This window comes from Lontra canadensis, unplaced genomic scaffold (assembly GCF_010015895.1).
Source record: "Lontra canadensis isolate GAN:19392208 unplaced genomic scaffold, GSC_riverotter_1.0 scaffold59, whole genome shotgun sequence".
In the NCBI taxonomy this organism is placed as follows: domain Eukaryota; kingdom Metazoa; phylum Chordata; class Mammalia; order Carnivora; family Mustelidae; genus Lontra; species Lontra canadensis.
In genome coordinates, this window is record NW_022631053.1 from 6,227,607 (window position 1) to 6,513,968 (window position 286,362).

General features: G+C 44.5%; 8 protein-coding genes and 1 pseudogene across 23 annotated transcripts; 5 read left to right on the top strand and 4 right to left on the bottom strand.

Moving 5' to 3' along the window:
- The first annotated feature begins 1,715 nt into the window (after positions 1–1,715).
- Positions 1,716–2,657, top strand: LOC116878769 (olfactory receptor 10AD1-like). Its single transcript, XM_032876518.1, has one exon. It carries the CDS (start codon positions 1,716–1,718, stop codon positions 2,655–2,657), a length of 942 nt encoding a protein of 313 aa, XP_032732409.1.
- An 11,643-nt stretch (positions 2,658–14,300) lies between these two features.
- Positions 14,301–27,877, top strand: LOC116878770 (olfactory receptor 10AD1-like). The gene is made up of 2 exons (XM_032876519.1): positions 14,301–14,443; positions 26,929–27,877. Exons 1-2 carry the CDS (start codon positions 14,301–14,303, stop codon positions 27,875–27,877), a joined length of 1,092 nt encoding a protein of 363 aa, XP_032732410.1.
- A 13,659-nt stretch (positions 27,878–41,536) lies between these two features.
- On the bottom strand, positions 41,537–44,426 carry CCDC184 (coiled-coil domain containing 184). Its single transcript, XM_032876920.1, has one exon. It carries the CDS (start codon positions 43,465–43,467, stop codon positions 42,886–42,888), a length of 582 nt encoding a protein of 193 aa, XP_032732811.1. The 5' UTR covers positions 43,468–44,426; the 3' UTR covers positions 41,537–42,885.
- A 14,515-nt stretch (positions 44,427–58,941) lies between these two features.
- LOC116878771 lies at positions 58,942–79,144 on the bottom strand (annotated as a pseudogene).
- A 42-nt stretch (positions 79,145–79,186) lies between these two features.
- On the top strand, positions 79,187–87,455 carry ASB8 (ankyrin repeat and SOCS box containing 8). 4 transcript variants are annotated; one of them, XM_032876930.1, is made up of 4 exons: positions 79,187–79,280; positions 81,872–82,031; positions 83,697–83,801; positions 85,619–87,455. In XM_032876930.1, the coding sequence occupies exons 2-4, from the start codon at positions 81,903–81,905 to the stop codon at positions 86,249–86,251; spliced, it is 867 nt and encodes a 288-aa protein (XP_032732821.1). In that variant the 5' UTR covers positions 79,187–79,280; positions 81,872–81,902; the 3' UTR covers positions 86,252–87,455. The 4 variants fall into 4 exon arrangements, with proteins under 4 accessions (XP_032732821.1, XP_032732823.1, XP_032732822.1 ...); XM_032876931.1 differs by having other exon boundaries at positions 79,206–79,280; positions 81,868–82,031; XM_032876932.1 differs by lacking the exon at positions 83,697–83,801.
- Positions 87,456–88,597: 1,142 nt separating this feature from the next.
- PFKM (phosphofructokinase, muscle) lies at positions 88,598–112,435 on the bottom strand. The gene is made up of 23 exons (XM_032876921.1): positions 112,310–112,435; positions 108,667–108,759; positions 102,346–102,419; positions 101,473–101,550; positions 99,955–100,144; positions 99,566–99,731; positions 98,835–98,879; positions 98,298–98,406; positions 98,095–98,190; positions 97,770–97,862; positions 97,027–97,152; positions 95,802–95,866; positions 95,200–95,269; positions 94,288–94,437; positions 93,769–93,839; positions 93,319–93,406; positions 93,087–93,239; positions 92,428–92,592; positions 91,318–91,379; positions 90,976–91,087; positions 89,554–89,653; positions 89,367–89,472; positions 88,598–89,140 (listed from the first exon to the last, which is right to left on the bottom strand). Exons 2-23 carry the CDS (start codon positions 108,749–108,751, stop codon positions 88,996–88,998), a joined length of 2,349 nt encoding a protein of 782 aa, XP_032732812.1. The 5' UTR covers positions 108,752–108,759; positions 112,310–112,435; the 3' UTR covers positions 88,598–88,995.
- An 18,533-nt stretch (positions 112,436–130,968) lies between these two features.
- On the top strand, positions 130,969–183,466 carry SENP1 (SUMO specific peptidase 1). Of its 8 annotated transcripts, XM_032876927.1 has the most exons (20): positions 131,815–132,502; positions 133,105–133,177; positions 135,172–135,218; positions 136,617–136,747; positions 138,489–138,573; positions 139,446–139,487; positions 143,832–143,991; positions 148,456–148,627; positions 155,188–155,291; positions 155,373–155,659; positions 157,153–157,207; positions 161,227–161,265; positions 162,111–162,195; positions 162,423–162,578; positions 163,473–163,604; positions 175,826–176,029; positions 176,830–176,909; positions 178,040–178,124; positions 178,667–178,762; positions 179,705–181,625. In XM_032876927.1, exons 3-20 carry the CDS (start codon positions 135,215–135,217, stop codon positions 179,765–179,767), a joined length of 1,980 nt encoding a protein of 659 aa, XP_032732818.1. In that variant the 5' UTR covers positions 131,815–132,502; positions 133,105–133,177; positions 135,172–135,214; the 3' UTR covers positions 179,768–181,625. The 8 variants fall into 8 exon arrangements, with proteins under 8 accessions (XP_032732816.1, XP_032732819.1, XP_032732818.1 ...); XM_032876925.1 differs by lacking the exons at positions 131,815–132,502; positions 133,105–133,177 and adding an exon at positions 130,969–131,217; XM_032876928.1 differs by lacking the exons at positions 131,815–132,502; positions 133,105–133,177 and adding an exon at positions 131,257–131,794.
- Positions 183,467–220,650: 37,184 nt separating this feature from the next.
- Positions 220,651–251,536, top strand: COL2A1 (collagen type II alpha 1 chain). 2 transcript variants are annotated; one of them, XM_032876934.1, is made up of 54 exons: positions 220,651–220,894; positions 225,017–225,223; positions 226,631–226,647; positions 226,834–226,866; positions 226,979–227,011; positions 227,110–227,163; positions 227,333–227,434; positions 228,651–228,728; positions 229,350–229,394; positions 229,497–229,550; positions 229,964–230,017; positions 230,815–230,868; positions 231,273–231,326; positions 231,455–231,508; positions 231,815–231,859; positions 232,384–232,437; positions 235,455–235,499; positions 235,875–235,928; positions 237,347–237,445; positions 237,751–237,795; positions 237,888–237,986; positions 238,140–238,193; positions 238,569–238,676; positions 239,040–239,093; positions 239,175–239,273; positions 239,391–239,444; positions 239,861–239,959; positions 240,345–240,398; positions 240,783–240,836; positions 241,146–241,199; positions 241,397–241,450; positions 241,641–241,685; positions 241,837–241,935; positions 242,156–242,263; positions 242,536–242,589; positions 242,863–242,916; positions 243,276–243,329; positions 243,681–243,734; positions 244,051–244,158; positions 244,707–244,760; positions 245,200–245,253; positions 246,013–246,174; positions 246,347–246,454; positions 246,666–246,773; positions 247,087–247,140; positions 247,301–247,408; positions 247,624–247,677; positions 247,834–247,941; positions 248,196–248,249; positions 248,643–248,750; positions 249,108–249,396; positions 249,866–250,053; positions 250,249–250,491; positions 250,972–251,536. In XM_032876934.1, the coding sequence occupies exons 1-54, from the start codon at positions 220,810–220,812 to the stop codon at positions 251,116–251,118; spliced, it is 4,464 nt and encodes a 1,487-aa protein (XP_032732825.1). In that variant the 5' UTR covers positions 220,651–220,809; the 3' UTR covers positions 251,119–251,536. The 2 variants fall into 2 exon arrangements, with proteins under 2 accessions (XP_032732825.1, XP_032732826.1); XM_032876935.1 differs by lacking the exon at positions 225,017–225,223.
- A 16,216-nt stretch (positions 251,537–267,752) lies between these two features.
- On the bottom strand, positions 267,753–272,833 carry TMEM106C (transmembrane protein 106C). Of its 5 annotated transcripts, none has more exons than XM_032876938.1 (8): positions 272,782–272,833; positions 271,976–272,187; positions 271,020–271,083; positions 270,364–270,523; positions 270,132–270,272; positions 269,631–269,680; positions 269,096–269,149; positions 267,753–268,211 (listed from the first exon to the last, which is right to left on the bottom strand). In XM_032876938.1, the coding sequence occupies exons 2-8, from the start codon at positions 272,157–272,159 to the stop codon at positions 268,115–268,117; spliced, it is 750 nt and encodes a 249-aa protein (XP_032732829.1). In that variant the 5' UTR covers positions 272,160–272,187; positions 272,782–272,833; the 3' UTR covers positions 267,753–268,114. The 5 variants fall into 5 exon arrangements, with proteins under 5 accessions (XP_032732829.1, XP_032732827.1, XP_032732828.1 ...); XM_032876936.1 differs by having other exon boundaries at positions 272,704–272,825; XM_032876937.1 differs by having other exon boundaries at positions 272,663–272,818.
- Positions 272,834–286,362: the final 13,529 nt, after the last annotated feature.

The window sequence follows — 286,362 nt, forward strand, 5'->3', positions numbered from 1 at the left end:
TCATTGTTGTTATAAACATTGGGATGCAGGTGCCCCTTTTGATCATAGTGTTTCTAACCTTTGGATAAATACATAGAAGTACAGTTGCTGGATTATAGGGTACTATTACTTTTAACTTTTTGAGGAATCTCCATACTGTTTTCCAGAGTGGCTGTGCAAGACTGCATTCTCACCAACAGTGTAAGAAGGTTTCCCTTTCTCTGCATCCTCACCAACACGTGTTGTTTCCTGACTGATTAATTTTAGTCATTCTGACTGGTGTGAGGTGGTATCTCATTGTGGTTTTTGATTTGTGTTTCCCTGATGCTAAGTGATATTGAGCATTTGTTCATGTGTTTTTTGGACATTTAGATGTCTTCTTTGGAGAAATGTCGGTTCATGTCTTCTGCCCATTTCTTGATTGGATTATTCTTTGGGTGTTGAGTTTGATAAGTTCTTTATAGATCTTGGATACCAGCCCTTTATTTGATATGTCATTTGCAGATATTTTCTCCCATTCTGTCAGTTGCTTTTTGGTTTTGTCGACCGTTTCCTTTGCTGTGCAAAAGCTTTTTATGTTGATGAAGTTCCAAAAGTTATTCCTTTGCTTTTATTTCCCTTGCCTTTGTAGACGTGTCTAGAAAGAAGTTACTGCAGCAGATATTGAAGAGGGTGATGCCTGTGTTCTCCTCTAGGATTTTGGTGGATTCCTGTCTCACATTAGGACTTTCATCCATTTTTGAGTCTATTTTTGTGTATGGTGTAAGGGAATGGTCCAGTCTTATTCTTCTGCATGTAGCTATCCAATTTTCCCAACACTATTTATTGAAGAGGCTGTCCTTTTTCCTCTGGATGTTCTTTCCTGCCTTTTTGAAGATTAGTTGACTATAGAGTTGAGGGTCCATTTCTGGATTTTCTGTTCTGTTCCATTGATCTGTGTGTCTGTTTTTTGTGCCAGTACCATATTGTCTTGATGATTCTTTTAATTTACTTAATTTTGCTTTTGTTTTTTAGTATTTTCTAGATGTTCTATAATGAACAGGCATTACTTTTATAGTAAAGAGAGGGGGAAATGTACAGTTAGAAATATCAGTAATTTTTTTCTCTGACATTTCTGCTCTCTAGTTTAAGTTCTATTCATTGAGATTACATAGAAAAAGAAAATTCACTCTTCTAGATACAGAACCCATTAAGATTTATTTATAAACTTACTTTTTATTTATTCGTGTTTCAAGTTTTTAATTTAAATTCTAGTTAGTTAACATAAAGGGTTATATTGGTATCAGAAGTAGAATTTAATGATTCAACACTTATATATAACATGTAGTGCTCATCACAAGTGCTTTCTTAATATTTAAATGGACCTCTCAGATTCTCCTTGAGTCTTTTTTTATTACATTATGTTAGTCACCATACAGTACATCATTTGTTTTTGATGTAGTGTTCCATGGTTCATTGTTTGTTTTTAACACCCAGTGCTTCATACGTACTGTCCTTAATACCCATCACTGAGTCTTCTTTAAAGTTTCCCTCTAAATGTTGTCACCTGGTTCCCAGATCTTTCATCACTGGCATTTTCAGTGCCCATAACTCTTCTGAGACTCACATGGAATGTACTAAAATTCCTTTCTTATTCATTCATTTGTCCTCAAACTGTTTTTATACAACTAGGTAGTGTCTATACACAATGATCTCTTATGTACTTTTCCTGTCCTCCCTCTTCAAGCAGACCACAGATGGTGGACCTAAGGAACGGAACCATAGTGGCAGAGTTTATCCTCGTGGGCTTTGAACAGAGTTCCTCTTCCACTCGGGCATTGCTCTTTGCCCTCTTCCTAGCCCTCTACAGCCTTGCCATGGCCATGAATGGCCTCATCATCTTTATCACCTGGACAGACCCCAGGCTCAACAGCCCCATGTACTTCTTCCTTGGCCACCTGTCCTTCCTGGATGTCTGCTTCATCACCACCACCATCCCACAGATGCTGATCCACCTAATGGTCAAGAACCACATTGTCTCCTTTGCCTCCTGCTTGACCCAGATGTATCTGGTTTTTGGTGTAGGTGTGGCCGAGTGCATCCTTTTAGCTTTTATGGCCTATGACCGTTATGTTGCCATCTGCCACCCACTCAGCTATGCCCAGATCATGAGCCGGCAGGTTTGTGTGAAGCTGGTGAGTACTGCCTGGTTCTTTGGGCTGATCAATGGCATTCTGCTTGATTATATGACATTTCGTGGTCCATTCTGTAGAGACAACCACATAGAAAACTTCTTCTGTGAGGCCCCCATAGTGATCGCTCTCTCTTGTGGAGACCCTCAGTTTAGTCTGAAGATGATCTTTGCCGATGCCATCGTGGTGCTGCTCAGCCCCATGGTGCTCATTGTCATCTCCTATGCACGCATCCTGGCCTCCATCCTTGGCAGAGCTTCCTCCTCAGGTCGTGGAAAGACCTTCTCTACTTGTGCCTCCCACCTGACTGTGGTCATCTTTTTCTACACCTCAGCCATGTTCTCTTATATGAACCCTCGCAGCACACATGGCCCTGACAAAGACAAGCCTTTCTCCCTCCTCTACACCATCATCACCCCCATGTGCAACCCCATCATCTATAGTTTTCGAAACAAGGAAATGAAGGGGGCCATGGTGAGGGCCCTTGGGAGGACCAGCCTGGCCTAAGCAGAGTCTGTCTAGTGGGAAGCCTCCTGGAAGAGAAGCTCCCTCCCTGAGTCCTGACAACTGGGGAACTTTCCCATGATGAAAGGCTCTAAGAAAGAACATTCATAGATTTCTTCCTACAGGCATCTGACCCAGAAGATCCTGATGGTGTCTAATGTTCATCTGTCTGATTTACACCCAGTGTAGATTGATCCTTCCAAATTCCTCTTACTGATACATGTTCATAATGGGAGGGACAAGCATAGTGAAATGGAAAAGTTTTTTCCAAAATTGGGGGATAGGTAGTAGACTCCTCAAGAGAAGGAAGTAATACGATGACCAGTCCATTCTTTGGAGCATTTCTTTCCAGGGTAAAGGCAAATAGCAGGAGCTTCATCTTAAGGAAAAGATCATACTGAAAGCTATAAGGGAAACAAAGGGATGTATAGAAGTTAGGGGAAAGGCAGTAGGTGGGAGAAATATGCTAAGAGGTGTGTGATATTATCCCTATATGGTGGCATCAAAATTATCCAAGAAGTTCCCAGAAAAAAATAAGAATGGCTGAAGAGGACTGTATTACTCCTCAAAGGAAGCAAGAGGAAGAGGTATATGCCAAATACATGTGAATTATTAATGGGGAAGTGGGAGGGCAGAAGCAAGAGCAGGAAGTCTGAGGAGAGCACCCACTTCCTCAGACTGTGAACTGGGAGTGGTAGCTATAGAACAAAATCTCCTGGAGTCAGGGAAGCTTCCCATGACATCTGCATTTTATAAGAATATTAAAAAGAGTAGTTTAACTTATTTGTGCATTTGTCTGCTTCCACTGGAAGATTTTGTCGCTGGCCTGGATGCATGTTTTACAATTTAAATGTTTCCCTATCTTCACGAAGATTCCTCCCTATGTCTTGTTTTATTTATAATACACTACATTTCCTGAGACGCTGTTCACATCCTTCTTTCTCCCCTACCCCAGTCAGTTACCTAATGTCTTAGCTCAGGGATTCTTAGTAGGGATGATTCTCTCCCACAGGAGATATTTGGCAATATCTGAAGACATTTTCTAATTGTCACAAAAGAAGGAGGGTATGTGCTACTGACACCTAATAGGTAGAGGCTAGGGGTGCTGCAAACATCCTACAATTCACAGAACAGCACCCACAGTAAAGAATAATGCAGCTGAAGGAATCATTAGTGCTGAGCTAGAGTAACCCTGGTCAGGAGATAAAGTATTAAAAGCAGAATGAGGCAGATGATGAGAGGTATTGATATGGGAAAAGAAGAGGCAGTAGGGAAACCAAGAATCTATGATTCAGAATTCTATCTACAAAGACATTTCTGGTTTACTGTGAGCAAGCTTTCTGCTGGCACTGCCATGGCAACAATCTATGTAAGTACTTGTGATAAAACCTGCTCTAAAACCAGGGTGTTTGTCTCTATCTAAGCCTACTTCTACTCCAGGTTTCCCAAGTTATACCCAATCATGCCTTCCGCCTGCCCACAAGCATGGACACCTACTTAAGTTCTGACCCTTTCCTCTCTTACTTCAACCCAAACTTCACTCACCCAGCAGTCATCTTCCCCTTGTTCCCATCAGCCTCACATTCCTGCCCAGCTAAATCCTAACATTCATCACCTTTGCTCATTTGCAGTAGGACTCCTGCACATGCCATTTAGTGCAACCCATGAAAACCATGTGGGAATAATTATGGGAATACTTCCTACAATGTCAACATTTTTCTCATTGACTTAATCTATTGCCTCCTTTCTCCAGTGCTTATATTTCCCCACCCATGTGTTCCATTTGTTTGAAAGGTCCACTCTACCTTCTATGTGTGCTAGATACTTTCTTTTGCCCCTTTAGAATGAAATACACACATTTTCCCTCTGGTCTCTGTCCTCGTAGACAGACCTTTGTAGGCTGCCTCAGTGGGTTTTGTTGCCTCTACATACTGGTCGGGTTTAGCTAGTAAGAGTTACTTAGTAGGATAGAGGAAGGCAGGAGAAGAAGGAGTAGGGATATTTATTCTCCTGCTCCATCTCTGATATCCCAGAGTTACTGTCAGGTGGCCTTCTACAGCTCCCTTCCCTGTCCCCATAAGGTGGTACCTGCTCCCTGCTCTTGAGAGCCCAGGATGATTCACCATCCCTTTTTGATTTCCCTTAATCCTTCCACATCCTGGTAAGCACCCTCATTAGTCCTATTTGGTGTGCCAACCATTTCCTTCCAGCACACTGACTGACCTAGTAACAGGTACCAGGTATATATTACCAAACACAAATTGAAAATGTCTCAAAATAGAACATATGCTAGTCCATAAAGTAAATCTCAAAACATTTCAAAGATATGAAGTCACACAGACCAAGTTCTCTGACCATAATGAGGTTAAATGAGAAAGCAGTATCAAAACAATAACTAGAAGGAAACTCTTATGGTTGGAAATTAAGAAACATAATTGTAATTAATATACCTCCAAGGAATGAATATAAGACTACTCCAATATGGAAAGAGTAAAGAGCTTGGAAGTAATAGGCTCGCACTCCCATCCTCACCAATGAATAAGGGTAAACAAAGGGAAAATCAGCAACACTTCTTAGATCTTTCAGAGAATTGAAGTCGCAGGGGAAACCACCACCCCCAAAACTGGGAGACAGGTGAACACAGAAAATCATAGCTCTCTGGGAGTAGAATATGCAACTGGAGCCTGGTCAGATTACTTAAAGAGAAATTGACCAGTTATTAGAGACTGAGAATGGACTAACTTCAGAGATAAAAACTCAGGGCTTACCCTCAGAGGAGCCCTCATCGTTTCATGAGTTTTAATTCCAGCAGCCCAACTCTGGTCATGATAACAATGAGGAAAAAAAAAAAAATCCCTTTGTGCTTTAGCAGGGGGAAGGGACAAGCTAGCATTTTGCAATAAGCCCAGAGAACACTGTTTACCATCAAGGAAAACTATTTTGATGAGAATCTAACAAATCAGGGGAAGGATCCATGAAGGAACAACAACAACAAAAGACAAAAACAAAACAAACAGAAGTGCTGAGAGAGACCTGTGAAGGTTGTTACAGCCCAAGGACACAGGCTCACTGTAAGACTGAGACCTAATCATAGAACTGTGGAATGCTTCCACTCCCCTCTACCTTACCACCACATCAATAAGGCTGTAGAATTTCAGGGATCACAGCTGAAAGAGCTGTAACACTCAGACACTATTTAAGAAGGAGTTTATAGAGAAACAAAAAAGACAGCAAAGGAGACAAAAGCAAGGACAGGTGAGGAAATTTTAGCCTCTCACACCACAACTACAGAAAACATTAAACACAGCCTAAAGCCTAACACAAAACCCCCTGCTGAAGGCCTATTTACCTCAGTTCCTTCTATCTGATACTTCATGTCAGGCCTTCAACACAAAAATTGATTATGGTAATAATTACAAAAATTTGCAAGCCCCAAATTAGTAAATGAAACTACTTACAATTTTGTGGGATGTACCTGGAGCAATACTTTCTTTTATTAGGAAAAAAAAAGAAGTGTTAAAAAGTAATAAACTAAGCTACCAACTCAATTCCAGAATAATAGACTATGCAAGGAACATAGAAGGAATAAAAATGCATATAATAGATTGATTCAAACAAATCCAGAGATTGATGAAATTGATAGAAGAAATTAATAATTTCATAGGTCTGTGGCATGACTGATCAAAAATAAATGGACTTAAACAATACTAAGACCGAAAGGGGCCCATAACTACAGATGTTACAGAATGAATTAAAAGAGGCCTTCTGTTTCTGATATTGATGGACCGTGTAATTTGGATCAGCTATGTAACTCAGAACAACAAAAGTTGGACGAACTATTTTAAACCATCCACTTGAAAGAACTAAAGCATTAAGTCAGTGAAGAATTTGGGAGCTAAGACCCAGGAAAAATCAGTCTATATTTAAGTAGATCTAGGAAGGGCTGATAAGAGGATTAGTAAAGTGGGAGATATGTCACAAAGAAGATGAAACAAAGAATAGATAGAGCAAATACACTATCTGAAGAGAAAATAGCCAAGATTTTTCCAAAACTTAAGAAGACATCAGCGCACAGATTACAGAGGCCCTAAGTATACCATAATATGTTACTTGTAAAAAGAAATACACACATAGGCACACCATTAGGACATCTGAAAACGAGGGACTCAGAGAAAAAAAAACAGCTGCCTGAAGTAAAGGACAGATTCCCTTCAAAAGAAGCACAATTAGATTGACAGCTGTCTTCTCAACAATGAAAGTCAAAATATAAAATTTATCTTATGTAAAATTCCATTGTAGCAGACTAGAGAGGAGCTGCAAATCAAAGAAAGATAATGCTCCAGCTGGCCTGGAAGAGAGCATACATCCATATTGTAAAGTGCCTGGGCATCCGTGTGGCAAGCAATTACAGGCAGCCTCCAGGAGCTGACAGCAATGGCTGACTGACAGGCACCAAGGACATGAGTACCTCATTGGTACAACTGCAAAGAATATAGATCTTGCCAATAACCAGTGAGCTTGGGAGAGGACCCTGAGCCTCAGAAGAAAATCACAGCCTGGTTGACACCTTGCTTTCAGCCTGGTGAGACCCTGAGCAGAATACCCAGCTAACCATACCCAGACTCCTGACCCAAGGAAATTGTAAGATAGTAAATTTGTATTACTTTGAGTCCCTGAATTTGTGGTAATTTGTTATACAACAATAGACTACTAATACAAGCTTTTTAATTTCTAACATAATACCATGGAAAATTTATGACATAAAATCTGCTTAGATAAATAGGAAAAAAGTACTAGAAAAATATTATTTTCCACAATGACAAAAGAAGAAGGGAAACATGAACACACTTGTAATCATAAAGATAAATCATTAGCTTAAGAATATTTCCATAAAATTGAAGATGACACAAAGAAATTGAAAGATGTTCCATGTTCCTGGGTTGGAAGAAAACCTGTTAAAATGTCCATACTACCCAAAGCAATCTACACATTTAGTGCAATTCCTATCAAAATACCAACAGCATTTTTCACAGAACTAGAACAAAAAATCCTAAAAATTATATGTAACCACCAAGACCCCAAATAGCCAAAGCAATCTTGAAAAAGAAAAGCAAAGCTGAAGGTATCACAATTTCAGATTTAAAGTTATATTACAAAGCTCTAGTAATCAAAACACGCTGGTACTGGCACAAAAATAGACACACAGATCAATGGAACAGAATAGAAAAACTAGAAATGTTTTTCTCATAATCATATGGGAAACTAATCTTAGACAAAAGCATGAAAAAATATCCAGTAGGAAAAAGGCAGTATCTCCAACAGATGGTGTTGGGAAAACTGGACAACTACATGCAAAAGAATGATCCTGGACCACTTTTTACACCATATGCAAAACTAAACTCAAAATAGAATGAAGAGAGCACAGACAGTAATTTCTGTGACATTGGCTTAGCAACATTTTTTCCAGATATATCTCCTGAGGCCAGGAAATAAAAGCAAAAATAAAATATTAGTTTTCCATCAAAATAAAATTTCTGCACAGTGAAGGAAACAACTGACAAAACAATTGACAAAACAAAATGAGAGGTGACCGACTGAACAAGAGATGAGATTTGCAAATGACATATCTGATAACAGGTTAGGGTCCAAAATCTATACAGAATAGATACAGTTCAACACTCCCAAAATAAATAATCCAATTAGAAAATGGGCAGAAGACATGAACAAACACTTCTCCAAAGAAGACATTCACATGGCCAACAGACATATGAAAAGAGGCTCAACATCACACATCAGGGAAATGCAAATTAAAACTACAATGAGGTATCACCTCACATCTGTCAGAATGGCTAACATCATACCCACCACCAGGCTTACGGAGGGCACATACTGCATGGAGCACTGGGTGTGGTGCATAAACAATGAATTCTGGAACACTGAAAAGAAATTTTAAAAATAAATAAAAAAATTTTAATGCAAAAAAAAAATTAGTGGCTAACATCAAAAACACAAACAACAAGTGTGGTAAGGATGTGGAGAAAAAGGAACTCTCTTGCACTGTTGGTGGGAATACTTACTTGTGGAGCATAAGGAATAACAGGGAGGACATTAGGAAAAGGAAAGGAAAAGTGAATTGGGGAAATCAAAGGGGGAGATGAACCATGAGAGACTGTGGACTCTGAGACACAAACAGAGTTTTGGAGAGGAGAGGGGTAGGGGGATGGGTGAGCCTGGTGGTGGGTATTAAGGAGGGCACAAACTGGTGCAGCATCTGTGGAAAACAGTATAGAGGTTCCTCAAAAAGTTAAAAGTAGAACTACCCTACAATCCATAATACCACCACTGGATATTTACCCCAGAAATACAAAAACACTAATTCATACACATAATGCATTATAGGGAGGATATAGGCAGGGATAATACATGTTTCTATCAGCATTATTTACAATAGCCAAATTATGGAAACATCCCAAGTGTCTATGGAGAGATGAATGGATAAAGAAGTTGTGGTATATATGTATATATGCAATGGAATATTATTCTGCCATAGAAAAGAATGAAATCTTCCCACTTGCAACAACATGATTGGAGCTAGAGAGTATAATGCTAAGTGAAATACATCAGTCAGAGGAAGACAAATGTCATGCTTTCACTAAGGGTGGAATATAAGAAACAAAAAAAGAGCAAAGATTAAAAAAATAAAATAAAAAAGGAGGCAGGCAAACCAAGAAACAGACTCTTAGCTATAGAGAACAAACTGATGCTTACCAGAGAGGAGGTGGATGGAGTGATGGGTAAAATAGGTGATGGGGATTAAGGAGTGCACTTGTCATGATGAGCACTGTGTGATGTGTCACCATGTGGTACTAAATGGTACCATCAATCTATGGGACACCTGACTCACTATATGGTACACCTGAAACTAAAATAAAACTGTACATTAGCTATACTGAAATTTTAATTTTATTTTTTAAATTTTATTTTATTTTTCCAGTGTTCCAAGATTTATTGTTTATGCACCACACCCACTGCTCCATTCAATACGTGCCCTCCTTAATACCCACCACCAGGCTCACCCATCCCCCTACCCCTCTCCTCTCCAAAACTCTGTTTGTGTCTCAGAGTCCACAGTCTCTCATGGTTCATCTCCCCCTTCGATTTCCCCAATTCACTTTTCCTTTCCTTTTCCTAATGTCCTCCCTGTTATTCCTTATGCTCCACAAGTAAGTGAAACCAAATGATAATTGACTCTCTCTGCTTGACTTATTTCACTCAGCATAATCTCCTCCAGTCCCATCCATGTTGATACAAAAGTTGAATTTAAATTTTAAAAAATTTTCTAGATTTTGGATACTAATCCTTTATCAGATACGTCATTTGCAAATATCTTCTCCCATTCCATAGGTTGTCTTTTAGATTTGTTGATTGTTTCCTTCACTGTGCTGAGCTTTGTATCTTGATGAAGTCCCAATAGCTGATTTTTGCTGTTATAGTATGGAGGTTCCTCAAAAAGGTAAAAATAGAACTAACCTAAGGCCCACCAATTTCACTACTAGGTATTTACCCAAAGATACAAAAATACTGATTTGAAGGAGCACATGCACCTCTATGTTTAAAGCAGCATTATCAACAGTAGCTGAACTATGAAAAGAGTCCAAAGGTCCACTGAATGATGGATGGATAAAGAAGATGTGATATATATATATACATGTATGTATACATCTATGATGGAATAGTACTCAGCCATCACAAAGAATGAAATCTTGCCATTTGCAATGACATGGATGGAGCTAAAGAGTATTATGCTATGTGAAACAGTCAGATAAAGACAAATATTATATGATTTCAATTATATGTGGAATTTAAGAAAGAAAGCAGATGAACATAGGGAAAGGGGGAAAAAAGAGAGAGGGAAGCGGACCATAAGTGACACTTAGCTAGCGAGAACAGAGGGTTGATGGAGGGAGATGGGTGGGGCATGGGCTAAAAGGGTGATGAATATGAAGGAGGGCACTTGTGATGAGCACTGGGTGTTATATGTAGGTGAGGAATTACTAAATTCCACACCTGAAACCAAATTTACCATTTATGTTAAGTAGAATTGAAATAAAAATTTGAAAAAAAATTTCTATAATATTTCTATAAAGAACCAGACAAAGGACACCTCAACTTTTTAAGTGATAACTTCAATACCAAAACTTGATATAGACAAAATCAACTAATCTCACTCACTCTCAAACATAGTTGCAAAATTATTAAAGAAAACTGTGCCCACAATGTATTAAAAATGTAATATCTTATGTCCTGAACAAAATTGAGTTTATTCCAGTAATTCAGAGTTGATTGCACATCAGAAAATGAGGGGCACCTTGGTGGCTCAGTAGGTTAAGCTTCTGCCTTCAGCTCAGGTCATGATCTCAGGGTCCTGGGATCGAGCCCCGCTTTGGGTTCTTTGCTCAGCAGGGAGCCTGCTTCCTCTCCCTTCTACCTGCCTCTCTGCCTACTTGAGATCTCTCTCTTTCTCTCTGGGAAATAAATAAATAAAATCTTTTTTAAAAAATGAATTATGTAAATGACTACCTTAACAGACAAATGAAGAAAAACCACATGATCATCTCAGTAGATCAGGAAAGGCATCTGTTTTATTCAACATTTATACCTGTTTTTAATTTTTTAAAAAGCAACACTTCTCAGCAGACCAGGAATAAAAGTGAACTTCCTTAAGCTATTAAAGTGATTATGCTCCAAAACTCAATAGCAAATACCCTCCAAAACTGAAACATTAAAATTGCCTTCAGATCATAATTAAGCCTAAGTAACCATTATGCCTACTTTTATTCAAGGTAGTATTTTATTTCATTTAAATTTTAGTTGGTTAACGTACAGTGCAATATTGGTTACTGGTTTCTGGAGCAGAATTCAGTGATTTGTCAATTACATACAACCCCCAGTGCTCATCACAAGTGCCCCCCTTAATACCCATCACCCATCTAGCCCATCCCCACACCCCTCCTTCCTCCATCAACACTTAGCTTGTTCTCTATCATTAAGTGTCCCTTATGGTTTGTTACACTCTCTCCTTTTTTCTTTCCCCCTTTCCATATGTTCATCTGTTTTCTTTCCTAAATTCCACATATGAGTGAGATCACATGATATTGTCTTTCTCTGACTTATTTCACGTAGCATGATACCACATCACTGCTGATGGCAAGATTTCATTTTTTGATGGCTGAGTAATATTCCATTGTGTATACATACTTAAGATTGTACTGAAGATCCTAGAAAATACAATAAACCAAGGGAAGTAGGTAATTGTTATAAGAACTGGAAATGAAAAAGCAAAACTGTCTTCATTTACAGATGACATGTGGTGGTCTTCATAGAAAAACTGAAAGAATGTACAGATAATTTATTAAAATTCACAGGTTTTAACAAGGTTACTGGACAAAATTGATATGCAAAAGTGAATTGCAACCTATATACCTACAAACATATCAGAAAATTGAAATTTTAAGATACCACTTTAAATAGTATCCAAGATATAAAGTACATAGGAATAACCCTACTAAAAACAGTTAATCCATCATGGAAAGATGCATATAAATTTATGGAATGTCACTAGAGAAAATAAATAAAAGGAAATATATAGAGACTTACCTCATGTAGCATCAATAGAGCGAACAACTCTGCCCTAATGGCTCTAGAAATTATATGACTTTGGACATCACTTGTTTTGATTTAGAAGTGACCCTTGAACAATGCAGGTCTGAACTATGCAACGCCACTTACATGTGGACTTTTTACAGTACAGTACTCTAAATGTATTTCCGCCATAATGATTTTCTTTTTTTTAATTTTATTTATTTATTTGACAGATAGTGATCACAAGTAGGCAGAGAGGCAGGCAGAGAGAGAGGAGGAAGCAGGCTCCCTGCTGAGCAGAGAGCCCAATGCGGGGCTTGATCCCAGGACCCTGGAATCATGACCCGAGCTGAAGGCAGAGGCTTTAACCCACTGGGCCACCCAGGCACCCCCCTAATGATTTTCTTAATAACATTTTCTTTCCTCTAGCTTGCTTTATTGTGCAAATACAATATATAATACATATAAAATACAAAATATGTATTAATTGTTTATGTGATCAGTAAGGTTTCCAGTCAACAGAAGGTTATTAGTTTTGGGGGAGCTAAAGTTTTATGCAGATTTCTGACTGCACATGGGGGTGGTGACTCTAACCCCTCATTTGTCTCAGGGTCAACTATAACTTTTTCACCCAAATTTGGGGCTTGGATGAAAAACCCCATATTTGGGTTGGAATTCAGTCATAAAATGTGGACGAGAGGTTATAGGGAAGTGAGGAGACCAAGAACATTCCTTCTTAGCATATCAATTGAAGGTATAGAAATAGCTGTTTTTAAAGAACTGGACAAGTTGGTCCTTTTTTTTTTTTTTTCCCCAGGAGGTTTTGGATGGATCTCTGAAGGAATGTCAGACACCTTGTACTGCAAAGGTCAGTATCCTGAAGCTTAGTTTTTGTGCCTTAGGTTTTAAAATTGTGTCTTCCTCCAAACTGAGTTATGGTCAAAAAATGCCCCAATTAGGGGCGCCTGGGTTGCTCAGTGGGTTGGGCCTCTGCCTTCGGCTCAGGTCGTGATCTCAGGGTCCTGGGATCGAGCCCCGCATCGGGCTCTCTGCACAGTGGAGAGCCTGCTTCCCCTTCTCTCTGCTTGCCTCTCTGCCTGCTTGTGATCTCTCTCTCTCTCTCTCTCTGTCAAATAAATAAATAAAATATATATATTTTTAAATGCCCCAATTAAATTAGATTTTGTAAGACCCAGTGTATGGTAGCATGCAGAGAAAAAGCCATCCCGCACATATAGAATGAGTCAGGACACAAGCATCATAAATTTCAATTTTATAGGAGTCCAGGCTCTCCAGGAGTAGAAAGAAGAGCTTTAGAGGATATATGAGGACAATTGTGGTTCTTTGGGTTATGCAGAATCAAATTCAGTATGAGGCAGGGAGGATTTTGGAAAAACAGTGGGTACATCAGAGAAGGAAGTTTCTTCCAGATTTCAAGAAATGAAGTGTGAAGAGGAAAAGGTAGAGGATGGCATTTAGGAGGGGAGCATGTTAGCAAGGAGAGCTTGTGACACTGTGTTTATCACCCTATTGACAGCAATTAATAAGGTGACTGGAGTAGAGTGGTACTCAGCCAATGTTAATTATTGTGTTGAATGTACCATAATGGTATGAAATTGTATTTAACTGGGGACACAAGGAATGTTGCCTATGACATAGGACCCGTAACTATAAAATCAATTCAAAATAAAATTAGTAGATCATAGTTAAAGGGCTCCCAGTTTTGAAGCTGAGGACACAAGGATAATGATACTTGCCAGACCACCTTGTCTATCAGGTTATCTGGTAAATGGAGTAGAACTTTCCTGGGAAAACCTGAGACTATTCTAGGCCTTCCAGGATGCCTGCCATGGACAGAGCCTCACAAGGGAGCCTTGGAATGAACTGGTATAAGATTCTCCCCAGGGATCCAGTTAGAATGGTAACACTTCACAAGAGATTGTTGGCCTTATTACAGTTGGCTCCCAACAGAAACCAGTTAGAAGCTCACACCTGCCTGTGTGCATGTCCTCCTTGCCCTATAAACAAGCTGCTGGTTTGCAGCAGAATTCACTACACCCTCACTCTATGCCTGTGGATCCCTCCTCTGGGCCTGAGATCAGCACAGCCAATGTCATCACCTTCATATACCAAAGCCCGTGGAGAAGGTTAGTGAATGTGCTCACTTCTGCATGAAAGCTGACCCTGAATCAGTTGCATCCTTCAGAGATGAATAGCTCCTGGCTCTCTCAATGACCACCTGTGTTCAGATCACATCAAGCTCTGCACACAGAGGTCATGAAGGAGACTCCATTAACCCCCACCTTGTCCACTTCTCCCTCTCTAGATGCCTAGCTCTGTCTCTACCTTTCCAGTTCTCTCCCAGCTACTCCATTCTCTCGATCACCCCTCTGAGGTTCTATCCGGTTCTCAGAGTCTGCCAACCAGCCCTCATGGCTCTGGCTAGGGGGCATCTGGCTTGCATGCCTCTGGTGGGACCTGTCTGATTTACAAAGACCTGTCTCTAATTGCTGCAAAGAGGGAGACAATCCAGAAGGTCGATCTTTCATTTCTAGAACTTGAGGGAGCAGAACTGTAGTACCTGGGTATTTAGTTCTGATTCCTCATGACCAGGGAGCCATGCCAAGCCTGCCTGGCCAGCAGTCTTTTTCCACATTTGGCTTTTCTTCTCATTTTTTTCTGTGCCAAAATTTGGGTCCTTACTTCTCTGTCTCTTGATGTGCTTCTCTCTGTTCCCTCCTGCAAAGATCCACCTGGTCATCACTTTTCTACATATACCCCATCTTGTCACATAATGCACCCTCTTTTCCTATTTCTTTCTCTTTGTTTCAGTCTCTCTAATTCTCTCTTTGGCTTTAATATTTTTCCTTCTTTTTTGTTTTGTGTGGTTGGGATCTCTCCACTATCTCTAGGATTACTTTATCTCATTTCTTTTTCTTTTCAACCCTTCCTCCTCTTCATGTTTGTGCATGGCAGTATTTTCTATTTATCTGGAATTTTTCTTTCTTGTTCCCTGGAGAAAGAGAGACTGAGAAGTGATTCAAGGATGATCCTCTCTTAGAGATTCTGCTACAGATCTTGAGGCTGCTATTTTTTTGCAATGTTTCTGGAAGTCAAATTAAGAGAAAATGGGACTCACGTACATTGGGGGGTGCGGGTACTGAGTTAGATGGAAAGACCCTCCTGATAGAGAGAGGCAGGAACCATTAGGATGGAGGTGATCCTCCTCTTTCTCTGGGTTTCTGCATATGGGAAGCTGGCCAGATCTTTACAGTGTTCCTTCCACTTGTGAAGTGAAACCACAGGGAGATGGAGAGGAAACAGAGATCAAAACTAATGTTTATTTATTGTCTAATCTGTGGCAACCTCTAATTACATGTTATTTTAGTCCATCCTTGTTTTATATGAGAAAAAACTTGTGTCTCAGCTAGCCAACTCCACATTATAGTAAGTGACAATGCCAAGGTTGAATTTCAGGTATGCTTGCCTCCAAAGTCCCTGTACTTTACCCTGTTAGCCTTGTTACTTTCCTATAAGGTAATAGATCAGGTTCCAGATGGTTTTTGAGTCTCTAAATATGTAATGATTTGCCTTAAAAATCATTGGTAGCTCAATGTGGTTTTGATTTGAATCTCCCTGATGGCTAGTGATGATGAACATTTTTTCATGTGTCTGTTAGCCATTTGTATGTCTTCTTTGGAGAAGTGTCTGTCCATGTCTTCTTTCCATTTTTTAACGTGATCATCTGTTTTGTGTGTGTTGAGATTGAGTTCTTTATAGATCTTGGGTATCAGCCCTTTGTCTGTACTGTCATTTGTAAATATCTTCTCCCATTCTGTGGGTTGCCTCTTTGTTTTGTTGACTGTTTCCTTTGCTGTGCAGAACCGCATGGTCCTCTCAATTGATGCAGGAAAAAGCATTCAAAATACAGGATCTCTTCCTGATTAAAAGTTTTCAAAGTATAGGGATAGAGGGAACATTCCTCAACTTCATAAAATATATGAAAAACCCGCAATAAATATTCTCAATGGGGAAAAGCTGACAACCTTCCTTTTGTAATCAGGAACACAACAAGGATGCCCACATTCACCACTTTTGTTCAACCTAGTATTAGAAGTTCTAGCAACAGCAATCAGAAAACAAAAAGAAATAAAATGTATTCAAATTGGCAAAGAAGTCAAACTCTCTCTCTTAGCAGATGAAATGATACTTTATATGGAAAACCCAAAAGACTCCACCTCCAAACTACTAGAACTCATACAGCAGTTCAGTAATGTGTCAGGATACGAAATCAATGCACAGAAATAAGTTGCTTTCTTATACACTAACAATGAAAATACAGAAAGGGATATTAGAGAATCGATTCCATTTACTATAGCACCAAGAACCATAAGATACCTGGGAATAAACCTAACCAAAGAGGTAAAGGATCTGTACTTGGGTAACTGCAGAACACTCATGAAAGAAATTGAAGAAGACACAAAAAGATGGAAAAGCATTCCAAGCTCATGGATCAGAAGAATAAATACTGTAAAAATGACTGTACTGCCTAGAGCAATCTATACTTTCAATTCCAATCAAAATTCCACTGGCATTTTTCAAAGAGCTGGAACAAACAATCCTAAAACTTGTATGGAACCAAAAGAGATCCCAAACTGCTAAGGAAATGTTGAAAAAGGAAAACAAAACTGGAGGCATCACATTGCCTGATTTCAAACTTTACTACAAAGCTGTGATCACCAAGACAGCATGGTACTGACACAAAAGCAGACACATAGACCAGTGGAACAGAGTAGAGAGTCCAGATATGGACCCACAACTCTATGGTCAAATAATCTTCGACAAAGCCCAAAAAAATATCCAGTGGAAAAAAGACAGTCTCTTCAATAAATGGTGCTGGGAAAATTGGACAGCTATGTATAGAAAAATGAAACTCGACCATTCCCTTACACCATACACAAAGATAAACTTGAAATGGATAAAAGACCTCAACATGAGGCAGGAATCTATCAAAATCCTAGAGGAGAACATAGGCAGTAACCTCTTCAACATCAGCCACAGCAACTTCTTTCAAGATATGTCTCCAAAGGCAAAGGAAACAAAAGCAAAAATGAACTTTTGGGACTTCATCAAGATCAAAAGCTTCTGCGCAGCAAAGGAAATAGAGAAACACAGCTGAAGTGAGTTCCTAAGACATTGCAAAGTGTTGCTAAATTGTAACAGAGTTGTCAGCAGAACTCTCCTGGGGTTCCCACTGATGATTAGCTGTCCTTCCTTAAAAGTCATTTACATCTTCCAAATATCTTCTCAGCCATGGATCCATATGCTTTTGTCTATACAACTTTGTTAGGTTCTACATGGCAAAATTTCTTTTCCATTGCCTTCCAATTTTATTCCTAAATTCCTCAAATTTCATTCAGCTCTGTTAGTGAAAATCATGGGATTCCAAAGTTACTTCTCAAATTTTAAATCTTTAGGGGCATCTGGGTGGCTCAGTCGCTTAAGCATCTGCCTTTGGCCAGGATCCGAGGGTCCTGGCATCAAGCCCCAAGTTGGGCTCCCCACTGACAGGGAGCTTCTTCTCCCTCTCCCTCTGTCCCTGCCCCCCCACACACCCACTTGCGCTCTTGCTCTCACACTGTCTCAAATAAATAAACAAAATGTTTTTTAAAAAATCTTTAGAAATGAGAAAGACAATTATCATGTGATCTCCCTGATATGAGGGAGAGGAGATGCAACATGGGGGGTTAATGGGGTAGGACAAGAGTAAATGAAACAAGCTGGGATTGGGAGGGAGACAAACCATAAGTGACTCTTAATCTCACAAAACAAACTGAGGGTTGATGGGGGGAAGGGGGTTGGGAGAAGGGGGGTGGGGTTATGGACATTGGGGAGGGTATGTGCTATGGTGAGTGCTGTGAAATGTGTAAACCTGGCGATTCACAGACCTATACCCCTGGGGATAAAAATATATTATATGTTTAAAAAAATTTATTAAAAAAAATCTTTAGAAATGCCACAATTACAGGGCATTCTGAATAATGTACAAAATCAGAAGGAAAAACAATTATTTTTTTTTGGCCATGTAAGGATTTGTTCGGTAAGGACCTGGGCTATCTTTTTCATCATGGGGCTAATCAGTAGGCTGCAGAGTAGGGCCTGGCAGACAACGGCTCTGGTCTTACAAGATCTTTCTAATTTCACTTTTTTGCTCCTGGTGAAGTATCTCAGTGTAAGTTACTGTCTTTCTAATATTTCTGATGTGAGACATCACACAGCTAGATACAACATCCTAGTTCTCTTCCTCCACAGATAGGTGGCAAAATCTTCCAAACAGCTCTGCAACTTGTGTATTCTTCTTGATCTCTGGTTGTGGGTGCCTGCCCCCACCCTGTCTCACTAATAAGAAACTGTAGATCCAGGTAGTCCTTCTCTTTTAGCAAGGCTAATTGTGGGGCTCACCCTCATTCCTTTCTAGAGGTTTTCATCAGGTCTATATTTCTTTTCTTTTTTTTTTTTTAATTTAAATTCAATTAGCCAATGTATGGTACATCATTACTTTTTGGTATAATGTTCAAGGATTCCTTTGCTGTGTATAACACCTACACAACATCATATCACTGCCCCCCTTATTGCCCAACAGAGAGTTACCCCATCCCCCACCCACCTCCCTTTCCACAACCTTAGGTCTATGCTTTTGAAAGATTAATCGCCCTTTTTGCTTTTTCAAATCTGGTTTCTAAATCCTCATTGTTAGTTAACAAAGAGAAATTGATTATTCACCTTAGGATGAACTGTAGCTTGTCTGAGCTGGAATCAGGAGGTGGATGACTTTGCCTTCTTCCTGAAGACTGCCTGTTGATCTAATATTATTGAATTAGAGTTTTCCGCCAGCTTTTAGTTCTCAGTCTTGAGAAGCAGTGGAAATTTCACTCAGTTCTCAAAGAAGCCCCATTTTTTATACACTTGATTTCAAAATTATTGAGTATCAGCCATTATGGAACTTAGGGCCTCCAATCGATCTGTGCATTGTCCAGTCGGGGACAGGAATTTCTATCTTCATTACTAAATATCGAAGAGAAACTGATTTTCATCACTGAATCTCTCTTTTATATCACAATAATCACATATCTACTAATAATTCAATTTACTAAAAGAACACATTTTTAGGGCCACTTTCTACCTCTTAAGTCTTCCTCAAAGTTTGGGCATAATTTCAACTTTCAGTTTCAGATTTTCTGGGCTTAATCCTTGTTTCCTCTTAGATTGGCCATTTTTTCTTTTATAAAAATACACTTTTCTTTTTTCTTTAAGACTTTTTTTATTTGAGAAAGAGTGAGAGAGCATGAGAGGGGGGCGCATCAGAGGGAGAAGCAGACTCCCTGCTGAGCAGGGAGCCCAATGCCCGACTCCATCCTGGGACTCCAAGATCATGACCTGAGCAGAAGGCAGTTGCTTAACCAACTGAGCCACCCACGTGCCCAAAAATGCACTTTTCTGAGAACAACCTCTGAATCTGTCAGTCATTAGCAGCTATTTTTTCTGGAGTTGATGTTTTTTTCTGCTTACACACTTTTTCCTTGAGTATGTCATTATTTTATTACTCTGCAATACTGTAGCATTTTACTGAAGCCCTGCAGGAGCTCTTAACCGTATCACCGTGCAGTTAAATAACATATCGTAACATATCCCTATCCCCCGGCTGTACTGCATGCCCCCCAAGAATGTAACAATGCTTGGAAATACATTTTTAATTTGCAGATTCAGTTTTCAAAAGGCTTCAGGCATTTTGAAGATTACTGACATTTAAAAATGTAAATGTCTTAAGAAATATTTTTTATTCATCCAGTGACCTAGAAAAGGAAACTTTAGATTTGTTGAGCACTTGCCCTACTACAAATATGTTTCTGTGTAATTCCCACACACACACATTTTTGATTGAATGAATACATTTCTTCTTAATCTTCACAACTACCATACCCACAAATATGTTTTTCTTTGTTTTACTCTCAAGAAAAGTGCTCTCACACACACGTTTTCATACAACATTTCAGAGAAGCATGGACACACTGAATCTTCTGATTCCCTAGAGCTCCATGAACCCCAGGATAAATATAACCACCTTAAAGTTTTTCTGCTCAGGAAAATAGTGCTTTTGGCTTTCAGGTCATGAAATTATGTGTTTAATCCAAAAAAAAAAAAAAAAAAAAAGGAAGGGATTAGAGCATGCAGAAGAGAAACCAGATTTCAAGCTATGTTAGATGTGAAATTACTAGAGGCACATTTTATTTACAACAGACCTGCAAGAAGATGGCCAACCCTTACAGAAGCTGAAGCTTTCTAAGAACACGCATGACTGTAAACAAGGCTGATAAGTTCATTTACAACTTAAGTGAACCATTTTCATTCCTAAAACAAACATACTCTCCAGAATAAATGAATGATACAGTGCTGTGTGATATTTTCTTTCCTGTGGTCATAGCATGCTAGGAAAGCTACAGAAACATTGTGGCTAACTGTTGAATGTATTCAACAGTATCCTGCTTCTCTTTGGTGAGTAGGACAGGAATCAGAACCTTAACATTACAATGAGACATTTTCCCACCTATGTAGGCTACAGTAGCACACTTTGTTCATTGTCCTTCTGGGTTCAAGGAATGTAGACTTCTCTCCCTGAATTCACCAGCACTGTACCTTGAGCATTCAGCATACATGTATCAGGGAACTCCTCCCTCTCAGGATCTTCCCAGACATCTCTGTAACTCATGGTTTCTTGTTGTTGTAATCAAAGCTCTAACACATTTTTGTTTAAATTTTATTTCCATATATGTGATTATATCAGTAATAATTGTTAGGGATTTTAAGGGGTCCAGTAAACAACACTGTTCTTTATTCCACTGGGTATTTTTTTCCTGCCTTGTCAAAGATTATTTGACCATAAAGTTGAGGGTCTATATCTGGACTCTCTACTCTGTTCCACTGGTCTATGTGTCTGCTTTTGTGCCAGTACCATGCTGTCTTGGTGATCACAGCTTTGTAGTAAAAGCTTGAAATCAGGCAATGTGATGTCTCCAGTTTTGTTTTCCTTTTTCGACATTTCCTTAGCAATTTGGGGTCTCTTCTGGTTCCATACAAGTTTTAGGATTGTTTGTTCCAGCTCTTTGAAAAATGCCAGTGGAATTTTGATTGGAATGGCATTGAAAGTATAGATTGCTCTAGGCAGTATAGACATATTAACAATGTTTATTCTTCCAATCCATGAACATGAAATGGTCTTCCATCTTTTTGTGTCTTCTTCAATTTCTTTCATGAGTGTTCTGTAGTTCCTCAAATGCAGGAACTTTACCTGTTCCTGTACTTGGTATCCTTTACTTCTTTGATTAGGTTTCTTACCAGGTATCTTATGGTTCTTGGTGCTATAGTAAATGGAATCAATTCTCTAATTTCCCTTTCTGTATTTTCATTGTTAGTGTATAAGAAAGCAACTTATTTCTGTGCATTGATTTTGTATCCTGCCACATTACTGAACTGCTGTATGAGTTCTAGTAGTTTGGGGGTGGAATCTTTTGGGTTTTCCGTATAAAGTATCATGTCATCTGTGAAGAGAGAGAGTTTGACTTCTTCATTGCCAATTTGAATACCTTTTATTTCTCTTTGTTGTCTGATTGCTGTTGCTAGGACTTCTAATACTATGTTGAAGGGAAAATTGGACAGCTATGTGTAGAAGAATGAAACTCGACCATTCTCTTACACCATACACAAAGATAAACTCAAAATGGATAAAAGACCTCAACATGAGGCAGGAATCCATCAGAATCCTACAGCAGAACATAGGCAGTAATCTCGGTCATCAGCCGAGCATCAACATCGGCCACAGCAACTTCTTTCAAGACATGTCTCCAAAAGCAAAGGAAACAAAAGCAAAAATGAACTTTTGGGACTTCAACAAGATCAAAAGCTTCTGCACAGCAAAGGAAACAGTCAACAAAACAAAGAGACAACCCACAGAATGGGAGAAGGTATTTGCAAATGACAGTACAGACAAAGGGCTGATATCCAAGATCTATAAAGAACTCCTCAAACTCAACACATACAAAACAGTTAATCACATCAAAAAATGGACAGAAGACATGGACAGACACTTCTCCAAAGAAGACATACAAATGGCTAACAGACACATGAAAAAATGTTCATCATCACTAGCCATCAGGGAGATTCAAATCAAAACCACATTGAGCTACCACCTACATCAGTTAGAATGGCCAAAATTAACAAGACAGTAAACAACATGTGTTGGAGAGGATGTGGAGAAAGGGGAACCTTCTTACTTTGTTGGGGGAATGCAAGTTGGTGCAGCCTCTTTGGAACAGTGTGGAGATTCCTTAAGAAATTAAAAATAGAGCTTCCCTATGACCCTGCAATTGCACTATTGGGTATTTACCCTAAAGATAAAGATGTAGTGAAAAGAAGGGCCATCTGTACCCCAATGTTCCTAGCAGCAATGACCACAGTCGCCAAACTGTGGAAAGAACCAAGATGCCCTTCAACAGATGGATAAAGAAGATATGGTCCATATATACAATGGAGTATTATGCCTCAATCAGAAAGGATGAATACCCAACTTTGTATCAACATGAACAGGACTGGAGGAGATTATGCTGAGTGAAATAAGTCAAGCAGAGAGAGTCAATTATCATATGGTTTTGCTTATTTGTGGAGCATAAGGAATAACATGGAGGACATGGGGAGATGAAGAGGAGAAGTGAATTGGGGGAAATTGGAGGGAGAGACGAACCATGAGAGACTGTGGACTCTGAGAAATGAACTGAGGGTTTTGGAGGGGATGGAGGTGGGGGGTTAGTTGAGCTTGGTGGTGGGTATTATGGAGGGTAGGTATTGCGTGAAGCACTGGGTGTGGTGCATAAACAATGGATTCTGGAACACTGAAAAGAAATATAAAATTTTTTTTAAAAATAGAACAGCTCTTCCCACCTGGTTCTGAATCATCTGAGAAATAAGACAGAGTCTGCAGATGGAGGTTAAAACATTACCTTTACTAATAACAAAGCAGACATTGAAGCCATTGGACTTTCTAATTCAGAAGCAGAGAATTGGACAGAAAAACCTATTCCCTAGCAGGAACATACAGCCATAAAACCTCCACAAACAGGGGTAGAGCCTGCCCTGAAGAAGGCCACTCACTCCCAAGAGGAAGGTGAGAGGAAAGGGATAGAAAACACGTGGTTGTTTTCCCTCCTAAAATCACCAATCTGGTAAGCCACTCCATTCCCCACAGATCAGTGTGAATAAGGAAGAGAAAGGTCAAGAGTATTATGCTATCGCAATTTCATCCATGTGAAAGGAAACATCAGGAATATGGAAGAACTTATTCCCTACCTACCCTACCCCTAATAGTATCCAGCATTCTGTTCTCTAATCCCATTAAGTCTACAGTTAACCATAGGGTATAAGATATTAAAACAGTCCTATTTCCACTTTCATGTTGGCTGGTCCTCCGACACAAATCACTGCTCTGTTGTGAGGCTTTGGAACTTTGGAACAGTTCTATTTTGCTTATAAGTGGTTCTAAAAGGAATCAGAACAGTAAGTTTATTAGTCAGCTCTGAAGCCAGTCTAGACCCGCAGCTGAAAACCTATACCCTATTCCTCTCTCCTTGCCAAACTGTGTTCAACTACATTGTCCAACATAACTTAACAAAGGTTCTTCAATGAGATTAAATTATATCCTTAAATTACAATAAAAAGTCATGGCATGTGTGAACTACTTTATAAACTATTGTTAATTTAAATTAGATTACAGACCCTTGACTCTTTAAACAAGAAGTCCAAGGGGTCATGGGTAGTTATTTATTTTCTATCTATACCCTTGGCATAAGAAAATCCTATGATCCTCTTCTGGTTTAACAGAGAAATCTCATAATCTACACCTTTTCTGAAAACAGAGAAAGATCAATTTAAATAATACAATGGCCCTCATTAAGGCCACCAATAAAAATGATATTTTAGAGGTTCACAATTAGGTTTAGAGCACATAGCAACAATTTCTGATGTCCAGTCTCAGAAAATTCTTTGTCAGAAACAACCACAAGGACATGTTTTATGTTACAGAGTAATATGAGATTATCTACAGCTAAAGGAGAATGAATGCTTTATTATTTTCTTGCTTGTGTTTCTTCAAATAACAATTGAGAGAGCATGTGATTTTCAAGTCAAGGTGCTAAAATTCAGTTAGCACTGGGACAAAATTATAAGTCCTGAGAAGGTCAAAACATATACAATGAAAAAGTAAGAGCAAGTAAGCTTATTAACAAGTGGAATATGTGACAGTTAAAGTGCAGTACATATGTAACTTAGTATTATTATTTAAGTAAACATTCATCATCTATGGTATGGATGTTGAAGAACTAACGAGGTCATCACCACAATTCTCTTCCAGAGTGGCCCACCTGGTGAGACCATCCTCCCTGGACCAGTTCTTCTTCAAACACCATGGGATTTTCTCTATTATTTGCGGCAGTGATTCAGTGATAAACATCACTAGCCAAGCAACAGAATGAGGTAGGATGTGATTTTCAAGTCATTATCTTATTTATTTATACAAATGCTTGACTGGTTAACCCTGGTAGTTAACAGGGCTCTAGATGCCAGGTATCATGGAGTATTCTTTCTTGGACAATGAACCACAATAAGCATTTATAACTGCTATAGATCCTAGTGTTTTCTTCAGTTGAACTTTAGTTTTTTCTTGGACAAGTCCAGGTTTATCTGGAGCATAGCTCACTGCCTTCCATTGCCCAGGTTCTGACCTCAAACCCAACATGTCCATTGGGCCCATGATTCCAGGCCGCTTCTTGGGTTAAACATTGCTCTCTGACCCTCCCTGCCCTTTCTGGGCCCCAAAGAGGAGAAGTTCTAGGTACAGTTCTAGGGGAATGTTCCAAAGTACAGACGATGGGAATGGCCTACTGCCTTGACCTATCAGGAAATCATCTATTAGGAATCCAATATGGAAAAGAGTAGCAGTTAATGGGGTAGGTCTCTTCTAAAATTAAGATGGCAACATGAGATGTTTAAATCATGGAGAAGAGAGGGCAGTCCAACCAGAGGTAGCTGAATGGCAGACAGCCACACCAAATATGAGAAAGGGAGAGGGAGAAGAAAAGAGTGAGAAGTGGAAGTGGAGAATGGAGGGGGGAAGACTATCAGAGGGGGTAGAGTAAGAATGTGTAGAAAAAGGAGTGAGAGACACAAAACAAACTGAGGGTTGCTGGGGGGAGGGGGGTTGGGAGGGCGGGGTGGGGTTATTATGGACATTGGGGAGTGTATGTGCTATGGTGAGTGTGGTGAAGTGTGTAAACCTGGCGGTTCACAGACCTGTACCCCTGGGGAAAAAAATATATGTTTATAAAAAATAAAATTAAAAAAAAAACACCCAAAAAAAAAAAAAAAAGGAGTGAGAGAAAAAGAAATGAAGAAGAGTGGTTGGCAGAACTGAAGGTTAAGAAGGAATATGCTAACTATCTATAAGCGTCTGAAAGTAGAAGGGATCTATCTGACATCCTAACTCCAAGACAAGATGAAGAGTACAAGGAAGATTTAACATGAACATAATGACTTCCTAAAAGTTACAATAATGAGAAAAGAACATGAGAATTCTGAATGTTTATTCTCAGATGATGGAAAATGAACAAGACTAATCCTGGAAGCAAAGGGACAGATCAAAGTTTTCATTCCAGAAAGGCTAAACTTATGCCCTGCTCATAGCTTCCCTTGTCTCACAGCAATGGATGCATCCTTTCCACCCAAAAGTGCTTATCCCTAAGTTCCAACCCCTGTAGGAAAATTGTATCCTATTGGGAAAGTATGTGAGAGCTTAGAGCCAGGCCCCATCTCCAGCATGCACTGCATGGGTGGTGGATACAGCAGCACAAACTACTGGGAGAGGGAGTCTGGAAAGAGGGTGGATGACTAGTAAGCATGGCTGTTCCCACAGTTATGCAAATCATGCTCCCTTAAGGGGCAATGCTGAAGGCTAGAATGTTACTGTTTCCTCTGAAACTTCAAAACATTCATCATTTTAAATATATATACTAGACTGAGCATTTTTTTCTTCTAGAAAAATATGTCTTTAAACATCTCCCAAGTACTTCCTAAATATGATCTTCTATCAGCTAACAACCGTCATGCCCTCCCCTCAAATACTTCATTCCTTAAATTCCTCATTTCTTAAGCCTGTCCTCGTTTGGCATGGGTTCCCGGCCCAACCACCCCAGTTTTGCATCTCTGAACACATTTTGGTTAGTGGCCAACCCTTCAATATTTATGGCCCTGGTGCAGATGCAGTACTTCATTTGAGGCCTGACCAAACCAGAATAAAGTATATCCTTTGCTTCCTCAATTTTTGATGTTATAATTCTATGTATGCAGCCTATGGTGATACTGGCATTTTCACTGCTTCACAACATTGCCAGTTACATAGTTTACTAAAGTTCCAACATGTCTGTCACTACTCATTTTTCTTCTACAGCTGCATCTCTTGGCCCAGATGAGTACCTTACATTCCCCTACAACTGTCTCACCTTTGCTTTTCCTGTTCTACCTCCTCAAGCAGGTCCAAGACAGTGGACCTAAGGAACAGCAGCACAGTGACAGAGTTTATCTTCGTGGGCTTTGAGCAGAGTTCCTCTTCCACTCGGGCATTGCTCTTTGCCCTCTTCCTAGCCCTCTACAGCCTTTCCATGGCCATGAATGGCCTCATCATCTTCATCACCTGGACAGACCCCAGGCTCAACAGCCCCATGTACTTCTTCCTTGGCCACCTGTCCTTCCTGGATGTCTGCTTCATCACCACCACCATCCCACAGATGCTGATCCACCTGGTGGTCAAGAACCACATTGTCTCCTTTGTCTCTTGCTCAACCCAGATGTACTTGGTCTTCTGTGCAGGTGTGGCTGAGTGCATCCTCTTGGCTTTTATGGCCTATGACCGTTATGTTGCCATCTGCCACCCACTCAGCTATGCCCAGATCATGAGCCGGCAGGTCTGTGTGAAGCTGGTGAGTACTGCCTGGTTCTTTGGGCTGATCAATGGCATCTTTCTCGAGTATCTGTCATTCCGGAATCCCTTCTGTAGAGACAACCACATAGAAAACTTCTTCTGTGAGGCCCCCATAGTGATCGCTCTCTCTTGTGGAGACCCTCAGTTTAGTCTGAAGATGATCTTTGCCGATGCCATCGTGGTGCTGCTCAGCCCCATGGTGCTCATTGTCATCTCCTATGCACGCATCCTGGCCTCCATCCTTGGCAGAGCCTCCTCCTCAGGTCGTGGAAAGACCTTCTCTACTTGTGCCTCCCACCTGACTGTGGTCATCTTTTTCTACACCTCAGCCATGTTCTCTTATATGAACCCTCGCAGCACACATGGCCCTGACAAAGACAAGCCTTTCTCCCTCCTCTACACCATCATCACCCCCATGTGCAACCCCATCATCTATAGTTTTCGAAACAAGGAAATGAAAGGGGCCATGGTGAGGGCCCTTGGGAGGACCAGCCTGGCCTAAGCAGAGTCTGTCTAGTGGGAAGCCTCCTGGAAGAGAAGCTCCCTCCCTGAGTCCTGACAACTGGGTAACTCTCCCATGCTGAAAAGCTCTAGGAAAGAGCATTCATAGTTTTCTTCCCACTAGCATCAGACCTGGAAGATTATGTTGATGTCTAATGCTCATCTATCTGATTTACTTCCAGTGTTGTTTTCCCTTGGTCCTTTCTCAGGATAATTTGAGATTTTCCTATGTTTTTCTTCTACATCATTACAACTGGATCTTATAAGGACATAAATATACTTAACTCCATTTCATTTTATTTGTACAGTACTTTCACATGCTATTCCCAGCCTGAGTTTTGCATTTACATCTGGAAGTAAAGTTTTCCTCTCTTTCAACTTGTCATTTTAATCTTTTCTTTCTCATGTTCCACTCTCATGTCCTGAATCCACCTTCAGCCACCCCATCTCTACATAAGAAAAAGTAGAGGGAAAATTTAAGGAAAAGGAGATTAGGGAGCAGTATTGACATTAAGAAAAATCAGAGAAAAACAGAAAATGAAAAATATTATCAGCCTCAACTCCATATCTTAGGCTCCACTAGCCCATGAGGGAGAACTTAGAGTGGCATTAAATTGCCACCATAATAATGCATTCAACTTAAGTTTATCCTTGTGTGTAGAGGAAAGGAAGGTGAGAGAGGCTAGTGTGTCAAACCCCTTCTCCTACCTTTCCTAGTTTCCTAGGTAACATGATTGCTTGATATTTCTCTTCTGATCCAAGTAGTCAAAGCCTCTGCAAGCTTCTCAGACTACTAGTCAGTCTCCTTCCCTGGTATAGACTCCCAGTTAACTCCCTTCTCCCTACTATCTGCCTTTTTCCCCAACCATCTTTCATTTCATTCCAACTCAATCCTACTGCACCTTAACTTCCCATCTCAAATGGATACATTTCATTTCCCGTACTTTAAAGAACACCTCTCCACATTACCTCTACCACTGCAGAAGCCTTTCCGTTACCAACCCTGACCTCTCTCACTTCCTCTAGCTTCTCTCCTTAACCACATTTAGCATCTCTTGAGAGGTGATTATATTTTTAGCCATTCTCTTTCTTTGAAAATTGCATTTTTTTTCTCATGCCTCTTTCATAATAATAGAAAAGGGGACAGGTCAGTGGCACTGGGTAGCTCAGTTGGTTAAGTGTCTGCCTCTGGCTCAGGTCATGATCAGAGTCCTGGGATCAAGTCAGTGTCAGGCTCCCTGCTAAGGGAGCCTGCTTCTCCCTCTCCTGCCCACTCATGCTTTCTAACTATCTCTGTCACTGTCTCTGTCTCTCTTTCTCAAATAAATAAACTTTTTTAAATCTTAGAAAAAAAGAAAGAAAGACAAGGGGACAGGTCTGTTCTTTATTTCCTGGTACCACTTCCATAAGATAAATGCACCTCAGTTAGGATTCCCTCAAATAGATATACTACCCTTTCCACATCATATTTATCACACTACTTTCTGCAATGACTTTAAAGTGGTAGCTTCACTCCACAAGGTTCTAATCTTTTGAATCCAAATTGGTTAATCTCTAGATATCCAAGGACATGTGAGAAGGCCTTCTCAGTCAGCCGGGAGGAAGAAATGAAACACCTGTGTAATTGAGAAGAAACAATAAACATAGAACATAAAATTTTCATTATCAAAGAGAAGTTACACTGGGCAAATTAAATAGACAAAGTTAAACATGAAAGAAAGACTTTGTTTAAGACTATTGCAGGACGCCTGAGTGGCTCAGTTGCTTAGGCGTCTGCCTTGGGCTCAGGTCGTGATCGCAAGGTCCTGCATCAGGCTCCCTGCTCAGTGGAGAGCCTGCTTTTCCTTCTCCCTCTGCGGGCTGCTACCTCTACTTGTGCGCTCGCTCGCTCTCTCTCTGTTAAATAAATAAAATCTTTAAAAAGAGAGAGAGATTATTGCAATAGGAAGTTGAACTCAACTCTACTGAAACAAGTGGCTGGAGTTACTAAGAGCTGCAGTAGGGCCACCTTTGTGTGGTGACTGGTCTTACTCAAAGGAAAAGTAAGCTTACAGGTTGTAACTTTGCAATTGGAGCAAGATGCCCTTTGATTTGGGGCCCCTACCCTTCAATAGACTAGGAAATAGGAATGCTACCTAGGAACTACCTGATTCATCGTTGAAATGCTTTCAACATTTATGGCGGATGGTGAGCGTGGCCAGGAATGTTGTAATCAAGCTGAGCGATCTAAAACTGTTTTCTCAAGGGCAAGCACTTTCTCATCCAAGGCCCTGGGGCCGGGAGGACCCGGCATCTGGCACGAACCGACCTTGGATGAGCGGGGTCGGGAACGAGAATGGGGACAGGGGTTGGCGGGCGGGCGGAGTTATTCGGCGCCGGAGGCGCTCTCGCGCGAGAAGTCGCCGCCCTGCGGCTCTCCCCTGCCGCAGCCTCAGCCATGAACCCTGGATCCCGGAGGCACATAAAAAGCCCCCAGGGACCGCGAAAACGTATGTGAATGCAACAACCAGAATGCAACGATCTCCCTGAAATGGGCGTCCCGTCCCAGCCCTCTAGTATATCCAGATGCAAATCCACTTGTGGGAGGGCGCACGCCCTCGGCCTGAAAATCTGGGCAAGCAACCCAGGAATTCTAGCTGTGGTCCCACCTCAACCCGCCCTCAGGCTGTAACCTCACCTGGCGCTCCCTCCCAGCTAAACCCGACGCCCGGGCTCCGGAAAACAGTTCCGAGCTACACGCCCAAACTACCCATGAGGCCTTGGGCCCTCAGCCGATTGCTGGAGCGGAGGAGATGGGCGTGGCCCGCGCTAAAAAAAAAAAAAAAAAAACTGCCAATCAGTCTTCCCCGGCGTCTCGGATCACCGTTACAGCAACCAATGAGCGCCTTCTCCTTGGCCGCTCCGGGGAGGGACAGCGCTAACGCCAACACCTCGGGGAAACACGAGCTATTTGGGGGGACTGGGCTGCAGCCTGTCGTGCTGGAGACGCGGGTTTTAGGCCTAGGATTCCTTCGCAGCTGAGTGGAATTGTTGATAGGTAGAGCCCCTTTTGTTGAGGATGGGCTGGGATGACGGCGGAACAAGGCTGGAGGCAGGGCTGAGCGGAGACCTTTGCCAATCACAGCGAGTCCTCGTACCTCCTAGACTTGTGCACGGGTCCGTAGCCTAGTTCTTTCCTGGTGGTAACTCCTCTTTTAGCGAACTGAACCCTTGTTGGGCTTCTCTTCCTTCCGGGACAGCGCCATTGTCTTCGGAACATCCTTACCTACCCTTTGCAGTTACTCCAGGAAGTCTTCCTTGACCGCTTCCCCTTTCTGGGTTCACTGGACTTTTATTTATGAGTTCCTGCATAACCTGTGCATTTTCCTAATCCTGTACTCTCATTTACTTTTCTGTCGTCGCCACAAGTTTGTGATTCATTTGTGAGGTTTTATTTTAGCACAGTATCTGGAGGTGTTGTAGCGCTATTTTCTCAATGACATCTTAAGCAGAATGCTGATGTATGAACCAAATGACAAAACTCTTCTAGTAGGTGTAGAGAATGAGTGTCCAGAGCCTTGATCCCCCCAAAAACTCTTGAAGCACTCATTTTTAGTGACCTAAGCTAAATATCCACTTTAATACATAGAAACATGGTTTACCCATCACGTGAAAATTAAACAAGTCCAGATCCTCTAGGAGCACTCTTAAAATCTCATCTTTTTGGGCTTCCAATCTGATTGCACATTTGTTTTTATTTTCCAAGATATTTCTTTGCCTCCTCAGATCAGTTCCTGGCCCTCTTTATCCACGCAGCTCTGGGCCTGGGAAGCTGACCTGCATGGAAACATGTCAACAGATCCCCTTACCACTAGCTATCTATTGGGATCGGCCGATGAGTAGTCTCGGCCAAAGATTAGAGGGAAGTAGGAATGTAAAGTTAGGCTGATTAATCCTCTAGCTCCCTGTGGAGTTGTGACAAGCTCACCTGAGTCCCTTTCTAAGATCTCAGCCCCTGTCATGTAGCCTTTTCTACCTAGTTCTCTGTTTCTAAGTTTTGGAACTGCTACCTCCATTACCTCTTCAGGCTTAGCCCTTCTAATACCAGATTTGGGGTACTGTGGCCCCTTAGCAATTTCCCTGCACCCTGCTCACATTGTTGTAAATAATTCTTTATGAAACTTCCAAACTGTCTTGATTTGAGAATGCCATTGTTTCCTGGGGATACCTAATACAAGACTGTTCTCTTACTGAGGCGATGAAAACAGTTATTTCAAACATTTGGAAGGCTATTTGTTGTAGAAGAGAAAACATGGGCTTTGAAGTTAGAGAAAACAGAGTTTCATGTCACTTATTATTCATATTCATTTGGCACCTGTTCTGCAGTCCTATTAGTTGTGGTAGATATTTTAGAGTGCGCTATAGCACACAGCCCATTCTCCAAGAACCCTCTTTTTCTCCCACTGTGGTGAGCCCTGGCAACCAAGTTAGTATCATGGAACACCGCCCACCCCCCAATATCACCACAAGCAGTGCAGTAAAGCTAGATTAAGTCCTCTTTCCTGGGAATTTGGAATTGGTATGCTGTGGGTTCAGTCATTTCTGGGCTGGAACAGGCAAACACGTGAGCTATGGAGCAGTTGTCTTCTTCCATGTATGTGAAGAAGCAAAGAAAGTCAGCAGGCGGGGAGAATAGGTTGAAGTCAGAGGACAGAGAGAAGCAAAGATAGACGACCATATTTTCAGAAAAAGAGCCTGAGATAATTGCTACCCTGGTTTCAGTCAGCTTTGGAGGACCAGCTGCATTCTTGCTCTTGGGTTTTGTGAGATAATCTTGCATCCTTACAATAAAGTTTTCTTCCTCAAAATTACTACAGATAGATCTATATTTCTTGCAACCAAAAAAGTCATTACAAAAAAAGATATTGCTAAGGTAACACCTACCTCAATGTGGTTATGGGGATTAAAAGAAATATTTCAAATGTGTAAGTCAGTGTCTCCAAAAATTTTACTTTCTTTAAATGTAAATTGCATCCCATGTGTTCAGAGCATCAGAGATATCTGTTCTTTGTTATTTCTTTTTTCAAATGACCAGCCCATTTTGCTGTCAGTATTTTTACAAGTTTTTCTTCATTTCAACTTTTCCTTTTTCTAAGTGTTGTTCTGTTCATGGTCTAGGTGCTGATAAATTTTGTGGTTTTCTATGTTTTATTTTGAAGTTTTTGTCCCTTGAAGGATTGAATTAATCATACTCTTCAGTTCATGATACACCATCATGGTTGCTGCAAGGAAAAGCCCTCTTGTTTAAATCTTTATTTCTTTATTCCGTCATTACACTCTATCTCCACTCCCATCCACAGCCCCAACAATAGGCAATTTTCTAATGTGTTTAAATGTGTTCATAGAAAATAGTTATTATTCGGTAGGCATGTATTTTTCAATGTACTACAAAACTACTGAGTTATATGTCTATTTCTGTGTTTTATGTTTTTTGCTAAGCACTGTTTTTTTTATCTCTATCCATCTTGCCAGATGCTGACATTTAATGTTACTTCACCCTGATGCCTAGTATTTCATGGTGTGCATTCGCCACATTGTACTCATCCACTCCTCCAGTGATGAGCACACTCATTGCCCATGCCACTACAAATAACCCTGCAATGAACATCCTCATTTTAGTCCCTTTCTGAACTTGTAAAGAATTTGTTTTATGTTACTTAAGAAAAGGACTGCTGGGCTGTAGGGTATGAGTCTATTTAATGTGTCAAGTAATGCCAGCTTGCTTTTAGAAGTGGTAGAAAGATGTCTTGCAGCAGATTTCCACATTGCTGACATCTGTAATCTAGATTTCTAGTTTTTGTTGGTTTGATAGGTATAAACTAATATCTTATTGTTGGTTCAATTCATATTTGATTACTAATGGTTTTGATCAAATTTCCATATGCGTATTAGCTTTTATCTATTCTTTAAATTGCCTGTTGATATTTTTTGCACCTTTTTTTTTTAATTGGGTTGCTGTATTTCTCCTGTTTTTGCAGGAGTTCTGAATATAGTCCTAGGATATTACATCCTTGTCAGTTTTAGACAAAGCAAATTATTTTCTTCATTCTGCCATCTACCTCTTAGCTTTGTCCATGGTACCCTTTGTAGAACATAAATCTTTGTTTTGTTATTAAATCCCCCAGTTTTTGCCTTATGTTTGTGCTTTTGAAGGTACTAAAATATGTGGACTACTCTCTTAGTTATGCCTATTCTCTGCCTCGCATCTCTAAATCTGAGTTTAATGACAAGGTCCCTGTTGTCATTCCATCCAGTCCTCATCACTGGACTCTAGAGTAATTACACTGACTAAATTTCATTCTTAGGTGAACACCATCTTCCTTGAGCCTTTTCCCCCTTTAGAGCTGCAGGCTATGAAAATCATATCTTTTAGTTATGTGAAGTCAGACTTCAGTAGCTCTGGACTGCATCTCACCTGACCTCCTTGACTATCAGGAAGAACCAAAATGGCATAGTTAACTTTCTTTCAAGATCTTCTTCACCCTCATTTCGCTAATCAATTCCATCCTTGTGGATCAGAATTAGATCTAGAATCATCATCTTAGCTCTGCCGTATTCTTCCTTCTGAAGGATTATGTTACATTAAATCAACTTCTGGAACTTCGTTGTGCCAATTTCATGATTTATTCCTGGGGCCTGTAATCCAGTTTATCTGTTTGGGCAGACTAGCACATTTTTACTATGATGTCACTTCTTTTCCTCTCCTTTTATCTTCACCTAAATAGTTCCTTTCCTGTGTCCATTCTCAAAGATATAAAATCCCATCTAAGAGTATCTTCATGACGTAAAGTGCTACTCTGACTTTCCTTTTATCATTTTCTTTTGTTTTTATTTTATTCCTCCTGCTTACTGTCTTTTGTCTCCTTCCTTCTTTCCTTTGGTCTTTACACTTTTTCTTCCTCCTTTCCTTTCTGAATTTTAGAAATGCTGAGAGTAGGGGCTTATAAATACTGTCTTTCAGTAGATCACAGCAAAGAAGCCATTTCTGCCCCCACAGACATGCAGTTTGTATCATATGACTGCCATTTCCTTTCCAGGTACTAATCAGAACCCAGTTCTTTTTATTTGGAACAATGTTCCTCACCTTTTCTCACTGCCATGTTCTAGTCATGAGTCCCATCCTAACAAGTTTCTTTATATCTGTGAGAAATTATTTTCTGCATTGTATAAAATCTCGTGTTCTATTTGTATATTACCCGTACTTTTTGCATTGGTGTAGAGGCCATAAATATTTTTTTTTCCCAACCCCTTTCAACTTACTTTTTCCAGAGAATTATGAGATGCCAGCTCGGCTACTGCTTTTCTTCCAATGTCATACTTGATGTCCTCTGTAGTATAAAATTTTGTGGGTTTTCTTAGCATTTCTTTTCTTTCACCTTGTCTTTCCCACCGGTTGGCCCCCAGCGCACACACGCACACACACACAGACATACACACACCCCATTCCCATTTTAAAATTAAACTACTCTTCATTCAGTTGACGATGCTTACAGAAAACAGATTTTCCTTTCAATCTTCTGAGAAGCACTCTGTCCCAATTCAAGAACACATCATTCCCTTATCATTAAACTGTGAGCAACTTAAGGGCAGAGGCCATGACTTCTTCAAGTCTGCCCCAGTGCCTACCACCTTCCATGATATACAGTAGGCATATGAGAAATACTTGCTGGCAGATTGACTCAGCCGTGGTTCCCTTCTTGGATGTCTTTTTTCCATCATGCTTATAAGAATTATTCGCCTGCTATAAAAGGAATGTTGACTTGCCCTTTTTATTCTTGAAGCTGAGCCACCATAAGCTTCCCTTAGTATATTATAACCACTTACAACAAAGTAAGGCCCAGAACCATTTAAAGGGAGGAACAAAACAACACTGATTTATATAATTTAGACAAATGGGATTCTGCTCCTAATACTATCATTAACTGTGCAACTTTGGGCATGTCATCTCATCTATTTCTTAATTATATGCAATGAGATCACATATATTCACTATAGGAGACTATACCTTTTAATAAGGTACTTAGGTTAGATATGAGGTAAATTTCTCCCCACTGAGGGGACTAAATGGAGAGAAACTATTCTCAGAATAAAAGGAAGAATTTGCTTGTTACTCGGGATCAGGGCAGAGGAGGATGAGAGTAAAGGTGGGATAGGGTGAAGGAGCCTTTAAAGGCAGAAATTCCTCAGTGGGATTTTCCTTGTGATCGCTCCTCCCTCTATTTTTTTTTTAATTCAAATCTATAGTAAAAGTTTTTAAATGCCTAGTAATGTTATATTTGTTATTGAAACCAGTGAACAGGCTGGGCTGTTTTATATGTCCCAGAGCTGAAAAGAAGTCAAACTAAGGCAGCTTGCATGGACTCAGGTGTGTGGATGCAGAAAAAAGCAGAAGCACAATAAACCATAAGATATAATAGAAATTGTATGGAATGCTGTGGAATTCTCAGAATTTAGCATTGGAATTTGAGCCAAATTTAATCAGATACTTTAAGAGACAAAGCTGTCTCTTCAGACATCTGAGTTATATGTAAAAAGCCTATATGATCATCACTAAGATTTCTTTCAGCAGTAACATTTTTGAAGATTCTAAGAGATGGGAACACATTTTTTTATTCCCAGCTCTAAAAATCCTATAATTTTTCATTTATGTATTTAAGGTTCAAACATTCATTTCCTGCCTATTATGAGAAAGTTTCCACTCTACTGATTTCATCATTTGCAAACATTCTCCCTTCTCCCCCCTCCCCATTTTAGCATTTCTGAAATGGGATGTGTCTTATAATCAGTAATCAATGTCATCTTACAATTACTGTTGGCCAAACAGCAGTTATGACATAGTTGCCACTGCCTACACATGCCTGAGCCTAGTTGTTATTCTAGGTAGTATGACTGGAAATCCACAATCCCTTGATGTTTCTGTTAATTAACCATTCAAGGACCATTCAAAGGAATATTAGTCCTGGTTGTTGTCTGAACACATTCCTTGAACACTTTCTGACAAGATAAAAAAAAGTCCCAGCTTTAAAACTTGCCAAATAGGTTTGTGGCCTGGAAGAAATTGCCAGAGACAACAGTGAAGCTCTTTTCTTTTTTTTTTTTTTTAAGAAATGCTGCTTCAATAATACTCAAAATGACCCAGAGAATATAAACATTTGGAAAAATAGAGACATCAGCAACCCTGAGTCAAAAGTGATTCATAAGTGTTAGACTCAATATGAAGAAATTATAAGAATTCCATAATGACTTTGAATTTGTGTGCATCGTAGTGATACAAAAAAGTTCTATTTCTAAATAAGTCTAAATGAGCTCTTTAAACAGACTGAAAATTTAAATAAAAGTGATAAAGTTTAGTTGACAATATTTTTTTATAATAGTACCTAAAACGATGTGTTACACAATTGATGGTGCTTTAAAGTCAATAAAATAAGGTAAATACTTAAGAGACTATAAAAATGAGAAAGAAGTTCCAGCCCTCAAGATATTCATAACCTAGAAGAGAGAATAACAAGCACATTAAATAACATAAGTAAGGAAAAATATAATAATTGTCCCCAAAAGAAGCAAGATCTGGATATTTTTTAAAATATTTTATTTATTTAACAGAGAAAGAGAGATCGTAAGTGGGCAGAGAGGCAGGCAGATTTTTTTTTAAAGATTTTATTTATTTATTTAACAGAGAGATCATAAGTAGGCAGAGAGGCAGGCAGGGGGAAGCAATCTCCCCGCTGAGCAGAGAGCCAGATGCAGGGCTTGATCTCAGGACCCTGAGATGATGACCTGAGCCGAAGGCAGAGGCTTAACCACTCAGGTGCCCCAAGATTTGGGTATTTAAAGGAGGAAGAGATATTAGGAAAGGCTCCATGAAAGTAGTAGCATTTGAGAAGGGCCACAAAGAATTGGTAGGATTCCAACAGGCAAAAACAGAATAGAGTGGGAAGAGAATGAACAAAGAATCAAGGACCAGGAGGGACTCATCCTGTCTACTGGTCCAGAGATTTAAAAGAACTGGGATACCCTTGGGAATCATTTCTAGCTGACTGGATAATATAGGCTTCCAAAGATGGAAAGGTTGGTTAGAAAATGTACCTAGGAAATAAATGTATGGGTTTAAAAAAAAGTATGTCAGGGTCTTATCCAAGGGAACCCTGACTTCCTACAACCACTGGATTTTATGCTTAATTCGGGAAGTAGTGGGGACATGATGCAGATTTCTGAGGAGAATGAGTGCTCAGAGCTGTGGTTTAGGAAAACTAATCTTCAGGATTACAGGTGTGTGAGAAGCCAGGGGAGACCAGTCAGGAGTTTATTGCAGTTGGTTTTTATATTGTTCAAATACATTCTATTTATTCTGTTTCCTCGGCCACCCACTATTTGGCAAGGAGCCAGGCCTTTAGTAAGCAGTTGGTAGCGCTTGCTGAATGGAAAGCCATAAATTCACGGAGGGTCCCCTTGTAATGTCCCTATTCCTCACTAGGTGGCGCCAAGACAGCACCGTTTACAGAGCAGACTGCCTTTTATAAGCACTGTGCTTCCAAGGAGAAAGGCTGTGTTTCTGTGAGGGAATCCACCTTCTGGGGACAATGTGGAAGTTGGGGGAACTGGTAGTTGGGATAACAGACTGGTTATTACTCCTTTTATACTTCTATTTCTCCTTTTATACTTCTATTTCATTTCTTACTGTCGAGAGTATCTTGGCTGAATTTCTATCCCTAGTCATGTACATGTGGAAAGATGCCTAGAAAACCTGCCTTTTCAAAGATGCGAGCCATTGTCCATCTTGCCAGAAGTATAGAATTACGTGTATTGTACTGTTCCTTAGTCCTGGGAAAACTTCTAGGGGAGCCCTTTCATTACACATAATCTAGCAGAGATCATAAGTTGACCCTGAGGCCACACAAAAGTGCATATTTATGTTAGAGGCCATTTTGCATCTCTTCTAAAAATAATTATTTCTCTAGAACAGATTTTACTTGTACCAGGCGACAGTTGTAGCTTATCTCTATGAAGCTGTATGTCTTTTCATTTTGAGATTAAGAGCTAACCCTGAGAGATTTCCCTTAGACTGGTGAGAGATAGAAGTGCCAGAAATGGAAAGAGTTATGACGAGTTACACACAGCGTGGTGTTAGGCGCAGACATAAAGCGCAGTGCAGAACTTTTGGGGGGTGGGGTGCACCTCTTCACCCGTATTCATCAGCAGTGCTCGGGCAAATTCCCAAGTACAAAAAGACTTGGAAATAATGGGAGACAGGATTCTTAGCACAGGTGTTGATATAATTTGGATTTGTTGAATAGGTGCTGGATAGTCAGATTTATATGAAGATTTCAGTTCACTGTGGCAAATGCTCTGGAAGCCCCAGGCGGCAGGGGTGCCGTACAGTACTGGCTCAGCAGGGTCATCTCTGGGTTGGTATTCTTCAAGCTAAAAAGTTTCATTCCTCTTCAGCTCTGCGACCTTTTTTACTTAATTCTTACCTTTAAGAATTAAGTTGAAACAACAGAAGTCTCTAGAGAATGTTCATATTTACACACTCTTGCATTCGATTTCAAGAGGCTGTGGCCTCTGGAAGTTCAATAATGACCCTATCCATGAGTCCCATGTTAGATGTCTCACCTGAGACTCACTCATCAGGAGCATCCCAAAAGGGAAATGCAAGGGAAGGATGGGGAGGAGGGAGAAATAAGGTGGTGGGAAGCCAACCTGTGCTGGACCCCTAGGAGATCCCGGGGCAGGTAACTTTAAAGAGCTGAAGAATTGTTTTTTCTGCAGAGATTTTTATCTGGTCTTGGGAGGAGTAGCTAGAGAACTTCTGGGAGGTCTTGGGCTAAGGGACTTATGACACATTTAGGACAGTGGGCATAGGAAGGGGAACTGAAATGGAGCCAAAGGGTAAAGAGCTCAACCCAGACCTTTCTATAGAGGCTAAAGGGCTTAGCTGCCTTGGGATTCCTGTCAGACTCTGCAGAAACTGAGCTGTAGGGAACAGGAAAGAGGCACAAGAATGGAGCAGTGTCAGAGAATATCCAGGAGCACTGGCTTCTTCCTTTCAAGGAGCAGGTCCAAAAGGCCATCTTCTCAGTGCCATTATTATATTATCATCCACTAGACTCTGATGAGGGCCACAAACCAAAACTTGAACTGCAATTTCTTATTCTCATCAAGAAGATGAAAAGGGACTAAAACTAATGTTATTTACTTTTCAGGACTCTTAGATTGACTGAGGAAATAAGGGACCTGAATATCTAAATAATAGAGCAATTAGCACAGTAGTTCCAATTTAGGGTTCTTTAAGTCAGAAAACCTGGGTTTAAGTCCTGGTTCTGCCAAGTACTAGCTGTGTGACCTTGAGAAAGTCTTGGCGTCTGTTTCTGGAACTGTTAAGTGAAAATAGAAATAATGTTTACTTCTCACTGGAGATGAAATTGGGCAGTGTCCAGCACATGGTACGTGCTCAGTAAATAATAGCTATTATTGTTATTGGTGCTGAATGCTGGAAATATAATAGGAAACTATTTCCCAGCCTTTGGGGATACTCCAACACAAATATACTTTAATTGCCCTCTCTAGGGCCCCACCACCCATTCCCCAACAACAGCAACCAAAGCTTCCTTTGGCCATTCTATACAGGGCTGGCCCCCAAGACCTTTTTGGCCCATAACTGCATGGCATTTATGATGAAAAGCCCCATGTCACCTTGGGAATTTCATCATCCCTCTTTATTTGACTATCCTAAAAGTTAAGAGTTATTTAGATGGGGAAGGATTAATATAAAAAGAGAGCTTCTAGGACCTTCTCTAGGTTGTTTTGTTTTCCCAGAGGACCCAGTCACTACCATCACCACCCCCATCCCAAGAGAACTATTAAAAAAAACTAACATTTGCACAAGAGTTCCTACAGGTCTTAGATATTTTTATCCCCAGCAACTTCTTGTCCCCATTTTACACAGGCAGAAATTAAGTATCAAGCAGCAAACCAAGTTTCAAACAGTCATTCAGTGTTGGAACTGAGATTCAAACCCAGATCTGTGGTTCCAGTGCTCTTTCAACCTCTCCGCAGCAACCAGCAGCAAGAACGCAGGTACACATACAAACACATATACTCATATGCACACACACACACACACACACACACACACACACACACACACGGCCCTCCAGCTCATTCATCTTCCCAAGGGCAGTCCTGGGAAATTCCATAGCCCAAGGGAGCAGACTAGAGCTGATGTCAGTCTAAGCTCCACAGGGAATACCTTACCGGCATTCTCCACTAGAGGCCCAAGGCAGTTACTGTGGTTTCTTTTGTGATGTGTCACTCTATTCCAGAGATCCCAGGCAATCCCTCCAGAACAATACCCACAATACCCAATCCCTAACCCTCCCATGGAACAGGTGTCATGCCTGCCCTTCCACAGCTCAGATTTGGAAGTCATCTCTCAGGGAGCAGGCGCTTCACTGAAGTCACTTGCACATCTGGAGTTCTGCTACTAAAAACCGGAAGACTCAACACAGACGCTCTCCTTCCCCCCATCCAGCTTGAGTTCAAGGTCCGGGATGCAAGGGAAAGTAGATAGAGCTGGCAATGCACGTCCAGACCAGGGCAGGGTCAGTCAACTCCTTGGAACCAGAGGCAAGGAGAGAGGAGGGAAGGCATGGTCTCTGCAGTTCCCCCCTAAGCCCTGGTCCATATAGTGGGCCCAGAAGCCCCACCCTGACATTCCCCTAGTACCAGTCAGCAAGAAGGGGAGATGACGCCTCTTTATTAAGGTTAACACCAAGGAAAGCATTGAGAAGGAATACACAGCGGAGGAGAAAGGGCACACAAAGTCACTACTTAAGGAGGTGGGAGGGAGGCACATCAGTTAAGAACCTCAGGACAGCCACATGCTCCATGCCCTGGTTGTGGGGGGGAAAGAGGAAAGGAGAGGGGAAAGCGCCATGATAGCCTGGGACTCACAGAAGGGTTTGAAGCCCCCTGAACCTAACACCAGAGCCACAAGCCCTGCCCCTCAGGGCTCACACACTACTACACAAGTCAACACACATAACACACACAGGACATTATGGAGGCAACACCGAGAGGCAGCGGGCAGGGACAAATTGACAGGAAAAGGAACTGAAGTTAAGCGGGTATAGCCAGGAGAGAAACAGTTTTTGGCTGCGGCCCCCAAGAGTCCCTCAAACGTCCCCTAAATCTGGGCTGCTGCTGAGCACCCCCAAGTCTCTGCCTGTGTACTGGGCTCTTTGTTCTCTAAGCCCCAGTGGGTGGATAAAGCAATCCCAGATGAAGTCAGTGACAAGGCAGGATCCGCTCTGCATGCAAGAATCCTAGAGGTTGAGCTATTATGTCTTCATGCACATTCATAGCCAGCTCCTCCCAGCCCAGGGGCCCTTGGAACCCCATTCACCCAGATTCCTAGGGCTGCAGTTCCCTCCTCAAGCTTCCTTTACCAATCAGCAGCCGCAGAGATCTGTGAGGGGGAGAGGCTTCTGCAGAGCGCTGAATATCTTGGATTTCAGCAGAAGGGTAAATTTTCTGTTGCCAGAACAGAATACCCCCAATTTCTTAATTTCTAGGTAAACCGTTAGAGATTATTTGCCATAGTCCTAGATAAGTCCTTTTTCAGAATAGAAAAAGCAGAATTTTATTTACACAATTCAGGGGTTCTCCTGTTGGCTGGGGAGGGGGAATGGGCAGGGTAGGGGATGGATGGGAGTCCAGAGATGGGCGCTTCCTCTCCCGGAACCTCACCTTTCCGCAGTTTGCTTTTGTCTCCCTTAGTTAGGCAGAAAGAATTCTTGATGCTCCCAAAGTCCTTCACCCTATAAATCCTTCCTCGAGGGAGTCACTCTGCCTGACCCACAAGAGCAGCAGTCGGAGTGAAGCATGCTGCACCGCACCGTTCAGTCCCCTCGCGTCATGCACTCGGAAACCCAAAGCCAGCCCAGGAAAGTAGTGCCCCTCGGAGTCCCCTCACAGAGAGGCCTCGCCCTCCAGCTGCAGCAGGGTAATGTCGGGCAGATCGAGGGGCTCCACAAGTGGCCCGTCCCCCCCAAGGAGACCAGCACAGGGGCTCTCGGGGCGCTCACAGTGACTAGTGGGTGTGGCGGAGCTGGGCATCTCCTTCTCTTCATCGTCGTCCTCGTCCTCAGGATCGCGACCCAGCAAACCGCTGTCCCCGATTCCAGGCGAAGGGGTCTCCGGCTCTTGGGGGGCACCCCGGAAGCTCCCCTTGCCGCCGACCACGCCCAGACCGCTCTGGCGGGGCGCCGTGGTCATAATCTGGCACATGGAGACGATGGCCCGCTGGTTGGCGCACACGTCGTCCGAGAGCACCTGGATGTGCGAGGCCTGCTCGTCCAGGGCCCCCCGCATGGCCCTCACGTCCTCAAACAGGGCCTGCAGCTGGGCCTTCAGGTGCTCCATCAGTTCCTTCATGCCGCCGTTGTACTCTCCGGAGATCACGTCCCCCACGGCCGGCACGGTGGACACCTCCAAAGGTGCCGGCATGTCGCCGCCGTCCTTGGTCATGATCTCCAGCGGACCGTCCTCCATTGAATGGCAGAAGCGGGCGGTGGCGGCTCTGGGTCCGGTCCAGCCCGGCCTCCGGGGTGGGGGGAGGGACAGGGATGGGGGACAGGTCCCCGGAGGGGCGGGGAGGAGCCGAGGGAAAAAGAGGCTCCCGAGAGGGGCGGGGAGCCGACGTGAGAAGATGAGTCCCGGGCGGAGGGCGCGGGCAGGATCGGGGGAGGCCGGGAAGAGCCGGCGGGACGAGGACCCGGCGAAGAGTCCCAAGTCGGCGACTCTCCGGCTTGCCCCGGGGCGAAAGCGCCCAGACCCGCCTCGCCTCCTGAATTGAGCCCGTGTCAGCGCCTCCCTCCGGGCGCCGCGAGCTGCAAGTGCCCGCGGGTTCTCTGGGTCACAGAAGCTCTCGCGGAGGGGTCCGGGTGGGGGCCAGCAGTGGGTACCGCTCGGGACTACCCCCGGCCATTAACCGGCAGCGCCCGCGAGTGTGGTTAGAGTGGCAGGGGCGGGTCTCCCAGCGGCGCCGCGGATGCTCCTCTGTTTCCAAGGCGACGCACGGCACGTAAATGACGTGTATCTCCATGGCAACCAGGAAGTGGAGAAGAAAAGGAAGGATGGTTGCGAAGCTGCAGTGGGGCTCTAGAGTCTGAACTAGCGGGTGGGGTAGGAGGGGAGGAGACGCTGCAGTGGCCTCAGCTGAGTGGAAAGAGCGTGCAGCTGCGATGCTTAATAGGGAAGCATGAGAGAGCAGTTTGCTGCATAAACCTCCAGGTCAGGGAGAACTCGTCCCTCCCCCAGTCTGGGTACTAGACCCTGAGCGCAACCGCCTTGCAAGGATTTTTCACCCACCCGCAGTCCTTTCTCGGAGGATGGCGCTAGAGCCCGGTCTTGTTACTCTGTCCTCCAGCCGTCCGCAGGAAAGCAGAGAGGGTAGAGAGGCCAGCGCTAATAATCCCAGACCTGAGCTGGGCGCGGTTGCGCGCTGGGGCAGAGTAGGCCCCGCCCGGTCTCCGCGGTGCAGAGGGCGGGGAGGGCACTGAGGAGGTGCCCGCCTTTCTCTTTGGCTACTGCAGTAAATCACCCCTCTCCCTGCAGATCGGGGCTAAGGAAAGATGGGATTCCCTTACATATGCGTTCCTACCCTGGGCACGGGGAATTTTTCCAGGATGATGAAGCAAAGTACTTAAGTTTGGAGAACGAAAGCTCCTTAAGGGCAGAGGTTTGTCTCCACGCCCTCAATCACGGAATTCCCAGCACCTAAAATAGTCCCTGGCACGTAGTAAATAAATGCTCTATGTATTTATTGAATGAATACTTTAACAGGAACCACTATGCTCCCATTCCCTCATCCAGAACTCTGCAGCCCACACACAGCTGATGCTTGGGGACCTGAATTCAATTTTGTTTCTGCCTTTTAATTCAGAGAACTTGGATAAATAATTTTCCTGATCCGTTAGGGGATTAGACTGGGTAATCTATAATATTATTTCTAACTGAATAACACTCTGCATTAGCTCACAGGTGAAAGGGTAAACTGTTGGCCATGTGTGGAAGGGATGGGTGGGGACAGTGTGCGGTACTGCAGTTTCCCCTCCACAGGCCCAGTGTCCATGTACAGACACACTTGAGTGCCTCGGCCTTTGTGACAACTCCTTTACCTACTGGAGAAGTGGAGTGGGAAAGGAGAAGAGGAAGAAAACTTTAATATATTTACAGATGACTTGAGACTGAGAAGCAAAAGCACCTGGGCAGCAGCATACTAATTAGTAATGACCCTAGTAAATTGGGAGAAGCCAAGTGGTCAGAAACTAAAAATGAATTTCATACGAAGAAATGACTCTTGTGGAGAAACAAACTGTATCACTTCAAGCTGGGGGAAAGCTAGGTACGGGTGAATGTTTTGTACATCCTGAGCATGTTACCTTGAGATTTCCCTGGTGGCCTGCTCTTACGGGGAAGAGTGGGGCTAGCCCAGAGAAACCTTTGTAGCACTAAAGAACTGTTTGGTTTATGTCTATTTTACTATTATTAAAATAGAACTAAATGGGGGAAATAACCTAAACAGCAGGAAGTTTAACCTAAGGCACTGCTGATATATTACGCAGCCATTAGAAATTTGATTTCCCAAAATAAATACGTGAACAAATTAAAAACCCTACAGTATGATATTTTCTAAAAACAAATGATTTGGTCCTATTTGCTTGCTCATTCCTTCTTCTTTATTCCACCAGCTTGTGGCGCTCTCACGTTGGTTGTCATTCCTACCTCCACCCTGTTCTCTAAGGGTTATTCCTAAAGCTTAGGAGAAGACAGAAATGCTTTTCCGTGGTTTTCCTAAGCACAGCTGAAGTGGGCTGGTATTTACAAAAAGACTTTACCAGAAAAATATAGGAAAACTAGAAACAAAGACACACACACACATACACACACACACACACACACACACACACACAGCTGAGCTTACACAGCCTAAGTTTCTGATCTCATATTATAGCAAGCATGTTCTCAGGGCATGTGGATTCAACCATGCTGTTCATCTTTCTCTGGAGAGCTCTGCCACAGCCAGAAAAGACAGGACTTCCGGGTTTTTTGCCTGGGTCTGTTACTTCACATTTTTGACCAGCACTTCACATGAAAGATTTCAGCTTGTCAGTGTTCTCAGCCTTCAGGTGGGTCCCTGCCTTCTACCCGTAAAGATGACCCTGCCGCTTGTATAGGAACTCCCATCTTAGTGTTACTCTTACATTAAACATAGTCCCCATATAGTAGGAGCTGACTTACGTCATCATAAAGGGCTTTTTGCCACTATTGTTGAGGATACCATGTATGTCAAGTCTTTTAGCATAAGATTACATCATGCTGCCCAGAGATGCTGGCAAGAAGTCTGCTGAAAGTACAGGGGGTCTGAGCCTAGAGGGAAGGGAAATTATTGGAGAAGCACGAAAGAACATGGGAAACAGGTGCAGAGATCAAGGGGTGTGGCTGATCCAGTCAAGTTCCAGGTCAGACATTTGAGAGCCAAGGGTAGGTGGGAACTGGGGGAGTCGACTAGTAACAGGACTTGAAAATGTGAGGAGGAGACAATTGGTGCATCAGATTCAGAACCAGATCATTTTAGGAATTCTGTGTGAAATGGAACTAGGAAAAATAAAAGTATCTAGCCACTGAAAAATAAGGGGGACAGATACAGAGAGCAAAGAAGCCTCAGTTTCCTGATGGGGTTTCAGGGCTGGGACCTCTGGATGCCAGTACCCCAGGGTTTGTTGAATGGATCCAATCCCAAGCAGAAGGAGGCTCAGTGGGTACTCTGACCATGTCATTAGAGTATTCACAGATAGCATGTATGCCCTATAGCAAGAAAAAAAAAAATAACCCCTTCTGCTTCTTGCCTTTCTTTTATCCTCAGGGAACCACCCTAGCTGTTCTATTCCTTCATCCCAGTCTCATGAGCCAATGGGGGGAAGAGATTCCATGGTACATAGATACAGGTCTCTGTCAGGTACACTTAGTTCCAAACATCACATTCTCACTAGAATTGTGACTCTTAGTAGTTTCCGCCATTTTCCTCTATCCGGCATCCAGTTTATCTCCAATCTATCTTTTATATAGCTGGTGTACTTTTTGAACTGTAAATTCAACAGCTGTGATGAAGATGCTGTCTTGACCCAGATCAAGAGTGATGATCAAAATCAAGGCAGAGCTGACTGCTACACTTAAGGTCCACGATCCCAGACGGTGCTCTCCAGATGTAACTTTTATGGCATTGAGTTGCCTTAGGGCCCATCTCAGCATGATATCACATTCAAAAGAAACACATCCAACAGCCAAAAAATGAAAAAGCACTTTATTTTTATTATAGTCTCTGGGAAAACTCTAAAGGAATTTGCATTCTCGGCACAAAGCAAAATACCTTAAACTTTTCTTCCCTCCTTCTCTACTCATCTCACACATCCTGACATAGCTGTAGCTCCCATTCCCTCTCCTTTCTCTGCAGACACCTCCAAACTTTCTCTCAAGTCTGTCCCTTGCTTTCTCACTCACCTGCTTACTTCACTTCTTGGATATATTCTTTTTCTCTTCCGTGAGAAGGAATTCCTTGTCCTTGTTTCATCTCCTTTGATTTTGCCCTCCATTCTGAGCAGGTACTCGGAGCACCAGCTGTCAATGACAGAGTCTCTTCCTAGAGGGCAAGAAAGACTGAAAATACTCATTCTTGTAGGTTTAGTCTGTCGCATAGACTAAATATTCTCATCATGGGAGGGTGGTTTGTCTGATATTACAAACTGTTTTTGCTCATTTCCTCTACTCTTTTTTTTAAGGTTTTATATATTTGAGAGAGAGTGAGTGAGTGAGAGAAAGTGCAGGGTCAGAGGGAGAGGGAGACGCAGATTCCTCTGCTGAGCAGAGGGAGCCCCATGGGGGGCTAGATCCTAGGACCCCAGGACCTGGGATCACGATCTGACCTGAAAGCAGACACTTAACCAACTGAGCCACCCAGGCCACCCCTCATTTCCTCTCCTCTTATACAGAGAAATGGACACGGGAGTTTGCAAGGACCCCGAACTGTTATGAGCCCCTGGCTGGAAAGGGGGTCCAAATGTCCACAGTCTAAAGAGCTCTGTTGTCATAGACATGGCCATGAGGTGAGCCCCCCACACACATCCTCACCAGAGGATGAAAACCAGAGCAAGACTTTCAGTTGCTTGTTCTGTGCCCTCAAACTATTTTTAGGAATCTTTAAAAAGGTCATCTCCTGCCCACACATTTCTTTCTCTTCCATAATAACTTTATTCAAAGCAAGAATTCCTTCTTGGGGAGTCTGAAATTCCACTGAAAATCACGTGTCATTCCAATTAAACCTTTTGTGCTGGTGTTTGCCCTATCTCCCCTTTCTGCATTACCCGCTGCAACAGCTGCTTTTGTGTCAACACTTGCAGAGGCCTTTCCCCCCTCATTGGATAGTCACTTATCCTGTGCCCTCTGACAGGTCTAGTTCCAGTCCAAGTGTTGCAGGGTAGTTGGCCACAAACTGCCACTCAGAGTTCTGGAGCCAACCGTGATGTCTGGTACAGGGTCTCTTCAGGTACCTTCCATCCTTACTATATATTTTCTGCCCCCAGAAAGTTGCCAACAGCCCAGGGACTGGTTTGGCCCCAAGTCACAATCTTCATCAGGCACTGACATGCTTTACTACCAGAGAACACTCTCCATTTTTGGTGCCATGGGACAATTTTGCTTGACAAATTGCCTCTCGAGGAGTATGCATCCAACTCAGAGGAAATTATGTCCCAGCATCTGGACAGGGTATGGACTCTGGTATGTCTGCCCTTCCATTTAGAGGAATTTTTAGAAATTCAGTTTTCCTTTATGCTGACTTATGCAAACTTCCAGGCCTCTTCTCACCTGTCATGTCTTGAGGAAGTCTGAGGTATTCTATCATAGACAATTCACACAAAATTTTGTAGGTCTTACTGATACATCTAGTTATGCTTTCTCTATACCTCTTAGACATCCTAAAAATACTATCAAAAGTAGTTTTTACTTCCCTTTTGCCATGAGGTGGTATCCCAAGGATAAGCAAGGCACTGCCAGCTACAGTTGAGCAGCGACTGTGAGGGCGCATTATGCTTCTAGTCAACACACATAGACAGGAACTACACTAGTATTCATGATGGTGAATACTATGAAATGTGGATCAACTTTTGGGGACACACTTGGTCCCCAAAAGTTGATCCACATTTCAAAGTACTGAAGCAGTGCTGGATCTTATGCAGAAGTGAGGAGAAGGATTTTTGCCCCAACTTTTCCACACAGACCCTGAAGCCCCTGTTTTAAGAAGTCTTACATGAAAACAGTCCCATCTTCTATAGTCAACCATAAGTCCACAATTTACAGGCACAATACCTGCTTTGTTTTCAAGGCACAAGGATCCCCTTCACTTCAGAACTCTCCAGTCCCTTTACTTTGCTTTACTCTACTCCACAGCAGTTAACATCTGTTATTCTATATTTTATTTGTTTGTTGTCTTTCACTTTCAAGTAGGGTATAAGATCCATTAGGGCAGAGGTTTGGTTTTGTCCACTGTGACATTTCCAGCACCTACATTAATGCCTGGCACATGGGAGGTGCTCAATAAATAATTGTTTAACAGATGAATGAATGAAGCCTGAATCCATAACTAGGAAAAGAAACATCACCCTTAAGGATATGTAGCCTGTGAGCTCCAACTCCTCCTTATCCTAAAGAGAAGCATAGCTTCTTTGGTTTCACCCATCTACTTTAGTGATTTCTAGCTTATGTTCATACACATAACCCTTTGAGTGGCCTTTAAAAAAAGAAATACTTACTATAAGACACACAGAGGTATCTACCTCTTGCAAAAGAGAAAAGTGCTTATGGCTTTGAAATGAGAGTTATCACCTGCCCATGTAGTCAAACCCCCAGTGGTATATTCTACCACTCTACCCATCAAAGTCTCAAAGATAGTGGATCATGTTTTAGTCAGAAGTCAAAGTCAAAGAACTGCATGCTTTCCCATCCCCTCAATGTTGTTTGAGAATGTGATTATGCCAGGTCTGTATCCCCATCCTGTATGTCAGGGAGAATTCCTGATTTGTACTCTGAATCTACTAGAGGCAAGCTTGATAAAAGTACCCTGCTACTGATTATAAGATTGGTAGCTGAGAAGGGTATTGTGAATAGAAAGGCTACTGAGCTTTAAAAGCTAGTGTTTCTCTTCCCTTTGAGCTCCTGAGCTGTAGACTAGTAATTTAGGGTAATGTTAGCTCAGGGTACTTTTTACTGTAATAAAATTGATGCTTGCTTTCTGTCCCTTGCTTGTGTCTTCTCTACTTTCTAAAACCAAACCAAACAAAAACAAAAATTTTCCACATTGATCAAATACATAATAAAGGGTAAGTCTTCCCAGGGTAGTAAAACCAAATTAAAACCAGACATCAGGCGTACCTGGGTGACTCAGCCAGTTAAGCATCTGCCTTCAGCTCAGGTCATGATCCTGGAGTCCTGAGTCAAGCCCAGCATTGGGTTCCCTCCTTGACAGGGAGCCTGCTTCTCCCTCTCCCTCTGTTCCTCCCCAACTCATGTTCTCTCTTTATATCAAAATGGATAAATAAAATCTAAAAAAACCTCAAACATGGATCAGAAAAACAATATTCCTGAAATCAAGGTTAGTCTCTAAACAACGTTAGTAAAACAATTTCAGTAAGACCTCACCATTCTCAGCAGTATGGTCTGGGTCTCTAAAAGCAGTGGGCAGTTTTCTGTGACTTCGGGGGTGATTGCCAGAATGAATGCACTAAACTGGGACTTGGTTTCCCTCAAAGTGTGATCCTGAGTCACATCTCCCTTCTCCTATTCATCCCAACTCATCCATCACTATATCATATACCTGCTCTCAGTTGCTGCTTATATTATTGAAAATTGGTTCTTACCAATAGCATAAGTGGCTTTTGCAGCTCTGCAGAACAATCAGTACCATCCAAGACACCTCCAGGTGTGGTAGATAATAAACTGCTTGAAATTTCACATGATTAGAATATTGAAATTCCTGGTGTTTAATTGTAATTAGATCTGTGAGACCTAAGTCCCCTCTGCTTCACACTTGTGGATTTTTATTAGTGTTTGGGGGGAAATTCTCTTTACTGGAATCAGTGATTATGGAGACAGGTTCTTTAGAGATGGAGCATGGAGGTGATGCTGGGGTATCATTATAATCTAAGGTCTAATGGAAGAAAGGAAATAATCTACAGAGATGTGAGAGAGAAAGAAAGGCTAGAGAGAAGGATAGCACAGAGCATAGACAACAGTATCATTCCCTGATCTACTGTGAGGGCAAAAGGCAGGATGATGCATTTATGTCAGATTTTTAAAGGGCTTCTTTTTTTTCATATTTCAAGGGTTTTTTTTTTAAAGATTTTATTTATTTATTTGACAGAGATCACAAGTAGGCAGAGAGGCAGACAGAGAGAGAGGAGGAAGCAGGCTTCCTGCTGAGCAGAGAGCCCAGTGCGGGGCTCGATCCCAGGACCCTGGGATCATGACCTGAGTCGAAGGCAGAGGCTTTAACCCACTGAACCACCCAGGTGCCCCTCATATTTCAAGTTTTTACTTAAATTCTAGTTAGTAAAAATACAGGGTATTATTGGTTTTAGGAGTACAATTTAGTGATTCATCACTTAATGTAACACCCAGTGCTCATCACAAGTGTCCTCCTTAATCTCCATCACTTATTTAGCCCACTCCCTACCACCCCTCCAGCAACCCTCAGTTTGTTCTCTATAGTTAAGAGTCTCTTATGGCTTGCCTCCCTCTCTTTTTTTTTTCCTTCCCCTATATTCATCTTGTTTTGTTTCTTAAATTCCACAAAGGAGTGAAATCATATGATATTTGTCTTTCTCTTATTTTTCTTAACATAATACACTCTAGCTCCATTCCTTTTGTTAAAAATGGCAAGATTACGTCTTTTTGATGGCTAACATTCCATTGTGTATATAGACCACATCATCTTTATCCTTTCATTGGTCGATGAACGTTTGGGTTTTTCCACAAGTTGGCTATTGTTGATAGTGCTGCTATAAATATCAGGGTGCATGTGCCCCTTCAAATCAGTATTTTGTATCCTTTGAGTAAATACCTAGTACTGCAATTGCTGAGCTCTAGGCTAGTTCTATTTTTAACTTTCTGAGGAACCTCCATACTGTTTTCAGGAGTAGTTTCACCAGCTTGCATTCCCAGCAATAGTGTAGAAGTGTTCCCCTTTCTCCGCATCCTCACCAACATCTGTTGTTTCCTGTGTTGTTAATTTCAGCCATTTTGATAGGTGTGAGGTAGTATCTCATTGTGGTTTTGATGGGTGATGTTGAGGATTTTTCATGTGTCTGTAGTTATCTATATGTCTTCTTTGGAAAAAATGTCTTTTTGTGTCTTTTGCCCATTTCTTAACTGGATTACTTATTTTGGGGGTCTTGAATTGGAAAAGTTCTTTATAGAATATCAGATATGTCATTTGCAGATATCTTCTCCCATTCTGTAGGTTGCTTTTTAGTTTTGTAGATTATTTTCTTTGATGTGCAGAAGGTTTTTATCTTGAAGAGGAGCCCCAATAGTTCATTTTTGCTTTTGTTTCCTTTGTCTCCTGTCTAGTGGGAAGTTGTTACAGCCAGGATCAAAGAGGTTGCTCCCTGTGTTTTCCTCTAGGATTTTGATGGTGTCCTGTCTCACATTTAGGTCTTTCTCCCTTTTTAATTAATTTTTGTGTATGGTATAAAAATGTGGCCCAGTTTCATTCTTCTGCATGTTGCTGCCCAGTTTTCTCAACACCATTTGTTGAAGAGACTGTCTTTCCCCCCAGATATTCTTTCCTGCTTTGTTGAAGATTAGTTGATCATATAGCTGTGGGCCCATTTCTGGGTTTTCTATTCTGTTCCATTATCTATGTGTCTGTTTTAGTGCCAGTACCATACTGTCTTAATGACTACAACTTTGTCATATACCTTGAAGTCCAGAATTGTGATGTTTTCAGCTTTGCTTTTCTTTTTCAAGATTGCTTTATCTATTCAGGGTCTTTTGTGGTTCCATACAAATTTTAGGGTTGTTTGTTCTAGCTCTGTGAAAAATGCTGGTGATATTTTAATAAGGATTGTATTAAATGTGTAGATTCTATGAGGCTAGCATTACCTTGATTCCAAAACCAGAAAAAGATCCTACTAAAAGGGGAATTACAGGCTAATATCCCTGGTGAACATGGATGCAAAAATTCTCAACAAGATTCTAGTAAATTGAAACCAAGAGTAGTACATTAAAAGAACTATTCACCATGAACAAGTGTGATTTATTCCTGGGCTACAAGGGTGGTTCAATATTTGCAAATCAATTAACATAATACAGTGCATTAATAAAAGGATAAGAACCATATGATCCTCTCAATAGATGCAAGAAAAAGTCTTTGACAAAGTACAGCATCCATTTTTTATAAAAACCCTCAACAAAGTAGGGATAGAGGGAACATACCTCAACATCACAAAGGCCATGTATGAAAGACCCACAGCTAATATCATCCTCTTTGGAGAAAAACTGGGAGCTTTTCCTCCATGGTCAGGAACAAAACAGGAATGTCCACTGTCATGATTATTATTTAACATACTATTGGAAGTCCTAGCTTCAGCAATCAGACAACAAAAAGAAATAAAAGGCATCCAAATTGGCAAGGCAGAAGTCAAATTTCCACTATTTATAGACAACGTGATACTCTGTGTAGAAAACCCAAGACTCCACCAAAAAATTGCTAGAACTGACACACAAATTCAGTAAAGTTACAGGATACAAAATCAATGTACAGAAATCAGTTGCATTTCTATACACCAAGAATGAAGCAGCAGAAAGAGAAATTAAGGAATCAATCCCATTTACCATTGCACCAGAAACCATAAGATAACTGGGAATAAACCCAACAAAATAGGTCAAAGAGCTGTACTCTGAAAACTATGAAACACTGATGAAAGGAATTGAAGATGACACAAAGAAACGGAAAAACATTCCGTGCTCATGGATTGGAAGAATAAACATTAAAGGGCTTCTTGAAAGAGATGGATATCTGAGATGAAGGAGCTTTGATTGCTTGGAGGACTTGAAAACTAGCAGAGTCTTGCTTGTCTGAGCTTAGCTTGGAAAGAAATAGATTTATATATGCTTGAGACTAGCTCTGTGATATTTTGGCACCATACTATCCATGTTTTAATCACAAACCCAAAGTTGAAAGAGCCCTGAAGTGACTGTGTTTTTCAAAATAGGAAGATTACTGAAATGCACACAGACACTTCTCTAATTCATTTCCTCCTCCCCATTTCTATAAACAACACCATACCTTAGGCTCTTGCTATCTCGTGCCCAGAGGATTGTAATAGCTCCTTTCTCTCAGCCTTTCCTCTGCCCCTTCCCTTCTCTCTCCTCCCTGTGCATCATTCTCCCCTGCAGCAGTTCAGTTTCCTGCAGGTAGAGGAGTCTACCTGAAATTCAGATTTCAGCCTTTTCACAGCCCAGCTGAAATGTTCCAAAGGCTTCCATAGCTTCCAACCTCATTTTTTCCCCACCACTTTCTGCTCCACTGCTTACCTTCCAGATGCACAAATCTTCTTGTAGCTCTCATGCACCCAGCACACTTCCATGCCACCCTGCCTTTATTCACACTGTCTTCTATGCTTAATGCCTTTCTTGCTTTTGTTTCCCTTTATGTTTAGACCTTTATCAGTTGTGGAAATATAACACAAATACATACACGTAAATAGACATACATTACAATTTAATGAACAAAGGCAATAGATCACTGTCTAGGTAAGAGAGACAGCAGTCATCTTCCCAGCCCTCCCCAAATACCCCCACTGCTGTGCTGGAGTCTCTCTTTCCTGTGTGTACCTATTATCTTGATTGTCATGATAATAATTTTTCACTTTTCTATATAGTTTATCATATATTTACACATTCCTAAACAATATAGTGTGATTTTGCCTGTTTTTGAACATTATATGGATGGAATCACAAGGACTTTATTCTCTTGAACTTTATGTGAATGGAATCACACTTCATATGAATGGAATCACACAATTTATCTTTAGTGTTTCATGTGCTTCTTCTTTTTCACAACATTAATTTTGTAAATATCAATGTTTTGGGGGTAGCTGTGCTTCATTCATTTTCATGGTTCTACTGTGTTCCATTATATGAACATACCGCAATGCATAAATGTCTGCATTTACAGTTGCATTCTACTGCTGATGGACAGTTCAGTTGTTTTCAAATTTGGGGCTCTTACTAGTAATACTGCTATGAATATTCTAGTACATGTCTCATTGTATGCATAACAAATTTTTCTAAAGTAGAATTTTTCTGAAGTTTATACATATGGATGGATTTGTTCATCATAGGGTAGGCTAATCTTCAGCTCTACTAGAAAATATCAAATTGCTTTCAAAATTGGGTGTAATAATTTATACTCTACCAGCAAAGCAAAAGTTCTCATCATTCCATAATCTCACCAACACTTGGTATGTCAGACTTCTAATTATTACCTTCTCTCTAATATAATCCAAACTGTCTAGAACAGTGCCTGGCTCATAGTAAGCATGCATTAAGTATTGTTGAATAAATTCATATTTCTTAATTTCCAAACATGAGAATTTTCTGATTGTCTTTTTGTTATTGATTAATAGCTTAAATTCATTGTAGTTGAAAAATACCTTCTGTTCAATATCAGCTTTTCAAACTTTGTTGAAATTTGCCTAATAGACAAGTTTATATATATATATATATATATATATATATATATATATATGTATGTATATAATGAAAGAATATGTGTTTTGCACTTGTTGGATGCAAGTTTTAGATATATCCATTAGTACAAATTTTAAAACAAATTTATAAGCTCTTTATAAAACTTTTTTATATCAGTGATTTTTCTATTTATATTACAAATTACAACAAGGGGTTATTATAATCAACTATATTTGTGAATTTATCCTTCTGATAATTTTTTTCTTTATATATTCTGGTGCTAGAAGTGTAGTCTAAATTTTTTAATAGTCATAACTTCTAGTGAGTTGATTCATCTTCATTATTAAGTGGTTTTCTTCTTTACTAATTATGCTTTTATCTTAAATTTTGACTGACATTAATATATAGCTGCACCTGCTTTCTTTTGAATGGGGTGCATGATGTTTCCCTTTCCATTCATCTACTTTCAGCCTGTTTCCTTAAGTTTTAATATATTTCTGGTAGACAGCATATAGGCAGATTTTTGTTTTGTTTTTTTTTTTATCCATTTTGGCAGCCTTTATCTCTTATCTGGAGCATTTAGTCTAATTATGTTTAATATTGATAAAATTAATATTTGGATTTAAACTATTTTGTAGATTTTTCTATTTCTCATTCTGTTATATTTTGCTTCCTATATTTTGAAACTCTTTATTAGGTGTTTGACAATTTAGGATTATTATATCCTTTTGCTGAATTGACCACTTTATCATTATGAAATGTCTTTTCTTTATTCCTGGTATTATCCATTGCTCTAATATTTATCTAGTCTGATGTTAAAGAAGGCATTTCAGCTTTTTTTAATTAGTATTGCCCTGGCATATCTTTTCCTTTTTTTTCATTTTGTCGTATTTATGCCTTTATATTTAGAATATACTTGGGTCTTTTTTTTTTTTTAATCTAACCTGACCATCTCTACTGTTTAAATGTGATATTTAGACCACTTATATTTATTGTAATTATTGATAAGATTGGTTTTCAATCGATCATCTTGCTATTTGTTTTCTGTTTGTCCCATCTGTTCTGTTTCCTTTTCCTTGTTTCCATTCCAGTGTTTACATTAATTGAATTTTTAAATGATTCCTTTTTACCTCCAGTATTGACTTATTAACTCTTCCTCTTTTCTTTTTCTTTTCTTCCTTTTGCCCTGTTGTTGTTATTATTACTTTAGAACAGTTCTTTCAAAAGAATTTTCTGTGATGATGGAATTGTTCTAATGTGTACTGCTCAGTATGGTAACCACTATCCACATATGGATATTGACTACTTTTAGTGTGACTAGTATGATTAAGGAACTAAATTTTTAATTTTCTCAAATTTTAATTTTAATTTAAACAGCTACGGGTAGCAAGTATCTACTATATTGGACAGTGGAGCTAGAGAGTTTTTAATATATGCTTCAGTTTATCACAGCTCATCTTCAAATAGTGTAACATTTTTCATTTCCTCCCTTACATCCTTTGTGTTTTTGTTGTCATATATATGCTATGTTATATATATGCTTCTACATACACTAAAATCTCAAGTGCATTTTTATTATTTTTACTTTAGTCATTTATCTTTTCAAGAGATAAATATGTAGGTAAAATATTTTTATATTTTTTATATTTTACCTACATTTTATCACTTCTCACACTCTCTATTCCTTTGTGTTGATCCAATTTTTCACATTTTTTTTCTTCTGCCTGAAGAGCTTCCTTTTAATATTTCATTTTTTGTTTGTTTAAAATAGTCTTTATTTTCCCTTTTGTTTTTGAAAGACATTTTTGCTAAGCAAAAACATCTGGGTTGACCTTGTCTTCTGCCTCACAGCTTTTATAAGAAATCTGCTGGCATTATTTGTTCCTCATTTCTTTGTTTATCTAGAGCAGAATGGCGAAGTTTTCTGGAAAGGGACAGATAATAAATCTTCTAGCCTTTGCAAACCATAAAAGGCTTTTAGTCTGTTACAACTACTCAACTCTACCAATGGAGCACAAAGCAGCCCTAGCAAATACATAAATGAGTGTGTGGGGCTGTGTTCCAACTAAACTTTTTTACAGAGACAAGTGATGGGCCAGATTTGTCCCATGGGCCATAGTTTGCCAATCCTTGCTCTATGTGTAATACATCTTTTTTATCTGACTACTTTTAGAAATTTTTGCTTTACCCTTGGTTTTTAGCAGTTTGATTAGAACATACCTTGCCATGTTTCCTCTAAGTTTATTCTGCCTAGATTTCATGAGTTTCAAATTTGGAAATTTTTTAGCAATTACTTCTTTTTTTTGTTTTGTTTTGTTTTTAAGACTTTATTTATTTATTTATTTATTTGTCAGAGAGAGAGAGAGAGAGAGAGTGAGTGCGCTCAAGCAGGCAGAGGCAGAAAGGGGCTTGATGTGGGACTCAATCCCAAGACCCTGGGATCATGACCTGAGCAGAAGGCATCGACTTAACCCACTGAGCCACCCAGGTGTCCCTAGCCATTGCTTCTCATTTGAATATATTTTTGGTCCCCAACTCCTGAAACTTCGGTTGCACGTGTGTTAAGCTGCTTGATATATTTCACAGATTTCTTTTGTCCCGAACCTTTCTTTTTCAGTCTTTTTTCTCTCTGTACTTCATTTTAAATATTTCCTATTTCCAGATCTTCAAGGTCTCTACTCTTTTCTCCTATAGTCTATAATTTGTTATATTTCCTCCTGTAAAAATTAAAAATGTTTTAAATTTGATAATCATGATTTTGTTTAATATTAAACTTTAAAATTTGTGCCACATTTCAAGATATTACTTGACTCACAATAGTATTTTACATATTTAAATTCAGTAAGTCACAGAATAAAACTATTCACTTAAACAGTATAATTCTCCTTTAATAGCAGTGACTTTATATAAGAGGTTTGACTTCAAACTGTCTTACTATTCCTTTCTTTAGCCTCTATTTTCCAGAGACAGGCACATTTCAACTCATGTCTTTTTTTTTTTTTTTTAAGATTTTGTTTATTTATTTGAGAGAGAGAGAGAGAAAAGGACAGAGTACAAGGGGTGGGGAGGGGCAAGGGAGAGAGAAAAGCAGAATCCCCACTGAGCAGGAAGACTGATGCAGGCTCAGGCTGGATCCCAGGTCCTGGAGATCATGACCTGAGCTGAGGGCAGATGCTTAAGGGACTGAGCCACCCAGGCTCCCCTCAACTTTTTTCCTTAATGAATATTTTGCATCAAGTTCCTGAAGTTTTCCATTTCTTTCACACTTGTAGAAACTCTTCCAGTTGCAATAAACAATGATACTATTTCTTGTCTGGTTAGATGGAATTCATAAGTGGGCCTGCTTTCTGCTATGTTTGCTAGCAATGTCTCTGGGGAAAAAAAAAAAAAGCCTTCAAAGCAGTGCCCAAACCCTTTATTGTGGGAAAACCAGTATTTTCCCACAGTTGACATTTAAACCAACAAATACAACCCATAATTTTTGAAACATTTCTATAATGCAGTCTAAAGTCTGCCTTTAGTTAGCTTGCTCCTTTTTCTATACCAAGCAAAAAGTAATAATAATTCTTATAAAAATGCAAGAGAAATTATTTAACTTTATGAAGTATTTCCAAGAGTAACTTTGTCCTTTGAATCTTAAACTTCATTTCCACGAAACACTTGAAAGTTTGGGTGCTCAAAGAATGATAGCAATTTTTTTTTTAAAGATTTTTATTTATTTGACAGATCACAAGTAGGCAGAGAGGCAGGCAGAGAGAGAGAGGAGGAGGAGGCAGGCTCCCTGCTGAGCAGAGAGCCCAATGCGAGGCTCGATCCCAGGACCCTGGGATCATGACCTGAGCTGAAGGCAGAGGCTTTAACCACTGAACCACCCAGGCGCCCCAAAGAATGATAGCAATTTAGATAAAGGGCTTCATTCTTTTAAGTAGAGAAAATACAAGTTCTTTTTTTAAAATATTTTATTGATTTATTTGACAGACAGAGATCACAGGTAGGCAGAGAGGCAGGCAGAGAGAGAGGGGGAAGCAGGCTCCCTGCCAAGCAGAGAGCCCAATGCCATGCGGGACTCTATCCCAGGATCCCAGGATCATGACCTGAGACTAAGGCAGAGGCTTTAATCCACTGAGCCACCCAGGTGCCCTGAGAAAATGCAAGTTCTTGAAAATCCCATCAAACACACTAGTGAAATTCTGTAATGAACTTCCTCATTTCTTTTCCCAACAGGTATATTGTGAAGGCGGTCTTGCTCTCAGAGGCACATAATGCCTGCAGGCAGTCCAGAGGTAGTTTGTTACATGCCCCCCTCCCCGTTTTTGTACATGGAGACCATCTGTGAAAAATGCTCTCTTCACATTTCCCTTGAACAGAAGCTAAAATATTGAAAGGTTTTTAGTTGTGACTTTAAAAAGTTGTTTTCATAGATGATGATATCCCCTATCTTCCAAGCATCTGGTCCCTTGTAACTGTGTAAAAGCAATTTACATATTTAGTATCAGGGTATTATATATCATCAGCTTCACAGATGTTTTCTGGGGATCATCAGCCTCAAGCACTGAAGAACAGTCTTCTGTGATTCCTCATTCAAAGATCCATGCACAGCTCCGCATCATTCAGCTTGCTCACATTCTTCAGTGAGATTAGTGCCTTCTTCAGAATACCTATAGCTTGCAGATTTAATTTACACACTTGATTTTTAACTTATTTGATTTTACATTTTTATCACTTCTTACACTGAACTTACTTGCTTTATCCTATAATAAACATAAAATGTTTCATGATACCAGTATTGATATTAACAATAAAACTACAGAATGAAGTTTAAGATTCTTTGCAGTTTGTTTTGTTACTAGGGCATGTCCCACAAAGAACGGACAAAGTCCTGCATTCAAAAATCATGTGAAATAAATCTTTTTTGTTGAGAGGGGGTTTGTGTTATCACTCACATGCTTAGGCTTATTTACTTTGTTTTTAATTTTAGGGATTGCTCTTTTTTCTCTTTTTGATTTAATTTACTTTTTGACTATGTAAAATAATTACATTTTTCTAAAGTCAAAACTACAAAAGAAAAGGTATATTCAGAGGAGTCTCTTCCAATCCTACCCGTTAATCCTCATTCCCCATCCCCACCTCCTATAAATAGCCATTTTAATTAGTCTCCAAATTATTCTTTAATGTCTAATTTTGTACAAGAACTAGGTACCCATATACTGCTCTGCACCTTACCTCATATAATATTATGACGATCATTCTATAGCAATGCAAAGAAATATTCCTATGTCTGTATGACTATGTCCACTATGTACTATAACTTATTTAACTATTTGGATCCTCTCTCTCAATGGCATTCAGGATATTTATAGTCTTTTGCCATTAAAAATAATGCCACATGAATAACCCTGTGCATATATCATCCTGAATTTGTGCAGATGTACTTTTAAGATAGTTTCCTAGGAAATGTGCTTGCTGGGTTAATGGGTAACTGCCTCTATTTGTAATTTTGCTAGATAGTACCAAATTCCCCTCCTTGAGGGCTGTATCACTCTACACTTCCACTGGTCCATATCAGTATGTCTCTTTCACCAGAACTTTGGTAAGAGTGTGCTCTCAAACTTTTGGTGTTTTGCCAGCACAATAAGAAATCCTATCTCAATGTAATATAATTTGCTTCTTTTTTATTGTTGTTGTTTTTAATGAGTATATTTTACTATTTTAGGGGCCACTTGCATGAATTTTTAACTATGTTTATGTCTTGTGCTATTTTTCCACTGGATTTATCTTTTTATTTCTAGGCTCTCTTTTTATATTAAGGAGATTAACTTTTTCCTGTGGTTTAAGTTGCAGATATTTTGTCCAGTGAATCATTTGTCTTTGGTCTTACTTGTGGTATGTGGGTCATGTCATTTTTAAACATTTTTATGTAATAGAATTTGTTTTCTATTAATTTAGATTTCAAGTCATAGAGATGTGTTCCTCACTACTCCCATGGGTGATGATTACACAGAAACTGACCCATGTTTTCTTCTGTTGTTTTCAGGGTTTCCATTTTGGTTATGTTTAGTTAACTAATCCATGCAGAGTTTATCTTGGTGTACAGTCTAAACAAAGAATTCAATTTTACCTGTGTCCAAATGGTACCCAGTTGTCTCAGCAACATTTATTACAAAGTCCATTTCTTCCTTATTTTGCAAGTTCTTTATCATATATGAAATTACTTTATATACTGGATTTATATTATGTTTCATTAGTGTAACTGTCTGTTCATGTGCCAGTTCTACACTTTAAACTGTGAAGGCTTTCTAGTATTTTAAATGTCTGGTAAGACTGACCCCTCCCCATTGCTCTTCTTTTCAGCATTTTTCCTAGAAAGTCTTATTTAGTTTTTTCCATATGAACTTAAGAATCGATTTATCTAGGGGTGCCTGGGTGGTTCAGTCAGTTAACCATATGCGTTTGGCTCAGGTCGTCATCCCCAGGTCCTGGGTCCTAGGTCCTCGGGTTGAGCCCAGTGGAGTCTGCTTTGGGCTCCTTGCTCAGTGGGGAGTCTGCCTCTGCCACTCCCCGCAGCTGGTGCATACTCTCTCTCTCAAATAAAACAATAAAATCTTTAAAAAAAATCAATTTATCTAACTAAAAAACAAACAAAATCTTGTTAGACTTTTTACTGAAATTATATTAAATTTACAAATTAACTGAAGGTATGTCTTTTATTCATTCAAGTTTTTTACTTTTGTGTTTTGGGGAGTATCATAAAGTTTCCCTGTATGTATGAATCCTACTGACTTCTGTAAATTGCTTTTATATCCTGCACTTTGCTGAGTTATCTTTTTATTTTCAGCAGTTTTCCTATTGCTTTGCTTTCATTTTCTAGACACGTGACTATATTTTCTACAATTCTCATATATCTAATTGCTTTCTCTATATCAGTGCTGTGGCAAATACCTCAAACACCATGTTAGATATTATAGTAATAGTGTAGAGATCCTTGTTGTGCTTCAGACATTAGTAAGGATGCCTCCAGTGTTTACCCATAAAAGGAGTAAGCTACTGGTAAGCAAGATGCTTTATGATGTTAGGAAAATACTCTTCTATTCCTCTTTTAACAATTATTTTTATTAGAAATACATCTTGAATCTTCTTAGGTATTTTTCCACAATCTATGGATATAATCACAAGACTTTTCTTCTGATATATAATATTAATAAATATATTAATGTATTTTCTAACATTGAACCATCTTTGCCTTCCTAAAGCAATATCCACTTGGTCATGACATATCATGTTGTTTGATTCTATTTGCTAATATTTTATTTGGGATTTTTGCATTGATACTCATGAATGAGATTCATCTGTACCTTTCTCTTTGTACGATCTATCAGATTTTTGTCTCAATGTTATATTTATTTCATTAAAGACTTCGAAGTCGTCCTTTTTCTGTTCTTTAGAGTGGAGTTGAGATTATCAGTCTTTAAAGGTTTCTTTTGAAACATCTTGAATAACTTTAAGGGTAATTAAAAATATAGAGAGTGGAAGGAGGAGGAGTCAAGATGGCGAAGAAGTAGCAGGCTGAGACTACTTCAGGTAGCGGGAGATCAGCTAGATAGCTTATCTAAAGATTGCAAACACCTACAAATCCAACGAGAGATTGAAGAGAAGAAGAACAGCAATTCTGGAAACAGAAAATCAACCACCTTCTGAAAGGTAGGACTGGCGGAAAAGTGAATCCAAAGCGACGGGAAGATAGACCGCGGGGGGAGGGGCCGGCTCCCGGCAAGCGGCGGAGCAACGGAGCACAAAATCAGGACTTTTAAAAGTCTGTTCCGCTGAGGGACATCGCTCCACAGGCTTAACCGGGGTGAAGCCCACGCGGGGTCAGCGTGGCCTCAGGTCCCGCAGGGTCACAGAAGGATCGGGGGTGTCTGAGTGTCGCAGAGCTTACAGGTATTAGAACGGGGAAGCCGGCTACAGAGACAGAACGAGGAGTGAGCTCTAAACTCGGGTTACCTTGAACCGGTCGCAGGCTCGGTGAGCTCGGAGCGCAGCCGGAGGCCAGGGTGACGGACGGGAGTAATTGGGCGCTGTTCTCTGAGGGCGCACTGAGGAGTGGGGCCCCAGGCTCTCGGCTCCTCCAGGCCGGAGACTGGGAGGCAGCCATCTTCATTCCCATCCTCCGGAGCTCTACGGAAAGTGCTCAGGGAACAAAAGCTCCCGAAAGCAAACCCGAGCGGATTACTCAACCCGGCCCCTGGTAAGGGCGGTGCAATTCCACCTGGGGCAAAGACACTTGAGAATCACTACCACAGGCCCCTCCCCCAGAAGATCAACAAGAAATCCAGCCAGGACCAAGTTCACCTACCAAGGAATGCAGTTTCAGTACCAAGAAGAGCAGCAGAATCCCAGAGGAGGAGAAAGCAAAGCACGGAACTCATGGCTTTCTCCCCATGATTCTTTAGCCTTGCAGTTAATTTAATTTTTTTTCTTTTTCAATTTTTTTCTCTTCTTCTGCTAAATTTTTTTAAACTTTTACCCTTTTCTTTTTTAACGTTTTTTAACTAGTTTATCTAATATATATATATATATATATATATTTTTCCTTTTTATATTTTTTCTTTATTCGTTTTCTTCTTTTAATTGTTTAATTTTTTTTTTCTTTCTGAACCTCTTATTATCCCTTTCTCTCCCCTCACGATTTGGGAACTCTTCTGATTTGGTTAAAGCATATTTTCCTGAGGTTGTTGCCACCCTTTTAGTATTTTACTTGCTCCTTCATATACTCTTATCTGGACAAAATGACACGGCAAAAAAATTCACCACAAAAAAAAGAACAAGAGGCAGTACCGAAGGCTAGGGACCTAATCAATACAGACATTGGTAATATGTCAGATCTAGAGTTCAGAATGATGATTCTCAAAGTTCTAGCCGGGCTCGAAAAAGGCATGGAAGATATTAGAGAAGCCCTCTCAGGAGATATAAAAGCCCTTTCTGGAGAAATAAAAGAACTAAAATCTAACCAAGTTGAAATCAAAAAAGCTATTAATGAGGTGCAATAAAAAATGGAGGCTCTCACTGCTAGGATAAATAAGGCAGAAGAGAGAATTAGCGATATAGAAGACCAAATGACAGAGAATAAAGAAGCTGAGCAAAAGAGGGACAAACAGCTACTGGACCACGAGGGCAGAATTCGAGAGATAAGTGACACCATAAGACGAAACAACATTAGAATAATTGGGATTCCAGAAGAAGAAGAAAGAGAGAGGGGAGCAGAAGGTATATTGGAGAGAATTATTGGAGAGAATTTCCCCAATATGGCAAAGGGAACAAGCATCAAAATCCAGGAGGTTCAGAGAACCCCCCTCAAAATCAATAAGAATAGGTCCACACCCCACCACCTAATAGTAAAATTTACAAGTCTTAGTGACAAAGAGAAAATCCTGAAAGCAGCCCGGGAAAAGAAGTCTGTAACATACAATGGTAAAAACATTAGATTGGCAGCAGACTTATCCACAGAGACCTGGCAGGCCAGAAAGAGCTGGCATGATATATTCAGAGCACTAAACGAGAAAAACATGCAGCCAAGAATACTATATCCAGCTAGGCTATCACTGAAAATAGAAGGAGAGATAAAAAGCTTCCAGGACAAACAAAAACTGAAAGAATTTGCAAACACCAAACCAGCTCTACAGGAAATATTGAAAGGGGTCCTCTAAGCAAAGAGAGAGCCTAAAAGTAGTAGATCAGAAAGGAACAGAGACAATATACAATAACAGTCACCTTACAGGCAATACAATGGCACTAAATTCATATCTCTCAATAGTTACCCTGAATGTTAATGGGCTAAATGCCCCAATCAAAAGACACAGGGTATCAGAATGGATAAAAAAACAAAACCCATCTATATGTTGCCTACAAGAAACTCATTTTAAACCCGAAGACACCTCCAGATTTAAAGTGAGGGGGTGGAAAACAATTTACCATGCTAATGGACATCAGAAGAAAGCAGGAGTGGCAATCCTTATATCAGATCAATTAGATTTTAAGCCAAAGACTATAATAAGAGATGAGGAAGGACACTATATCATACTCAAAGGATCTGTCCAACAAGAAGATCTAACAATTGTAAATATCTATGCCCCTAACGTGGGAGCAGCCAACTATATAAACCAATTAATAACAAAATCAAAGAAACACATCAACAATAATACAATAATAGTAGGGGACTTTAACACTCCCCTCACTGAAATGGACAGATCAACCAAGCAAAAGATCAACAAGGAAATAAAGGCCTTAAATGACACATTGGACCAGATGGACATCACAGATACATTCAGAACATTTCATCCCAAAGCAACAGAATACACATTCTTCTCTAGTGCACATGGAACATTCTCCAGAATAGATCACATCCTCGGTCCTAAATCAGGTCTCAACCTGTATCAAAATATCGGGATCATTCCCTGCATATTTTCAGACCACAATGCTCTGAAGCTAGAACTCAATCACAACAAGAAATTTGGAAAGAACTCAAATACATGGAGACTAAACAGCATCTTTCTAAAGAATGAATGGGTCAACCAGGAAATTAAAGAAGAATTGAAAAAATTCATGGAAACAAATGATAATGAAAACACAATGGTTCAAAATCTGTGGGACACAACAAAGGCAGTCCTGAGAGGAAAATATATAGCGGTACAAGCCTTCCTCAAGAAACAAGAAAGGTCTCAGGTGCACAACCTAACCCTACACCTAAAGGAGCTGGAGAAAGAACAAGAAAGAAACCCTAAACCCAGCAGGAGAAGAGAAATCGTAAAGATCAGAGCAGAAATCAATGAAATAGAAACCAAAAAAACAATAGAACAAATCATGAAACTAGGAGCTGGTTCTTTGAAAGAATTACTAAGATTGATAAACCCCTGGCCAGACTTATCAAAAAGAAAAGAGAAAGGACCCAAATAAATAAAATCAGGAATGAAAGAGGAGAGATCACAATGAACACCAAAGAAATACAGACAATTATAAGAACATACTATGAGCAACTCTACGCCAACAAATTTGACAATCTGGAAGAAATGGATGCATTCCTAGAGACATATAAACTACCACAACTGAACCAGAAAGAAATAGAAAGCCTGAACAGACCCATAACCAGTAAGGAGATTGAAACAGTCATCAAAAATCTCAAAACAAACAAAAGCCCAGGGCCAGATGGCTTCCCGGGGGAATTCTACCAAACATTTAAAGAAGAACTAATTCCTATTCTCCTGAAACTGTTCCAAAAAAATAAAAATGGAAGGAAAACTTCCAAACTCATTTTATGAGGCCAGCATCACCTTGATCCCAAAACCAGACAAGGATCCCATCAAAAAAGAGAACTACAGACCAATATCCTTGATGAACACAGATGCAAAAATTCTCACCAAAATACTAGCCAATAGGATTCAACAGTACATTAAAAGGATTATTCACCACGACCAAGTGGGATTTATTCCAGGGCTGCAAGGTTGGTTCAACATCTGCAAATCAATCAATGTGATAAAACACATTAATAAAAGAAAGAACAGGAACCATATGATACTCTCTATAGATGCTGAAAAAGCATTTGACAAAGTACAGCATCCCTTCCTGATCAAAACTCTTCAAAGTGTAGGGATAGAGGGCACATACCTCAATATTATCAAAGCCATCTATGAAAAACCCACCGCAAATATCATTCTCAATGGAGAAAAACTGAAAGCTTTTCTGCTAAGGTCGGGAACATGGCAGGGATGTCCATTATCACCACTGCTATTCAACATAGTACTAGAAGTCCTAGCCTCAGCAATCAGACAACAAAAGGAAATTAAAGGCATCCAAACCAGCAAAGAAGAAGTCAAACTATCACTCTTCGCAGATGATGTGATACTATATGTGGAAAACCCAAAAGACTCCACTCCAAAACTGCTTGAACTTGTACAGGAATTCAGTAAAGTGTCAGGATATAGAATCAATGCACAGAAATCAGTTGCATTTCTTTACACCAACAACAAGACAGAAGAAAGAGAAATTAAGGAGTCAATCCCATTTACAATTTCACCCAAAACTATAAAATACCTAGGAATAAACCTAACCAAAGAGGCTAAGAATCTATACTCAGAAAACTATAAAGTACTCATGAAAGAAATTGAGGAAGACACAAAGAAATGGAAAAATGTTCCATGCTCCTGGATTGGAAGAATAAATATTGTGAAAATGTCTATGCTACCTAAAGCAATCTACACATTTAATGCAACTCCTATCAAAGTACCATCCATTTTTTTCAAAGAAATGGAACAAACAATCCTAAAATTTATATGGAACCAGAAAAGACCTCGAATAGCCAAAGGAATATTGAAAAAGAAAGCCAAAGTTGGTGGCATCACAATCGCGGACTTCAAGCTCTATTACAAAGCTGTCATCATCAAGACAGGATGGTACTGGCACAAAAACAGACACATAGATCAATAGAACAGAATAGAGAGCCCAGAAATAGACCCTCAACTCTATGGTCAACTAATCTTCGACAAAGCAGGAAAGAATGTCCAATGGAAAAAAGACAGCCTCTTCAATAAATGGTGTTGGGAAAATTGGACAGCCACATGCAGAAAAATGAAATTGGATCATTTCCTTACACCACACACGATAATAGACTCAAAATGGATGAAGGACCTCAATGTGAGAAAGGAATCCATTGAAATCCTTGAGGAGAACACAGGCAGCAACCTCTTCGACCTCAGCCGCAGCAACATCTTCCTAGGAACATCGCCAAAGGCAAGGGAAGCAAGGGCAAAAATGAACTATTGGGATTTTATCAAGATCAAAAGCTTTTGCACAGCAAAGGAAACAGTAAACAAAACCAAAAGACAACTGACAGAATGGGAGAAGATATTTGCAAACGACATATCAGATAAAGGGCTAGTGTCCAAAACCTATAAAGAACTTAGCAAACTCAACATCCAAAGAACAAATAATCCAATCAAGAAATGGGCAGAGGACATGAATAGACATTTCTGCAAAGAAGACATCCAGATGGCCAACAGACACATGAAAAAGTGCTCCATATCACTCGGCATCAGGGAAATACAAATCAAAACCACAATGAGATATCACCTCACACCAGTCAGAATGGCTAAAATTAACAAGTCGGAAATGACAGATGCTGGCGAGGATGCAGAGAAAGGGGAACCCTCCTACACTGTTGGTGGGAATGCAAGCTGGTGCAACCACTCTGGAAAACAGCATGGAGGTTCCTCAAAATGTTGAAAATAGAACTACCCTATGACCCAGCAATTGCACTACTGGGTATTTACCCTAAAGATAAAAACGTAGTGATCCGAAGGGGCACGTGCACCCAAATGTTTATAGCAGCAATGTCTACAATAGCCAAACTATGGAAAGAACCTAGATGTCCATCAACAGACGAATGGATAAAGAAGATGTGGTATATATACACGATGGAATACTATGCAGCCATCAAAAGAAATGAAATCTTGCCATTTGCGATGACGTGGATGGAACTAGAGGGTATCATGCTTAGCGAAGTAAGTCAATCGGAGAAAGACAATTATCATATGATCTCCCTCATATGAGGGAGGAGATGCAACATGGGGGGTTAAGGGGGTAGGAGAAGAGTAAATGAAACAAGTTGGGATTGGGAGGGAGACAAACCATAAGTGACTCTTAATCTCACAAAACAAACTGAGGGTTGATGGGGGGAGAGGGGTTGGGGGGGTGGGGTTATGGACATTGGGGAGGGTATGTGCTATGGTGAGTGCTGTGAAATGTGTAAACCTGGTGATTCACAGACCTGTACCCCTGGGGATAAAAATATATTATATGTTTAAAAAAAATAAAATTTATTTTAAAAAAGTTGTAAAATATCAGATTAGTAATGTTTATATCAATGACATGTTAAAAAGACAATATTTGGGAATTAGTATGTTCATATCAATGTTCTTATCAATGACATGTTGAAAAGATAATATTTTGGGTATAGTGGGTTAAATAAAACACATTATTAAAATTAAAGAAATATATAGAGAGAGTGGAAAAAAGACAGTCTCTTCAATAAATGGTGCTGGGCAAATTGGACAGCTATGTATAGAAAAATGAAACTCCACCATTCTCTTATACCATACACAAAGAAAAACTCAGTATGGTTAAAAGGCCTCAATGTGAGGCAGGAATCTATCAAAATCCCAAAGAAGAACATAGGCAGTAACCTCTTCAACATCAGCCACAGCAATTTCTTTCAAGACATGTCCCCAAAGGCAAAGGAAACAAAAGCAAAAATGAACTTTTGGCACTTCATCAAGATTAAAAGTTTCTGCACAGCAAAGGAAACAGTCAATAAAACAAAGAGGCAATCCACATAATGGGAGAAGATATTCACAAATGTCACTACAGACAAAGGGCTGATATCCAAGATCTATAAAGAATTCCTCAAACTCAACACACACAAAACAGATAATAACGTCAAAAAATGGGCAGAAGACATGAACAGACACTTCTCCAAAGAAGACATACAAATGGTTAACAGACACATGAAAAAATGTTCATCATCATTAGCCATCAGGGAGATCAAATCAAAACCACATTGAGATGCCACCTTGCACCAGTTAGAATGGCCAAAATCAACAAGACAGTAAACAAGTGTTGGAGAGGATGTGGAGAAAAGGGAACCCTCTTACGCTGTTGGGGGAATGCAAGTTGGTGCAGCCACTTTGGAAAACAGTGTGGAGACTCCTTAAGAAATTAAAAATAGAGCTTCCCTATGACCCTGTAATTGCACTACTGGGTATTTACCCCAAAGATACAGATATAGCGAAAAGAAGGGCCATCTGTACCCCAATGTTCCTAGCAGCAATGGCCACAGTCGCCAAACTGTGGAAAGAACTAAGATGCCCTTCAACAGATGAATGGATAAAGAAGATATGGTCCATATATACAGTGGAGTATTATGCCTCCCTCAGAAAGGATGAATACCCAACTTTTGTAGCAACACGGACAGGACTGGAGGAGATGATGCTGAGTGAAATAAGTCAAGCAGAGAGAGTCAATTAACATATAGTTTCACTTACTTGTGGAGCATAAGGAAGAACACAGAGGACATTAGGAGATGGAGAGAAGTGAGTTGGGGAAAATGGAGGAGGAGACAAACCATGAGAGACCTAGGACTCTGAGAAACAAACTGAGGGTTTTAGAGTGGAGTGGGGTGAGCCTGGTGGTGGGTATTAAGGAGGCACATATTGCATGAAGCACTGGGTGAGGTGCATAAACAATGAATTTTGGAACACACACAAAAATTTTAATTTAATTTTAAAAAATTCTACCCAGTATTTTGTTTTCAGCAGATAGCTGGTCTAAGTAATCTGTTCCTTGTTTCTCGTGAAGAAAAAAACTTCCACCTTTCTTTACCTTAATTACTTCTTCTAATCCTTCAAGACTTTATTCAGTTATAATCTTCTTTACAAAGTTTTCTCTGAGCCCCCTGGTTGTGCTAAGTTTCCTCTTGTCTCTTTTCTGGGCTTCTACTGGATGGCATTTATTCTTGCATAACTGTATAATATTGAAATAATTCATTATGTTATCATTATCTTCCATTAATCAAAAGTTTTTTATGGACGGGAATCCTGTATTGCCTCTACTTTTTATTTCCAGTATCTAATGCCAAACACAGTACCTGACATTGAGTAGGAGCCTTAATAAATATTTAATGAACTAATCTTTGATCAGATCCTCCCAACACACACACATACACACACACTACCTGTTTCCTCTCAAGTTCTTACCTTTGTGAATGGCTACTCAATTCATCTAGGAGAATACAGTAAAAATCTAAAACTCATTGTTGGCACACTATACCCCCTCATCTTCAATTTGTAGTTAATCACCAAGCTCTATCTATTCTGACCTAAAATATTTCAAATTCACTCACTTCTCTCCCTTTATATGGCCACCACCTTAGTCCAAGTCCCTACCACTTCTTGCCTAGATCACTTAATTGCTATTCTTCCTATTTTAATCACTGTTCCTTCTGTAATCCATTCATCAGAAAGTCAAAGTAATCCTTTAAAAAGACATATGTGATTATGTCACTTGTATAAGACCTATCAATAGTTTCTCCTTCTTTTGGGATAAAGTTTAGAATCTTTAGTATGTCCACAAAGACCCTGGCTAATCTGGAGCATCTATCCTTTCCAGCTTTAACTTGTGCCCTTTGCTTCCTTATCATTCTGGCCTCATACTCTTCTTCCAACTTCCTAAGCTTTTTCCCACTCAGAATCTTGGCCATTTGCTAGAGGGCCCACTCCCTGCAGCTTTGATCTGGTTATATCCATTTATTTTCCAAATCCATGCTCAAAGCACTTTTCTTTTACCTCCCAGATTTACTGAGACTCTACTGAATGGTCATATTATCTTTCATACTTTTCCCTTATGGAACTTAACACTACTGTGATTATTTTTGTGTTTCTTTTTTTTTTAAGATTTTATTTATTTATTTGACTGACAGAGATCACAAGTAGGCAGAGAGGCAGGCGGGGGCGGAGAGGGGGGAAATGCAGGCTCCCTGCTGAGCAGGGAGCCTGGGACCCTGGGATCATGACCTGAGCTGAAGGCAGAGGCTTTAACCCACTGAGGCACCCAGGTGCCCCCATTTTTATGTTTCTTTGCCTAATGTTTATTTCTGACACTAACTATAATTTTCCTGGAGGCAGGGACCATGTTGATCTTATTTTCAGCCATATCTTCAGCATCTGTCATAAGGAATAGCGCAGTAATAGAATTTAATAAGTATTTATTGAATGAATGGGTGAATGATGAGTGAATGAACAAAACTAGTTAACTGAATTCTGAGAAGTCTGAGAAATAAATTCTCTATTTCCCCCTCTAGGGGGAGACCTACTCCTACTAGAAATAGCATGGGGCTCAAGAGAGCTCAAAATTCTCAAATTAACAGTTTCTAAAGCTTCTTAAGTCCCTGAAATGGATTCAGGGAATCCAATCATTCCTTGCTAGTAGAACTCTCCAGGTCAGTCTAGACCACCCAGTGGTACCAGACAAGTGTTAATTTCCCCTTCCTTGAACAATCTTGAAATCCCTCCTGCTTGTGTTTCTCTATTCCAGTCTTGGTTTGCTAGGTGATTTAGCTATAACGGTCCACATTCTTGGAAAAATAATATCTATGTATATGTAATTTAAATATTATCATTAACATTGTTATTTATATTTTTATTGCACCCCCCCAAAATCCTTTAGGCATTCTTTCTCTACAAAGTCTCAAAATGGTTTAAAATTATTCTAATTGTGGAAAATATTGGTAACCTATGAGGCTAAAAAAATAATAAAATATTGATGAAAAGCTAATTTTCAAAAAGTAGCGATTCATAGATTTCCTTGAGACTTGGGGAAGGTTAAAAGGAAAAAGAAAAAGAATAGAGTTTGAATATTGGGAGCATGTCTGCCTCTGAGCAGTTTCTGAAAGAAGTCCTTGTTTAATCCTGATGACATGTCTTGGGAGACTATGCCTGCTGCACACTAATACTGTTCTTTTCTCTGCTGAACTACTTTCTCTAGGACAGAGTTTAAGTGTAGAAAAAGTTTCACAAGGCTTATATTTCTCTGTACTTTTTTTTTCGTTTCCTTTGTTTCTATTTCCAAAGCTCCTTTTCAAATTTCCTTTTAAATGTAACTTCTGACTTCTTTCTCAGGGTCAAGGACCAGTACATAGAGACATTCCACTATTCCTGTCTTTGGGAGGTCAGTTAGTTCACTTTAGTTCAATGCATGTATCCAATACCTACTGTGTGTCTGGGACTGTGCTATGGGGGAGGGAGGAGTGAGTGCAGGAAATCCGAATCTCTGCCTTAGAGGTGCTTACAGTGTAACTGGGAGGACCAAACAAATACAAAATATATAAGAACCACCATCTGCACATCAGGTTGTACAGATCAGTAAATTGATACTTAGATAATATAACTTGCTTAGACTGGCAAAGTAACTAGAACTAATATCAGAACTGGAAACTTGGTCCCTGTGGTGTTTACATATTATTTTGTTTCTCAAATAAGGGATAAGCAATAAACAGTAACCCTAAAAACTGAAGAAATTCAAAGTAGAGAGAAAATAGACCATTGTATTAATGAACCAAAGCTAATTTTCCCAACTAGTCTGACACTTAGATCTTGTTTTTTTCACCCTACTTTGCTAATTTTGACTGATCCCCTCTCTCTCCTTCACTCTTAGAGTATCACAAACTTCCTTTTCATTCTTTCCCCCGCTCTCTGGGGACAAGAAAATAGCTTATTTGGAAGGAAACACGTCTTAAGTCACCTTTCTCTAGGACAGGTGTCAGGAAAACGTTGCACCAACATTACCTAAATGGTCCCAAAGAAAGATGAGTCCTTTTTTAGACAGAAAAATAATTGATAAGTTCTGGCCAGAAGCCAGGAAACTGTTGGGAAAGGCTTCATGTTACCACTTACAGAGGTTTTAAGACAGAATTCCTCTCCTCTAGTACATGGTCACTCTAGAGGGTTGCATGCAAAATCGGGAAAGGGTTTGGAGCCAGCTGGTGAAGAAAGGAGTTTTTCACTCCAAAAAAGGAGTTACACAAAAGCCTGCCGCTGTGAGGTAGCCACAAAGCTCAAAAAGCAAGACACCCAGGTCTATAACCCGGGACAGCTTAATGGCATCTGCCCGGATCCTGAACACTAATACATGTTGAACAGTGATGGCAGGAATCATTACAATCAAAACAGCATTATCAAATTTCTAGTTCAGGTCTGTGCCAAGGTCTGAAAATAGAAACACTAGTTGTACTGTTAGCACCATCTAATGAACACTTCTTAAGAGCAGAACTGGAATTAGCAGAGGAGAGAAGAAAAAATAATGACCTAAAAGTTTTATGAGAGACGCAACGTATCTAAAACAAGCAAAAAACAACTCACTTATATCAAAGCATGAAGATCACAAATAACAAACTAAAACGTATAGACATGGAACTGGAATGTTAAATGCAAAATTCATGGGATGTGATAAAAAACCATTTTGTTTTTTGGCTTTTACCATCTTTTAAAATTTTGGGGAGACGGGGAACCTGGTGGCCGTTGGTTAAGTGTCCTACTCTTGATTCCAGCTCAGGTCCCCTGCTCAGGGTCATGAGTTAAGCCCTGCATTAGGCTCCATGTTGGGTATGGCACCTACTTTAAAAAATATATACACACACACACACACACACATACATACATATACATACACATATATGCAAACATACACACATTTATATATGTATATATACATATATAAAGATGTGTATATATATATATAGAGAGAGAGAGAGAGAGAGAGAGAGAAAGGATGATCTTCCCCTGCAATTTTCCCTGAGTGGAAAATTGGGCAGATTCCCTGACTTTGGTTCATTCTTTGATAACTGACAATCCTTTAAGTACATCACTTTAAGCCAAGAAAGAGAGTCTTGATTTGGTAATCAGAATGTTTCCAGTCCAAGATGGTAATCAAATACTCCAGTCTTCATTCTAAGGCACCAGTTTAAGACTTCTTCTCCCCGTTCCCCATGTAAGGCCTCTTGTGGCTGGTGGCTGCCTGCCTTCAACTTTCCCCTTAACTTACCTCCTCCCCCCACTAGCTAACTGTTGTTTGACCGGCTGTGTGAAAGCGGGAAGCAGAGCACCTAGGAGATATGATATATGTGTACTACCTAGGTCTGGCAGATGATTTAAGTTGACTTTTTCTTGTAGGGTACTTTTAAATGTTCTTTAGAGATCCTATCATCAGAGACCTCTCACTTCAGTCCTTTTGGCCTAAACAGATACAGGTGGTTGCCTATGACAACCTCTGTGTATGCTAAGATTCCTACGTTTGTCCATGTATCTCTAGCTTCTGGTCACTGGGCTCCTCCACACCTCTAGACAGCCCTTTTGAATAAACCAAAGGCAACACTATGCTGACTGTCTTCTATATGGCCCACATCTAATCCTAAGAAACATTTTTCCATTTATCATCCCTATCAAATCTGAGAGTGCTGGCAGATCCCAAAGCTTTGTGTCTCCTGCCTTTAAATTATAGGCAAGTGCTGGTGCAGTTCTCTGTGTTTTACAACTATGGGAAACAACTGCCAACTGCTCTGGTCCCATAGAAGCCCCTCTCTGGGCTCAAGGATAAGGATGTAGCATGAGCACTAACTCTCCCTCTGGGTGGGAAGGGAGTGGGAACTGAAAAGCATAAGCAAATTGCTCCTCAAGAAACCTCCACACAGACCCTTTCTCTCTATATTCTGTGTTCTCTCACTGTGAAGTAGAATTGTTCTTCAACATTGACTTTGTACATCAAAGCTTTGTTGAAATAATTATCCTGAATGGCAATTGACTGTTTGCAAATCCATCTCTAACCTTGATAATAAGAGAATGTGTTTCACCATCACTGTCTTCCCTGCACTGTGAGCACAGAGCCTGAAACAAAGTAGGTGCCAGTAAATGTTTGATAAATGCATGAATGAATGGATCTGAAACTTCATTTGGTTGTGCAGTATATTTTTCAGACACTATGAAATAATCTGTATAGTTAGCCTATGGGAGTCTCACTGGGAAAGTCATCATTCTATATTTATAAGATGTTGGGAGTCTCCCAGAATTTATACACCCTAACATTTACCAATCAAGAACTTTTGAGAAAGTAGACAACCCAGGGAAAAAGTCACAGTTTTTCAAGAAAGAAATGGATAAACAGGAGATAGCTCAAGTTTTTATATGACCATGTAGGGTGTTAAATCAAAACTTCTCAGAAAAAAAATTCCACCCAAACCGTGGATGTTGTCTGAATAGTTCATTCGGAAAGCCTAAAGCTGTACAAAACAACAAATAAAAAAATAGATTTAAGACATTTGGCAAAATGTTAATATGTTAAATATAGATGACGGATAGAAGGAGTTTGTGGTACTATTCTCTCTAGTTTTCTTCAGTATGTTTGAACATTTATGTAACACAAATAACATTTAAAAACTGAAGCTTGGAATTGGCACTCTCTTTACGCTGCTTTAGAAAGGAGGCACCAGAAGAAGGAAAAATGGAAGGGAAGCTATGTAGACTTTGGCATCTTATAATTAAGCCATAAATACTACTACTAATGTAGTAGTATTTTTATAGCCATAAAGCTATTCTTATCTGATGAGAAGTCAAAATTTTGGAAGCAGGAATTTTTGCTTAAAATTAAATAGATTCAGAATCGTAGAAATAGAAGGATGTTCAGAGATTATTTCAGCCAATTCTCTCACCTTACAAAGGAGAAAACTGATGCCCCCAAATTTGGGATGAAGTAACTATCAATCTCAGAGCCAGGACAAAAGCTAGGTCTGTACTTCTGTACTCTGGTTTCTCTTTCCACCTAGGTGGCATATGACATTGAACTAAAACTGTTAAGGTGAGAAAACTCAGGTGTTCTATTTTCATTTGCTGCATCCTTTGACTCTATCATTTCTGGTGTGTACATGTGGAGGACCTCCTTCTTTTGTGCAGTGGATTTTCCAAGATTTTCCAAGACACAGTGGTAGACTCACTAGAACTATAATTAATAAAATGAGGCCCAGAAAGGCAGTCATCAACCCTTCCATACATCAGTTGTCTGAAGCTTGTGCTCCACTTAGAGAAAGCTATGGGTGGTGTCAAGTATAGCATCATCTTACCGGGTCCAGAGAGAGGGAGACCTAGCACACCTTGGCCCACCGCATCATGCAGTGGACTTTTTACACAGCTGCCTCTTGCCTCATTAATTCCCCAGCCAAGTAGAATTCAAGGGGATTCTAGGGAGAATATATACTGGGGTATTGATTCTAGACAGTTCTAGGCACAGAGGTGGGAGTTTGGGAGGTACCGACTGAAACAAGGTTAGGTCTAACAAGACATGTAGTGGTTTGATTTATCTATGATCTTCCCTTTTGATGGCCAGGAAGGACTAAGGCTCACAGGATGAACTTCCCATTTTGGATCAACACAAACACAGGTATCTCTTGCCCTTGTATCTGAAGGTTTAACATTCTCTAGGGCCCTAGAGAATAATATAGATTTCTGGTTTAGAAGCAAGGGGCACAGAATCAAACTGCTTCCATTCACTGTTTTGATCAAATGCCTTATGGTAGTTGGGGCATGGGGATAGGGTTCTGGCCTCCACATATCATCCAAATTCCTTCAGCCTTTCCTAAGTAAATCTATGAATTAAAAGCAATGTAATTAATATGTAGCTACAGCTTCAAGTCAACTCCCCAGACTCCATCCCAATCAGCAGGCTGTCCCTAAGCCCTTCTTTCATACAGCTGCCAATTACTAGAGCAGCCTTTAACCCAGAACACGGAATTGGTGGCTTACAGGCTGACTGTTGCCTGCTTGCAAAATGGTTCTTTTTTTAAAATGTTGCCAATATTTGCAATTGGAGAGGATTCACTTTTATAAAAATCTGGATTTTAGCTTATTTTGAAAAATTGGACAACCTCACCATAGCAGAGTGGCGGGAGGTGGGGGACACATATCTGCATGGCAAAAATCTTTTCAGTTTGGAACTGAGAAGAGGCTCACTCTTCAGACAAGACATGAGCTTTTCCAGTTCATCATCCTCTCGGTGATGTTCATGAACTCTCTGGGCCGCGCTTTACTCTAAAACTCATTCGATTATGTTGCTTAGAACGCGCTTTGGGAGGTAGGGGTCGGGGCGTTTTTGGTTAAACAGGCTGCCGGGTAGATCTCAGTCAACACTGACAGTCGTCCTGTGTAGGCTGCTTCACTCTTTACCTGCACCACTGCGTGCTGCTGGCTTCAAATGTTTGCGCTGTTCAAAAGTACATCACTGAGAGATGTCAGCATCTCTCAAGGTGGGAAGGGTTTTGTCAGCATGTACGTCTTTTTCAGTCTTCAACATTTGGGCTACTACACCTCTTGGGTGGTCATCTTCGGTATGGTTCCCTTTGAGGGAGCGTGGACAGTATCCAGGAGGGTTCAGAAGAGCATACATGCGTTCCGATATTATGAATGATGGAAATCGCTTCCCTAAACGCTTCTTACTAACAGTTTAGTCTCCTAAGCAACTAAACCAGTGCAGCGAGTTTAGAAATTTCGAAATGAGGTGCTCAGGCCACCTCAGTTGGAGACAGAGGGAGGCAGCGAAGGGCACAGAAGGACCCACTGCAGGCCTGGTCCACGCAGGCACTGCCGCAAAGCGTCGGGAAGAGCCGGGAGAGCTTTTTGCCCACCGCTGCAGACCCGAGTTCCAGGACTACGGCCGAGAGCGCTACACTGCGCCTGCGCGCAAAGCCTCCGGCGGGCGAAGAACTTAATGTGTTATCTATACCTGGGTCGGACGGCGGCTGCCTCCGTCTGCGCAGGCGCACGCCGCCTCCAGCCATTGGCCGGTGCGCAGGCACCCATCCCAGTCACCCTTCACATCCTGTAAACAGAGGGGGCCGGCTGGAGACGACAACTTCTGCTTCCGGGTCACGCCTTGACAGCGGCTTTCACCACCCAGCTTAGCCCCGCGGTTTGGTGAGTGCGTACCTCGCTGCGGGAATGCCTGCAGCCAGGTTCCTTAACCCGTGGCACTACGCGCGGTAGCTCTTTCTCCATTCCCAGCTCGGGTTTCGTTAGCCCTGGAGACAGAGACATGGTTCCTGGCCTTGGGGGAATCAGGGCGGGGGTTGGTTAGCCTCCGGAGCTCCACAGGCGTAGATTGCTCGATCTTCTTTCACCCATCGTCCCCCCGCCCCCAGCTGCGGGGAGACCTGCCGGCATTGCTGCGATCTTTGCGGATCCCATGAGGAAAATGACACCACACGTCCTCGCATTTCGTGCCCCTGCCCTTCGGCTCTGCCTCGGCAAGACGCAGCTGCCGCGAGCCGCGCCCCACCCCCTCCACTTCACCCCAGCAGGTGTGGGGTTGGGGGCGCCTCTGGCTGGGCTGTGGGTCTCCCGGCCTGGGCGGAAGCCGAGGCCTCACTAGCACCAAAGGTGTTGAATGTCGCCTCTCTCCCCCTTTGCTTTTACCATTGCGATAGAAAACCCCTTGGTGTTTTCTCTAGATTCGCAGTGAAAGAAAACCGGGGGAGAGAGGCTTTTCAGTTCCAGCAGAGGAAAAGGGCTGCTGTCTGGAATTAGGTCAAGCTTACATTTCCTGGACCCTTCCCCACAGTGCATGTTGTTAATGTGCCCCGAAGTTTCACTCTTCATCAGGAGCTTCCATGCAACAGCAGAGAACTACTGGTCATGTCCTGAGTTAGGAGTTCTTAGTCTGGAGTCCCAGGAGTGCCTTGAAAATGATTGCAGGGTTTACTTTCTTCAGATTATCATGGCCCAGAAACGGATAACAGAACCAGTTCAGTCTAAGCTTTTGACTTTAGATGTTCTGTGTTCTGCCTCCCATTCTTGGAATCTCTGGTTCAAATGCACCTCTGGTTTTTTCTCCCTTTCCCTTGCAACAAAAAAGTATAAGATACAGACCATTGTCTCTGCATGTAGTGGCTGTTAGATTAAAACATATGCCAACTCTATTCTATCTAGAAAGTTTCAGAGAGACATATAAACAAGTGTGTTAAGCTTATTCATTCATAATAATGTAGGGGAGAAGAATGCCCAGTATGAATCATTGATACCTATGAATTGAACATTGTTAACCTGCATTCTATTAATTAATACTGTATATATTTTAAACAGATAAATGGCTACTGATTAGCAAAATAGAAACTATTCAAATTTATAATATATTACATACTGCATAAGGGGATTCTCCATTATGAAAAGCAAAAATTATGTAGTGTGAAATGATGAAAATAATTTTATGTTTTTTACCTTAGTAGTGATCATTTGCATAACATTTAATTATGCAAGGTGTGAATTTTTTAGGATTTAAAGTAATAATCTTTACATTAATTCAACAAATATTTATTGAGAACCTGCCATGTGCCAGGAACTTTTGAAAATAAGACTGTCTTTACCCTCAAAGAACTTAGAGTTTAATAAGAACACATATTTCTAGAGAGCTGATACTGCATACTATATATTCTCTACAGTTTTTTGATATATACTTTTTCATAGAAATGCTCCACCTTGTTTGCTATAATTTTAAATGTTCCCCAACTAGTATATGGGTCTTATACAGCCAGAACTCTTATCAGTTAAATTTAAGTATATTGCATTTTTTTCTTCCATGCTAGAACTCTTTGTCATATTGTGGTTTGAACATATATTATCCCAAATCTATTTCTTAGTTGTCATAAACGGCCAATTATTAAAATGTTTGATTTGTTTTGCCTCGTAAGTCTGCTTGTTTTCCTACAACCACAAGCATATGTCACTGGTATGAACTTCATAGTTTTTTTTCTGATTTTTTATACATAACTAATTGTCCTTTTGAGATTTTTATTTTAGAATGTCACCCAAATATTTCCCATGTTTTCTTTGGTGAAGACATTTTAACCTGTTTCACAGATGGCTCGTCATTGTTAACATAGATGTATTTCTTCCATAGCCTTTTCCTTCTCTTCACACAGGTATTGATCACTTCTATAGCCTTTAGTCAACCAGTATTTATTAAATACCTACTTTTTGTGAGATTCTGTGGCTGGTCTTACATGAACAAAAAATAGAAGACAGGGACCTTGCCTTCTAATTGATTACAATTTAGAGGAGAAACAATATGAACATAACTATACTTGCGGGACCAAATATAACAAGTAAGCTAAAGGTGATGGTGATAGTAAAGACCACAGAATCCAGAGGAGGGAAAGTTAGTTTTGGGCATCTTCAGCCTTTAAAAAAAATCCCCTTGCTTGCCTAGTCTTGTTTGTAAACTCCACAGAGCTCCATGAGGGTCTTGGGGCCGCATGGGGAAATCTTGTTCCAGACTAGTTCAGAGAGTAGAATTGAAGTACTGAAGGTCAGAGAATTTTCATCCAGGTTTACCCAGCTCCCTAAGCAACTATTACATTCTATTTCTTTATGATTCCAAAAAATTATTACTTAGTCATTGATCGCTTTGAAATCTACTTGTACTGTTGGGAAAGCCTCAGAGAATTCCTAATCCTAGGGACAGGTATGCTCAGTGATGTTGTGTATGCCTAAAACTTCTTTGTTTCAGGCAGTTTGGAGCATGTGAACATACTCTGAGCCTTGATGAGTTCCAGTATGTGGTATATTATGCAGAGCATTCAGAGCAAATACTCTCTGTCAGAGCGCTTAATCCGAACAATCGCGGCCATTCGTTCCTTCCCACATGATAATGTAGAGGACCTCATCAGAGGGGTGAGTGTGCTGGACTGACGGAGAGGCCTATGGGAGGTGAAGGGGGAAAGTTCCTGGGGAATCGTAATGGATTACAGATTGGAAGCATTGACTCAGCACAATATCACAAGGAGTTTTTTGGTTTTTTTTTTAAGATTTTATTTATTTATTTGTCAGAGAGAGGGAGAAGGAGAACACAAGCAGGCAGAGCGGCAGGCAGAGGCAGAGAGAGAAGCAGGCTCCCCGCTGAGCAAGGAGCTGGATGTGGGACTGGATCCCAGGACCCTGGGATCATGACCTGAGCCAAAGGCAGCAGCTTAACCAACTGAGCCACCCAGGCGTCCCAAGGAGTTTTTACAGTCCTCTTAGATGTATTAACTTGACCATGAAAATACATTTTCCTTGTGTTTTGCTTCTCTTTTCTTCTCCCTCTCACTTTGTGCATCTGACATTTTCTTCAGGAAGTATGTTCTAGGTAACCCTAGTCTCACATTCTTTGTGAAATCTCTGTGTGGATATGGTACTTGTGGGATCCAGTAAGCTCAAAGTCTTCTATACATGGTTTACTAAGGGAGAAAGGAGAGGAGCAAAGCAGAAGCGGTTTTCAAATCCTTGTGGTTTATAATAATTACACAGAGAGATATCACTTGCCATCTATCTTGACAACAGCTACCACTTGTAGTTCTGTAAGGAATGTCAATCCCTAAAGTGCATGGTAATTTTTGACTTAAGAAAACATCCTAACATGTCTAACCACTGCTATCCAGCAATTATTATATGACTAGTGTCCTAGACAGTCTTTGGTCTTTGATATCTTTTTCTGAATATTATTCCTGTTGAAGAGAAGTTACAGGGTCATTTTTTGATCACTAGTAAATGCATCCAGATGCTTACTTTTGTAAGTTCTTTTCAACAACCATGGAATCCTTATTTACTGCCTGGAGCTCTTTAGCTGCTTCGAAGTTGGGTGGTACAGCTTTGAGAAGAAAGTCATACAAACTTGTTCTCAGCAGAAGCGGTACCAGAGGCTTCAGCAGTAGGAAGTTTGTCACATTCTAATTCTAGCTCTGCTGCTGAGTCATTCAGCGACTTTGGTCTGTCTTTAGGATCCCCATCCCCTTTCATCAGATGTGAAACAGAAGTACCAGCAGGGACTAGGCAGCAGAGAATGCCGATGCTAAGAGACTACTTTGAAGATGTTTATAAACATAAAGAGAACATAAACATGACCTTATTGTTAATGATGGTCATCTGTTGAATGGCAGAAAGAGCATGCCGTTCTCTTGGTTTCAGTCTGACAGACTCAGTTTCCTGACTTTTTCAGAGCATAATGGCCGTAGAAAGTGGATTGCTTTTCCAGCTCTCTTGTTTGATTGATCCCCAGTTTTCCACCGCTTTTGCACATGAGGTTATGTCCTCAATGAGGTCTAGATGACCGTCTGGCAAGTTACCTTGTGGAAAACCATAATAATTTGATCTAAGGAATCAATAGTTCCTTTCCTTCATTTTCAGTGTATTCTCTTGGTGTGGATATTATTTAATAAATAGGACTGGAAACTAGGACCAATGATGTTTATAATGCGGTCAGAGCTAGATGCCTGTTCCGCCCTGGACTCAGTTCTGAGTCTCATCCTGCTCAGTGAGCCAGAGCCGAGCACACTGACCGGAGTTTCCTTCTGCCCATAGGGAGCAGATGTGAACTGTACCCATGGCACACTGAAACCCCTGCACTGTGCCTGCATGGTGTCAGATGCTGACTGTGTGGAGTTACTCCTGGAAAAAGGAGCGGAGGTAAAGTTTTTAACACTGTCACATTAATGATCCACTAAAGCTCGAGCTTCACATTTCCTTAACATTTCTGTCTCTTCTCCCATCTCTTCCCACCTTCTAGCCCATGGTAACATCGGCACAGCAAATAGTAAAGCAAAATGTAATGGTAACTATATACAATGATCCAAAGGATTTCATTCCTTTGCCTTTCTTTCTTGTCTGTGGCTCCAGGAAGAGGGAGTTTTATTTCCCCTTTGTCCCAGCCTTCCTTCTGGAGTCATTTACCTTTCCATTCAGTCCTCTCCTTGCCTGTTGACTCTCCAGGAGCTCTAAGTACAGAGGACCCTCCAGTGATGAGTGGAAACCATTGACACCCACTGCCAGACACGTACTTCTAATATCACCATTACTGGGAGATAGATCTCATTAGGTAGTCCATTGCTCAGGACTGGGTCACTGGTGCTATTTCTGCCCACTCATTATTTTACATTTGTTATGTCTTGTTCATATCTTCTTTTTAATGTGTCTTACGGTAAGAAACATAGATTAATTTATATTGACATTAGCAGAAAGTGGCATAGTGTAGTGAATGGTTAAAAGAATGGACTCTGGAGCCAGACTTCATGGATTTGAATCCCAACTCTGTTACTTCCAGCTCTGTGACTTTGAATAAGTTACTTAATTTTTCTTTGCCTTGGTTTCCCTATCTATAAAATGGAGGTGATAATGGTGTCTTCTTCATAAGGTTGTCGAGTGTTTAGTATGCTGTCATGTAGTAATTGCTAAGTAAGTGCTTGTTAAATAAATAAATAAGCAGTTTTGACTGTTTGTAAGCAGTTAGGAAGTCGCATAGGCTGAGGCGCTGTTTGGAATCAGACGTGCCAAGAAGCTTATGCGGGCCCCAAACACATTGGTCAGTAAGCCTAAGGGACCAGCCCGGAGCGCCATCATCTTCATACAGCCATGCTGTTCTCTACTTATCATTATCTAGTCACTCTTGTGAGTTACCCTGAAATGAAGGCCAGTGATCAATGTCAATGGTGAAAATAGCCTGGGGGGGGGTAGTTTTTAGCTAAATAGAAAGTTAAACTCAGTTAAATATTCCGGCATATTTTTATTGTATTTTGAGGGGAACATAATATTGAAGTCTTTGTAGCCTTCAGAAATTATTGGTAATATTGATTTTTAGCAAGTCAGCTGCTATTCCAGTATTGAAAGTTCTGTGCTCTTCCTTTTACATGCTTTTATCCAGGTTCTCTTGTGACTGCACAGTGTATATTTGCAAGGGGGCTGATTGGATTCACAATTTGAGCTTCTCTGTATGGCTAAAGAACACAGCAAAACTACATGGGCAGAGTTTGGCCTCCTATCTCAGTCTAGTTGCCATTAGCCACAGAACAGAGTGAGCTGGGATAAGCAAAATAATCCAGAATCTTTGCTCTGGCTTATATATTCAAGCTCCTTTCCAATAAATATCTTCCAGAGTAGTTACAAGGATTTAGACTTCATCATCTCTTTTTTTACCCCTCCCCCCCCCATGGTAGAGATCCTAGTGAATAATAAACAAGAACATAGCAAAAACCTAAATGAAGCAGGCCAGCTAATCAGTGCATGGAATAGAGTGCTGGTTGTTCTGAGACCGTTCTCTTCCTATTTGCTCCTAAGATCCTGTCATATCTCCTCTTGATCACCAGGACTCGCTGGGAATTGCTTGTTGACTCTCATATTCAGAACATGACATAGCAAAGGTCATGGATAAACACGTGCAAGCTGCTTTTGCCCGCCCATCTTCCTCTTGGTGGTCTAGCTACTGTAATGTAGTTCCTCCCTCTTTACAGGTAAATGCCCTGGATGGTTACAACCGAACAGCCCTCCACTATGCAGCTGAGAAAGATGAGGCTTGTGTGGAGGTCCTTTTGGAGTATGGCGCAAACCCCAATGCACTGGATGGCAACCGAGACACCCCACTTCACTGGGCAGCCTTTAAGAACAATGCCGAGTGTGTGCGGGCCCTCCTAGAGAGTGGGGCCTCTGTCAATGCCCTGGATTATAACAATGATACCCCACTCAGCTGGGCAGCCATGAAGGGGAATCTTGAGAGTGTCAGCATCCTTCTTGATTACGGTGCAGAGGTCAGAGTCATCAACCTGAAAGGCCAGACACCCATCTCCCGCCTGGTGGCTCTGCTAGTCAGGGGACTTGGAACAGAGAAAGAAGACTCTTGCTTTGAGCTCCTGCACAGAGCCGTGGGACACTTTGAGTTAAGGAAGAATGGCACCATGCCACGAGAAGTGGCCAGAGACCAGCAGCTGTGTGAAAAACTGACTGTCCTGTGCTCAGCCCCAGGAACTCTAAAAACACTCTCTCGCTATGCTGTGCGCAGGAGTTTGGGACTCCAGTATCTGCCAGATGCAGTGAAGGGCCTTCCACTGCCAGCTTCTCTGAAGGAATACCTGTTACTTGTGGAATAGGCTGGAGGAGACGTTTGCCCCATCACACAGGCAACTCTGGGGGAGGCTTTTCCCTGCAGTGCTTTGTCTTGGAGAACAGGAAAAGCAGTTGTTCCTGTTGTGTGGTTTGTATTTAGAGGCAACGTGTCACAACGGTAACCTCCACACATCTCCCTCCCCAAACCGAGCAACCAAACAAAAAAAGATTCCTCACTTTTGTTTTCTGTTTATTGCTTACGTGGCTTTTTATATTGCACCCTGCAAAAGAAGAGCTCTCCCCGTACCCTCCCCTTTAGGGAAAAAGTCAATAGCTCAACCAAATTCTCTAGGAGATGAAAAGAGTATTTAAAGAATGTGTTTAGTTTTCCTTTGGGAACACGATTAAAATGTCAGAAGAATCCCTCTAGAAGCATTGTAACTGGTCAGTGAAGAAGTTTAAGAAAATCCCCGCTAACAGATGTGGCCCGAAGATGAAGAAACGATGACCTCAGATGGTGTGCAGAAACAGTTGGGCTGGATGATACGGATGATACCCGAGAGTGCCACATCATGGAGTGTGTGGAAGGGACTAGCCCCCTCTCCCAACAGCAAAGGAAACAGCAGTCTTTGCTTCTTTTCCATGGGTGTACCTGAGGGTTATAGTAGTGCAGCAGTGTTATTTCAGAAATAACACTGTCTTGCTGCTTTCCACATGGTAGAGGAGATAGCAGGTTCTGAGCAGTCCTAAGAACTCAGTGTCCTAAGGACTTTTCTCCTAATGCAATTCTTTCTCTTTGTGAAAGCCAGTTTGCTCCAGCGGGCTTAGCAGGTGTTTGTACACCTTGGCTGAAGGTGTTTACTCCAGCAGGGGATGAGAAGGGCTGGGCTTTTCCCACCGGTCTTCATTTCCCTATAGATAGCTCACTCTGTTAAGAGTTGGGAGTTATTTTCCTTTCAGCTGTTTTGGAAACTGCTTTTTACTGATCTGTACAAGACATCGGGGGAGCCAAGGGTGCGGGGGAAGAGCAGTATAAGAGCTTCTTTTGAGATGGCCCACCTACTCCAAAAAGAACTGCTTTAGTGAACCATACTTGGTCAACAATACTCTTTCTTTTCATGTTCTTAAACTAGAGCAAGTTGTTATTGATCTTGGATGACCCAGATGCAAATTTGAAAAACTTTTTTTTTTCTTTTCACTGATTGGGAACCACAAATAAAGATGACTGGAATCTGCTGACGTAGCTAATTTGAAAAACAATGTCTGCTTTTGCCCTTTTGCTGTTGGTGGGGTTTTTTTGCTCACTTGAAAAAAAAAAGAAAGAAAGAAATAAACACTTCTAAAAGCAAGTTTGGCAATTTCTACTATTCCTACTTTTCTCCACATTATTTAATCACTGGAAGTCCTATTGGCTGGAACTCTGAAGTGGGGCTGTCACTACCCTCCTCATAAGCTGGTTTGAGGATACAGTGGTAATAGTGCTCGATATTTATTGTTATTTCTCTTCTCCTTAAAGAACTGCACCATGAGCATTTGGCTTCTTTAATTCTGAACTCCTGACAAGACTTCTCAGTTACTGTTTAGAACTCTTTTCAGGGTATAGAGGTAATACTTTGGACAGCCAGCAAAAGCCATGTAGTAGAGCTAATCTGTCTTCCGCACCTGGTAAAACCTGGAACCTCTTCCTGCTTCATCAAGCAAGTGAAAAACTGGGTTGGGAGGAATATGTTGGCTTGTGCCAAGAGCAACAACAGGACGCCATCCTGTCAATTTGGAGGCTCCTGAAGACCCAACTGCATGACATGGTCACTTGGCTGATGAGGAGGAAGAAGCTGTTGTTATGACACAAAACATAAATTGAGCCAAATAAGAACTGACAACTTTGTAAAGCCGTATTTCAGCCAGCCCACCAAACCAGGCCCTGGTCCAGGTGTCTCTTTCCCAGGCTTTCAAAATGTGCATGTGTCCCCACAGATGGATTCTGCCTTTCATCTAGGAAGGAGTACAGGGGAAGGGTTGAGAAGCAGGAACACTGAGTTGTCAGAAGAGGAGTAAAGATTGTGGGATGGCTGGAAAAAAAGCACCCCTGGGTAATAGGTATAGGATCAAAAGGTGAAACACAACATCGTGCTTAGGAGAGATTGGTACACCCTGTGGCCGCAAAGGATCCAGGAGGGACTGGTGTGAAACAAGGGTAAGGACCAGCATAGGATGCTCTAGGATCTTTTGTACAGAGCCAAGAGATGCTGCGGGAAATACACCAGGAGATGGAGAGAAGTATGTGGGGTGATCGCATGGGCTGCATTTTCCCAGGTGTCTGAGCAGAGTCTTTTCCTTAGGGTTGGCAGTATGACATCTACTTGTACAAGTGACAACAGGAGAACCAAAAGGACAGTGACCAGTTGGCATTTATTAGTGTAGCTATTGTCTGTCACTGCAGTAAAAGTAGTAGAGGAACTAAGACTTAGTTATCACAAAGAAATAAATAAAGCTTATTTTTAGGAAAATTCTAACCGAGTGGCTGAAATCTAGCAGTAGCACGAGAGGAGCCCAGTCTTGTGTGACAGGTGAAGCTGGGGTAGAAGTCATGATAAATTCTACCTAAAAGGAGTTTCTACTCACTGTCTACCACCCCAGCTACCTGGCCAGAGCTGATCATGGCTACAGTTGCAGAATAAAAGGAAACCTAAAGAAAAATGCGCTAAAACACTTGGGAATACATGGACTTGGATCTATCAGGGTGAGCTGACCATGATCAGACAATCCATGACCCTTACTCCAAAGAGGGTTAGATAGAAGTTTCTCCAGATCGCTTCCGACTGATGTGCTCCAGGTGGGCGTGCTCTGAGGTGTCCAAGTCAATCTCATACTTGGCTAGGATTTTGAGGATAGGCCTCAGCTTCAGCCACCACTGTTCCTTGGGGATGCGGTGCCTACAGAGAAATGAGATAGATGATGATTTCACCTTTTAGCACCCCAGATGACTCTATCAAACGCTGATGGGAAGAAGTTGAATAGAAGAGGCTGGACTTTAGGGCAAGGGCTAAGATCTGAAAGAGGTATGACTACCCGGGTTAGTCCTAAGATAAAAGGATGGAAGACCGCAAACAGGTTGGGAAGAGGAGATCCTGAAACTACTAAGGAAATAGATGTACTCACTCAAAATCCGTCTGGTCCTTCAGCTCAGTCACTGGTTGAAAGACCAGAGCCCTCTTACGCATCCCCAGAACACAGCCCGAGTCTGGCGTGTTGGCAAAGATCCTCCCTGCAATAAAGGATGGTCAATAAGCTTCATTAATGGGGAGCCAACCTATGTGGAGGGGGCTTACCCTCTTACCCCACCTACCATTACGGTAACTCTCTTTGATTTTCCCAGACATCCAGTTCATAGCCTTGGCGCCCATCTTCGTGGCAAAATTCCTGTCAAACGGAGTTGGGCTCCCACCCTGAAAAAAGAGTCTTAAAGTTAGAGAGGGAAAGACTCTAAAGTGGCAGAGACACCCAAACATACAGAGAAAAAGGAAAGAAAAGTACGCAGGTTTACAGCCAGAAACGGGAATCCAGAAGTCTAACTCTGAAAGGAAATCCTGGGACAGTGCTGAGAACCAGGGTGAGCTGGCGTGGCCGATTTGGCCATTTATCAAGTGTAAGAGCTAACTAATTAGATAAAGGAGTAAATGATCTCACAACTGCCTCTTCTCGCTCCACAGCTGCCAGATCCCATTGTTTACTTCTAGTCTAACTGGCCACTCAGTCACTTCTCTGCCCCTCTTCAGCCTAGCAGCTTTTGTCAGTTGCCATCGTCAGGGACATAGAAGTGTTCCTTGTGAACCAATATGGATGGCCTTGGTAGCACCTCAGAATAATGTAAAACATCATGTACATTTTCTCCGAGCTAAGCGAAAGTAGGTGGGAGGTGGGGAACAGATTGTCATACTTTATCCACTTGGATATCCACTACCCATTCCTGCAGGGGCTAATAGCAAGCTCATTCAGACTTGAGATACTGGGAATTCTTACGTGGGTAGACAAAGGTCAAATGTCCATATGTAAGCAGGATCAGCTGGAGACACTGAGGATGGGGAGGCCCAAGACCGCTAGTATCATCTGTGAGCGAGGCCCACCAGAGGTGGGGACTGAATGTGGATGGTAGAAAGGAATTCATTTCCCCTGGAAGCCCCAGTTCTTGGGGATGGAGCCCAATACCAGCAAGGTGCCCAGACTCATTTCCCAGGTTCCTTACAGAGGGCGGCATGGTGTGGTGGGAAGAGCACTGGCTCTCACCCAGGCTTGACGAGTGGCCCTGAAAAAATTGTTTCTCCTCTCTGGGCCTCGCTTTCCTCATCTGAACTAGTGGTCCTCAACTGGAGATGATTTTGCCTCCCTGGGGACGTTTGGCAATGTCTAAAGACATCTTTTTAGTTGTTACAACTCAGGAGGGAGGTGCTACTGGCCTGTAGTGGGTAGAGTCCAGGGATATTGCTAAAACACCCCACCACTCACACAACGGCTCCCCACAACAAAGACTTATCCAGCCCTGAACAGCAATGGTGCCTAGGCTGAGAAACCCGCCTTCATGAAGAGGATGGACTCATAATCTCTAAGGCCATTTCCAGAGTAAAGATGTTTAGATTCTATGCCTGTACCAGACTGCAGGTTCACTGTGGTGGCACTGATGGCCCCTAGCAGATTGGAGGCCAGCAGGAGGCCCAGTGGCTACTGGGGGTAAGGCCATCTGGTGAAGGGTGTGACAGGGCGTCTTCCCTACCTGCTGCATGTGGCCAAGCACATTCTTCCTGCTGTCAAAGATGCCCTTTCCCTCCTCAGAGTACAGGTTGAAAATGAAGTCAGTGGTATAGTTCTCATTGCACTTCTCATTCCTGCCAAGTAGAAACCAAAAGCCTGTGACTTTGGTTATCTCCCTTCCCTCCAGACCCTTTTCTGCTTTTGTAAGCTTTTTTCTTCCCTTTTCTAGCTCCTCCCATGGCACAGGTTTTCTCCATTTGTAACCAAATTCCTCAGGGTGTCCCAAACAGATTCAATCTGTGGGCTAGAGCCGGAGCCTAACTAACTCTTCTCTTCACTCAGAAACAAGCCGTGGTTGAGATACCTTAACACCAAGCCCCTCTTCACAGTGGTTTTCATCTTTTGCACCAGATGTTCAACATTTGCCTGAAAACAAGAGAGTAAATCCTAAGCTTGGCTGGGAGCGGAGACAGCTGGGCAGGTGCATAGCTCTCTTGTTCCCCACCAGACCTCCCAGAAGGGGAGAGGGACATGGAAGACAGTTGTTTACAATCCTGCGTCTAATTCCTATAAGAAGTTCAGTGTAGACTGAAATTTAAACAAAGAGAGCAAAGGGGACATGCAGAACTGGAAGAGGGCACATCAGAGACAGCTGTGGCAACTGCCAGTTCACCCTGCCCCTGCTCCCAATGTCCCTTTCCAGGGGTTTCTGGTTCCCGTCCCTCAGAGGGCTGACTCTTGCTCTCAGCATTGGTCCTTAAATGGTTTGCTTGTGTGTGTGAAAGTAATTCACCTGGGAGGAACCAGTTCTTTCATCGGGGCTTTGAGCTGAGGGTAAAGGAGGAAGACTCTCACCTCCATTCAGGGGTCGGCTGGGTTCTTGGATTAGGGAGTTCCCCCAGCCTGCTGCCCCTCCACTTTGTGGCCTTTCTTTCCTCTAGTGGACTGAGATCTTGGAAAATTAGGATCATACAGTTCCTCTGTGAACAGGAGTCCAAGTTCCCCACCCCTCCAGCCCTGGAAGTGACAGGGAACGGAAGAGTCTGGAAGCAAGGGAAGTCCAAAGGGGTGGCAGGATGCAGCAGAAAGGCTGACTTTCTCTGTTGGTTAAATCCTCTACTCACTCGTTTAAGTTTAGAAAAGGCTTTTAACCTGTCTAAATCTTTCTCATCTGTATCATGGAGATAATGTCTCCTTGCATGTCTGTTTTGAAGATAAAACGCAAAAACACATGGGAAGGGCTTAGCAACATGCCATCCTTCAAAACCGACACTCCCGACAACAGGAGCCGAGGGCACATGTGAGCTTACACCAGACAATGCCTGCGTGCTGCCCTCTCCCACCTCCTGGCAGGGCCCGACGCACCAGGCAGCTGTCCTCGTCTTGAGCTCGCACAGTTCAGGTTGCGGCAGGCACAGTGAGGACAGACGGGGGCAAGGGAGGGCTACGGTACAGGCTCAGGGTAGCCGTCTACCTGCAGGTCCCGAATGGTGAAGGGCTCCTCAAAAATATAGGCGGCATCAGCCCCAGCTGCCAGGCCAGCCATGGTGGCCAGGTAGCCGCAGTAGCCGCCCATCGTCTCGATGATGAACACACGCCGCTTGGTGCCTGCTGCTGACTGTTTGATGCGGTCACAGGTCTGGCGAGACAGTGGGTCACAGTTAGAGAGATGGGGCCTGGGCTCTGCTGCTTGTCACTTCTCTGGCCCTTGCCATGACCCCTCTCTGGAATGCTCTCCTTTCCAGGCAGGCCGGGCCGCTAGGCCTCATCAAGTGCTTGCCTTCAGGGGCGGCAGGCACACGGGCCCACCAGGCTGTGGAACCCTTCTCCTCGGAAAGAAGCTGTACTCCTCCTTTCTGTTGCTCAGGGTAGGGAAATTAGGCCCTAGACCCTCAGGAGGGAGAAACTATGGCATGCAGAGTACTGGTGCCTTTCCAGGTTGGGGATGCCCAGGGGAGAATGAGCCCCACACATGTGGTGGAATAAGGCCTGCATAAAGGCCTTTGCTTCCAGAAGCACTCTTCAAGAACTCACTTGGTTGGTACCAAAAAAGTGGCTCACTTTCTAGGAGCACATGCAGTCCAGGGGCTGCAGTCCCGGCCAGAGGCCTGGGAGGTAGCAGCAGGGTCTCACCGTGCAGATAGTGTTCAGGGCTGTGTCAGCCCCCACGCTGAAGTCGGAGCCGGGGACATTGTTGGAGACCGTAGCGGGGATGACCACAAATGGGATGCACAGCTCGTCAAACTGCTTCCTGCCCTCCATCAGTTCCAGGCCCCCGGTATAAGCCTGAGAAGAGTGGCAAGGGCAGCAATGAGGGGAGAGGGAGAGGTGGGGGGTGAACGGGAGGAAACGGGAGGGCACTCACCTCAAAGCCCCCAATGATGACAAGGCCCTGAATGTTAAATTTCGTGATGTTGGCACTGATCTGCTCGAAGCTCTTCTTGGGGAGAGTCCTAGTTGAATAGGGTGGGGCAGGGGTGGGCAATGAGGTGATGGGATTTGGAGAAGGGACAGCAAAATCGAGGGAGAAAAAAGCCAGAATTAGAAGAGTGCTTTATGTATAATTTCTTGACTTGTGCCCCCTTCCCTATGCCACCTCTCACCACTGTCCATGGGTCCACCTTGGGGCTTTACGTGCCCAAAGCTGCTAAAAGAGGTCTGCATGAGCATGCCTGCCCCCACTGAGGCCACTGTGAGCTTGGGGACCAAAGTCCCAGACGATAGCAGTGTAGATGCTGACCTAATGAACTGACACCCATATTCGAGGGACATCTTTAGGGGTAACTAGGAGGAGTGCTCCTATGATGCCCCTTACCTTTTTGTCCCAAGTTTGGAACCGCCTTGGCCAGTCCAGCCCCCTACATAGCTCCAGCCAGCTTCCTCGATCTGCAAGAAAGGTCACACAGGTGTGCACTGAGAACTGACACCACTTCCCGTGTTCTGAGCCCACGCCAACAACCCCTGGTGGGAGAAGGAACACCAGGCATCGGCCTTTCCCCACCTCGATGAACTTCCTCCACCATTACTGCTCATCCACAAATATTAAGCGCCTACTTATGCCAGACACCGCACTAAGCTTTGGGATAGAGAAATAAGGTATGTGATCTGCAAATGGTTCATTTTAGTGGCTCCTGCCTGTTCATACAGCCCTAAAATTAAGTATTTACTTCTGTTCAAAACCTTAGAGGAAAGCAAGGTAGAGAACTGAAGGGGAGGTTGGGGGGTGGGGGGCAAGAGAAAGGAGAATGGACAGGTCCCCCCTGCTACACTTATCATCCTCGTGATGGCTCCTTGGCCCCAGAGTATGTGCCCTCTGTCCTTTTAGTCCCCATACCTGACCCTTGGCCAGGCCCTCGAAGCCATCGTGCACAACCAGCACCCGGTTGCCTTGGATGAGGCCAATTCTCACAGTGGAGCGCACGGCAGCATTCATGCCTGCAGCCGGGGCCCCCACGTTCATCACAGCCACTGTGTGCGTGCTACCCTGGGGAGAAGGAAGCGGAGAGGGAGTGGGGCAGAGACAGGGACCAAAACCCCAGCAGAGAGAAGGGGGCAGGTCGGTAAGGGGAGCTCGACCCCAAGTCCCTGGTGGTCCCAAAATCAGGACACGTGCCTCTGGATAACACCCCCCTTACCCTAGGAATGCTGGCATAGCCTGTTCCCTCATGCTAGGGAAGCAAAACTCTATCACCGATCAATAAGCAAAGCTCTGTCCCTAAGCCCACACATCACTCGTTATGTAACGAATGAAAGCTTCCAAAGCATGATCCTCAGGCCACGTGATCTTTATGCCATTAAACCTGGGCCTCTGCCCCAGATCTAAATCCTCTCTGAGGGAAGTACCCAGCAATCTGCATGTTTAATAAGCAGCCCACGTAATTCTGATATACCCCAAATACCGAGAACCACTACCGCAATGGAAGTGGCTAAAGTACACTCAGACGTGGTTATTCCCAGATTTGCCCAGGGGAAAAAAAAAAATACATAAACTTCTTTCCCATTCCTTGCAAGCTACCTTGTCAGTCCTAATCTGGGTGTGGGTCTTGGGTTTGAGACGCCCGGGGCACACTAAGAACATGGGGCTGGAATCTGGGGTGGCTGAGCGATTTCTTAATAGGGTCAGGGGCTCGGTACCAAAGATGACAGGGGGCAAGGAAGCTGGCCAGGCTGTAGGCTGTGTGGAGTGAAAGTAGCACTTTGTAGAGGGAGACTGGGAGAAGGAGAGAGTCAAGGGCGGAGAACTCACCGGTGCCTTCGTGACTGGAGGTCTGACATGAGCCAGAAGTTTGTATACCTCCCAGTTGTTCATGAAGCTCCTGTAAAAAGTAGAGAGAGAGAGAGAAAGAGCAGAGTGTCTCCAGGCCACTCCCCATGCCAGCAGCCAAGGGGGTCTGAACTTTTGCTCGCGGTGTGAAGTTCCACAGGGCGAACCTCGAAGGATATAACTGGGACACAGCAGAGACTAGGTTGGGGCTTAAAAGGGGCCACTGATTAATCCAACCCTCCATGAGTGCTCTCCTCCCAGCCCCGCACGCAGCATGAGATGCTGCACTTTCCCTAGAGAGACAGAAAACCTAGCTGGAATCAACACACAGAGACACCAGATTACAGAAGGTACATCCCAGGGAGAGACCCCCGGGATGTACTGTGCCTCCCGGTCACCTCCCCACCCATTCTCCTGGAGAAGAAACTGTTGCAGAGGCAATAAAAAGCCCCTATTTTGGGTCTGAAGCTATGTCTTTTATTTATTTATTTATTTATTTATTTATTTATTTATTTATTTATTTATTTTTGCTTCATTCCAGTATCTGATTTCTGTAGCTAGGGAGCTTCTGGTCATTCCCTCACCGGCCTCTCAGCTTCATGGCTTCGTCAAATTTCCTGTCGTTCATGGCCTTGGTCACATCCTTGGTCTGAGGAAGGAGCATAGCTAGAGTCACAACTACAGGGCAGGGCTCTCCACGGCTGGATTTATATCCCATGGGAACACCCGGCCCATCTCCACGGTTATGACTGATTCCTGACCACCAGGCACCCCACCTGCTCCATGCCCCCCGACCTTGCACAGAAAGAAGTATCTGTTTGTCTTCAATTTGGGGAGGAATGAGCAGCCAGAGGAAGGAGCCAATTCAATGCTCTACTTACTAGAACACGGGCAGAGTGGAGGAGTGCTCACAGAACAGCATCTCCCTCTATGCCACACCCATTACACAACCTCAAAGCAGCCTCTAAACTGAGTAAAGGAAGACAATCGCCCAGAGAGCGCAGTCGGGGAGAAAGGCCAGTCCCTGCCATGTGTTTCCCAGCTACTGATTTCTTCTTCATGAGCCAGAGCTTTCACTCTTGGGCTTCCAGAGACACAGTTCCAAGAAAGGTTGGAGTGTATCTGTGGGGCAGGTGGCTGGGACTCTCTGAGTCTCCGAGAGAAGTGGGGCAGGAGACGGCCCCTCAGCCCTGTGCATGCAGACCAGCCCCAAGGATGGGCCGGACCCCTGAGCTCCCAGCCACGATGTCTGCTCTGTGGTAGCAGAGGAGCAAGTCCTTCATGTAAGAGCCACCTCTCCCTGAGCGCTGAGCATTTTCCAGGTACTGCAGCAGACCCTTTACAAAGCGTCCCGCCACTCCCTCTACTAGCCTTCAGGGTGAGCGTCAGAAACCTTGTTTTGGTTCAGAGGAACATGGTCAAGGTGGATACTATAGAAACATATAAGCCAGCCAGCCAGACCTTACTATTATCCCTGCTTTTCATAGTGTTTGGAGAGCTACTGCATTCCTCTTCCCACAAAGATGTGGCAAAAGCAATTGAGGTTGGATATTATGCGATGTTGGGTCTCATTACTTGGTGGGATGCAGCATCTGTCACATTCTTTAGGAACACTTACAGAAGGGGACCCTGAGACTCAGAGAGGAGACCGCTCCCATACAGAGCCTATCATGTTCTTTCCCCATCTGACTCCCCTGTTGTCTTTCCATCTGTTCCTTGCTCCACTGGCCTTGGAAGTGGGTCTCTTTCCCTCTCAGCTCAAAGACAGGCTCCGGGCTGTTAGGAAGTGGGGTTGACATCAGTACTTACCACCTGGACACACTCCATGAGGGGCAGGCGCACAGCCTGATTACCAGAGAGGCTCACCACACAGGCTGGGGTGTCCGGGGTCCCCTCCAGAAGTGCCATCACGGCTTCCACGCCCATCCTGCTGCCCTGCAGGAGCCCAGGGAGCAAAGGCAGTCTGGTTCAGGCCTCCTAATCTGGACTCAGCCTGGACAGCCAGGGCACTTGAGGCCCGTCCAGATCACAGGACCAAGCCGCGTATCTGAGGACTACAGTCAAGAACTTACTGGGCTTTCCCTCCCTACTCAGATTTCATCTAAGCTTAATGATTCCTCATCCTCTTGTCATTAGAATTCTATCTGATTCCAGAGAAATGTGCCCACTGTAGTAATCAAGGTTACTGAAGCTTACTAATATTCTCTTCTTATTGATAAAATAAAGAAGAGTATAGTGTCTCTCTTCCAATGAAAGTAGGATAAGAGGGTTCAATCTGAGAGTCTGAAATTAGATCTTATAATGGTATTAATGCTCAAAGCATTAATACTCAAAGGAGATCTGGGAGCTCATCGTTTGGGGAGCATAGAGTTTCCCACCAGTTTTTGCAACAGAAGAGAACTGGTACACGTACAGGAATGGGTCAAGGGCCGGTGCCATCAGAGGCTGGGGGCGGACGGCATGGTCAGTGGGGTGCACCCCTGTCACGGTGAAGTGCAGTTCTGTAGGCTATGAGTTCTAACATGTGAGGGCCTCATAACCCCATGACTTACCAGGATTCGGTCAAAGGCTGATGGGGTCCCACCCCGCTGCACATGCCCCAAGACAGTGACCCGAGTGTCATATCCCAGACGCTTTACCACCAGCTAAAGAGACCAAAAGAGAGACAGAGAGAGGGATAAAGAGTCAAAGGCTGAAAACAAGTAGAGACTAAGATAAACCCAAATGGCTTAGCCTCTTATCTTATCACAATTCCTTGGACACCAGGGGGCAGGAAACATGGGGAGAGATGTACAGAAGGTCTAAGGGGAGACTCAGATCACTAGGGAAGGGTGCAGGGAATGGTGTCCAAGCCCTTTCTGGGTTCTTCCTACTTACGTTCTTGATGTCCTCAGAGGTGATTGGTTTCCCATTCTTGTCGATCGCACCCTCAGCCACAATGATGATGTTGAGACGAGAACCACGGGTCCTTGTCTGGTCAAGAGCAAAGAGAAGAGAGCTCAGTGGAGGGAAACTGATGTGAAGGCAGCATCAGTGGAACAGGCGAGGGTTTTTTTAAGGGCAAAATAGAGTGCCAGTACCTCACTGAGCCGGCGACAAAGATGTTCCTCCCAGTCATCATCTGGTGGACACTCAGGAATAAAAACCCAGTCAGCCCCGCAGGAGAGGGAGGTGACAAGGGCCAGGTATCTGAGATGAGAGGCAGAAGCATCACGCTAGGAGCCACAATCCACGAACAGCCTCACCCATACCCAGTGGGTCTGCCTGTCCCCATAGTCAGTGGAAGGTCTGAAGGTCTGTGGTTTCCTTCTTGGGGTGAGGTGTCTTCTTGAGACAGCTTCTCAGTGGGCCTCTGTCCCTGAGGAGCACCTTCTAGTCATGCTCACCTACCAAAGCAGCTTCTAATCTCAGAGCACTGTGTGTCCCTTCACACTGGAGTGTGCCTGGGCCCATACACACAGGCACAACCCCGCACATGTGGGTAGGTGGGGGGTTGGTGCTGGAAGCAGGGAAGCAGAGGAGCTTCCTCCAAATCTGCTACCCCTGGAAGACCTCTTTGGACTCTCTGGGGAAGAGAAAGCCATTGCAGAATCAGTGACTCCAGATGGGGATCTTACCCACAGTGCCGGCCCATCACTTCTAACACAAATGTCCTCTGGTGGCTGCAAGAGAGAGACAAAGGGCTTACACAGTCCTCGTGTCCCTGTGGCCAGGATCAAGCTGCCACCCACATCCAAGCCATGAAAGCTCCCTGGGAGATGCATTTATGCTTCCAACAGGCTTCCAGCAAGCTTCCTGAGAGACCAGGGAGACCCAGGGAAACACGTCAGCCACAGGGTAGCTAAAATACAGCAGTACATTGTGTCAGTCCTGTGGCTCTGTTCCAGGGAGCGAGGGGGCCCGGGAAGGGAAGGGAAGAATGAGGTCTCGACTGGCCCGGAATCTCCGAGGATTACCCTGGGAAACTGTGACCTTCTGTCCTTCCTTCTCACAGTCTCTGAGCAGTGGTGGTGGCCACCACAGTCACTATGACTTGGCTGAAAGGGTGGCTGAGGTTTGGGGCTCCCTGGATTCATCTCATATTGGCCCCTAATCATTTGGGGACCCTCTGGGTATTAAAGCCCTCAGAGCTACAGTATGGACAGTGCACTAGACAGCGACAAGAGGCAAACCCACAGCATTTAGATGGCAGCACCATTTCAGGGCTCCAGGGATAACTCTTCGTTAAAAACAGCATTCTGGCCCCAGAAAACTGGTTGTTAGAGTCTACAGCTCCAAAGCATTCATCTTCCCTAGACCCCAGCCCTTCAGCCAGTCCTAGTTGCCACCCTCCTACACTGCCCCTTACCTCTGAGCAGTAGTGGTGATGGCGTCCACGATCTCTATGATACGATGCAGGGCAGAATCAGTACCGATGGTCATATCAGTGCCGCAGAAGTCATTGTCAATCGAGCCCACCAAGCCCACGATGTTCAGGTAGCTGGACTTTGTAGCCTCCTCTGCTGTGATCTTACCTGACAAAGACAAGCGAAGTGGAAGCCACTGGGTGAGGTGCCTGGCATGCCGAAAGAGGAGGTGACTGGGGAGGGAAGGATCTGCAGCCAATGGGAACCATAAGCAATGGCAGAACAAGGAGGCCAGAGACTGTCCGTTGGCATCTAGGTAATGACTTCCTCCAGTGGGAGGATGGGGGTGTGTGCAGGCACACAAACCATACTTAGGACAACAACGTCTCACCCGCTTTCTGGAGGTCACTCAGTAAGTCACTCCACTCAGAACGGAAGGTGTCAGCCCCAGTGAGGCTGCCATCACCCCCAATGACACACAGATTGGTAATCCCACGCTTCACCAGGTTGTGGGCAGCTCGCAGTCGCCCCTCTCGTTCCCGGAAGTCCTTGCACCGGGCACTTCCAATGACTGTGCCTCCCTGTGGGGAAGAGGTAGAAGTCAGCTCCCCAGAGGACACGGCCAAATTTGGGCTCAACATGCTAAGATTTCCTCCATTCCAACACTGTGATGGGCTGTCCTAACCACGTGCCTTTCTAGAAAGACCCCTGACATCCTGAAGGGCCATCTGTCCTTTCTAGAAGAGAGAGAAATGATACTGGCTGAGCTATCATAGGGTTACTCCTTATATTCTGCTATACCTCTTCGAAGACTAAGATCAACCCATTTCATTGAAGACTTTGTCATCAAAGTGATTATCCTCAGGAAGACAAAGGAATACATACATGCAGTTGGCTTTTGGAATAATCTCCATCTTTCACAAGAAATAACACTGGCTTCAGTCCTGGAAATTCTCCCTAGTGACCTGACTTCATCACACTGCATCTAAACTATTCTTAGGAGTTCATCCCAATGTGCTTGGTAGTACCTTTTCCCTCTTGAACTCACTGATTTCTAATTGCAACCAGGCACTGCCAATTTCCTCTCTGCTCCTCAGACTATGGTGCTAGTGAGAGGAGACACAATACCTAGGTATTCACAGGAGAAATAGCTCTGAGTATTCCCAGGGGCTTATAGATACCCCGAGAGAGCTAAGTAATTGGCTCCATGCCTTTGGGAGTATTGACGGAGAATTCTGGCTCATTCTCAGACCACTTTACTGCAGGCATTATTGCTTATAGAGAACCTTCACGAAGTAATGCACATTAAAATTCTTCCTATGGATTCTTAGAGGGTTGAAGTAAAGAATGGGGATACAAATGTAATTTGCAGATTTTTCAGTAAATCAGAAAATAGGTATATGACTTAGAGAAAGTGGCACAAAGGGTTCTGGATATAGTCAGCATAATCTTAGGGTGTTTTCTGGAAACTCTGAAATGCTATATTGGTTCCTTCCTCCCTTAAACACTTTGGTTTCAGGTGACATTATCTCCATCACATGAGGACTGGCAGATTTCAGCTCTACTTCTGGCTCTGGCTCCAGTCCTCCGGTAAAGTTATTTTCATAGCCAGGCCTTCCCCGTGATCCCAAAGCAGGTCCTGCTTACATAGTGGCTCCTCAAGTCTTGCCTATGACCTTTCTATAAAGAGCAAACTGTCCTGTGACCGCATTCCCGTCCCCATGCCACCCTAGGAAAACAGGGACATATTTTCAGACTCAAAGAGTAAAGGACAGTCGTAGCACCTCTCTTGTCATAGACCCCTTCACATCGAGCCACATGGGGGGGACTTGAGCAACCATGAGGCCAAACCAGAGTGGGGTGCAGCAAGGACAGGACAAACATGGGACAGAAGTCTTCGGGAACATACCAGCTGCAGCATCATCGAAACACTCTCCCAGGTGGCCTCCCTGATGTGATCTCCGCCATCGACCAGGCCTTGGTAACCCTGTGGGGCACATTACACCCATTCAGCCTCTGCTAGGCCAGTTCTCCTAAACCCCCACGATTAAGACAGGATCCTGGGAAGAAGTTCTCAGAATCAAATCACCTCCTGTCATTACTGTTCCTGGATGCCCATGACACTGTCATATTTAACACAGTCCAAGGAAGAAGACATCAACTTTCAATACCCTCTTCTAGTTTCTTACAATCTAAAAAGGGCAGGATGTCCTTTCTGATATTTCATCCTAATTCCCCTTTCTTCTGGCTCATCCCATGTCCTCCAATCTGCTTCCCAGGGAACTAGATAACAGATGGCTTTGATAATAGCAGAGGGAAAAGAGAAGGGTGTTGGAGGGAAGGAGGGAGAGAAGTGGGACTTGAAAAGAGGAAATTGGGAAGAAAGCAAATAAATCTCATAGAGCGAAGAGCGGACAAAGAACGAGAGGGAAGGGAGAGAATGGTAGAGGAGTTAGACCCGCAGAAGGTTCAGGAAACTACAGAAACCTGATGAGACTCTTCCTTCCAAAGGCTCTATCTCTGGATATACTAAATTTTCTGTGAAATACTCTGAAATGAGGTACTTATTTCCTAAATTGGACAGGCACCATGAGGACCCAGTCTATAGACCCCTAGATCCCACCATCAATATCAGAGACTGGAGTGGCAGGGGATACTCATGCAGATGGGGAGCCAAGACAGGTGAGACATAGCATGTAACTGGGAGGAGAGGAAAGAGACAGTAGGGAGGGAGGAGCAGAAAACAGAGAAAGAATGATGAAGAACAAAGTAGAGAACCAACCTCATGGACAAAGAAGACACGGGCACCAGTGAAGATACCAACTCGAACCACAGCCCTGACAGCAGCATTCATACCTGCAAGGAGGGAGGAAAGACAATAGGGAGAAGTTAGTCCTCAGAAAAGCAGCTTGGACTACAAGATATGACCCAGTCCTTTTCTTAGGCTTTTCTCTGAATCTAGAATACTTCTCTCCTCCAAGTCTTCCAGCCTCCCCACTAACACTGAATTACCATGTTTAGTGTTTATGTAGCTCCAGATATCTCTCCCTTTCCCCCAAATCCCATCTTTCCTAAGACCTATCCTCGCCAGGGCAATCGAGGGAATCATCATCTTGAATGCTTACTGTAGTGTTGTTAGACATTGCTAAATGCTTATTAAACCTCATCTCATTGACTCCTATCCACAACTCTGAAGCTGCCTCCATTTTACAGATTTGGAAACTAAGGTCCAAAGAAGTCACAGTCACAGAGTCACTATCTCCACTGGAAGAAACAATTGGGACTAACACTAATTAGGACTAAAACAGAGAGGAGAGCCTTTACCCTTTCTCCCACTTAAGCATCATTCTTTTCCAGTAGCTACTCAGTAGCAAGAACAGTCTCTGCCATGGATACCGTGGAGGAACCACCCCCCACAACACACGACACACGGTGGAAGCTATAAAGGCCGCCATATTAGAACCAGTGCTACTGATAACTGTACGAAGAAAGCAGGGCTTCCCTGGTGAGAGATGGAAGACACTCCCGTGTCTTGATCCCAGTAAGCCCCTCCTACCTTGTAATGAGAGGAGGGGCTCACCGTGATGCTCAAGGAATCTCAAAGCCAAGATAGATCAATTTCTTGTGAACCATTTGAACCACCTTCCCTCAGATACCCCAGTTCGTTTTGTTTCAATCTAAAGTCTATTCCTAGGGTCCTTAATCCTGGCCAGAGAAACACCAGATTCCAGTGAGCACTAGGGAAACCAGTAGTTAGAAGAATCCACAGCAGCAAACTAAAATCCATCAAGAACTACTACAAAATCCCAAACTACCTGGAATGGAACAGAATAAAAAAGACCAAAATGTCTGGGGTTTTTTGAGGGGCGGGGCAGTTTGCAGGCTGACAAGATTTGGTATTAGATGGCTATAAGTGCCAAATCAGATCGAAGGGCCATTCACTCATTGAGCAAATATTTATTGAATACATGCTCCAGGCACTATATAGGCACTAGGGAAATAGTAGTGAATGATATAGTCTAGGGATACAAAATTAAGGTAATGGTCCTCAAGACTTGCAAAGAATATAATATGGTTACAACATGGATCCCTACAAAGGGGATATGTACAAAGCACAGTGGAAACAAGGAAAAGGAGCATCTCAACTGCCAGGAGGAAGTCAGGACACGTTATACAGAAATGACAGCATTTGACCTAAGACCCAAAGGACAATATCCTTATAAATCTTTTTTTGTCAGATGGACACTTTGGGTGAGTGTTCTAGACAGGAGAATAGCACAAATGAAGGCAAGTCAAGAAACAACCTTAGGTGGATACCTGGGTGGCTCAGTCAGTTAAGTGTCTGCCTTCAGCTCAGGTCATGATCCCAGGGTCCTGGGATCGAGCCCCACATTGGGCTCCCTGTTTGGTGGGGAGTCTGCTCTTCCCTCTCCCTCTGCCCCTCCCCTGACTTGTGCTCTCTCTCTCGGCATGAGATGAAGCCACACACAGCTGGGCAGACACCCAAACGCCACATGAGGAACTGTGACTCTTATTCTGTAGGCCAGGGTTCAACTGGAGATCCATGGGTGGTAGTTTTGGGGACTTCATGAACCCCATGAAACTACGAAAAGTGTTCTGGGCACAGGAATTTCATTTGGGAGAAGGTCCACAGCTTTCATATGATACTTAAAGGGGTATGTGACCTGGAAAAAAAAAGTTGCAAATGATGGGGAATCTTTGCAGACTTTCGAGAGCAGAGAGGCATTATGCTCTGTGCATATCAGAAAGATCACCGTGGCAGCAACACGGAGGATGCAGGGATAAGATGGCTCTTGGGCATCCTACGCAAAAATGATGGACAGCCTGGACTGGGAGAGTGGCAGTGGGGGCAAAAAGGATACACTGGACGGGAGACACCTCGGAAGCAGCACAGCTATGTGGTTAGATTTCAAGGTGTTGGAGAGGGGGATGGAAACGCCCCAAGAATGATTCAGCTGCAGGGTACAATGGTGGTGCGATTAACCGAGCGGAGGCAGGTTTTGAGTCAGACAGGTGGGGGTGCGGATGACACATTCATATTGAAGTTCTTGTGGGACATCCACATGCACTTGGAGGAGGCTGTCTCAAGAGAATACGTAGAATCCAAATGGGAAAGGCAAGGAATGGAACCCAGAGGAAAACCAATACTGAAAGAAAGGGCAGGGGAAAATGGGATCCAGGAGGAAGACTGAGGAGGAGCCGCAATAAAGATAGATGGAAAATCAGCTTAGCAATGGAAGCCAAAGGGGACAGTTTCAAGAAGCTGGAACAATGCTGAAGGCTCCCAAAATTGATCTCAGGTAAGAACTGAAAGATTTGGCTTGCCTACAAGAGGTCCCTGGTGAGCAGCACTGTCAGAGTCTAGAAGTCTAGGTTCACATTCTCAACTTGAAGGGATCAAAATGGAAAAATCTGTGATGGGAGCAGGCTTCTCAGAAGTTTTAGGAAAAGCCTATGTTTATGAAAAGAGCAAAGTCAGAGTCAATGCACAACCACCTGTGCTTTAGGAAGGTGGAATAAAGTCTATAAGATCAGAATACAAATGACTATTGTTTATTCATTTTCTAGACTTTGACAAGGCCTTTGGGATTCTCTTTGGGATACCTACAGTTCTGGAGCACAAGCTGTAATTTTAAAAAATAAGGAAAAAACATTCTTCTGAAATTTGTAAGTTAGAATGCTGTTTCCCACTCCCTAACTGAGTAAGGGTAGGGTAAAAAAGACTTAAGAAAAACAAATGACTTAAAAGGTTTTAAGTGTAAACAATGGCTGTCATCCAAATCCATTGGGAAGAAGAAAATTCTTTCTCTTCTCTCCTTGCTTTACCTTCTCACCCCATCTTATCAACCTCCAGAGGTCATCCTTCCAGCCTCTAAGTTGGACAGCCATTTTCCTAGAAACCAAGTTTTAAGACTTCCTTCGTCCCCTATACCTGCATCTCAAACCCCCAGTTCCCTAGAAATCACAGACTGGGATGTATACTAACTTTTACTAGGGAGTCCCAGTAATTCTTTGGGCTCTCCCACTTCACATTACTGGCCTATTCTGGCCCCAGACCAGTCCTGGCCAGGCTCTCCTTGGCTGTTCCACGTTGCCCTAAATAACCCTGTGTTCGCAGCTGTCTCACTTATTAGAAGCAAGACGAAGGATAAGATTACAGGCACCACCCAGGGGGTATTCTGGGTACAGCGAAGAGGGGCTCTGGAGAACATCAGAGGCACGTAGTCTGGAGTTTCTAATTACAGCCTGTAGGGAAGAGGTGTTGGGGAGAACTACGGTTCTATGGGTGATGGGTCCCTATCACATGAGACAGAAACAAACTAATAAATGACTTGGTCACTACCTTTTTGAAAGCAAATGTTAAAAAGTTTCTTTCTACCTTAACTGAACTCTGAATAGGAAAAAAAAAAAAAGATCCTTTAAATTCCAACATGAGAAATAAATGTTAGACCTGAATTACACTTCTGAATATGTAATTCAAATTATGAATCCTAGAACAGCAATCCAGAGAAGTCATCGAATCCCTGTTCCTGTAAACCTCTAAAACCTTTGCAAACAGGATAGACAGGCATTCGGAATGGACTGCCCCTCTGAGGACATAGGGCCAGAGCAGACGACTGAGATCCTTTCCAGCAGAATAAGCCAATGTCAGAATGACCAGTGTGGTATTACTGAGCAGAGCTGGGGCCATTCCTGGGCTGAAGCGGGAATTAGGATTTGTATCTACTCAGACCAGCTTCTGAACTCAGGCTGCTTTCTGGCCTCTCTTCTACTTTAAGAAGTTACGAGCTTTGCTGAACTCAGGGAATGACAGAGCTGTGGCCTGTCTGGATTTTACAGAGCCCGATCTCACTCTCCCGTGTGGCCCGCAGCCTGGGGAAAAATCATTTCTATGCTCCGCTCTCCCTGGGAAAACTAAAGATCATGAAACTGATCTCTGGGCGGGCACTGCTGTATTTGAGCTGCTCCTTCAGCTGGGATCTCTCAGCTCTGCTTTGAGTTTTCTGCTTTGCTTCCTGCCTCTCTCAGTTTCATCCTGTCCCAACTGCTCCCATGCACCTGTGATGTTATGTGGCCTCCTAATGGGATGTTTCCTTGGGGACACCGTGCCTGTCACAAGACCCTACAGGCCTGGGTCCAGCTGGCCCTCTGCAAATCAGCTTATGCTAACCCCTGCCTCCAGGAAGGATGATCTTCCTGTGAAGCAGGTGACAGTCTCTCTAAAATGAGGGTTTCTCTGCTCAGGATCTGAAGCTGGAAGAGCTCTGCTGCTCTTAGACCCAAGTTAAATCCTAGGTGTCTCTCTCTCTCTCTCCTTTTTTTTTTTTTTTTAACCACTTCCCCCTCTCCAGAGAGCCCTTCTTTTTCATAATTTCCTAACTTCATATACCTCCCTTGGATTTTCAGCAGGCTCCTGCTTCACTTCATCCAATTTCACAACCCGCCCTACCAAGGTCTTAGGGTCACCACTCAAGAGTTTACGTAGCATGGGAGTCTTTCCAGGAGAGAACAGAGAAGCAAGAGAAGCCAGGCCGGCCTCAAGCAGGGCTCTGCATTCCCAATCCAGTCACCATTCCCGAACTCAGACTTCTGGCCCTCTTCCCTAAGTGTCTTCGTTCTAGCATTCTCGTGTTCATAATATATATCACAGGTGTAACTCAATAAACATTAGTTTAAAACATATTTAAAGTCTAGATTCACTAATGACACTCATGAGAAGGACTGTAAGAGTGAAGACAACCTGTGACCTTTTCGTCAATGTATCCTTAGTGCCCACCATCCTGCTTGCTACACAGGTGCTCAATAATTCCTTTGCACTTAATTAGGAATATGTTTATTTAGCACTTACTATGTACCAGGCACTGTTGAAGCAAGAATCCATTCAATGAAAAGTTCAGTTTCTTGAAATCTACCTTGCCTGGGAACTTTTCCCTGGTTAGTCCTACTAAAGCCTAACATTTCATGATATAAGTGGGTTCTACTTGCTTAAGGCACACTTGATTATTGTTATTTATGAGTCTCACAGAAGAAATGTAGAAACACTCTAGAAATGTATGTTACCTCTCCTCCTAGAACTGTAAGTTCCCCAAGGAAATCAACTTTTTCAAAACACACAGGACAAGGCCCCAAACAAAATGGGTGCTTAACACAAAGTCTAGGAAGCCTAGAGAGACAGAGGAATGGAGTGAAGGGGAGACCAGCTAAAATCTCTTTCCTTCTCTCTTATTCCAGCACAGTGTCCATGTCCTGGTGTCCCTCTCAAAGACAGTCTGCCTCTCTTCAAGGTATTATAAACTAGAATATATGAGACCATCAAACGAGAAAAAAGATCACACATTCTCTACCTCCCACTTCATTTTGCCATATACCTGATTTTCCTGACTTCCAGGTTTCTGGGACTCAACCCAGAAAGTGGTTCTCTCTGGCTTTGCTGTCTGCCCACCCCACCCCCAGACCTCACCCTATGGGTCTGTACCAATTAGCTGCTGCTGTTTCTGTTTGTTAGAGGGCTGGAGGAATGGAAGAGAAGGAAAAGGCCAGAGAAAACAGAAAACGGAGTGGAACTGTGCCTACTAGAAGGGAATGTGCTATCGGAATGAGATGCTGGACCCTGGTCAGTGCAGCAGCCCCACAGACATCAGAGGCAATAACTGAGGCTCTAGCTAGGGCCCACCAAATCCCAATTCTGGTCCCTCCCTTTCCCCACTACTTCGGTGTCCTAGAAATGAATCCACCTACTGATTTCTCAACAATTTTATCTCTTTAGTCTCTTTCTAATGCGGCTTGAGGAAACACCTGTCTTTTAGATACCAAAAGGCCCAAATGGTCCCAAATCTTCAGAGAAACCTAGAAAGAAGTTATATGAAGATTTGAGTAAATTAGAGCAAACAATATCCAGAAGCACTTGGGGACTTAGACCTGACAGAGAATTTTGGGAAGAACCAGGATTCCAGCGTGAATCTACAGCAGGAGGACATTAAGGAGGACAGTTCTTGTTCTACAGGTGAAGGGAGTCAAGAAACTCAAGGGGGCCCACCAGCCATGTTTGCTGACCCTCCCCAAGCAGCACCTTCCTCCTTACCTTGGGCATCACCACCAGAGGTTAACACGGCGATGGCTTTGCCAATCCCCAGGGTTTTGGCTGCATGGTGCTCTTCATGGGTCATGATCCACTCTGAAATTCAAGGGAATGACCCGTTAAGACACAAGTAGATCAAGGTGCTCGGGGAAATGGCTGTTTGACTGGTGAGAGCCGCCTCAGTCAGACTTTCTCACTATACTAAGTCTGGGCTTTACAGCCTGAGTGCTTTGGACTTCTTCCAGAGGAAGGCCACACCCCCGCAGAGTGACAGGCTGAAATGTCACAGTAATCAAACCCAGCACCGCAAAGGTCCTAGCTAATCCCTCCCACCTCAACTGGAGCCTATTTGGAGAACAAGCTAAGGTCAAGGGGAAGGGCAGTCGACCGAACAGACCATGAGAAAGCAAGGAGGAAAGTCAAGTTCGCCTCAAGGGAAGAGAGGGGCTTTCATGAAGGGAAAGGCTGTTGTAGACAGCGGACTCCGATGAGGTTTGGGGCACTGACTGAGAACCAGCAAGATGGAAGCAGGAAAGCAAGGGTAGGCTGGGTTACGGTGAAAATCAGGGTTCAGTTGTATGGAATCGAGCTAAGCTAGAACTAGAGTTTGAGGTTTTACATGCACATTTGAGCTTGTACAAATCAATGGTTCAGGCTCAGGGACAGTTAAAGACATTCCAGGGCTTCTCCCATACTCTCAGGCTCCCTGCCTCCTGGGCGTCGCCTGACTCCCCTTCAGGCCTTGCACCTCACACATGTTATCTGGCGGGAAGAGTAACAGAATCATCGCCACATTTGCAGCGATAGAGACACCTGACATGTGACCACCTTCCTATTTTTGTTTGCAAGTCTTATTTATCTCTCTCACAGGAACATACAAGACACGCTTTCATATCCTTAAAATGTCAACAGAATCATCACTCTCCCAGTTACCCAGGCTAAAACCTAAATTTTTAAATTTATCTCCTCCTTACTCTCAGAGTCAAAATGGTTACCAAATCCTATTCTTCTCCCTTCTATCTGCCTTTACCCTTCTCTTCTTTGCGATCCTTGCTGTCTCTCTCCACCGGAATTGCCTACAATAGCTGCTCTCCCTCTGTTTGTTTCCCTTCTCCACTCTATCAAAGACACAAAACAAACCTCCACAGAAGGTCGGTAGACCCTGGGGCGTCGGTGGAGAGAGGATGCATTCACCTGAACGGGGCCTGATGACCTTTAAGCACAGCTCCTATTTCTGCTGTGAATCTGGGGAAATCAGGGGAGGGGAGCTGCTGATAAAGACACAGGTCACATAACCACACAAATCCACACACGTGTCCATAAAATACGTGCAATGGGACACTCATGGAGACACACCTACAACAAAAACACATAGCATTATTAAGGGACACAGAGCCTCACAAACTACACATAATCCATGCTTGCTTCTTGGGTTGGCGGTCCAAGCTTCCATGATCTGGCCCTTGCCTACCGCTTCAACCTTTGCTCCCATGAATTTCCTGCTCCATCATCACCTGAACATCACTTTGCTCCTCCCCATGTGTGTACTTAGGCACACTGATCCCACATCCAGAAGGCCCCCCGGGCCCTTTTCCCCGGATCAATAGCCCAGTCCATCATTTAAGAATAGTCCTAGTCACAACCTTATTAATACTAACTCTATTAAGCCTTCACTGATGACCTCACAGGTCAAGGAGTTTCTTTTGGGACTTCCTCTCATCACATATTGTCTGGTACTGGATCATTCATTTAGCATTTAATCACTACTCTATGTGATTTTTAAAAATTTATTATTTATTTGAGAGAGAGAGAGAGAAAGAACACAATGGGGAGGGACAGAGGGAAAGAAAGAATCCCAAGCAGACTCCCTGCTGAGAATAGGGCCCATCTTGGGGCTAGATCCCAGGACCCAGAGATCATGACTGGAGCAGAAATTAAGAGTCAGCTGCTTAACCGGGTGAGCCACCCAGGCGCCCCTATGTGGTATTTAAATTGCTTCTCATATATTGAAAAGAAGGTCGGACTAGATCAGGAGTCAGCAAGCTATATAGCACATGGACCAAATCTAGCCCCTTTTATGGTTTCATATGGCAGCAAACTAAGAAACGTTTTCACGTTTTTAAATGGTTGAAAAAACAATTTCATGACATGTTAAAATTGCATGAAATTAAAATTTCATTATCCATACCACTCTCCTTTCACACATCATCTTATGGCTGCTTCTGACTACCACAACTGAGTAGATTATGGTGACAGAGACCAGATAGCCTGCAAAGACTAAAATATTTACTATCTGGCCTTTTACAGAAAGTGTTTGCAGACCCCGGGATAGATGATTGCTATAAGCCATTTTCCCTAACTAGACTGAACAATCCTCCAGGGAGGGATCATGTTCATTTTTAAAAAACTCTCCCACAGCTTTCCAAAGCCTGGTGAAGTCTGTGCACATCACAGTTCAATAAATCGTTGCTGAAAGCATTAGGGAACTGACAAACAATACAAAATGCACACAGGCATATGAAAACTTTTATTTAATATGCTTAGATACATAGCTCCATACTCTATTTCTTTTTTTTTTAAGATTTTATTTATTTATTTGACAGACAAAGATCACAAGTAGGCAGAGAGGCAGGCAGAGAGAGAGAGAAGGAAGCAGGCTCCCCGCTAAGCAGAGAGCCCGACGTGGGGCTCGATCCCAGGACTCTGGGATCATGACCTGAGCCGAAGGCAGAGGCTTTAACCCACTGAGCCACCCAGGCGCCCCCCATACTCTATTTCTAACACACACAGATACAAATAGGACTTTAAAAAGCATATAATGACAAACAGTGAAAGAAATACAATAAACAGACATGGATGGAGACACTCTCCTAATAACTAGAGTGTTCATGTTCAATTTTCTGCTGTTCTCAAAAAAAGAAAGACTAACTAGCTAGTGCAAATAGGAAGGCAAAAATTTGGGAACAGAAGAACAAACATGAGTATGCTGATCCCTTTCCCTTGAGTTTATTCCTCTCATTCACTCTGGGAGCTCCTCACTTACAAACCCACACTCTGATCTTTCACCCCTGGGGGCTTCCCTGAGGGAGAGAATTCACCATAACAAGGGAGAAGGTTAGGAGTGCTGACCTGCAAACAGCTCGGATTCTTCTGCATCTCTAAACCAGTTCTAAAGGCACGGAATACCAAATGTACGCAGATTCGTCTCTAAGCATCCTTAACAGATTCACAGTGACACACACGTAGAAACACAGGCATAAAATCTAAATATAAAATCACATGTGTGTAGGTAAGCGCGCGGGAGGGAAAAATACAGGGAGACAACATCACAGGTGCACTGATTTGAATTGGACAAGTGCCAGGATAGGAGTCAGGCAGCCAAGGGCAACGAGGTCCAGCACTACTCACCCATCCCTGGTTTCCAGGGATGGGGCTGTGCGTGCAAGCAGAGGGAGCTGAGCCCAAGAGCTAGGATTCTTCACGACGGCCATACCCATCCCCCCTCTTCCCTCCAGCTTCACATGCCATACCACCTCTTCTTTTCCCGTCAGCTCCTTCCAGTTCTCCCCACCTCCTCCTCCCAGCACGGTGATCCCCACCTCGCTCTCGGCTTTCCCCTGGGTCTTTACACAAGGGCCCCTCTTGCCTTTTAGTCTCAGCTCTCCACCGCCACGGCTTCCTTGCAGACTGTCCTTGGGGAAGGGGGAGGGGAGCTTGGCGAACGCGGGGAGGAGCCAGGTGGAGGCAACGAGGGAGGGGAAAGCGAGGCTTCCCAAGCTCCACTGGCGGATGCTGGTCCCGAGGCTCCACCTCCTCCCTCTCTTCTTTCTCCTCCCCTCCCTCCTTCTCCTGAGGACGGCTCAGATATGGTATCAGCTTAGTCTCCTCACTCCACAGAAGGTTCTCGGGTCCCCATCTCTGTCTTGGGAACCCTCAGCTTCTGTACACAGTGGGAATCAGAAATTATTTAGTTGCCTCCCAGGTTGTTCTCGGAGACAACTTTTTCCTAGCGGGGACTGACTGAGACGCCCTGCCTTCAAACAACCTCCACAACTAGTAAACTTCCCCCTCCGGCCTGATGCATTTTCTCTCACCTTTCCCCCTCTCTAAACATTTACGGAAAGTCTTTCTGCCGGGGTTTGTGTTAGGCGCTTAGGGATGAAAAGGTAAAGGAAATAGAGTCCCTGCCCTGGAGGAACATTGAACACCGGTATTTTCTTTAGAAGGACCTCAAAAATTCCTTTTACATGTATATCCCTTTCTCAGAGAAAATCCGGGGCTACAAAGCAAACGGCATCCACTGCGGGGACTTGGGCCAGAGCTAAAGGTGCCTCTTTTCCTCCATCCTCTTTATTCCTTCCTCTCCACCCAGGGCTTTGTGGCAATGCCTCTCCAAAGGCGTCTCTCCTCTCCTGGCTCTTCCTACTGCTCTTCCTCTTACTTATTTTTGTTTCTGCCCCTGTATATTCTGGCTACAATTAGTAAGAGTTAAGATGAAGCCACTGGAATACACAAAACTTTTGTAGTGCAAATGTTACCATCAAAAGACAACCTATAGAATAGGATAGAAAATTTGCAAATCATATATGTGATAAGGGACTGGTTTCCAGAATATGTAAATAACTCTTCCCATTTGATAATAAAAGGACAATAACCCAGTTCAAAAATGGGCAAAAAGTCTGAACAGATACCTCACCAGTGAAGATACACAGATGGCAAATAATCATACAAAATGATGCTCCGCATCATTCTCATTCAAGAGCCACAAATTAAAACAGTGAGATACACTACATATCAGAATGGCTGGCATCTCAAAAGCAAAAAACAAACAAACAAACAAAAAAAAAACCTTGACAATACCAAGTTCTGACAAGAATGTAGAGCAACAGGAACCCTAATCTTTTGTTGGGAATGCAAAATGGTACAGTCATTTTAAAAGGCAGTTTGGCAGTTTCTTACAAAACTGAATATAACCTTATTATATTCCAGCAATCGTACTCCTCTAAGTATTTACCCAAATGGACCAAAAACTAGATCCACAAAGAAACCTGCACACATATGTTCATAACAGCTTATTCATAATTGCCCAAAACTGGAAGTAACCAAAATGTCCCTCAAAAGGTGAATAGATAAATTGTGGTATATCAATTCAATGGAATATTATTTAGCAATAAAAAGAAATGACCTATCAAGCCAAGAAAAGGCAGAGAGGAAACTTAAAATATATATTGCTTAGTCAAAGAAGCCAGTCTGGAAATGCTACATACTGTATGATTCCAACGAAATGACATTCTGGAAAAGGTAAAACTATAGAGATAGCAAAAAGATCAATGGTTGTCAAGGGCTGGGAGTAGAGAAGGAGGATAAGTGAAGCACAAGGCATTGTTAGGGCAGTAAAACTACTCTCCATGATGCTATAATGCTGGATACATGACATTATGTATTTGTCAAGACATAGAACTTACAACACAAAGAGTGAAATTTAATATCAACTATGGACTTTAGCTAATAATAATGTATCAATATTGGCTTATCTTTATAACAAATGGACCACACGGATTCAAGTAGTAATAAATGGAAACTGACCGTGGGAGAGGAAACTGTACAATCTGCTCAATTTTCTGTAAGCCTAGAACTTCTCTAACAAAGTCTACTCATTTAAAAAGCATACTCTGTTCAACGAAATATCTAATAAAATTGTAATATTAAAAAACAAAAAATAGGCAAGGGTTTACAGAGACATTTTTCTAAGTAAAATATGCAAATAACCAATAAGCACATAAAATGATGTTCAACATTACCAATCACTAGGAAAATGCAAATTGAAACCACAATGAGATTCAACTTCACACCTATTAGAAGGACTATTAAAAAAAAAAACAAAAACAAACAAAAAGGGGGAAATAAACAAGTATTGGAAAGGATTTTCGGAGAAAGGATATTCCGGAGAAACTGGAACCCTGTGTATTGCTGGTATAAATGTAAAATTATATAGTTACTATGGAAAACAGTTTGGCAATTCTCAAAAGGATTTTCGGAGAAAGGATATTCCGGAGAAACTGGAACCCTGTGTATTGCCGGTATAAATGTAAAATTATATAGTCACTATGGAAAACAGTTTGGCAATTCCTTGTGTTAAACAGAGTTACCATATGGCTTAGCAATTCCACTCCTAGGTGTACAGCCAAGGAAAATGAAAACATATGTATACACACACACACAAATGTGTACACCAATGCTCATAGCAGTTTTATCATAGGCAAAAAGTGCAAACAGGCCAAATGTCTACCAACTGATGAAAATGTGGCATGTCCATACAATAGACTATTACAATAAAAGAAAATGAAGTACTGATACATGCTATAACATGGATAAACCTTAAAAACATTATGCTAGGTGAAAGAAGCTATTCATAAAAGACTGCTACCGTATGATACCATTTATATGAAATGTCCAGAACAGGCAGATCTATAAAGACAGAGAGTAGATTAGCAGTTGCCTGGGGGCTATGGGGAAATGAGGGGTGAATGCTAATGAGGACAGGATTTCTTCTGTGGGTGATGGAAATGCCCTAAACTTAAAATGACTGCAAAGCCCTATGAACATACTATATTCCACTGAATGACAGGCTTTCATTGTAATGAAGTTGAGTTTATCAATTGTAGTTGGTGCTTGAATAAAGAGAGGGTTGGGGCATCGACCTCCATGCAGTCTAAAAAGCTATGTATAAATTTTGGCTTCCCAAAAACTTAATTATAGTTCACACGCAAACTACATGGGTTTGAACTGCATGGGTTTCCTTGTGCATAGTTAATAGTTACCACTAATAGTAGTTAAATTTGTGGAGAGTCAGAAGTTAGTAGGCTGATTTTCAACTGCACAAGGGGTTGGTGCCCTGAAGCCCTGTGTTGTCCAAGGGCCAACTACACTAACAGCGTACTATTGACTGGCAGCTTTACCAACAACATAAACAGTTGATTGACATGTATGTTGTATGTTGCATGTATTATATACTGTATTCTTATAATAAAGTGAGCTAGAGAAAAGAAAATGTTATTAAGAAAGCCATAAGGAAGAGAAAATATGTTTACAGTACCATAAAAAATCTGTGTATATGTGGACCTCCATAGTACAAACCTGTGTTGTTCAAGGGTCCACTGTATTTCTTCTATGAATAATATCTTCAGAATTGCATCTAAAAAAGCATCACCATACCCCAAGGTCACCTAGGTTTTGTCCTATATTATCTTCCAGGAATTGTATAGTTTTGCATTTTATATTTAAGAGATAGAAAAGAAATTTCCACTTACGTCATAAGAGATATTGATCTGTAGTAGTCTTTTCTTTTAATGTCTTTTTCTGGTTTTGGTATTATGGTAATGCTGGCTCACAGAATGATTTAGAAGTTTTTTCTCTGCTTCTGTCTTCTGAAAGAGATTGTAGAAAACTGGCAAAATCTCTTCCTTAAATGTTTGACAGAATTCACCAGGAATATATCTGGGCCTGGTGCTTTCTTTTTGACAAGTTATTAATTTTTTTTGAAAAGTTATTATTAGTTCAATTTCTTTAATAGATTTAGGCCTATTCAAGTCACCTATTTCTTCTTGTATGAGTTTTGAAACATTGTGTCTTTCAAGGAATTGGTCCACTTCATTTAGGTTATTAAATTTGTGGGCACAGATTTGCTAGAGTATTCTTTTATAATCCTTTTAATTTCCCTTGAATCTGCAGTGACATCCCCTCTTTTATTTCTGATAGTAATAATTTGTGTCCTCTCTCTTTTTTCCTTACTTAGCCTCATTAAAGGCTTATAGGTTTTATTGATCTTTTTGAAGAACCAGCTTGTGGTTTCATTGATTTTTTTTTCTTTTCAAAATTTTGTTGATTTCTGCTCTCTTTTCTTTTTTTTCCTTTCCATTGGGGGAGGAAAGGTCAGAGGAAGACAGAGAGAGAGAGAATCTTATGCAGGTTCCACACCCAGCAAAGAGGGGGACACAGGGCTGAACCTCGTGACCTTGAGATCATGACGTAGGCTGAAATCACACCAATTTCTGGTCTAATTCTTATTTTCTCTCTCTCTCTCTCTCTCTCTCTCTTTTTTTTTTTTTTTTTTTTTTGCTTTGGGTTTAATGTGCTCTTCTCTAATGGTTTCCCAAGTTGGAAACTTCAATTATTGATTTTAGACCTTCTTCCTTTCTCTTATATGCATTCAGTATTTTCCTTAAGCACTGCTCCCACTGCATCCAATAAATTTTGCTAAGTTGTGTTTTCATTTTCATTTAATTCAAAATATTCTTAAATTTCGTTTGAAAATTTAAATTTCTTTGACCTATATGTGATTTATGTGTTGTTTAAATTTCATATATCCTCACAGTTATCTTTCTATTACTGATTTCTAGTTTAATTCCATCGTGGTCTGAGAGCAGACATTGTAGGATTTCAGTTTATTTAGTTATTTATTTTTTAAGATTTTATTTATTTATTTGACAGAGAGAGACACAGCGAGAGAGGGAACAAAAGCAGGAGGAGTGGCAGAGGGAGAAGCAGGCTTCCTGCTGAGCGAGGAGCCCCATGTGGGGCTTGATTCCAGGACCCTGGGATCATGACCTGATCTGAAGGCAGGCGCTTAACAACTGAGTCACCCAGGTGCCCCATGGATTTCTGTTCTTTTAGCTAAGGTGTATTTTATGGCCCAGAATGTGGGCTATCCTGGTGAATGTTCCACGTGAGCTTGAGAAAAATGTGTGTTCTGCTGTTGTTGGATGAACTGTTGACGTCATTTATTTAATTTGATTGATGATGTTATTGAGTTCAACTATGCCTTTGCCTATACTCTATCTCCTGAATCTGTCGCTTTCAGAAAGAAGAGTGTTGAAATCTCCAGTTCTGATGGTGGCTCTCTTTCTCTCTTTCCCCTTTCACTGCTACCGGTTTTTGCCTCAGGTAGTTTGATGCTGTATTGTTAGACACATACACATTAAGGACAGTTATATTTTTTTAGAGATGACCCCTTTATCATTATGCAATGCCTTTCTTTATCTTTGATAACTTTCCTTACTTCGAAGTCTGTTCTGTCTGAAATTAACAGAGCTACTACTGCTTTCTAAAAATTAGCTTTAGCATGATATATTTTTCTCCCTCTACTTTTAATCTATATGTATCTTTACATTTATAGTGGGTTTCTTATGGATAAACATATAGTTGGGTCATGTTTTTTATTCACTCTGACAATCTATTTATTAATTGATGCATTTAGACCATTGACATTCCAAAGTGATTATTGATACAGTTGGATTAATATCTACCATATTCATTAACTGTTTTCTATTTTTGCCCTTGTTCTTTGTTCCTATTTTTGTCTTCCACTCTTTTTTCTGCCTTTTGTGGTTTCTTTTTTTTTTAAGATTTTATTTATTTATTTGACAGACAGAGATCACAAGTAGGCAGAGAGGTAGGCAGAGAGAGAAGGGGAAGCAGGCTCCCTGCTGAGCAAAAAGCCGGATGCTGGGCTCCATCCCAGGACCCTGGGATCATGACCCGAGGCGAAGGCAGAGGCTTTAACCCACTGAGCCACCCAGGCGCCCATGCCTTTTGTGGTTTTACTTGAACATTTTATACGATTGCATTCTCCTTTCCCAGCATATCAGTAATACTCTTACCTTTTTAGTGGTTGCCCTAGAGTTTATAATATTTCACTTACAACTAATCCAAGTCCACTTTCAAATAGCACTATACCACTTCACATGTGATGTGAATACCTATAATAAGAAAATAATCCAAATTCCTTCTTCCCATTCCTTGTACATTTTACTTATATATAAACATAACATAGGTGTATACAACCCACCCTTGAACAACACTGGCTTGAATTATGCTGATCCACTTAGGTGCAATTTTTTTTACTGTCCTGTAAATGTATTTTCTGTTACTAATGGCTTTCTTAATAACATTATCTTTTCTGTAGCCTACTTTAATGTGAGAATACAGTATATAATACATAAAACATACAAAATATGTCAATTGTTATTGATAAGGCTTCCAGTCAACAGTAGTCTATTCATAGTTAAGTTTTGGGGGAAATCAAAGGTTATACATAGATTTTCACCTGTGCCCTTCACCCCCAAATTGTTCAAGAGTAAACTGCATAGATATATGTGAGTTTACATAATTGACTACATTGTTGCTATTATTATTTTGAACAACTTATTATCTGTGAGATCAACTAGGAATAAGAAAAATAATTTTTTGCTTTATCTTCATGTATCATTTAAAAAAATTTTTTTAAGATCCTATTTATTTGACATAGAGAGACACAGCGAGAGAGGGAACACAAACATGGGTAGTGGGAGAGGGAGAAGCAGGCTTCCCACTGAGCAGGGAGCCAGATGTGGGGATTGACCCCAGGACCGCAAGATCATGACTTGAGCTGAAGGCAGATGCTCAACCGACTGAGCCACCCAGGCACCCTGTGTATTCATTTTTTGATGCTCTTCCTTTCTTTATGTAGATCCAAGTTTCAGACCCATGTTATGTTTCTTCTCTCTAAAGAACTTCTTTAACATTTCTTACAAGGCAGGTCTACTGGCAACAGATTCCCTCAATTTGAGAAAGTCTACATCTTCACTTTTAAAGGATAATTTTTCAGGGTACAGAATTTTAGGTTGATTTTTTTCTCTCAACATTTCAAATGTTTCATTCCATGCTCTTCTTGGTTGCATGGTTTCTGAGGAGAGGTCAGATGCATTTCTTATCTTTGTTCTCCTATAGGTAAGGTGTTTTTCCATCTGGCTTCTTTTGGTACTTTATCTTTGATTTTCTGTAGTTTGAAAATGAGATGCCTAGGTATAAGGGTTTTTGTCTTTATTTTTGGCATATATCTCTGAGCTTCCTGGATCTATGGTTTGATGTCTGACGTTAATTTGGAGAAGTTCTCAGTCATTATTGTTTCAAATATTTCCTCTGTTCCTTTACCTTTCTTTCCTCCCTTTGGTATTCCCATTTTGTGTATGTTACATCTGTTGTATTTGTCCCACAGTCCTCTCTGTCCCACAGTCCTACTCTGTTCTGTTTTCTTCAATAGTCTTTTCTTTTCTTTTTGGTTTTTGAGAATTGTATTAATATAATCTTTAGTTCTTAGTCTCTTCTCAGCCATGTCCAGTGTACTAACACCAAAGGCAGTCTTCATTTCTATTATCGTATTTTTTTAATCTCTGGCATTTGTTTTTGGCTCTTTCTTAGGATTTCCATCTGTCTGCTTACATTGCTCTTCTGTTTTGCATGCTGTCTATTTTCTTCACTAGAATCCTAAGCACATTATTCATAGGTGTTTAAAATTGCTAGACTGCTAATGCCCTGCTATGTTGGATTCTGATGTTTGCTCTGCCTCTTCAATTTGTGTTTTTTGCCTTTTCATATGTCTTGTAATTTTTCTTGATAGCCAGACATGATGTAATGGGCAAAAGGAAGTTCCATCAATAGGCCTTTAGTAATGTGGTGGTAAGATGTGGTGGGGAAAGGAAGCATCTACAGTCCTATGATTAGATTCCAGCTTCTGCCCCTAGACTATGAACTTCACAGACATTTCTCAGGCTTTTTTACCCAGGGCCAGAATGGCTAGAGTGGGCTGGAGTTGGGTATTTCTCTCCCTATAGTAGGTTAGACTCTGATAATACCCCAGTAAGTTAAGTCCTAGTTAGTTTCTTTGGAAGGCAGGGCTTGTTAACCAGGAAAAATGCTCTGGTATATTTCAGATGGTTCCTTTTCTCCTCACCTTGTTGGAAGCCTCAGGGAGCTTTCTCTGATATTTTCTATGAGAATCTGGTTGAGCTCCTGAAAGTAAATCTCACAATATTGTGGGGACTCCCTTTGACTGGGTCCCCCTGCAGTTTTTAACTCTCAGAATTGTCTCCAGAAATTAGGTAATTACAATTCAGGCTTCCTACCCCATCACTAATTCCAAGAAGGTTTCCACTCATCAGTCTCTGCTCTAGTAAGCCATAATGAATTGTACTTGCCTGTCTGTCTCTCCAGATTTGGGGCTAGCAGTCTGCCCCATGTCCTCCCTGTTTCTTATGGATCCAAGAAGAATTGTTAATTTTTCAGTCTTTTTACTTTTACTTATTGCTAGGATGGAGCGGTAACTTGTAAGCTACTTATGAGGAATTGGTTTGGAATGTCAATGTTCAAATTATACACTTTAAATGGGTGAATTTATGATCTGTGAATTATATCTCAATAAAGATGTTAAAAAGTTTTGGAAAAGGAAAAGTTAGAAAAGCTTCCTACAACATTCTAACTCCAACATAAAGGTTAAAAACTGAGAGATGATCAATTCCCTACCCTTTCTACCCAATACCAAATTTTTTTTTTAGATTTTATTTTTAAGTAACCTCTATACCCAATGTGGGGCTCAAATTTACAACCCCAAGATCAAGAGTCATATGCTCTACCAACTGAGCCAGCCAGGGGCCCCTACCCCAAACCAACTTTTAAGTCTTCATTGAAAGTGTTCTTAATGAATTATTGCATTAATTGGGTGAAAGCAAGGAAATGTCACTGTTATTCCTAGCCTTATCCAGAGACACTTGATCCTTTAGATTCCTTTTTCTGTCCAGGCATCAATCATCCCCAGGAGTTCCTGGAAAATTATATAAGCATAAATCAAGGAACTATCATCTCAAAAGGCACCTTCAGGTCAGTTGGGGGTGGAAGCCATAGAAAAGAAGAATTTTCTCAGAAGTACTTAGGCCTTGCTTGTGGTCACCTTAAAGCAATCTCCAAACTTGAAGATGTTATTTTCTGAGAATTAAACTAGTAAAAACCAACACAAAATAGAGATAGTTGATGGAAGAAACATCGTATTAAGAGCTGTAAACATCTTCCTAATAAGAATTCTTGAGAAATCCCTATTCATTATTAATTCACACATTCAATAAATATTTATTGAGGACTCATTATGTGCCAGCCACCATACCAAGTGCTGAGTTATAATAAACTCTCATGGAGTTTAAAATCTAGAGGGACTAACAAAGGTTCACAGGGAGTTTACATTTCACTGGACCTGGGATATAATTGAAGGAACCAATACCCCAATTAACAAATATAATGCACCAATTTCTTATGACATGAATATATTACTTGAGGGTAAATGAAGTAAAAAAAAATGGAACCTGGATAGTAAGAATTTGGTGGTGTTTATTTGGACCATTCCAGAGTAAGACACAAATGGATACAAATATTTTAGTATTAGAGAGATGTGATACAATGAAACAGTGATTAGCTCTTTAAAAATGAGTTTTCTTTAATTTTAATCGTAAACTCCAAGACCATACATTTTACTTTTTCCAAGTTTCTGTTTATTAACCAACTTTTAAATTTCAAATACAGTTTTTAAGGAAACTGAACAACTTAGAAAGGTCATCTTAGCTAGCTATGGTTGACATCTTACATTTCAAAATTTGGATACATAATTTATTGGTAAATTGATGATGGGAGAGAATATTTGAGATATGGGTAGTTCTAGGAAATATGACACATGTCCAACCCTCCTCCCTCTAATCAGGCAGGATGAGAAGCATTCCTTGGGGCAGGCTGTTGGTGCATGAAGCCTACATGTAAACACAGTATGGTGACTACAGAAGAGGGATTGCGGAAAGGAATCTAAATATTGCCGTACAAGGTAGGGTGCCTAAGGAAAGCATCAGGAGTAAATTGCACAGCTTAGCAGAAATAAGGACCAATAATCACAGAAGCAAAACAGCAAGTTAGACAACAAACAAACAAGAAATGATGCCAACACATTCTCCAGGTAACCAAACTTAAGCCAGCAGCTGAATTTGATTCCAAGATTATTTTCATTGCTGGTAAGCATTAACAGGTCTGTAAAAAGAATACTCTGGACCCTTCCTCCAAAGAAGAAAGCTGAAATGTCCTGAGTTTGTACTAGAAAAAAAGTTGGAGTACTCTGATGGGCTCCTCAAGGGGACTTATGCCTATTCTAATGCCATATTCAAGTATGGGAATTAGCTAGGGTACTGATGGAAATCTAGAACTTTATCCCAAACCATACCCAGCTTTATTCAATTCTTGAGGTCGGTAGCTAAAATTCAGGATTTAGGGGATAAGCAGAGAGTGAGGGGGGAATAAATCACTGAACCTAAAAGAAGAAGTTCATCTGGACCAAGAAGTTCATGTGGTCAAATCCGCTATTGCTTCTATCTTGTACTATCTGGTGGTGGTCTTCCTGTTTTCAGCATGTCAGGAAACCCATATGATATCTCACCTTATATGTCATGCCCTGGTACCAAATGATGAAAGGCATATTCTTTATATTAATCTCAGAGTACAGGAAGGTATTTTGAAAGTTCTCCTGCACTTCCCAGAACTCTCCATATATCAGTTAGCTATGAGGATATTGACATGAAGTCCAGGCGAAGATTAAGTGCAAAAGTTATAGTTATTATAAAAGAAGGTATTCTGGAGGAGAGAAGTATCAGAAGATGTTTAAAGATAATTCTGTAGCAGCTAGATAGGAAGAGCACTTCGGTAACCCAGTTGAGGTATTCTAAAGTACTTGGTTCATGATGCTGTGGCCATTAGTCCTCTTAAGTAGTGGATAGTTAAATGAAGTCAGAAAGTTTTGAACAGTACCTTCCAAACCAGGATAAAGCTAGATACTATAGCCAGGAAGCTGAGTAGTTCATGAAGACAGATGATTTCTTTAACAATGATTACCTAAGGTTGGCACAGATGGGAGAAAATTAAGAGGATGGTGTATGCCATACCCATGAGCCCATTCACTACTACAAAGTTGGTGTCATGACTATGGAGTGGGTACAGATCTACATTTAGACCACTGTGATGAGATGATGAAGAGGATAAAGATCATGTTAATGATGCTAGTAATGGTGTACCAGGACATTTAGGAATGAGAGATAGGCATGGTAGTCATCCAGCTGTGACTCTCACCCAAGAGAATAGGAAACAGCATACTATAGGTTTCCAATATTCAGCCAACAAATACAGAGCACCTATTATATGTTACGCACTGTCCTAGACTCAAGGGGATCCAGGACTGGGAAAAAAAAAAAAAACTTGTCAGTCTTCATGGAGCTTACATTCTAGTGAGGAAAGCAGATAATAAATTAGTCAAGGGAGGCCTGGGTGGTTCAATCAGTTAAGTGTCTGCCTTGGGCTCAGGTCCTGATCCCAGCATCCTGGGATTGAGTCCCACATACGGCTCCCTGCTCAGCAGGGACCCTGCTTCTGCCCTTCCCCTGCTCATGCTCTCTCTTGCGCTCGCTCTCAAATAAATAAGATCTCTAAGAAAATAAATTAAATAGTGTTAAGTGCTTTGAAGAAAAAATAAAGCAGGGCAAAGAAGCAGAGTGACAAATGTGCTATCTTAAATAGGGTGGATTGGAAAAACCTTGCTGAGATGACATTCTAGGAGGAGGTTTGAATGAATGGGAAAGAAAACCATGCTACCCTTTAGAGGAAGAGCTTTCAGATAGGGAGAATAGCAAATGCAAAGGTCCTGAGGCAGGAACAAGGTAGGAGTGTCACAAAGGAGGACCAAGATTTCCTTTGGACTAGAATCAGAGTTGTAAATGGGCAACAGTGACTTGGTCGGTTGAAATGAAACACATACAGCAACTAGGTGTGAACTTGTGAGTTGAAACAAATATCTATCTGGTCCTCTCACTTCTACACAATTCCTGGATCTCATCTAGTCATCCTCTGACTATAATCTGTTTTCCACCACCAGAATGGAAGCTCCATATGGGCAGACCCTAGACATGGGCACAAAACCACTGTCTGCCCTGGAGAGTTATCTTTAGCTCTGTCTGGGACAAGATGACCCCTGGAAACAGAGCACCCTCTGCTATCCACTAATATTAATGTTTCTGACATAGGGCCCTGGCTTAAGACAATGGTTCTCAGTTCCAGACTAGCAGATTCAGCATCACCTGGATGCTTGTCAGAAATGCAAATTCTTGGGTCCTACCTGGAACCTCCTAAATCAGAAACTCTGGGGGCAGGGGCTCAACTATGTGGTTTAACAAGCCCTCCAGGTAGTTCTGATGCACAATAAAGTTTGAGAATGATTGTTGCAAGTTGTAGAGGTCCAAGACAACCATCACTTGACAAGTAAATTTGCATGGCCAGAAAGCATGGATGACTCCTATTTTCACCCATTAGGATCAAGTTCCTGGGAAAACTGGCTCAAGAAAGAGGTGACAGGTAACAAGATAACCCCCATTAGAGGTTGAAGGTGCCACCTTCAAGTCTTGAGTGGGGCAGAGGAAAATAAATCCTTCAGCTGAGGTATGTAGTCTCAAACTTGGACCAGATAAACATTTTCTTTCCTTAAAGAAGTAAGCTTTGTGGGCTATCAGAACAGAGAAGACAAATAACCTTATGGTTATTTTCTTACTCAATGATCTTCCCAATTCAGTTGACAGTTGAAGAGCCCTGAGCATTTCAGTTTCATGAAAACTCGAGTTCTCTGGAGCTGGTCCTAGGAGCTTGGGACCAGGAGATCAATGCTGAATGGCAACTAGGCTGAGATTAAGACAATCTTTACAGAGGCAGAACTCTCACTGATTTTCCTTTAACAAGAGTACAGGCTCTCAGGTTACTTATAACATAGCATCTATATATATGGAAAACTTTGTCTCTAATGCAGAAAACAAGTACACCCGCTTGGAAGAAACTTGGGCTGTGAGTAGCAATCACCTCCATGTATCAGTTGCATTCACAGTGTTGAAGAAACTTTGCATCCTGGTCTGCATAAACCAGGACGTGGGTAGTTTTGACAGTCTTACTGTCAAAGGAACCGAACAGTGCTGGGAACTGGGCAATGCTGGTGACAGATTGTCTAAATGAAGGAAGGAATATGGTAGTAAGGTCTTAGCTTCTAGGGATAAGTGGTAACACAGGGGGTGGAAGCGGTAACACTACTGTCCTAGTACACTTGCTCATTTGCAGCCCAATAAGAAGTCATCTCAGGAGTCCCAGATTGCCAAGGCTTGTTGTCCATCAGTGGCCAGGAGAGGTATATGCAGAGGAGAGGCTCTGGGTCTAGTGGGTGGTTGGATCTGCTGGATCAGAACCTGGCACACAAAGCTACGGTTACCCCCTGAGCCTTTGTTTTGGAGGTCCTTGTCTCATGCTTTCAGCTCTCTGGGAATTCTAACCACCTTTCTTTGCAAAGGTTGAGGGCCTAGGTGACTCATCCCCTTGCTGTGTCCCAGTGCAGGCAGGACCAAATGGCTTCCTTCTGTTGGGAACTGATCCTCCATTGCTGAGAAACATACACACACATACATGTACACACACACACAGTCGGCCTCATCACAGTACAGGCAGAGCTGGTCTATTCTAAGCTGCAAGGAGTCAGAGAAGATAGTAACGGCAACTGCTTCCCTGCCAAGTGTGATATTAGAAACAAAATGTGTTCCATTTTCCATCAGGATTAGAGCTCACCTTGTCCACACACAGCCTCGTGGGGAGTTCCTATGGAATCTTCAGGCTGACAGCAGCAGGGGGACATCAGGCAAGGGTTTTGGGGTGCTGTGGCATCAGTAGTTCTGGGCTCATCTCTGCCAACCAGATTTGACCGCAATTCCTCGCTTATGCCGTAGGTGGAGAGGAGCCAGGAGGTGGCATTTCCCATCCTGCCAGAGCACATAACCACTCCTGCCCACTCCAAGTCATTCTGCCAGAGCACATAACCACTCCTGCCCACTCCAAGTCATTCTCAACCCAGGAGCCACATCCTGTCACTCTTCAGTGAGTTCCCGTAGCGGGGGAGTGGTAAGACCTAGAAGGCACAGCGTGATTTGGCTCTTATCTTTATAGTTCAATCTCCAACTACTCTTCTCTAACCCAAGTTGTGCTGGCCTTCTCTGTTCCTCCAGTGAGCCAAACTCCTCCTCAATTCAGATCCTACTGTCCCTTTTTCCAAAAAGCTCTTCTTTCCCCTTTTCCTGAATAATGCATATGCATCTTTCAGGTATTCCTTAGAAAGGGTTTTTCCAATTCTCAGGCCAGATTAGGTACCCTGTTTTTACCCTCTGATTATGTGGTGTTATTTTCACCGTAGTAGCATCATTCTAATGATCTGTGTGTGATGATGTGATTGCTGTCTTACTCCTACAGGACTATAAACTTGAAGAGAGTAGGCAATGTACCTGTTTTGTTTACTACTATCTATTCCCAGTGCCAACTACAGTGCCTGACATAGTATATGCTCAATTTTCTTGGAAGGAATAAAAAGGAGGAAGGAAAGAAGAAAGGAAGCAGGCAGGGAGAGAGGCAGAGGTCCCAATGGGGCTAATTGGGAAGACATTTGATTCTCCATCTCTAGGGGGAAAGCTGGAAGGGTTCACTGTAGCTCTCACCAGAAGCCTCAGTGTTTTGTTTTGTTTTTTAAATATTTTATTTATTTATTTATTTATTTATTTATTTATTTATTTATCAGAGTGAGAGAGAGAGAGAGAGCGCACACACAAGCAGGCAGAGTGGCAGGCAGAGGCAGAGAGAGAAGCAGGCTCCCTGCCGAGCAAGGAGCCTGAAGCAGGACTGGATCCCAGGAGCCTGGGGTCATGACCTGAGCTGAAGACTGCAGCTTAACCGACTGAGCCACCCAGGTGTCCCAAGCCTCAGTGTTTAAAGGCAGAAGTTAACATCAGAATTTTGTTTGTGGAATAATGCTGAGTTCAAACCACAGAACCGACTCCAAATGGATCATCAGAGCTAAGGGGTCTGAGGTGAGTTTTAGGTATAGAGTAAAACGAAAATGGGAAAAGCAGGGAAGACAAGGACAAATAAGAAATAATCTATACGAATTCAAGGAAGTGTAGGACAGGGCCACCAAGTGGGCTTACTTCTTATACCTAGCAGCTATTTATGGATGGGCAAAGCAAGTCTGATTAAAGAGAAACAGACCATACAAAATTGTCATATACAGACATCTATTGCTCCAACATCTTAGTAAGTTAATATTCTTGTGTATAAATCATTTTCTTGTAAGTATGGTTAACTCTAGGTTCACTAAAATGAGACCGAATTAAGCTATAGTTTATGCACTTCAAAGCTTAGGACTTTGCCATGTGATACCCTGCCAAAGTAAAACTCTGCCTAAGAGGTCCACTTCTCCCTCCCTTCCCGACTTCTCAATGACATTCTCTTTGGAAATTCAGCATTATGGACCAAAGCTATCAAGCTCTTCGCTTACATGCTCTCTCATTCTATCTCCTTTCTTGATCATAGGCTCCTTGGGGAAAGGGAAAGTGACTAGCTCATTTTCTCATTTATTGAGCCTAGTACAATGACTTTGAATAGTAACTGTTCGAAAAAATTATTGAGGGGGTGCCTGGGTGGCTCAGTCTGTTAAGAGTCTGCCTTCGGCTCTGGTCACCAGGACCCACTTGGGTCTCCCTGCTCAGGGAGGTGTCTACTTCCCTCTCTGTCCTTCCCCCTTGCTTGTACACAGACACACACACTCTCTCTCCAATAAATAAAAATAAAATCTTTTCTAAAAAATAAAATAAAAAATAGAATAAAAAATAAATACTGCTGTATATTTCACAGGTGCTGAGACTGATTACTCCAATGAACTTGTTAATGTCTTGAGGAAGACCATTTTAGACTTGAAGTTCTTCCTCAAATATAGGGAGTTGGACTTCAATAAGTCATTTTCAAACTGTAAACTATTAGAAAAGTGACAAGGTTATGTCTTTATATATAATTTTTACATTGTCTCTATTATTTCTAGTGTATTAGGCACATAGTGGGAACTCAAGATGTTTGCTGTAAACTGACTCCAATACAGATGTATTTCACTTGAGAGGAAACTGTAGATGTTTCTGATATTTTGTATAAATTGTTTATGAGTTAAACACTACTCAAAGTATACAAGAGAAATTTGTTACTAAATGGATTCCTAAGATGAATATTTTTTACAATATTTAGAATCACTTTGTAATACAATAACTTCTTTATGTAATCCATTTTTTGAGTTTCATATTTTTACACATTCAGGTTGCTGATTATAGGATACCCTAGCTTAGTCCGGACAGGCATGAGGAAGCCAACTGAATCACTAGTGATTAAATCAAGATGTTTTTCATAGAGCTCTACTCTCTTCTTCTAGAGTTTCTAGTTTCCCAGATGATCTCCTCCTCTCTCTCTCTCTCTCAATGTCTCCCCCACTACACAAACACACAAATTTTCTCCCTGTGTCTTAATTCAAATTTGGTAGCTGTATCCTAATTTATAATGTATGCATAAACTTCATTTCATAATAAACTTCATTTCATAAAACTTCATAATACTCCTTTCCACCTCTCCCCACCCCCTTGTTTAACCAGATGCCTCACCATTTTTCAAAACAGGTATGCCTTCCACGGTGCCTGGGTCGTCCATAGCATGTAGAGACTTCAAGTTGTCTGTCTCAGGTGGTGGCTTTTGTATGAGCATGCTGGAAGTTGAAGCTTCCCCAGCTGAGAAGCAATATCGCTAGGTTACCCTCAAGGTGGGATTCAGGGAAGGGAATGCTACTTATTCTCATTCATTTCCTCTGTAACTCTTAGCTGTCCAGGGCCTTTCCCCCCATAATCCAGTGAAAAATTAGAGAAGTCATGACTTTTCTCAACAACAACAGAACGTTAAAAAGGTTATGTTCTTTTGACATAAAAGAGAGAAAAGCAGAACATGTAATTAGCTACCTTGAGACTATGGTAGAATAGAAAACCATTTCTCTTTGGGACTCTATCTTATAGATTTTATTGTCAATTACAGTCGTAACAAGGACTTTGAGAGATGAGCCCAGAAAGGGATTCGCAAAGCACAGAGAAATCAAATACCAGTTCATGTGCTATAAATCTTGTTCTTCCTCAACTCCCAGGTCTGTGTTTCTTATCTTCCTGGGCCTATTCCCACATATGAGCCCCAAATCTCACCTGATATATTGTATAAGGAAGAGCTCAGAGACAGATATTTTACTATATTAGGGATGGAATAAAGTCAGTTGGCCCCTAACACCTACATTTAGACTAGTACGTTTCACATCCTGTATTCAAACTCCCTGCAAGAGAAGCCATCCGTCACTGGAGTATGATCGGGAGACAATGGTACCTGTGCGCTGAGGAGGCCTGACTAACCCGCGAGATTGAATCACACACATGAAAAATTTCAGATGAAATTCCTCTTTACGCATGGCTGTCTCCTAGAAATAGAGATGGAGTTAAGCCATATGAACAGAACCGTGGAATGGTTAAGTTGGACAAAACAGACATGGATCAGGTATGCCCACTACTGAAGGCCTTAGGACATGACAAAATAAAGTATCAGTATATGAAGAGATACAAAGAATCTCCTTTTATATATTTGACAGGGCAAGATCTCCTGAATTCAACAAGCATCTCCTTTCTCCCAGAGCAGGTAAAAGGCTAGGGCATCCAGAGGCTCCCCTTATTTAAGTCTGAGCTCAGACTTCTGAGGTCTGGAGGGCCTACTCAGAAGCATTTCTCCAAGACTTCTGGACAGGGCCTGGGTCCAGAGGTCACGTTGAAGGACTTGGCAAAAAGCCTGAGTGAAAAAACCTATTTCTTCCCATTATTTTCTTTTTGAAAGTAGGGCACCGATTACATGTTAATCCATTCAGTCACAGGAACACCACCACTGCCATTTAGTTCTTCAGAGGGCCGACACCTGGGTCCTTTTCTATTTTTACTGGGAAAAGTAGATCTCTGGTGGACCCCCAATAGCTTTCCTCACACCTCTGCCCATGTCTCAAACGCCTCCATAGTTCTGCAAGGTTCTACATGTTTCCGGAGTATAACCTAAGCTAATCCTAAAAGGCTTCCACTCCCGCCCCCAATGGCAATCAAGCATGATGTGGTGTAAAGAACACAGGGCTGCAAGTTAAGAAACTTTTTCCCTAGTCCCAGATCTGCCAAGCACTTTATAACTCTGGGAAAGGACTTCACGTCCCTGACACTTAGTGTAAAATATTTCCCACAACCACTACGTGCATCAGCGTTCCGTGATTCTCAATAAAACACGATACAGAGCTCGATTCAGCCCTCAGGACTGCATCTGTCAAGCCGGCCATAAGTTCCCGCCGGTGGAGGGAGGGCCACAGCGTAAAGCTGCCATGGAAACCAGAGCGAAAGCAAAAATCGCCGAGCGGAACCAGAAGACGGCGCGCAAAGGGATAGAGGGAACAGAAAAAAGCGAAGGACGACGGGTATACTAACAGTAATCCGAGAACGGGAACGAGAAAAACCCCACGCTGAAAGGGGAACAGGGAAATTTTGACTTCAGCCTTAGATGGTCCTTGAGCTTCTCAGGCCTGGCCACACTGCGCAGGCGTTCTCCGGTTCCTCAACTCTGCTCTTTGACCTTCCGCCCCACCCCCTCGCCCCTCCGCAGCCACCGGGAGGCTCTTCCGGTGTCGTGGAGGCTGTTCCGGTTCGCGGCGGTTCCCGGGTTTTGCGTTCCGCGCCCGGCCGGAAACCCCTTCGCATAGCAGCCGGTTCCGGTTCGGTGAGTGGCGGCGGGAAGCTGGGGGAGGGGTGAGGATGGAGGGAGCCTGGGCCGGGAGGCTGTGCTGGTCCGGGCCCAGCAGCCTGGGCTGGGCTGGGCGGAAGCGGGGAGGGCGGTGGGGACGGCGCTTTTTCCTCTGCCCCGCCCCCTGGGACCACCTCCCCTCCCCCCTGCTCTCCACCGGCCGCGCTCTGGCCGGCGGCCGTTAGTTAGGCTTCCTGAGGCCGTTCCTTCAGTCCCCTTTCTCCTGGGTCGAGGAGGGGCCGTCTCCCTGCCGGTACCGCGGGCCCGGTCTCAGCGCCCAGCGCTGCTTGTGGGGAAGAGGCCGGTGGGGATTTCGGGGCTTTCCCGCCCGGGCAGGGTCTCTCCTGTCAAGGGAAAGCTGATTTCACCGGGAAGCTCAGCTTTCTGTTAACACCTGCTTCTCCCGCCTTTCTTGAGACCTGAATGGTGTTTCTCGACTACTTCTGCGTCTCACGTAAACATTTCTCCAACTCTTTTACTCTGTGGTATCTCCCTGAGGTGTGATATCGCTAGTGCCACCACCAGAGAGACACGGCTGGACCCTCCTGCCCAGGTTATGAGAATCCCCTTCACCGCCACGGTTTGCTTACCTGGCTCATCGCCTCCTGGTCATTCCCTTGAACCGTCTCTTTCTTGGTTGTACCCTAACGTGGTCTCTCTGGATATATGCCCGGCTTCTCTTGAGCTTGGGGATTTCTGTTTATCGGTGCCTCTGCAGTATTTTCACTATCTTGTTGGCAATAACTTACTCCTTTATCACTTTCGAGTCAGCCTTATTAAGGTCATTTCACTTCACATTTGGTACACTTGTTTGGGGTGGTGGTGATGCTTGTGAGGTTTATGTAAAGCCTTATGTAGGCTACCACCTTTTTTATTTAGGGTCTTTGTTCTAATTGGGTTTTCTGAATGGAGTAGATCACATTATTTCCTAAATCTTTATCCTTTGTAGAGATAATTTGTGTTAAGCCCTCGTGTTGAAAGATAGATTGCACTGAATTTGAAATTACAGTGGCAGTGAAGCCTTAAGCATCTCTTAAGCATGATCCCACAACCTTCTTCCAATTTAGAGATCCCCTGTTTTCCCTTTAGTCCCAATTTTGGAAGACTCATTTCGTGTTTATTTTGAGAAGTCTCCTTCATTTTTGCCTGATTGCAATTAATTATCCCGGCTGCAAACATGGTCTTCATGTCGCCCGTCTGATGAGTTAAATCTGGAGGGAGCACATGGATTAAAAAACAGGTTCTGCCACTTCAGGCTAAGGTGATGTAACTCTTGACTACCGCTTTGAAAGTCTTTCCTTTTCTTTACCTGACTCCCACGCCTCTTGCCAATGCACCAGCTTTATTTTCTTGCTATAAGTATCTGTTGATGGATCTGGTTTCTCCCAGTAGACAGTGTTTCAGCAGCAGGGACCAGTTGTTATTCATCTTTGTATCCCTAGTACCACGTCCGTAACTGGTGCACAGTAAATGTTTGTGTACTAAAGCAGTTGAATGCTTAGTGTTTTAAGGTGTTCAAGTGTTAAGGTGTTGAGAGTCTGATTGGGAGAGGTTACATGTAAAAGTATGAGAAACAAAAACAAGTACATGATAATATACTGCAAACTTATATATATCCACAGTTCAGAGCAGGATGATTCACAAGATCACTTCCACACCCTTCTCATATCATAAATTATTCTAACCACATTTGGTCCTGGATAAAGCTAATTGCGTTCCTCAGTACATGCTTTCTAGTAACTTCATAGTAACTGTAAACATTCTCTTTTATCACCACCTCTTTGTATGTAAGCTTATACATGTTTTGTTCTACTTGTTACATTGTTCACATCAAGACTTTGCCATCTTTTTTTTTTCTTTCAGATCTCCTGTTACTTTTGTGTTCAGCTGTTAAGTTGATTTCACCTGAATGCCTGTAACAGCTTGTTTTCTTTTAGTAAATTGATGACCAATGTGAACTAGGAAATGTTATTAGAATACTTTTCTCGAAAGGGAAAAGTTCCTAGGCTTGTAAGAATTTGGTGGCATCAAAGTTTCCAGATCCAGCATTTCATGGTGAATCTTGGAGTAAAATATCTCTACTTCTAATGTAAATGCAAAAGGCAAAAAGAAAGTAACATAAGCACACTGAAGAAGGTGGATGTATTTGTATTAAAATGTAAATGTGGGGCTTTAAATATTAAAATTATGAAACAGTGCCGATCCCCCCAGGACCATCCCCAAGAGGTGAATTTTATCTTGACAAAGTGTGTGAATCCTTGAATGAAGATATGTTAAAGGATACCACGTTTTGTGATGTTTGTTAAAAGCACATTTTCTTGGGAGTTAGGATATCCTGGATTTTTATCTTCCCTTTTCCCCATCTATGTGATTTCAGGCAAGTCACTTAACCCCTCTGGACATAGTTTCCAAAATTCTTTAATTTCTTGCTTGCTTCCCTCTTTACATCTATCTTAGCAATGTAAAAGAAGTAAAATGGGATTGTTGAACTGGGCACCAAGCTTTTAAATTGGCATTTTCCTTAAATCAACAAAAAAGACTAGTGATGACACTTATGATAGCCAAAAGAGTGAAATGTGAAAAAGCCACTCCTAGTTTATTGGTTGATAGGATTTTTTCCCCTTAACGGGGAACCCAGGGAATTAATTATTTAAAAAGGTGGAAGGGGATAGAATAACCTGGAGAATTTCCAAATAGAAGCCTTTTGTTAGGTTGAGCATTTGGAAACATACTTGAAGCCTAAATATAAGGCTTAAGTTATTTGGGAATCCTCCCCAGCAAGGCTGGGTATCAGATGATTACTCTGCTTAGTCTGTAGCTGTGCCAGGAAAAGCTCAAGCAGGCTTCCTTTGTGTGTGCACTTCCTTGCGACCATATGGAGTACCTAATAGCATCATCCAGTCTCCTTAGTAGATTGAAGCTTTGATATTGCTAAAGTGGATTGATAAAGTTGGTAACAAACTAAAGTTGATGAGGGCTCAATCTTTTTAAAAATATGGTAAGGGTGCCTGGATGGCTCAGTGGGTTAAGCTTCTGCCTTTGGCTCAGGTCATGGTCTCAGGGTCCTGGGATGGAGCTCCGCATCAGGCTCTGCTCAGGGGGGAACCTGCTCTCCCCCACCCCCCCACCCCCTGCCTGCCTCTGCCTACTTGTGATCTCTCTCTGTGAAATAAAATCTTTAAATAGTATATGGTAATAATATTATGAATATAGTAAGTGTGACTCTTACCATTCCTGATCTCCTCTTCCAAGAAGCACGTGTACCAAGGGTATGTTTTTTAACCTAGTTCCAAGCAGTTAGGCTTTTAAATTCCTTTTTCTGGGAAAATTAGATACATCAGAGGAGAAAATAATTTCATGTAGGCAAAGGGACTTTGGTTTGTAACAGTTTGATTAATGATGGGAGAGAAAGTACTTTAGTACAACTGGGAAGTATATCTTGATTGTTATGAGAATATCAGGAGCTTATTTGACTGCTGACTAAAACATATGGAAGAAAAGTCTAATAGGACCACCATAAGATCTATTTTGTTTATAAAACGGTTTAGCATGGGGTTTTAGAGCCATGGATTGCAAAGAATTTCTTGGTTGTAATTTCAGTGCAGTCACTGACTAACTTTATGATCATATGCAAATTAATCTCCAAAGGGTTGGTGCTCCCAACTTCTTGCTGTAATAGTCTGTGATTCTGTGGGTAGTCCATAATTGCTTTTTAATATAGCTCAAGGTTCAGAAATGTTTGGAATTGCCTTGGCTCGTTTTAGTTCCCATTCTCTTCCCATCAAGTCATCTCTCCTCACCACCTTATATTTTTCTCTACTGAGAACAAAAATGTTAGTGGCTGAGCCACACTGTGAGTGGCTTCCTGTTCTATAATTATATGAAGGAGGTGCTTCAGTATGTAACATTTCTGTTTTCTGTCTTTTATAGGACTTTGTATCTTGCTAAAGTCAGTGATGTGAAAAGATCTGACATGGGTAAGTCTGACTATGAAATAATAATTCAGTCCTTTTAGCTACCCTGATTAGTTAAGCTAAATCGAAAGACAGGTTTTTTTGTTTGTTTTTTTGTTTTTTTAACATTTTTGGTATTTGCATCTTTGTGCTTAATAATCTTAAAGGAGGTCTCAACCTAGTTATGTAATGGATATAACACCAGGCATTTTTCTTTTGGTTGAGACATTGTTTATAGCATCTTTTGGAAGGATTTTCTCGTTCATTGTATTGAAAAAGCCAGATACACACTAACAAACATTTACTATGTACCAGGCCCTGTTCTGAGTATTTAGAATATATTAATTCATTTAATTTTTTACAAATGCCTTACACAGTGCCTAATATTAACAAGGAAATGGGGGCACAGAGGTTAAGAAACAACCAGAAGTGGTAGAGCCAGAATTTAAACTCAGGTAGCCTGGTTCCAGAGTCCTTATTCTTTCACACTATGTCATACCGATTTCTGTATGATAAATAACTTGATTAAGGTAGATTTTAAATTTCATTTAGCTAGTAGCATTGAAAATTAATTGTGATTACAATATATTCCACTGTTTATAGTTCATTATGTCTGTAAAGGGGATCAATACAGGGTCAAAACTAGTAGCCAATATGGAATAGGTTGAATAATTTATACAGTTAGATCTTATAACATTCCATGTGCTCCTTTTAAAATCACATTAGTCTTCTCTCTTCTGTTTTTTGCTTTTGCGTAGTCTACCTTCTCTCTCCCCCGGTCATTTGTTTCACTTTTCTCTAATTGTTAATGTCATTGTAAGTCACCTGAGTTCTGTCACTCTTACCTGTTACTATTCTAGCTCTTTTATATTAACAAAGGTCTCAAAAGTGGTTATAAAATAAGGTTCTGCCATAGCATTACAGTAATGGAGCTGGTATCTGTTTAGAGCCATATGAATAAATGATACTTTTTACAGAAAAAAGTTCAGGTGGATTCATTTTTAAAGCACCTTTTTGAGTTAGATAAAGGAAATAAACTGTTAACAGTGTTTGTTTCTGAATGGTGAAATTTTTTTCCCTTTTTTTTAATAGTTAAATTTTTTTCTACAATTAAAACAGTCAAAGTTTTTTTAGGGAAAATTTCATTTTTAAAAAAAACTTTGAGTTAAGTTTTTTTTTTTAATACTTGCACAAGTTTTGAACTATTTGGTAGATAGATGATCTCCGTTAATTCCAAATGAGCCAATTTCTGCACTTGGGCCTCTTTTTGAGATTTCTGGCCAATTGTTCTGAAAGAGGGGTTTTATTTGATTATAGAGGTGTTCTTTGGGAGTCATTTTTATTAGGTGAAATGATTTATTCATAGAAAAGTAGTTATTGAAGAATTATGTGACTTGAATTAATTTGGATTCTTTCCCCCAGATGATATTGCTGATAGGATGAGGATGGATGCTGGAGAAGTAACTTTAGTGAACCACAACTCCATATTCAAAACCCATCTCCTGGCCCAAACAGGTTTTCCAGAGGACCAGCTTTCATTTTCTGACCATCAGGTTAGGAATAATTTTCTTCCTTTAGTTGATGAATCACTTTGGCTTAAGTTTTCATCTGATGTAATTTAAATGGCACACTCAAAAGGACAAACATGTATAAACTTTTTAGAATCAATATTTCTGGTGTTTTGAATTCTTTTTGATATATTAAATTTAAGACAAGAACTAGGCTATGTATGAGTTTTTTGAGAATAGTATCTTTTAGAAAACTTTATTATTTCTGTGCATATTAGAATTACCAAAGCACAGGTCAGTGTCCTTTTCAACTAGAGTCTTAAAATTGTTGAGCATTAAGTGGGGGGAAATATGTCAATATACAGAAGCTCTGAGATTTCCCTATGTTATAAAATGTAATTTCTCAAAGGCCCAGCATCAACAGCATCCCTTGGGAGCTTGTTAGAAATGCAGAATCCCAGGCTTCACCCCAGACCTACTGAATTAGAATGTACGGTTTTAAAAATTTCCAGCTGATGAATAGAAATACCACATGATCCAGTAATTTTTCTACTGGGTACTTACCCAAAGAAAATGAAAACACTAAATCAAAAAGATATATGCACCCCTAGTTTATTGCAGCATTATTTACAATAGCCAAAACATGGAAGCAACCCAAACATCCACTGACAGATGAATGGGTAAGGAAGATGTGGTACACGTATACACATATCATGCAGCCATAGAAGGGATGAGATCTTGCCATTTGTGACAGTATGTATAGACCTAGAGAGTATTGTGCTAAGTGAAATAAGACTATGAAAGACAGATATCATATGATTTCACCAATACGTGGAATCTAAAGAACAAAACAAATAAATAACAGAATTTGATCTGTAAATACAGAGAACAAAACTGATGGTTGTGGGGAGAGGGTGGAGAAAAGTAGGAAAGGTGAGTGGGAGGTACAGGCTTCCAGTTATGGAATAAATAAGTCACAGAAATAAAAGGCACAGCATAGGGAATCTGGTGTGACAGACGGTAGCTACATTTGTGGTGAGGATTGCATAACATATAGAAAAGTTGGATCACTATGTTGTACACCTGAAACCGTAACATTGTATGTCAGCTATGCTGAAATGAAAACATTTTTTTAAAAGAAGAAAAAAAAGTCTCCAGCTAGTTTATTTGCACATTAAAGTTTGAGGAGCATTAATAAAGCAGTCTTTCTCAGTAAGAAAGCCATGACTAATATAGATGAGACAGTTCTTTACTGTGTGAGTCTCTCCCAAGCAAAGCAGGATGTTTAGCATTGTTGGCCCTTGGGCACTAAATTACCTGTAACATCTGCCTCCAATAATCATTTTTGGTAACTGAGTATATAGTCACACATTTCCAGATTGGTACTTGGGGTGCAGCCCCACCCCTGATTAAGAACTTCTGTATGAAGTTATCAAAAGGTTAAAAACCAGGTTCATTTGTCACCCTCTTTGATAAATGATACAGCTGGCTTTCAGAACAGGATATACCATGTGCATGTTTATCTTTTAATGAGCATTCTTTGGATTAAGTTGTATAACAGATACTTTGCCTATTTTTCCCCTTGAAGCCTCAGTCATTTCATTAGATTGTCTATGCGTTTTCCTTTCTTATTAGTATGTAGTTTTTTTAATAATATATAAAAATATAATTATATAGAATTCTGAAATACATCATAATCTTATTTAATGATATTTTCCAAGCATAAGTTTTTATGTTATTTTATTGTGAAAAATGTGATTTAAGAAAAATCTTTTGCTTTGTTTAGATTTTACCTTCCAGGGAAGGAAATTTGGACCGATCTTATACATGTTCTACAAGAAGTACGGCTTATAATCCAAATTATTATTCAGGTATGACATATTACTTGGAGTCACAGCATTTGTGCCATTCAGATTTCTTCCTAGTAAATTGTGTGTGTTTACATCTCTAGAGTGAAAACATTGTCAAAAGCAAAATGGTATTTTCTCCACTAAAACATCACTGTGTGTGTTGCAGGGGGAGGAGGTTACTATAGTACTTTACTGACCTAGTCTCAACCACTTATATTTAATGGAAAAGTTTTTTTTGGGGGGAGGGGGGGGTCCATTTTTTTTACTTGTTCATTATGTCATTGTGAAAAGCAGTACAGCTTTGGTTTGGCTTTTGTTTTGTTTTGTTTTGTTTTTAAGATATGTGTCTATGATGTAAAGGATATGTGTTTTACATTGATATAAAGCACAGAGTTAGCCATTTCTATTCTGCTTGAAACCGTGAATCCTGACAAATTATTTCTACCCAAGCTTGTCCCTCCATCAGGGCAGGAAATGTTAATTACATGTTTCTATCTAGCACCTGCCACAGCCATGCTTGCATATTCAGGGGCTTGCCTGTTCAGCTTGTGATCCATGGCAGAAGTCAGCATTCTCTAGGCTATTCCTAGTCCCTGGCCTGCCCCACTTTCCGTCTGCCCCTTTCCTAAGGTTAGGACCTCCAGTGATCTTCTGGCTCTGTCTTGGGGGAACTAAGAGGTTTTTATTGGTTAGCTTCCTGGCAGTACGACCCAGGAAGATTATAGTGCCTTCCTATGTCTTATCACTCCTCATGCTTCAGTCTCCTCACCTTCCCACATATATGGAAATATTAGTAATACTGTTGAACCTGCCCTAATGGGATTTTTATAAGGATAAACTGAGGTGATAAATATGAAATGCAAATAATAATTATTGTTATTTGGCTTCCTCAGGATTCTTTGTCAGCAAGATGAGATCTCCTCCCCTAAAAAGACGTTAGTATGATGATCTTTTAGATTTATATTATATTTAAATGTCATTTAGGTGGGCGGTACTTTACCCTGGGCTCTGAATTTCCTCTCTTGGTATGGGAAATGGTCTCTGCAAAGTATGTGCATAGTTTGTATAGGAAAATCAGTTAACTGGCTCTGAAAATAACTCTGCCATCATTAACTATTGGAAAGGCCTTTCTGATGAGCAGAGAGTCTGACATCTGGTTAGATAGTTCATTATTAATCTTAGGGAAAGGACATTTGAGTGGATAATGAAACGAGATCATTAATATTTCCACTTGAACTCAGGCTGTTTGTTTATAATTTCATATGTTGATTTACCATCGGATAGAATATTTGCTTTTAGTTTAAAATAATTGCTGAATAATAAACAATTATGTAGAGAAAATTCTTCTCAGAATCTGCTGACCATAACCACTCAATTCTGTGGCCTTCTCCATGTGTACATACATGATACATATTGTATGATTCAATACATATCATCTTTTTTGTCCAATATTTTAATTTTTAGTTTTCCATTTACATGTTATTCTTCATGTCTACCTTTTTCTGTTGATTTCTAATAATCCATGGAATTGATATGCACTTTATGTGCAATTTGAAAATCTAAAAAGCTCTGAAAACCAGAAATTCTTTTCATAATTCATTTGGCATCCAAACTGACCTGACCTGAATTCATTCCTTGGCAAAACCCACATGAACTGACATGAAGCTATTTATATTTTTGTCTTCTATTTGTTTCTGTAAATATGAGTATTTATATATTTCACTGCAGATGTATCAGTGTGTTTGATTACAGGGTGCAGCTTCAAATTATACCTTGAAGTGTTACATAGTATATACCAGGTTATTTTTCTAAAATTCCAAAAATTTTAAATTCAGAAGTGCAGTGGGATCTAGAGGACTGTGATTTAGGATAATGGTCCCATGCCTTTATTTGCTTCATTATTTTCTCTGTAGTTTAGGTCCTCTTCACGCTCACTATTTTTAGCTATTGTAAGTAATATGACTTAAGAACATTTGTATGTATAGCCTTTTTTCTTTAAATTTCATTACAAAAAAAATTTCTTTCATTACACCCTTGATATTCATAAAGGTTATATCCAAGATCATCTCAGAACTTCATGTTCTTGACTGTGGTTTATTTGACCAGATTCTTGGCTTTCTACTGAATTACATGACTCTTGAGAGTTACATTTTTCCTATGTTTGTCCTCATCCTGTAAGTTGATCCCTGTACCAAAATCTTACACTGAAGTTTTGCCTCTCATTTGAAAGCCATTTTTTAGGAAAAGGAAAAAAATTACTTCGTAACAGTTACTGTATACCTGATGATGAATAGCGAATAGCAACAGTGAATAACAAAGCCATATTGAAGTTACAGCCTGAAGCAGAGGATTTAGATTTGTGCCTCCACCAAAGTTCATCTCATCCCTGACCAAACAAATGTACGGGTGTGTCACAGAGCTCCAGGATTGCTCTCTGACAATCAGATTTTAAATCTCTGAAGGCCAATGGTTTAAATACTTTTTTCTTAAAGTCTTTAATTTAAATCTACTTTTTAGTGTATATTTTTCTTAACTTCATCCCTTTGCCACATCCATTCTAATTGATTGTAAATCCTGCAGAATTGTGTCTCCTTTGTATGTCTTCTTTTCTAGTAATCCCCACATTGATTTCTGTGGTCAGTCACCTTGAGCTTCACTGCTTGATTGGGCAAGATGGGGTCTCCAAAACACCTACCTTAGTCATCTCATTCTGTCTTGGTATTTGTCTCCTTTCTTGCTATTCTCTTTTCCTCCAAGGTGAAAACAATCATGGGAAAGCCCCAAACTTTAGAATCTAGGGTCTGGAGCTTACTTACCATTTCCTGTTTTACTGCATCTGCTGCCTCTCTGTATCAAGTTTTTCAAAAATCTGCTTCTTAATCCACTTGAAATTAGACTAATTTAAAAAACATTTTTAGAGAAAATACAGCTCTTTTACTTTAATAATTTACTGCTGGTTAGCCTTTAAGACTCCTTGATTTTATTTTCTATTTATTAACAATTGAAAATTGAAACATTTTAAACACCAAACAAAGAAAAGTAGATTAAGATGAAAAACGATTTTGCTTATGCTTGGAATCATTATCATCATCTTATCTTTGGAAAATATGTTAAATTAGGTTGCCAGACAGGCATTTAGTAGATGATTTAAAGCATCCTGCTATTTATAATAACTAAACCTGAAAGTTAACAGGAGGAACTGATGCTGCTTACTTTCATTATAAGTAATTGCCTGAAATACTTTTTTTTTTAAATTTAAAGCTTATTTCATTATGTCCATAAAACTATTGCCTGTCCTTGTAGAAGATTTGTAGAGAAAGGTAGAAAAATACCCATCATTCTATTTTTGGAGCACAGCCAAAATTAAACTTTTGGTGTATTTCCTTATAGTTTTGTGTGTGCATATGTGCACGTAATAAGTAATCTTATTTGTGGCGTTTGTAATCTGATTTCTTAATGTTAACAGAATAGGAGGTTAAATCATCACTTAAAAAATAGTGTCTGCAGCCCCATTTGGATTCCTCTCCAGTTCTGCTTGATTACATCAGCAATAGAAGACCATTGATTGCTTTCATTGAGTGGGGGTGGAACCACCTTGTTCTGGTTAAACAGACTGCCTGATCCTGTGCTTTTCCCTTACATTTAAAAGCTGAAGCCTTTGTGAAATGCCATTGAGGTAGCTACTCTGACTTATCCTTGGTCTCAAATTTCACACTTAATAGGGTAATTTTGCCTTTTTGGTGACATTCTTCAAGTAGACATTTCTAGTTAGATCATTCCCTAATCCTATTTTAGCAAGAAAGTATAAGAGACATATTTCTACTATTATTACTTTGCATTTAAAGATTAAAATGTTCTGGTCCTTTAATGATACTCATTTTTTTTTATTATCCTTATGTTTCTCTCCTTAAAGTAATAGTAATAGATGCTAAGCATAGATACCGATTGCAAATATACAAGGTTATAATTCATTTTAAAAGTATATTTAATTGTTAGATTAGATTCATCCAGTGGTGAATCAACTGGTACTAATACCACCCCTGAATGCTGCTTTTTTTCCTGTCTTATTTATCCTAAATCCCGATAATCCTGATTCAAAAAACCCACAAAAAACGAACAAAACAAACCCAAGTACTAAGCTTCTTTTTGTCAGCTACCATTTTTTTGGATACCAAATCAAAAGCTACATTAAATATTTTAAGTAATATTGCGAAGAGTTCTGTAGTCATATGGTTTGAAAATGTTAGCATTAGGCAAAAATTCAGGAAGTAGAGAATTATCATTCTCATTTTTTTACTGGTGCTCCTCAGAGTTCCATAACCTGACATCCGAAGTTATTTTGAAGGTGCTGTTTTAAATTGTCTGATTCTGCTGATAGGGAGAGGTGGATTTAGAAAGTATTCTATTCCTGGGGCACCTGGGTGGCTCAGTTGGTTGAGCATCCAACTCTTGATCTCAGTTCAGGTCTTGATCTCAGGCTCGTGAGTTTGAGCCCTCAATGGGCTCCTTGCTGGGTGTGGAGCCTACTTAAAAAGAAAGAAAAAAAGAAATTATTCTATTCCTCGCTGAAATTTCAAGAGACTTTTTCTTACCCCAGTTGGTACAAGTCAGAAGATTCAAATAATAAATAATCCTCACTTAGCCTGATTGCAGTAATAAGCATCGGAGGGAGTATTGATATTTTTGATGATTATGACATTAAGTGACCTGAAGGTTACCATACCAGATGCATATGATGGGTCATTCCTGCCATAAGCCAGCCAGAATAAGCAGCAGTGAGGTTATCTCTGTTCTTAGAGAGAGCCCCCCTGAGTCCTGAACATGGTAATTAAAAGCAAGAAAGTGACAGGAGCTGCTTTTTAAGCGATAACTGTTGTTCATTTGAATTACAATTCTCCTTGGCCCTCCACCTGCTTTCTTACTGGTCTGGCCTACCTTCTTTCAGGCCCAGGCCTGGGAGTGCTTGCAAGATATAGTTGGGGTAAAATGTTGACTTTTGGTGGACACCACGGAGTCACATTGATGCAGATAAGGCACATGGCTGTGGCAGGATTCAGCTCCTTCATCAATTTTCAGGTTAGTATGGCTGAATCAATTATAGTTTGTAGAAGTTCCCTTACTGCAGACTTTACTGGCAGTTGAGACTGGGATCTTTCTTCCATGAGAGACATGGTGCTTTACCACATTACTTTGGAATACAATGTTGGACATGGTTGCAGTCATATGGAAAACTACTACTGTAGATATTTGTCTAATTATTCAAACTTTTATTCTTTTAGACAACCCTTCCTCAGACAGTTTTCTTGGCTCAGGAGACTTAAGAACCTTTGGCCAGAGTGCAAATGGCCAGTGGAGAAATTCCACTCCAGCATCAGGTTCAACTTTACAAAAATCAAGAAACAGCCGAAGTCTTTACCTCGAAACCCGAAAGACCTCAAGGTAGGTATTCTGGCCTCCTAGTTAACAAGCCTTTCCTCTAATATGAGAGAAAATGGCCATAACATCGTTGTTTACATTGGTATATTTTATTTTATTTTATTTTATTTTATTTTATTTTATTTTATTTTATTTTATTTTATGCAATACGGTGGTTTTATTAAAGCACAGGGACAGAACCTGTGGGCAGAAAGAACTGCTGCCCCAGGATTGTGAGGAGCAACTCAACATTGGCATTTTATTATTTGTTTGTTTTTTTAAGATTTTATTTATTTATTTGACAGAGAGGTAGAAAACACAAGTAGGCAGAGCAGCAGGCAGAGAGACAAGCAGGCTCTCCACTGAGCAGGGAGCCCAACATGGGGCTCGATCCCAGGATCCTGGGATCATGACCTGACCTGAAGGCAGACGCTTAACCAGCTGAGCCACCTAAGGGCCCCAATGTTGGCATTTTAAAGGACTAACACTGTTTCTGAATTTTAAACTGTGAAAATATGGACAAATCCATTTTAAACCTTCAACTTTTAATTTACTTGGTGCTGAATTTTGGTGACAGCCAAAGTTTCTCATTAGAGGAGAGTTTTGAGGGAAATCTTGGTGCATATGAGTATTTTGGGATCAGTATGGCTATTTTGAATCTTGGAATTTGAATCGTGGAAATAGTTCAATTTTTACAACTTCAGTAGCAAAGAAATCAGTACATTTTATAGGCTCTCCCATGAGCAGAGACCTGGCTTAAACCAAAGAAGTTCTGTACCTCATGGCCTTAGTCAACTAGACCTAAACTTCTTTTCTTAGAAAACAGAGTTACAAAGAGCTTCTTCCTTTTTAGCCCAATTTCTTAAGGGCTGCCTATTCCCTCACCAAGCTTATACTGATCATTAAAGACAGATGAAATTTGGCTTAGAAACTTCTCCCTCAGGAACTTTATTAGTAAAATATTTCTTTTTTAAAATATTATTTATGACTTCTTAAATTTTACCGTGATGGTGGATTTTAGGAATGTGGGGTCATTTAATTTCCTGCTTAGGCAAGGCTAAGCTTTCTGGTGTTGATAGAAACCAATGAGATGACTTTTATTTTGTGATTATTAGCACATGGACTTTGGAAACGTGTCAGTACTCCCAGGGCTGGTCTTCCCCACTTCTTAATATATTTTTAAATTACATAAGAATTCATTAATGCATTCATATTGTAAAAGTTAAAACGTTGCCATTAAAACTAAAGATGCTTGACCATTCCTCATAATCTTATTTCCCTCCCCTTGGTGTGTTTCCTTCCAAACCTTTCCCTATGGGTTTTTTTTTTTTCTTTTTTCTTTTTTTCCTCCTATATAGTAGGCCATGTATACTATGAATTGTATAGTGCTATTTTGTTTTCATTAAAGATTTCATATATGTATCATTTGGCAAGTTGCTTTTTTTTTTTAAACTAGGTAAGGCCATACTGTTATTTTTTTAAATAACAGTATTATAGAAACAAATACATGTGCTTTGTAAAAAATCAGAAAATACAGATAGGTAAAAATAAAATGTAAAAACATCATGCTTCCACCAGTGAGAGATCACCACTGTAATATCCTAGTATGTATCTTTTCAGATATTTTTCTCTGCATTTACATGCATTTTTTTCAATGTGGTGGTTGCTCTTAAGTCTCTTAAATCTAGAACAGCCCCTTTTTCTTATGACATGACTTTTTCTGCATGTTTCACCTTTTGGATTTGATAGGTTTCTTCCTCATAGTATTATTTTGTCATCTCTCCTCTGTATTTTTTTTTTTTTTTTTGTAAACTAGATCTTTGTCTTGAATAAAAGCTGGTGCTGTGTTATATCACCTTAGAAAATCTACAAATCTGTTTCTCCTCATCAGTGATACTGGATTGACCTCTGGATTAGGGAGATGACAATGTGGTCCTCTTGTACAGTTAGTTTTTTTTTTCCCCCTTGTGATGACTAGAATGTAATCTAAATGATGTTACTTGGGCAATTTTATCCATGACCAATTTCACATCAGCCTTATAGTTACTCATATCAATTGATAATCCTTACCTGATAATTTTTTAAAATTGAGGTGAGATTGACATATATTATATTAGCTTTAGGTATATAACATAATGATTCAATATTTGTATATATTGCAAAATGACCTCAGTAAGTCTAGTTAACATCTGTTGTCATATGTAGTTATAAAATAGTTTTTTCTTCTAATGAGAACTTTTAAGACCTACTCTCTTAACAACTTATAAATAAGCAATACAGTATTGTTACTATTTTTTTAAAGATTTTATTTATTTATTTGACAGAGAGAGATCATAAGTAGGCAGAGAGGCAGGCGGGGGTGGGGGGAGCAGGTTCCCTGCTGAGCAGAGAACCCAAAGCGGGGCTTGATCCCAGGACCCTGACTGAGATCATGACCTGAGCTGAAGGCAGAGACTTAACTCACTGAGCCACCTAGGCACCCCAGTATTATTAATTGTAGTCATCATTTTATACATTACATTTCCAGGACTTACTTATTTTATATTTTGAAGTTGGTGCCTTTTAACCTTCTTTGACCTGATAATAGTTTTATTAGAGTTACTGAAATAGTACTTTTCCAGTGTTACCATTTCTTCTGTATTTATTTTCATTCTGCTTTGAAGGGGAGGGTTTTTTTCCATATTAGGTAGAGTTGTTTGGTTACCCTGATGGGATACCCTTCCCATCTACTGGGAAGGCAAGCGATAGGATTAGATCTTTCTTTTTCATAACCAGTTTTTCAAAGTAGGTGTCTTTTTTGGTCTTTTTTTCTTGCCATTTCATGTGCTTCAGATGAGGTTTTCTGTTCTTCTTTAGTGTCATTCCAGATTCAGTGTGTTCCTGTCCAATAGAATCATTACTCTTTTAATGTTCACATTCTCACAACTTTGGCCACCAGGAGCTCCTTCAGGCTCACTGCTGTGTCTGGCCCAATCTCTTTAATTGTAGGTAGCATACTTGCTTTCTGGCATTGCAAGATGCCCTCCCACTGGTTTTTGTTTAGAAGAAAGACTTTTGCATTAAACACACACGCACTCTAGAAAGCAGCAATGCAAAAGGCATCGTGGGAAATTCATTATATCTTCACCAGACAAATTATAGTGCCCTTGCCTTCTTTTTGTAGCAGCATCCACCCATCCTAAGGCAGTAAGCCTGTTCCTGGAATTCTGACTCCTTGTTTCCTTCCCCACTCTAACATACAGAGAAACCATTGTAATTTGTAGACATACAGAGCATGTAAGTGATTTTAAGTTTTTATTTTAATTCCAGTTAACATACAGTGTTATATTAGTTTCAGGTGTACAATATAGTGATTCAACACTTCCACACATCTACCCCCATGCTCATTAAAACGGTACACTCCTTAATCCCCATCACCTGTTTCACCTGTCTCTCCTATCTCCACCTCCTCTCTGGTAGCCATTAGTTTGTTCTGTATAATTAAGAGTCTGTTTCTTGATTTGTCTCTTTTTTTTCCCCCTTTGAGAGAGCATGTATGTACTTTTTAATTTTCTTTACACCTAGTCTGATTTCATTTGGATCCAGACCAAAAGTACTGACTTAAAGAGTTGCTTCCACTGAATTCGGCTTAGTCGGCTGTGTATCTCTGTTTTGCATCCTCAACCAGAAAGAAAAGAAAAAGAGAAAAATCAGTATGCTGAGAGCAAGTAGCTCATCCTTGCAGGACAATAACAAATGAAAAAGACCACATAGAAAGAACTTTAAATTTATTAATCTAGTCTTAGAGATAAGACTGGGTTTTAAGTTCACAAAAGTATTTTTCCTGCCAGTTTTTTCCCCATTCTTTGGGGGGCACAAACAGTTTAAAGAAGCAAAAACAAAATTCTCCTTCAGAGGAGGTAAATGGGCCAGAAGAATTGAGAGAGTGATGTAGCCTAGGAGAAAGCCTTCTGGTTGTTTTTAATGAAGGAAGGGAGCCATCTGTTGGTTTTTTAAGGAAATTTTAAAATTCAGTTTAAAAGCTTCATTGAAAGGCTTCAGCTTTATCCATCTTTGCGTATTTAATCTTAAAATAAGTCCCTCCAAAGGGCCTGGGGGAGGAGGCTGCAGCAAGTAAATAGAAAGTGTAAGTTAGATCCTTCAGACCCAGATTTTCTAAAGAAGTCTAACGTGATATGCTTGTTGTCATACTGCATAGGTCTTTGGTTCCTGACCAAAGGAACTGTAAAGCCAAGAAATACAATTTTAGGTGTTTGATAATTACAGTATGGCAGAATCTGATGGAGCAACCCATGGATCATTTCTTATATATTTCCCTCAAATGGTACATCCCTCATTCTATTGGTGTTGGTTTTGTTGACACTTTGGTTGTTTTTGTTATTTCTTGGAAGTAAAAATCACTAGGTTTGATTTTCTTGTTGTTCTTTTCTTACAAACTCTGGTTTTTGTGTGTGTGTGTGTGTGTGTGTTTTTTTTTTTTTTTTTTAGTGGATTATCAAACACTTTTACGGGAAAGTCAAACCATCACTGCCATGTGTCTGCATATGAAAAATCTTTTCCTATTAAGCCTGTTCCAAGTCCATCTTGGAGTGGTTCATGTCGTCGAAACCTTTTGAGCCCCAAGAAAACGCAGAGGCGACATGTTAGTACAGCAGAAGAGGTAAGGAAAACCTGCAACAAAGGCTGCTAAAGGTTAGAATCTTTCCCTGTACCTAGCCATTCATTCCCTCTGATTTAGATGTTTATTAACCATTCCATTTACTTAATCCTTTCTGTGCTTTTTCTTTCTTAATTTTTTGAGTGCTGTCATCTGTGCTAAAGAAATTAGAGATTTTAGCGGGACTTCATCATTTCTCTTACTGCTTTCAATTCTTGTTAAAGAGCAGACTTAATTTTCAGTATTTTCTAAATTACTTCTCATACATCAAACTATCTCTTTTCTTTTGGACCCTTCCTCAACTTGTGTTTCTTGTGACAAAACTGTTAACCTTGCTGGATTTGATAAAATACTGGCCCTTATTTCTTATTAGGATAATTTTTCCCTCACTATAAAAGGAAAATCAAGAAGCCAGCTAAATAATTAATGTCCCTTCATTATGGGTAAGAAGATCTTTGAGATCATAGATATTCCCTCAAAGAAAGATATTTTGTTGACATTTTGGTTGTTATATGCATAAGCCTAAAGGAAAAAAACCTAAAGGAAAAAAAAGATCAATTCTGTAAATATAATATGGCATGTAATTTATGTGGCAGAGAATGTGCTCATATCTGTTAAATATTTACGCATCTAGTCAGCTTTGGACTGCTTGCTATGAGGATACAAATAAATAACAATACCTTATAGTTACGTAGCCTATAGAGTTTCCAGTATGCTTTTCACATGTATTATTATGTTGAATCATTTTAATTTTGTGAAATAGGTAGAGATGAGGTAATACCCACATTTTAAACACATTAGGAGGGTAAAGGTCAGAGGTCACACAGCTAGTAAAAGACCTGGCCATCCTACAGCCCAGGTCTTTGGGAGTCTAGTCTGGTATGCTTCCTGTTATACAACACAGCGGTGTGCTTCCAGCCTTTCGGGAGCTTACAGATTGGAGAGTCAAGAATACAGCATTTCATGCTAAATAATTAATTTCGTAATGAAGATCTTTTAAGTGGCAAAACATGATTATTTGTGATATGGTTAGTGAAAATCCTATACATTCTGTTTGGTGTTATGTTTGTATTGAATCTGAAAAATGAAGCAGAGGGTGACAGAACTAGTAAGTCACATTTAGTAGAGAAAGGGGAGAGAAGAGACTGGCAGCAGTTGCCTTTGGTGAGAGCTGAGCAACAGTTACAAAAGTGAGATTTATTTTTCACTTTTGTACTACTAAATTTAGTACCATGTATGTGTTAGTTATTACATAAATAGTTTTAGATTACTGGGGTTGTGCTTCTGCTGGAGCCTAGGCAGCCTGCAGGCTACAGAGACACTTGTGGGGAAGAAGACGGCAGCAGTGTGGTGGCTGGATATTGTACCCCCAAGCCTCCCCTACCTCCCATGGCTGCCACTGAGATCACGGCATCCTTAAGATTATCTGTCATTCACCCACTAGCCAAGCAGTCCTTTGAACCACTCAGCCCCTTCTCTTTTCACTTCTACCTCCACCTGAGGACTTGGGCCAGCTGGGTTATATTCAGCCCTCCCAGCCGCAGGCTGGCCCACTAAAGGACGTGAAACTGGAGTTCCCCTTCCTTCTACAGTGCTAAGAAAATGGCAGGGACTGAATCTATCCCACGCAACAAGAGATGCAGAAAATTTGGAGTCAACCAGCTGTTTGTAGGTCTATATTCTGCTATGAAAAGCGACTTGCTTTTAGTATAGAACTACCACATCACCCATATAAGCCTAGTAAGACAAAATATAGGACCAAACTTTATTAAATCAGAGTATCAACAGATTATTTAGATATTTAGTCTCAGATAGTATGGATAATCTAGATTAAAACATAATACTTTTTCCCCCCCCGGGAATAAAGAATTTACTGGTGGGGAGCTCACGAAGTGGAAGAAAAGTTACTTTCCATGGAAATATTGAGATCTTCCAAGGGAGAAGCAGTTGCTTATGTTGAAGAAGGAAAGTTAAGTATTGATTTTACTGCTGGATTTATCACTTTCAGGAATCTAAATCTATAAAAATAACATGATGTTGTTACCACTGCACTGTTCAGTCTTACAACAGGAGTTTAAAGAGAATATATAAAGAAGAATTTGGAAATATGTAAGTGGTGACTGGACCACCACTTGGCTATTGGCTGATTTAAGGACATCATTAAAGAACTGTACTATCAAATAGGGTAACCACTAGTCCTATGCACTACTTATATTAGTTCAGTTAAAATAAGATAAAGATTTAGTTTTTCAGTCGCACTAGCCACATTTCAGGTACACATATTGCTAGTGGCTACCATATCAGACATATTGCTAGTGGCTACCGTATTGGACAGTGCGGTATAGAATATCTCCAATATAACTAACACTGTTTAGAGGATATGGATTTCTGTTTGGGAAAGAGAAAATACTAGGGATTTTTAAAATGTAAAACAGTAAAAACTCAAAGTTTCTTTTCATATATATGTTGTTTCCAGGCATGCTTCTCCGCAGCATATTGAGCAACATTTTAAGATGTTGGACTTCTTAATAAATGACACTGGTGGTTTTAGTCTTTAAAAACAAAACAAAACAAACTTTACAGTTTTGTTATAACCAAGAATTTGGGGCTTAAAAACAGAAAGTTGTTGAACTATGCACTTTTGATATTGAAATTTATGTTTATTGTATAAAGCGATTACTTAGAATCGAAGTTAGGAGATTTATGAAGTTATCTGAGTAATTTATATTGAAAGGTTTTACTGTTCTCTGTTAGATTTTTATAATTTTACAGACAGTTTTATGGAGACTCTTAACAAGCATCTAAGTGCAAGAATCTGCCACATTTTTTAAAAAATAGAATTCAGCACCTTATTTACCTTTATATTGTTTTAAACTTTCCTTTGTCCTTTATTATGTTTAAAACATAACATTAGCCAATTTCTTTTACTTTAACATATTATCCAATTATTACTTCCTTTCCTCTTAATTTCCTAATTTGCTTATTCAGTAGAAATAGCTTAATAAGTAATGTATAGAGAAAGATGTTTTCTTTTACTTTATAGTACCAGATGCTCCAAAAAAGAATTGTGTTTCAAGTTTGAAGAGACTTACCTTTTTGCATGTTATTTTGGTAAAGCCAAATGTTATATATGTTCTTGAGAGAGTTGCGGGACTATCTTTTCTTTGCCTGAAATAGCAGATAAGTTCTTGTGACCTTTAAATTGTCATGTAGAACAGTAAAAAATTCTTAACCTTTTTTCTATAATTTCTTTTTTAGACCATAGTTGAAACTGAAAATATGAGGCTTCAAGAGACCTCAGATAATTATTTGGAATACAGAACATCTCTTCCTGTTTATTTTATGGTGTCTAATGACTATGAGGCTGTTCCGGTTTAGACAGAGGTTTTTCTTTGAAAAGATGGAGAAAATAATCTGTGGGTGACTTATGTATGTTTAATTGATTTTAAAAAATCAGTTCATTACCTTGAATTAATCTAGATTTGTCATAATTTACTTTAGCTGAGTCAATAGCACGTTGGTTCTTCGTGTTTTATTTAGAAGTATAAACATTTATTCTTTCTTTCTTTCTTTCTTTCTTTCTTTCTTTCTTTCTTTTTAAAGACTTTTTATTTATTTATTCAACAGACAGAGATCACAAGTAGGCGGAGAGGCAGGCAGAGAGGGAAGGGGAAGCAGGCTCCCCACTGAGCAGAGAGCCCGATGCAGGGCTCGATCCCAGGACCCTGGGATCATGACCTGAGCTGAAGGCAGAGTAACCCACTGAGCCACCCAGGTGCCCCTAAAAATTTATCCTAAGAAACTATTTTGCTATGTGATATGAGGGAGGAGAGAAGTGTTTTTTAACTTTTTACAATTGAAGTCTGTAGGGTACCACAGGCAAAGATCCTTTCTATGTCACTGTTCTCAGTGTGTTTGTGAAGTCTTCATGTTTTGGGGGTATTTCTTTACATTCCCTTGGTAGTCAAAGTAACCTCTTACCCCAATTTCTGTGCTTTATTTTCCTTCCTATGATGTGATAATGTAGTCAAACCTTTGTAAAATTTAGTTTGGTAGGACAATGGAAATGAACTACAATGATTGGTTAATTAAGAGTTAATTTTCATGACCCAGGTGGTATTACTCTTCTGATTTTCCTTCACTCCCTCCATTTTCTCACTCCTGAAAACAACATACTGTTAACCTCATTGTATTGTGGATTATGAATTAGGTTATTTGGTGTAGTGGGAATGTAGGATCAACTTTGGTGGTTGTTCAAAAATTTCAGTCATTAAAGTGCCAGGTAACACAGCTTTTTCACTATGGAGTTGGTTGACAGTCTCTTACAATCTAATAATCTGTAATGATGCTTCATTCTTCAGACTGTCTACTTAAAGAACCTTTATAACAGCAAATTTAGGTTTTAATAAAAAGGCATTTATTTTAATTACAGCTTTAAAAAATATTTTTAGATTTTTCTTTATTATTATTCATTTGAGACAGATACAGAGACAGAGAGAGAGCGCACGCATGCACGAAGGGGGAGAGGCAGAGGGAGAGGGAGAAGCAGACTCCCCATTGAGCAGAGAGCCCGACATGGGGCTCGATCCCAAGACCTGGAGATCATGACCTGAGCCGAAGGCAGAGGCTTAACCATCTGAGCCACCCAGACGCCCCTTAATTACAGCTTTTAAATTTATCTCCCAGATACTCAATGGCCTCCCCATTACAACAGCCAAAACGTACAGATTTGGTGATTGATAATAATGTATACCTGCTAACCATTATCACCTTTGTGCTCTTACTGAAGTGCCTGTCCAATACTGTAGACCATCTCTTCACAAACACTAGGAAAAAGGACTGCTGTCATCTTAAATACAGTATTAATTGTATAAGGGATAAAATAAAGGAGTTTATTTTCTTCATATAGAAAATTGCAATTTTTTTTTCTCTTGGGCCTGTTTTTCCTCCAAATGCTTAACTAATTCTACCTTATTACTCATCTATTCAAATTTAAGGATAGCTCTTTTTCATAAGGAGTTGTCATGCTTCACAGTTCAAGGTGAATCTTGTTAGATCAGTAACATTATAGTGACAATGTGATTGACAGTTACTATGTAGCAAACAGTGACCAAGAAGAAAAAACTTAATGTTTGTTTGCCTTTGCATAGATAGTTGCTTAATTTCATTCTGCTTTTAACATTTATAACTGAATAAAATGCTTATGCACATTGAAATGTCATAGTGCAGGATGTAGCTAGCCCTGGCACAAAATATTAAAATTATTTCATGAAGATTGGTGGTTGTGTTAAACTGTATATAAGATTTTTTTAAAAAGTACCAGGGCATACTATTTAGTGAATGCAGCCCACTGCTTCTGGGGATCAGTATAGAATAAACGTTTTCCTATGGTTACAAGTCCATGTGTAATCTGGTTCTCTGCCAATTAACCTCTCTTACTGCTCTGCCGATTCACACTGATGTCACTTTTCCTTTTTTTTTTTTTTTTTTAATTTTATTTATTTGACAGAGACAGTGAGAGACAGAACACAAGCAGGGGGAGTGGGAGAGGGAAAAGCAGGCTTCCCTCTGAGCAGGAAGCCCGATGCAGGACCAGATCCCAGGAGCCTGGGATCACAACCTGAGGTCAAGGCAGACGGTTAACGACTGAACCTCCCAGGCGCCCCATTACCTCACTTTTCCTTGAACACATTAAGCACATACCTGTCTCAGGACCTTTGCGTTTGCTATCCTTCAACCTGGAATAGTCTTTTATAAATTTCTATGACATACCTCTTACCTTGATACAGGTTTCTGTTGAAATACCACCTTTTTAAAGGGGTCTTACCTGTTCTTGCTCTTTCCTCTCCATCATTTTCTATTCCCTTTAATTTTTCATACTATCTGACTAATCTTGTTTACTGTTCCTTTTAACTATAATGTAAATTCCACAAGGACGGGAATTTTATTTTATTTTATTCAGTGCAGTATCTCTAGTGAGTGGTGCTTAGTAGGTATTCAAAGTCAATAAATGAATTCAGTATTGAGGCTTAGGAAGAAGAGTAAATATTGGAGATGGAAACCATCTCTGGAAAAAAATACTTATACTCTTAAAAATTAGATAAAGTAGAAAACAGCAAGGTATCCCACTCTGATTTTGACTCTTCTGGTTACTTCCTTATAGTTTTTCTAGTAGATGTCAGGAATTGTAGGGTTTATTAGAATCCTAATTGAGAGATCCTCAAATATTTTGTTTCTGGCACTCTATCAGTTGACTCAAAAGTGATTGCCTACTAGCCTTCTGGTTTCATATCCTAGAGCCTGTCTGCATTGTTATTTACATATGTGTCCCATAATTTTCCGAAATATACTAGCTGGTATTTATTTCATTTAACTCTTCTTATAATTTTCTAGAATATCTCTAAGGATAATTCTTAATTATCTTGAGGGATTCTATCTGAACTTTGGCAGAACTTCTGGGAATCTAGATGCTGTTTTGAAAAAAAATCTTCTTCACTGGTTGTGTCTAAGATTTCTTTCTTTCTTTTTTTTTTCTTTTCTTTTTTTTTTTTTTTTTAATATAGACAGTCCAAGAAGAAGAAAGAGAGATTTACAGACAGCTGCTACAGATGGTCACAGGGAAACAGTTTTCTGTAGCAAAACCTACCACACACTTTCCTTTACACCTGTGAGTCACAGAAACATATTTCAAATGAATTTAATTCTCATTTTGTCATTTGATATTGAAACTATATTCTTCTCTTACTAGGTCTCGATGTCTTAGTTCCAGTAAGAATACTTTGAAAGACTCACTGTTTAAAAATGGAAACTCTTGTGCAGCTCAGATCATTGGCTCTGATACTTCATCATCTGGATCTGCCAGCATTTTAACTGCCCAGGAACAACTGTCCCACAGTGTGTATTCCTTATCGTCTTATGCCCCAGATGTTGTGGCATTCGGATCCAAAGATTCCGATCCTCTCCATCAACCCCAACATCACCACTCTCTTCTACATCAGCCAGATCACTTACCAGCTTCAAATACACAATCAGAAGGTGAAATTGGTCTCGTATAACTATATTTTCAATCCAAATAGCCAGTTAACTGTTGATGGGATCCGTGTGAATCATAGGCAAGGTTGTAATCTGAATGTAACGTAACTAACATGTAAGAAACTTCAAATACATTTAATTCAGTTAGTCTTACCACAAATAAGCTAAACCTGCAAGTGACTTACTTTTTTCTTACATGGAGATGCAGATGATTTCATATATTTTACTTAAAAGATTAACTTCCTGAGCAGAGTCTAGGGTCAGCACAGTCAGCCCAATTACTTCAGTACTTTCTCTGTCTCTAGTACTTTACAGTGACCATTAAGTACTGAATTAAGTATTGAAGTAAAAGTTCTTAACCAGGTAATGTTTTAAAAAGTTGTGTAGTAAGTTTATGCATTTTAGAATGGTCATCAGCAAATTTCAGAAACAAAATGAGTTTTCTACCTAAGTTTCAGTTAACTGAAATATCTAGACTCTGCACTCCAGTTAATGAAGGTTTTCTGTGATAATTTCGTTTGCTTAGTTTTCCTCTTCTGTAGGTATGTATTGTGTATGTTTATGATAGTATGTATTTAGGTATATAACTTAAAACAAGTTTTAGGTTAAATGGTTAGACATTATGATCTTTTGATAGATCATTCTCTAAGGCTCTTACCTCCTTCCTCAGATTTATTTATTTATTTATTTATTTTAAGATATTCTTCACTTTCTTAAAATTTCACTTGGGGATTAAAATTGTTGGTGGCTTCATTATATACCTACATGTATTCATGAAAACCTTTATAAAATTTTGTGAGATGATTTACTGGTAACTACCATTAAAAAAGCCTTTAACCTAAGACACATAAGTTGTATGACAAAGGGTTAGATGCAACTTAACTGAAACAAATATACTATAGTACATTGAAGTGTTTCCTTACTTTTCTTGTACCATTTAATAAATATTCTAAATGAGGTTCTAATCATTTCGATTAGGACATGATCCTCTAGAAGGACACAATTCCTGCCTTTATCAACACAAAAATAAATGATGAAATGATAGAATTTGTACGTTTTAGACTCTGCTACTTCTATAGCTGTTTCTGTCTTTCTACCTTCTGTTCCTCCTTCCCTTCTTTCACCTTATTCAGTCTCGTGGTAGTTCATGAACTAAAAACTTTTGAGAAATATTGGCTTGTTCTTGTTCCCCAGGAACAGAAAGAAGCAGCGTAGGAATCAAGCAGAGCCTGGGAGTAGGAGATGAAGGGCCTATGTGCTTGTATTTTAGAACGACTGCTTTCTTTGTGAGGCAAGCTCTTTAAGCCCTCTTTCTGGCTCAGTGAAAATGGGCCTGCCTCTCTCTCTGTCTCTTCCATCCTATCTTTGTCCTTGTGCTGCATTATTTTTATGAAAACAGAATATAACAAAGTATGGGAACTTAAACTACAGGCATCTAGAGTATATAACTACGTAGGATTTTATTAATAATGCTATGCTCTTGTGTTTCTTTTTAGGATCAGACTCTGTGATCTTACTCAAAGTGAAAGATTCCCAGACTCCAGCTCCCAGGTAAGCTTTAGAAAAAGGACGTTCTTGACATATTTTCTTTTTCTTCCCCTTACTCACAATTTCTTCACTAAGAGTTACAGAATATAAGGTCAAACTGCCTCAATTCAGACCTCTTGCCTGTGTTATTTGAATTATTTCAGTGACTTTCTGATTGGTCATCTTCCTCCGGCCTCATTGTTGAGCTTCATTCCATCTTCCATCATGGTCTCAAATCCATTCTTTGCCTGTTCTTTTCCATCTTCCATTCTGCAACCCAAGTGGTCTATTTAAAATGCATATCTGATTATTCATTAAATTCCAATAGGAGTGGCTGGCTCTCAGACTAGAGTCAAGCCCAAACTCCGTGATATGGTATACAAAGCATTTCCTCTGCACACCTCACTTCCTGTCACATGTTCTTTCCTTTAACAAATATTTATTGATCATTTACTATGTGCCAAGTCCTAATACAGACTTTAGGTCTAACAGTAGTGAACAAAATGAAAGCCCTGCACTCAAGGAACTTACATTCTGGTTATAAGAAGTATAAAGAAAGGGGCGCCTGGATGGCTCAGTGGGTTAAGCCTCTGCCTTCGGCTCAGGTCATGATCTCAGTGTCCTGGGATCGAGCCCTGCATCAGGCTCTCTGCTCAGCAGTGAGCCTGCTTCCTCCTCTCTCTGCCTGCCTCTTTGCCTACTTGTGATCTCTCTCTCTCTCTATCAAATAAATAAATAAAATCTTTAAAAAAAAAAGTATAAGGAAAGAGATGGGGGACAAATAATGAATGAGTAGATAAACATTTATATCTGGTAGTGATAAATGTGAAGAAAAATAAAGCAGGGTAACTTATAGGCTGGGGCACTGTTTATCTGGGTGGTCATGGCAAGTCTGATAAGGGACATTTGAGGGGAGACGTGATGGAGGTGAGAGGAGGAGACGTATGAGAAGATGGGACTCTTTCCTGTGTTTGTTACGTGCTGGACTATATGTGATATGTACTTACTTACCTTCATAGTCCGTGTTCCTTCTGCCTGGGATGTAGCCCCTACCTCAACTTGTCTATCTAAAGAAGCAGGAATCTCTTTATTGTCTTTTAAATCTCAATTCAAATATGATCTTCTATGATACTTGACTTCTATATGAAACTTTTTGCTTTGTAATTCAGTGGGTTACTACTTAAGATCGCAATTTCTTTGCCATTGCTGTTTCTGTGGCTTTAGCAATTCAGTTGCTGGAATGATAATAGTGTCAGTTTTCCATTAAGGAAGTTAGCAATTGTGAAACATTCTTTCTCATCTCGGTTTCTATACTTCTTTGCATTTCTCCAAATGTCCTGAATTTTAGATATTTAAAGAAAAATTCTCTGTTATAGTTTCTCAAGGAGACTTTAGAGTTTGGAGTTCTTATTCTTTATACATTTTTTTTCTTGAGTCCCAGACCTGGGTTCTGATTTTGTCCAGGCATCATGTAACTTTGGACAAGTTACTCTTCTGAACCTTAGTTTCCTTATCAGTGAAAATGCCAGTATTAATACCTTACTATTTTTTGAATTGCTGTGAAGGTTAATATACTCAAAAAGCACTTATAAAAGTGTTTTCACACATAGTACACAAAGTAGGTATTTTTTCCTGGGAAAAGGTCGATCTCATGTAAAGAGTGCTTTTAATTCTTTAATGGTTCTTTACTGGGTATACCTTTCCTTTATAAAAGATTTCTCTTGGTGATGCCTGAAGAATGAGATGGCGGGAGAAATGGTCTATTGGGATCAGATTGACTAATGCTGTTTATCGCAGTTGGAGTCTGCTCTCTCAAGACTTGGTTGATTGGCTCTTTATTCTTAATCTCCCACCACTGCCTCTTGGTTAAGGTCTAGCAGTGAGGATCTGCCCTTATTTCCCATAATATGCCATTCCATTTCCTATTTTTGTGCCATTGTACATGCTGATCCTAATCCCTGTAATTTCCTTTCTCTCCTTGTCCACTTGTTGTTTTGCTTTGCAGAATCTGACTCAGGTGTTATTTTTTCCTCAAGACATTTCCCTGACTTCTCCGGGCAGCATAAGCCTTTTCTTCTAGTACTTCTATCCCTGTGTCTGTTCATTACTAATACCTTTGCACTAATAACCTAATGTTGATAATGCCTGGCATATGATAGGTACTTAGTAAATAAATCTTTGTTAAACATGCATTTCCTAGAAAGCCTTAAATGCTCTCTTGAGTAGCTCAAGTATTCATCATCTCCCTGTTGGTTTAAGGCTTTGGTTTATTGAAAGGCACATTGCAAGAGAAGAAATCACAGCCTTCAGAATTGGACAGACATCGTTTCTAATCCTGACTTCCAAAACAGATTATCCTCTGAACCTCAGTTTCCTTTTCTGTACACTACGAGGAATAATTCCTTATTACATATTATATTGAGGTTTAACTAGTATGAGAATTATCATGAGGCTTAACTACTATAAAACATCTAAAGCAGAATTTCACACAGAGCACTAAGTAGGTGCTCATAAATTGTTTTAGTTATTACTGTGTGCTTCAATCATATGAAAAATAATGTATAATCTTATTTTACTTTCTTAAGCCACCAAATACCTTGATCCATTGAAGAGCAGTACTTTTCCCTTACATTATTCATTTATTCAGTAAGTACTGAGTACCTGCTGTGTGCCAAGCACATTCTTAGTGCAGAGGATATGGTAGTAAATACAAAACACAAAAATTCCTATCCTCATTAAGTTTATGGTCTAATAAGGAAGCAGACAAGCTTTAATAGCGTGATACAATACCATGAAATTCTGGGCAGTTCTTGTCACTTCCTTATATTGTGCAGTAAATGTGTTTTCATGTTCATTTGTTTTTAATGTCACACACTAGGCCTCTCACAGTGCTACCACTGATCTCTCTGACTTTCTATCTTGGTTGTTACATCAGTATTCACTGTGCCAAGGGTATAGGCCACTACGTGTATGTTTTCCATTCATTAACCTCAGTTACAGTGGGGAGGCAATAGAACAGCATTGTCATTGCCAAACCCTAGCCTAAGGATGATTGGGAATACTGATTCTCAAAAGGTAGGCTAAGGAGCAAGGGATACGCTCTTGAATCCTTGTTCCTGCCTTCACTAAGACAGACTGTAGCAATTGAAGAACTGACAGGGACTCTGATTTCCATATTTTACAAATTTGAAACTAAGACCCATGGAAATGAAGTGACTTTGTCAAAGTCACAAAGTGAATCAGGGATTGCTCCAGGAGATCCAGGTCTCTTAACTCCCAATTTGATGCTTTCCTCTGTTTACTTGTTCTATGTATCTAAAAGTTTTCTTTGGAAAAGTGTTCACTCCTGTGTTTGTTTCTTTGAGAAATCCTTCAGTTAGGGATTGGCAAGGAGATGACGACATTTGAGAAGAGCAAGAGGTTCTAGGAGAGAGAACATGCATGTGACTCTTCTGCGAAGCATTATTCATTTGGATTGTCACAAGAGCTGCATGGACTAGAACTGGTCGCTCATCTTTGGAGTAGAGTTGTATTGCTGATTTTCCACTTTGATTCATTGACTCACTAGCCATTTGATACAAATTCTTGTGTGGGTGGGGATTTTCAGTGTGTGGTATGATTTAGTTGAAAATATTTTGATTCAAGTAGACTGACAAGAAGTCGTCTAAGATTTGACTAAATCATTAATAAATCTGTTAATCTGAAGCATTTGGGAGGAGGAATGATCTAGCTTAATATATTACCTTGACAAGTGATGTGCTCTTTCACATCGTTTTGGTCTCTCACACAAGAGCTATGCTACAGTTAACTTCTCTGCCAAACTTTGGGTCATCTTTTTAACTAGTATGTGTGCAAATGACTCGTACTTGTATTCCTTTAGTTCCTAGTTACGATTATTTTATGTAATTTAGTACTTTTTACTTATTGCATACATATAAAGCATTCTTGTAAATTATTTAAATGATTGGTTTTCTTGGTGATGATATTTGAATTTTCTTATAAGCCTCCTGCTCATTTGTCATATTTTTTTTCCCCACCCATAGTCCTACTTTTTTTCAGGCAGAGCTGTGGATCAAAGAATTGTAAGTTGTTAATTTTGGTTGGTTAATTTCCTTCCCTATCACTTCCTTTCCAGTTAGAAGTAGTCAATTAGGCAATCACCCTACCTATATTTAATCAGTAAAGATTCCCTATTTAATATTTATTTATAAAACAACTTTTAAATTGTTGGGTTTTTAGAACCTATTGGGGTTGGGACATGTCTTTGCTTAGGTTTGTTAAATATGTAACAATTACTGAAATTAAATTGGATTGGAGAACTTTCAGTTAGGTATTACATAGAAAGGAAAATAAATGCCCTTATTTTCACATTGATAAAACTAATTTATTGAATAGTTCACATTCCTGGAATTTGCAAAATTACTGAGTTTTTAGTCTCCATTTTCAGTAACTTTGAGTTATCCAAATTCCTGGCCTTACTAATTTTTTTAGGGGAAAAAAACTCACATTTTTTCTTTTGGATCGTAAATATTTGAATTGAAACCTCAGTTATATCTTACATTATTTGCTCCTTTGGGATTCAGTCTCATTTTTGAGTTTCTAGAATGAAGCTTCATTTTCTCCATAATCTTAGAAGTATGCTTAAAGGAAAAAAGAGACTACACATTTGCAACTATCCACAAAAGTCACCTGTTCCCATTTAGCAAAAAAAAAAAATTCATCATTTCAATAAAAATAGGATGATTTTAATAACACTACCTGGTTTCACTTGTCTTAAAATATAAGTGTAGTGTAACGATAAGATTAGTGTACAGATTTTAGACTTTCTGTATGAGGGTTTTATATTTAATGTTCATCGTTCATTAACAATGTGCCTGATGCTAAGACAGTGGTCTGCACTTTTGTCCCATTCCTTTTCATTTCCTAGAACTAGTGTTTATGATTCTCGAGCACGGGAGAGATTGCGCCAGATTGAAGAGCAGAAAGCACTAGCATTACAGCTTCAAAACCAGGTAAACGAACAATTAGAGATAAGGTTGTAAATAAATAGCATATCCAAGTTGAAACTAATTTGGAAGAGTATTTGGGATCAAAGCTATTGTAATTGCAAGATGTTATGGTAGCATAACATTATATATGATTAGTGTATGTCCTTGGTCTCTCCAGCTGGTCCTGCTCAGTATATGTAGAAAAGTAGTAGTTTTCCTTATCCTACTTACTCTAAAGTTCTTTTTTGCAGAGATTGCAGGAACAGGAACATTCAGTACATGATTCTGTAGAACTGCATCTTCGTGTACCACTTGAAAAGGAGATCCCTGTCACGATCACCCAAGAAACAGAAAAGAAAGGTCATAAATTAATTGAGAGTGAAGATGAATTTCCTGAAATCACAGAGGTAAATTACATACTACAGATTCTTTGCTAGCAAGTGTGTTTAGAAGAAATACTTTGAATGAATTTCAAACGTAAAAGTAATAGAACACCTGGCATTTAAATTGTGTTGCATACCCCTGCTTTCATTTATTTGTATTACAATACCAATCTTGGCTTTCTTTTTAAAGGATTATTGAAAATTGAGGAAAGAATTGTGGGTGGCTTTTCATGACTTCAGTGAAAAAACATTGAATAGAGTTGTGTTTTATTTTATGTACATTATCATTTGTATGTGTACAATAGTTTGACATCACATAGTAGTAAGCTGAGGCTTACGGTATTTTTTTAAGTGGTAAAAAATCAGTATAAAAATTTGGAAAATACATAAAAGTCTTTGTACATTTAAGATAATCTGTTCCTTAACCCATTCTTCTGTTGGAAAAACTATCCTATAGCTGGTAAGTATAACACATTTATTATAGTTGTCCTGAATTCTGTAATTTACATTTAAGAAGTCTAATTTTTTTCTAGGAAAATGTGTCTGAAGACACTACCTTTATCCCCTTACTACCCTTTGGGAAAGATTCTATTTACTAGGAAATTGTATGGACCAAAGATATGAAATATAATTAGGTCTTCTTGTGGACTTAGAAAATCTGATAGCAGAAGGTTATTTCAGACTTAGGAATAAAAGAAAGAAGGGGCTGAAGTTTTGTGCTGCAAATGAGAAGGGAGGACAAGATGGGATGAAAGGAAGTAATCCAGGAAATTACTGGAAGGAATAGAAACCAAAACAAAATGTTAGAAGTGAACAGTTGATTACTGATAAATATAGCCTGGGGATTATATGAGCTTTGGTGAGAAATCTAGTCTGTAGCCATGTAGGCGTCATCTCTGGTACCTCTTGGTTCCCTAGGAAATGGAAAAGGAAATAAAGAATGTATTTCGTAATGGGAACCAGGATGAAGTTCTGAGTGAAGCATTCCGCTTAACCATTACACGCAAAGATATTCAAACTCTAAACCATCTGAACTGGCTCAATGATGAGGTAATCTCGCACCTATTTTTATATTCAAACAGTGAGCGTTAAGTAGAAACTAAATCAAGGCATTATCTTTTCTCCAAGTGTGGTCCTCAGATGACCTACATAGAATTGGCTCTCCTATGTTTGTCCGTTCTCCTGAGTGAGTCTGAGACACTGTGGTGGAGAAATGCATTTTAAACAAGTACCTCAGCTGATTTTTTTTAATATACTTGTGAGTCCGAGAACTGCTGATTTACCTTGTTGTGTGTGGAAGATCTAGACACTGAGGGAGAGGCAATTTGGCTCTCATTCTTTTTAAGGCACCTACCCTGCAGTTCACATCTTCTGAGTAGATTTTTAACAGCTCTGACTGTGTTGCCATCATTTCCATCATGGCGTCCATTTCTACTTCCTTTTTCATCTTTCTGTACTTGTTCCGGGTCACCTAGGTTATGAGATTTAAGCTTTCTAAAATAGCCTGCATTTATATATGATATTGAAAAAGTTATGTTATTAAATATACTGACATTGAAAAAGTTATATTATTAAATATTTGATGTACTGGGTTGAAAGAAAGGTATGGCCCTCAGCTCCTGCTAATAATTTTAAGTAGATTAATTACAGTCTTTAAACTATTCTGTCCTCATTCTTAAACCTGGAGGAAACTGTTTTATTTCAGAAGGGTATTTTTCACAGCAAAGGAAGAGATGGGGTTGCGGTTTTTTTCTCTAAGTACTTGCTTCCTTTCTTAGGCCCAGTAGAAACATCCCTGCCTCATATTTTGGGTTATTCAAAACTTTAGATTTTTAGATACTCAGTATAATAAGCACTAGATATTCTAGATATCTATAATCTGGTCTTGTATGCTTAGGATCTTCCAAATAATATTTGCTAACATCTATTGAGCATTTACATCATGTTGGGCACTATTACATTTTATATGTTCTATTCGTTATAATAGTCACCACAGACCTTGGAGGTATATACTGTAGTTTAACCATTTCTATTTTATAGATGAAGAAACAAAGCATGGAAAGATTAAGAAATTTTCAAGGTTACATGGCCAGTAAGTAGCAGAGCCAGGATTTAGACCCAAGCGTTGGGTCTTATCTGTTATATTGTACTGCCTCAGAATCCTAAATTGGATCCTGTCTTAGGGTTAGATGTGTAGAATTTGAGAGCCATATGCCATGCCCAGCATGTCGATTTTCTCTGGGGGCAGCTAGACTAGCCCCATTCTCTTTGCCCCTGATCAGTTTCTAAAATACAGATTTCAGGGGCTCCTGGGTACCTCAGCCAGTTAAATGGCTATCTTAGGCTCAGGTCATGATCTCATGGTTCTGTGATCAAGCCCTGCATCAGGGTCCCTGCTCAGCGGGGATCCAGCTTCTCTCCCTCTGCCGCTCCCCCTGCTTGTGCTCTCTCACTCTCTGTCAAATAAATAAATAAATAAATAAATAAATAAATAAATAAAATCTTTTAAAAATAAAATAAAGATTTCAGAAGTTAATTATTCCCTGAATAATATCTTTGACCAAGAATGGTAAGGAAGGGTATGGTTTGATACTGTCTTGCTTTAGGGGAAAGCGTCTTGCTTCTTTTGGCTCAAAATAATGATATTAGAATATTGGGTCACATAACAGGAAATAAAAAGAGTTCACCAGATAAAAGGGCAAAATGGAAATCAAGGACTGTCAAAAGTATCCATCAATTAAATGTTTTTTATTTGAACACATTAATGTATGGTTTCTTGCCAGTTTCTGCCTGCCACTGCCAAATGGAAAGGGATCAGTTATTGTATAGGGATTGTAGCTCATTTGTTGTAAATTATGCAAAGCCTCCTAGAGGGCAGCAATGAGTAGGATATGAGCTGAGTCCCTGCTGTTTACCGTGGTAGTTACCTTGGGGAGATCCTCGGTGAGATCCCTTACAGAGGCGGCATTCATCAGGACATGTTTTCCATTCTCCTGGCCCATCAAAGATTGGATTTTTAGCAAGCGAAGTTCATGGAAATTACATTATTTAGAAAAGTAGAGGAGAAGGAAAGATTCCTTTTCTACTTTATCTCTATGACACCTACCCATAACTTTTGTAGAGAGTGCTTGTATTCTGAGTTCAGAATGTTAACTTTGAAAGCGGGTACCAATTCACATGTCTGTGATGATGGTAACTATTTTGGAAAGCACTATTTTCAAAGTACAGTACTTCTCAGGCTTTCAAAGTTACTGTCCGTGAGAAGCTAACATTCTGATGAGGAATTAGTAGATATCCTCAAGTATTCATATTCATTTAAAAATACATAATTCTTTTTCTCAGTTGTGAATTCTGAGTCATCTTTTGCAAGTAATTTGAGCTCTCTTCAATCCTGTCCTTCCCTCAAATAGATATTTTCATTAATAGCCATTTCTTTTCTTTCTGTATATCCTATCAGTTTTATAGGCTGCTTTTAAATCTTTCTCCAAAATAAGGTGACTGGCATATTATTCTTACCATTTTATGGACAGGAAATACAAGATCCTTGGGACGTCTGGGTGGCTCAGTCGGTTAAGCTGCTGCCTTCGGCTTGGGTTATGATCCCAGGGTCCTGGGATTGAGTCCCGCATCCAGCTCCTTGCTCAGCGGGGAGCCTGCTTCTCTCTCTGCCTCTGCCTGCCACTCTGCCTGCTTGTGTTGCACGCACGCTCTCTCTCTCTCTCTCTCTCTCACAATAAATAAATAAAATCTAAAAAAAAAAAAAAAAAAAGAAAGAAAGAAATATAAGATGCTGGAAATGAAAAGGATCAGATTTAGTTTATAAGGAAAATAAAATTCAGAAGTCCTATATTTAGAATACATGCAGAAAGCCATTAGACTACCCTTTCTCTGGTCACTTTCCTAAAAGAGTAGGCTACATTGCTTGTTTATAAAATAGGCTTTCAAACATAGGTTTTCGTGAATGGATTTATGTACAGATGAATAAATTCTGTGTAGCTTTAAAGGACCAATAATTGGTTGATAGGACTGACATTTTTAACTCACTGTAAGAAAATGAAACTTCTGGGGCGCCTGGGTGGCTCAGTGGGTTAAAGCCTCTGCCTTTGGCTCAGGTCATGATCCCAGGGTTCTGGGATTGAGCCGTGCATCGGGCTCTCTGCTCAGCAGGGAGCCTGCTTCCTCCTCTCTCTCTCTCTCTGCCTGCCTCTCTGCCTACTTGTGATCTCTATCTGTCAAATAAATAAATAAAATCTTTAAAAAATTAAAAAAAAAATCCATAAAAAAAAATAAAAAAAGAAAATGAAACTTCTCAGAAATGGAATGTGGAAATTGGCTGTCTTTATAAAGAATACAAAAGGTGGCTGGAAGGCTGAGAAGACCAGGGACGTTATAGATGGCAATTTCTGTACTAGGTCTGGTGATCAATAGTTAATAGAAATAGCTAATTAAGGGAAGGAGGTCAGGGTTAAAGAGAGGAGGAATTAGTTGCAAAAGTAGATTGAAAATCATAATCAAGGAACAAAAAAGTATTTTTAAATGGATGTCAGCACTAAAAATTATTTATTAATTCTGGGTGATTACATTAGATGACTTCTGTGATCCAGTGGCTTGATGATTCTGCTTTATGGCGTGACAGTTCTACTTCTTAGAGGGCCTAAGTATTGTTTTGTAAGGCATCAGATAAATTTAAAGATATATGGAAATTACTTAGGCATACAAGTGAATGGATAGGACTTCTGTTTCTGGTCATAATAGAATAAGATGGATCAGGTTTACCCTTTCAGCTTAACCAGAAAACTAATCAAAACATGAAACAAAAATTTTCAGACAGTGGATAACAGAGATCCCTGAGAGGAGGAAAATGAAAGGGATGAGCTGATGATTTCCCCACCTCACTAGGGTGGTATGTTGAGGGTAGAGAGCTGGTAGAACGTAGCAGTGCCTGACAGTCTTGCTTAGTGGAGGAGACATGGTTCAGAGTTCAGGGAGGTGAAAGGGGCTAAGATTTGTGAGGTTAAAATACTGAAGGGGAGGTTGCTGCACAAAGAGAAAGCTTCAGAGATGGCAGAGCCCCCCCACCCCAAATCTTTGAGTACCAGTCTGTACATAGATTGGAAGAAACTACCAGAGGCTGGGGAAAGAACCACCAGGAAGAAGGAATCAGAACAAAGCTCAGAGCTAACATAAGTGCTTAGAATAGTTCATATTCCAACCAGTTAAGAATGGAAAAATCATGTGGCAATGAATAAAGTCCTCAAAAGGACATTACCTCAGGAGTGGGGCCAAACTGGCCCTAGAATAAAGGCCACTCTGGACCTGTGGTAGCAAAGTTAAATACAAATCTTGAAAGCTTGAAACTGATTCAAGTGACTTAACTGTATCATAGAACAAAAGGCCAATGATACAAACATATTCTAGTAACAACAAAACCCAAAAAACTTGAAACCACAGTGTCCAGCTTCCATTCAAATGTTACCAGGCATGCAAGGTGGAAGGAAAATGCAGCTTATTACCAGGGAAAAAAACAGAAATACTCAGAAGTGACAAAAATGACAGAACTAGCATACATTGGCAGGATATTACAAACACATTCTATATGTTCAGGAATGTAGAGGAAAATTGACATTTTGATGAGAAAAATGGAAAATGTAAAAGAAGACCCAAATTGAACTTCTAAGGGATGAAAAACACAGTTTCTGAAATAAAAAATATATGAGGTAGGATTAACAGTATATTGGACACTACAGAGGAAAAAACTAGTGAACTAGAAGATATAGCAGTAGGAACCATCCAAATGAAACAGAAAAAAAGGCTGAAGAAAGATGAGTATATGTGAGCTGTGGGACAATATCAAGCATTCTGAGCTCTATTTAGAGTCTCCGAAGGAAAAGTTAAGTGTAAGTGGTATCAGAAAAAAAGTTTGAAGAAAATAATGGTGGATTTTCCAAATTTGGAAACTTAGACTGGCAGATCCAAGAAATTGAGCATACCCTAAGTAGAAGAGACTCTATACTAAAAAGTATAATAAGTTGCTGAAAATCAGTGATAAAAGCAACCAGAGGAAAACAGACATGTGATGTACTAGAGGAATACAAGAAAGAAGTACATGTAGGTATGAAGACAGTGTAGCTACATTTTTAAGGTACTGAAAGGAAAAAAAAAAAAAACAAAAAAAAATTTGTCAATTTATATTCTATATGCAACAAATATATCTTTCAAAAAAATACTTTTTTTCAGACAAACAAATGCTGAGAGAATGCACCACCAGCAGACCTGTATTATAAGAAATACTAAAAAAAAAAAAAAAAAAAATACTAAAGGATATTCTTCAGGCAGAAGGAAACTGTGAGGTGGAAATTTTCAGTCTATATAAAGGAATGAAAAGCAGTGGAAATGCTCTGATTTTTTTAATATCTCTGTAAGACAATTGGCTAGTTAAAGCAGAAATGTATTATGGGATTTTTATATTACATTTTGTGTTTTGTCATAACACAAAAGTGGGGAAGAGGAAGTACATACTATAAGATTTTTACACAGTACATGAAGTGATATAATGTTATATGAAGATAGACTGTCATCAGGTAAAGACCTATATTATAAATCCTGGAGCAACCACTAAAAATAAAAATAAAAAGAGTTAATAAGCAAATAAGATAAAATAATAAGGAAAAATAAGGAAAAAAAATAACCCAAAGGAAGGCAGGAAGAAAAGAAAAAAGGGAGAACAGATAGGACAAATAGAAAAAAAGAGCATGATGGTAAATATAAACTCATCGATATCAGTAATCACATTAAATGTAAACGATCCAACCCAGCATGCCCAATAGAAATATAATGTGAACCACATAGGTAATTTTTTTTAAAGATTTTATTTATTTATTTGACAGAGATCACAAGCAAGCAGAGAGGCAGGCAGAGAGAGAGAGGAGGAAGCAGGCTCCCCGTTGAGCAGAAAGCCCAATGTGGGACCCTGGGATCATGACCTGAGCTGAAGGCAGAGGCTTTAACCCACTGAGCCACCCAGGCACCCCCACATAGGTAATTTTAAATTTTCTAGTAGTCACATTGAGAAAAGTAAAGCAGGTAAAATTAATTTTTTTGTAAAGATTTTATTTATTTATTTGACAGAGAGAGAGATCACAAGTAGGCAGAGAGACAGAGCGGGGAGGGGAAGCAGGCTCCCTGCTGAGCAGAGAGCCTGATGTGGGACTTGATCCCAGGACTCTGGGATCATGACCTGAGCTGAAGGCAGAGACTTAACCTGCTGAGCCACCCAGGCACCCAAATTAATTTTTTTTTAGAAATTTATCTTTTTGAGAGAGAAGGCATAAGCCGGGGGTGGGGGAGTAGCAGAGGGAGAAGGAGAAGTAGACTCCCCACTGAGCAGGGAGCCTGACATGGGGCTCAATTCTATGACCCCAGGATCATGACCTGAGCCAAAGGCAGACACTTAACTGACTGAGCCACCCAGGCACCCCAGTAAAATTAATTCTAATAATATATTTTACTGGACACCATATATATAAAATATGTCATTTTGGCATGTAATAAATACTGAAATTTTATTAAAGAGGTATCTTTCCTTTAAAGTGTAGTGCACATTTTCTACTTACAGCATATTTATGTTTATAGCACAGTTTGGATTAGTCATTTTTCAAGTGCTCAGTAGTCACTTTCAACTTGTGGCTACCATACTGGAAAGTATAGATTAAACATCCAGTTAAAAGGCAGAGCTTGTCAGATTGGGTAAGAAAAGATCTGTTTATAAGAAAACCATTTTATTTATTTGTTTATTAGAAATTTCCTGGGGTTTTTTTTTTTGTTTGTTTTGTTTATAATCTCTACACCCAACATGGGGCTCAAACTCATGACCCCGAGATCAAGAGTTGTATGTTCTTCCGACTGAACCAGCTGGCTCCCCAAGAAACCCATTTTAAATGTGAAGACACAGATAGGTTAAAAGTAAATGGATAGAAAAAATGTGCTATGCAAAAACTAATCAAGAAAAAGATGAAGTAACTATATTAGTATACCAAGTATATTTCAGAGCAAAGAATATTACCAGTGACAAACATTTTGAAAGGCATAAGTTCTTCAAGAGAACTTAACCTAGAGATGAACACACCTAGTAAGAGAAATTCAAAAATATATGAAGCAAAACTTATGAAACTGAAAGGAGAAATAGACAAAGCTGTAATTATCATTGGAGGTTTCAACACCTTTCTCAATAATCAGTGGGAGAAATAGAAAGTCATTAAGGATGTAGAAAGCCAGATTAGGTAGATGGATCCCATGTACCTGAATGCCTGTGGGCAGGAAACACTTCCTCTTCTAGACAGCACTAAATGTGCCCTACCCCATGTGGAGAAACAGGATGATACTGCACTTCCAGTCTCTTCATTTTCCCTCCAGGACTCTGTCCTTCCTGTCATCCCTTACTAGTAATTTACTTGGATGAATTGGGAAAATAACAAGCAGACATGTCTTTTTTTTTTCTGGTTTTATTTTGCAAACCCTGTTAATTATTGTAGTTTCTTCCAAAATGCAAAATCATTAGACTGTTGGAACACTGTATTTCTGACTTTTTCCTAGCTAGGGGGAACACCGTAAGGAAAAGACTAATACTATGTGGGGAGTGAGGGAATACAGGAGGAAATAAGATGGATTCTATATAGCAGACTGACTACACTGGTGACCAAGCTAACAAGGCAGACCAATTACCTATTTTGTAAGTCTCATCTCTGAAGAGAAAGAGGTGTATTTCAGCTATTTTACATCACAGTAGCCTTGTGTATAGAGAAAGTATTCTTACTTGATTGATAGTGGGAAAGTTAGAAGTAAGACTTAATAAGGGGTATACTGGGGTCATCTGATTTTTATTGTGGAATCAGCATCTGAAATCAGAGCACATAACTCTGTCTAGCATTCTTTCATAATAAAAGTGGAAATGGGGAATTGGTAGTTGTCATAGCTTTCTGGTTATTTCCAAGGAGCCGTTAAATTTAAGTATTGCTCAGTGAAGAGAGGAAACAGCTTACAGAACGTTAAGCCCAACTAGACAAGCCTAGCACAGGAAATAAGTTTGCCTTAGGAAGTAAAAACTGATTCCATAAGGGGGGGCAGGGAGACCCTAGGCAAAATGAGATAAATTAGTTAAGTGAATATGATGTGTCTGTCATATGCAATGTACTCTTACATGTAGAATAAAATGATCAGAATGGAAATTTGAGTGTTTCTAACGTGACTCACTGGTAGATTCCACATCATTATACTTACTTCTTAAAGTGTTTCTTTAATAGAACTAGCCCTTTGGATAAACCAGGGATTTATGCAGGGTCATGGAGAATTATAATTACAGTTGTCACAACTCCATAAAAATAGGTGTTGCCTGCCTGTCTTTTTCTAAAACTTTAGCAGTGTTTCTAATAATTCATTACTTGAATTTCCATGGGAGAAGAATCCTGGGTACGTGTTCACAGTGAGAAATGTAATACACAGAGCTTACCTGAAGTCTACAGTCTATATTAATTAGGTTAACAAACTATAGAAATGATCCCTGAAAGTATAGTCTAGATCTTAGGAGTGAATGATCTTCTGACTCATGCTATTTAAATGCTGCTACTTGGCTGGTCTTTTGGGCTTTGTGGTCAAAAGGGGTAGATTTAATTTAAAAATCAGAACAGGGAGGTCAAGGTGAGAACATAGAGAAGTAAAAGAGGAAAAATGGCTTTTTCCCCACCGAAGCTTGTCTTGGTTTCTACGTAGGAGCACTGTTATACCCATGACTTTCAGAACATTTTTTCCCTAGAGCCAGTTAGAAAGGTTCAGGGCACCTGGGTGGCTCCGTTGGTTAAGCATGTGATTCTTGGTTACAGCTCAGGTCTGTGATCTCAGGGCTCTGAGATCGAGGAGCAGCATCAGACTGCACGCTCAGCAAGGAGTCTGTTGAAGATTACCTCTCTCTGCCCTTCCCCCTATTTGTGTGCACGGTCTTCTCTATCTCTCTCAAATAAAAATAAATCTTAAAAAAAAACAAAAAGGTTCAGAGTGTAAAATTGGGAAGGGTTAAAAGTTAAAATTTTACTGTTTGTGGGGTATTTTACTTCTAAAAGAACAAGAAAACAATAGTTTGGCTGGTTTACTGGGTGAGAAGGAAGATATAGATAGCAGTGGTCATTTATGTCATTGCAGTAACATACAGGAAAAGGATTGAGTCCTTAGTTTAAAAACATTGTAGGCTTTTCCTTTAAAGAGAAAGTTTTCCAGCTTCAGCCTGGCAGCTCTTCAGATAAAATCACAAAGGAACAAGACACTATAAACAACAGTCCCACCCCGCCCCCCAAAAAGCCCTGCATAGACAAGCAGGCGCTCATGGCCAAGTCTGTGAAGGCAGCGGGAAGGGCGGCTCCTGAGGCACTGGATCTGCAGCAAGCAGACACAAGTGTGGGCCCCAGAAAGAGGGACAGGTGGACCAACACTGGCAATTGTCCCCAGATGCTGGTGTATTGGCAAGACAAACAGTAGCACAGTGCTGATTGACTACTTTTAGCCCCCTATTTGAAGGGGTATTCAAGATTTTTTGGAGCTAATAGAGTCTTGTGTGCAGAAGCTCTCTCCGCTTGGGAGGAGAGGGACCCTTGTCTTCACAAAATATAAGCAAATTCCTATCACTGCTTCTCTTTCATCTTAAGCACTGTGATCCCTTCTCTCATTTCTTTTTCCTTCATCTTCAGCCATCCTCTGTGAGATGACATGTAGGATTCTTTTTGTTCTCTAACTCCTAGCTTGTTTTTTTTGGTAGAACTGTGTCTTGGCCGAACTATGGCAATTTTCCTCATTTGGACAGAGTAATAGCTGCAAAACTGAGGAAACTGGGATTTCAGTTCTGCCTCAGATGTCAGATTATACATCCTCAGCTAATGGGGAAGATACTGAGGCCACCAAGCTCGCTCCTACTGGGATATAGGGGAAATGAAAAAGAGCCCAGACAACTCCTTAGAGCTAATTAATAAGCTGACTTTGGAGGAGGCCATTTCCCTGGCAGTGGAGAAACCGTGGTTGGAGGCAGAACTAAAGCGATGGACGAGGGGTTCTCAAAGGAAATGGATAATGTGTATCCTGAATCATTAGGTCTCTGTTCTTCTTAAGCTGGGTTGGTCTTTAGCTTTATAGTCCACACTCTCAAAATAAAAACACAAAAATCAGAAACCAAACAACCCAGGCTGTTTAAGTCTAACTTCATTGGCTTCTGGAACTCTTTCCTCCTAAAACATAGGAAAATCATGGGTAGCGTGATACTCATTTATGTCATCCTTTTATACTTCAGGGTAATGACCTCAAAATGATGCCCCTCTGAAGGGCACCTAGAGGAGATTCATCTGCATGGCTTTCATGTGCTTGGCTTTCTTTATCTCTCTGCCTACTCTCTACTTTCTGCTTGAGTCTGTATTGCCTTTCTAGTACATGACTTTTGTCTGCACATGGAAGGTTTGGCTTACAGTGACTGATAGGTCCTCTGCCTATTCACTTCACCCCTTGGATTAAAGGTTTTAGCCTCATAACATGGCTAATATTGTGGGATGAGCAGAATACTGGAAGAATCAATCCCTTCTTGCTGATTTTCTCTCTCTAGAGGATATAGTTTTATAGCCTAGAAATCTCTGCTTGTTGGGCAGGTCTTCCTGCATTCCTGGCTGCCTTTCCAAGCCTGAAATTGTTCTTGGGCACCATTATCCTTGGGGTCAGAGTTAGATTAAAAAGCTCAGTTTGAGAAATCTGCGACCTTAATTATGTTTTGATTCATTATTATTATTTAAAATAACTGAGCTCCAGGTATCTGCCGAGCATCACACTAGGCAGAGGATCAGCCGCAGCATAAGTCCTCTGGACCTGCTGGGCCTGTTGCTTGGTCTTCAGAGATGCAGGCAAAACAGTGTCTTTCTTCAGTCCTAGTGTTCCCCTCCACCCCCACCCTCAGAGCTTTGCTTCATGGCGAGTGTGGTTTCCCTGCAGCTGCTGAGGCATCCTCATCTATAGGCCCTTTCTCTAGTCTAGACCATGTTTCGGTGTGTTCCTGGCAGTGTTCCTGCTGCCTACCCAGTATGTAGTTGCCTACTGTTGGGCAGTAGCTCACTGCTCTGGCATCCTAGTGTGTAAATATTTGTCAAAGGACAGGGGCGTTTTCCCATTCCCCAAAAAGCATTCTGAAAAATGTGCCTGTTTTCTTAGTCATATTTCCAAGATGTGCATCAGTTAGCCCATTCATTCCTTGCAGTTGACAGACACTGGCCTGGCTTCAGCTGGCCACATAAAGTAAGTATGCAGTAACTTCCGACACAGTAACTTTCAGGCTTTAGTACCAAGGAGTTCTGGACCTAAAGGGACCATAGTCAACAGTCACTAATAGAGAATACATTGTTTTGTTAACAGAAAGAATCCTCTGTCTTCCATATCAAGCATTTAAATTTCTTGAACTCACGCTTGATATTGGAGGCCTATATGGAATCAACAAAAATGAGAAAGCTAACCATACAGATTCTGGAGGAAAACTTGACTCTTCTTGTTTGTGTCTGGACTTTTTAGGTCTCGTGTAATGTAGGCTTTTATATGATATCCATGTCTACCTCTGCAGAGGTGACAGTGCCGAGCAACGAGGCAGTTGAGAGGTGGTTTTTCTAGTACAGTTGATGGTTTATTCTGTTACTCAGTTCTGCTTGAGACCAGAGCCAGTCATCTCTGAAAGCCGACTTACTAGGCTGAAAAGGCAGTCTTCAGTTGTGGAACAGTTTTTGGTCTGTGCAAATCCAGGTGACCCACATCTAAGGACTGAACTGTTGGTCTTCGTTTTTTTACACTAGGCTGTGAGCTCAGAATTCATTTAAGTTGCTCACCCAGTCCCAGTAGACTAAAATACCTCTAATGTGTCTTATCAAACTACTTGGCTCCTTCCTTTCCTTTTCTCTGAGTCTCACCTTCTAGCACCCCTTCCTCCTCCACCTCATTTTTGGACCTAATCCTCAGTCTTCTACAGATCAGATTAGCATGTGCCCATATGGATCCTCAACCCCATAAGATATCTGTAGATCTGTATAGCTATAGCTCATCCCTCCGGAATTTGATGTAGGGGCATGAGGCTTTGGGGTGTTGAAGTCTTAATTGATAAGGAAACAGTAACCATGCTGTGCAACACAGCAACTGCTTTTCCTTCATACAACACAACTCTTTTGAAAGGACTGAGTATCTATTTTAATATATTTAATTTCTTCCCACAGATAATCAATTTCTACATGAATATGTTGATGGAGCGAAGTAAAGAGAAGGGATTGCCAAGTGTGCATGCATTTAATACCTTTTTTTTCACTAAGTTAAAAACGGCTGGTTATCAGGCAGTGAAACGTTGGACAAAGAAAGTGGATGTATTTTCTGTTGATATTCTTTTGGTACCCATTCACCTAGGAGTGCACTGGTGTCTTGCTGTGAGTACCTCTCTTACTTTTAATCAAATTTAAAAGAAATCTATAGAATTATAGAACATACAGATTAGTGAGTATTAATTCTACATTTTTTTGTTGCCTAAAAATTGAATAGATTAGTGAACTTCCTGTCAAGAGTGGGAGATACTTAGATTTTGAAGAAAGTTATGGAATTTCCTTTTCTGGAAATATTTAAAAGGGAGTTGTAAGGCTAAACATTCTCAAGACAAGGCAGTAGGTGAAAAAGTGACTTCTTAATGATACTGCCAACTCAGATTCTGTGACGTACTTTCTGCCCAATTATGACTTGCCTTGCATACTTGATAGTTTGATATTTTTTATGACTCTGAGAACATGGATACATTCATTTAATATATTAATAAAATACAAAAGTTATCTCACAATCTATTTTGAATTACATTTGAAAAATTAAAGCTAAAGAGAAATTCTCCACATAAAGAAACAAACGACTATTTTACCATCTTTCTGAAACCATCTGGAAATGATCTCATTCATCTTACAGTCTCTGAAGAGTATGTGTGTCTTCACTGTTGCCCACATGGCAGATGGAGAATCTAAGTACTAGAAAAAGATTTCAGGGCCATTAATGAGGCCACAACAGTGCTACATAAATAGTCCCCTATTCTTCCCTCTGTAATTTAAGCATGGTATAATGCAAAATGTCAGTCAACTTGTCATGATTTCACAGGAAATCTGGCAAAAGGTTCCAAGTTCCAGGGAAGTGAAAGCTGAGAGACTATTTTTCTTATTTTATGAACACACAGAATTGTTTTTATCCCCAGGTTGTGGACTTTCGGAAGAAGAATATTACTTATTATGACTCTATGGGTGGGATAAACAATGAAGCCTGCAGGATCCTCCTGTAAGTAGGGAGTTGAGAACAAAAGAGTTTGGTGTTGGGCATATGTTGAGTTTTTTCTACTGTTGAAGTCAGTTCTTTGATACCTTTAGTGGAGCGATTATGATTAATAAAGGAAGTCGTCACACTGAGTAAGAATGGATATTTTATGTCTGAGTAAGTAAAGTTTAATAATAATATAATAATACCAGAGAGATGCCCTCATGGGGACAACTGTTGGCCTAGTGCACTAAAATAACAAAGAGTCAACATAGAAACTACTTAGAAGTCATTTAATCCAACCTGCTAATTTTTCAGATGAAGAAACCAAGACCCACAGAGGTGACTTTGATATGCTCAGGTCCTAGTAGTTAGTGGCTCAGCTGGGAACCAGAATGCAGATCTCTTTATACCCCATCTGTTTGTCTTTCCAAAATGCCTGTTCCTCACTGTACCACTGTACCACTCTGGTGGCCAGGAGGAGATAGGTTCCAGAATGGTGAACAGTTTGCACTTAAGAAGAGTGCTCTGGGGGTGCCTGGGTGGTTCAGTGGGTTAGAGCCTCTGCCTTCGGCTCAGGCCCTGGTCTCAGGGTCCTGGGATCGAGCCCCGCATCAGGCTCTCTGCTCAGTGGGGAGCCTGCTTTCTCCTCTCTCTCTGCCTGCCTCTCTGACTACTTGTAATCTCTATCAAATAAATAAATAAAATCTTAAAAAAAAAAAAAAGAGTGCTCTGTATGAGGTATGCACTCATCAAATTATGATTTGGATTGAATTTTCACACAGGAGAGTCAAGAGTATAAATAGTGAATAACTGCCTTGTTATTGCTAAAGAAACCTCCCATGAGGTCGAATTCTAAAGGACCATATAAACCAAGGAAAAGAATCAAAACTCATTCCTCAGGAGGAACAATAGGTAGAAGGAACCTGGGTGTAAGAGGCAGAGGTCCTGTTTCCCTTGGGTTGACAGAGTGGGTATGAATTTTGGGAGCTGCAGGGGGAAGCTTAGCCATCCAAAGATTCCCTGCCCAGCATTATATACTGTTTTCCTCAGAAGTGCAGTTGAAAACCCTTCCTAAGGATTGTGAACCTCATTCTTAGGGTGGCAGCTATGACCAGTGCCCCACAGCTCATCTTCTCTCCCAATACCTTTAGGCAATACCTGAAGCAAGAAAGCATTGACAAGAAAAGGAAAGAGTTTGACACCAATGGCTGGCAGCTCTTCAGCAAGAAAAGCCAGGTACATTTCATCTCATCAGGTGGAAATCCTGAGATTAGGGTACTTGGGAAGGATAGGACTTTATTGCTTGATTCTCAGGGACCTTCTATCTTAGTGTCTAGCTGGACTTCAGCTTGGTTGTTTGGTTCCTCAGGGAAGATAGAGTAAGCTGTCTCTGGGAAAACTGGTCATGTGTTTCTTATGTAGAACTAGGTTTTTTGAATGCCCAGCTGTTTTACTGAGCTTTTCACTGCTGTGGGAAATGGTTGCTGATTGGCCCTTATGGGAGGGACTTTTCTTTACATCCTTAGGTGTCATGAAAGCTTAAGATAGTCTCCTGTGTGGTTGATATGAAGATGAATATTAATATGAAGACCTGACTGAGATGCTGTAGTCTTTTTTTTCTCCAAGCTTGTGTCGTTCTGGGTGAGGGACTTAGGGCCACCTCTTCAGAATTCAGGGAAACCTGTAACATTTTATATCCTTTGGTTCTTATTTATAATCTAATATGAAAGAAAGAAGCTTGGAAAGATGTCAGCTTTTTGTTGTTTTTGATCTTTCAGGAAATTCCACAGCAGATGAATGGAAGCGACTGTGGCATGTTTGCTTGCAAATATGCTGACTGCATTACCAAAGACAGACCGATCAACTTCACACAGGTGAGCTGAGCCTTCAGCAAGGAGCCCTGTGACTACCCTGTCTCTCGCTGCCCAATAGATGTTTTTCCCCTCCATCTGCTCTGCCTAGCGGACTCTGCCTATGGTTCATCACAGTGGTGGTTACCGCATAGACCACATCACAAGAAAAAGAAGGATAGTGGTAGACTACATGCTGCATTCCCTTATATCACCTGCTGTAGTCAAGGAATGCTGGTCATTAGCAGAGCCTTCTTCTCTTCCCCTTTCCCTCACCTACGTCAAATTCTGTCAGAAATAGAGAACTGGGAACAGAGCAAGTTTTCTTCATTTTCTCTTCATCTGGTTGGCAGTCAGGTTCTGGAACAGGCCACACCTTGTGTACTCCTAGCACAATTTGCCGTGCTGCCCCCTCCCCTGCCCCTCACTTGGTGCAGCTGATCAGTCTTCTCTTAGTTCGTGATTGTTTATTTCTGTCCATGTTGTCCTTCAGAGACCAAAGTGGATTGAAACTGGAGATTATGGTTTGTGCCCTCCACTTTAAATTAATGGGTTTACCAGACTTTTCCACCATAGCCCTTGTGTGGAACTAACGCTTGCAGTTCCATAACTCTTCCCCTAAAAAGTAAGTTTTTGATTTTCAAGCCTTAGATCTCCTATCCTCTGAAAAGTTCAACATATAGGACTTGATAGACACCATCCTCAAAATTTCTTGGAGACATTTGGGTGTAGCCTGGGGACTCCTGGTGATACCCAATAAAATTTGTAAGGCCACAATAAGAGAAAATAGCAGTAGAGATAGCAATAGAAAACAATGGGAAAAAATTACATGTAATCAAGAATTGAGCAATTTGAAAGACCAGAAATGCAACTGAAGCTATTTTAATTGAAACCCTGAGAAGGAAAGGAGTATTGGGTCTGGATAAAAGCAACAAAAAAATTAAGGGTATCTCTGTGTCCCTACAGCAACACATGCCATACTTCCGGAAGCGGATGGTCTGGGAGATTCTCCACCGAAAGCTTTTGTGAAGACTGTCTCAGTTAGCCGACATTGACCTTGTGGGGGACCAGCTCTTTGTTGTCTACAGCCAGAGACCTTGGAAACAGCTGCTCCCACCCCTCTGTTCTTGTAAAGCCCTTGATCCCGGACCAGGCCCTGGCGAGATGCATTCACAAGCACATCTGCCTTTCCTTTTGTATCTCAGATACTATTTTTGCAAAGAAACTTTGGTGCTGTGAAAGGGGTGAGGGACATCCCTAAGCTGAAGAGAGAGACTGCTTTTCACTTCTTCAGTTCTGCCATCTTGTTTTTAAAGGGCTCCAGCCTCACTCAGCCCCTAATTTGGGGGCCGAGAGAAGCTTGGACAGATTCTTGGTTTCATATAAACTCTTGTTGTTAGGCCTTACTAAGAGGTAGGAAAGGGCTTGGGCAAAAAGGTAGGGATGAAAACCACCAGCATATACACGCACACATACATACATGTAGGATTTTCAAGATGTGTTGTCAGGAAAGTGACTGTAATCTGGACTTTGGGTCACATGCAAAAGTCCCTCCTCCAGGACTTCCCTATTTATATGCCTCCTTGTGAGATCCGTCTGCTTCTATACAAGGCTGTTTTATCATCCGTAGCTTCCTCCCATTGTGAGGCACAACACATGAGCCCTGGGGGGACCCCAAAGTCCCAGGCAGTCCTTTTCCTTAAAGCAGGGGTTTGCATGTGCTCAGAACACATGATATGGAGAAGACCCACCCAGGGAGCAGTTCAGTGGGGCAACCAAGGCACCACTTCTACTGCCACCTACTTCTGACCAAGAAGAAGGACCTCAGTCTTTAGCATAAAATTCCAGCATTGGATGAATGCAGGTCTAGTGTGGTCTGTGGCTAGTTAGTTTAAATATGTTTCTAACCACAGAGAATTTAATATATATATATATATATACATATATATATATACACACATATATATATATTTCACAGGGATATGTGTTTTTTTTTAAAAGGCTGAATGTGTTCACCACTTTAGCCTCTAGGTCTATTTCCATTTTCCAAATTTAGCTCTAGCACGCACAGATCCCAGCCCCTATGTGTAGGGTGTTTGTGGACTTCCTAACAATATTTTGAGGCCTGGATGAACTTTGGCTTAGGGGTAGAGGTTACGGAGGGAGGCAAGATTTTCAACTGGAAAACGGGTGGAATTTGGACTGATCAACTTGAGACTAAAAAACTGCTATTCCTTTTGTTCTTTCTAGCATCTCCCCCACCCTCTGAGCGTTCCTCAGGCTAGATAGTGAAACGATCCAATGCCAGTGTCATTTTGTACTTAAGTTCCAAAATAGGAACGTTTTATACTTTTTTCTGTATTGTAATAGGTAGTTTTGTATGAAATATTTTCTCTTCTTCCCTTGTACCCCATCCTTTCCAACATTGTGCTTTCTCTCTGGGCTTATTTGAAAATTTTACTCTGTTTTATACCAAGCTTGTTTAGTACATTTTTCTATGTTTTACCACAGGTTACAATTTGAAAAGAAAACTATTTTTTTTAAATATTCCATTGTTAACTGAATGTTACTGTTTCCACTCCAACAACCAGATGTCCTACCTTTTTCATAACTGCCTGACTTTTGGGGGAAGACCACTGTTTGTTTGTTCTCTTTTCTTTTCTTTTTTCTTTTCTTTCTTTCTTTCTTCCTTTCTCTCTTTCTTTCTTTCATGTTTTTCTATAGGAAATAAATAGCTTTCTATTTATGAGTTGCTGAGACCTTTCACATTCTCTTTTAGAAAGCTGCAATGTGCCGGCTCATTGTAGGATTCCTGCACATGGATTCTTGGTACTTAATGTATGTCAGTGACAACTTGAAAGATGGCAGTGTGGTATAGATTTGGACTAGGAGTCAAAAGACCTGAGTTTTCCAGGTGCTTTTGCTATTATCTGGGGCGGGGGGGACTCAGAACAAGAGAGTTGTCTGTATTTATTGTTTGTCCATTTAGATAATAACATCTGTCTTACCTTCCTCATAGATCTTTTGTACAGACCAAAGCAGCAAATATTTATTGCCATGTAGAACAGAAAATGAAACATGCAACAAAAGCACTTTGAAAAATATATAAGGAATTGTTGAGCCTGTCTGAACGTGGACCCCTTTCTGACCAGTGCATTTTCATACAAGGCGAAATTAGTGATCCTGAGACCACCCTCATGGGTGGACCAAGCTGAGGCATAGGTTGTAGCCCAGGGTGGCTCATTGGGAACCAAATATAGACTCCCGTAGTGGGCCATTTTTCCAGAGAACTAGCCAACAGACTCAGGACTAGTATCTGGGAACTTAGTTTCTCCTTCATGTAAGGGTGGGCTTAGATGACCAGGGAGGCAAGAAGAGGTTTCTACATTCCATGGCCAAGGGCATGCTACCAGTATCTTAGCTAAACTGCTTTAAACTAAAGCCTCTTGCCTTTTCTCCGGTTTTTCCTTCTTCCGTGTGTTCAGTGCTCATAATCACCTACTTCCCCTTAAAAAATAACACTTGAGGGATGATGAATTCAGTCTAGATACAGAGCCTTCAACACAACAGGAACCACAGTCTTATAAAAGGCATAGGCTTATAAAAGGCCTAAAGAGAGGGAGAGGATTCACTTATGAACCCCAGTGTTTTTAATGTTTCAGCCTCTGGTCCTTTGATGCCATCCCTCCAGCTCTCAAATCCGTCTTTCCAGAGTAAGAGAGATAGACACTAGACACTTGGACTTTGCCTTCTCTCTTGCTCCACCGGGATGAGCCAGGGCGAGGTGGAATATAGACCTTCATGGCCTGTAGTTGACTCTGACAGGCCACATGCTGAGCTCCTGGAAAAGTTACCATATTTCGCTGCCCAAAAGGAACCTACCCATAACTTCAAAATCATCCTAAAATGTAAGGTTCAGCCCAGCATCTTTCCTTAGAGATGGAAACCTTATTTCACCTGTGCTGAACCCTGACCTCTAGTAAGAGTTCATGACCATCATTCCCAGCTTTGGAGGTAAGGAGTGACATAAGGGTATGTGGGGTCATGCTAGTCATCCACTAAGATACAGGAGAACTTACACATGAATCCCCTGGAGGATACAAAAGAGAAACTCGAAGCCAGAAGATAAACCTTGAAATAATATTAGTACAGGCTGCCTCTCTGGGCTGTCAGGGATAGGGCAAGAATAATTCTCATTGTGAGTGGTTGGACCAGATATCTAGGGTCTTGTCAGAGTCTAAGATTCTGAAATGTGGAGGGCCGTGATCCTGCTTGGAATAGAATTCAGTCAAGGTAGGGATTCAAAGTTCAAGTTTAAGGCCAGTGTTAATATGGCTTGGTCTTGGAGTTAAGGCCCAGGTCTGAGTCTTACCCTAATGGGACAGGTGATAGCTATTGACTTTGGCATTCTCAGCTGAGAAGTAGCCATCAACTGCCTGACTTCTGGAGATTGCCCTTCCGCTCTGCAGAGCGTCAGTGTCCGGAAGGGAAAGTGTGAGAAAGAGATGTACAAGGAGCCCAGAGTCCAGTCAGTGGGGCACACCTCATTCAGTTTACTCCTGTGTTTCTTTCACAAATACCTCCAGAGCGCACACACACAAATCCCATCTCCATGAAGCCTTCCCTAATCACATTATCTTAAAATCTCTTACCTGGACAGCTCTAGCCCTTATTTTTGTTTTTTGTTTTTTTAGATTCTATTCATTTATTTGACACAGAGAGGGAGAGAGCACAAGCAGGGGGAGTGGCAGCAGAGGGAGAGAGAGAAACAGGCTTCCCCAGGGCCAGGAAGCCTGATGCAATGTGGGGCTTGATCCCAGGACCCTGGGATCCTGACCAGAGCTGAAGGCAGACACTTAACCCACCGAGGCACCCCAGCTGTAGCCCTTATAATCAGAAAATCTTATAACTCCGTATTTGTAATCCGACTTTTACATCAGGAATAGACTGAGACCTGTCCCCACAGAGGGCAGGTGAATGATCTGGTGCTATTTCTTCAAGCCAGGAGTGCAAGCTGCTTCTCTGGCTGGCCAGTGAGGAGTAGGGTAACTGCATTAAACACTGATTGAGGAGACAGTATTTCGAGGGTTGGGGAAGGAGGACTGCTTATGGCAGCCTGCCGTGGGGCTGCACCTCCTTCGTGGTCCCAAACCTGATGCCCCACTCTACCCTTAAACATCTTCCTTGGCAGTTCAGCATGCCCTTCCGGGGCCTCAGTCTCTGTCCCAAGGAGCTAATCATAGCATTTTTTTTTTCTAACCACACGTCTTTCTAGTCTTCTCTGTCTTTTCTATTTCCAGTGCTGTTGTACATCTCCCATGGACTGAGTCCCGTTCTGTCTTATGCTTTAAATGGACCATTTTACCTGCTGCCTGTGTCTTGTCTGTTAGCCAGAGCTAAGTTCCTGGAGGGCATTTGCCTCTTCTGATATTCTGGGGAGCCCCTTACACTGGGTGTTAAATAAGCAAGTGTTTAAGCACTGGACTTGGGGGTCCTGGAGGGTGGAGTGAAAAGATGGTTTGACCAAGGAAATAAAGGCCACCTGTCCTATGGACCTTAGAGTTTAACTAATTTGGAGGCTAGGCAGACACCAAGCAATGGATCTTATCAAGAAGGCCAAGTCATAGGCACACACTCCAGTTGGAAGCTGGGTGTGGATGATGGAGGGATAGAGGTAGAGATAAGTCAGGGATGATGTTACGTTTATCTACCTGTGTGTAACTCTCTCCCTAGTTCTTAAAAGTTGATTTATTTAAAATAAATTCTGTGGATTTTGCTTTCTTGCTTTGACTGGAAACTCCCTGGTAAAAAAGGACTTGGTGGTGTTTGTCTCTCTAAGACTGTCTTTCTGTCTCTTTGACTGTTTATTCTGTCTCTGTGTCTTATGTCTCCTGATCCAAGTGGGACCAGTGATTGGATCCTCAGTGTGGTCTGGATTCCTGAGTCCACCCCTTAACCGAGAGTCTGAATACTGTGCATTCATTCATTTCATTCCACATACCTGGAATTGAAGCCTGGAACGCAAATAACATGCAAATCCATGGCTCCCTGGCACTTTTCAAAACCAGACCTGTCTGTGGAGCTGGCCAGAGGGCCCTCCTGAGCCAAACACACCAGTCAGGACTTCCAGCCCACTCTGCTAACAGCGTTCCTTGTCTCCTTGCCCCTCTCCTGTACCCCTTCCTCCTCACAATCTAACCTGTCTACCTGTAAAGCTCACACTCCAGAGAATAAAACATAAGAAAGCACCAGCTTTTGAAAAATCTTCCAGTATGTTGGTGAAGTGGTTTTGTCTGTATGAGTTAGAAGAGTCCCTTGTTGTCCCCAGGACATTCTTGAGTTCTAATATTTTTCTAGACACGGTTAAGATTTTTTGGCCGTTTGAAAATGGTTGAAGCGAGGAGGGAGGGAAGCCTTCAAGCCATTCTTATTTTCTGATTCCTGAATGTGGTTAAAGGTAGCTGACAATTGCCTGGATCTGCATGTCCATCATTGAACAGGGAGGAGACTCCTTCCAAGTGGGACCTGAACTGGATTGTGAGTTAGAGTCAGCCTCTGTCTCCAACTGCTCCTGGGGGGCCTGGTGTGATCCTGCACTGCAGAAAGTTACAAAGGGCCCAAGGGTAGGGGGGAAGGTGGGGAAGGTGGGGAGGCTTGTCCTGTTCCTCAAGCAATTCATGTTCCAGACACTATTCTGAACTCCAGGGAAACAGTTTTGCTTCCTTGTGTACCTGTGCTCCATTCCCCATCCGCCCACCACCAGCCAGTGATCTCTGCCTACAATGGCCTACCGGTCCCTGCACCTCCAATAGGGTGCCTTCCCACTCAGCCTGGGCTCACCAGTCTTGGCCACACAGGTGTCCTTGCTGTTTATCTAACAAACCAAACTTGCTTCCATCTCACGGGGCTTCTACCTCCTGTTTCCTATGTCTGGAGGGCTTTTCCGTGGATCTCCTCCTGACCCACTCCCTCACCACCTCCATGCTCTTGGGGCAGTGTCACCCCTACACCTCAATTCTCACACTCCCTAGCTCCATTACCTTCATTTCTTTGTAGCATTTCATATCTGACTGTATTATTTATGATGTGGGAAATAAGAAACAATGATTGCCTTACTACTTAAAGCTCATCATTGACAAGTCCTTGAAACAGGCAGAGTGACCTTCCTCTGGGAGCTCAGTTGCCTTGATGTTGACACTTTGCTAAGGGCAAAAAGAAATCAGCCTGACTCCTCAGGATCCTGTGATCCTTTTTATATTTTTAACATATAAAAACTCCTTTGGAGAAACTTCCTTTATTTCTACCCTCCCCCCCCCCACCAAGATATGTGTTAGCAGTCATTCTCCAAGCATATGGCCCATTGATATACATCTGAAAGGTCTCATGACTGAGTTTTTACTAAATAGTAATAAATGACATTGTCTTTACAGTAGCTGGCCCCCTCAGGATCCTGGAAACCTTGTTTCCAAAATACCGTGGAGGCTTGTGCTGTCCCTAGCCCCCTCCCAACTTGAAAATCTATATATCAGGCACCTGTCACAACCCCCCAGTGCAGCTCCTTATGCCCATGGGTCCTGTCCCTGTGCTAATAAAACCACCTTTTTGCATCGAAGACATCTGAAGCTTTCTTGGCCATCACCTCTGAACCCCAACATCTCTGTATCAATTGACTCATGTTTTGTCTGTCTCTCACTAAAATTCTGTTCATTGTGTGTCCCAGGTGCCTGTGCTTCCCTTTTTGCCAGCTTCCCCTGCTGATTCGGGTCCTCACCTTGTGTCTGTTTCAGACTATGTCCCACCCGGGATCCCCGGCTTCAGATGTGTCATCCACTTAGCAGTTAGAGCTATCTTCTTCTCCTAACATTAACAACAAGAAGAAGCATTTATAGAGGCCCTGGTCCCAGCCTTTTGTGCCAAACATTTATAAACATTACCTCATTTAGTCCTCACTAAGTGTGTGATGTAGTACTATTCCTTATCCCCATTTCTCAGATGAGGAAATGAGTTTAGGGATTGAATAAGCCCAAAGTCTCAGACTGTCAGTGATAGGAACAGGGACTCCAAGCTAAGAACATATGTCTCCAAAGCCCCTAAAAGCCCCATGAGCTACTGCTGCCATACAGCCAGCATGGTTTCATCTCAAGACAGGGCGATCATGTGACTCAGATATCATGGGGGGGTCTATCAGTGTGAAAACAAAGAAGAGAACCTTCCTGAGATCTGCAAAGGCTAACCTTCCCTCTTTTGTTTCATGAGCAGGATTGAGATCCTTGTCTCTTCACCTTAGATTGGAGGGTCAAGGGGAATGGTGGGGCCCCTCTGCCTTGGGATTCATTTCCTCTTGGCTTCTCCAGAAAGGGGTACCAAGGAATTCCCTTCACCCCTCCCACAACAACCCTTTCTCCAACTGTCTTTTGCCTCCCATTCTTGTCACCAACTCTGGGCTCCCCACATTAGCAAAACTTCCTTTGAGGCCTCTAGTTCTAACCTAGAAAGGGGGAGGGCTAAGGATGGGAGGGTGGTGAGGAGGGAGATGCTGATACCAAGCAGATAGAGCTCATCCCCACAGGAGCTCAGGAATCAAGGGTGTGTATGTAGGGACATTTGGAGACTTTGCCCTGCTCCACGGTGTTCCATTATTTTCTTTTCACTTCTTTCTGTGTCTCCTGCTCTGTACCCTCAGTATGGAGTTTCCTCTGCCATTCCGACTGGTTTGAGAATCTCAGGAATGCACAGCCCTGTGCCCTCCTGCTCCCCCACCCCCACCTCCGTACACAGAGCCCCTGTAGAGGTGGAACTTAGTTCAAGCTAGAGGCCAAGGCGGGAGGGTCCTGCTCTTTTACTGGAAAAGAAAGACAACACACAGTCTCAAACCTTCCTCCCACCCTCTCTCCGATTTCTTTCCCCAAAATCAGTCTGCCACTTTGAGCTTCCTCTTAAACAGACTGGCCTTTCCCACCCTCACCCCTCACTGGGGGCCTCTCTTGATGGTAATTACTCCTAATTGTTTTCTCTTGGCTCATAAGGCCTTTCCTTGCCTGCCCTGAGCCAACAGTTCTGTGTCTGTTCAGAAAATGGGCTCCACTCAGACTAGAGGCAAGCCTCTTTGGGCCTCAAAACACAGCCTTTCTAGATCTAATTCAGAGGGCAACTTTGACCATGGATGCGCTGTAAGGAAAGACTGCTGCTTGGCCTCTCTTAAGGCAAATTGCTGCAAGAAATAGTGATCAAACTTCAGGAGCAAGGGCCCTGGAGAAGCTCTAAGCATTTCCTTCCATGAAGACCTCAGCAGCAGAGACGATCTGTTGGGCCTGGTCTGGGGGACGGGACTCCTGAATGGGGTCTCTGAGCCCTGCAGCTATGGCCTTCCTGGTGTGGAGTTTCCCATCTTATCACGGAAGCCCTTTCTCCACCAGAGGACCCGCCCCCACCCCCTACCCCCTACCCCCAGGAGCCCCAGCCCCGTACAGCATCCTATGGCAGTGGGGTGAGGAGGCCTTTTGCCTAAGCTTGAGATGAGACTATCACACACATACACACATGCACGAACACACGGAGCATGGAGGCTTTGTGTTGCTCCCTTCTGGTGCCGCCGGCTTCTGGATCAACACCAAGGTAAATGGTGGTTGGAGGGAGGATGAGGATGAGGATGAGGGAGGGGGACTGGATGGTGGGGGTGGACATACACAGCTCCTTGTTCCCTCAGTAGGGCTGCTGACCCTGATTCTACCCACAGAAGAAGGTGTTTAATGGTCCAGGGCTCTTGAGAATCCTATATGCCCCTTGGAAAAGGATTTGGGGATGTTAGTCAGAACAAGATGTAGAAATGTTTAATTAATTCAAAGATACTAAGTGCCTACTATATGCCAGGTCCCTGTGTTAGGTGCTGGAAATGTCCTCAGTCTCCCAGTCCAAGCTCATAACACTTTGCTCTAGGCCCAGCCTGAAACATTTTGTCCCCAGGCCCTGTTCCTGGCACCACCACCATCAGCCTGAGCCTCATTTCTCCCCACCCTCCATTCCTCCCTGACTCATTGCTACTTTGCTCAGCAGCAGAACACGTTTTTAGTGAGCACAGAAGCCTCTGCAAGAAGGGGCCTGAGGAATAGACACGAGCATGGAGAAGAGGCTAGTTTCACTCAACCTCGGACCTCCAGGGGAGTCTCAAAGATGAGCTATAAGGGGTCTGAGCTCAGCGATTTCCTTTAGACTCTGGGGTAAGATGGCTGAATATTCTAGACCTAAGTCCCTCCTTCCTTCCCTCCCATGACTAAACCAAAGAATCAAATTAGGTTTGAGTTGGATTTTTTTTTAAATTTCTGTCTTAAGTAGGTTTTATGCCCAATATGGGACTTGAACTCACAACCCTAAGTCACATGATTTACTGACTGAGCCAGTCAGGCACCCCCCAAATTAGGTTTCTATCAGAATATCTACTTGGGTGTAAGAGTCATTTATTTATCTATCCATCCATCCATCTACCCATTTGCTTATCTATCCATCTACCTATTTAACTCTTCACTCAATTTATTCTTTTAGGACCTACTCTGTGCCAGGAACTGGGAAGAGAGGGATAAATACAGTATGGTTGTTGGTCTCTGTGGGCCTGTTCTTTGGTCCCCAGGGTATCTCTCTGTGTCTCAGCTGCTGCTTCAGAAGCCAGATCTCCCTTCTCCCCTCACATGGGGTGCCAGACTCCAGCTAAGAAGGTCTCCTAATAGGTAATGAAGAGTCCTAAACTGGAGGCCACTGGTAATCAGGCCCCGTTAGGGAAATGAGGGCCAGGCTAGTGGTTGGAGGGTTGAGGAAGGCACCCGGCCAGGCCACTGAGCCCATCACTGTGGTTTGGCTCTTTTGGTGAAAAATAGCCAGTTTGGACAAGTGTTCCCTGTGTCCTGAGCTCTGGGTTGCTCCCAGACAGGAGTCGCTCCATTAAACAAACCACAGCCAAGGGCAACAGGGGCAACAGAGAGGACCAGAAGGGGGAGTGGGAACATGGGGCTCAGGACAGGACTTGAGCCAAGCCTGTCCATCCCAGACATAATGGTGCAAGGGAGGCCTGCTTGGCTGGGTTGGAGGTAAGAGTGTGTATCACGGGAGCTGCAGGTAAGACCAGAAAGAGAAGCCAAACGCAGAATCAAGACAAAGACAAGTTACACAGAGTATATCACTGAGACAGCCACAGAGGTAAATAGGGTCAGCAACCTAAAATCTGGTTTAGGGCATTAGCTGAAGATTCTTCACCCCTAATCACCCAGAGAAGTAACAGGAAGTTGGCAACAGGGTTGAGAATAGAGGCTGTGACAGCCCCAGAGAGGGTGTGTATGTGTACTCTAGTCATATGTGAGTTTGGGTCTTTATAATTTCTTTCTCCTATGTCTTCCACTTCATTCTAAAATCAGAAGGACGCCGAGTGGTTTGGGCTTCTCCGGGCCTCTCCTCCCCTTTCCACATGTGGCTGAGGGCGAGTTAATGGGACCTGTACACACAGAGGCTCACACAGCCGTAAAGACAGAGGCCCATTCATACCAGGACACTGCGGCACCTCTCTCCCAGGCTGGCCTGCAGTCCCGCTGCTGTGGCACCAACACGCACAAGTGAGAGACGTGCGCCTTTGCACATGCAACCTTGCTCTTGAGCACACACATACAAAGCCACACTCAAGCTCTGTTAACCCTTCACAGGCAGGGCCTGTGGGCTCTTGGTAGGAACTCTGGCTTGGCCTTGCTCAATCCTTTCTACCCAGCTTAGGACCCACCGGAGTCAACCCTTGAACAACCTCCTTGGGACCTCAGGGAGACCACCTTGGGCTTGCAAAGCCTCCCAGTACCCAAGAGGGGGAGTGAACAAAGCCCCAATTAAAGAACAAAATGGAGGCATTTCTTTGAAGAGCAAGGACTATTACAATCTGGGTTCAAGTCACAGCTATGCTACCTGCAAGCTGTGGGTCCTCAGACAAATTATTTAATCCCTCTGAACAGTGAGATGAATAAAGGTAAACTTGAGGTCCACAGATAAACCTACAATTATATGCAAAACATGTAGAATTCTATATTTTGCTGGAAAGAGGTTGCAGAAGTTTAGCCATCTCATAGATCCTCTCAAAACTTAAAAATTGGTGAACTTACTTATTTTTTATCATTTTATTATTTTTTCATCATGAGAAGTATACTCTTCGATCATCCCCTATTTCACCCACCCCCCATCCACCTCCCCTCCAGTAACCATCAAGTTTGTTCTCTATAGGTGAGAGTCTGTTTCTTGGTTTGTGTCCCTGTTCTCTTTTTCCTTTACTTGTTTTGGTTTTTTCCCTTAAATTCTGCATATGAGTAAGATCATATGGTATTTGTCTTTCTTGGACTCATTTCACTTAGCATTATACTCTCCAGCTCCATTCATGTTGTTGCAAATGACAAGATTTCATTCTTTTTTTTCTTTTTACAGTGGAATAGTATTCCATTTTATACATACACCACTTCTTCCTTATCCATTCATCTATGGATGGACACTTGGGCTGCTTCCATAGTTTGACTATTGTAAATAATGCTGTTATAAGCATAGCGGCGCTTTGAATTAATGTTTTTGTATTTGGGGGTAAATGTCTAGTAGTGGGATTACTGAATCAGTTGCAGGGTAGTTCTATTTTTAACTTCTTGAGGAACCTCCATACTGTTTTCCACAGTGGCTGCACCAGTTTGCATTCCCACCAATAGTGCCAGAGGAACCATTGAACTTCTTGAACATTCCAGGAGTCCATATGAGTTGAGTGCCTGTAAGTGACACAAACTTGGCCATTGAAAGTCTGCTCAATCATCTAAGGTCAGTGTCAACCTCACCCTGTACCTAGTGCCTGAAGTTTTCTCACATGACTCCCGCCCCTATACCCCCGGTTTGGGGAAACTTATCACACCCTTGAAGAGCCCAGCTTAGGCCCAGCTGAGGCTTTCTCACCTGATGGACCCATTTGCTGGGATGGGGTCAGACTGAGGTTAGACTCGAGGGTCAAGCCTGGCAGAGGTCAAGAGGAAAGAGAGAATGGGGATAGATATTAGGAATAATAATCCTGATAGTGATATCTACTGAGTGCTTACCATGTGCTAGGCATTGTGTAATCAACCGATGAAGTGAATATTATAACATAATTACATTATAATACAATATAATGTAATAATAATAATATTCCCATTTTAAGTTCAATTGAAATTGTCAATTATTCAGGATCACATGACCAGTAAGTGGTAGAAACTAACACTGGAACCAAGTCTGTTTGAATCCAAAGTCTTTTAAAAGAGAAGGAATGAGAGGGCTTCAAGGGAATGTCCCCAACCCTGGTGATATTTCAGGTGAATTGAGTACCTCACTGCAGCATTTGGGGCACAAAAGCTGCATCAGAAATCCCCTTTGGGGAGAAGGGGCCAGAGCCAGCAGTCTGCCTGAGCCAGTCCTTGGGGGTATGAGGCTGGGCGCAAGGCACTGGCTCTTTAGGGCTTTCGCCAGGACTCAAAGGCCTCTTTGTTCACTGCTCTGACTCCTACAAAGAACTTTCCATCCCAAGGTCCTCACTTGGCCTGCTCCACAAGCATACGAGGGTCTCCAGCCCCTCCCACCGTCAGCCAGAAAATAGCTAGTCCCCATGATGCCATGGGGTCTCTAAAAGGGTGGGTGGCTCAGGGACCAGGGCAGGACTGCTAGGGAGAGGGGATGGTTGGGAGGGACTGGATCAAGGAGAATGAGAGTCAAGGAGCTGCTTGCCGGCTGCTTGCCGGCTGTTCCCCAAACACATTTTACTTCTTTTGAGGCAGAGAATCAAATAGTTACTAGCTGTTTATGTTACTTAAAAGAGTTTTGCACATTCTTACCAATTGCTGTTAAAAAGCTCAGAATTCCCCCAGACTCTTCTTCCCACAATCTTTCCCATTGCCCCCTCAGCCTCTGCAGTATCAGAGAGCACAGAAAGGGGCGCCCTGGCTGGCTCAGTCAGTGGCAGTGGGGTATGCCACTGTTTATCTCAAGGTCATGAGTTCAAGCCCCATGTTGGACATAGAACTTATGGAAAAAAGAGCAGAGAAAGTGGGAAAATATTCAGTTGGATTCTTAATGGATACCCTTGCACTTAACTCCAGCCCCCTTATCCCCAGACTGGAGTCTGGAAGGAACTAGAGAACACAGGAAGGAGCCCTGGTCCCAAGGAGCTCTGGAGGATGAAGTTGAGCCCCTAGGGAGGGGGACTTGGGGAATCTCCAACTTCTTTCCCTGTCCCCTTGCTGGACATTCCTAACACTCCCCTCTGCTATTCTCTTACTCTTTTTGCCTTGCCCCTTCTGGAATTGGACTCTGCCTCCTCTCTGAGGGTGAAGATGGTGGTCATTATTGCATTTCCAGAGCCCAGGGAAGAAGATGACTTACAGCTCTGCCAGAGCCTCCATTTCTGTAGCCTTATTTCCTTGCCTCCTCTTGCAAGGGACAACATGAGCTATTCCCAGACAGCCTTCGTTCCTCCCCACTCACGGAACACCTCCTTCAGGTGCCCCATTCTCTGCTTGAGTCACTTCCTGCTCTAGCACAGGCATCTTCCCAGCCGGATAGCCTGGCCCAATTTCACAGACAATTCCAGAGATTTCCTCTCATCACAGAGCAGTGTGGCCCTGGGGCCCAGGGACCTGAGATAGGCCAAAGACAGGCTAGAAATTACTTAGGACAGCAGTAGGGTGGTGACACCAAGTTAAAAAAAAAAAATCATCATTTAATTTCCAATATTTGACTTATTTTAAAGCCTAAAAGTAATCATCATGAAGAAAGTCATAAAGAAGTCCCTTGGACTTCTTTTCATTTACTTTACCATTAGAATTGCTTCTATTTCAAATACCAATCTTTTCAAAGCTGTCACTTGTAATGGTTTTAATCCAGTTCCAAAGGCTCTGCATTGTCCCTAAGCAAGAGAAAAAGGCATCCTAGAAAAGTCAGCCCTCTGTGGCCCCCAAAAAGGGTAGCAGGTGCCACAGGAAAAGGGCATAGGATTCAGGACCAGGGCCTTAGGTTCAACCCCAGACCATCATTTGCCACCCGAGTGACTTTCCGCTTACCCTCTCTGAAGCTCCATTTTCACATGGGATTGAAGATGGCAAAGCACATTGAAAATAGTCACAACATCAACATTAATCATCATGAGAGCGAAGAGTGGAGGGAACATCCCAGAGAGACTCCCCAGAGCTTTATGGTGGCATCTTGTCTACCCCTGGGTCTCAAGGCCCACCCAAAGCTGTGCAGGGAAGGAGACCCAGGCTTCCTCTCTCTAAGCCTCACAGCTTTGCAAAAGTGGTCTCTGTGTGGCTGAATAAGTGCCTTTCAGTTAAACAATGTTTTTAATTTAACCAAGGCACATTTCCGAAAGGTCTCCCTTTGCTAATGACAAGCACAGCTCTCCCTGGTCTCTGGGGGAAGTGAACCCATGTGAGGGAGCCCCAACCATGTAGGGCTTCTAGGTCCTGTGCTGTTGATGGGGACAGTCATGTCCAGGTTCACTGTCTTCCTTCTGGCTGGGACAGACTGTGGCCCAGTGTACAGTTTTTATCCTGCGGGCACACCGTCACAGCCCACCAGTTGAAAATTGGCTCTCCTCGGACAGCCCTCAAGCCCTGCATTTTTTTCAGTTGCTCTCACCAGCCCCACAAATGAATTTATCTTTGCTTGTGCCATTTGGCTGTTTCTGTTTCAGGGAACCGTGGGTTCAATAAGCTCCACTGTTCTACCCAGTTGGCCAAACAGCCTCGTCTCTGTTTTCCTGGCTAGACCCTGGGGCCTGGAGTCCTGCCTCCGGGAATTCCAGAATTCGAGAATGTTAGAGGTGGAAGAGATGTCAGCCCTCACCCAGTCCTGCCCTAACCACTGTACAGATGGGGAAACTGAGGCTTTGGAAGTACGGAACGTCAGCCTTTCTTTCCAGCCTTGCTCATGCAGGCAACAGGCCTCTCCACCAGCCCTGGCCTGCTGGCCTGCCCACCACAGACAGCTCAGACTCTCCCAGGGAGCCCACCCCATTGCTGGAACAATAGGAACGTTCTGGGCTAAAATTGGCCTCCTACCTCCCTTTAACGCTTACCTATCTGTGCAATCACCATGGAGTTATGACCAACATGGATAAAACAACTAGAAGTCAGTTCACCCTCAAAGGGAATGGAAGAGACTCTCTGGAAGCACTTTTGGGCAGCCTCTGCCCACAGGACAGGAGAGAAGGCCCAGCACCCTGATCACAGTACCTGGATTCAGTTCTGCTCTGTTGTTTCAGAGCTGTGTGATGATGAGCATGTTAGTTAACCTGTTCAAGCCTCAGTTCCCTCATCTGTACAAGCAGGGATAACAGTGGCTGCCATCTCCGAAGGCTGCCATGAGGACGCCGTGAGGTGCCCTGGATGGGGATTTGGCATGGAGCTGCTGTGTGGTCAGAGTGCGGCTGCTGCAGGGTTCCTTGATGCTGTTGGGAGAGCACAGGTTCTAAATTCACCCTGCCTTCATTTGAATCCCAGCTCCTTCACTTATCAGGTAGCTTACTCGACTTCGGACAAGTTACTTAACCTCCCTGGGTGACATATTCTGCATCAGTTTGGATACTTTCAGCTGTAAGTTATAAAAAGAAGGAAAAGAAGGAGGGGAGGGAGGGAGGGAAGAGAGGAAGGGGAGGGAGGGAGGGAGGGAGGAAGAGGGAGGGAGGGAGGGAGGGAGGAAGAGAGGAAGGAAGGAAGGAAAGAATCTAACTCAACTATCTTAATCATGGGCTTCATTCATTCACATGAAAATCCTAAAGTCATGAAGGTTTCAGGAATAGTTCGATGAGGGCTTCTGCTTGTTCTCTGTGATTCTTTTGGCTTTGCCTTCCTGATATATTGGTTCATCCTCAGTATGGTTCACCTATGATCCTAAGATGGCTGCCAGCAGTTCCAGTCCTCACACCTTTTCTTCCCTCATTTTTAAGTCAAGTCCTAGTCTACACTTTACTTGGATCAACCTGAAGGTGTTCCTCTGGCATGGGTTATGGGATTACCCTGATTGACTCAGATCTACCAAGGCCTACCCATGGAACTAGGACTGGGGTCCACCCTGTCCAGCATGAGAGTCTGCTATACTGTGGGGGTGTGGTGGATGCTGGGGAAGGACCTTTATAAGGATGAAATGCAATAATGCATGCAAAGCATTTAGAGCAGGGCCTGGCACACAGTAAATGCTAACCATTTGTATTAACTATTACTGTTATTAGTGTCCTGAGCACATTTCTTCAGTTACTTTTCAAATTTGTTGCTGTTGAGGGCCGGTTTGTGGGACAGTTCCAGATGCGTCACCAGACTGCCTCCTTTCTTTTTCCCAGTAGCTGCGTTGCTGCAGTCCTACCCCCATTTCTTCCTCTTTTGGGTCCCTGCTCAGCCTCAAGCTACTGGGGATGCTTTAGGCTCTGCTGTGCCCACAGCCCGCTTTTGATCATGGCTTCTGTAGCCCCCCAGCCCTCTCCCAGCTTCAGTGAACAGCCGTGCGGCCCAGCTCTTTGTCCCCAAAGTAGAGTTTCCTTTGTAGTTTCTCCACATGTTAATTTATAACTCCAAGAGTTGCTTTATTTTTGTAAAAGGTTTTCTTTCTTTCTTTATTTGAGAGAGAGGGAGAACAAGAGCAAGCAAGGGGGGGACAAGCAGACTCTGCGCTGAATGTGGAGCCTGACATAGGGCTCAATCTCACGATCCCAAGATCATGACCTCAGCCGAAATCAAGAGTCAGATGCTCAACCACTGAGCCACCCAGGTGCCCCTCCAAGAGTTGCTTTAAAGCATCCTGGACCCCAGCTCTGTTCTTCCTTTGATCTGTGTCACAAAAAAAAAAAAAAAAAAAGAAAGAAAGAAAAGAAAAGAAAAGAAAAGAAAAGAAAAGAAAAGAAAAGCCACCACTACCACCAAAACACCAGCTCCAAGCCCTAGGGGAAATAATACATTATCTTCTGCTGGCTCCATATATTATCCCAGGAGAGTTCAGCCTCCCCCCTGGATTTAAGTGTAAGAGTGTCTTCAGGGGTATGTGTTCTACCAACCTGATTCTACGTGAATCAATCCCAAGTCTTGGTGATGAAAAAATATAGGAGATTTCTTATAGGAGAAAAACTTTACTTTCATGGTTAATATTGTGAGCTTCTCTTTGACATTCTTGCTACACCATGAGTGGCGCTGGTTACCGAGACTGGCAACTTCTACGGTCAACCCCAGCCCCTGGAGAAATGTGTTTGAATGGCTCATCCCTTCTCGTCTCACTGGCACCATTTGGGTACCCTTCCGTGGATCTGCCCAATGGTGCTATGAGGTGGTGGGGGGCCTATTCTTTATAGTTTACAGGTAAGAAAGCCAGACTGGAAGACTTCACATAGTCACCAGGCTAACAAGTGGAAGAACTGGGACTTGAATGCAGGCCTCCAAATGCAATGCTAGCATTCTTTCACTGCCGCAGAATCCCTTCTTGCCTTTGGACCTGGCCCTTGGGAAGGCATACCTTGAGAGACCCGAGTCAGGCCTGTGTCTTCATTACCACCCCAGCCTGTTCCAGGGCAGGAGCTGGCCAGGGCAAAGGAGCAGGGAAGGGCCCTAGAGCCCAGCTCTGACCCTGCCTGGCCTCCTCCCCGAACAGGGGGACACACTGGGGATCCCAGGAATTGGACCAAAGCCTTAGTTCCCTCTATAAACCTGGCCGCAGACTCTTTCTGATTCCTTGAGCTCCAGACACATCTTGCTGGGTGAACATCTCTGTTTTCTTTCTCCTTTGGCTTCAGTCTCCTTCTGGTGTCTCTCCTCTCTGTAGGACTTGATTTTCCTCTCTCTCCTGGCCTGTTTGTCTCTCTCTTGATATCCAGTGCATCTTGGTTGGTTTGTATCTCTTGTCAATGTCTCCTTTCTTTCTTTCCCTAAGTTCCTCCTCCTGAACTTCCGGGGCCACGCAGACGGGAGTGGGGGGGTGTGTGTGCTTCAGCAGTGCTGTGTGGGGGGCCCCCCACTGAGCCCCCTCCCCCCCTCCCCACCCCTCCCCCACCAGGGCCATCCCCTGGCTACCGTCCTGCACACCTCCCTTGGGCCAAGGCTCCTCATCGCCTCAGCCAGCTCCTCCTTGCTGTGTGGGGCTGAGACGAAGGCACAGGGAGGCCGTTAGAGCCACTTTTCTGGATACAAAAGCCTCTTTCTCCCCCTCGGAGATGAGGTTTCCAGGCAGGTTATTTTTATAGCAGGACTCAGGCAGGATCCTTCAGAGAAAATAAACAAAGTCACACACACCAGTCCTTCACACCCCTCGGCCCCTTCCCTGGAGAGGGGCCTGGACTGGCTGCTCCGACACAGGGACGCCCACCGCCCCAGAGGGGCCACAGGGGCTGCTGCAGGGCTGGGAAGAGGCCGGGAGGTCCAGTTGGGGGAGGGGCGCCTGGAAGGGAGAGAGGCAAAGATCCTCTGTAGCTGGCCCCAAGGGGTCTGAGAGGAGAGAGCTGGGCCCCTAGGGGACCCCAACTCGCAATCTGGTCCAGGGTCTCCATTCCACATTTGCAGGGAAGAATCAAATTCAAAATTCAGATTTAAGCCAGATTTTTCTAAATGCCCACCAGGCACCTTGCTTGTAGGTTTCAAACACATTCCACTGATTCCTCCTGGTGGAATCCAGTAGAATTCCCTTGGACAAATTGCCATTTTGTATCCACTGCTCTGTGTCCCACCTGAGGTGCTAGAGAGACAAGAACAAATGAGATGCATGGGGGCTGTCCTCAGAAAGGTAGGTAGTGTTATACTCATTTTGCAGGTAAGAAAACTGAGGCTCAGTGAGGTGAATGACTCATCCAGTGGAAGCTTGGGCCTCAAAAGTCAAGGGCTTGAGGGGTCAGGGATCAGAGATCTCTTGAGGCAAGTTTCAGCTAAGAGGCTGTAAAGGACAAGAAGCCTGAGCAGGGTTAAGGGAACAAGGCACAGATCCATAGCCAGTCTTCCTGGGGTCCCAGCCCCCATCATCCCAGACCCAGACTAGGGCACACAAGGTATCTAATCCTTGAAGGCAGGCAGGCAGGCAGTGAGGCCTCCTCTAACAGAGCCCCAGAAAGGAAGGTCTTTCATAACTAGGTTCCCTGGAGTCCCCTCAAAGCTCCTTTATGAGGGAGCCTGAGGTTAAAAGGACTTCATAAATCATGAGCATTCCCCGTTAGGTGACAAAAATACCCACCCCTGCACGTCCCTGCCCAGCAGGGGCAAACAGAACTCACTGAAGCAAAGCAGGCGTCCACACAGGCAGCCGCTGTCCTCGCCTCCCTCAACAGACTCTGTGCCCAGACTCCAGGCAGCCCCTCTCCCTCTCTGGACAGGGAATTCCAGATACCAGCCGCTCACTCTAATTGCCCTTCAGGAGGAGGAGTGAGCTTTCCTGTGCTTCCTCAGCCCCAGTGCTCCCTCAGCCTTTTTATAACTAGTTGTGGAATGAAGGAAATGTGTCGCTGGTTCAGAAGTTCCAGGTATGGGTAGGGAGAGTTCTAGAGAGTTCTTGAAGGGCCAGAGGAGCCCCTGACAACACATTCCGGTAGCTATCCTTCTTTGTCTTTAAAATCGAGCTAATAATACTTGGGTTGTTGCCATACGAAGAGCTTATACACAGTTTAGCACTGGGCCTCATACCTAATGAGAGCTCAAGAAGCTGGAGATATTGCTGGCCCTCCTCCCTGGGAATGGGCTAAATACTCATTCATTCTTCCCATGTTTGTTGAGTGCCTGCATGCGCTGGGCACTGGGGGCTCAGAGTCTCCTGAGGCTCTGCCTCCATCCTCTGGGGCTTCACATAGTGGAGGGTGGTCAGACTTCACCCCTGGGACTCCCAGGACCAGGCAGGGCCCTCCGTTCCCAGCTGAGCATGGGGCATCCCCTTTTCAGTTGCCAGTGTACTTTCCAGCCCTCTCCTGGGTTGCAGTTTGTTGTTTTCATTCTGTGAGGGGCTGACCTCAGCGCGGTTTAATGGCCTTTCCTCCTGCGGCCCCTCTCAACTGACACCTGGAATGCCACCCCGCGCCGCCCCGGCCTCGCTGTCTCTGCTAATGAGGTTTTCTAACAAAGCCGAGCCTCGCCCGGAGTCTGCTCAGAGGGACTGCTGGACTGCAGCCTGGGGACCCGGGCTCTGTGGGAGGAAGGGGATGTGGTGAGGGGGAGGGCTGAGGGAACACACATTTCTTTCAAAGAAGGCTGAGGACTGGTTGGGGGAGGGAAGGCCTGCTGCGAGTCTAGGCCTGTGGCCACCGGCTGGTCACTGGAAAACTGATGCTTACCCCCAGGTTCTGCAACCACCTCTGTAGTCAACCAGAGCAAGAACAGAAGTGGGCCGGGACCAGGGGCAGAGTTTGGGTCTTGAAGGCTGCCCCTCGCTCAGTGCCTGGCACAATGGGGCCCTGGGTCAGTGTGTGCTGGTGGCCTCTCTCCAGTCGAGAAGATGGCCTTTTTGTGTGTCCAGCCCCTGACCTCTGTCTCCTCCAGTCTGCTCTGTGGAAGCTTCACGTGCCTCCTCTGCTGGCCTTGGCAACTCTGGGGACGATTCTAGATGTTAGGCCAAACTTGAAGGAAGAAGAGACAGCCTCACAAAGAGCCCTCAAGACCAAAGAAGACTCATCCAGAGAAGAGAAGGTGGCGAGATAACCTAGGAGTCGATTTTTTTTTTTTTTTCAGGGCTGCAGGGACCCTTAGACCCAGGAAAGGGAACACTGCTGTCAGGCCTCCTGGAACCTCTGATCAAGAGAAAAATGTAGAAAACACAGCCCAGAACATCCATGATCAGTTGACAAGTATCTATCAAACACCTCCTCCCTGGGAAAGGAGTGCCAAAACGCTGTTCTGTGCTAGAACTAAACTCCAAGTTCAAGGAAGGTGTGGCCGCGAAGGTGTGGCCGCCGACATGTACTTGTTGCTACTGTGTATCTGGTGCTGTGCCAGGAGCAGCACCTCAGTCAGCTTTCCCAACAGCTCTCGGAGGAGGTAGATGTTGTCAGTGGCCCTCATTACAGATGAGGCAATGGGGTACCAGAGAGGACAAGTAACTGGCTCAAGGACACACAGCCGGTAAGCAGTAGTGCCAGAATCAGAACCCACAGGCTGGCCTTGAGCGTTCTGCTAGACCTTCAGTCCTGTCTGTAGGAGGAGGGGATGCAGGGGCCTGGGAGGAGGATGAGGAATCACAGGACAGGTTGGAGATGAGTGACAGCTCCCATCCACAGAGCAGCTGGGGCAGAGGGGACACCAAAGGGAAGACACCAGATGTCCAGGCAGTGAGTACATGGGCCTGTGGCAGAAATGGAGAGATGGATGGAGAAGGGCTTTGAGTGCCAGGCTGAGGAGTCAGTCTCTGTTCTTTAGGAAATGGGGAGTTATGGAGGGCTCTTGAGAAGTTTGAAGTACAAGAGTCGTGTTTGAGGACAGCAAGGCAGGCCAGGTGTCCGTGGGGGCAGATAGAAACACAGTCGAGGGAGCTGTGACATGTCATTGGAGCTCTTTGGGCATGGAGTAGCCCCTCTCTCTGGTCAGCCCAAGGCAGGACCATCCTGTTGTGATCAAAACCAAGTCCATCAGACCAGCGTGTCCAGGAAACTGTAGGTGAGGGCTAAGAGCAAGTGTGCAGTGTTCCCAGAATTACCTGTCAGGTCCAAGGACCACCTGGACTGTTACTCATTTAATAGTTTCCTTAAATCAACTCTCTCATTCTCTTTTGCTTTACTCAAGTTTACTTGAACTAAAAACTCTGTCATGGGATCGATATTCTACCTTTTCAAAATAAATACATTTAACAATAAATATGTGTCTATTAAAATGAAAAACGTTTATCCAGGTTCCGCTTAAAGTCACCCCAGGGACCTCTGCACTTAGGAAATGTTGCCTTGGTGACCCTCCCCTCACACACCCCACCCCTCAGTTGAAATGACCTCATTCAAAGATTTCACATTTGGAAAAAGCAAGTCAGAAATCACGTAGAGCCAGGGGAGGGGAGGCGGCCGGGCACCAGGGGGCCCTCTGCACACCAGACCCAGCGGGTTTGCGACAGAGGGGCTGGGGCAGCTAAGAGAGCTGCATGGGGAAGTGAATAAGGGCTTGTTGCCAGCCGTGGCAGCTAGGCAGTGTGCGGAGACCCTGCAAATGTAAAGTTTCCAATAACTGTCGTGGATGGTTTCTCAATAAACACATGTGCCGTCTGTCTGGACTGGTAGATGTGCTGTCCCAGGTGGCTGGAGACGGGGCTGGGGGTGGGGGGTGGTGCAGTCTGTAGTGTCAGGCCTTGGTACCCCTCCCACCATGTTCCCTCTTCCCAACCCCGACGTGTCCCCTCACTCTTTCTGTTTGCATGATTGGAATAGCCTCCATTGGCTGAGAGCTGCCCATGAGTTCTTTCCACATTTTGTCTTCTTTCATCTCACCATCACTTTATAAAGCAGGTGCTGGTATTGTGCCACTTTCATAGGTCAGGAAACATATCAGCACATCACACTGCACAGCTGTTAGGTGGCAGAACCCAGGGAGCCCTTCGGACCCAGACCCCTGTGACCCCAGAGCCCATGCTCTGAGCCACCTGGGCCCTGACAACCTCTCCTCTATCACTCTTCCTAACCCCTGTCAGCACACCGCCTTCCCTTTCCTGCTCTGCATCTCTTCTCCGAGCCAGTCTCAGCCCGGGCCTCTGCTCTTGGAAACATCACTAGGGAAACCCCTCTCAGAACTGGCTCCTCTCGTGGATACAGCACGCTGGGCTGCAGCTTGGTTGGCTTTTCTGAGACAGGATTGATTATCCTAATCTGAGAAACCTTCTTAGCCATTGAAAATTATTTAGCTTATTGGCTCTAGCTTCAGATGAACAGAATAAATAAACCTCAGCTGAAAAGGAAATGGTTCCTGTGGTCTTTCTCTGAATGTGGTGCATCAAAGCCAGTTCTAACTCTGATTGGAAGCGTAATCTCAGAAGCATCTCCCAGTGGTGTCCTTGCTTTGTGTAGTTGACTTATCACAGGGCTCTAGGAACTGATATTATGTCTTTTTTTTTTTTTATTTGCAGATGCACAATGGGCTTGTTGGGTCTATCCAAAAAGAGAAATTAAAGGAGAGGAAAATATTTCGCAAAGAAAGTTTCTCGGATGTCAAGAGACAGAAATGGCGTCCCTGAAGCCTTCCAGCTATGGCCCTAGCAGACACTCGAGCCACCGAAGCTTATAATGAACCTATCAGCATTTGCTTTAGCTCCGGCATCAGTGGCCAAACTGACTGCCATCCTCTATTTCTTGTCGGGCCCAGCTGATCTGGAAATACAGTTTTTACAAACTCCCAACACGGAAGCAGTCAGCCGGTATTTATAACCCATGAGAAGGAGTTACTCTGATCCTCTGTGTGCAAAAAAAAGTCCATTAAGATTATACAAACGCTGGGTCAGTCAATGCATATGTGCATTGTCAAAAGTTCAGAAATAGCAGAAGTAAAACCAAGAAATCACCAAAGTAGTAATTAGTAAACATTGACGGTGCACTCACCAAAAAGACAATTAGTGAGCCGGAAATTATAGAACCAAACTGGAATGAGGCTCTAGGGGTATATTATTATAAAGCAGCATATAGGGTGAGAAAGCAGTGACTTATTCTTCATGGTGATTGGTTTCAATATTAGAAGTTTTTCTTCTTTTTTTCTTACGATATTAGAATTTTCTTAAGATAGGGAATTGGTCAGTGCTTAACCTCCTGTCAATCTTGGGCAACAGTTCTCTGCCTAGGCTTTCCAGAGGTTCCAGAGACACAAGCAAGAAATAATTCATGTCGAGTTCGTTCTGCAAAATACACTGCATTCAGCTTTGCTTGTGTGAATTTGCTTAGGGAATTTTCAAGATTGGTCTCTCTGTCTTATTTTTAACAGTGTGCTCTCAAACACTGCCTTACGGCCGCTCTTACTTTGTGTTTGCGTGCAGATTATAAGCTCCCTGAGGTCAGAGACTGCAGACCAGGGATGGGATGTCCTTGCAAGACGGAGCCCAACACAGGGAGGACCAGTCAACTGGGAGCCTCGGGCTCCTGGGAAGCCGTATCCACACTTCACTCTCCGATTCAGCATCGGACTCACTGTGCTGCTAGGCCCCTGGGCTGGGAGCAGCACGGTTTGTTCAACTTGAACACAAGCAAAGACAGGAGATGGAAAGCTAGGTAGCTAAGGGATCACCACAGCCGCCCAGCCTGGGCACCTGCCACCCATGAGCTGGGCGAGGATCGGCGGGAAGTTGGGCCTGAGAATTGGTCCTGTGGCTCCCCCGGCCTCAGCCTGGAAGGCTGATTGGAGGAGAGATGCACCCAGGGCTCTGGAGGCTGTCACCAAGGGACAGAGGGCGCCTGTTCCAGCAGTGCCTTCGCCTTCGGGGCTGGCGTCCCACGTCGGGGCTCTGCACCTACGGTCATCTTTCTTCCTTATTTATGTTTCCTGTGGAAAGTCTGAAGAAAAACCGTGGAGCATCTTTTGAGTTTGCATTTGGAAGGGAGAAAATATGCTCCTTCTCTGCGCAAACAGGGCACACATTGGTGCTTTCACAACCCAAACACAAGCCGGTTTTCAAAGCCTCCCGCTTGGCGGCCCGTGGAGCCGTCTCTGTCAGAAGGAGGACAGGCACAGCCACCTGGGCCGGGGGAGGTTTGCTTTGGGAGAGAAGCTTGGAATTTGTGAATTTTCTACTCCAAGCACATCCAAATGGGGCGGCCACAGCCCACTTCTGCACCACCTCGCTCGGGCAACCGGGGCTCTGTCTACCTGGGCTGGGGTGAGGAGCCAAGGGCCTTGGATGACCTGCTCCCTGGCCCTCGAGGCCTGCGATGGGCATGGGGAGGGGGCCTGAGCTGCTCCCTGGGCCATGCTGAGCATGCCTGGTGGAGGTGAGACTGAAGGGGACACGCTTCTGCATCCACAGTTTCCAGGCTCCCAAACACTTATCAAGGCAGGAGTGGTTCCTGTAAAGCTGGAATTGGGAGAGGGTCGCTGTACACTGTGGGCCGTCTGGTTCTTTCCATCTGTCTGTAACAAGGGTTTCCTTCCTCCCTCCCTCTCTCCTCCCTCCCTCCCTTCCTTTCTTCCTATTTCCTTCCTTCTTTCCTTCCTTCCTTCCTTCCTTCCCTCCCCCCTTCCCTCCTTCCCTCCCTCTTTCATGAGGCAATAATAAAATAAACTCCCAAGCCCCCATCAATAGGTTTGACAACAATCAGCTCATGGTCAACCTTGTTTCATCTGTAACTACACCTACCCCACCCACTCCCTGCACTCTGACTGGAATGTTTTGAAGCAAATTCCAGATGTAATTTTATCCGTAGATAACTAGACATTTTTTTAAAGTATTAGACTCTTATGAACACTGAGGACCCTCCTCTCTCACTACATAGAAAAAGCACTCCCCACCAGACTTACCTATGAATTTTGCAAATCACTACAGGGGTTCAGGGAACCTCTGAGGCACATCTAAAGACCTTTAAGTTGAAAAACCTCTGGTATATGGGATGATTTCTACCTCCAAAGGAGAAGCTTTCCTTTTGATAGTTTGGAACTATTAGCTGTTCCTTCTAAGGAGATTTGTTCGCTTAATGTTATTTGCAGTCATTACTTACTGAGTGCATGGGGACCGTGCTGGGCTAGAAAAGGGGCCCACGGCAGGGCAGCCGCTGGTGAGGCTGTATGGACTCGTCTAGTGGGGGAACACGATGGGGAGGAGCTGAGGGCTGAGGGAGCAGGAGCCCCAGGGGCACGGAGAGGGAGGGAGGATTCTTCTGCATAATCTCTCCTGGGGATTTGTTTATTGGCCAGTATTAGTTTAGTCTTAGTAGCTGTTAATGTGTTTGTCTAGGGTCCGTAGTTATGTCTCTAAGATAAAGACCAGCTCAATTTACACTCCACCGGCAAGTGCTGGGTTTGAAGCTCCAGAAGTCTGTGGGAGAAGCCACATGGTGGTCAAAGCCCTGCTTTCAGGCCTCCCCAAGCTCCTAGACTTGGAATGGAAGCCCCCCTCCCCTGAGTACAGCAGAGTGCATAGAAAAAAAGGGATACCCTCCAGGTGGACAAATAGTCAAATTTTTAAATGAGGAAAATAACGTCTTTGTTCTCTTTGTTTTTCTTTAGAGAGGAAGTGTGAGAGAAAAACCATTTTAGATGTGGGGAGGCTTTGGAAAAAGCCTAGAAGTTTTCTGATGTTATCCAACACTTTTGCTATTCCTCCACGGCACCCCATCCCAGTCCAACGTCTGCAAACCCGGGGACCTGTAGTCAAGTCCAAGTGACACCAAAAGAAAAAGAGAGGGCCCAGTGCTGGCACACAAGTGCCTAGGTCAGTGAGACACCAGAGGAGAAGCCCAGACAGGCCCAAGAAACTCTGGAATTTACGACCTATGGAGATGGCAATTCAACCAATGGGGTATGACAGACTTCTCAATAAATATCCGGTGTAGACAACTGGGGGAGAAAATAAAGTCAGATTCATCCTTCACACTTTAAGAGGAGATGAATTACATGTAGATTAAAAGATTAAATGTCAAAAATCAAACTCTAAAATACCTCTGAATAGATTTTGAAATCTGTGAGTGAAAGCAGACATCATAAAATTAAGATAAAGTTGATGACAAAAATAAAAAGTTTGGCAAGGCAAACAAACAAAACCACCACAGGCAAAGTCAAGAGACAAAATGGACTTGACCACTCTTACCGCAGACAAGGTCTGACCTTCTGTGGGTAGGACACGCTCAAACCAGGTGCTTCCCAAATACAAATATACAATAGGAAAGTGGGTGAAGCGTACAATCAAAGGAGTCCTAGAAAACCAAACCAAACCCAACCCAGTCTTAATAAGAGAAGCGCAAAGCAAAACCACACTGAGATGCCATTTTTTTACTTTTTGGATTGAAAAAGAAAAGTTAGTCACCGTACAGGTGGCTATTGCGAGCGTCCTCCTTTATAAACCATGGCGGGAGCAGCTGGGGAATGTGTGCGCACAGGGGCGCTGCCGGGCTACGGGAGGGACTGGCCTGAGCTCTGTGCAAGGGCACTTGGCACTACCTGTCAAACTTCTGAATGCGTATCAATTTTGACCCGGCAATTCTGTTTCTAGGAAATAATCCTACAGATAAATGTGTGCGTGTACAAAATGACATATATACAAACATCACTGCAGCATCACTTCGGCAAAAGACTAGAAAGAGCCCAAATGTCCATCAAGAGGGAACTGGTTAAAGAAATTGTGGTGAGCCATACAATGGAGTAGTAAACCACATTAAAAGTATGAGAATGCTTTCAGTGGGCTGATGGGGGAATCATCTCCAAGATACAAAAAATGAAGTCCTGTGTAAAGACCAGTGTATGGAGTATGTTCCCATTTGTGCTAAGAGAGGGGAGGGATGATTTCTACCGTTTGTAACGGGAGTGGGAGCACTTATAGACCGTTGTTTGGGTATACTTGGAATCCCTCTCGAGGATGCCAGAGAACCTGTGAAGTTGGTTCCCTCTGGGAGGGGAAGTAAGTGACTGGGAGGAGACGACTTTCTGTACTTTTGAAATTTTGAGTCATGGGAATGAATTGCCTATTAGGAATGATACTAAAATTATAATTTCTTTCTTTAAAAAGGGGTAGTGGGAATGACACGATAAAGGGAGAGAAGAAAAACGACGTGTACTTTCTTTTGGCTGTAGCCAAAGCAAAGCTGACCCAACTTGGTTCATGGTAAAATAGCTCTCCTTTCTCCTTTATGGGTTCTTCCAGCAGCCATGCTCACAGAGACTTGGGGAATGAGTTCTCTGTAAAGTCTCAGCACCAAACCGTGATTTCCATACATTTGGGTTTACGGGCTTTCCCTTCAAGGGGGGCACCATTGACCCTCTAGGTAGAGGACATAGACCACAAGCAGTACTGATTCTGGGCAGGGAACATGTACTCTATCTGAGAAAACTATGTACATTACATCTCCATAGGTCGTAAATTCTTGAATTTTCATATATTACTTCCCTGGCTGGGCAAGGGGTTATTATTCTACCAATTTAGTTCCCTGCCCACCAGAACTCTGGACTTATTTGGAGAGATAGGACTTTGCACTTGAAGCCAACAGAGAAGAATGAAGTTTGTAGATTTGGAAGACCCAAGTTCTCCTTTGGCCTCTGGTCAAAACTAGCGTTGCCTTGAGCAACTCTCCATCCTTCCTGGCAGAGCCTGGCCTAGAGTGAGGCACTCACCTCTGTGTAAGCTTTAAGGGGCACCCAAAAACCAAAAACGTCAGTGATTACAATAAAGAGATTTTTAAGTCATCTACAATGAACAAAATATCAAACTCTTCAATAGATCTGAAATGATTTCTCCTTTAGAGTTAGGCTCCAATATGGCTCACAGCACTGCTCTCTGGGCCCCATTTCCCCAATCTCTAAGTCAAGAGGGTTGGACTATTTGGTCTCCAAGTAGCCTGGTAGGCCCTGAAGCTTTATGGCATGCTAATGAAGGCCCACTGAAGAATTAGGGGGCATTTAGCAAAGTGCTAATTGCACAGCCCAGACAACACTGGAGGTGGATGACATGGAGACTTCAGAGAGACAACAAGACAGCTACAGAGTTGAGAATGCTGGAGGTGGTAACCTTTGGCCAGTCTCTCTTTCCATTAGACGTAACCTCACCTATGCAGCCACGGAGGGGAGAAAATCCTCCTCCTGCTTCCTTTCTGAGCTCCCCCAGGAAATGGGCTTGTTCCCTGTCAGAGCACAGAGAGAGCCTCATTCAGATGTCACTTGTGGTCTAGGGGCCTGCTGGCTAAGAAAGCTTTCTCAGGATATCTGGATATCTGCAAGATGCTTGCTAGCATGGAGGTGTACGTGGAGGCAGACATGGAGGCCGAGGGGAGAGCAGAGAGCCACCTGCTCTGGCTGTCCTGAGACCCATCCAGTGCTGGCCCTTTCTCCTCCCTTGCCCCCACATGGGCAAAAATCATGGCCGGCTGCCTCATAGCCTGCCTGAGGGCACCCTTGTATTGACTGAGTCTCCCAAGGTCAGCATGGAATGCATAAGAAGAGCTATGGATACAAAGCTTAAGAAATTCTATGGACATGTTAAGAAAAATGAGCTAACAGTCATATAGTTGCGGATCTCATTTCCAAAGCGAATCATTTGTGTCTCCATATGACCCAAGTCAAGGTTGATATTCCTCAGTGAGACTCTGGAAATCAATGCCCGTGCGGGGGCTGCAGCTTCGTCCCTTAAGACAGCCTGAGTGGGGCACAATGTCCTCAGAGCCTGATTTCAGATGTGCTTTTCCTAAACCTTTGCCCGCTGGGAGATGAAGACTCATCTCTGCAAATGTCACTCATCACTAGAAAGTGACTGGGGCCTCTCGGGTCCTGTCCAGATCAACAGGATGAGAGTCTGGCTCTTCAGGAAAACCCACCTTTTCTCTTTGGCCCCAGTGACCCTCGGGCACTTGCTGGAGCTGCAGGAAGGGGCAACTGAAGGCAAGTTGCCTTGGAAAAACCAGCCGCCTCCACCCTGAATGGGAAGAATAGCTCCCTTCATGGGGCTGCCCTGGGAGGCCAGGGGATCCAGGCCCCAAAGTGAGGAAGTGAATCAGCCCTTCCCAGTCTTCAGTCATCTGGCTGGCTCAACACCCTTTGGTGCTGTGGCATTTGGACATGTTTTGTCAAAAACTAATGAACATCTCACTTGGGCGCTGGAAACAAACACAAGTCCCAGCCAGTTCTTACACTTGCTGAGAATGAATAACTCCCTTTGGCTTTCCAGCCAGCAGGGCCCAACAAGTGAACTGAGAGGCTAAGGCTGAGTCGCTGGCCCTCACGGGGATTCAGCCATCAGAGCGTGACCCAGGCTGACTGCATGGCCCCAGGGCAGCCGGTCTCAACATTAGTGTGCATTGGAATCACCTGGGGGGACTTAAAAAACACTGGTGCCTGGGTTTCATCCCCCAGAAATACTGGTTTAATCTGGGGCGCCTGGGTGGCTCACTCGGTTAAGTATCTGACTCTTGGTTTCAGCTCAGGTCATGATTTCAGAGTGGTGAGACTGAGTCCCGCGTTGGGCTCCATGTTCAGCAGGGGTCTGCTTGGATATTCTCTCTCTCTGCCTTTCCCCTTGCTCTCTCTCAAATAAATAAATCTTAAAAAAAAAAAAGAAAAAGGAAGGTTCTGATTCAGTAAGAGTGGGGTCTGAAATTCTGTATTTCTGACATGCTTCCCAGTGGTGTGATGTGATGTGTGGTGCTCTTTGAGTTGCAAGGACATGATGCGTGCTCTAGTATGGTAACTCCGGCCATTTGATTAAAATTAAATAAATACATTCAGAAATCCAGTTCCTCAATTGCATTAGCCACACTTCAAGGGACCAGTCACCACATGTGGCTAGTGGCTACCATGTTGAATAGCGCTGGTGTAGACTATTTCCATGATCACAGCAAGTTCTAGCAGGTAGCTCTGTTAAGAGCATCTCCTTATCCCTGATAGCACATTCGAGGGGCCACCTCCTGAAATGCGATCGAAGCTTTCTTGATGGCAGGGACTAGACCACATTTCTTGTGTTCTCCTCACAGAATGCCCATGCACTGGGCCTATAGTAGGCGCTCACTGAACGCTCGCTCAGGTTAGCACACACATGCTTTTGTCCACAGACTACACCTATATAAACACCGGCTGATTAACTAATGCATTCTTTTTTTTTTTTAAGACTATTTATTTGAGAGAGAGAGTGAGAGAGAGAGCAGAACTGGAGAGGAGAGGGAAAAGCAGACTCCCCATTGAGCAGGGAACCTGACACGGTCAGGATCCCAAGACCCTGGGATCATGACCTGAGCTGAAAGCAGACGCTTAACCGACTGAGCCACTCAGGCGCCCCTCAGCTATCATTCTCGGAGACTTGTATCCAGGACAGCTCAATGGGCATGGCAGAAGCTAATGCCCAGGTTGCACAGCGAATGTTTCCCTACCCCCAAACTGGCCCATGAATCAGGCAAGAAAATGCAAGGCTTCAGGTGATCTCTGTCAGAGTGTCTGTCATCATTAGTCATTCTAACCCAGAAGATGGGCTGAGATGCACAAGTGCAGCCGATGGGACACTTCCATCTTCTGAGCCCAGTTCAGAGGATGGACATGTCTGGACATGTCCTCTCTCCCAGGGCCTTTTTTCTTGGGCCGTGGGGAAAGGAGAGTACCTGGAGACAGCCTGCTTCCTATTTCTAGGTCACCCCTCTGCCTCTCCTTGGGCAACAGACACGAACCCAGGAGACAAGTAGGGCTGGGAGGGGGGTGCTGGGTCCCAGAGGCAGCTGTTTCCCTCCGATTTAGCCACACTGGGTGGGAAAACTTTCAGCCAGTTGCTCTCTTATTTTAGCTGCACGGTGGTTGATTTTCAGATTCAGCTGATGGGTCATTGATAGTAAAACTAAATTCTGCAGGATGAGGGGAGGGAGAGGCAAACAAGCCAGAGCTAGCACCGCTCATCACAAAACTACACTCAGCCACCCTACTTTCCAGATGAACCATCTGAAGCCCACAGAGTAAAGCAATTAGATCGAGATCACACAGCAAGCTAGATGCATAGATCAGTGTAAAATTAAGAGCTCCTGTCTCCAAGGCCAAAATTCTTTTCACTACTGCAGGCCCAAGAGATTTGCAAGAATGTATAAGCCATTCAAGAGAAGAAATAGTATATTACATAAATCTGTGCCTCTAGTACAATAGGTAATATAGGGGTTCTTGAAATGTCTGCTGGAAAAGATGGTAATGAAATTGCTTTTTTTCCTGCCTTCTCGCAACCACTCACCACATCCTACTGCTGGATTCACATTGCACACACTGCTTCTGGAATGACTGGCCTCCCTCCCCCACCTCACATATCGCAGCGCTAGAGCAACGTCTTTAATGAGTAACTCACCACGCACAGGGAAAGGAAACTCGATGAGCGCCACAACCACAGGTATTTTTTCCAAGCTGGCAAAGCAGAGAAGGTAGAGGTCTTTGTGAGCCTACAGATATACCACCCTGCATCTTTGCAAGCCGTGCCGCCCAAGGCACCAAAGCGGTAAAATCTCTGCTCTTAATAAACACATGAACTTATTATATCCACCAGCATTTCTCAAAATCTCCTTTCTTTCTCCCTACCCTGGCCTGGATCATGTTACTTACCAGTTCTCCAGCTAGACAACTACCCTAGAGTTATCACCATTCAGTGCCATCTCCATGGAGAATCTCTGCTAGACAGAAGTAATCCCTGCCCTTTAGTTTAATGCCAAGAACAAGCACATGAGACTGGACACTCACGGGCATTAATATTAGGGGACTCTACGTCTGCAAAGTGCTGTCATTTAGAAAACATTTGGTAGGATAAAGACAGTAACTGAATTCACAAGGAGAATGCTGGGCATTTACAACCCTTACAAAAGAGTAGAATGATGTGACATCGGCTGTTCGGTCCACTTGCCCGGTGGCCTCGGGGGTTTTTGGGTGCTTTGCCTGCAATTACAACCCTCTGCCACCAGGTGGACACTTGGTTTTATCTGTGGACGGTTGGAATAATCTGGCCCATGCAGGGTTTTGTTTTGTTTTGTTTTTAAGTCTATCTTCCCTGGCAAAATAGAACCCTTTGTTAATGAAGTTAAGTATAAAGATCAGAGAGAATCAGAATAAGTGATTTAGAAATAAAACTACACAATTTCAAACACGATTTGAAGGCATAGAAACACCTGAATATAATGAGGCATCTTTTTCCTTTATTTTGAATCGTGGTGCCAGTCTAGGAGACTGGTGCTATCTTGACCTGGGAAGAATCAGCTTCTCCCTGTCATGTCTTTTGAGTTAGAGCCTCTCAAACTGCTCATCAAACTGGATCGAAGAGCCTTGTGTAGGTAGGTGGTTTCCCCCAAATGTTTATCTTTCCACAGTTCAATTAAACTTGTGTTTTTGTTTAGCTTGATAACTGTTGAGAAGGTCAGTTGCTATTTTCGTCTTCCCTGTCTTCATAGCAATGTGACAAGTTCGTGTTCTCCTTCTTAGGGAAGAACTGTGCCCAAGGATGTGGTCCCTGTATTCCCAGTGCCAAGGATGCTCTTCGGGTAGTATTGAAAGTTTGTGCACCCAGAGTTTGCGTTCCTGATTTTAAAATAATTATAATGTCTTCAGCTGAAAACCTCAAATTCCAGGATATTCATCAATCAGCCTAGATTCCATCAGTTGTCATCCAAAGTTGTGGAAACATAACGGGTAAGACAAACATGTTAATGGGACTCAATAAAAAATGGAGAAATGAGATTGTTGGGCTTTTTTAATGGTGTGGCAGGCAGGTGGGACAAGGGTCAGTAACTAGGGTGGTGACCAAGGAAAGCAGTGCGAGGATAAGAAACAAGACTCCAAGCCTCCTCTCTAATGTACCATGTGGACATTCCACATCCGTTACTTCATTTATCCTGACCATGAACCTGTGAGCAAATTGCTGTTATCCTCATTTTGTAGACGAGGTTCAGGGAGGCGAATAATTCACCCAAGGGGAGAAAGCTAGGAAGCGCTCCTGCCAAGGAAGCAAGTTGAAGGGCAACCCTCGTTTCTTTTTATGTTTCCCTGAGACAATAGTAAGGATATGTGTGTTCCTAGATACTGCGAGGATGACGCTAGACTGACTTCCTGATGGGTTGGCACCGGTGGCAGCACAGGTGGGATTCTTTACTCTCGTTCTCATGAGAAGGACACGCTTGTGCCACCAGCCGAGGACTTGAGGGCAGGGCTCCCACGTGACAAGGAGCAAACGCCATTATGGGGGCCTTGCCTGTCACGTAACTAAGCCGCCAGAGGAAGAAACTTATGCCCAGCGGTGCAGGTGGGTGTGGAAGATGGCAGATCTCTGGAGCTCCTAATGAGATTAGTAAGACTGAGGCACATTGTGTGGCCAAGCTGTCCTCCCTGCCCAAGGCTGTGTCTGGAAGAGCTAGTCTCAGTTAAGGGCCAGGACAGAGTGCTTCCATGCGGGGCACTGCTTTGGGCTGCATCATACCTCTTCACGTACATTAGAACTTATTTACCTCTTAGTCTGGCTGTTTCCAGAAGCATCTCTTCCAAGGGGGTAATGTCCTTGAGGAAAGGATCCATACTGGGTAGATCTCTGTGTCCCCCATACCACTTAGCGGCGCCAAGTGCATTGTCTGTGCTTAGCCCAGCAGAGCTGAAGGAATGCTGGTGAGACACCGGAGGGGGAGGGGACAGGAAGGAGGACAGGGGACGGGGGTGTTCAGAAGGACTCCAGGGCTCTGAGGGCTGGTGTCTGCCAGGGAGGGGTGTGGAGGACAGTGGGTGGCTGTCAGCTGAGAAGCTGGCCGGCAGGCCAGAGCGGGGTGTGGGCATGCAGAATAGAGTAGGGCTCTGGCTCCCCTGGACAGGTGCCTCGGGCAGGTCAGACAAGGTGCTCTCATTGGGTTTGCGGTGTGGAGAAGGGCAGTACACGCTGTCCTGCTCCCTCCAGAGGTTGTTTTTGGCAGGGGAGGCCACGAGAAGCTTACCACACGTTCCCTTGAGCTTTTCAGGGACTTCCTGGAGGGCAGGCCCATCCCACCCACTGGGGCAGAATAAACTTGGTTTCCAGGGACCTGGCTTTCTCTGAAGGTAGACGTGCCCTGACAGGCCCAGAGGCATCCCCGTATGGCTCCTTGATTCCCATGATACTTCCCACCCCCTAAGAGTTCATGCGTGAGCAGCCCCGGAGCATCCACTCAGCTCTCCGCTCTGCCCTGACACCGTCCCCACAGAACCCAGTCCCTGCCTCGAACTGACCCCATTTCCTATCAGGGAAATGGAACATAGGAAAAGTGGCCTCCCATCTACTTCAGGAGACATCCTTTGAGAGTTCACACACTCACATCCCCATTAGCAGTCTTTGCGGGGTCATGCCTCCTCTCCAACCTTCTGTCCATCCCTTTCCCTCAACTCATTTCTCCTTTCTGCTGCCCCTTAGCTCCCCACGCCTGCCATATCTGCATATGCAGTCACATGTCACTGTCATGTGTCACTGCCATGTCTCCCTGCAGACACCACCAGCCCATTAGCCAGGGCCACAAATAGCCAGCCAGCCTGCCATAGGCAGGCCTGCACTTTATCAGCCTTGATGGGCACGGGTGGTCTGGAGATCTTGGTAAAATGCCAATTCTGGCTTAGTGGATTCCGCTTTTCTAGCAAGTTCCCACGTAGGTGGGCACGGCTTGTCCATGGGCCCCACTTCCAGCAGCAAGAATTTAGAACACAGACTCTGTGACAGCAGCATGCTACAGAGACTCGAAGTGTCTGAGTTACAGGCCCTGCTCTCAAGGAGGCCTGGGAGGGGATTCATGTAGGTCAGACAAATGGATGGATGAACGAATGACTAAGGGCACAGCTCCATGGTACTGGGTGTCTGTAAGTGTAGAGCTCACGGGAGGGAGAGAGACGGAAGACAGAAGCCAGCCGTTTCCACATGTGTGTCAGGGTTTGGGCCCCTCAAGGGGTGTCCCTGGAGCCACTGCACTGGGCCATTGCATGACACGTGCACAGAGCAAATGCTCTGTCACTCTTGGAGATGGGCTGTGGCCGGACAATCTTCTGACGTGGAACTGACTGCTTCCCATGTAGCCTCTGCTGGGAGTGCTGTTACTTCTCAGCACCAAGGCTTTGACACTTGTCCCATCACCCCAGCACCATCAAGAGCTGATGAGAGAGACACATGTTCCTTACAGCCAAATGCCGTACACTTTAAGAAAATGCAAAATTTTGTATGAAAGTTTCTGTAATTTAAAAAAAAGTTACATGGGATGATCATTTTTGTATTTCTCCAAAACGTAAGTCTTTAAAAAACCCAGACATCTTTCTCTTTTTCTCCCAAAGGCCTATCTAGTAGGAGAGAAATCAAGGAGGGAAAAAGGAGAAGAGAGGCAGCTCTGAGCCAGACTCAGTGACAACCAGTGGCATTCATGACAGCCTCTGTGTCTGGCCTTGATCTTATCTGTAGAGCCACGTCTTGTTTCCAGTAGCCCCCATGGCTGACCCCCCATTGTTCTGGGCCCCTTGCCTTGTCTTCTGGGTCATGGTTCTGTTGGCCTTGTCGTGGGAGCCATCCTGTGCTCTTGCCATCGCTGTGCATTTCAAAACCCCACCCATCCCGGAGGCTCCCTTGGCTCAGGGAGCCTTCCCCAGCTTGCTCTGTGGCCTCCAGAATGCTCTTCTTGTTCTCTCTCTCTCTTTGTGCTTGTGGGTTCTTTTCTTTCTTTTTTTAGGAGGGTACCTTCTTTCAGCATTTTTCAGTCCGTTTTTGTTTCCCTTACGAACTCAGAGGCAGTCCCTTAATTCCCTCTGTCTCCCCATTTCCTATGGCAGTGAGGTGTTCAGTGTGAGTGCTGAGCTGGATTTGTGCGGTGCTGAGACAGGGCTGAGGAGACTGAGTGTGATTCTTGATGCTGTTTGCGTTTGAGACTACATAGTGACACATTTATGCTCCAGTGCGAAGGAATGTCCACCATAAATCTGGAAACCCTACCCTGGACAGTCCTGATTCTGTTACTCTGCCCCAAAAATGTCAAAGGAAAACATAAACACATCTTGAAAGGATGTCTGAACTGAGCCCAACCAACAGAGATGCTGAACGCCACTGAGCGCCTGGACCCGCTCTCCCTCCACCATGGCCGAATGGGGGAAGTACGGCCAGAGGTGGGGTGAAGCGCGTGCTTTCACCGCCTGCCATATTTGGGGCTGGCTTTTCCTCTCAGGAATGTGAATCCTTCCTCACTTTATCACTATTTTTAAATGGAATTTGTGCAGAGGGAGAGAAAGCTCCTTTCTTTCCTGTCTACCTACAAATATCTTGCCCAGTGAGTCTGTGTCTACAGAAGTCTAAATTTAATATCCCCAGTAAAAGGAAAACAGCAGAAGAGTTCTTTCACGACACAAAATGACTGGTTGAACCCGTCTGTCTCACTGAGTCGGTTGGATCTGGGGTAGATGTACGGATTCTGATAGCTCAGTGTTCTCCCGGCAGCAAGGTCGGGGCTCTCCTCAAGGGTGTGAGTGGATGGTGAGGCCACGTGGGAGCTTCGTCCTCAGTCTCTGATGCCCTTCCTTCACCAAGTCCAGTTCCACATGTCTCCGTGCCTCCTCATCGGTTTAGAGCTGCTGGGCTAGCAGGCTTTTCACACGACGTGAACAAACACTTATTTTCATTAAGTTTAACGGAGACCCTTCTAAATTGTAATGCACATTTCCCTGTCTCTTCAAAGAGACCGTATTCAACTGCAAAGAACATTTTCTTGGACACTTAAATTCATCGTTACGAACCACAGGATTGCAGCAGATGCTATAAATCAGGGTATTCCCTGGAGCCACTGAGGACCCCAGAGCATTTGACCCCCACCCTGCTGGCCCAAGGTTACCAGGTTTTTTACTCACTGTGTCAACTTCATATTGCTTTTCTGTCTCCTCTCTTCTTGTCCCTTCTTGCCCTTGTTATTGTTTTCATTCCACAACCGCTCTCTTACCTCTATGTTTTTGCATCTAATGGGTGATGTCAGATGACATTGTACCTGTTAAAAGAATATCTAAACTATAAATCAACAGACACTGAGCAAGAGGGACTCTAGGATGTATAAAATGCATATGCTCGAGTACATGCCCTAAATCCTGGCCGCTCAGAATTCTGAGTGGTCACTGTTTTTTTTCCTCTTCTTTTCAGCTTCTTGGCTATGTTCTGGATAGTGAGATTGCTCGGTAAGTAATCTCCAAGTCCGTGGTTCCCCTCTACCCCTTTGGCTACATATAGGTTCAATTCTAGTCTGAGTTACAAATCAGAGGCTTTTACTTAATTTTTTTAAAGATTTTATTTATTTATTTGACAGAGATCACAAGTAGGCAGAGAGGCAGGCAGAGAGAGGCGGGGAAGCAGGCTCCCCGCTGAGCAGAGAGCCTGATGCAGGACCCTGGGATCATGACCTGAGCTGAAGGCAGAGGCTTAACCCACTGAGCCACCCAAGCACCCTTGTCTATTTAAATTTGTTTATTTGTGGAGCATAAGAAATAACATGGAGGACATGGAGAGATGGAGAGGAGAAGGGAGTTGAGGGAAATTGGAGGGGGAGACGAACCATGAGAGACTGTGGACTCTGAAAAACAATCTGAGGGGTTTGGAGGGGTGGGGGGTAGGAGGTTGGGTGAGCCCGATGGTGGGTATTATGGAAGGCATGCATTGCATGGAGCACTGGGTGTGGTGCATAAACAATGAATTCTGGAACACTGAAAAGAAATTTAAAAAATAAACAAAAGTTTTTGAAAAATGTTAAATTTTATTTTGCTTTGATCAGTTTTCATCTCCGATGAAAAAAACTTTTGTTTTCCCTCATAGGGAGCAGAGAAATAACTGTATTCACAGATGAACCATGATTACTGGGCAGAATCCAGAACTCCTATGTGTAGAAAGAGTTCACTGGCAAAGAGGAATCACAGTCTTAGAGGATGAAATCTAGAGCAGCCTTGCTCTGGAGGATGTGCAACTTTGCTGCCCACCAAACCAGATCACCTTGAAACAGGCTTTGGTTTTTTTCATATATTTTAGTGTTTTCACCAAACCTTTTTTATTTGGTTGAATTTTTATGGCCACTTGTATTTGAGGTCAACCCAATGACTGCCTAGCTTTGTAGCTGCCTACATCTTTTATGATAGCTGCCTATCATAAAAGAAATCATATTTTGCATAGACATGCACTAGTCCATGGGGTTTCCCTAAGTCCTCCGGTGTGCTGACATCCTGCTAGGCACTGTTCTTGTCCCCAGAGGGGCTCCCGGGCTCATTGCTAACACCAATGAATAGAAAGGTTAAAAAAAAAAAAAAAGGAAGCCACACACAAAAAGTAAGTAGCATAGACTATTAAGTGGACACAGGCTACAGGTGCCAAAGGGATTCAGGAAGGCAGGGAGAAAGTTGTGTTCTGGAGACATCGGAGAAGTCTTCGGGGCGGGGGGAGGGGGAGGCTTGCCCTGGGGGGTCTTGAGAAATGTGTGGGGTTTGGTCAGTCATCCTCCCTTCCAGGTGGAAGACAGGACCCATGGCCTCAAGGAGGGCCTGGGACACTGCAGGCCTGAGCCCTGCTTTCTCCTGGCAGACAGAGGCTGAGGCTGAGGAAAGGCTCAGAACTTCATGCCCCGCCTTGAACGGGAGCTTGGGAAAAGAGCGAAGGCAGGCCCATGGCCAGCAGAGCAGTCGGAAGCCCTGGTTCAATCCTTCCCCCTCTTCCATCCGGGCTGCACAAAACATGGAGGCATCTCTTTAAACAATGAGACGTCTTTCTCTTTCTGGCCAGCACACGTGCACAGAAGTTCTGCACACTGGAATTCCAGGCTCTACTCTGAGAAGCTTCAAAGCATGAGGGATTGGAGAGAGGGAGGGGAAGCCCCAAACTCCCTGTGGGGCAGCCTGAAGCCCAAGGGGTAGAAGTAGCTTCTCCCTATGCCCTCAACTTTTCAGAGGAAAGTGGGACAGAAACTCCACTGCTCGGGAGGGCAGATCTGGTCAAGTCAGACCCCAAAGAAAGTTTCATGAAAGTTTGTGTTTTTCTTAAAATTCTTTGAGAGACCTGACAGTCCTCAGGGAGAGAAGACTATCTCCTCAATAGGAAGAAGGTTTATTCTGGGTCCTTTCCTCTTTAGTATCAATGGAGACACCAGGAGCCTCTAGAGAAGAGCATGGCTGAGCTCTGGGGAGCAGGCTGTGGCAGGCTAAGGTGCCCCAGGGCCCTCATCAGGGAAGGTGAGGTGAGGTGGGAAGCAGCAGAGGGCCAGGGGACCAACTAGGAAATTCTGGCTTCTCCCCTGGCTCACAGAACTCGATCCAGCTGGACCAGCCTCCCAGCTCCCTGGACAGGACTTCGGCAGTGACCAATCATCCCTGGCCAGGACTACTCAACCTGGCGGCAGTGCCCACTCCCCCCCGGGACTCCCGGACCCCGGGCCAGGAAGAGCAGACACCACGTCTGAGACTGGACCTAGACCGTCCCCCACCTGGGCAGCAGGCAGGTTTAGTCTCGGCTCCCTCCGTCCTCTGTGGCTGCTTGAGCCCCCTCCCCGGGGCCTGCCCCCGCCCCCACACCTTCACACAGCTCTTCCTCTGTGCTATAACACACCGGCCCCTTTCCTGGCGATTGGCTCCGGCCAACGTCCGCCAAGGCTCCAGAGGAGGCTCTTTCTTGGCAAAGCTGGATGGAGGAGGGGTTGGGGGCTGTGGCTCTGAATCTTCAGGTGGGAGCCCCGGGCCAGGTACTCCGGGAAGTGGCCAGAAGATAGGTAGAGGCAACTCCCCAAACCTGGCCCTTCCTGACGGTCTCGGAGGTTTAGGGTTCCAGATACCATCGCGAACTCCCCCTGTGCCCTCCTTCCTGCCTTCCGCCCAAGGTCCCAAAGCGGAGCCCCCCTAACCCTCCCCGCTACTCCTTTCTACCACTTTGCCGGCTCCCTCCCAAGTCTTTTCCGTCCACCGTCTAGGGCTCGCGGCCTGCGCCTCTGCAAACACCCCCCGCCCCTCCAATCCGGGCAGAACTCCGAGGGGAGGGGCCGGAGGCCCCCCTTCCCGCCTGTGGTCGGAGGGGGCAGAGCCGCAGTCCTGGGTTGGGGGGAGGACAGCAGCCGTCTCTGCGCCCCGCCCGATCAGGCCACTCAGCACACTAGGGGTGGGGGGCGGGAAGCAGGGCTAGGGGACAGGGGGGCCCAGCCCAGGCAGGTGCGGGCTCTGGCTGGGCCCAGGCCGGCTCCGGGGGCGGGGTCTCAGGTTACAACCCCGCGGGGGGCCGGGGGCGGCCCGCGGTTTGGGCGAGTTCGCCAGCCTCGAGAGGGGCCGGACGCATATAACGGGCTCCGCAGAGGGGAGAAGACGCAGAGCGCTGCTGGGCTGCCGGGTCTCCTGCCTCCTCCTCCTGCTCCAAAGGCCTCCTGCATGAGGGCGCGGTAGAGACCCGGACCCACGCCGTGCTCCTGCCGCCTCGCTGCGCTCCGCTTGGGCCGGCTCCGCCAGGCCCCGCGGTGAGCCATGATCCGCTTCGGGGCTCCCCAGACGCTGGTGCTGCTGACGCTGCTCGTCGCCGCTGTCCTTCGATGTCAGGGCCAGGATGTCCGTAAGTCGCCCAATGTCCCTGCCTGCCACCCTTCTGTGTCGTCCCTTCGCACCCTTCCTCCCGCGCCCTCTCCCGCTCTGGAGCCGGCGGGTCCGGGTCAGAGTGGCTCCCGGGGTCACCGCGTGCCGAGACTTGGGTGCAAGACGCGCAGGAGCTCACCTAGCGGAGTTCTGCAAGTTCGGGCTCTGTCTGAGCGTCCTCTGGTGCGGGTCGCAGTTGGAGGCAATTGCAGGTCTCTCCGTTGCGCAGGAATTTGAAACGTGCAAAGTGTCGGGTGGAGATGTTTGAGCGCAGATTTAAGCGCGCTCTCTTCCACCGGCTTTGGTAATTAGGCAGGGGCACACGCGCACAACTCACCTTCCCGAAGCACTCGGAGTTCAGCAAAAACAGGTCTTGGCCCATCGATCTTAGGAGAAGTTGAAACGGGCACTAGGGAAGGAGTGAGAAAGCACCAAAGTGTTGACCTGGCAATCTTCTCCAGCGGTTGGTGCCTGGAGGGCTCAAAGGGGAGTTAGACAAAGGAGATGCTCTGAAACTGGTGGACTGAAATCCGAGGCCACAAAGAGGCTTCGGAGAGCCGCTCTGAGACTTAAGCGCCTCTCGCAGTTTCCTCCCCCTCCTGGCTGGCGCAGGAGCAAGGTGCAGCCCTCATTCTCATCTCGGCTTTCTCCCTGCCTCTAACGGGTGCAGAAACTTCCCGTAGGAGAGGCCATCTGAAAGGCGATAACATTCCAACCAGATTGTGCTTTTGAAACGCCCCCAGAAAATAGCGCCCCCTCCCCGCCGTCCTCCCCTCCAAACCCCGGAGGTTCTACAATGAGTTACTCTTCTAAGTTCCTGGAGCTCGTGGAGCCAAGGTGCGAGCTGTGGGTCTGTGTCTCTGTGTGTGTAGCAGGGGAGGGGGCACTGTTGTTGGATTGCTATAACAATTTCAACCGAATATAGTTAGAGATGGCGGTTTCACAATCTAGTTCAAAGGCGGTTCGGATCGCACCTTTCCATCTCCTTTGGTAAAGTCCACTGTCTGGGATTATATTCAGGACAAACGAAGCCTGGAAAGAGTATTAGGTAGAGAGGACTTTTTTTTTTTTTCTTTTTCTCCACGTGTTTGGGCACGTTTCCGATGGCTGGGATTCCAGCCCTGTCTTTGTATGTTACAGACTGTAAATCAATCGCAGAGGAAACTTTTTTGGGGGGCGGAGGATGAGGTGGGTGGGAATCAAAATCCCTCTGGCGACCAGGCTCTATTTGGTCTCTCCTGCCACCAGGTTGTCTCCAGAGACGGTCTGGAAGGCTCTGGGCCCAGGAGGACTTTCCGTTCGTTAGCTCGGCTGTGAGGCGGGAGCAGGAGTGGGGACTGCGGCACAGCCGCAGGGAGCTCGGGCAGGAGATTCTGGCCGTGCCGTCCGGTGTTGCGCTGAACTGGCCGCGCGCTCCCGGGCACTTGTTGGAATACGGTGTGTCTCTAAGTGATCCCAGCTCGGACTGACTATATTTTTGTCTTCAGTTCGCACGGACACCCACCTCTGCTTAGTGCACAGTGAAATTAGCTAAGTCACTCCAAAATAATTTGGGAGAATTTGGGAATTCTCCATCTGGTATTAGAGGCATTCAGGTCAGTGGCGGAGCGCTCTCCCGCCGCAGCTTTGCCGGGAGTAAGTGAATTGCAGTTTCCTGGGCCCAGATCTTCTAGTCGCAACCCCTTCTCCCCGGGGGGGAGTGCATCGGGGCAGTTGACTCTGCTCCCTGGAGCGTCCCAGCAGGGTCACCCCCTCCCCCGTGGGCGGTGGACCCAGATACGTGACGTGGAGAAAGGCACGATCGGCGTGGACGTCAGGGATGTCAGAACCCTTAAGCTGGGGCACACCCCTCCTCCCCAGCTGCCCATGAGTTTGAGACACTCATTGGAGGCGGCGTATTTGACCCACATCTGCATTTCACAGCCCTCGCCTCCGAAAGTGCCCCTCGGCTGAGGGGAGAGACCTCAATTCTCCTTTGTGAGGCTTGTTTGCGTTGGGAGATTGGCAGCGATGGCTTCCAGATGGGCTGAAATGCTGCCCGTATTTATTTAAACTGGTTCCTTGCGGAGACCTGTGAATCGGGCTCTGTGTGCGCTCGAGAAAAGCCCCATTCATGAGAGGCGAGGTCCGGTGGATTCCCCCGGACTCCCCGACCCCCTCTCCACAATGCCCCCCTGTGCCCGCCCGCCGCCACCTCCCGGGCTCCAGCCCTGCGCAAAGCGGCGGCGAAGCAAAAACAGTTCCCCGAAAGAGGTAACTTTTTAATTGGCCTGCTACAAAGGAGCGCTTTATGCGGCGCTGCGGTAACGAGGGGAAACGGATCGGGCGCGCCGGGACGCTATCGGGAGCCGTTTGGAACAGCAATTATGGTGGTGCTGGGCTCCTCCGTCCACACCTAGGGGATCCGGTTACGGGGCTGGCTCCTTTCTGGGGCAGTCATTTAATCCTACTTTTCACCCTCCCAGTGTCTGTGGGCGAGCCGCGTCCAGCGCTGCAGCCGCGAGAGTCACCCCGCGGCTCGCACCGCCCGCGCCGCTCGGCCCCGCCCCCCGCATCCCGGCGCCGCCCTTCCGCGGGAAATCCGAGCCGCGTGCGGGTGCACCCCCTCCTCCCAGCATTTTCTTTTTTCACCCGGAGCCCTCTTGAGTGAGGGCGGGCTTTTCCTTATACCGGACAGGAGACCTCTTATCCCCTTCCCCTGCCCCACCACCCGCTTTTTGCTGTTCCAGCTATTTTAGCGGTGGGCGTGTCACCGCACTGGGACCCCATGTACCCCCTGGGATCCCCGTACCCTCGCCGGGATTATTTTGCCTTAAAGCTGAGCGGGTTCCTACAGGTGGCAAAGAAAAAAAAAAAAGTTTAGATTTTCAGAGTTTACTTCAAGAGCAGCAGGCAGGCCCATTTCTTTCTCCGCCCACCTGGTTTGTGGCTCTTTCCTATTATTCATCCCCTGCAGCTGCCATTGCTTTGGGGATTTTGATGAGAAAAACAGCGCTGGGCGCTCCCTAGCACGTGGTGCGGGCTCTTCAGCCCTTGGCGCTCTCGGGAGAGCTCTTGTCAGCACAGGCTTCGTTTGCAGGGTGAATTCCAGACGGCCGGGCGCTGGTAGAGAGAGAGAGGACTGGTCCGTGCCGTTCTTGGTCTGCATTCTTGGATGAGACCAGGCCTGGACTGGGCTAATCTTAGCCCAGGCCAGGCGTTCAATGCCCCCTGAGCCCTCCCCACCCCCCACATTGATGTGTTGGCTTCTGATGAAGTTAGGGTCTCTTACACGAAGGGGAAGGGCTGGAGGTCAGCTGCGGAAGGGGGGTGAGGGGGGGCCGGGGGGCAGGGAAGTGTCTCTTGGCCCTTCCTGCCTCCCATTCTGTTAGCCTGCTGGGATCCCCAGTGTGTTGTCTGAATCGGCCTATCCTACCCCACCCACCCACCCACCAACTGGTCCTGATTCTAATAGGATTTAAATTATGGGACATTATCCTAATTCTAACAGCTCCTCCTTTCACCACCACTACCCCGGCCCCATATATCCACTTTTGGAGTCTGGCTGTTCCTAGATTCTAATTTTTGTAGGTAGAATTTTCTACATGCCTTCTGCATTTTAGCTATCAGTTGTATTTAACAAATCCCATAATTCCTAGAGGAAGGCAGAAAAAAGGCCTCTGTCGCTGTGCTGGGGGAGTGGGGTGTCTGTTTTCTCCTCTCCCCTGTCTTTGCAGTCACTGACTTCCCATTCAGGGTCTCAACCTCTGCTCCCACTCCAACTTGCCCCTGCCCCTTCACCTCTGCCCCAGGCTAGATGCCAGAAACAAATATGCTACAATAGCCCCGCCTCCCCCTTCCCTTCACTGCTGGGTGCCCTGGGTTTCAGTGGCAAATAGAGAGCATAATGCCAGGTGCACAATAAAGGGACCTTGAATACGTGGACGATTGCAGGATGGCTTAAGAAAAATCATTTTCAAGTGATCTATGTTCAGGAGCCCGCATTCTTCAGCATGTGAGTGATGTCAAGTTGACTGCAACCTCTTTCTCTTTTTCTCTTCTGGCTCCCCACCCCCTCCTTCCCTTGGCTCTGTCTGCTTCCCCTGCCCGGCCCTTGGTGCAGAGAAGGCTGGCAGCTGTGTGCAGGACGGGCAGAGGTATAATGATAAGGATGTGTGGAAGCCCGAGCCCTGCCGGATCTGTGTCTGTGACACTGGGACTGTCCTCTGCGACGACATAATCTGTGAAGACATGAAAGACTGCCTCAGCCCTGAGACCCCCTTCGGAGAGTGCTGCCCCATCTGCTCAACTGACCTCACCACTGCCGGTGGTCGTAATTTATTTATTTCCTGTTCCACATAAATAAATTACTTGCAGGTGCAGCAAATGCCATCCCATGGATGCCTGTCCTCTCTGCAGAGCGCAGGGACTGGTTATCCATGGGACCCCAGCAGCCGAGGCTGAAAGGAAAGGCCACTTCTTGCTTGCAGGTTGAAATGGAATGAGCCTGAGACACTTAGAGGGGTCCTTCCTCACCCAAAACCTCCCCAAAATACACTTCCAGCATAGGGAAGGGCGGATGGGATTCCACAGAAGTATCCACTCTAGAATCATCTCTACAAATCACTACAGCCACAATGGCGATCACGTGCTCTGTGGGCCAGACCGCAGATAAATTCCTCTATGACCCACAGCTCATCTTCTCTGTAGAAGACTGCTAAATATCTGGTCTTCAGTGGGGAGAGACCTCTGCCGGCTAGTGGGGAGACAGAGGGCAGGCTCCCTCTTTGAAATATGGAACCTCGGTGGCAGTTTGCTTTTGCGTTTACCTCTCTTGGAGTTAACTGCCAATTAAGAAACAGGTTAATAAGAGAAGGCGGAGCTGGCTCCTGGGGGTGGGGCTGGGCCTGCACTCTGGTGGGTTTATTTACTCCCAGCCCAAACCGGTGCTGGGGTGGTGCATGCGTGTCCGTGACCCCTCTACAGCACTTGGACACAGGCCCCATCTCCCGGGGGGGGGCACATGCCTAGGCCCCTTGGGTGGCCCTCGCTGTCCCCCTCCTACTCAAACGGAGAAGAAAGTGGAAAGGGAAGCAAGGAGTTGCCCTTCCTTAACACTTCGCCAACACTGGTGACCTGATTTTATGGTCCAGATTTCTGGATCATTTCTGAGGCCCATGTGAGGGAAGTGTTGATTGCCTCACTACTTTGCTGCCACAGAAGGGGAAGGGGTCTCTGATTTGGGAAGGCCCTCACTGCAATGCCCTCTCTAACTCCCATGCCCTGCTGTGTTCATGTGCTTGCTTCGAGGAGACCCAGCTTGAACGTAAGACCCTTCTGACCACCTAACTCCACTTCTGGGAGGGCTCGGGCTGCGGGAAGGGCTTCCTACCCTGTGGGGAGAGAAGACACTTGGACCTTCTTCGAGCTTCTGGTGCTTCCTTTCTTGGTGCTAATTAGACCTTGAGTGTCTCATTTTCTCTTCCTATGCCCTGCTCCATTCTTTTGCATGCTGACTGCTTTTTCAGTAACAAAGTCTGGGTCAGCTCCCTTCCTCAAGGGACCTCAGCAACCCCAGGACTCCAATGACCCTAACATCCCAGTGGAGGGACAGGAAGCTGCCTCCTTCTGGGGTTGTGTCCTTGTCTTTGTTTAATCCATTAAGGAGGGTTTGAGTGATAAGAACTTGTACTTCACCATCTCACTATTTTTCATTCTTCTCTTTTTCCATCTGCAGGGCAACCAGGACCAAAGGTAAGGGCTTTTTCTTCTCCTTCTCCTCTTGCTTTGCTAAGTTGTATTGTGCGCACCCAGCCTGGGGTATTTGTGGGTAGCAGCAGAAAGCTGTCTTAGGGGGCATCTCAATGCTTGGCCCAGGGTTTTGTACTTGGGGATTGGTGGGCTTGCATGGCTCCCTCCTCAGACTGTGTCCTGTTTCAGGGACAGAAAGGAGAACCCGGAGACATCAAGGATGTAAGTACAGATTCCTCTCATCCCGGTTACATCTCCTACTCTAACTGGGTCACCTCCTTGGGCTCCCTCTAATATGCCATCCCGTGGCTCTCTCTCTCTCTCTCTCTCACAGATTGTAGGACCCAAAGGACCTCCTGGGCCTCAGGTAAGAACGGGAGAAATCTCTTCCTCCATCCCTTCCTCAAGTAACTGATCTGCAGGTTCCCCGTCTTGCCATCATCTCAACATTTTCTTCCCATTTAGGGACCTGCAGGTGAACAAGGACCCAGAGGTGATCGTGGTGACAAAGGTGAAAAAGTGAGTTGAGAGATGTTCCCTGACCCCGCTCCATGGACTCCCCAGGTCCTCTGAGCCTCTCCCACCCCGCCCCCTGTGTGCATGACCACCTCCTCAGGGGCAGCCTGTGGCCAGGCGGTCCTTGCATAAGCCCTGCTTCACATGGGTGCCCTTTTCTTTTTTTGCCAAGGGTGCCCCTGGACCTCGTGGCAGAGATGGAGAGCCTGGGACCCCTGGAAATCCTGGCCCCCCGGGTCCCCCTGGCCCCCCAGGTCCCCCTGGCCTTGGTGGAGTAAGTATCCTCTGCAGGCTGTCCCTCCAGAAATGGGACCTCCAAATTGCCACTCACACTTGGCTGGCTGGCTCCCAGGGCTGTGAGCAGTGTGTACATAGCCTGTCCTTGGGCTTCTCCCTGGGCCTATAATTTAGTGGAATCACATATTAGACCTGACACTGTGGCGCTAAGGAAGTACTTTCTGCACTCGCTGGGGTTTCTGCAGGGCAAGTCTTCAGTTACCAGGTTCCCAGGCGTCTGTCCTGTGTGGTCGATTCCTGGGCGCGGGAGTGGGGGCGGAGGGAGAGGATGACTGGGCTCTGGTAGTTCCCTGGAAGAAGAGTGGCCACTGTCGTTGGAAGACATTTACTCCTGGTCCTTGCTGGGTACATTCCAAGCCACCAATTCGTTCTCATGAAAGAGCCCCACTGAGCGAAGGTGTGCGGTGAAAGACATTTTTGGAATTAAACATCGACGGATTATATTATTGTCCAGTTTTGGCACATTTGCTGTTTTGATGTTTGCTAGGTTTTAAATTTTTAAACTTTGGTGGCTTGCAGATGCCTATGCCTTCCCTTGCCTGAAATATTTTAAGGCTGTTGATTTTAGTCTTTTGCTGGGCATTAAATGCCTGGGAATTTTTAAAAAACCCAAACTTTAAGAGGAATATTTTAATTGTATTTCTCAATGTAGGTCAGGCAATGTATTTACTGTAGAATTTAAAAAATAATTCCATACCATGAAACGCAGGTAACTGAGACGCTTCCAAATAGCTCTGTATCTCCCAGGGAAAGGATTATGCCACTGGCATCTCCTAACGCATTTCCAGAATGATTTTTCAGGCATCATTGGCAATTCTGTCCAATGCAATTAGTCTGCAATAATTAGAGTTTATCTAAAATAGAGTTTTGGCTTGGGGTGCCTGGGTGGCTCAGTGGGTTAAGGCCTCTGCCTTCGGCTTAGGTCATGATCCCAGGGTCCTGGGATTGAGCCCCGCATCGGGCTCTCTGCTCAGCGGGGAGCCTGCTTCCTCCTCTCTCTCTGCCTGCCTCTCTGCCTACTTGTGATCTCTATCTGTCAAATAAATAAATAAAATCTTTAAAATAAATAAAATAAAATAGAGGTTTTTTTGTTTTGTTTTGTTTTTCCCCCTATCCTGGTTTATAGCTTACCTAGCCGAGAAGGAACAACCCGGGGCCTCTCAGGCTTCTAATGTCATTGAGTTTATTTGCAGAACTTTGCTGCCCAGATGGCTGGAGGATTCGACGAGAAGGCTGGTGGCGCACAGATGGGAGTGATGCAAGGGCCAATGGTAAGAAAAGACAAGGGGGTTTTGCAGCCAAAATGGCAGGAGGTGGTCCTTAGCAGAGCCAGAGAATCTGACAACTTTACGTTACAGATAATTGCTTAGAGCAGCTCTTCTCCCTCACTTATGTAACCTCCGTCGGGTCAGCCCAAAGCATTTGGTTTTTAATGGTGATGGGTGCCAGTTCCAATGATGCGCCGGAGTGACCAAGAAGAATGAGGATGGAGAGATGCATGGAGGTTGAGGCTGGAAGGCCAGTCGCTGTTGCTCTTGGAATGAGAACTGAAGAATGCAGACAGCAGCCACTGTCCTCCAGCACCCACAGACTTCCAGCAGGAAATCTCAGCCCTGCAGCTCCGACTTGGCACGAGCTAAATGAAACTCAGACTTTAGTAAACATGGCTGCAGGCCAGGAGAAAGCAAGGCCAGCTTCTCTATCCAAATGGTGCCTATAAATAAATAGATTGTTGCGCAGGGAGTGGGGAATGAGAGGGAGCAGCCACTGCAGGCCCCCTGCCCACAGAGTAACTTTTTGTCCTTTGTCTGGGCTGCTGGCTGTGGGGTGGGGACACACTGGTGGCCGCTGGCGCATCACTTCCAGTAACCCTCTTCCTCCTCTCACTGCAGGGCCCCATGGGACCTCGGGGACCTCCAGGCCCTGCTGGTGCTCCTGTAAGTACTGAGTCTTTCTGCTCTGTGGTAGTGCAGACACTTTTTCAAGCTCTCATGTGTCAGTTTGTGGGCTTAACTTGGCGTCCTCGTGTTACTTTTTAGGGACCTCAAGGATTTCAAGGCAACCCTGGTGAACCTGGGGAACCCGGAGTCTCCGTGAGTACCCACCCAGACCCTGTCCTCCCCCTGGGGGGGGGCCTCCAGAAATGTACCATGCAGACCCCAAGACTGCCCTGAGTTTTCCTAGGGGAGGACCCCGAAATGCCACTTCTTAGCTCCACAGGGATCTCTCCCAGAGAAGCCCAGGTGGCAAGGACCGCCAGGAACTCTGTCACAATAGTCCCCTTTCTGGGTGACCCCTGGCCTGTGCTGCCTGATGCCTTCCAGTATGATCAGCTCTGCCCTCTTGCTTTCTCTCAGCACTGAGTAGGCTTCCCAAATCCCTGCCTCCATCTTTCTTCCTTATGGGAGAACTTAGATTCCAAAGGCTGCAGTTCCCAAATTTTGTCTACTAATTAGGCATTGTTCCCCCTCCAACTATCTCATAAACTCTCTCACTTCGTTTGTAGGGTCCCATGGGTCCCCGTGGTCCTCCTGGCCCCCCTGGAAAACCTGGTGATGATGTGAGTACCCCCAAGTGGTCCGATGAGTGGCTGCCTCCTTTGGAAGAGCATGGAGAGGGGGGTGTCTATGGGGGCAGGGGTGTGTAAGCGCCCTCAGCCTGGCCCAGGGTGGAAGTGTCCTTAGGGGCAGGGCTGGTCCATCAGAGCCTCAGACCCTGTCTACTGTCTACATTCCCCCTTGCAGCTTAGCTTACGAGTGCCTGGGGACTGCTTTGGACCCACTGGGAAGGGAAATAATTAAAACATCATTAGCTCCAGGAAGGGAAATTGAGAAATGGGAGAAAGGAGAGGGAAAAGATGTCATGAAGGGAAAACAGAAAGAAGACACTCAACAGCCCAACATTATCTTAATTGTAAATGAGCTAGGAAAAGCACAGCCTGAGTCAGGATGTCTGCAAAGGATGCAGACAAAGTGAAGAGACAAGAGTTGGCTCTCGAGCTATTCTTATGAATCCCATTAGATGGTAAAAGTCTCTCGGGGTAAGGCAGCTCTAGCCAGGTAAGGCAGTGCTAGCCGGGTCTGCAGGGCTTAGGAGGGGAGAAAGGAAAGTCCCCTGGGGAAGCTGCAGGCTGGTCCAGATGCAGATGCTTGCCCACACAGTGAGCAGCTCTCCAAAAGAATACATCGTGACCCAGAAAGGCGTTTGAAGCCTGGACTCCCGGGGAGGTGGGGGAGATGAGTAAGCAGGTGGACAAAAGGCATGGAAGCCGGGTGGGGAGGAAAGATGAGATCCGGAGCGCGCCAACCATGCTGACTTGTCTTGTGGGGAAGCTGAAGTACATCTCTCTCCCTTTAGGGCGAAGCTGGAAAGCCTGGAAAATCTGGTGAAAGAGGTCCCCCTGGCCCTCAGGTAAAGTGTCCCCCTTTCCCAGCTGCAAACCTTGTTCCGAGTCTCCCTCCTCTGTAGCTAAGGCAGTGGCCTCCCACCCAGCGCGTCCAGTTCAGCTAGCTCCCTTCTAACACGGAATTCCAACAGCCCCTACTTATATCACCCCTCCGTGCAGACGTGTAGGATCCCCACACAGGGCCACAGGGTGGGGGGATGTCGGGCAGGTCTGGTTTAAACCCGTTTTGCCTAAGCTGGGGTGAGGTGTGGTATGGGGGCTCTGCGACCTACTGCAAGGCCTGCCTGAGTGCTGGGCTTCTGGCTGCCCTGCTGGCCTGAGGGAGCTGGCTCCAAAGGTTCTGGAGCAGAGCAGGGCAGCTTGGACTCTGCCCTCTGCTCTGTCTTGAACATCTCTCTTTGGACCTCAGGGTGCTCGTGGCTTCCCGGGAACCCCAGGCCTTCCTGGTGTCAAGGGTCACAGAGTAAGTATTGTGGACGAGGGTGCTGGAAGGGAGGTATTGCCCAGGGGAGAGAAAAGTATTCAGGGTGCATGAATCTTCTTTAAAGGGTTTCCCAGAAATGTGATGGAATGTTTTCTCTTGTCCTCTAGGGCTACCCAGGTCTAGATGGTGCTAAGGGAGAAGCCGGGGCTCCAGGTGTGAAGGTAAGGACAGAGGAGCACATGGGGGTGGGGACAGAGGGAGACCATGAGCCTCCTTTCTCTCCAGTCAGGGAGATGTTATTGAGCCAGTGGGTTAGCATAGAACAGCTTTGCCTGGGGACAGCCAGGCCCTCATCCTGCTGGAAGAAGGGCAGGCCGGGAGCGCTCGGGGAATTGTCCATTGCAAAACTGAGGTTTGGGGGTCTTGGTGCTAACTGAGTTGACCAGAGCTTTTGGCTTCCTCCTCGGGAGTTTTCTGGGGGCTGCCAGTGGGGACCCCCTCACTGACCCTATGCATCTTTTTCCCAGGGAGAGAGTGGTTCACCAGGAGAGAATGGCTCTCCAGGCCCAATGGTGAGTATGACCATCGCCCCTCAGGACGGCCTCCAGACCCCCTCCCACCAGCTTCTAAAAGCCAGCTGATGGTTCTTCTGTGTAAACTGTTCCCTTTGTGCAAAGAAGATACTCAGCTTTGTAGATCTGATCTCACTGTGATCAGATCAAAAAGGGACATTTATTGAATAGACGATTTGTTCAAGGTTCACCAACATTTCCTTGCCATAGCCATGTGCTAAGATGGGCTTCAGTTTTAAAAAATTGCTTTTCTTCTCCACATTTTGGGGAGTTCATCTGTGGCTTGAAGCAAGATGTGTCAGTGACAAGGCTCCCAGTGGTGCCAGCAGGAGTGTCGTTGGTTCTGTCTGGGCAGAAATGCCTTGGATGAGATGGGGGGGTCCTAGGCAAGCTGGGAAGGCATCATCAGGGGCCACCGCACCTCCCTCCCCACCACAGCCCTTGCTGCCCTCTGTGGTGTCTGCGGAGAGCAGGTGGAGTGTCGGTGAGCCAGCTCATGCTTATACTGTTCTGGTGTGTTCCAGGGTCCCCGAGGCCTGCCTGGTGAGCGAGGACGGACTGGCCCCGCTGGTGCTGCAGTGAGTAATGACAAGGCCAAAGCCACCACGTGGTCCCCACTTTGGAGTTTACAGGGCACTTTCCTCTAGGGCTGTCCTTGACCCTCCCAACAGCCCCATGAGGTGTAGAGAGTGTGGCCATCCCGCCGGGATGGATTCTGAGTGTGCCTGGCACGAGTTCCCAGGCCTCGGTCTGTACAGCTGAAGGACAAAGGACAGGGCTGGGCTGTGGAAGGGTTGGTTGGTGGGGGCAGGACTCCCCCTGAGCAGTCGGGATTTTTCGGGTCATCCCCTTCTCAACCCCCACATGCTCCCTGTCCGTCCGGTTTGAAGTTATGGATAGACTTCAACTGGCTACGGTGCTGAGCTATTTTTTGTTCTTTCCAGTTGTTGAGATGATGCTCTAGAAAAGTGTTGACCATCCCGTGTCAACTCAAAGGGCTGCGACGCTGTGGCCCCGGTGGCTCAGGCGCTTCCTGGGGTCAATACCTCATGTGCTCCGTCTCAGCTAATCTTCCCTCAAATCCTGTGTGGTAGATTCTACCATTCTCCCCCATTTTATTTATTTATTTTTTAGATTTTTATATCTTTATTTGAGAGAGCGAACAGGGGCTTGGGGAGGGGGAGGGGCAGAGAGAGAGGGAGGGGCAGCCTCCCTGCTGAGCGGGGACTCCCAACCCCACTGCAGGCAGGGCCTGGATCCCAGGACCCTGAGACCATGACCTGAGCTGAAAGCAGACGCTTAACTGACTGAGCCACCCAGGCGCCCCTAGTCTCCCCATTTGAGAGAAGAAGAAACTGAGACCCAGAAAGGTTAAATCGCTTCAGGCCGTGCTTGGCAGCCTCAGACTCTGGTGGCTTCTTGTTGATGTGGAAGGGGAAGGGCATCTGCAGGAGATTTTCGGCCTGAGGAGAAAGGAGCTGTGGGAGTTTAGTTCTGCTCCCTCAGCAGCAGAGAGCCCTTCTGGGTGCTTGGTCAGGCGAGGAATGTGATGAAAGCCGTGTTCAAGAAACACCGTGCTTTCTGTTGGGCTCATACCCCAGCCACCCAAGCTCCGAGGCCCTGCCTCACAGGCCCTTGCCAGGATGGCCCAAGTAAACCAGCTTTACTCCCTCGGCTGCTTTCCATGTAATGCATGTGTTTGGCAGAAATGTCCCTCAAAAGCAAATCAGGGAAATAATAGGCAGCCTGGACCCCCGTCTGTCAGCCTGCCCAGGTGCCTTATCCAGGAGTCACTTTGCGTGAGCGGATCAGAGAGTGCTGGGGCTGCCAAGAAACACTGCGATTTCTGCAGGTTATGGGGACCTGGCTCATGGCTCTTTGGCCAGGTCTGCCGCCACCGTGGTTGCACCCCATGAGGGCCAAGGATAAGCTGCATGTCCGTCCTTCCTCCTCCTTGCTCCGCCTTGCTGCCTCCCGGCCCCACAGTAGTCTGTCTGGCAGGCCGGGCACAGGATTTGGCATAAAAAGGTGACAACGTCACATAGTTCCAAGTGCAGGCCTGGTGTCAAGGCTGGGCCTGGGCCTGGGACTGGGCTAGGTTGGCCTCTGCCGGCTGTGGTCACGTGCCCCCCTTGGGCCAGACGGTGCCCTCTCCCAGCCGTGCTATAGGCAGAGCCATGGAGGCTGGCCCCGCGCAGGCCTCCTGGAGCAGTGCTCAGCTTTCCCTTGCTCATGCTGGGCCCCAGGACTCTCCTCTGGCCAACCCCTGGAGGGGAGGGTGCTCTAGAGTTTCCCGAAGCAGCCAGCCTGGCCCAGAAGGGGCTCTGGCCAATGCTGAGGCTTCATGGGCCCTCTGACATTTTTTTCTGTCCAGTCTCCTCTTGTTTTCCTATTTAATGCCAATTTGGAGATTCTCTGTCAGGAGAAATGGACCATAGCCAGGAAGAAGATTTGAGCCTTTTCTAAAACAGGAGCTCCCCCTAAAGCATCCTTTTTCTTTAGCACGATGGCAGAGGCAGGGGCAGGCAGGTGGGCCTTGCCTTGGGAAAGGTAGCCCTCTGGCCTGCTCTGGTCCCCTGCCAAGGACCAGGGCCCAGACATAGCTCTGTCCTGCCTAATGGTTCCTGGAGTTTGGGTAAAGGTTCCTGAGGTCCTGAGGGGCTTTGAGAGATAAACTGGGTAGTGCTCACCCTAAACCTATGGAAAAGAAACCCTCAAAACTGGTCCTATGGGTACCTGGGTGGTTCGGCTAAGCATCTGACTCTTGATTTTGGCTCAGGTCATGATCTCATGGGTCATGAGATTGAGCCCCATGTCAAGCTCATCGCTGAGCGGTGAGTCTGCTTGAAGACCCCCCCCCCACTAGCATGTGGGATCTCTCTCAAATAAATTATTTATTTATTTATTTACCAAAAGACACAAAAAACTTGTCCACAAGAGAAAGAACTGGCAGCCTTGTCTTAACAGTGTCATGGACTCTCAGGCATGAACTCTGATGTGGTCCTCAGGCTGGGCCAAGTGCCCTGCCCCCTCACAGGGCTGTTTCCCGCCAGAGCCAGACGTCCTGCGGGCATCTGTGTTTCCTTAGGAACAGGTGGTCTGGTGGAGGTGGCAAGGGGGTGGAGCCCAGAGGTATCCTGGTGTTAACCAAGGGGAGGCCTTAACCAAGCCTTAACTAAGGAGGTTAACCAAGACCCCCGAAAGTGTCTCCTGCTACAAGCAGGTGGGAAGAATTGAGTTAGGTTTGCTGCTTGGCTCTTTCATTTTTCTTTGGCTCAATTCACTGAGTCTTTAAATGATGACTTGGCCTTGACATTGGGGATATTTGGGCTCTAAATGAAAGTTTCAGAAATTATGGACTAGTGAGGAAATCACCCAGGCTTTGCCTACTGCTGCTCAATAGCCCATGTTCTTGCAGCCACGACAGAGGGGTTCCTAGCTGTTCCCAGACTTGGGCCCGGCCAGCCTCCCCCTCCTCCCTGGGGGCCCCAGGCCCCAGCGCTGCCCGACGTTTCTGGTGGGGTGGGCTGTGGATGAGGAAGGCTCGGCCCTATGGGGCTTCTCACCGTGCCTGCTTCCTTCTCCCCGCTCACAGGGTGCCCGAGGCAACGACGGCCAACCAGGCCCCGCAGGCCCACCGGTAAGTGCCTTTCAGCCAGGTCGGAGCGGGCGGGTGGGCCTTCTAAGATGGATGAGCAGGAGCGCTTTCTCCCTATTACCCTCATGTGCGGATAAAAGCTTTGAAGCCATGGTTCATTTGTCTTAGCCGCGCTTTTGGCATTGTTTTGAGGAGGGCTAGATCAGGAGGTCAGAGAATCATCTGTGTCTCCCTGTGTGTATAGTTAGATGCTTTGCCTTGGGAAGCCAGGCTCAGGGACACTGGCCATGGGGATACTTTTCATCCAGGGACTTTGAGCCACAAGGGGTGCAGAGCAAAGGAATGTGGCTCACTTTGGGAACTGGAGAAATACTACCCAGAAATGGCATTCACCTTCCCCCTCCTTCCTTCCTCCAGGGTCCTGTGGGTCCTGCTGGTGGTCCTGGCTTCCCTGGTGCTCCCGGGGCCAAGGTATGTGCCCTACCCGCTTTCCCATGTTCTTGTGTACCGCCCCCTGGACAGTCCCCCCTTCCCTTCTCAGGGGTGTCTCCCACCCCACCCACTGCTGCTCTCCTGGAGGCAAGGAAGGACCTTGCATCTCCCAGCCCCCACCTGGAAGGGATAGTAAGCAGGCAGGATACAGAGCTGGATGGACAGGTCCAGCCCAAGACTGGGGAAGACAGGAAACGATGGCGAGACGCTGGAGATCTGGGAGGGACAGAAGACCAGGACCCGAAGGGAAGAAAGCAGAGCTCAGAAAACCCTACACCCCAGAGGGAGCTGGAGGATGGGGCCGGGGGGCGGGGGTGCAGGAGAGGGCTCCTGCTTAGGCTGGGGGGCTCGGCCAGCCCAGCAGGGCTAGCAGAGTGCTTCCGAGGATTGATGGGGGCGGTGAGAGGCCGGCGGGTTCAGGGAAAGGCCCCTATGGTCCTAGCGGGACCCTGGCGCACACGGTGTGTGCGCATTCCCTGGGAATTCTCTCTGGAGATGAATAAGGAGCCTCCCCGCGGTCACTGGCATCAGGTTGCCTTTCCCCTCCCTGGGTTTCCATGGCAGCCAGACAGTGTCTGAGGCCCTGGAGTTGGGTGAAGGAGACCCATTGTGAAGAGGGACAGCGGAAGGTGAGGGGGCCTGACCTTTAGAAATAATAATTACAAAAGTGAAGCAAGAGCGTCCTGAGGAGAAACCTGGGGCGGGTGTGCCCTGCCTCCAGGTCAGCAGCCCTCCGCAAGGCCCCCTGCAGGCCACACAGCCTGGAAGCCGGCCACTCGTGCCTTTTAGGAAAGAAATGGAGAGTGGAAGTCGAGGCCATTTTGGGGGGCTGCCTCGGACTGGGGGAGCAGGGTGCTTGGCCCAGCTGGCTCTTGCTCAGGCTGCCTGGCTTGCTGCAAGCTGGCCCAGCCACAGCCTGATCCGAGTGGAGGGCTTCCCTGAGCCGAGCTGTCCAAGGGCTTCCATTTCCTCCGGACAAGCATGGGGGCGTGGAGGGGGGGTGGTGGAAGAAAAGTCTGCCCACCACGGTTGCCCATCCATGAGCCCACGGCACTGCCCGGGTGGGCAGGACCCTGGCAGGGCCTTGCTGAAGGGTGCTGACTGGGCTGCACGGTGCCCGCTGGGCAGCACGGACTCATGCATCTGCCGTGGGGGGTCATGGTGTGGAGGGGACACAGAGAGCGCAGGAGGCAGAGGGGGCGAGGTCGTCAGGTTGGCGAGCTCTCTCCGGGCAGGGGCCCCTGTGGGAACAGGTAGGAACATGTGGGAACACGCCTGCACACGCGCACAGTGGGCACATGCATGGGACTTGGCTTGCCGGTGCGTGTCTGTGGCTGGCCCATGAGAGGTCTGTGCCCCCCGCCCTCTCCTCATTCCTGCCCTCTGTCTCTGCCCAGGGTGAAGCTGGCCCCACAGGTGCTCGCGGTCCCGAAGGTGCTCAAGGTCCTCGAGGTGAACCTGGTACTCCTGGGTCCCCCGGGCCAGCTGGTGCCTCTGTAAGTGCAGCTTTCCTCTGGCCTGAAGTACCTGGGGTCTGTGGCCCGGAGACCTTGACTCTGTTTACCTCTGAGAGAACTGGGGCCCCCATTAGAGCCCCACCCACCAAACCTTCATTTTGGCCCAGCACTTGCATCCTGAACTCCAGGGACACGTCTCCCTTCACCCTGTCCTCCCCTTGAGACACACAGCAGGACCCTGTCTGCACTGGACAGTCTTTGGATCTGCAGCCTGGGAGGGCAGGGAGGTGGCCGGGGCATACTCTCTGTTGCTTACTTTGTAACGACACTGCCTCCTTTCTCAGGGTAACCCCGGAACGGATGGAATTCCTGGAGCCAAAGGATCTGCTGTGAGTGTGGCCCTGGGACTTGTCTCCTTCAGGTAGGGTCAGTGCCGCCTTGCCCCTCTCCTGACGCCCCTCTCTTCTACTCACGCCAACAGGGTGCTCCTGGCATTGCTGGTGCCCCTGGCTTCCCTGGGCCCCGTGGGCCACCTGGTCCTCAAGGTGCGACTGGTCCTCTGGGCCCGAAAGGTCAGACGGTAAGGCCCAGCATGAACCTCAAGTCCCACCAATACCCCTGGAGTCAAACCCCGCCATCCCTCCTTCCTGCGTTCACGCCGGCATCCTTGGGAGGTGGGGGTGGGTCCGTGGAGGGAACCCCTTGCGATAACCTGCCTCTCTCTTTCCCCAAGGGCGAGCCTGGTATTGCTGGCTTCAAGGGTGAACAAGGCCCCAAGGGAGAACCTGTGAGTATCTGCCCACCAGTCTCGGACCCACAGCCAGCCCCCAGCCCTGCTCCTCTGTAGCCCCATCCCCTAATCTGGGACCTCTCAGGTTGTGTCGGGAGGAGGGGAGGTACAGGTTGAGAAGCTGATGCAGCTTAAGCTCTCTTCTTTGGTTTGACCAATTGGAACAGTTTCAACTTTCCACCCTCACTCTCCCATTGAGCCACTTCTGCTCTCCCTGAGCCGATCCTTTACGGCCCCCCCTCCCCCCCCCCCCCGCCTTGGAACAATAGCCAAGGCCGCTCCCCCCACCTCCCACCCCCGCCACTGGTCAGGCCAGTGACCACCCGGCAACCCATGAAGACTCACCCCGTTTCTCTTTTGTGTGATTCTCAGGGACCTGCTGGCCCCCAAGGAGCCCCTGGTCCTGCTGGTGAAGAAGGCAAACGAGGAGCCCGTGGAGAGCCTGGTGGTGCTGGGCCCGTCGGTCCCCCTGGAGAGAGAGTAAGTGGGCTGGGAGTCCCCACTTTCCGTGGGCTGTGTCCTGGATGGGGAAGTTGTCTTTGTGGCTCTGTGTTCTGGCCAAGTCCTGTGGCCTGAGTATCAGATTCCCTCTTCTCTGCTCACTGCCGTGGAGACAGGGAACCTGCTTATTTGCGCCACCCGCCCCCCCACCAGGATGGCATGAAGCAGTTTGAGCTGCTCCCCAGGACAGGCCTGAGAAGTTAATCTCTCAGAATCTTGCCCACCGTAGAAATGGTGGTTTGTGGGTTAGTGGGATTGCTCTCCTGAAGCCAGGTGAGGCGCTCGGTGCGATTGGATCAGGGGCCATTCTAACTCACTACCTGTCCTCCCACTTCCTTCTAGGGTGCTCCTGGTAACCGTGGTTTCCCAGGTCAGGATGGTCTGGCAGGTCCAAAGGTGAGTGGGGGACAAGGGGCTGGGGTTCCTGCAGTGCTGGTGAGACGGCCTCTTGCTGACTCCCTGACTCCCTTTGTGTAGGGAGCCCCTGGAGAGCGAGGGCCCAGTGGCCTTGCTGGTCCCAAAGGAGCCAATGGTGACCCTGGCCGTCCTGGAGAGCCCGGCCTTCCTGGAGCCCGGGTGAGTAGCCGAGCTGCTTTTGCTCTGGATTTCCAGCTCTGAGCCAAGTCCCCGTGCCGGCATTGGGAGGGCCTGGGATCTTCCCTGACACCCATCCTCTCTCTCTCCTGAACAAAGGGTCTCACTGGTCGCCCTGGTGATGCTGGCCCTCAAGGCAAAGTTGGTCCTTCTGTAAGTCTCCCATCTGGGACTGTTGGGAGGAGTTGGAGGGGGGATATCTGTGGGGAGGCAGGTAGTATGAGAGACAGGATTTTGGGTGGGGGCAGCTTGTGAATTATGAGAATGGGGGAGAGGCGCTGATGGCAGGCATCAGGCCAGGTGTGGAGCTCTGAAAAGGCTACCTTCTTGTGCATTTGGGCCTTTCCTTGGAGGAAGACAAAGCCTGGTGTGCACTTTTAGGGGCGCTGCTCCTCACTGAAGCCTGCCTTGTTGCTGGCAGTGTCTGCGCGTGTGGTGTGGGCTGCTGGCCAAAACCGTGGTCAGCGCCGCGAGCCCCATGCTGCCAACATGGTGGGCACTTGGTAGATGCTGGAGGGACAGAGGTGGTCAGAGTGTCCACGTTCTGACCATGCTGTCCTCTCTTTCAGGGAGCCCCTGGTGAAGATGGTCGCCCTGGTCCTCCAGGTCCTCAGGGCGCTCGTGGGCAGCCTGGTGTCATGGGTTTCCCTGGCCCCAAAGGTGCCAACGTAAGTCACAGCCTGCCCTTCCGTTTCCTTCCGCACGGTGTGACCTCCCTCCTCGCCCCCTGGAGAAAGGAGCGGCTCCTGAATAGTTACCCATGGACAGTTATGAGTGGGAGTCCCGGTGCCCTGGGCAGCCTGGGCCTCTGTCCTGCAGGAGTGCATGTGATCTGGGGAACCTGGGGCTCCTGAGAGCTTCAGAGCCCCTCAGCTGTGACATAGGTCCACAGGGCAGTGCTGTCACACTCCCAAGAGGAAGAGGGGGGTGGACCCTTGGCTTGAGCCTCTGCTGTCCTGTAGGATATGGCCCCAAGCCCCAGGCTCCCCAGCCCGCTCTACCCTCCTCTCCCACCACAACCCTCCCTCCATGGTCCTGCCCTTTCTCCTCCAGGGTGAGCCTGGCAAGGCTGGTGAGAAGGGACTGCCCGGCGCTCCTGGTCTGAGAGTAAGTAGCCTCCCTCCCTGTCCCCGTGCTGGTGCCAGCTGGATGTGCGCAGAGGGAGCTGCAGCCCCTGGCCTGCTCCCGGGGTCTTCATCAGCAGGGGGATTCCTGTGGCAGCGCCCCTACAGCTCTGGGCCCTTTGGGAATCCACACAAAGAGACTTCTGGCTGCTCTTGGTCAGAAGCCCAGGGACAGGAGGAAGACACCCACACTGAGAAAGTCTGGGAAATGGAGGGGCCCAGGGAAAGAAAAGGGTAGAAATGGAATTTGGGTTGGGGGATCATGGAGGTCTGGAGTCTCTTGGCCACCAAGCGTACCTGCTCAGCACTGGGGTCTGCAGAACTGAAGGACGTGGGTCATGCCATTACCCCTTTCTCTTCTCTCTAGGGTCTTCCTGGCAAAGATGGCGAGACAGGTGCTGCAGGACCCCCCGGACCCGCCGTAAGTCCCTGCCTCGCCTCTGTGGGCGGCCTAGTGGGCATGGGGGTGGTGGCACGGAGGCCAGGGAACTCAGGCCCACCTGGTGTGATGAGGATCTGGACTCCCCCGAGACACCAGACCCGCCCTCAGCCGAGGCAGTGTGCATCCCACCGCCGTTTCAGGGGTGCAGGTCATCAGTGGGAGAAGAATGAGGGTTGCACACATGCACAGCTTCCGCGGGCAGCCCTCCTACTGCCCCTGCAGTCCCCTCTGGCCAAGGCTGCCCAATTCTGCAGTCCTGGCTCAGGCCACCTTTGTTTCCCTCTGTAGGGACCTGCCGGTGAACGAGGCGAGCAGGGTGCTCCTGGGCCATCTGGGTTCCAGGTAGGTGGCTGGACTGGGCCCTCTCTTCTGTTCTTCCTGTGTCCGGGACTCCGTGGGCAGCAGCAGGCATCCCTCCTCAGGGGGACGGGGGGATGAGGATTTCCTACCATCCTGGCTTCTGTCCGGTGCTGGGGCTCCCTGGAGGGCTGGGGCAGTAAACTCACTCCTTTGCTAATGCACGTCACTTTGCCTTCTAGGGACTTCCTGGCCCTCCTGGTCCCCCAGGTGAAGGTGGAAAACCAGGGGACCAGGTGAGTACGGGGCTCTTTGAACCTGCAAACCACTTAGATGCCCAGGAGGCAAGGGCAGGAGGATTCCAGGGGCCCCGTGAAGCCTCCACAGAGGACAGTCCGAGCTCAGCCTCTGGTGCGAGGGCTGCTCTACCCTGGATGGGGGACAGAAAATCTTTTGCTCTCTCTCACATCCTCCTTTGGTCCCCAGGGTGTTCCCGGTGAAGCTGGAGCCCCCGGCCTCGTGGGTCCCAGGGTGAGTGTTGCCATTTCTGGTAGTCCCCTCTGGCCTGTCCTCTCCCTGTGCTATTCTGTCTGCACCCGTAGTGCTCGGCCTGCCACCCCCGCTTTTCCCTGGGCCTCGGCCCCCTCTCTTATGTGATTGCTCCATGGTGTCTCTACCACAGGGCGAAAGAGGTTTCCCAGGCGAACGAGGCTCTCCCGGGGCCCAGGGCCTCCAGGGCCCCCGTGGCCTCCCCGGCACTCCTGGCACAGACGGTCCCAAAGTAAGTGAGGCTGTTGGGGTTGTGTGGGCCAGCCCGGGAGGTCCTGCTGCGGGAGAAGGAAGAATGGGAAGTACTCAGGAGAAAAGAATATAGGAGGAGGGCAGATGGAAGACAAGACAGAGAGGGGGTTGGCAGAGGAGGAAGAGAAGGAAAGGAGGCTTGGGTGCTGGGATCCTGCTCAGGTGCTGCCCAACACAGACTCCCTCCCCCCACCCCATAGGGTGCATCTGGCCCGGCTGGCCCCCCTGGGGCTCAGGGCCCTCCAGGTCTGCAAGGGATGCCTGGTGAGAGGGGAGCAGCTGGCATCGCTGGGCCCAAGGGAGACAGGGTGAGTACCAGGGTGACCGTGTGTGTCTCCCCCAAAACCACGCTTCCCTGCCCCACACTCACCCCTCCCCCTCTCCCCATAGCACCTGGGTGGGGAGGTCCCTAGTTAAACATCTTGAGGATCTTGGAAACCCCTCTGGGCTTCTGTTTGCCTCTTAGTGACGCCCTCCCCATGCCCCTGTCTCCCTCCTCTCACCCTGAACCCACAGCAAATCCTGTTGGGCTGGGGGCTGGAGTACCCCCCTGAGGTGGCCCTTCTTCTCTATCCCACAGGGTGACGTTGGTGAGAAAGGCCCCGAGGGAGCCCCCGGGAAGGACGGTGGACGAGTAAGTGAATGCTGGTTGTGGGCGCCCTGGGGACCCCACGGGTCTCCAGCCCTGCACTCCAGGGACAAGAGGGTAGCATGTGCGTGCAGCCCCTACTCCTCTCAGTCGTGCAGACTGGGCAGCTCTGGGGACTCTCCCAACAAAACTGGGAGTTCTAGGGGCGTGGGAAGGTGCACCAAGGCCCAGCAGGTGTGAGGTCCTAGACTCCCTGCTGGGCTCCACATCCCTGGTCAACTCTTCTGTCTCCCTCACATTTGTCTCCTTTCTCCCCAGGGCCTGACTGGTCCCATTGGCCCCCCTGGCCCCGCTGGTGCCAATGGTGAGAAGGTGAGTTCCTCTCTCTGGCTCGCCTCCTCGTCACACCTCTCCACCTCCTGCCAAAGACGGCTGTCTCTCCTCCTCACTCACAGCTGGCCCCCTCCTGCCTAGTGGGGGCTACAAGCAGCGAGGGGTGGGAGTCTTAAGAGCAGAATCTCTGGCTCTGTGCCCTGTTCCTCAGAGGCACTGTGGGGAGTGGGGCTGGAGGCAGGCCTGCATCCAGCAGAGGCCCCAGGAAGGTGGGCTGGAAGCAACAAGGAGAAAACAGACCATCCCTCGTGAGGCCACTTGGATGCACTTTGCTTTTGAAGGCGCCCCCTAGGCCCCCATCCCTTATGTATGGCTCTTGTCCCCCCTCCCCGCCTTAGGGAGAAGTTGGCCCTCCCGGTCCTGCAGGAACCGCTGGTGCTCGCGGTGCCCCGGTGAGTATCTGCCCTGGAAGCCCGTCCTGTCCCCAGGGCAGGGAGCAGAGAAGCGGCTCTGCCTTGCAGCATGGCCCTTTGGGTCTCAGGGTGGGAGGAGAGATGTGAAAGACCTCTCCATGGTGTGGTCAGCGTGGAGGGCCTCAGGTTGCCAGATCCTCTGACCAAGAGAGGCTTTCTGACTTGCGTCCCTTGTCTTTAGGACAGGGCTTCCAGGAGGCTACACTGGGGGGTCCTCTCTTGGGGGTGGCTGTGCAAAGGCTGGGTGGGGCCGGAGGGCTCTGGCTTACAGGAGGGGACAGAAGCAGGCGGGCATGGGGCCTTACCACTAATGGGCCCCTTCTCTCACAGGGTGAACGTGGAGAGACTGGACCCCCCGGGCCCGCTGGATTCGCAGGTCCTCCTGTGAGTGTCTACCCTCCTTCCAAGCCCTCCGCTCAGGCCACCTTGAAACCTGAAGGCACCTTCCTGTGGGGGCGGGAGGAGCAGAATTTAAAGGAGAGGGAAGTGGCCTCTTCCCTCTCTCCTTGCACCTCTACACTGACCTCATAATCCCACCTTAGAGCAGCCTTCAGGCCAGGGCGGACACATCTTCACTCATTCACCCGCTCACCAACCCTCCTACCCACCCACCCACTCACCCAGCGCCTCTGGCCCTTTCAGAAGAACCTCTAGTATCTGGCTTGCCTCTCATTCCCCCACTTCCTCCTCCTTGGGACAGGGTGCTGATGGCCAGCCAGGGGCCAAGGGCGAGCAAGGAGAGGCCGGCCAGAAAGGTGATGCTGGTGCCCCGGGTCCTCAGGGCCCCTCTGGAGCTCCTGGGCCTCAGGTGAGTAGCAGTGAGCTCCCCCAGGAAGTGTTCCCACGGGGCAGGGGTGTCCAGGTACGGGGGAGGGGTGCACACAGGCAGAGAATAGCCAGGAGGCCTAGGTGTAGCTCCCCACCCCCCCCGAGTCTCAGCCTCTCGGCCTGGTAGACGCTGCCCCAGCCACAGAAGGGAGAGATTGTGGGAAGAATCTCTGCTCAGGGATAAAGGTTTAAAAGTAGCTAAATTGACTTTCATTGTCTGGGGGACAGGCTGAGGACAGAGAGCTTGGGACACAGCAGCCAGGCTATGGGGAGGGATGGCACAGGCATTGGCCCAGCTCTGCAGGTGCCAGATGGGCCCTTCCTCCCTGAGGTCTTCTAGTATGTGAGTCTGTCTTGGCAGGGGTAGCAGGCCCCTCCGTGATGGCTTCTCCAGCCCAAAAGGCTACACCTTTGAAAACCTAGCTCTCAGGTGTCCATTGTTGGGGGCATCAGGCCATATGCCCAGAAGCTCATAGCCCTCCTCTGGGCGACCGGGCCTCACTGTGTTCCTCCCTCCTTCCTTCCCAGGGTCCTACTGGTGTGACTGGTCCTAAAGGAGCCCGAGGTGCTCAAGGTCCCCCGGTGAGTCCTGTCCCCCTTCCCACCAGGTGGGGTGGAGGGGACTGTGGGGACAGCAGCTTCTCCCATGCCTCCACTCTGGCCCATCTCAGGAAGAAGGCCTAGGCGGAGGTGGCCACGCTGCTGTTCTGGGACTGACCCACCTTCTCCTTTCTCCGTGTTGCTTTTGCCCCCAGCCTGAGCCCATCCCACAGCTGGGGGAGAGGGCCCCTCACCGCTGGTGTGCGGTGGTCCTCGGAGGTCTCTGGTCCTAGGCAGCCCCCTGTAGGAGCTGGAGGTAGGAAGCTGCAGCTTCCTGACCCAGGGCCAGACCCCACGGGCCCTTTCCCTCTCACTGGCTCTCCTTGCCCCTTGGCACAACAGCCTCTGAGACTCACCGCCATCTGAGTCTTGGGCCTCCAGAGGGCCTGCAGGATTCACGGCCTCTCTTCCCCTCACACAGGGAGCCACCGGATTCCCCGGAGCTGCTGGCCGCGTCGGACCCCCAGGCTCCAATGTAAGTGACGCTCCTGGCTGGTTCCTGCCTTCCTCCTGGCATAAGAGACTCAGAGGGGGCTTGAAGAGGCCAGTACAGCCCTGCAGCAGGGACCCAAAGAGCCTAGGCTGGCTCCCCTCACTTCGTACCTGTTCCCACTCCAGGGACAAGTAGTTAGTTAACTGATCGTGGGGACCTGTTCTCCTCATAACGGGCTGGGAGCAGGGGCTGTGACCCTCTTGCTAGCCGAGGACAACCCTCCCTGCTGACTGGGGCTGGACCCTCAGACTTCTGGCTCGGGGGGGGCAGGACAGGCAGGCACAGTCGCCTTGACACATTTCTAGAGCAGGCTCTGTGCTCCCAGCCTCTACAAACTCTGCGTCTTGCCCCTCCAGAGCTTGCCAGGGAGGTGAGGCGGGGACGTCCCCCAGCTCACCACCACCCTTCGCAGGGGGAGTGCATACCTAGGCTTAGGAGGGGCCAGGCTTAGGAGGGGCCAGGCTCCAGCTGTTCCGGGAGGAGCAGTGTGATTGAGGCCGAGAGGCAGCAGGCAGAAGGAAGTCCAAGTAGAGCAGAAAAGGCAACTGCAAGGGCTGAAGAAGCCTGGGCTGGCTGCTCACAGCACCCATGGGGGAGAGAGGATGGAAGAGATGCACTGGGTGGGGGTCAGGCTGTCCTTCATGAGGAGGGAGCCTCGGGGAGAGATGGCCACCCCTGGGCTTTGGCAGCCTGGATGGAGCAGGGTGCGAGGAGTTCTCCTTTCTTGCATGGCTCTTCTAGGGAAACCCTGGGCCCCCTGGTCCCCCTGGTCCTTCTGGAAAAGATGGTCCCAAAGGTGCTCGAGGAGACAGTGGCCCCCCTGGCCGTGCCGGTGACCCTGGTCTCCAAGGTCCTGCTGGACCCCCTGGCGAGAAGGGAGAGCCCGGAGATGACGGTCCCTCTGTAAGTCCCTCACAGGCCAGGGCCGGGGAGTCTCTGGAGCTCACAGAGCCCAGAGTGGAAGGGGCTGCTGGGGAGGGGCCGCTGCTGGGGTGGGAAGAGGACCGGTGCCTGTGGATGGCTGGGTCACTCGAGGTCGCAGCTCACGTTCTCACTCCCATCTCCTCTCTCTTAGGGTCCTGATGGTCCTCCAGGTCCCCAAGGTCTGGCTGGTCAGAGGGGTATCGTTGGTCTACCTGGGCAGCGTGGTGAGAGAGGATTCCCGGGCTTGCCTGGGCCATCGGTGAGTGAGGGATGCTCCTTCCTCTGGGGAGTGGGGCCCGGTCCGGCTCCGCACACTGCGCTGCAGAAACACCACCACCCTCTGAGGCTCCCGCTCACTCTGCACCCTCCAAGCTCTCCCTCTGTCAGCCCATTCTTTGGGAAGGCTCAGCAGGTCCTGCACCGGGATTCTTTCGAGTACATACTCATTGTCCCTGTCGCTGTCCCTCCAGGGTGAGCCTGGCAAGCAGGGAGCTCCTGGTGCATCTGGTGACCGAGGTCCCCCTGGCCCCGTGGGTCCTCCTGGCTTGACCGGCCCTGCCGGTGAACCTGGACGAGAGGTGAGCCTTGGGATGCATGGTGGGTGGCTGTTCACAGGGAGAGGGGCCAGCCCAGTCTTGGTGCCCTGGAGGAGGGCACAGCAGGACGCGCTGATAGGCCCAAGTGCATGGCTGTGATGGGAAGGTTGTGATGGGGGAGAGAGGGCGCAGGGACTCAGAACTGGTGCCTGGGGAAGAAGGCAGAAGGAAGCTTGGGGAGCTTCCGAAGCTGCAGCTGGATGGAAGGGCACAAGCCTGGGGCTCCCTTAGGGTGGGCAAGCAGATGGGGGCAGGGCAGGGGCAGCTCTAATGGCATCTTGTCTCCCTTGCCCAGGGAAGCCCTGGTGCTGACGGCGCCCCTGGCAGAGATGGCGCGGCTGGAGTCAAGGTGAGTGTCTGGGTGTCTCTGTACAGTGGGACGGGGAGGTCTAACAGCTCTGCCTGGGGTGGCAGGGTAGGGTTAGAGTCTTCTCTTGGTTTGGAAGGACATTTTCTCCATGTCTGTTCTGGAATATTCTTCTCTAAGCCTGAGACCTCTCTCCTGACAGGGTGATCGTGGTGAGGCCGGTGCAGTGGGTGCCCCTGGAGCTCCCGGGCCCCCTGGCTCTCCTGGCCCCGCCGGCCCAACTGGAAAGCAGGGAGACCGAGGAGAAGCTGTAAGTATCCCTACTTCAGTAAAAGCTGGAAGTGGAGGGGGGTGGCCAAGTGAGCTGGAAGCTCACCCCCATGTGCCTGATCCCTAGGCCCTGGGTCCGGGAGGTCTCTGGGCCACGGGAGCTGCAGCCTCAGTGCCCAGCCATTGGAAGATGCCAGGGAGGGCCCTCCCTGTTCCACCCTTGCTCTGACGCTGTTTCCACACTCTCCCTCACAGGGTGCACAAGGCCCCATGGGTCCCGCAGGACCAGCTGGAGCCCGAGGAATCCCAGTGAGTATCTGCGTGTCCTCTCTTGGGTTCCTGACGAGGCCAGGTTTGGAGGGCAGTGGGGACCCTGGGGATCCCAGGACTCCTTGGCTCAGGTGAGGCCAGCAGCATGCTCCTGCCTGGCTGACCTGACCCAACCTGTGTCTGTCTTGTTCCCAGGGTCCTCAAGGTCCCCGAGGTGACAAAGGAGAAGCTGGAGAGGCTGGCGAGAGGGGACTGAAGGGACACCGTGGCTTCACCGGTCTGCAGGGTCTGCCTGGCCCCCCTGTGAGTGTTGTTGCCTATGCATGGCTCCCCAGTGCCTCCCACAGATCAGAGCCCACTTGAGGGTCCCAGGCTGCTCAGTCAACTTGGAATCGCCCCAGGAAATTTCCAGGACTTGCTCCTCCCTCCAACCCCAAGAAAGTAGAAAGGGAATGGGAGTAGAACATGTCCTATGTATGTTCAAGACAGCCTCCCACCCTGGAAGATGGGGCCCTGCCTGTGTTGACCTCTGACCTTTGCCTCTTCCTTCTGCATAGGGTCCTTCTGGAGACCAAGGTGCTTCTGGTCCTGCTGGTCCTTCTGGTCCTAGAGTAAGTGAGATGGAGTGAGCCCTTCCTCGGGAGGCTGGGGGGCAGGCAATGGCCAGGCATGTGGGCAAAAGGGAGGCCTCGGGCTCAGAGGGCCTCATTCCACAGTGGAGGTAGGAATGGCTTGGGGTGACTGGAGCCAGAAAAGCCCCTGAGTCCACAGGCTGGGTGAATGTGACAACAGCTCCGGCTGTCGGATGGGCCCCCTGGGAATGGGATCTGACAAAGAGGAGCTTAGGCTGGTAGGAGAGCCGCGAGGCCACCCTGCTCTTTCTTGGACGAGTGGAGACCCGGCTGGGCTCTGTGACGGAGAAGCGTGAAGAAGGATGGCCCCCTGAGTGGCGCCCCGCACTCCCACTGTCCCTTCGTTGATTGCTCTTCTCTCCTGGTGTGCAGGGTCCTCCTGGCCCTGTTGGTCCCTCTGGCAAAGATGGTGCTAATGGAATCCCCGGCCCCATCGGGCCCCCTGGCCCCCGTGGACGGTCAGGCGAAACTGGCCCTGCTGTAAGTGTCCCGACCCCTTCCTCATAGTCTGGGCTGTCCCCGGTGTCCAGGGAGCTTGTGTGCTCTGGGGCCAAGAGTCTCTTTGAGGGCATCAGCCTGCAGCTAATGATGATAGCATCCTTTATGCTGGGTCATCCTGGGACATTCAAAGGATCCATGCTTGGTACTGGGCCACAGAAGAGAGGGGCTGATGCAGAAGTGAGGAAGGTGCTAGGATTTTCTTGGTCCTGGCCTTCCATAGCCCTCCCCCACCCATGAGACTGGAAGAAGACCCTCTAGTATATTCTAGCAGGGGGAGATGTACCCAGGAGGGGCCTGTCCCAACGATCCCCAGCTAACCGTTGTTTCCTGCTGCAGGGTCCTCCTGGAAACCCTGGGCCCCCTGGTCCTCCAGGTCCCCCTGGCCCCGGCATCGACATGTCTGCCTTTGCTGGCCTTGGCCAGAGAGAGAAGGGCCCCGACCCCCTGCAGTACATGCGGGCCGACCAGCCAGCTGGTGACCTGAGACAGCACGACGCTGAGGTGGACGCCACACTCAAGTCCCTCAACAACCAGATCGAGAGCCTGCGCAGCCCCGAGGGTTCACGCAAGAACCCTGCTCGCACCTGCCGGGACCTGAAACTCTGTCACCCTGAATGGAAGAGTGGTGAGCCTGCGAGGCAGAAGCCCTAGCCCCAGAGAGCAGGAAGTCAGCCTGCCGGGCGGGGTCCCTGCAGAACAAGGGAGGATGCATCCCTGGGCACAGGGCAGAGCAGGGCCTGGAAGGTTCTGGCAGATGGCTGAGCCTCCATCCCACAGCAGAGAAGATGCAGCCCGGGCCCTGTCCTGCCACAGCCATGTGGCAGATGGGACATCGGTGGGAGCTCTGTCCACCAGGCAGGCCCTGCTCCTGCCCTTTGGCTTGCACCCCTGTTTAACACCAGACTTTCCCACCTAGGTCTCCTTGCTCCTGGATCCCTGCATCTGCCCTCCCTTTGGCCACTCGTGGCCCTCACCACCAGCACCTCTGTCCCTTGTGTCCCCAGAAGCCTTTCTGTCTCTCCCAGGCAGGCCTGGCTCTCTTGGGAGGGTCTGCCTGTCTGAGCCCTGAAAGGATGTCACCTCCCCCCTCGCAGGAGACTACTGGATTGACCCCAACCAAGGCTGCACCTTGGACGCCATGAAGGTTTTCTGCAACATGGAAACTGGCGAGACCTGCGTCTACCCCAACCCAGCGAACGTTCCCAAGAAGAACTGGTGGAGCAGCAAGGGCAAGGACAAGAAACACATCTGGTTTGGAGAAACCATCAATGGCGGCTTCCATGTGAGTACCTGACTGCTCTGGGCCAGAGATGGTGCCTCCAGACTGTGTTCTTCCTGCATCCGAGTTGTTGGCACCCCACCCACGCTCTCACCCATTTTCTCTGGGGCTTAGGAGGAAGGGAGGGATAGTAGCTTTAACTGTGATCCCATGGGATGCTGTCCCTGGGCCTCACACCACTCTTCTCTGCCTGAACAGTTCAGCTATGGTGACGACAACCTGGCTCCCAACACTGCCAACGTCCAGATGACGTTCCTACGCCTGCTGTCCACCGAGGGCTCCCAGAACATCACCTACCACTGCAAGAACAGCATCGCCTACCTGGACGAGGCAGCCGGCAACCTCAAGAAGGCCCTGCTCATCCAGGGCTCCAATGACGTGGAGATCCGGGCTGAGGGCAACAGCCGCTTCACATACACTGTCCTCAAGGATGGCTGCACGGTGAGTCAGGCTGGCTGGCGCCTCCAGGGAGGTGGGCCGCCTGAGGCCGAGGGCGGGCCCACAGCTGGTGCAGGCCTAAAATGATGGGTTCCTCAGAGGTGTGAGCTTAAGGGGTTAGGCAGAGAAGACGGGCAGAGACACAGGTAAAGGAGGGGTGCTGTTCTATCTTCTTCCCTCTCTTGGCTCAGGGAAAAGAAGCCCAACCCAGCACGTCCAGTTACCCCTGTAGGACTGTGGGTCTGTGGGTCAGCCCACAGGATGGAGCGAAGAGAGGGTCACTGTCGGGGAGGAAGCCAGGACAGGAGAGCATGGAGGGGGTCTTGCTGGCAGGAGCAGGAGTTGAGGTGGAGAGGGCTCTGGCAAGCCAAGGGGAGGTCAGGGGAGCCCCAGAGTATGTTTTGTGTTTTGTTCTCTATGAGGCTCAGATTTGGGGTCCTGGGCAGCTGGCACTGGACAGTGTCTCCTTTCTTTCTCCCCTAGAAACACACCGGTAAGTGGGGCAAGACTCTGATCGAGTACCGGTCACAGAAGACCTCACGTCTCCCCATCATTGACATTGCGCCCATGGACATAGGAGGGCCCGAGCAGGAATTTGGTGTGGACATAGGGCCTGTCTGCTTCTTGTAAAAACTCGAACCCACAAACACCACAATCCATTGCCAACCCAAAGGACCCAAGTACTTTCCAGTTGCAGTCACTCTAGGGCTCTGCACTGAATGGCTGACCTGACCTGATGTCCATTCACCCCACCCGCTCACAGTGTGGACTTTTCCCCCCTCTCTTTCTAAGAGACCTGAACTGGGCAGACTGCAAAATAAAATCTCGGTGTTCTATTTATTTATTGTCTTCCTGTAAGACCTTTGGGTCGAGGCAGAGGCAGGAAACTAACTGGTGTGAGTCTAACGCCCCCCTGAGTGACTGTCCCCAGCCCAGGCAAGAAGAGCCCCCTTCAGGTGCCGGGCGCAGGAACTGAGTGTGTCCTACACAATGGTGCTATTCTGTGTCAAACACCTCTGTATTTTTTAAAACATCAATTGATATTAAAAACAAAAAAATTATTGGAAAGTACATTTTGACCTGTGCTTTATTCTTTATTTTCCATTAGTCTTTGATTCTGTAGATATGACCAAATGGCCATCCTAAGGCCTTCTTCTGTAGACATTTCAGCCAGGAGGGAGGTCACTAGAGTCACACTGCCTGGTTTAGTAACCTCACACAAACACATACTTGCCTCCTTTTGTAACCTTCACACTGCGTGGAACCCAGGAAGGAACTGGGACCAGAGGCCAAGATTTGCGGGGGGCTGGGGGGGGGGCAGAAAATATAGGCATGACTTGTTCTTGAGTAAACACAAAACACACCTCTAGGGCATGTGGATGGGAAAGTGTACAGATCACATCTTGTTGGATAAGGGAGATCAGAGATGCTCCCAAGGGAGGGTGGGGAAGTTGGGAAAGAGGGGTGGGGAGCAAGTCCACAGGAACCAGTGCACACAATCAGCCAGTCTTGGTGATCTATTTGTCTGTGTCTTCTAAGACTCTAGGTCAAGGAGAGGTGGAAGTGTTACATGATTGTCCCTACCCTTTATTCCATTTTCTTGCCCCCTCCTCTGGCCCTCCTGTCTCTGCTTCCTGGGCCTGGACTTAAAGCTTCCATGGACTTCCTCCCAACACCAGCCCTATGAATGGATAGCCTCCCAATTCTCCCTACCATCAGGAGTCCCTTGTTTTCCAACGACTCCTGTGTGGCCCAACGAGGAAACAGCCGCCTTTCCCACTAGAGGGCATGGTGGTGGTGATGTGTGCAGTGGGTGGGAGACATGAAACCAATCAAAATCAACAACAGTAGTAATTTATAAAATACATTTCAAAAGATACCTAGCACTGCTGATTAAACCTGAGGACCATCCCTTTCTCTGCCCCTGTCTTCCGTCCCTGCCTCCCACTTCCTCCAGATGAAGGTAGATGGCTTTCCTATTGAAGAAACAACAAAAGTAAAAATACCTAAGACATTTTTGTTGGACTTGTTTGTGTTACTATTCAACATACAGTGTAAAATTTGTTCAGTAAAGTTGCTTAGCAGGGCTAATTCATGACAAACTAAAAGAGTAAGATGAAAACATAAGTAAAAATACCTAACTGGAAAAGCTATTGCATAATTTAAAAGTAACCCTTCCATCTGCCAAGAGAGCTAATGTGGGCCAGAGGAGAGCGGTGGGGCATATGGCCACTTTGAGGACTCCATCGACAAAGGTAGAGCTGAACCGGGGAGCTGCGCTCCACTCTGGAACTACCCTCCATGAACTCACACTGAAAGCCTCCCTTGGCTTCCTCTGTGGTCACAGCAAAATGTACATCTTTGGTTGCCAGTGCTGGGCTCCCTACCACTGCTCCCTTGTCCCCACTCAGCCTAGAGGGGAATGTGAGACAGACTTAGGGAACTCAGTGACTCCATCAAGCACAATAACATTCACATTATAGGCATCTCAGAAGAAGAGAGAGGAAAGAGTACAGAAAATTTGAAGAAATACTAGCTGGAAACATTCTGAATCTGAGGGAAGGAAACAGAAATCTAGATCCAGCAAAGAGAGCTCCCAACAAAATCAACCCAAGAAGGTCCACAGCAAGGGAAATAGTAATTAAACTGGCAAAAAGTAATAATTTTTAAAGCAGCAGAAGAAAAGTTATATACAAGAGAAGCCACATAAGGCTATCAGGGGACATTTCAGCAGAACCTTTGTACGCCAGAAGGGAGCAGCATGATATATTCAAAGTGTTGGAAGAAAAATCCCTGCAATATTCTACCCAGCAAGGCTATCATTCAGAATAGAAAGAGAGATAAAGACTTTCTCAAGAAAACAAAAGTTAGGGGCACCTGAGTATCTTGGTCAGTTGAGTGTCCAACTCTTGGTTTTGGCTCAGGTCATGATCTCAGGGTTGTGAGACTGAGGCCCATCCTGGGCCCTGTGCTCAGCGGTGAGTCTGCTTATGATTCTCTCTCTCCCTCTCCCTCTTACCCCACTCTCTTTCTCCAAAAAAAAAACCCCAAATAAATAAATCTTAAAACAAAACAAAACCAAACAAAAAAACAACAACCAAATATCCAAAAGGAGTTCATGACCATTAAGAGCCCTATAAGAAATATTAAAGGGAACCCTTTGAGTGGAAAAGAAAGACAATAAGTAGGAATAAGAAAAGTAGGAAGCACAAAAGCAGTAAAAACTGGTATATCTGTGAAAATCAGTAAAGTGATTCACAAAATGAAAGGATATAAAATATGACACCATAGACCTAAAACATGGGGGTCAAGGGAGAAGAGTAAAGAATGGGTTCAAACTTAAGCAACCATCAACTTAATATAGACTCCTATATGCCTAATACATTACAGACAAACCTAATGGTAACCACAAATAAAAAAAACCACTGATAGATATGCAAGGAATAAAGAGAAAGGAATGCAAGTATATTATTAAAGAATGAAAGCAAACTGTGAAAAAGAGCAAGAGAGGAAAGGAACAGAGAAGAACTACAAAATACAAATATAAAACAAGTAACAAAATGGCAAAAAGTATTTGCTTATCAATAATTACTTTGATTGTAAATGAATTAAATGCTCCAATCAAAAGACACGGAGTGATGGTATAGATAAAAGAGAAGACCCATTTATTTGCTGCCTACAGGAGAAGAAGTTTGGACATAACAACACATACAGATTCAAAGTAGAGGGTTAGAAAAGCATTTATCAGCCAAATGGAAGTGAAAAGAAAGCCAGAGTAACAATACTTATATCAGACAAAATAGACTTATGAAGGGACTGTAACAAGAGACAAAGAAGGCACTACATAATCATAAAGGAACAATTCAACAAGAAGATATAACAATTGTAATTATTTATGCACCCAACATTAGAGCACCCAAATATATAAAGTAGCTACTAATAAACATAAAGGAAATAATAAAGAGTAATACAATAATAGTAGAGGACTTTAACAACTCACTTACATGAATGGACAGACCATTCAAATAGGATATCAACAAAGAAACAGCTCTAAATGACATATTGGATCAGATGGGTCTAACATATCATCCTGAAACAGCAGAATACATATTCTTTTCAAGTACACATGGAACATTCTCCAGAACAGATCACACATTAGGCCATAAACCCATATTCAAGATCATATTTAAGATCAAAGTAATGCCATGCATCTTTTCTGAATACAATGCTATGAAACTAGAAATCGACTACAAGAAAAATATCTGGAAAGAACACAAATATATGGAGCTTAAATAACATGCTACTAAACAGTGAAGGGTCAACCAAGAATTCAAAAAGGAAATAAAACACAATGATCCAAAATCTTTGGGATGCAGCAAAATCTGTTCTTTTATTTATTTATTTTTTAAGATTTTATTGTCAGAGAGAGAGACAGAGAATAAGCAGGAGGAGCGGCAGGAAGAGCAGGCAGAGGGAGAAGCAGGCTCCTGGTGAATAAGGAACCTGATGTGAGACTCGATCCCAGGACCCTGGGATCATGACCTGAGCCAAAGGCAGACACTTAAGCAACTGAGCCACCCAGGCATCCCAGCAAAAGCTGTTTTAAGTGGGAAGTTTATAGCAATACAGGCCTACCTCAAGAAGCAAAAAAAAAATCTCAAATAAACAACCTAACTTTGCACCTAAAGGAGCTAGAAAAAGAAGAAGAACAAAAACAACAACAACAACAACAAAACCAAGCCAGCAAAAGGGAGGAAATAATAAAGATTAGAACAGAAATAAATGATATAGAAACTAAAAATAAAAACAAAAACAAACAAAAAACCCAGAACACATCAGTGAATTCAGAAGCTGATTCTTTGAAAAGATCAACAAAATTGATAAACCTTTACTTAGACTCGTCAAAAAAAGAGGGAGGGAAAAAGGGAGAAAGGAGGGAGAGAAGGAAGAAGGGGGGGAGAGAGACAGAGAGAGAGAGGCAGGCAACCTAAATAAAATCACTAATGAAAGAGGAGAAATAATGACCAACACCACAGAAACACAAACAATTTTAACAATATTATGAAAACTTTATGCCAAAAATTGGACAACATTAAGAAATGGATAAATTCCTATATGCAATAATGTCCCAAAACTGAAGCAGGAAGTAGAAAATTTGAATAGGCAATTACTAGCAGTGAATTGAATCAGTAATCCAAAAACTCCCAACACACAAAAATCCAGGACCAGACAACTTCATGGGTGAAGTCTATCAAACATTTAAAGACGAGTTAATACCTATTTTCAAACTATTCCAGAAATCTTCTAAATTCATTCTATGAGGCTAGTATTACCCCAATACTAAACCCAAATACAGACACCAGAAAAAATGAGAAATACAGGCCATTATCTCTCATGAATTTAGATGCAAAAGTCCTCAACAAAATATTAACAAACCAGATCCAACAATACATTAAAACAATCATATACCACGATCAAGTGGGATTTATTCCCAGGGTGTGAGTGTATTTCAATATTCAAATCAATCAAGATGATACATCACATCAATAAGAGAAAGGATAAAAACCATATGATCATTTCAATAGATGCAGAAAAAGCATATGACAAAGTATAACAATAATTCACAATAAAAATCCTCCACAAAGTAGGGCTATAGGGAACATACCTCAGCGTAATAAAGGCCATATATGAAAAAACCCATAGTCAACATCATAATGGGGAAAAACTAAGAACTTTTCCCCTAAGGTCAGGAACAAGACAAGGATATCCACTCTCACCACTTTTACTCAAGATAGTACTGAAAGGGGGTGCCTGGGTGGCTCAGTGGGTTAAAGCCTCTGCCTTTGGCTCAGGTCATGATCTCAGGGTCCTGGGATTGAGCCCCGCATTGGGCTCTCTGCTCAGCAGGGAGCCTGCTTCCCCCTCTCTCTCTGCCTGCTTCTCTGCCTACTTGTGCTCTCTGTCAAATAAATAAATAAAAATCTTAAAAAAAAAAAGATAGTACTGAAAGTCCTAGCCACAGCAATCAGACAAGAAAAAGAAAAGAAGGAGGAAGCAAGATGGCAGAGGAGTAGGAGACTGAAATATCATTAGGTCCCAGGAGTTCAGCTAGATAGTTATAAAAGCATTCTGGACACCTACAAACTCAACAGGAGATAAAAGAGAAGAAGAGCAGCAATTCTAGGAACAGAAAATCGACCACTTTCTGAAAGGTAGGACGTGAGGAGAAGTGAATCCAAAGGGATGGGAAGATAGACCGTGGGGGGAGGGGCCAGCTCCCAGCAAGCAGTGGAGCAGCAGAGCACAAAATCAGAACTTTTAGAAGTCTGCTCCACTGAGGGACATTGCTCCAGAGGCTAAGTGGGGGTGGAGCCCTCATGGGGACAGTGTGGTCTCAGGACCCACGGGGTCACAGAAAGACCAGGGGTATCTGAGCATGGCAGAGCTCCCAGGTATCTGAGCAGGAAAGTGGGCTACAGAGATGGAGCTCACCAGTGGGCTTTCAGCTCAGGGTTAGCTTAAACCATGATCCAAGGCACAGTCGAACCACTCCTCTTTAGGCAGGGACCCCACAAGTGGCAGATCCAGGGAGACACCCCTCCCCATTCTCCTCTGGGAGGAGCGGCGCAGGAGCATGTGGCAGGAATCTGCTGGGTTTAAAGACTCCAAATGGGGCTGTGCACGAGAAAAAGAAACACTTGGTCATAGGCTGGGTGAGCACGGAGTGCAGCTAGAAACCAGGGAGATGGGAGGATTGACTGCTTTTCTCTGAGGGCACATTGAGGGGTGGGGCCCTGAGCTCTTGACTCCTCTGGGTCAGAGATTGGGAGGCCACCATTTCCATTCCCGTCCTCCAGAGCTCTACGGAAAACATCCAGGGAACAAAAGCTGAGAGCAAACACAAGCAGATTACTTAGCCTGGCCCCTGGCAAGAGCGGTGCAATTCCACCGGTGCAATTCCACCTCGGGCAAAGACATTTGAGAATCCCTGCAACAGGGCCCCTCCCCCAGAATATCAGCAAGAACATCCAGCCAAGACCAAGCTCACTGATCAAGGACAATAGCAGAACTCCAGAGCCAGGGGAAAGCAACAAACAGAATTCATGGCTTTCGCCCATGATCCTTTAATCTTACAAAGTTAATTATTTTTATTTTATTTTTTCTAACTTTTCCTCTTTCCTCTTTTAAAGTTTTTTATAACTATTTTATCTTATCAATACCTTTATAAAAAAGTCTTTTAAAATTTTATGGTTATAGTCATATTTTATCCCTTTGCTGTATTTAACCTTATTTTTTAAATATTTTTTGTTGTTGTTCTTAATTTTTTATTTATTTGACAGAGAGAGACAGTGAGAGAGGGAATACAAGCAGGGGGAGTGGGAGAAGGAGAAGCAGGCTTCCCGCAGAGCAGGGAGCCCGATGCGGGGCTTGATCCCAGGACCCTGGGATTATGACCTGAACTGAAGGCAGAGGCTTAACAACTAAGTTACCCAGGTGCCCCAACCTTACTTTCTGTATACATATAGGTTTTTTTTCTTTAAAATTTTGGGATACAGTTTTTTTCTAATAGATCAAAATATACCCTAAATCTGGTACATGGCTTTGTTCTAGTCTCCAGACTGATCACATTCTTTTTTTCTTTTTCCAACCAACTTATCAATCCCTTTTTTAGAATCTTTTTTAAATTTTCATCTTTACAGTCATATTCCATACCTTCATCGTGTTTACCCCTATTTTTGTATATATATGTTTTTCCATCTTTAAAATTTGGGGAGGTAGTTTCTCCTAAGAGACCAGAATACACCCCAAATCAAGTGGGTGGCTCTGTTCTATTCAGCAGTCTAATATATATACTTTTTTATTTTTAAATTTTTCTCCCTTTATTCTCCCCCCAGTTTTGCATCTCTTCTGATTTGGTTAGCATATATTTTTCTGGGGTCTTTGCCACCCTTTTAGTATTTTAGTCTCTCTTTCAAATATTCTTATCTGGATAAAATGACAAGGCGGAAAAACTCACCACAAAAAAAAAAAAAAAAGAACAAGAGGCAGTAGTGACAGCTAGAGACTTAATCAACATGGACATCAGTAATATATCAGAACTAGAGTTCAGAATGACGATTATCAAGGAGCTAGCTGGGTTCAAAAAAGGCATGGAAGATATTAGAGAATCCCTTTCTGGAGAAATAAAATCCCTTTTTGGAGAAATAAAAAAAAAATCTAACCAAGTTGAAATTTTAAAAAAAAGCCATTAATGAGGTGTAATCAAGAATGGAGGCTCTTACTGCTAGGATAAAAGAGGCAGAAGAGAGAAGTAGAGATATAGAAGACCAAATGATAGAGAATAAAGAAGCTGAGCAAAAGAGAGACAAACAACTACTGGATCATGAGAGGAGAATTCAAGAGATAAGTGATACCATAAGATGAAACAATATTAGAATAATTGGGATCCCAGAAGAAGAAGAAAGAAAGGGGCAGAAGGTATATTGGAGCAAATTATAGTACAGAATTTCCCTAATATAGCAAAGGGAACAAGCATCAAAATCCAGGAAGCACAGAGAAGCCCCTTCAAAAATCAGTAAAAATAGGTCCACATCCCATCATCTAATAGTAAAACTTACAAGTCTTAGTGACAAAGAGAAAATCCTGAAAGCAGCTCAGGACAAGAAGTCTGTAACATAGAAATATTAGATTGGCAGCAGACTTCCTGGAAAGGCTTCCAGGACAAACAAAAATTAAAAGAATTTGCAAACACCAAACCAGCCCTATAGGAAATATTGAAAGGGGTCCTCTAAGCAAACAGAGAGCCTAAAATAGATCAGAAAGGAACAGAGACAATATACAGTAACAGTCACCTTACAGGCAATACAATGGCACTAAACTCATATCTTTCAATAGTTACTCTGAATGTAAATGGGCTAGATGTGCCAATCAAAAGACCCAGTGTATCAGAATGGATAAAAAAAACAAGACCCATCGATATGCTGTCTGCAAGAAACTCATTTTATTTTATTTTTTTTAAAAGATTTTATTTATTTATTTGACAGACATAGATCACAAGTAGGCAGAGAGGCAGGCAGAGAGAGAAAGGAGGAAGCAGGCTCCCCGCTGAGCAGAGAGCCTGATGCAGGGCTTGATCCCAAGACCCTGGGATCATTACCTGAGCCGAAGGCAGAGGCTTTAACACACTGAGCCACCCAGTTGCCCCAAGATCTTACAATTTTAAATATCCATGCCCCTAACACAGGAGCAGCCAATTATATAAACCAATTAATAACAAAATCAAAGAAACACATTGACATTAATACAATAATAGTAAAGGACTTTAATGCCCCCCTCACTGAAATGGACAGATCATCTAAGAAAAAGATCAACAAGGAAATAAGGGCTTTAAATGACACACTGGACCAGATGGACATCACAGATATATTCAGAACATTCCATCCCAAAACAAGAGAATACACACTCTTCTCTAGTGCACATAGAACATTCTCCAGAATAGATCATAGCCTGGGTCACAAATCAGGTCTCAACTGGTACCAAAAGATTGGGATCATTCCCTGCATATTTTCAGACCACAATGCTCTGAAGCTAGAACTCAATCACAAGAGGAAAATTGGAAAGAAGTCAAATACATGGAGGCTAAAGAGCATCCTACTAAAGAATGAAAGGGTCAACCAGGAAATTAAAGAAGAAGGGAAAAAATTCATGGAAACAAATGATAATGAAAACACAACTGTTCAAAATATGTGGGACACAGCAAAGGCAGTTCTAAGAGGAAAATATATAGTGATACAAGCCTTTCTCAAAAAACAAGAAAGGTCTCAAATACGCAACCTAACCCTACACCTAAAGCAGCTGGAGAAAGAACAGCAAAGAAAGCTTAAACCCAGCGGGAGAAGAGAAATAATAAAGATCAGAGCAGAAATCAATGAAATAGAAACAAACAAACAAACAAACAAACAAAAAACAATAGAACAAATCAATGAAACTAGGGGCTTTGAAAGAATTAATAAGATTGATAAATCCCTGGCCAGGCTTATCAAAAAGAAAATAGAAAGGACCCAAATAAATAAAATCATGAATGAAAGAGGAGAGATCACAAGCAACACCAAAGAAATACAAACAATTATAAGAACATATTATGAGTAACTATATGCCAGCAAATCTGACAATCTGGATGAAATTGATGCATTCATATAAACTACCAAAACTAAACCAGGAAGAAATAGAAAACCTGAACAGACCCATAACCAGTAAGGAGATTGAAGCAGCCATAAAAAATCACCCAATAAACAAGAGCCCAGGGCCAGAAGGCTGCCCAGGGGAATTCTACCAAATATTTAAAGAAGAAAGAATATCTATTCTCCTGAAACTGTTCCAAAAAATTGAAATGGAAGGAAACCTTCCAAACTCACTTTATTAGGCCAGCATGACCTTGATCCTAAAACCAGACAAAGACTCCATCAAAAAGGAAAATTACAGACCAATATCCTTGAACATGGATGCAAAAATTCTCACCAAAATACTAGCCAATAGGATCCAACAGTACGTTAAAAGGATTATTCGGCACGACCAAGTAGGATTTCTTCCTGGGCTGCCAGGTTGTTTCAACATCCACAAATCAATCAATGTGATAGAATACATTAATAAAAGAAAGAATAAGAACCATATGATACTCTCCATAGATGCTGAAAAAGCATTTGACAAAGTACAGCATCCTTTCTTGATCAAAACACTTCAACGTGTAGGGATAGAGAGTCGTACCTCAATATCATCAAAGCCATCTATGAAAAACCCACAGCAAATATCATTCTCAATGGGGAAAAACTGAGAGCTTTTCCCCTAAGGTGTCAGGAGCACACCAGGGATGTCCACTATCACCACTGCTATTCAACATAGTCCTAGAAGTCCTAGCCTTGGAAATCAGACAACAAAAAGAAATTAAAGGTATCCGAATCAGCAAAGAAGAAACCATACTCTCACTCTTTTCAGATGATATACTTTATGTGGGAAACCCAAAAGACTCAACTCCAAAACTGCTGGAACTCATACAGGAATTCAGTAAAGTGTCAGAATATCAATACACAGAAATCAGTTGCATTTCTATACACCAACAGCAAGACAGAAGAAAGAGAAATTAAGGAGTTGATTCCATTTACAATTGCACCCCAAACCATAAGACACCTAGGAATAAACCTAACCAAAGAAGCAAAGAATCTGTACTAGAAAACTATAAAGTACTCATGAAAGAAATGGAGGAAGACACAAAGAAATGGAAAAATGTTCCAAGCTCATGGATTGTAAGAACAATTTATTGTGAAAATCTCTATGCTACCTAAAGCAATCTACACATTTAATGCAATCCCTATCAAAATACCATCCATTTTTTTTTTCAAAGAAATGGAACAAATAATCCTAAAACTTATATGGAACCAGAAAAGACCTCGAATAGCCAGAGAAATGTTGAAAAAGAAACCCAAAGTTGGTGGCATCACAATTCCAAACTTCAAGCTCTATTACAAAACTGTCATCATCAAGACAGTATGGTACTGGCACAAAAACAGACACACAGATCAATGGAACAGAATAGAGAGCCCAGAAATAGACCCTCAACTCTATGGTCAACTAATCTGTGACAAAGCAGAAAAGAATGTCCAATGGAAAAAAGACAGTCTCTTCAACAAATGGTGTTGGGAAAATTGGACGGCCACATGCTGAAAAATGGAACTGGACCATTTCCTTACACCGCACACAAAAACAGACTCCAAATGGATGAAGGACCTCAATGTGAGAAAGGAATCCATCAAAATCCTTGAGGAGAACACAGGCAGCAACCTCTTCCACCTCAGCTGCAGCAACTTCTTCCTAGAAACATTGCCAAAGGCAAGGGAAGCAAGGGCAAAAATGAACTATTGGGACTTCATCAAGATCAAAAGCTTTTGCACAGCAAAGGAAACAGTTAATAAAACCAAAAGACAGCTGACAGAATGGGAGAAGATATTTGCAAATGTCTTATCAGATAAAGGGCTAGTATCCAAAATCTATAAAGAACTTATCAAACTCAACACCCAAAGAACAAATAATCCAATCAAGAAATGGGCCAAAGACATGAACAGGTATTTCTGCAAAGAAGACATCCCAGATGGCCAACAGACACATGAAAAAGTGCTCCACATCACTCACCATCAGGGAAATACAAATCAAAACCACAGAAAGATGAATAAAATCTTTAAAAAAAAAAAACAAACACAGAAAGACACCACCTCACACCAGTCAGAATAGCTAAAATTAACAAGTCAGGAAACAACAGATGCTGGCGAGGATGCGGAGAAAGGAGAACCATCCTACACTGTTGGTGGGAATGCAAGCTGGTGTAGCCACTCTGGAAAACAGTACAGAGGTTCCTCGAAAAGTTGAAAATAGAACTACCCTACGACCCAGCAATTGCACTACTGGGTATTTACTCCAAAGATACAAATATAGTGATCCGAAGGGGCACGTGCACCCAAATTTTTATAGCAGCAATGTCCACAATAGCCAAACTATGGAAAGAACCTAGATGCATCAACAGAGGAATGGATAAACAAGTGGTATATATATACAGTGGAATACTATGCAGCCATCAAAAGAAATGAAATCTTGCCACTTGCAATGTCATGGATGGAACTAGAGGGTATTATGCTGAGCGAATAAGTCACTCAGAGGAAGACAATTATCATATGATCTCCCTGATATAAGGAAGTTGAGAGGCAAAGTGGGGGGTATGCAGGGTAGGGAAGGAAAAATGAAACAAAATGAGATTGGGAGGGTGACAAACCATAAGAGACTCTTAATCTCACAAAACAAATTGAGGGTTGCTGGGGGGTGGTGGGGTAGGGATAGGGTGGTTGGGTTAAGGCATTGGGGAGGGTATGTGCTATGGTGAGTGCTGTGAAATGTGTAAGCCTGATGATTCACAGACCTGTACCCCTAGGGCAAATAATACATTCTATGTTAGAAAAATAATTTTAAAAGAAATGAGGCATCCATATTGGTAAGGAAGAATTTCAACGGTCACTATTTGCAGATGACATGATACTATATACAGAAAACTAAACACCCCACCAAAAAATTACTAGAACTGATAAATGAATTCAGATAAATCACAGGATACAAAATCAATGTACAGACATCCATTACATTTTTTTTAAGATTTTATTTATTTATTTGAGGGAAAGAGTGAGCGACTGAGAGAGAGAGTATAAACTGGGAGGGAGGCAGAGGGACAGGGAGGTGCAGACTCCCTGCTGAGCAGGGAGCCTGATGTGGGACTTGATCCCAGGACCTTGGGATCATGACCTGAGCTGAAGGCAGATGCTAAACCGACTGAGCCACCCAGGCACCCTGCCATTGCATTTCTATACACTAATAATGAAGCAACAGAAAGTGAAATTAAGAAAACAATCCCATTTATAATAACACCGAAAAATAAAATATCTAGCAATAAACTCAACCAAAGAGGTAAAAGAGCTATATTCTGAAAACTATAAAGCACTGACAAAAGAAATTGAAGAGAACACAAAGAAATGGAAAGATATGCCATGCATAGATTGGAAGCACAGATATTGTTACAATGTCTATACTACCCAAAGCAATCTACAGATTTAATGCAATCTCCATTAAAATACCAACAGCATTTTTCAAAGAACAAACAATCCTAAAATTTATATGGAACCACAAAAGATCCTAAATAGACAAAGTAATTCTGACAAAGCCAAGCCAAGCTGGAGGTATCACAATTCCAGACTTCAACTCATAAAACTTGTAGTAATCAAATCAGTATAGTACGGGCACAATACCAGACAAAAAGATCAATGGAACAGAATAGAAAACCCAGAAATAAACCCACAAACATATGGTCAATAAATCTTTGACAAAAGGGGAAGGAATATCTAATGGGAAAAAGTCTCTTCAACAAACTGTTGGTAAAGCTGGTCAGCTACATGCAAAAGAATGAAACTGGGCCATTTTCTTACACCATACACAAAAATAAACTCAAAATGGATTAAAGACCTAAATGTGAGACCTGAAACCATAATCATCCTGGAAGAGAGCATAAGCAGTAATTTCTCTGACACCAGCCACAGCAACATTTCTCTAGATAGGTCTCCTGAGGCAAGACAAACAGAAGCAAAAGAAAACTATAGGGACTATATTAAAATAAAAAGCTGCTGCACAGTGAAGGAAATAATCAACAAAACTAAAAGGCAACCTACAGAATGGGAGAAGATATTTGTAAATGACGTCTCTGATAAAGGGTTAATATCCAAAATATATAAGAACTGATACAACTCAACATCCAGAAAACAAATAATCCAATTAAAAAATGGGCAGAAGACATGAGTAGACATTTCCCCAAAGGAGACGTCCCGATGGCCAACAGACACATGAGATGCTCAACATCACACATCATCAGGGAAATGCAAATCCAAACTACAGTGAGGTATTACTTCACACCTGTCAGCATGGCTAACATCAAAAACCTAAGAAACAACATGTGTTGGCAAGGATGTGGAGAAAAAGGAACCCTCTTGCACTGTTGGTGGGCATGCAAACTGTGGCAGCCATGGTGAAAGACAGTATGAGGGTTCCTCAAAAATTAAAAATGGAACTACCATATGATCCAGTAATCACATGAGTGGGTACTTACCCCAAAGTACAAAAATACTAATTCAAAGGGATACTTGCACCTCTACATTGATTGCAGCATTATTTACAAAAGCCAAATTATGGAGGCAGCCCAAGTGTCCCCTAATTGATGAATGGATAAAGAACATGTGGTCTATATACACAATGGAATATTATTCAGCCACAGAAAAGAATGAAATCTTACCGTTTGCAATAACGTGGATGGAGCTAGAATAATGTAAAGTGAAATAAGTCAGAGAAAGATAAATACCATGTGACTTCCCTCATCTATGGATTTGAAGACATAAAACAAATAAGCAAAGGAAAAGAGAGAAAGCAAGAAACAGAGACCTGTAGAGAACAAACTGTTGGTTGCCAGAGGGGAGATGGGTGTGGGGACGGGGGAAACAGGTGAAGCAAGTGAGGAGTACACTCAGTGTAAGCACTCAGTGAGGTACAGAAGGGTTAAGTCACTACTAATGTACACCTACAACGAATAGAACACTGTATGTTCACTATGCTGAAATTAAAACACAGAATCTTACTGATAAAGGCAAAGAGTAAGAACTACTTTGCTGAGAGGAAGTATTCAGGACCCTTTAGATTCATGTAGAGCTTTTGTAAACAGGCTCAGTCTTTTATTTTCATTATTATTTATTTTCTTAAAGTAGGCTCTACACCCCATGTGGGACTTGAATTCATGACTCTGAGATCAAGAGTCACATGCTCTACTGACTGAGCCAGCCAGGGTCCCACTGAACGGACAGAGCTTTTAAAATAATTTGGTTCACACCCGAGGCTAGAGTTCCTAGTAGAGCTGATCCAGTGATCTCGGGGATTCTGCTCTGGGAAAACTGGGGTTGCAGGATAGACTGGTGAGGTAAACTGTGGCCTATATGGGGCCTGGTAAATATCAAAAGCTTGTGATAGTTAAACTTCTAGCTATGATTCTTGATGAAATGCATCAGACAAAACGCCATTCTTGGCACGCAGCAGGTGCTCAGTAAACAGTTTTCTGGCTTGAGTAGGTGAACAAATGGAGATTTCCACCAGGTGACACAGAAGTAGTTTAGAACAAGAAAGATTAGAATACAGGCCAAGCCAGAAACTACAGAGATCGCTAGTAAAGTCTTACCTCTAAGAAACATACTCTCTCCAAATCTCAGTGCACTAGAAAAACAACAGAGACAGCAATGACGCCCAAGCCAACCACTTGCCCTTCCATTTTGGGGCTGCTGACAGCAAATTATATGCATTTACTCACTAATTGACAGATAGCATAATAAAATTGGGCAGAACATCCCAAAGTGTCATTTGGGATGCCAGGGATATAAATAGGCACGAGAATTCATACAGCATTATGCAGTCAGATGTGTTTAAAAATTCTAAGTGCTCTCATTTGAATATTGTAGCTGAATTCCAAGGCACTATGTAGTAGAAATGTTACTGAGGCACACGGCCATAAAATGTGACTCAGAACAGAGTAACCTTTTCAAAATTACACGAAAAATGGGCTAGCGGCCATCTGGGAAATGGGAAAACGAAAGAGAAGACCTCTAACTGTGAACATCTTTGTGCGTTCAGTGCACACTCCGTCTGGGACAGTGCTCTCAGGACCGGCGACGAGCTCCTGCTCCGCTGCACCCGACAGATGTCACTATCCCGTCCAAACACACCGCTGAAGGATCCGCGAGAGTGCTGAAGCTCTGCTTTCAACCCTGTTTTTGGGTTACTCAGTTACGGTCAACATCAGCCAAACAGTCATAAACTTTAACCATCGTCAGAAGATTCAGAGAGCAAAAATCATGAGGCAAATATTGAGTAACAGGAATGGGAACAAAAACTAATACAGACTCCCTTCCTTCATCTGTTGCTTGTTAAGGAGCCCAGCTCAGCTGAGTTCTGAAACCTAACTGCTCAAGCTACTCAACAGGATTCGCTGCCGTCATGGGGCTGCAGCCCACTCTCTGGGTGCCAAGAGGGTGGCCACCCATTAAGGAGCTTTCAGCCTCAGACCATGTCCTCTTAGCACTACAGCCCGTTGGTGGGGGAAGTTATTCCTCCGCAGGAAAGCAAACTTCACTGGGCAGGTGTCTGCCCCACCCACAGAGTGAAGCGTTCTGTCCTGGGAGAGCAGGGGGGCAGCCTGTCACCATGGGGACCAGGTGGAGAGAGAAGCAAGGCTGCTGTGGCCAAGGGGAGCTCACGGGGACAGGGCAGTCAGGCTCCTCTTCCTCCCTCCCATCCTGTGCTGAATCACTTAGCAGGCAACTATTCTAGTCCCCCCAAGGTGGCTCCTAAGACATCCAGGTAATCAGAGGAGACGCAGATGAATCAAAAGTCGGGTTTATTTTTCTACCAAATCCTTAATCCATGTTCCAGCCAATGGATGAAGGGTAATCAAGCCTCACATAGACTCTTGGTAAAAACAATTGTAACTTTCTACAGGAAAAAGTTATGGGTCTTGTTTTGAAGTTCCTAGGCATTTGTGAACAGGTGCAAAATTTTCCCCTATGAAACGGTCTGTGCTTTCTTAGGTATTCAAACGTTCTCACCCTGCTGCCTCTTCTGTGCAGACGAGTGAGACCACTCGGCTGCCCGGACAGTCCAACCTTCACGTCGCTCCACGGTCTGCTAACCTAGAACCACCGTAGGGTTTCAGTGCGTAATGCCCCAGAACAGCTGAAAAGACTGGAATTCAATTCTTCAAACTTGCTCTGAGTGCCTACTACTTGCTGGGCACAGGCTAGGCACTGGGCAGTGATTCTGCTGGTTCTGAGAAACACAGGTGGCGCCACAGAGAGTTCTCCCTGCAAGTGGCAGGAGGATGTCTGCTGGGGATTGAGAGAAACAACGTCTCCTCTACTTCTACCACCTGGGGTAGGTATGAAACTCAGGCCCTGGGAACAGATGTTGTCTCTTCTGGCAGGTGCTGCCATGGAAGAACCAAGAGCAGTTTCTAAACAGCCGTGGAATTTGCTCCACAATCCACATAGTGATGGGTCTCCAAGGAGCTCTGGGTCATGTGGCCAATGTATGAAATCTTCACTGAAGTTCTAGGGGGTAAAAAAAAAAAAAAACAAGAAGAATAAATTCGATTTTTGAGACAAAGTAAGAAAAATTGCCTAAATAACTTCTTGCAAGCTCAGGCAACAAAATCCATGGGCCCCAGATGCGTTATCTTCATGGTTATGTAACCAGGAGACCAGAATTTCGTACATTCACAGAAAGGCTATGTCACGAGGTGACTTCCTCAAGAAGCGATTCTAAACTCAGGACAATTTTACCCCACAGGAAACTTCTGGCATTGTCTGGAGCATTCTGGGGTGTTACAACTGAGGGCGAGGGGAAGCAGTGACTGGTCCTGGCACTTAGCAAGCAGAGGCCCGGGATGCTGTAAAATGTCTTTCTGTGTAAAGGACAGTTCCTGACAACAAAGGGCTGTGAATCCTTTGCTGAGGCTGAGAAACCCTGCTCTAGACCCTCACACTTCACACGCCCACAGCAGGTGCTTCTCATCTGTAGATTCCGCGGTCAAGATTCTAAGCCAGACCCTGCAGACCCATGACACAGAGTAATTTGTGTGGACAGAAAGCAAGCTGGCCAAACACTCAGTCCTTACACCTTGAGAAGCGTTTCGATTCTTTACTAGTCTCATTAGGATTCTAAAGGGATCACAAAATTAGACCCAACTTCATGGAGAAAACTCTCTAGCTGCCAACTCCAAATCTGGAGATCTGTGATTTGGACCCTGCATCTAGGGGATACCCAAGGGTCTACTCTATCTGTGCCTGTAAGGCAATGGGTGCCCCCTCTTTGGTTAGGTGCCTCTGCCTTGTGGTTCACACAGCACCTCCTGAGCAGAGGTGGTGAGGTCACACAGCCTGATGGTCTGGACGCAAACACAAAGGCCAAGGGGACAGGGAGAAGAGCCACGTACCGCAGGAAGATCACTATATTGTGCACCAGGATATCGGGCAATGTGCAGAAGAAGCTACCGAACAGCAAACAGGGAGACAGTTTGGTTTAAAAAAAAAAAAAAAGGAAAAAAAGAAAAGAAAAAGAATCATCAGGAGAGTGCTGAGTTAATGGTCAGCCCTACCTGGGGCCCCTGCCCTCCCCTTACCTTCTGACCTAAGTGCTACCAAGGCTCACTAGCTCGGAGTCCCCACAGTGTCCATGCACCCTTCCACGTCACAATACTTCTTGTTTTTTTTTTTTCAGACCCACCACAGAAATGCTGGAGCTTGGAGATAGATGTTTCCGGTGGCTTACCATTCTCTTAGAAATTCCAGCACCTCAGTCGTTTATCCAACAACACATCTTCCAAATAAACCTTAAGATGGCCAAAGCTTAGGGAACCCACAGGCCAAAGCCTGGGACTTAAGGGAGGACTGGCCCCAATCAACGAGTTCACTCTGAATCCCCTTCATCCAGCAGAGAGCACACATATAGAGAACAAACACTGTCCTTACTATACATAAGAAAATGGTCCTCCCATCTCAGCTTTCGCAGTAAAATTCACCTGAAAATAAGACACCAGCATCAGTCTGTGGCCAAGCAGGCCTGCCTGACCCAGAACAGTACTCTTATCAGCAATCCACAGACCTGGGAGCATTCTTCTATCACATATAAAATACTTCCCCAAGATGGTCCCTGACAGACTGTGTCCCTCTAACAATGTCTGCAACCCCTTCCCTTCTGAGGGGCCAACAGACTTCAGACTATAATACTTCCTCTTCTTGATTTATAGTGAATTGTTTGCTCTTACAAATTCTTTTGTTCCCCTAACACTTAAATGCTGATTTTTCTCCTACTTTCTCATAATTACAGGGCATGTCAGATCTTCCTCACCAAACAGTTCCTACCAATGCAAATGAAATGGAAAGCAAAGTCATGAGGCTATAGCATCCCAGAGTCCCCTAACTCCTCCTCCCTGAAGCCCATGGAGCAAGGACCCTAAGAGAACAGCATACCAGTTGCTCGCTCCGAGGTGGAATGAAGGAGACGTTAGTGGTCACATATGTGCCAACCACTGTGTTCATGTACTGAACCTGGCTGGACAGGCTGGTCACTGCCACTGAGTAGAAGTTGGAGTTCCTGATTTTCAGGGTGGCCTGCATCAGGGCAAGTGAGAAAACAAGGATGAGTGTTCCGGGTCCGAAACTTGCAGGTGCATGATCTGGGAAGCAAGGCCCTCCATCTTACCGTGATGGCAAGGATGACAAGGGAGTCCTGCTTATTAAATGTGACTTTCACCACTTTGATGCCGTCATCATCCACAAGGACTGAATGTGGAAACAGGAAGAAAACCACCAAACCAGATGCCAGGAGACAGAGCAGGACAGATAGGAGGACGTACTGCTTGCTGGAATGACACAGCACATAACCAGATGGGCAGTCAGATATCACGGTCCAGTTAGTTAAGATAAAATGCAAAACCAGGAATGAGGGGAAGGGGAAAGTACAAAGAGCCAGGAACCACAAACCAGGGAGGAATGAGTGGAGTGGGGAGAAGCCTTTAAAAACCCATTTGAATGCTGTCTGTCATCTGGGGAGAGAAGCTGAAGAGAGGAGGTCTGGGGACAGAAACATTTCTTCACCTCCCATGATACCCCTGTTTTCCAAAACCTTCCACGTCAACTCTTTCACTTGGCCCTTGGAATGTTTCTAGTAGTTTCCATAACCCCAGACTGTGATGGGGCAGAGATCTCTTGCTTGAGCACATAGTATTAAAGGAAATGGAGAATTTACAAGAATAGATAATAAAAGTTTTCAAAAAGTTAGCTGGTACTCATAAATATACGGGACTAGGGAAAGAAGGACAGAAGTAAGTATTGGAAGGTGAGAGGCATGAAACTCACGTTCTCTGAGGGCGCAGTCTCTGATCACTGTGTGGGATCAAAGCCACCAACTCGTTTACTTGTTCTAGGAAAGAACAGAACAATTATTTTCGTATAAAAATCCCACGCGCTGACTCCACTCTCCTTTATGTCGCACATCAACCTGCCGCCACACATGCTTGCCTGGAATTAGACATTTCTGTGATACAGGTTTCACATTTTGGGCCTAAGGAACAAGAAACAAATCTAGAGAGTGTGCCATAAATTGCAAAACATTAATCCTACCAGGACAGTGACATGGAGGTTGAGCAATCTAGGTTCCTATTCTAGTATTACCCCATGGCCCGGAGCTGCCGAATGGCCTTGGGGAAGTAGTCGTTCCCTCCCTAGGCCACTGTCTCCTCACGTGTCACAGGAAGGCATGTCCTATGAAGTGGATAGTTTCTAGGGTTCTTACCAGCTGCAAACACCTGTGACTCTCCATCTAAAGTGTTAAGGCTTTCTGAGGACCAACTTAGTGACAGATGATCTTGTCCTTAGTGGAGGCGCCACTCCTGAGCATCTGTTTTTCTCTCCCCACTTGAAATATTTCCAGACCTTAGGCTGTTAATGATTTACTACCTACTTCCTTGAAAAGAAGCTTCCAAGATGGTTCCCCTACAAAGCTGTGCCAGGCCTTATGAGTGAGAGCAATAAAGAGATGGGACTGTCAACAGATCCCACAGCGTAAAGCAAACTGAATGTTCCAAAGCAAGGAAACAAAGAACAAAAGAGTGGAAGTGAAGAAGGGCTTTCAGATATAAGGAGGCCAACAGAAGTTGTGGAACTTACCCAAATTTATCAAGTCAGCTCAGTTGGCTCCTGTCCAGGGCACTGTCTCTGACTATGACTGCCTAGAAGCAAAGCTCTGCCTGGGAGATGGAAGAAGCCCTGTGCGTACCTTGGGAATCCTTCCCATGATTACCAAAGCCTCTCACCTGTGGGAATGTAGCCGGTCCCCTGGCACGTGAGACAGGTGATGCTATCTCGACCGGTGAACTCCACATATGGGAACTGAGCAATGGCTTCTTCCTGCTCCCTGTCGGCCAGCAGATCCTCCCTGTTCTCTTTCTTTCGCTTGCAGTAAGAGGGGCGAGCAGAGGTGGAATGCTGGGACCCCATGGCCGGGATGTGCCACTTGTGTCATGTCCTAGGACATAGAGAGGCAAGCGAATGCAGGTTAGTGGCCCCACCGAGCCAGGAGAGAGCAAACTGCTTCTTTGTCTGAGAAAAGTGAAAACACAAAAATGACCAAACTGCCGTCGGTGATTTCAAACACCTTCAAACACCTGCGCGTTTTCTACCAGGATCATCATTTTGTAGCAATGCTCCCCACCTCCCTCCCACCTGCTACATAAAGCCAGAGGAACAGCAGCCCCTCCACCAACCTGCCCAGCTCCCCACAGCCCGGGGACTCGGCGCACCCCAGCTCCCACCAGGTCCCAGCCTCGCCCCTTCCCGTCCACTATTTGCAAACTCTGTGCTCTCTCCTCAAGAAAACCCTCCCGGACAAACAACAAGCCTCAAATCAACAACAGGCCTGGAGCTCCCCATCCCCCTCCACTCCCAGCCCCGGGAGGCGGGCTCAGGTCACACCCCCTGACAGAGTGACGCTCCGGGCCCACCAGAGTCGCCTAGGCGTGAGCGAACGCCGACGTCCCCAGACCTGCAGGGCGCCGACTCCTGGCAGCTCCTCTCCGGGCCGCACCCGCAGCTACCTGCCCGCTCCGGCAGGTTTACTTGCCTCTTCAGTCCTCCCAGCTGCCCTCACTCGCTGCGCACGCGCAGGAAGACCAGCCGCGCCGGGAAGGAGGTGGAGAGGGGGGGCAGGGAGGGGGAAACGCCGGCTTACGCTCGCGCATGCGCTGTTCGGTACCCAGATGGCAGAGGGCGGTGGAGAGCGGCTCCCGGAGCAGACTGGGAGAGAGGCAGACGCTCCGCTTCAGCAGAAAGGCTGGGAGGTGCCTGAATCAAGTGTCCGGAGGCGCGTTGCCTCTGCCTGGGGACAAGGAAGGAGCCTGCAGCTGCCAAAGCCATTCTCAACTGCCGTTTGAGCACAGGGGCAGTGTGGACGCTGAGGGTGTAAAGATGCTTAGAAGACATGGAAACTGCCCTGCCGCTGCTTTTAGGCGTCGCTTTTGCTAGTCGTCCACACACACACGAAGGCATGCACGGAAGGAGTTAGAGAACACTTTTAAAAGGGTGGGTTTCCCCCCTGCTTGTGCTCTTTTTCTCTCTCTCTTTGTCAAATAAATAAAATCTTTAAAAAAATAAAAGGGTGGGTTTCTTTGTACGGACTACCAGGTTAAGCTTAGCCTACAGCAGAGGGCAGACATTAAGCAGGTGACATTGCTTAAGATGATGCTGGAGAGAGGAGAGATTCTGAACTGAGCGGCAATGGGGAGTGAAGCTGGCCACCTCCTAGGTCCGCCACATCTGTATCTCTTTCCTCATTATGGGGAAGGCTGTGTGCTCCTGTTGTCTAGCCCCCTGCCCAGCTGCTGGTCACAGTCGGTCCACTGAGCCTTTAGAGTAAGAAAAGCTGAAAAAGACATAGTGAATGACACTTGTGAAAGACCATAAGGCCGACTTTACTAAAGGGGGCCATGGCAATGGGTATAAGGACAGACGCAATTCGGACTTGCTGTGGGGGGGAAGGGATTGGGCACAGCTCTGACTGCAACATGGGCAAGTAGGAATTCAGAGCCAAGGAGCAGAGTGGGGGTCAGTGCATGGAAAATTACTAAGGGGAAACTTTAAGGGTAAGAAGAATTCTGGCTAAACTGAGCTGAGAGGATTCTTGCTGAAGACAGGCCAGAGTGATCAGACATCACCTGGGGGATGGTGGAATGATCAGGTATCCAGAGTTGGGAGTTCTTGCTAAAACTGGATTCTGCAATAAGCACACAGATGGGCCTATGAGAAGTTTTAGGAACCTGACTAAAGTTTGGTCAAGCAAAGAATGTTTATCAGAAGCAACAAGGAGCCATTGTTCCTCTTTTTCTACCTCCCAGCCTGTACCTTCTCTTTCCTGAAATCTGGTCTTCACCTCTCTCTTTGCAAGCTCTATACTAACTTATATTCTTTATTTATACAAATCTTGTTTTGTTTGGGACAACAATATTCTCAGTTAAAAATACATCTCTCTGCCTTTCTTGCCATGTGATTCAGTTTGGGCTGAATGAGATATAAGCAGAGGTTGTGTGGCACTCCCTGGAAAGCTCCTTAAAAGGGGCAGAGACTCAACTGGTCCTTCAACCGTCCTCTTCCTGTCTGTAATTTGGACTTAATATTGGAGAAAGGGCAGCCGTCTTGTGACCACAAGGCAAGAAATGCATGTTACAGGAGGCTGGGTAGGAGCATGCAAGGAGCCTCGGTCCCTGTGGCATTTGGAGCCATATTCAGGCCCTGGACTACCTATCTTATGACTTCTTATTACATGAGAAAGATAACCACTCCCCACCAAAATTGTGTTTTGTGGCGTGTCTCTCACTGTGGGATTTAATCTTAAAAGATACAGACACAGGGGCGCCTGGGTGGCTCAGTGGGTTAAAGCCTCTGCCTTTGGCTCAGGTCCTGATCCTGGGGTCCTGGAATCGAGCCCCGTGTCAGGCTCTCTGCCCAGCGGGGATCCTGCTTCCTCCTCTCTGTCTGCCTCTCTGCCTACTTGTGATCTCTCTCTGTCAAATAAATAAATAAAGTCTTGAAAAAAAATTTAAAAAAAGACACAGATACAGACCTAGCTAAGGGTAAAGCCTGTGATGGCTTTAATCACACACTACAGAGGCCATGCTTAGGTTTCTATCCTCTTCTAACATCTGCCCTTAGTAGGAGGGAGGCCTCTTTCCTGTGTGAGGCCTTTCTTCCAAGTTCAGCTTTCTTGTCTGAGGACCCACTTCTGTTAGGGAATTTACCTGGGGAATCTGGGGAATGAGCCCACCCTCTTGTCACCTGGTGTTGCCTCACCTTGAGGCCTCTGTTGGAACCCTGCCAAGGACTGATGTCCACACTACAGATGGACATTACAGAAGGTCCCGGCTGTCCCAGGAGCAGGGACACTGAAGAGGCAGCAGCCTGATTTACACCAGCTTAAGAGGAGGGGGAGACCAGAGGAAGATGGAGGGCTGTGGGATGCTTCAAAAAGAGAAGGAAATGGGCCAAGCACTTGGGCCTGTGGTGAGGGTAGAAAGGACTTTGGGTGGGTAGGGGCTGTGAAGGGGCCCTGGGGACTTAATCAGCAGAACCCCTGAGACTTTCTCACAGTCAGCTTCCAAAGTGGGTCTGGTACAGATAGACTATGCTCTCCATTGTGGCTCTCGTGTCTCCTTGTCTCCCCAGCACCCAGCTCAACACCTGCATAGTAGGCCGTCAGTAAATGTTTGCGGAATGGCTCAGCCTGAGGGAGTAATCCCGGCATCCGCCCGCCCGTGCCATCCGGGAGGCGGTTTTAATTGGGCAGCACATTCCTGAGGAGACACCCATCACTTCTCACCTTTGCCTGCCTTCCAGCTTTGTCTCACCATCCTGGTTATGAGCCGTGAGGTTACATGAGCAGACATGAGCTCACTGGGGCGCTCCGGGTGGGCCAGGGCAGAGCAGGGCCAGCTGGGGATCCCCACACGCCCAGCCTCTTCCATGTCTCCATGTGCTCTAGGTAGCCCTGGCTGCCCATGCCGAGAGCAGGAGAGGCCCCAAGAGAGAGGGTGAGGCAGGGGACCGGCTCTGCTCCGCTCCGAACCCCTCCCCTGGGCCAGGACCGTACAGGGGAGCGTTTGGGACTCTGGCAGCCTCCCTCTGCACTGACACAGAGGCTGAGGGTGTAGAGCTGGGAGCACTTCATTCTGCTCCCTTTATTCCACACACAAGTGAGCTTGCTTGAAGTTAAGGTATGTGAAAGAGTCGGCATTTGCTTCTTTGAGCCCAGGAAGCAGGCCACCACCATGTCACGCTCTCTCATCCTCGTACAGTGCGCCACAGGCCTCTGGTTTGGGGGATGTGACTGCTTCCCTGGGGCCCAGGTGTCTTTGCCTGGGCTGGCAGAGCTGGTGCCCAGCGACCAGCAGGCCTAAGGCATAGTGCAGCCGTTCCCTACGGCGATGCCAGGGCCGGGGTCTCAAATCCTCACAGACCCTCCAGCAGGCTCCCTTTCCCTCATCTCTCCCTGCTGTCCCCATGGTTCCCCCTCTCCTCAGTGACACTTCAAGAACACCCGGTGTCATCTCTCCAGTGAGCTGAGCCCTTGAATAAAGACAGTAGAGAGCATTTGCTTAAAACAATCCTTTAACAATGATTTCTACCCCACAGACATCAAAGAAACCCAAAGGACCATTATCTCTTTGGAAGGCAGGACTGTCATACAGGGAAAACCAAAACACAAGCTAACTCTTAAAACAAACACCAGAACCAGATTCTCTTGTAGGGGGACCTGCAGGCTGAGGAGACAAATTCCTGGCCCCTGAACACTGGTAACAACTGTTCCAGGGCCCTCGTGATGGCTGTGGGGGCCTTGGGCCTTAGTAAATGCCAAGAGCCCCTCCGCTGCTGACAACCTCCGAGGAATACGCACGGTGAGTCAAACCTGTGTGTCCGCTATACACACGTGATATACCCCGTGCGGCTTCCACCCCTACAGGACTTGTCGCCCCTGGGCACCCCCACCTGGAAGTTCTGGACCTCCTGAATGGGAACTGTGTAGGGAGCTGACACCCGCAGGCCAGGTGTGGGAGGAAGTTGCCTAGGCTGGGGAACTGGAGAAGCCAAGGGTGGGCGTGCTGGATTTGAACTCCTCAGTGAGTGTTGGATGGAACCTGAGCAGGAGTCAGCCAGTTTTCCTCATCAACCTCCCCCAGCACTGCCTCTCTCCCCGCCTGTGCCAGCCTCAGGGACAAACCTCGTGGCCAAACAGATACACACCTGGCTGCTGTCAGAAACTGCAGTTAAGCTCTTATCTGCGTTCGCAGCTGTGCTGGGCATTGTGCCTCCGTCCCCAGTAGCCTCTGTCTGAGACCCACCGCACGCATGGAAGAAGGACAAGCTGTGAATGAGGGGACACCCCGTGCAAAGCAGGCAGTGAAAACTCTGGGTGAGGAGTGAGGGAGCCACAGGGCAGAGCCTGAGGATGGACGGTAGAGGTGAGCTTCAAGAGGATTTGAGAAAAACAAAATCCACACTCGACCCCATCCCAAAAGTCAACTGTCCGAAAGAGCACTTGGTGTCTTCTCCTCTCCATCTACAGTCAGGCCTTGTCTCATCTTTTGCCAAGGCAATACAACAACCTTCTTAGTAGGTTTCCCGGCTTAAAAAGAGTGATGGTACCCTGAGTATCTGTTACGTGTCAGGCACTGTAGTAGGCACTAGCTTCACGTTCAGTTCTCTCAGCAGCTCTGCAGACTAGGTATCAACACCCCCATTTAATGGACGGGGCCTCCGTAGCTCAGAGAGGCGAAGCATCCTGCCCAGTAACACAGCTGTATTCCCACAGCTGGAATACAAACGCCACTCCATCTCCGGCCACCGGCCCTTCCGGCTCCTCCTCCATGCTCTGTTGAGAGAGTGGTCTAGTCTTGTGGTCCTTTAATAAAATGCAAACGGAAATCCTATCACTCTGCTTCTTAAAACCTTCAGAGGCTCCTCACAGGCTTCAGGAAAAGACCCAAACCCCTTCCAAAGCTTGCAAGTCCCTTTCCACTCTCCTGCTGCTTTCTTCCCGCTCACCACACACTCCAACCACAGAAGACGATTTGCAACTCCCTCAACACGCTGGCTGTGTATGTGCTTGCTCATTCTATCCTCTCTGTGTAGGACATTCTTTTCTCCCTGCCCCACCCCACTCCACGCCCCATTTCCTACACCCGGAGAGATCCTACACAGCCATTCAAGCCTCGCCCAGATGCCACTCAGCAGTCTTCCTGCACACTGATCTCCTGTCATTCCCATCCCTGTACACATGCCCCTCAGCATCAGTGTGGCGCCATCCCACCTGTCCGCTGGACTCGTCTCCAGCCCCTGGGCTCTCCCCGCTATATGGTAACTGCCTTCTGAACCAGGGTGGATGTCCTGATAGACTGCAAACTTCCCAAGGGCAGGGATGGTGTCCCCGGAGCCTAGAAGAAAGCCTGGCAGAGAGTAGGAGCTCCCTAAATATTTTGTTGAGTGAGTTGGATGAATGAGTGGGGTGGGGAGCACCTTAGGACAGGGACAGTGTCATAGTCACAGGACACATTCTGTGTCCCCATCTCATGGCACGTGCTTGGTACCCAGTGGCCGTGCAGTCATGGTGAATGAGTTAGAGGCAGGAGGAGAGAGGACAGAGGGCCCCAGAGGCGAGGGAAGGCTGGACTTATGCGGCAGTACAGGCCCGTGCACAGCTCCGTTCCTTCCGCCAGGGGGCGCGGGAGGCCCAGCACTCGAGGCCTCCAACTCGGGGAAGTTCCCTTCCCCTTGAGGCTCAGACTTAAAACCTGCAGAGGTTTGGGGTTGTTCCCCTCCACAGAAGGGTCTAGGAGGCGGTCAGCTTCTAAAGGAAGGAGCCCACCCAAAGCTGGGTTACTGCAGCAGCAGGCCTGGGACTGGCTGGCCAGCCCTTGCCTGGTGGGACAGGAAGCAGCCCGCTCCTGGGATCTGGAGGCGCCTGAGGGCAGCCCATTCTGGGACAGTTAGGGACCTACAGCGGGCGGCTATGGTCAGGGCCTAACTGGTTCAGACCTGGGAATGGGCTCAGAGGCCCTCACATCATGGGCGTGGAGGCAGCTAGTCTGCACAAATTCCTGAACACTAGCAACTTGTTAGAACTCACACCTCTGTCTCCTGGCTCTGTCATGACAAGGCCATGCCAGTCAAGGCCAACCCAATCTTTCAGGGATTCCAGGCCCTGGGAGACAGTGACAAACAGGACATAATCCCTGCCCTCCAGGTGCTTCCCTGTCCTCCATGGAAGCCCTGCACCAGCCTCCTTCCAGTGGCTTCTGGAACCAGATGGTTGCATGGGAATCCTGGCTCAGCCTCTCCCTGCTCTGTGACTTTGGGCACTGACCTTAACCCCTTCTGTGCCTCAGGTTCATCATGAGTAACATTGTTAAAATGATGGAATAAGTTATTCCCTGACAGCCTCTTAGGAGAGTGCCTTTCAGGTAGTAAGCGTTCAATAAATCAGAGCCATCATCAAGATTATGATGCCCTATCCACTGGCCCTCAGAAGCTTACAGTTGAAGGCATACTGGAGAATAGCTAGATCGGTGTCCTGGCAGTATTGTCACCATCTTTGCCTTAGCTTTGAGCATCCCCCCAGCTGGTCGTTCCAAGTCCATAGGTGTGGAGAAGAGGACCCAGTAGGACTCAGAGGACTCTCTGCTCATGGGAGCACACCAGACAGATCCAGGGAGAGAACTGAGGCCCAGAGAGGCCAAGTGACCTGGTAAAGGTCGCAGAGACAAATAGAGGCAGGGCAGGGAGAAGAATCTGGTCCAATGACCCACCATCCTATCTCTTGGGGTCTTTGGGCCACACGGCTGAGTGGTCACTCTAGTGAGCCATCCATCCCGACCAAGATAGCTTGGTGATTTTTGTCTAAATTAAATCGCCCCAAACATTTGTATAAAAAAGAGTTTTTGAGTATTCTTGTTTTGTCTTTCAGCCCTCCTTACAGATAAGGGGATAGTACAAAGAGTGAGAATGAGAGAACTGGGCAGGTAAGGGAGGTGTTGAGGTGAGAGGCAGCCGAGGGTGCTGGAGGGATAGACTATGAATCCGGATCACTGTCCACAATGGCGGCGTGGCATCCCTCTCCTCTCAGTACTGGGCTGCTGTGAGGACAGCCCCTTGCGTGATGGGCGCCACACTTTGGGAGCTGGGCCTCTTGAATCCTGTTTCTGCATCTGCTCCTGCCTCCACTTTCTCTGCTCTTAGGGTTGTGGCCCTGCCACTGAGCTTAGTCCCTCAATCCCCGTTCTCCTTCCAGAAGGAACATATGTTACTTCCTCCATGAAGCACTTCTGTTCTGACCCCCTGTCAGGGACCATCTCATGTTAATTTGTTTGTACTTCTCTCCCCTTGTGTGATCCTGGAGAGGCAGCCTAGCCCTCAGTGACTGAGAGCTTGGATTCCGGAACCCCCCGAGCGTAGAGCCCGTCTGCTATGCCAGCTGTATGGTGGTGTGTGAGTTCCTTAACTTCCGCGTGCCTCAGTCTGCTCCTCTGTGAGATGGGGAGAACAATAGTACCTTCCTCACAGGATCGATAAGGCTTTGAGTGAGTGAATGCATGTGAAGTGCTTAGACCAGCACCTTGTACATAGGAAATCCTTTCTCAGTGGAGGCTGTTGTCATTGGTATGCTCCTGTCGGCCCTAACTTCTCCTTAAGCCCTCAGCTCCTTGAAGGGGGGGTCCCCCTCTTTTACTAAAGCCAATTTGTATCACCTCCCCCACAGCGGGTCCTTGCAGACTGTTTGTGGAGCAATGATGGCACCCGAATGCCCTCTCCGTGGTCTGCCACCGGGTCCCCTGCAGAGCAAGGTTGTCTCCGTGGCTGGGGCCCTTCCTCTCACAGCCCCGCCCCAACTCCAGCAACTTTCCCTGGCAGCTCCCACATTCCCCACTAACTTTAGGGTTGGTTTCCAGCTGTGGTTGGATTTTTCTGTTTGAAAAATATTTTAAGCAGCTGGTGGGGAAGGGGTGGAGGGGCGGGAAAAGAATAATAAATAAACTAGTGAAAGGAAGATTGTCTAAGTGACTTGAAGCTGCCATTGCCCACAGCTCAGTCTCCAGGTCATGCCAAGGGCTAGGGAGCTATCAGGTGACTGGGGGTAGGAGGGGACACCCTGGTGGCTCCCCAGGCTGAGGAGAGAACCTCACGGCCGCTCACAAGCATCTCTTGCGTCAGCTTTCGCTTTATGGCCCACATGAACTCTGAACATGCAAGAAGTAAACAGACAGAAAGAGTTGCTCTGCAGCAGGCAGGATTGAGGTTAGACACTGGAAAGAACTTACTATCAGCACCTATCCCTGAAACCCGCCTTTATTTCACCCAAGACCTGTTTTTCTCCAGAGCTCGACTTCCTTCTCAGCCTTGATGACGCAATATCTCAGAGAGCCCCCCATTCCCTCAGGGGCTTCTCATTCCCCCAACAACACCCCGTGCTCCTCAACTTCCGAGAGAAGTGCCATCCTCCCGCATCTCCAGCTTCATCAGTGGCCTCTTCTCTCTCCATTCTCCTCTGCCTCTGAGGCCTGTGGGCTCTTTTCCAAAACCCTCACCTTAGTCACCTCCCCACTGGCGGGGTGAGGCCTCAGCCAGAGACCACCTTCCCAGCTGGCAGAGGCCCAGGCCAAGGGCCAGGAGCAGGGGCCATGGGCTGCCCCCCACACAGATGGAAGTTTCACGCTGCCCCTGTGCTGGCCGGGGAGGATTGCTGAGACAGAGACCCACAGAAATTCAGGGATTCAGGCAGAGAGAGTAAATCATAGAGTCGAACAGAAGCCAAGTCAGAAAGAGACAGGGAGCAAGTCAGATGTGAGGGTAGGCAACTGAAGGCCACTAGGCAGTGGCCCTGGCCAGACCTACATGGAAATTCCTGTGGCCTCTGATGGCAGGGTGGGCTCAGCCCTGAGGGATGCCTGGTGCCATTGGGTGTGTGTATGGGGGCGGAGCATGGGGTCTCAGGCCTGGGTGGGCAGGGAGGTCCTGCCCTCCACACCAGGCCCTCCTGAAGGCTCCCTCCACTGGAGTCACAGCCTGTAAGGACAGTGATGCCCCTGTACAGACTGGGCTCTGGAGCCTTGAGGAGCTGTTGCGGGAGGAGCAGAGCGCCTTGCAGTCTTAGGAGCAAGGAGCAGGAGTAGGAGAGGCTGGGAATTGGGGGATGGAGGGACTGACCTTTCAGGCGAGAGCTGGAAATGGCTGGGCCTGAGGACCAAGGAAGTGGCCAGACTGTTGAGGACTAAGGGGTGGTGGGTAGGGGTGGAGAGTAGGCGGTCTGGGTTTCAGAGTGCTTTGCTCTTCGCGGATTGAGGATTACTCTGGCCAGGAAGTCTGGGTGGAAAGACATGCCCACAGTGCTCAGAATTCTGCAGGGCAAGGTCCCATGGGGAAGAGCCAGCTCAGGACTGTGAGCGGAGTGACAGCTGTCTTCGAGGCATCTCCCCTAATCATGCACACCCTAGAGGCACGTCTGCAAGAAAGACAACACAGGTCTAAACTTATAACTGAAATCGCTACTTATTAGGTGATCCTTACCTCTGGCTAACTTGGACCACAGAAAAATTTCAAGTCCCAGAGGCTGCTCAGGGAGAACAAATGGGAATTTGTACTTCCTAATACAACTGTACGTTTATGCAGAACACGAAACCTTGCAAAGCATTTTTTTCTTAGTAAGAAAAGTAAGATTTCTATTAAACATATATGTAGAGTTTAATAAATAATTTAAATCATACACCCATGTTTCCACGGGCCAGGTCGAGAAATAGAGTACCATCAGCACCCCGGAAGTCCTTTGTGCCTCCCTCATTGGCCCCACCCCTCCGCCCCAGAGAGAACTGTCTCCTGACTTCTGTGATCATTATTTCCTTGTTTATCTTCCAAAGCATTGAGTCTCTTAGATAGTATCATCTTTGAGTTTCACAGTAACCTTATTATTCCCACTTTACAGATGAGAATACTGAGGCTCAGAAAGGTTAGATAACAAGTCAAGGGCCACCCAACCAGTAAGTGGAAAACCAGGAGGATATTTGGATTGCCTGATGCCTGGGGCAGTTTCTTAGTCAAATCAGAATCCCTGGGACAACCCTGGTGTTGGAATGTCGGAGAGCGGCTCCCCAGTGCCCAGAGAAGGGGGAGGCCCTCTTCACAGCCAAGCCAGGTGCTTCCCTCCTGGATTTGTTGTCTCTCCTGACTCCCTAGGGCCTGGCTGTTTAGGAACCTGGCAAGAAAGGATGGAGGCCCAGGGGAGAGTAGCTGGAAGTTGGGGAAGCTACCTTCTAGCTAGAAGGAGCTAGAAGACCATCTGGGATGGGATGGATGCCTAGAAAGGGCCCTGCTTGACACATGCCAAGGTAGCCTGGGACCAGGAGGATATGCCTGAGCCAGGTGTGTGCCCAAGTCTTTGCCAGACTTACCAGCGGGGTCCTCGTTGGTGGGCCAGGTGTGGTTGGTGTGAGCACAGGTGTGTGAGTGTGTGTGTACCTGGCATGTCCGTGTACCCGGCTCTATCTGCACACTTGGACTGCTTGCAACCATCCCCCACGTCTTTTTTTTTTTTTGATTATTCATTGTTGTTACAGAAATTTCTAATACAAAAGTCTCTCCTTTTTTTCTAATTCTAATCCAAATGATCCCAAACATAATTTCTTTTAACAATTCAGCATGTATCCTTCCATACTTCTTTCTAAGCACAAATAGTTATTTAGATACACATATCTAAAGACAACAGTTGCTAATTAATAGTTGTTCATTAATAGTTGCTCATTAAAAATAATTATTTCTGGGGCGCCTGGGTGGCTCAGTGGGTTAAGCCGCTGCCTTCGGCTCAGGTCATGATCTCAGGGTCCTGGGATCGAGCCCCGCATCGGGCTCTCTGCTCAGCAGGGAGCCTGCTTCCTCCTCTCTCTCTGCCTGCCTCTCTGCCTGCTTGTGATCTCTCTCTGTCAAATAAATAAATAAAATCTTTATAAAAAAATAATAATTATTTCTAAGAAAATAGTATCAGAGTCTACACACTGTTTTTCAACTTTTTTTCACTGACTATACCTTGGTCATCTTCCCTGTCAGTCTATATAGATTTCTTTCACTTTTCTTTTTAACAGCTAAAGAGTACTCCACCAAAAAGATGCACCATCATGTGTCTAATGGGGTTCGCTCCTCTGTAACCCAGCTCCCCCAGTCTTCCTGAGGTGGGGGGCATGGTGCAGCAGGACGCAGAGATGGGCCTGACCCTGGGAGGCAGCCCCGTTCCAGCTGCCTTTTGACTTCCAGCTACCCTACCATCCCATCCACCCCAAAGTCCACACTCCCTTCTCCTGTGCACTGTCTCTGTCTCCTTCCCTTTCTCCCTCCTGAGCCTTGACTTCTGAGCCCGCAGCACAGCGGCTGCTGGGTGAGTTCCTGGCCTCTGAGGCTGTCTGGTCTGAGAGAGCTGGGAGGAATTGGGGCTGGGAAGGCCCAGAGTTCAGGACACGTGGTGCAGACAGCCTGCAGGGCAGTCGCTTGACTCCTGCCACGGCCGCTCCAGGAGAGGGCACCACGCGTGGTGAGGCAGGCACTGCCCCGTGCCCCCATGGCAGCTTCCTTCTTCCCAGAGGGCCTGGGCCGAGGCAACTGTGCCAGATAGGCCCGGTGCTCCCGCCCCTGTGCAAGTGTCATGGAAAATCCAAAGCCTTGATCTTTGTTCTTGATGGCCCCTCCCCAGTTTTTACAACTGGAAACTTGTGGTTGCTTTGTTCCCATCAGCTTGGGAGAGAGGTGTCATGGGGTGGTGGGGTGGGGGGCAATGGCTGAGTCAGCAGCAGGTACAGATCTCAGGGCTCCCAAGGACCCCCCATGACCCCTTCCCTCTCACTCATGCTCACAGTGTGCCCATAAACAGAGCACACTTCCATGCCAGGAGGCAGAGGGGGCGGGCATAGGCACAGCCTTTGTGTCTGACCTGGGCAAGCTGTCTCCCCCTCACCTAGAATCAGCACCCCCAGTTGTCCAGGCCCATGATTCCTACTTGCTCCAAACACTTCTACTTCTTCCGATGTCCTGGTGACAAGCAGTGCCCAGGTCTTCTCATTCTTCCTGGCAGGTCCAGGATGTCTGTTTACCATGGGATCTAATTAGAAGTTTATGGTAAGGAAAGCACTTTGTGAGCTTCCTTCCCTCCCCTTGCACTTAGCCCTGCTCCTCCTGCCCTCTCCCTCCCTTCTCCCTCATAGCCAGAGTTCATGGAAACTTCCCAGGTCAGTGATTCTCACCTTCTTTTCCTCCTCAGCAGAAAGGGCCCCAACCCCCTTCTCTGGAGCCTGACACCTTCTTTTGCTCAAACCCCTGCTTTCCTGGAACAAGGTCTGCTGTGGAGGAGGGGACAGACCTGGGAGCTGAACCCAGAGCAGAAATTCCCCATCTGGACTCCCTCATCTGGACTGTCGGCCCATGAGATGTGATCTTAGAGGTGAGCCTGGGCTGCCTTCACCCCAAGGTGAGGGAGGACAGAGGAGCCAAAACAAAAGGGAGAAGGCCCAGATCCCATCAGCAGCCGCTGCACTCGCAGACCAGCCCACCACTCAGTCCACTCACAGATACTGTGAGGCAGCTGGAGGAAGTTGGAATCTAGCCCTGGGGCAGGGCAGGGAGGTACAGGGCACAAGCTTCGGGACCCCAGAAGGCAGAGGCCTGTCTCCAGGGGGTGGATGGTGAGTTGGGACTTGAGCAGCGGGGGTGAATGGAGAGGGAGCGGTTGGTGGGGCTGAGGGATGGACAGAACCAGAACCCTGTGCTCAGGCTTCTCTGCTTGGCTGGAGCTCGGGGGGGCTCTGGCCAGTCCATCTGTCGGTTTGGGTGGTACGCTTGCTGAGGCTAGAGCAGGCAGTGGCTGTGGGGTGGAGGGAACTGAGCTGTCTGGCCCAGGCACTGAGTGCATGACCCTGGCTTGATGGTGCTCTTCCTACAGGGCTCCATCGCTCCCCTGGGGGTAGGGGACTGGGCAGAGGAAGACTGAGAACTGGCTTGTGCCTGGGTCCCCAAGGGGGTGCTCCGCCCCGCATCAGCTCCGCCTCACCACCCAAGCGGGACGGATTATTTCTGCTCCTTCGGAGTCTGCCAGTGCCTTTGCCCCTTCCCCAGAAATTACTCAGTTACCAGGTCGGTTTTCTACTTCCAGGGAAAGACAGGCCCTCCCCTCCCAGCTTCCTGTACCTCAAGGCCTCGGGCACTGGCCCTCCATCCAGCTCCGGGGAGGGACCAGGTGCCTGGGTCTGGGTCCAGGGGCAAGGTCACTCTCATCTCTGCTGGGGAAGCCAGGGGAATGTGAGGGTGGGTTAACCCCTCTCCTTTGCATCTTTCCTCTCCAGCTTCCTGCCGGCACATTCCCATCAGCATGCGAACACGCTGTACCTCATCTTTAAAGAAATCCTCTCCAAGACCCTTGCCCTTCCAGCCACCGCTGCACGGCCTTGCCGCTGTCACAGTCACATTCCTCCCAAGAGTGGGCGACCCTGGCTGCTCCTACCTCCTCCCCTGCCCTTCCCTCTTCACCCTCCCCCATGTCTGGTGTCTGCCCCACCCCACCCACTCGTAAGAAAATCGCCAAACTCAGCCTCTTGGCCTCGTTTCTCCTCTGTCTGCAGCTTGAACTCAG

Coding starts and splice junctions, on each gene's coding strand:
- ASB8 (XM_032876930.1), top strand. CDS start 81,903: ATGAGTTCCAGTATGTGGTATATTATGCAGAGCATTCAGAGCAAATAC. Junction 82,032..83,696: donor TAGAGGACCTCATCAGAGGG/GTGAGTGTGCTG, acceptor TTCTGCCCATAG/GGAGCAGATGTGAACTGTAC. Junction 83,802..85,618: donor TCCTGGAAAAAGGAGCGGAG/GTAAAGTTTTTA, acceptor CCCTCTTTACAG/GTAAATGCCCTGGATGGTTA.
- SENP1 (XM_032876922.1), top strand. CDS start 134,977: ATGTTTGGAATTGCCTTGGCTCGTTTTAGTTCCCATTCTCTTCCCATC. Junction 148,628..155,187: donor ATGTTAGTACAGCAGAAGAG/GTAAGGAAAACC, acceptor TTTTTAATATAG/ACAGTCCAAGAAGAAGAAAG. Junction 176,910..178,039: donor GAAGCCTGCAGGATCCTCCT/GTAAGTAGGGAG, acceptor CAATACCTTTAG/GCAATACCTGAAGCAAGAAA.
- LOC116878769 (XM_032876518.1), top strand. CDS start 1,716: ATGGTGGACCTAAGGAACGGAACCATAGTGGCAGAGTTTATCCTCGTG.
- PFKM (XM_032876921.1), bottom strand. CDS start 108,751: ATGACCCATGAAGAGCACCATGCAGCCAAAACCCTGGGGATTGGCAAA. Junction 101,551..102,345: donor GTGTCTTCTTTGTCCATGAG/GTTGGTTCTCTA, acceptor TGTGCCCCACAG/GGTTACCAAGGCCTGGTCGA. Junction 93,240..93,318: donor TCATCATTGGGGGCTTTGAG/GTGAGTGCCCTC, acceptor CACTCTTCTCAG/GCTTATACCGGGGGCCTGGA.
- TMEM106C (XM_032876938.1), bottom strand. CDS start 272,159: ATGGGGTCCCAGCATTCCACCTCTGCTCGCCCCTCTTACTGCAAGCGA. Junction 271,084..271,975: donor GACCGGCTACATTCCCACAG/GTGAGAGGCTTT, acceptor GTTCTTTCCTAG/AACAAGTAAACGAGTTGGTG. Junction 269,150..269,630: donor GGACCATTTTCTTATGTATA/GTAAGGACAGTG, acceptor GCTGTTCGGTAG/CTTCTTCTGCACATTGCCCG.
- LOC116878770 (XM_032876519.1), top strand. CDS start 14,301: ATGTCCTCCTTGCCCTATAAACAAGCTGCTGGTTTGCAGCAGAATTCA. Junction 14,444..26,928: donor TACCAAAGCCCGTGGAGAAG/GTTAGTGAATGT, acceptor CTCCTCAAGCAG/GTCCAAGACAGTGGACCTAA.
- CCDC184 (XM_032876920.1), bottom strand. CDS start 43,467: ATGGAGGACGGTCCGCTGGAGATCATGACCAAGGACGGCGGCGACATG.
- COL2A1 (XM_032876934.1), top strand. CDS start 220,810: ATGATCCGCTTCGGGGCTCCCCAGACGCTGGTGCTGCTGACGCTGCTC. Junction 231,327..231,454: donor CTGGTGTCAAGGGTCACAGA/GTAAGTATTGTG, acceptor CTTGTCCTCTAG/GGCTACCCAGGTCTAGATGG. Junction 243,330..243,680: donor CTGGTGCTCGCGGTGCCCCG/GTGAGTATCTGC, acceptor CTTCTCTCACAG/GGTGAACGTGGAGAGACTGG.